At 38.3% G+C, this 288,358-nt stretch overlaps 1 protein-coding gene across 8 annotated transcripts; it reads right to left on the bottom strand.

Annotated features, from left to right (window-relative positions):
- Positions 1–52,938: 52,938 nt before the first annotated feature.
- On the bottom strand, positions 52,939–256,957 carry MEF2C (myocyte enhancer factor 2C). 8 transcript variants are annotated; one of them, XM_070743055.1, is made up of 11 exons: positions 256,924–256,957; positions 251,159–251,248; positions 168,263–168,456; positions 148,639–148,842; positions 109,835–109,978; positions 93,012–93,198; positions 91,092–91,139; positions 73,023–73,195; positions 68,473–68,602; positions 66,332–66,467; positions 52,939–58,003 (listed from the first exon to the last, which is right to left on the bottom strand). In XM_070743055.1, the coding sequence occupies exons 3-11, from the start codon at positions 168,314–168,316 to the stop codon at positions 57,682–57,684; spliced, it is 1,398 nt and encodes a 465-aa protein (XP_070599156.1). In that variant the 5' UTR covers positions 168,317–168,456; positions 251,159–251,248; positions 256,924–256,957; the 3' UTR covers positions 52,939–57,681. The 8 variants fall into 8 exon arrangements, with proteins under 8 accessions (XP_070599156.1, XP_070599157.1, XP_070599159.1 ...); XM_070743056.1 differs by lacking the exons at positions 251,159–251,248; positions 256,924–256,957 and adding an exon at positions 244,923–244,947; XM_070743058.1 differs by lacking the exons at positions 251,159–251,248; positions 256,924–256,957 and adding an exon at positions 242,660–243,202 and having other exon boundaries at positions 52,939–57,907.
- Between the last annotated feature and the right edge of the window lie 31,401 nt (positions 256,958–288,358).

Genomic DNA, 288,358 nt, shown 5'->3' with positions numbered 1-288,358 from the left:
TGCATTAAATGAGTAAGCTTGGCCTGCTGCACAGGGTCAAGTAGTTGAAATCCAAATGGATTTTGGGTGTGACTATATATACCTTAATTTCATTTCTAGTTAGTAAATAATCCACACCCCTTCAGAAGAAATATTGATTACTGTTAGGAGCTATTGTAAAAAGTATTTCAAAAAGATGTATTCCTTTGAATTCAGAATTGACGAAACATTCAAAAGTATCAATTTACTTCCATGCTGTAGGCTTGTGTAATCCTTATTAACTGGAAGCTTTTTAAAAAATATTTCAATGTTGAGAATGTTTTTTTAAATAAAAATTCCATTGCTTCTTGATTTGCATTTCCTTAATAGAACAAGGAAATCACAAAGTGTCAAGAGCCCTTAGCCTAACAACGTGTCACCTTCAAAATTCACTCTCTTTGTATGTCATAGCTTTCCCCCCAAGTTTTCAGATGGCTAATCAGTGGAGGGGGAAAAACCCCAACCAGAAGATAATTATTTAAGAAGTGGCAGTGTATCAGCTCTCCCTGCTCAGATTTGCTATATGTATATGCAGATCTATTACATAAATCTATGGGAGTGGCCGGCTCTTGCAGCCATTTTCAAAATGAACCCCCTCCTTTTTTCGACGGTTCTGCTCCCCCATCAATTCCCCGATAGTATTCTATCGATGCAACCGATTCCCGGATCAAATAATCCAGATTATTTGGCATTGACTCCTTTTCAGCAGCTTCACTTGGAGTTAAAATTTACCGAAAACCACCGAGGTTCAAAATTGACGTTTGAAGAGCTTTCAGCTTTGTTTATAGCCTACCACCTTATGCGTGTTTTCTGAAAAGTTTAATTGTAAGCACATTTGCCAGATGAATAGGCATTTAAGCTAAACAAGGCGAGGGAAGACGACTAGAGCAGCCGTGGCCCAACTGACCCGTGGATCGTAGCGCTCCATTGAACACTGGAGACGAAATCCTGGATTCCCCTTCTCTCCTCCAGTTCACGGGTTCACAGATCAAGGAAAACTGGATAACTGGACTTCAGCAATAACTGGACTTCAGCATCAGCAGGAACACAGAACTTTTTCAGGGCCAAATAGGCTTAAAGCCAGTATCCGAAGGGAAGACCGGTTGTAAGCCTTCACTCGACGACACGCGGTTATCCGTCCAGTAACCTCAACGGTCCCAGCGAACTCAGGCTCCGGGCTAGCCAACCTTTTTATTTTGCCAGGCAAAAACCACTCTCCCAACGAAGGGAGCGCTTCAAGGCTTGCGAAACGACGAAGGGTGCCTTTCTTCCCGGGATCGAAATGAGGGGATGGTCTTGTAAATTAGGCCAGAGAAGCGACAGATCCGAAGGCTGCTTTCTAAGGCGAAATCCCTGGCCTCTTTCCCAGGCCCAGGCTGTGTGAATGCGCCAGTTCACACGGTCCTGGGATGTGCCGAAAGTAGCTCACGTGTTTGTCCTTAGAAAGGGAACCGATCATGCCCGGCCCTCGAATTGATTTTGATGGCTTCTCCCTCCCCTTTTCCAAGCCTACGAGGAAGTTGCCGTCGGCTCATCGCGCTTTGGAACCTCTACTATTAGTAGTCATTCCATAAAAGAGTTTCCATTTAATAGCAAATAGATTGGGGGGAAAGCCCACATTCCCAGCTTTCGGGGAAAGGGAGAGAAAGAAGGAAGGGAAGAAAGAAGACTTTCCATGACTGGAAACTTTTGACCCTAGAATCGTGGCTTCACTAGCTGGAGAATCAGCATCTTGGCCCACGAGAGACAGGCACACGGACGGAGTCAGGCTAGGAAAAGGGGCAAGCGAAGGACTCTCCGCCCCCCCGCCCCCGTCATCGATCACCCCCTTTTGCCAATGCCCGGCTGAGCCAAGCGCTATTCAGCCTCCCCCATCCCCTTTCTTTCCATACCTGGGTGCCTGGAACAGGCGCCCGCCCGTCCCGGCGGAACCAGAGCGAGAGGGCGCAGCAGAGCGCCGCGCGTACTTACCTAGGCTGCGGTATTCGTCGGAGCTGCGTCGGCCGAGGCGTTTTTCCTCCAGCTGGTGCGGGCCGGCGTCTCCCAGCGCTTCTCCCCCCCTTGACACCCCGCCCCTCGCGCTTACTTGGGGACTGACTTTCGCGAATCCAGCGCCGCTCATTCAGCACGAGCCAAGAGCCCCGTGTGCGTGCGCCTCTGTGTGTGTATGTGTGTGTGTGTAACGGGCGAGGGAGCCGGAGCTGCGAGGGGAGGTGGCTTGGGGGGGCGCTGCCCCTCAGCCGGGGGCTGGTCGTATGACGCCCCCTCGGTAGCCCCCTCCCCACCGGCTTGAGGGTGGGAGAAGGAAGGAGCTCTGCGCCTAGTTTGGAGGCCCTCCCGAGAGCGCGCGCGCGAGTGAAAAAGGGGGTTTCGGAAAGTCTCTTGAAACATTGACGCCCCGCCTTCCCCCAGCCAATCAACCCCCCCCCCGAACTCCACACGGTCCAAATCCCACGGAGGACTCAGGCACGTGCGTTGCGTGGGAAGTGACCCTCAGCCCTGGTTTGGAAGCCGTCTGCTAAACGGAAGGGGACTTCTTTGGGTTCTTGCCCTTTGCCCGAGCCAACCCGCGAATGCGCGGGGCCAACGAGCCAAAGGCGAGCTTCCCCCGCAGCAGCCGTCGTTTCCCGCCCAGAGGTCGGCTTCCTTTTGTGGCGTCGGTGGTGGCGCCGCACCCGGCCTTCTGAAGGCCCGGCCTCAGTGGGTAACTAGAGAAGCCGCGCTCTAGCCAGGCCGGGCCTGTCGCAAGCCCCAGGAGTCGCCTCTTCTCATTCTTCTAGAGACAAAGCTGACCCTGTCCTCGGGGCGAAAGGCAACCCAAACCACACTGTAACCACGTTCCTCTCTCCCATCGTGAGTGGGAGTGGGGCCTTTGGAGCGGGGTTTTCACTAGCCTCAATTGCCACCTCGCTTTATGTCATGCCTCGGACTGCACATTCTTGCGCGAACCGGTACGGCTTTCCCACCCGGGGTTGCTTCAGGATCGTGGCATCTAGTACAACCGACCGTAGATCTCTGCATGTGTATTCATAATAACCTGCATAGTGAACAGAAAATCCCCAGTCCAAACTAGGATTGCTCTTAACGCTACAACCGGGCTTCGCTTCTCGTTCCCACAAGCGAATTTGCGAGATCCAGCCGGGTTCCTGAGACGCCTTTTCTGGAGCGAGCGATGTCTAAAAGTCGCCTGTCTCTTCCCTCCTGGGAGCCCCGGCGATCTCTCTGCAGTTTGAGGAGTTGGCAGAATACACCGAATCCTCTTTCGCGCCCCTCCAGAAAGAAGCCCCACGAGAAAGCGGCGAAAGGCGTGGCAGATGCCGAGGGAGGGGAAGCGTTTGGCCTTCAGAGCTTCGAGGGCCAGCTTTGCATTCCGCCTTCCTCCTTAGCCCGCACGTACTGAGCGACCCAACCTAATGGTGTGGGGTACAACGCTCCGTCCATCTGAAAGGGCCCCTCATTCAATTCAGTTGAGTGCTAGGTCTCGATTGAGGCCTGCCTGGCGAGCAAGAGCGCTTAGGATGCTGAAGTCAAGCCACGTTCGGCGAACTTGCTTTTCAGTAGGCAAAACGGCCTTTGACTGGAAGCAAATATATTACTGCAATCCTGCATCACATTGAGTTTTGGAACCGGACCAAAGGGTGCATAGGATGGCAACAACACCCTATTAACTTGATCGATTGGGAAAAAAGTAATAAACGCGATAGAGACTCAGGTGGAAGGGGGGAGGGACGGAAGGGGGGAGGGAGAGAGGGTAGATATTATTGATTTTTTTTCAGAGATTCGCACTAAGGCGTTTCTGGTAAAACGCAGCTCTTAAGAGAAGCTTTCTTCTCCACCAACACCAACAGGCACGCACGCACACACACATACACACACAGCCCTTTTGAAAATAAGCACAAAAGCTCGGCCTGTGTAGACATGTTAATTGTCTTTGTGATTTTCTGCATGAACTGCAAATGAACGGTTAGGTTTCTACAGAAGATTAATAGGCATCAAAATATCTGCGCGCGCACATACGCAGGGCAAGGTTTTGCACTAGGCAACTCAACCCCTCGAAGATGCCACAATGCCCTTTCCGTAGCGGGTCGCTGTTCTTATCTCCTACGCTCTGCCTTCGGTTTAGACAAGATAAAGTGCCTCTCCTTCCCAATGGAAACTTTGCCCCAGAACTATTGAGCACGTTGTGTTTGGCAAGAACGAGATGGTGGCTGGCATGGGATTATGTAAACTGCGACATTAGGTGTGGAAGGGGGGGTATAAACAAAAATGTGAACGCCTGCATGTATTTCACGCTCAGATACTAAGCGTATTTACGCATGGTGCCTAAGGATCAAAAGGTGCGATAGAGCTCAGGGGATTTCGCTGTTACTTTAGAGCGCGGGCACTTCAGCTTTGATATATCCCGGTCATCTGATGCCGAATTAGCGACCATCCCTTAAAGCAGTGATTTTCAACCTTTTTTGAGCCACGGCACATTTTTTACATTTACAAAACCATGGGGCATATTTTGGGGGGGGGGGGGGGGGGCTAAAAAAAGTTTGGACAAAAAATTCTCTCTCTTCCTCCCTTTCGCTCTATTTCTCTCTCCCTCTTTCTCTCCCTTCCTCTTTTTTGCTCTTTCTCTCTCCCTCCCTCTATGTCTTTCTCTCTCCCACCTTCCCTCCCTCTCTCTCTTTCTTTCTTGCTCTCTCTCTTGCTTTCTTTCTCTCTTGTTCTCTTTCTCTCTCTCTTTCTTTCTCTCTCTCTTTCTTTCTTTCTTGCTCTCTCTCTTGCTTGCTTTCTCTCTTGTTTTCTTTCTCTCTTGCTCTTTCTTTCTCTCTTTCTCTTTCTTTCTTTCTCTTGTTTTCTTTCTCTCTCTGAGCTTCGCGGCACACCTGACCATATCTCGCGGCACACTAGTGTGCCACGGCACACTGGTTGAAAAACACTGCCTTAAAGAAGGGAAGAGGACGCCTTCGCTGATTTCACGTCACCCAGGTACCATTGCAGCGGTACTTCAGGGATGCGACAACAGTAAAGTGATGGTTGGATGACGCCATGAAGAAATAGTCTTATTGGGTCCGCCCCCGAGGTGGCTCTCTTTTACTGGTAAAATACCTTTCCTTCACAGCACAGAAGCAAGCCTGACTTGGAATATGCCATTTGAGGAGCTTCCCAAGAACAAGGAAAGAGATCATCATATGAAATCTTGCAGCAGTGACCTCACTCATTTTCATTGTACATATAACTGGCATTTCTCCTGAAATGCAACTGTAATTCCCATGGATCTGGAGTGTTACTTGTTACATCTGGGATATCCATGTGTGCAGCAAACAGTTCATACCCCTCACCAACCCAAATTGGTTCTACTTGATTCCAATAGAAAGCAAAAGGAATACTTTGTTTTCCTATAAATGGTTGGAGTACCCAGCCCCCAAAATGAAAACATTTGACTTGTGTCTTTACTTGAGCATAAGTCCTATTGAACTTAAAAGGCCTTATTTCAATGTAGAAAATAAAAAGGTCATGGTGAATCCGTGAGAATAAAAAGCAAGACCAAATGAAAGTATAAACTGCAAGTGGTATTTGATCTTGATTTCTACAGGAAAGACATATATTACCATATGTTGCTGCTTTTAATCAATGTATTATGGAGAATAAGGTTTTGAAGATCTTTTTTCTTATGCTAAATACTGACCTATGATTTGGTACCAAAAAGTCTGTTCCAGAACTACAGTATATTATCTGGGAACAGATTCTATTTAATACAGTGGAGTAAACATAGAGAAGATCGTGCTATATGTGTAATGACTTAGAAAACCTTCCAAAGAAGTCGGCTGAGGTCATTCTCCACAGTTCCATTGAGCCTGAAGCAAAATCTCTGTATGTTTTCTTTGGAATCAGATCCAGTTGGGACTCACTCTCAAGTAAGAATTCAAGAGAGGGAGAATAACTTATTGTCCATAATGTCTTGCCTAAGGCTACCAGAAAATTAAATATTGAGATCTGATACCATCTTTGTTTTAGGACTTCAAAAGCTTAAATCAATCTCATAAACACCATTTAGATGCTAAATAATAGAAGGAACCTTAAGTGGACTGTAATTTTAGCAAGGAAAATGCTTTTAGGAGTATGGCCTGCAAACACACATTTGGAGTTTATTCAAGAACATAATGTGTACTACAGTCTCCTTAAATTTAACCCTTTGTGTCAACCCAATTAGCATGATAGACGGACAGAAACATTCAACTGCTTTCAGTGGCATTTACTAACTAGTGCAGCAAATTGGACTATGTAGTAGAAAGCAAGAAGCAATCCAACATTTGGGAAGAGAAAGTTTGTAGTCCCCAGTAATTTACATAGAAATTTATTCAGTTTTAAAGAGATCTAAAGGGTTAAGATTAGGGTTGTTTGTTCTACCTTACATTGGAATTAGTTTTGCTAGGGCAAGGGTCAAGAACTTGGAACCCATGGGTCTTGATATCCAATAAAGGGTTACAACAGGATTAATAAGGTGTAATTTCACTGGCAATTTGGGTATAAGAAAGTGGCTGATTTTCCTTTAATGTTATATTTGATGCATCTGGGGTCAGAATAGCAATAGCACTTAGAGTTATATACCCCTTCACAGTGCTTTCCAATCCTCTCTAAGCGGTTTACAGAGTCAGCATATCGCCCCCAACAATCTGGGTCTTCATTTTACCCATCTTGGAAGGATGGAAGGCTGAGTCAACCTAAGACTTAATTACTTTTCATGAGACTACAGTAATATCTTTCTTATTGCTCATACTACTGTTGTCAGATTTTCCTATAGTAAATGGTTGCTCTTTCTGGTGTCATAGCTTTTCTTGGTGTTCTTACAAATATATTGGACTCCTACTCTTTCCACCCCAACCAAGGGCTTGCAGATTGGAGATGACTGAAGTAGACCACCATGTTATGGGAAGCTATCTATTCCAGAAGCACCAGATTAGCACTAAAGAAATGGGTTTATACACAATACAGGTTTATACCCTTGGTCTGATCTGACAGGAATATCCAAGTACTTGTACCCTTGTGTAGAAAAAGTGTATAGTGCTAGGTCTTGAGGTGTGAGAATATATAGGCCAGCTGAAGATTTCTTCCCAGAATGTTTACATCCCAGCAATTTCATCAATTCTTGCCTCCAAATCCTCTGGTACACTATTCCAAATTTCTTATATGAGCCTTCACCAACCCAGAGCAATATTATTGAGACCAGAATTGAAATATTTGGATTTATAAAAAGGGAGAGAATGAGCCTGGGATGAAGGTTAGTGAAGCTATAAATCTTTGATGCAATTCCTATTCATTTTCATAGGAATTATGTATAACTGGCAGATGATCAGATGTTGGACCTACCATTTATGACATAAATTTGCTAAGCCTATATATAAAAAGTATAGTATTTCTGGTTTTATGCATAATTATTTATATACTTTGCATACAACTATAGACAGAGAGAGAGACTTTAAAATGTCCTTTGTAATGTAATGTGTTATATAAAATATGTTATTAAGTTCTTAAACTTAAATTCATAGTAAACTCAAATGTTATCCTGAGCCTATCAGAAACTTTTATAAAACAAATTGTGGTATTGTTTTATAATGTCATGTCATAACATAAAAAAATTATTAAAAACATAAGCAAAATCATTTTTCTTTCTATTGTGCATAAATTTCCAAATTGACCTGACTTCATACCATCACCACCAATTGCATAACATTTCTCTCAGCTGAAGTTGTCTTTGTTCCTGCTTTTTCAAAAATCTGGCCTCCCAACAATGCAATGAATATTTCTGAGGCTTTATTAGAAATTGTAGCTTGGTCTCCCAACAATGCAATTGTTGGGAGACCAAGCTACAATTTCTAATAAAGCCTCAGAAATATTCAGATAAAACTATTTCTAAAATGCACAAATCATGCTTTAGATTTAGAATGGAATTGACAAAACTGTTAAAGTGGAATGTCTCACTGAAAATATGTCATTGAGCCAGTGGAATTTATTCCCTTTAAAACTGCTTAAGTAAGTAGTCCATTAAGATTTTTTGACTTTTTCAACATACAGATACTTGGTCTACATTTCAACAATGAAAAAACTGATATAACAAATATGAATCAATTACATGTTGTAGCTCAGTATGTAATATAAACCAATATAAAAATGCAAATTTTGCATGTGGAAAAAGTAACTACACCCTTATATTTAACACCACCCAAAATAACTGAAATTAGAACCAGGTAAACAAGACCAGGTGCAAATGGTTTGAGCACCTTAAGAGAAGACATGCAAGTATCCTGTCTTAGTTGAGGCATTTAGTTTGTGGTATACCATGGCGTGCTCTCTAAGGCCTTCAAAAAGAAGATTGTAGCTCATGAATCTGGGAAGAGATTTATTGCCAAACAATTAAATATCAATCATTTCACTATCATAAGGATCATCTACAAGAGGAAAGGGCTGGAAACAACTGCCAGCTTGTTCTGGCTAGGCCATCAGACAGTAGAATGCAAGATGCTAAAAGAAATTTCCAAGGACAGCAAAATTTCATCCTGTGACCTACAAATAGCTCTCATGACTACTGGTGTCAAAGTGCATAAGTCTGACCATTAGAAAGCTGCATATGGGTGCCAGGAGGAAACCTTTGCTGTCCAGAAAGAACATTGAAGTAAGACTAAATTTGTTCATAAACAACTAGGCAAAGACAAGGACTTATAGAGCAATGTGCAAATAAGACAAAGATTGAGTTATTTGGGCAGGTGTTTGCAGAAAACTGAAGACGCCATTTCACCAAAAGAGCCTATTGCATTGGCATCCTTCAGTCTCGAAAGACTATGGTATCATGCTCTGGATTCTCCAATCTGCTGCTTGGATAACATACTAACCTAAAAGAGCCTAATGTCAATTATAAATCCTAGTGCTTGGAGTGCTATGGTTTGGGATTGCTTTGTTGCAGCAGAGCCAAGGCAGCTCAACATTGTAGAATCCACTATGGATTCTTTATTGCATTGGAGAATACTTGAGGATAATATGAGGCTATTTGTCAGAAGAATGAAGCTCAACTGAACGTGGACCTCACAACATGACAATGACACAATCTTTTCAATAAATCCATCATCAAATTGCTGAATGATAAAGAAATAGAGGATTCTGGAATGGCCATGTCCTATTACACAGGCCATGCATGGAAGGAAGCCCTCAAACATCACACAGCTGAAAAAATTCTGTATGGAGAAATGGTGGTGTTGGAGAGTCCTCTCAATCAATGTTGAAGACTATAGATGGTTATAAAAGTTGTCTATGAAGTTGTTTCTGTCAAAGCAGGCAATACTACTTTGTATTAGAACAAAAAGTATATTTCCTTTTTTAAAAAAAAATGAAATGGCATGTTATTTTTTGTGGAGTAAATGATTGCAAAGTCATTTTTTCATGATTATCTTCAGTTACATCACTTTTACCCTTTATATATTGTTTAAATAATAAAATATTTACATGTCAGCATATGTCAAAAAAGCAAAGTTTACATGGGACATATTTTCCATATGTAAAATTTGCATTTAAGTTTATTTAAATTACAATGAACTACAGCATGGTGAATATTTGTTATACAGTATACCCTTTATCAATATTGTCAAATTAAAGATCAAATTAATTGCATGCTGCAATATGTTGAAAAAGTCGATAATGTCAATGGGGTCTATGTGCTTTCCTATGACTGTAATAAAATCAATCCAATGCACTAATAAAATAGTGTAATTATTGTTAAAATATATATCACAGGACATCATCTGAAATACATATGCTTCAGATAACCTCGACTGGGTAAGGTTATTTGACAATGACTTCACATAGAGTATGTCTGGGTCAGCTGAGAAATACTGGCTTTGCTTAAACAGGCCACTTTTGATAGTTTAGGTCCCGGTGCAAAAGAGAAACCATTAAGCTGAAAATGGCCCAGCTTCCCTTTCTACATCTGTCCCAGATATACGGTGATTCTTTCATAAATCCAGTTGATCAAATTTAAGGGGAAAAAACCCACAATGTTTTAAAATATCAAATTAAAAAAGGATAGCGGACTAAAAAAACAATCCGATTTCGAAGTTACCTTGCTTGGGTCCCAGCGAAATTAATAGGACTTGCGCAAGAACCCCAACTGGCAACTGGGAGGGGGCCGTCTGGCGCGCACCCGCTTTATTTCAGGAGGGCTTAATCAATAATGGTACCCATTGTTTACCGTGACCCCGCATTTCCGAATTTTAAAGGGTCCTGTTCGGACCAGACGCCTCGACCTTATCTTAAAGACCGTTTCCACCGGGGGAAATGCTAATCGGGGCTACTGAAACTAGAGGATAAAATACTTAGTTCTGGAGAACCAACGAGGGTTGGTGGAAGAGGTTTTAGTACTGCAGACTCCACTTTGCAAGGTTTTTAAACGTTTCCATAGGGTGTAGTGATTAATCTGTTATTTCCTTATTTATTTCTAGCGAAAAGCCTATTTCCACCACGTTCCTAACAGTTTTCTTGAGGATACGCCCTTTTCCATCGTCTCCAGTTTGGGACCAGGAATAAACCAGCCCTGGTCATATGGAAGGAAGGGAGCATCTGCTACGGTGCGATTCTGTTCGGTTGTTGTTTTTTCCTCCTCACTTCGGAAATTGCGACATTACCTTCGCTTAGGATTGGGAAATCAAGGTTGATGCCATTAATTCGATAGACCCGAGATCCGAAGGAAAAAAGGAATTGGATTGAGCTCTGGTGCTTAGCCTTCCCCCCAAATGACAAGGACTTTCCTTCGTTCTCGTTCTGGGCAAAGTTTCCAGTGTGGGCACTGATTCTCCTCCTCGTCCCCCTCCCGCTCCGACTCCATTAGCCGAATCAACATTGTTTTTAAAAGTCCCTAATCAAATATTGCCGAGTCTCAAAGGGTTATTATCCATCCATCTGTATTTCATCAAGTTTTCCAAGTCAGTTTCATGTTAAATATATAACTATACAAAAAAGGGGGTGGGGTGGGTTAATGTTGTCGCGTGGTACCTAAAGCGGTTTGAGGTCTAATATACCCGCGATCTTCACCACCTACAAGGGGATGCCCCGTTGACAGAGAGACCTATCCAAAGAGCAATCTTTGAATCGCGTTCATTCAAGCTCCGTTGAAATCAGCATTACACTGGCTATGTCAATACGTTTAGAACCAAAGGTGACACCATTAAGGTTAGCTTGATCCGTTTTCGAGGACGGCATCCTTTGAGGTGTCTGCGTCCCCGATTAAACATTCCGATTCTCCTTTGTGTGTGTGTGGGGGGGGGGGGATCGGATCCCCTGACACCCAAGTTTCTAAGGAAGCGCCTTTTAAAAGCCTTCGGGTCGCTTTCTCCCGCTCGCTTTCGAGGTAAATGGTGAAAACGACCCATCCAAAAAACAGCAAATCTGTGTCCCTCCCCCAGCTAGAGATTAAAAGAAAACTGCTTCTGATTCCAATTCAGTCATTGTTGACAGGCTGGCGAGCTCGCCTACACCCACCGCCCCACCCCTCCATCCCAGCCCCCAAATTTAGAGAACCCAGGCTCTGAACTACAGACATTCTCCTTTTATTGGCACTCATTTCTTTCGGGGAGTCGCCTTCCTGCCATAGCGGAAAACGCAGAGGGCCCGAACGGCCTTAACGAGAGGGGCGGGGGGCTAAAGAGGCTGTCAGCTCAGAGTCCTTCAGGGCACCCAGCCGAAGGGCAAAAGCACGGCGGGAGGCAGGCTGGGTGTGGCTGGTCTGCCTCCCTTTCTTCCCAGCAAGGGCTCGCAAAAAGATGGGGGGGGGGGGGTTCACAAGAGGGGAGCACCATAACAGGCGCAGCGTGCCTTGTAGGCGAGGTGGCCCTAGCCTAGGCCTAGGGAGAGGCCTCTGGAAGCCCTATTGGTGGCAATCGAGGAGCCAAAACCCTTCTGGCCCTTATTTGGGACGCAACTTCCCTTGTCCTTCCTGAAAAGGGAAAAAAAACCTCAAATCAGATGCCCCTCAAGGCTTTCTAAAAAGTGTGGGTATGTGTGGTGTGTGAGGCCGCGACAGCAGCCGGGAACAGGCCCCGCGCCTCAACCGGGCTGCTCGCCTGAAGGCCTTCCAACCAACCTGGCTTCGGAAAAGCCGCCTCCTCAACTAACCGCGGGCGGAGCTAAGGCCCTGAGCCGCCCCCCAGCTGAGTCCTGCGGGTGAGAGCGTCGTCTCGCAAGGGGAGGCCGGGTCAGGGCGCAGGGGAACTCGGGACACAGGCTGACATCTGACCCCGGAGGGTTTTGACCCATCCGAGGCAAACCGCACCTGACGGCTGACAGCCGGATGCCTTTGCACTCGGAGGGAAATGCCGATGGATTGAGAGTGAGCGGAGATTGACCCCGGCGCCTCCTTCGAGCCGCTCCGGGGCTGAGGGAACCCGCCGCCCGCTTCGGCAAGGCGCAGAGCCCGGCGCGTTGATAGCTTCCCGTTCAAAACAGCCCGCGGCGCCGAGCCTCTCCCTCACACGCACCCCTCCCCCCCCCGTTTCCTGGCCTAGCTGAAGAAGCGCTCCGTCGAAGTTGTGCCCGCAAATGCTCCCTTCACAGCAGGCGAGGGAAACCCGCTCCGAATATCGGCTGGGCTGTTCTTCGGGCCGGCGAAAGCTTGGCCCAGAGGAAAGAGGCCCAGTCAGCGACTCTAGGCCAAGACTCGGAGCAGAAACGGAACCTATGGCCCGCCTGATTCCCCACTCCCCCCTTGTCCCAGGACTTCGGTTAACCACACCGGCCGTGGCTGACCTACATAAACGTATAATCCCACCACCGCCACGCACGGCCTTTCGCGGCCTTTACTGCGAGCTTCCAGGCCTAGAGCAAGTCGAAGTTGGGGAGAGAAGGCGGAAAGGCCTAGAATGTGCGAAGAGAAGCGGCCCCTTTTCTGGGAGGGAATCCTTCTTGTGGTTTGCCTCCCTCGCAACAGGCCGAGGGCAACTGGCGGGGAACACTCCGAAGAGGCCCTCAAAAGTTTGGGCCTTCAATTCGAAGCTCGCTGGCTGTTTTTCGCCCAGTCTTGTAAGGAGAAAACAGCCTCCGAAGGGCCCCTCAGGGGGAGAGAGGAGCCTTTTATTTTTCCTAATTAAGAGTGTGGAGATGAGTTCTCGGCCAATTTTAAGGCGCGTCAGTCAGACGCTCGTCCATTTGTGGCATATTTCTTGCACGAGAGAGAGAGCATTCCCCCCTCCCCACCGTCCCAGCCTTCCCGCCCTTTTTGCCCGACCCTTCTTCGCTACCATCCCCGGAGAACAGAGCTGGACGACGACGGTTCAATAAGCCCCCAAAGTTAAAGTCTTAGGAAAACTGTACCTTAGTCATTCAGACGCTCGGCTCCCGTTTTGTGAAGGATGAAGGATTTTTTTGGTTTTTGGATGGCATTTGGAAACTAGACGGGGATGAGTATTTGTCTTTGTTCTACCCAAACCTTGCGGTTTGCCCTGGGCTGAGAAAACGCCGATTGATAGACTACAGCGTTAATTAATACGGTGCTAATTTGAGTTTTTAAAAAAAAGCCTACAAAAAAAAAATACGGGAGGAGGTGGAACTCGGCACTGGGAGAGACGGTGGTGGGACAGTGACCTCTAGTGGCACAATCTGGGCATGCAGGCTGGACTTGGTTCCCAAGATCGGGAAAGCTTTCGAGGCTTTTTTTCCCCAAGCAGCGAAGAAAAACTTGCAAACTCCGAAGGCGGCTCGAGGGAAGTTAACGCGGGCTGCAAAGAGTCTCAAGCTTCACCTCTTTTGCGTGTCGCTTTTCAAGGGATCTAGGCGAGGATCGTGGACGGCGCCACAAAGCTCTGCCGTAAAGGGCGAACTCTTTGAGGACGCGCAGAGTCCGGCGACCTCAAAGGGAGCGGCCGTCCCAGGCTCCCCTTTGTGGATCGGATCCACCGGCCAGGGGTGGGCGATCGGAGCCGGTGGGTCACTTAACTGGTCCAGACGGACCAAGTTCGGCTCCTGCCATGAGGACCTTGACTTGGACCTGGAGGGGCGCTCCTTCACTTTTCTGCTCAGAGAGTTCCTTTTTCTATCCTGAGTAAGGATGAGCTTGTTGATCTGGTAAATCGCCTTTGAAATCGGGTGGATTCCTAAACGTTTAAAGTTTCGGGTGGCCATTCTAATGTTTATTTATTTGGATTGTCATATATAACACACACACACACACACACACACACACACACATATATATAATGTTTATAATATATATACACTGTTCAAAAAGAGGGAACACTTAAACAACACTATAACTCCAAGTAAATCAAACTTCTGTGAAATCAAACTGTCCACTTAGGAAGCAATACTGATTGACAATCAATTCCACATGCTGTTGTGCACATTCAACTTTGTACAGAACAAAGTATTCAATGAGAATATTTCATTCATTCAGATCAAGGATGTGTTATTTGAGTGTACCTTTTATTTTTTTGAGCAGTATACAGTATATACGGTATATTATAAACATATAAACTATTTCCTATCAGCAAAAATGTTACACATACACACACATACACGTGTGTATGTATGTGCATGTTTATACACACATATATACATACATACATACATACATACATACATACATACATATATTTAAATCCAGGTAAGAGTATGGCTAGCTGATGAGAGCAAAATAGCTTGAAATCGACTACAGTAGTCTCCCTTTTCATTATCAGCAAAAAAATGTTACACACACAAACACACACACACGGATTATAGTTTTTAATGATGCGAGAAGCTTGGGGCCCCGCAAAGTGGTATTTATGCCCAGTTGTAAATTAGAACAATACAACACGAAATTGTATCAAGCACGATCCCCCCCCCCAAAGTATTTCCCATCGAAGTTTACGGAAGTTTCCTTAGGATACCAACCGGGCGTTCCTTTCTCCCGAGATGAAATCTGCGGGCAATAGTGTTCATTAGGAACTCAAGAGAGGTTCGACTTGAAAAGAGCTGGATCCCGTCCTAAAAACAAAAAACCAGGGGTCCCCACCCCCTTATTGCAACGTCTTGCGACGTAGCCAGGTGAACTGTTTTCCTTTTGGATCAACCCCAGAGAAATTGCAGCACTTTCAGTCCGTCCACCGCTCCCACTGACAGCGCCGGTGTCTTTATCAGGGATGGTTTTAGGGGTTTCCAAACTTGGCAACTTTAGCTGACTGGAGAATTCTGGGAGTTGAAGCCCACAAGTTGCCAAGTTTGAAGACCTGATTCGGATTGTCATAATCCAGTTTGGCAGGTGGGAGGTTCTTGACTTGGAGGAAATCAAAATAAGTTTCGAGGAAAAAACCATGCGGCGGTACAGGTTACTGTACCATTTCTATCCACCACCACCCATTCCTCGTGTGTTACATGTTTATTCTTTACTGGTATCTCCATCCATATGCACACGAGTGCTTATGCCTGCGTATAGGAAAATACTACTGCCCAGCCACTTGCAACGATACGATTCTTTTACGAAATACTTTTTCACGCCTAAATTCCCCAACTTCCTCCAAGCCCTGTGCCGTCCTGCATTTCTCTCCTCTACTCAGGCGAAACTCCACGCCGGTTCTTTTTTGAGTCAAGAAGTGCCTAATTTAACCATATCAAAATAAAGATAAAGGGAATGGAAATATGACACTCAGAGAGAAGGGCCCTGATTAAAAGTAAGCAAGAAGAAAAGTTTCAATAGTTCAACACACATTTTTATGTTTAGCGAAGAAACCCCCAGTGCCTAAATTTCAAGATCTAATTTGCTGGATTTAGGATCGTTGCCATTTTCACTGGGTATCATCCACCCCAAAACATCTACATCCAAAAATCAAGCATCTGAAATCTGTGGCAGTTTTCCAAATGTAATTCAAGCCAACGCCCAAAGATTTGAACTGCTTTTCCAAGTATTTCCATTTTTAACGATTAGATCAATTATTTTCTCTTAAACCGAATCCAGATTTCTTTACAAATAGCCACAACTAACATATCATAAATACGGCTACATTAAGGTCGTTCTTACTACGGTAGTTCAGTTCAGAAGTATTCGGCAGAACCTCAGCAATTGTATACACAAATGTCATAATAACACACGGGAGCTTTGATATCGAAGCCTCTACATTAGACTGACGCTGGATTTTAAAATAAAATAAAATTGTGAGTGATATTGATATGCTTGTCCCTTAGCGATTTAAAGTAGCTGGCCACGGAATAATAAACTCGTTAAAAATTCGGCCAGGCTTAGTTTTGAGCGGCTGCGCTTGTCGTGTAATGGAGAAATAGGACGGTGCCTTTTCAGGCGCAATGCATCGCACCTAAGGTGTCTTCGCTATAAAATACCCAGAGAGCCCTGAAAGGAGAAAGAGGGACGTGGGGAGGCTTATAAGGAGGGGTGAGTGTGTGTAAAAACGGCGTGTGTGTGGACTGCAAGAAAGTTTCTAGAGGCAAGAGCTGAAGTCTTTCCCAAATCAACGAGCGGCCCTAAAGGAAAGGCGGCTGTGGACCCAAAACCCTGGGAGATGGGGGCGAAAGGCCAACGGAAACCACTCAGGGCACAAACGCTGAGATCGGTCGCCCTTCCTTCGCTGACCGAGCTTACGCCGGGGAACTGTGACTCCTTGGGTCGTTTGCAATGCCACCACTTTCGGGGAGAGCCGAAGACTCTTCTTCATTGATCAAGGGAAGCGAAAGGAAGCCTGGCTGCTTTGCCTGGTCGCAAGTCCCTTTTGCCCAAGCCATCAATGGGGTGGCATCAGACCACGCGAGACTTGTGGGGGCAGCGGGGGAAGCTCCCACCAGCCAGGCCAGGGGAAACTACTTTTTCTGTGGTCAAATCCTTCCAGAGTTTTCCACCTCCTGCGCCCCAGTAGGGAGAAAGGATGAATTCATCCATCCTCTCCTTCCAGAGAAGCCAAGAAGATGAAGGGATTTTTTGGGGGGAGGGGGTAATTCTGCCTCATCTTAACGCCTTCCAGAAGACTTCACATCACCCCAAACTATTAAGCTGGGAAGGAACAACCTGTAGATCAATCAAGGTCCTTGACAAGCATCAGGCTGAGGAGGGGAAGGGTGTTTAGGACCATAATTGAGTAAAGCAACTCTTTTGGAAGGTTCTGGGGTTGTGAAAGCTTTTCTAGACCCACAAAAGATTTCAAGAAAGTGTGTTCACTCCCTCTCCCTCTCCCCCATTTTCTCTTAGAGAATATCTAGCCATCTTTCTGATGATCAACTGGCTGAGTTTGTTGACCAGAGATACAAAGTCAAAAGAGAAGTATGTCTGGATTTACGTGGGTTGTCCAGAAACCACTGTGGTGTGTATAAGGATTTGTTTTTTCTCATTCTCCTGAAACTAAGAGCCAACAAACATAGTGGAATTTACTTCTCAGATATGGAGATTTAACTTCTGAGTAAAAACTCCAAGCGAGAGGGGACTGAGTTTTGGGACCAATGGAGAAGAGAGGTGCTGGCAGTCCCAACCTAGGCATATTTACTCAGGGGTAAGCTCACAGGGTTCACAAGAGTTCAGTCAGTTTTAAAATCCAGGATCAGTTAGACTTTGAGTAGGTCAATTCAAAGTGACAGCACATTGTGAAAATTTGCAAGATCCACAGAAACAAAGGCAGAGGGTGGGGTGGGGGTGGGGAATCAGAATTGCTTCTTAGCTACTGCTGTCCAAGTGTGTGTTTGTGTCTGTGTGTGTGTGTGTGTGTGTGAGAGAGAGAGAGACATGTTTTGCATTAGCAGATTATTTCTTCAAATAAACACAAGCAGGAATTAGTTTCATTTCAGCAAAGAGTACAGAGAGGAGAGTGCAGACTGAGCCACGCCCAGCCTTAAACGTTTAGTTTCGATTCTCTGCACAGACTCAGAAATGTTTAACTCTCATTGGCTCTCCCAGTTCATGAATATATTAACAAAGTCAACATAGCAGCTGTGATGATACAGTCAAGCCTTAACTTTTTAAATTCCCTTTGAATCCACCACTATGGCCACCATTTGGACTTCTTTTTTTAAAAAAACCCATCCCTTGTAGGCACATTTGTTACTCAGCAGAAATTATCTTTTCATTTAAGGTGGAATGGGAAAATGGATGACAGCCAGGCATTTCAATTTGCTGAGATCAAGGACTGTTGAGCTGCACCACCCATTCTCCCAAGGGCTGCTAAGCTAAGCTCAAAAGGATGGATGTTTTTCCTTTTCACATAAGTGAATGGTTTCTTAGAGCTGTCTCCAACCTTAGCTTAAAATACTCAGGTACGTGGAACATAGAGGTAAAAATAGACACCTGTGAAGGACCAGATTATCAGTCTTGTTAAAATAATTGTTAACACACAACACACTTTTTTTTCCTTGCAGGCACGAGTTGGAGTTGAGCCAATCAAACCCCTATTTTATATTAATGCCATTTCTGTCTTTCTCTTCAAGAAAACAAGACAAGGAGTTGCATTTCTGTTGTGACTTCCCAAAACAGAGTTGCAAAGTAATTCCAAAAATACAACCACCACCAAATGAAATAAAAATTCCAGCACTCTGAGCATAAAGTAGAAAAATCAAATCTTGTGTCAAGAGGAATGTTTTTTTTAAAAAAAAAACCAGATGGCAAAATCTATGTTGGTATAAGTTTTCATAGTTATCTTTATAACCATTGAAACTGAGAGCTGCTGCCCAGATAATGCAAATACTGTGCATTGCAATTGATGAGAGCTTTGTGATTATTATTTTTTACCATGGTTTATTTTATTGTTTTTCCCCCACCTTGCTCTCTCAGGTTGCTTTTTATTATTTTCCAAAGCTGGTGTCTATGACATATGTGGGACTTCACTTCCTAGAATAACATAAAATTCTGCATCCTGTACTGCAATTTAAATTAAAACATAAAACAGAAACACAAAAAGACATGCCCCCTACCCCCATGTCAGGCATCTTGAATTTCCCACTAAGGCAGGTTAGATGTGGCCAGTATAAATTAAGCAAATTTAGTATTTTGAAGTAAGTCCAGTCCCTACATTCATCCTCCATATCCAGACAATATTCTCATAAGTCATTGTCTAATTATCTCAGTATGGTTTCTGGTATTATCTTTATGTGATCATATATCAAGTTCATTTATTAACTTAGCATTCATAAAATGCATAGTTTTTAAAAACTAAAGCTGTGATTTCAGGCAATATACTTATTCTTTTATTTCAACAACAATTCCTTCAATAGAGTATAACTACTGTATATCTACTTCTTAGTGAAAGAGCCACTTGGCACAGTGGTTTAGGCATCATGCTAGGGTGGAAAGAAAGTTACTGGCTCAAGGTTACCCAGCTCACTTTGGATCTAAGTGGGACTAGAACTTAATTTCCTGGTTTCTAGCATGATGCCTAGTATCTGGAGACAGAAGGAGGAATTGGAAAAAAAATCAACATAATAGAAAGACCTATAAATAGAAATAACACAACTGTGGCAAAAGTTACGTTAATCATTGCAAGATGTAAGCTTTTTCCAAGTAAGGCTGCTTTTTTTCAATGAATTTGGTAATTTTGTCAGTATGGAGTGGTGCTCCAGATTTTTGGAATTGTACTCAAGGTGCCATAAGGTACCTATTGGTACTAGCTTTGCTTTCTTTTGCCACAGTTGTGTTATTTCTATTTATAGGTCTTCCTGTTTTGTAGATTTTTTCAAATTCCTCCTTTTGTCTGCGGGTACTTAGCAACAGCCACTATTCAGACTATTAAAGTTTGTTGCAAAAATCAAAACCAGAAACGCACACAGACAATTGATTCAGATGTATTCATAAATTTCTTTATAAGCATAGTAACAGATGAATGTACAATGCCATTAGCAGAGTCTTCTTCAAGCAGTTGCAAACAGCAGAGAACAGTTAGTTTCATTTCAGCAGAGTTCAGAGTGGAGAGCGCAGAGTGGAGAGAGCGAGCAGAGTGGACTGAGTCAAGCCTAGCCTCAAAATTCTCAGTTTCAATTCTCTGCACAGACTCAGAAGTGGTTATGTTCTGTTGTCTGATTCAGCTGCTATGCCAGTTCCTGCTTATCTTAACAAAGACATTTTCTGGCTTTCTTAGCAACAATTGTTAAGGCTTGAGTGTTATGTAGAAGTGCTTGTCTGTTTGAATTCTAAAGACCCAGAGATTTTAGCTTTTTCTTTTTCTATTATTGTTTGTGGTTTCACAGGTTTTTACTTGCAAGCAAATAGTATTTCTTGCAGATCTTCCAATGTGCCATTTTGCAACTTAGTCTTGCTTATAGTCAGTTTCTACAATCTTTTGCAACAGCTAATTAGGTAGTCCACTGTTCAGCTTCTTTGTAGAAATGGCACTTGCTGTTTGTTGCTGTATTCTCCATTCTGATTTGTATGCATGTTTTACTTTTTTTGGGGGGGGGGGTGTTACATCTTGATCTTGGTAGCCAGAATTAGTCCCTCTGTCTATTTCAGGGATGTCAAACTGATGGCCTGTGGGTGTGTCACGCTCAGGCCATGCCCAATTCCAGCTCAGCAAAGGGAAAAACATCACAATATGTCACGTGATAACAATGTGACATGGCAGGTTTGACACCCGTGGCCTATTTCTTCAATTTTCATGGTCTTAATTATTGCTAGAAAGGTGGAAAGAGATTATTTTCACTTAGGTGCTGTTGGATTACATTACCCTATTTTTTGGACTATAAGATACACCTTAGATTTGGGGGAGGAAAAAAGAGGGGAAAAACCTACCTACCAAGTGTTCATCTGGCTAGCATCCTCAGTCTGGTCAGCTTCAACACATCATTTTATCCCCTGGTTAGGGCTGAAAAAAAATTTTTTGGAGGAAATAGTAATGAAAACAAGCCTGCAAAGACTTAGAGATGAAAAAAAAACCCCCTAGGACGATGGTTAGCACAACATTAGGGCTGGGAGAAAAAGCTTTGAAAAAGCTACATTTGGAGTATAAGATACATCCAAATTTTCAGCCTCTTTTAAGGGGGCAAATGATGTGTCTTATACTCCCAAAAATACAATAGTTCCCACACCTGTTAGCAATTTAAAAGTTGTTAGTAAGGAGGTGATTGACTACAGTTGCCTATTTCTGTCCCTCTTGGTGGATGTTTCATTATCAGGTAGTTTTTGCCAGCCAGATGTTAACAAATCTTTTAATTCAACTCTAGTCTATTTTTAAGTGAGTGGAGTTTAGATATTTCAACCCAAAACCAAGCCAATTCTTTGTCTTTCTGGCGCTTTAGCAGCACCTTTTCTGCTATTATTACAAGTTCTTTCATTTCAATTTCTTTTTTAATTCATACTCGTGTCCTTTATCCAAGCTGTATTCTTATTATGTTTCTTTGGCTTGTCCCTTAGCTGTATTGGCTGGTTTACTGAAGTCCCTTTATTGATAGATTCATATAAAAGTTTCTGATTAGATTGAAACTAGACATTCTGCATATAGAGTGCAATTTGATCTACATATTTGTTGATCTTGTTGGCTATAGCTGTTATTTACTGCTCTATTATTTCCGGTGTCTCCATCTTTCGGCTGTGGCGAGGAGGGCGGTTGCCCAGGTTCGCCTGGTGCATCAGTTGCAGCCCTATTTGGACAGTGAGTCATTGTTCACAGTCGATCATGCCCTCATCACCTCGAGGTTCGATTACTGCAACGCTCTCTACATGGGGCTATCTTTGAAAAGTGTTCGGAAACTTCAGATCATGCAGAATGCGGCCGCGAGACCCATTGTGGGGCTTCCAAGATTCGCCCACGTTTCCACAACACTCCGTGGCTTGCATTGGCTGCCGATCAGTTTCCAGTCACAATTCAAAGTGTTGGTTATGACCTTTAAAGCCCTACATGGCATTGGACCAGAGTACCTCCAGAACAGCCTGCTACCGCACGAATTCCAGTGACCGATAAGGTCCCACAGAGTTGGCCTTCTCCAGGTCCCGTCGACTAAACAATGTCATTTGGCGGGCCCCAGGCAAAGAGCCTTCTCTGTGGCGGCCCTGGCCCTCTGGAATCAACTCCCCCCGGAGATTAGAATTGCCCCCACCCTCCCTGTCTTTCGTAAACTACTCAAGACTCACTTATACCGCCAGGCATGGGGGAGTTGAGACACCTTTCCCCCAGGCTCTTTTATACTTTGTTTTATGTTTGGTATGAATGTGTTGTTTGGTTTTTTAAAATAATGATAGGGTTTTATATGTTTTTTAATATTAGATTTTTTTCTACTATAATATTGTTTTTATTATTGTTGTGAGCCATCCTGAGTCTTTGGAGAGGGGTGGCATACAAATCTAATAAAAATTATTATTATTATTATTATTATTATTATTATTATTATTATTATTATTATTATTATTATTCTTGCTTCTAGGTGCTATTTATTCTTTGGTCTTCTTCAGCTCTTTCCCCCCCATCTCTTTTGGCTACTTGCATCTGATCTTAACTTGTTGATCTTATTTTTCATCCTGATTTTATATTTTGCTGGTAGCAGTGAACTAATGCTTATGTTTGACATTACAGCATTGGCATCTTTCAATACTTGTGCTAGCTGTTTCTTTGGCAGAAGCTTCAATGCAAGCAATCTTATTCTGTTGTTTTTGTGCTGTTATAGATGCTAAGTTATTCTTTTTTCCCATTTCTTTTTCATTAGGGGGTCCTTATTCTTTTCGAGGAAAAGACAGAGGAGATGATGCCTGACTCAGAAATTAAAAATTAAAATTAAAAACATACCATGTTGGCTTTCCCTATTGCTGGTTTGGTTCTATAGTCTAATTCGGACAAAGCTTCGTTTTCTTGGTCCAGCATAGACCTTTGCAATTCTTCCATGTCTGCTTTTGTGAATACTTTAATATTGAATTAATATACTTTAATACTTGAATGTATTAATATTATTAAGGTAATCTCTGAAGGACATAGGATATTACAAAGATACAATATTGTTGGCAAGATGTTGGTCTTCTAAGCTGTCAAGAATCATTGTAACAATGAGAAGGAAGGCGTATACATTTAATAAATAAAACACACTTCCTTTGATTAATTTAGAATTTGTGAAATATATGTTACTTTTAGCTATATAACAATGTATAAAACTTGTTATTTCTTGGAAAGCCCTTCCTGAACCCCACAATTTGAGCAATCACATTTCTTCATGTGTCCTCTGAATTTCAGCTATAACATTGTTGCTTGGAGTTATGTCTCTCTCTTTTTTAAAAACTGACAATTTATTAATAGCACATTTATTTTAGTTTGTCAACCTTCATCATACAGATTCATTTCTGTGACATAAATGCACCAATCCATTAGCAAGAGATCTACTTGGTCAGGGCAGAATATATGAACATCCTGGACTTCATATGATTTAGAGCTTTCGGCTTAGTGAGAATTAATTCTGCAGGATTGCAGGGCAGAATCTTTCCATCCAACTGTTCTTCTCAGAACCACAAGCTTCTGCGAAAAACCTGTACCCTTGAAATATAGAGCTCCTAATTTACCAAGATATGCAACCAGGGGTTTGCAACCTGCAGCTCTGGAGTTGCATGAAGCTCTTCGGTCCCTCTGCTCTGGCTCCTGGCCACCCTGTCGTGGCAGAGGGATGAAAGAGCCACTATCCTGTCATGGCATTAGCATGGCCAGAGCCTTAGTGCAGCGAAGCACCCCTCTACTTGCCTTTGTGCGGCAACAGCATTCCACCTTCGTTGTGATACATTTGCTGTTGCTGCCAGCAAAGAGGGCTGGAGAGAATGGCGGGGGCAGATCTTATAGAAACATAGAAACATAGAAGACTGATGGCAGAAAAAGACCTCATGATCCATGTAGTCTGCCCTTATACTATTTTTTGTATTTTATCTTAGGATGGATCTATGTTTATCCCAGGCATGTTTAAATTCAGTTACTGTGGATTTACCAACCACGTCTGCTGGAAGTTTGTTCCAAGGATCGACTACTCTTATAATAATATTTTCTCACGTTGCTTTTGATCTTTCCCCCAACTAACTTCAGATTGTGTCCCCTTGTTCTTGTGTTCACTTTCCTATTAAAAACACTTCCCTCCTGAACCTTATTTAACCCTTTGACATATTTAAATGTTTCGATCATGTCCCCCCTTTTCCTTCTGTCCTCCAGACTATACAGATTGAGTTCATTAAGTCTTTCCTGTAGCCCGTCTTTGGACCCGTTCAATTTTGTCAATATCTTTTTGTAGGTGAGGTCTCCAGAACTGAACACAGTATTCCAAATGTGGTCTCACCAGTGCTCTATATAGCGGAATCACAATCTCCCTCTTATGAGGTGGGGACCATCCCCCAAGCCTGGATTTTCTATTCACTTGTCAGCAAGGCCAAGATAAAGAAGGGGGCAGTGTGGGGAAGCACTCCAAGATAGGAGTGGCTTGCTGGCCATGTGACTAGGTGGGAGTAGCTTGAAAATCATGCGATGGGGGTGGTGGCTTAAAGGTCATGTGACTGAGTGGGAGTAGCTTACTGACCAAGATAAGTTTTCAAATAGGTGCTTGGACTCTTTTTCAGTTGATTAAGTCACTTTATTTAAATAGCCACAAAAAGGACAAATGATAGACAGCATTATTTGTTGAGGACTATACAGTAGTAACTCTAGATACGAGCTGCTCTATATACGAGCATTTCGAGATACGAGCTAGGAGGGGAGAGATATTTCTGTTCGACTCCCGAGCTCAAATTCGAGATACGAGCCGAGGCCAAGTCTTCTCTCCGGGCTGTGCCCCCTCTGAGCACTGGAGGGATGCACAGGGTCTCGGGAGGGTCTCGGGAGGAGCCCCATCCCGGACGGAGCGGCCTGAGGGGGCTGGTGTGGCGCTGCCTCCTCCCACGCCCCGCCCCCGGCGGCAATGCTGGCATTCCAGGCAGGCTGCCTGGCATGAGCGGCGGTTTCGTGCCTCTCGGGCTGGGCAGACAAGAGGTGCGGCGCTCCCACGGGGAAGGGAGAAGGAGGCGGTTGTCCGGGCGGTGAAGGTGGCTGGGCCGCTGACAGGGACAGGCAGTGAGCGCTCGGAGGGGGCACAGCCCAGAGCGAGACTTGGCCTCTGCCGCGGCTGCTGCCCACCTGCTTCTCTCTCCCTCCTTCCCCACGGTGCTTGGCGAACGGAGAGGCGGTCGCTTCGCCTGCCGCTCTGCTTCCCTCCCTCCCTCCGCAGACCCAGAGACAAAACAAACAGAAAGGAGGCACAGAGCGGGGGGAGCCGCCTGGCAGACCGCCTTTGTGTTTTTGGCTGGGGGGGGAGAGGATCGGGAGGCTCAAGCCTCCTTCGGTGGTGGCGGTCGGTTTTTGATTTTTGGGCTTGCACGCATTAATCGCTTTTCCATTGATTCCTATGGGAAACAATGTTTCGTCTTACGAGCTTTTCGACTTACGAGCCTCCTCCCAGCACCAATTAAATTCGTAAGTCGAGGTATTACTGTAGTAACATTTCAAGATTTTGTACTGAACCCACAAGATTTAGTACGATAACAAATTAGGAAAGAAGCTCAATTTTCTTTAATTGCTATAAAGGTTCAGATCTAGATAATGATTAAAATAAAGCATCTTTATGGGTAAAACATGCTATTTAATTATCTTCTATTTTAAAAGTAATTAAGGATCATACTAAGGTACTAGAGAAGGAAGGACAATAAAAAAACCTATTAAGTGTTCAATAAATAGTGCATAAACTTACTACACCCACTGCGTCCAGCTCTGTGGGGGCAGCAGCCCATTACTGAGCACTCCCCTCCCCCATCAAGTGAGCACAACAGGTCAGTGGGGAGAGGATGGCCTGGCAAAAGTGGCCCCCTAGGTGAATTGGGCAGCAGAGAGGCCTGGCCCAGCTCTCACAGTGGACGATGTTTACCACCTTTGAAATGCACTGCTTTCTGTTTCTTGTTCCTTCCCTGGGCAGTTATGGCTGGGGCCATTGAGGGGGAGGCAGAGGTATCAGGGCTGTTCTTTCCCTTTCAACAAGCCAGGCCTGGAGGAGCACAGAGAGTTGCAGGCGAATGCCAGAGGATCAGAAGATGCGCTCCGATATTACCCCAATACACATTTCCAATGCACTTTGTTTCTCTGTCCCAAAGTAGGATTGAGTGGGGAGAAGGGAGCAGGAGGGAAGGAGAAGCCCAGTTGATTTTCCTTTGGTATGGGGAAGACTCAATACACCCTCCACGATCTGCTTGCTGCTTTTGCAATGCCTTGCACAGCACAGTGAAAGCTAGCATGCTTCTCAAAGGGGGAGACTGGGTTCCCTCCCCCTCTTGGAGACCGTTCCCTGCCCCACTCACCCCTCACAATGCTCACTCTCTTGAGGCAAAGAGCAAACCCAGAAGTAGCCGCCCACTGTTTTCCACTGGGGCAGGGAGGGAGAGAGAGGGAGAGAATGAGATAGGGATTTAGCTGGATTCCTTTGGAGCCCTTGCCAAAGACCTATCTGCCACTCTCCCTCTCTCCCTCCCTGTGTGTGTGTTTCATGTCCTGACTCTCTGTGTCTCTTCTCACTCTCTCGGAAAGCCCTGCATGCTCTCATGCCCATTTTTCTTTATTCCTTTTGAAAATCCAAGCTGGCTGAGGAATGAGTGCAACCCGTGGTGGAGGCTTCCCTTATCTTCCCCCTCCCTCTCTCATGACCCCCTGGCCAGAACCCCTGGGACACTAGAGGAGGAGGAGGAGGAGGAGGATGGAATCCTCAATTCTGGATTGTGCTCATTCCTCAGCCAGCCCAGATTTCCAAAAGGAAGAAAAACGGGAAGTGAAAAGCCTCAAGGAGATCATGCAAGGCTTTCTGAGAGAGTGAGAAGAGATAAAGAAACAGGGAGAGGGAGAGAGAGAGAGACAGAGAGAGAAACAGAGAGCTTGGGAGACAGAGAAAAGAAAAGAGAGAGAAAGAGAGGCAGAGAGAGAATGAGAAACGAGAGACTAATAGGGAGATAGAAAGAAAAAAGACAGATGAGAGAATGAAATATAAGAGGGAGGGAGAAAGAGATAGAGAAAAAGAGAGATGATACAGAAGGAGATGAAAGAGGGAGATAGATGGAGAGACAAGAGGGAGTAAGGAAGGGAGGGAGAGAGACAGAGAGAGGGAGATACCTCTTTCCCATGGAAAACAACACACTGGGAGCCACAAAACCTGGGTAGCTGTGGCTGGTGTGTGTGTGTGTCAATTGACTGGGGTGGGAGTGAATTGCATCAAGTTGGCCATGCCCACCCAGGTTTTGTGTCTCCCGTTGTTTTGTTTTCTGTGGCTGTTTGAGTGTTTAAGGTTGCAGACCCCTGGCCTACCATAGATCTAGGCACAGATCCGTAATGCTCAGACCAAGTGTGGATCCAGAACCCATATTGCCAATTTTATGAACCAAAATGCATGCCACATTATGGGTGTTCCTTTTGAAACAATGGGGAGTGGCATGATTTGTGATGCTCTAGGGGTTAAAGGTGTTAAAGGGTTTTAGAATATAAATGAAGTTAGATTTTAATGTGTTTTTAGTATTGATGTTTTTAAAGTATTTTAATATTAGATTTCTTATATGTTTTGCATTTGTTTACTGTGAGCCGCCCTGAGTCTCAGGAGAAGGGCAGCATAGCAATCAATCAATCAATCAATCAATCAATCAATCAATCAATCAATCAATCAATCAATCAAATAAACAGACAGACAGACAGACAAACAAATTGCAGTTTTCGGCTGCGATGGCCTCCTGCAACCCTTTGCCAGTGAAAACAGAGCTTGGGAGGGTTTTATGCAGGACCCCTGGAACTCCATTTTTGCTGGCAGAAGCACCATGGGCCCATCCTTCTCTGTTTCTAGGGTGGCTCAGTGGGCCGGAGCTAAGCACCCAGTGGATCCGGTCTGCAGGCCTTGAGTTTAGCATAGACATATTGTGAACTGTAGGATTCAATTCAGCAGTGGGCTGCTCTTAGAACTGGTAGTGCTGGCAGTGGGAGACTCTACCCACCCACTTGAGATGCTTCTGCGCATGCACAAAAGCACCACACATGTGCACATGAACCAGTAATAAAGGGTTTTAGAGCCAACCACTAATTCAAATGCTTAAAACATACTGAATTGCAAATATTTAGTCTTTATTCTTGAAGAATAATTGTGCTCCATATGCCACTATTTCAGCTTTTGTCATGTTTGATCTTCATACTTTCACAAGGCTGATAGAAAAATGTTCTGACAATACTATCTTTTTTCATATACTATCCCAATTTGGGGGGGGGGGAATCACATGCTATATATTTTCCACCTTAAGGCTATGACATCAAAAGGAATACAAAAATCATAAGAACCCCCAATGGTAAGTACACTTTCACAGTGGAAGCAGTTGTGCAGCTAACTGATGAGTTCCCTGACTGGCTGTGCTCACAACCATCCACTCTTTAATTTGGATTCCTAACTGAACAGAGAGTTGAATGTACAGTGTTCCCTCGAGTTTCGCGGGTTCGAACTTCGCGGAACATCTATACCACGGTTTTTCAAAAATATTAATTAAAAAATACTTTGCGGTTTCCCCCCCTATACCATGGTTTTTCCCGCCCGATGACATCATATGTCATTGCCAAACTTTTGTCTGCCTTTAAAAAACATTTTTTAAAATAAACTTTAATAAATAAACATGGTGAGTAATAATCTAAATGGTTGCTAAGGGAATGGGAAATTTTAATTTAGGGGTTTAAAGTGTTAAGGGAAGGCTTGGGATACTGTTCATAGCCAAAAATAGTGTATTTACTTCTGCATCTCTACTTCGTGGAAATTCGACTTTCGCGGGCGGTCTCGGAACGCATCCCCCGTGAAAATCGAGGGAACACTGTAATGTCTAAATGGGTGCTCCCAACTTAATATTTCTATGAAAACTTATTTGCACATAGTCCAGTACATTCAGTATATAATGGACTGTTCATGTAATTCACATGACTCCTAAAAATATGTTGAGACTCTAGAAAGGCGCAGAGAACAGCAACAATGGGACTGGAGGATAAAACAAATAAAGAACAGTTGCTGGAACTGGGTATGTCTATGTTGTGTCCTGTTTGCATCCTGTGCAATTAGTAATGGACCCAGAGGACTCAGAGACAGTGGAGACACGGTACAGGCATCCTGTGTTCCTGGCACCAGAAACTGATAGTTAAAAGGAGGTGGTGTCAGAGGCTGAAGAGCGACCAGGACCTTCTGCACCTCCTGAGATGAGTGACCCAGGAGAACAGGAAGAGCCTCTTCTTTATGCTAGGATTCACAGGGCCTGAGTGGTTACTCACGAGGAGGTTTACTTGTGAGGAGCACTACTGGCTATTGGGCCATGCACTCAGGCTATTTAAGATGGAGTCATGTGTCATTTTGGTGCAGAGAACAACACAGTTCATCCTAGAAATCTGTGTTTCAGCTTGTGTTTTGGCGGGCCCAAGGGGAAGAGCCTTCTCTGTGGCGGCCCCAGCCCTCTAGAATAAACTCCCCCCAGAGATTAGAACAGCCCCCACCCTCCTTGTCTTTCACAAATTACTCAAGACCCACCTATATCGCCAGGCATGGGGGAAATGAGACACTTCCCCCAGGCTTTTATATTTTATGTTTGGTATGTATGTGTTGTATGGTTTTAATTGTTGGGGTTTTATATATCTTTTATTTTAGTATTAGATTTGTTCACTGTTATATTGTTTTTATTATTGTTGTGAGCCGCCCCGAGTCTTCGGAGAGAGGCGGTATACAAATCTAATAAATTGAATTGAATTGAATTTGTTGTGGTTCCGTCTGAGGCCCCTCAGGGAACGGCTGACCTTCTGTCGGTTTCCAGCTCAGAGGGAGAGGCTGAGGAACAGGAGGTGCAGACAGACAAGGAGGAGGAATCCCAGGCTGAAGAAGAGGGAGGGCAGCCAGAGTCCCACCAGGGGGAGCTCTCCCCAGCAAGCAGCCTGGATTCCTTAGAGGAAAATGCACAAGCCATAATTGATCTGCGACAAAGAAGAACTACTCAGAGACGGAATCAATTGGCTAAGTACTTTCAGCATTAAAGTGGCAACAGCTGGGTTTGGGTGTGGTGCTCTTGGGAAAGGCTAAAAGGCAGACCCACCCTTCCTGGCTTGTGGAGTTTTATCTTTGAGAGTCGTGGGACCTGGTTGTGAACTTTGGCGTCTTGGAATCCTGGTTTGTGCCTTTGACTATTGAAACCTTGGGGGGGGGGGGGGGGTGCCAGCAAGAAGCTTGCTGTATTGTCTGGACATCAGGACCCTGCTGTAACGTATTATAGCCTGTCTGTTGGGAAGAACAGGTTTTCCTCTGTGCTTATTTTTTCCAGCTATAAAATACTTTTGGCTTTTACCAGAGTGTCTGGCTGTTTTATCCAGTTGGTGTTGAGGTCTGGGGGAACCCAGACAGAACAGAATTGTGTTTAAAAGGACCACATTCTTGGCTTTCTTGGTGAGCCAAATTATATAAATTCACAATAAAAATCCTACTACAATCTGGTAATTATTTGCTATATTTATCTATTCCTTGGACTCTGGCCAGCTGGTAAGACTTTATAATCAGTTCAGTGAAGCCTTTGTGAGATTTCACCTTCTTTATGGAAAAACTCAAACTGCAAAGATTTTTTTAAATATTAAAAACCTTTATTAATTAATCCGGTGGTGTGCATCTGATTTTGGGGGTGCTTGGCGCTGGGACAAAACAATCTAATTTAATGAAAAGAAGAACTAGAAGTGACATGATGGCAAGGTTCCAATATCTCAGGAGTCGCCACAAAGAAGAGGAAATCAAACTTTTTTCCAAAGCATCAGAGGATAGAGCAAGAAGTATGGGTTGCAAATTAATCAAGGAGAGAAGCAAGTTAGAATTAAGGAGAAATCCCTTGACATTTAGAACAATTAATCAGTGGAACAACTTGCCTCCAGAAGTTATAAATGGTCCAACACTGGAAATTTTAAAGAAGAGATTGGATAACCATTTGTCTGAAGTGGTGTAGGGTTTCCTGCCTAAGCAGGGGGTTGGACTAGAAGACCTCCAAGGTGCCTTCCAACTCTTATTATTCTATACATTCTAAAAGACAACATGAGTTCTGAATCCTCTATCTCAAGAGAGTTTGAGAATACATGGCACTTCAGATGTTGCTGAACTGTAATTTGAACCTGTCCAAGCCAGCATGACCCAATGTGCAATGCTGACTGTTGAAATATATAAACATCTTTGATAGGCCAGTGGTTCATCACCCAAGGATATATGTGGCTGGAGAAAAAAGATTAGATAAAATATAATCTGACTCTTTCAGAGAACCTGCTATAGAAACATGCTAATAACGATGCCCTAGTTAATAAAACAAAGGGTTCCTTTAAAAATAGAAATATGCTGCTGCAGTCCACATAAGTTCTCCCAGAAGACATTAACACTAAATGTGTCAATATGTGGTTGCTGTTTTAATACAGTTAGTTACCACGATAAAATATCTCTCTTTTTTACCTTGAGAGCTGGGTTAGGAACAATTGTGTCACTTCCCTGAGAAGAAGCTCCTTCTTTACACCAACGCACACACTTTATGTTCCCAGTAGTATACAATATGGATTCAGTGGTCAGGCATCAAAATACATGTCCTGTTAACCATGACATCCATTTAACAACTCTTGATGGTTGGGGGAATGCAAGTCTCAGTTCCAGGGCTGTTATTATATAGACGCAAACTCAGGTGCCATATAAGTGGTACCTCTATTTACGAACTTAATTCGTTCCATGACCAGGTTCTTAAGCAGAAAAGTTTGTAAGAAGAAGCAATTTTTCCCATAGCAATCAATGTAAAAGCAAATAATTCATGCAATTGGGGAAACCACAGGCAGGATGGAGGCTCTGTTTCCTCCCAGGAGGTTCCTAGAGAGGCCCCACAGAGGCTTCTCCCCACCTTTTCCAGCTCCGTTTCTTCCCAGGAGATTCCTAGAGAAGCCCCACAGTGGCTTCTCCCTGCTTTTTCTGGTTACAGTTTCATGTTTGTAAGTTGAAAATGGTTCTTGAGAAGAGGCAAAAAAATCTTGAACACCCAGTTCTTCTCTAGAAAAGTTCGTAAGTAGAGGTACCACTGTATTTACCATGAGACAGTAATTCTGGAAAAGACACAATTTCTCTAAGAGAGGCAGGGACGTTGTACATTTAGAGGTAGATGGGACAAGCTATGGTGGGATTTTGATGTCCTAGGCATGGATAGCAGTGGGATTTCAAGGAGTTGAATTGGGCAGAAATGGCCTTTTGAGCTGTTGGGAGCAGAGCCATTGGGAAGAAAAATTTCTCAGCTATTTGTCAAAGAAAAAATTCCTGCTGAGTGATAGTAGCACAATGGCACCAGTGCTGTTGCTGATAAATCTCAGTGGGAAGAGCTCCCTAATATGTCTTCTTAGAGATTTAATTGAAGCATAGGAAGCCAGAGAATTTGTAGACTGTGGAAACTAAATTGTACAATGATATTATATTCATCTGTTGGTCTCCTTAAAAAGAAGGCTGCAATACAGTAATCCTCCCAAATTATCTTCTTAGGAAAGAAAAAAATACCAATGCAAACTTCTTTCATTACATTCAATGCAAACGGATGGATAAAAATGCTGGAAAATGTTTGTTCCTGGCACTAGAAAAGTGATCTCGGGGATGGGATTAGCCAGAGATGAGGCAGTCATTCCATGGGGAAAAGTCATGTGTTGAAGGGGAACAGATGTCAATAGAGACAGCTTGTCTGGCTGTTTGGATGCCAAATGTGTGGCATGAATCACTGGGGCGAGCTTGTCAACTAGTCTGTGAAGTTCAGTTGCATCTGGTTTGATTGTTTGTTAGGGAGAGGTGACATTTTGCTGTCGGCTGTGTTTACTGAAGAAAAAAGAAATACTGCCAAGAATAGCGTCTGAAGCCCAGCTTTGCCCCCTCTTCCTATAAAAACTGGTTGCTAAGAAAAGATTCCCGTAAAATTGAAAATCTCATTTTTCTTTAGAGACAAGCGGGGAATGCAAGCATGACAAAAGAAACTAACATGATTCTGTTATGTAAGAGAATCATGTTTCTCTTTAGAGGAAGTGCCCGTTGCTCGCTGACAGAATACAATGTAATCAGGTCAGAATGGCCTGAAAAGGTTTAATTTCACTGATGCCCACTGAAAAGTAACTTGAATGCAAATGGTTTAAATTCATTGGGCTATTTTTTATGCTGCTGTAAATTTACCTAATATGATGCCCTTGGGAGGTGTTGGACCATCACTTCTGTTAAACTTTAGGTGAATCGGTGTGAATCAGCCTATGTGAATAACATATGAGTTAATTCAAGATGAAGACTGAAGTTTTTAAGAGAGTGTGCTTTGCTTCAAAATTGTAATACAAGATTCAGTGTTAATTCAGGACAGTTTAAGATTGGAACTGAAAATCTTTGTATATTGTGGATTTTGTTAGTTTAATATTTCTCTTCCAAATCTGTACCCATTCCTCTCTCTATATATTATGTTATACCGTTGGCATCTCCCACCCAAAAGATTAGCCAAAATGCACAAAAAGTACAGCCCATTGTATTGGAAATGTAATAAGACTCAAGGCACCTTCTTTCATCTATGGTGGTTATGTCCAGAGACAAGAAAATATTGGAAAAAAATAAATAATTGGTTGTGTCAAATAACAAATACAAAAATGGAATATACACCAGAGTTTTTTCTACTGGGTATTATGAGAGGGACTTATCCTAAAAATTTAAAATATTTAAAGTTGCATATAATAACAGCGGCAAGGATTGTATTTGCACAGAACTGGAAAAACCCGCAAATACCTGAAGACAACGAGATCATTAAGAAAATATACGACTGCGCAGAGATGGACAGATTGACAATGGAGCTCAATAATCGAAAAGAATCGGACTACTATGAAATCTGGACAAAATGGTACCAATGGACAAAAAAAATAAACCCAACTAAACATTGAAACAAAACATCAAGAAATCTAAAAGCAATCAAAAGATAATGTTGATAGGAATGTATATATGATGTAGATTCATCTGTAAATACGATCATGTATTGTTTTTAAAAAAAATGGAAAAATTTAATAAATACATTAAAAAAAAAGATTGGAACTGAAATAAGATTCATCTAGGCTTACGATGGGAAAAACCTCAAAACACAAACAGCATAAGCTACTTAATTTTGGAGCACAAATATCAGGCCTGCCACCTCGAAAGAAATCTGATAAGCTAAAGGTTCAACAAAATGAGACATCTCATTGTCTGTGTTCTCATATCAGACTTTCACACCATATCATCCTGCCCACAACCAGCCAGACACATGGGCTACACAATTGCACGGTATTAGAATGTAAAAGATACGATAGTAGAAAACCCACAAAAATATCTCAAATGTTTTGGAGTCCTCCAGATGCAATTTCTTGCTTTGAGGCAGACCTCCATTTTGATATGTGAATCTGCTTTGAAAAGGTAATTAATTCTTAAAATAGAGTTACCAGTGCTGTATAAAGCAGTACACAGCTGTAATACTTTTTTTAAATGTAATTTTAAATAGAATGACTCTAGGTTTTCATTTGGAGTGTATATTGCAATCAATAATATCATTTGATTATTCATCATTTTGTCTATCATTAATATTCTTCCTTCTTCATCCATATGTGTGTATATATATATATATATATATATATATATATATATATATATATATATGTTTTTTCTTATGTCGGATGACCCTGGTATATTTTTAAGGAACGTCACAGCTCCTCTTTTTTTGCCTATAGGCCCAGCCTAGGGCCACTGCAAGGCAGTAATATATTTATAGCCGACAAACTATATTTTGTATGTGTTAAATGTTTATAGCTGGAATTTTAAAATTAAGGGAGACCAGGATAGATCTATTTCGGCCTTATTAGGCCTCATCAGCTGGCCACACTTATTAGGCCAGCTGATGAGGCCTAATAAGGCCGAAATAGATCTATCCTGGTCTCCCTTAATTTTAAAATTCCAGCTATAAACATTTAACACATACAAAATATAGTTTGTCGGCTATAAATATATTACTGCCTTGCAGTGGCCCTAGGCTGGGCCTATAGGCAAAAAAAGAGGAGCTGTGACGTTCCTTAAAAATATACCAGGGTCATCCGACATAAGAAAAAACATATACCCCTCCCTGGTACAAAGCTGGATGGATTCAGATCGGATGGGTCTAATTGCTAGCTCTCTGCTTTACAATGCAGAAGCTTCCCAGATCGAATCCCAGTAAAAGAATGGGTGTGGCCAGCTGATGAGGCCTAATAAGGCCGAAATAGATCTATCCTGGTCTCCCTTAATTTTAAAATTCCAGCTATAAACATTTAACATATATATATATATATATATATATATACATACAATTTTTTCTTTTGTATATACAGTATAAAGTGACTTCTCATTTACTTTGATCTATTAGTGCTGCAAAGAATTATCCCAAATTTTTATTCTCTAAATTATTTTTATGTTGTTTTTTAATATGAACCTCCTGTAAACAAATTATGTCCCTATTCAATTTTTTAAGTTTATTAAAATATCTATTTCTCTTATTTGGTGAGTTACATTAATTAATTTGGTGATTTACATTAATTGAAATAATTCTAATTTCTTCATCCATGTTTATTATGTGTTATTTTCCTATTTTATATTTTTTGCCGATCTTTTGTCGATCTTGTCCCTTTTGATCCCCTTTGTTCTTTGAACTCTGCAATTACTTTTTCCAACTCTTCATCTGATATACTATATGCGGTTTTTGTTTAATGTAGTTCTTGTCCTCCAGCTGCCTCATCCAATAGGTCTCTCTATTATTTGTCTTCTCTCTTCCATTGGCATTAAATTCTGTCTCTAGAATATTTCTGCTTTGTTAACTGCATCGAGTCTTTGTCTTTGCCTAACATTATACCTTCTGGAACCATCCATCAAAAATTCACTCCTCTTTCTTTTCTATGATTTCCATGATTCTCCATGATTTCCTTCATGTCTTTCATTTCAGCTGTCATTTATCTTTTCATTCACTCCATCAAATATATTTTTAAGATCTTCACTGAGTAGTGCGATCATGTTTTTAAGTTCTGATAATTCACTTTTCTCTCCATGGCTTGTAGTGATGATGGTATGGTACACAGTATACTTGGAGGAGGATGTTGCTTCTTTTCCGCCATTTTGTATGATATGTTTATAATCCATTCAAAATGGATATAGATATCCGATGCCAACAGCCTCAACAAAACAATTATAATCCAATCGATATGGGTATAGGGACCCAATAAAGAATAATTTAAAAACACAAAAAGGAGCAAAAGAGAAAAGGTAAAAAGAAGCAAATGAAAAATAGCAGCAACATAAAAAGAAGTTATAGTGAAAACAACAAGAAATTTTAAAAAATCAAAAAGCAGGGTTCCAGTGCAAATCCACTAAAAAAATGAGGGCAAGAAAAAAGAAGATATGGCAAGAAATAAAGAAGTAAAAATAAAAATAAGACTAAATAGTCTTTCCAGATATATTTTAAAAACAAAGAAAAAGGAAAAGGAAAAAGAGAAAGTTACTTCACCCCAATTCAAATAAGCCAAATAGCAAAGTATCTAAAAAAAATGACTGTCTAAAAACAGAAAGGAACAAGAAGTAGAATAATAATTGTCCAATCCTTAAAAGAAGCAAAACAAAAATTTTATCAGAGAAAAAACAGATGGTGTAAATAAAAGAAACCAGTCTAGGCAATGTTAGAGAAAACACAAGGTTTCTATTCTAGGAGCCAATAAGGCTCAGGGTTAAAACAGTTCCAGCTGCAACAATGTTTTTAACCTAAAATACTATCAGCACCAGATGGTGCTGTGTTATAACGCAAAGGAGAAGAGAAAGGAGAAAAAAGGAACTTTTAACTTCAGCACAATTTTCAACAAAAGAGCCCAAAAAATAAAAGAGAAAAAACAGAAAAAACAGAAAAGAGAACAATTAAGATCTAAACAAACTGACAGATCTAGTCCTCAGCTCAAACCGCCCTGAGTCTACGGAGAGAGGCGGCATACAAATCTAATAAATAATAATAAAAATAAAAAAACCAGGTGCAGCATTTAAAAAAAATCTTCTTATTTCATCAGCACATTTAAGTTTACCATGTATCCATAGAAAAAAGTCTCCGCCCTTCCTGCCACTAGCCAGGAGCAGCTTTTCCGCTGCTCACTTCCCTCTTCTTCAGTCTAAAATCAATACTTAAAATATTCAGCTTCTTCTGCTACTGTGCCCCATTCAAATATAACAGCAAGCAAATTACAATTCTCTCACCCAGATGACTCCAACTGTTCATTTTCAATCATGCCACTTTGCTACCAGGTTTAATGGCATCAAGTGTCTCCAAAGTGGCTGCCAGTCAGGAGACCTATTTCAGCTGGCTGCCGGGATCTGCGATTACCCCAGCGGTACACCCAAGCTGTCTCCTTTCTTCCTTGATCCTTCAAGTCGGCTTTGACCTGAAATCAGGTCCCTGGCTGCTGTGGTTCGGTGCTTCCCCCCAGAGGGAAATGTCCATCTCATCCTGGCTGCAGCTCCGCCCTCTCCACAGCTGTAATTCTTAACCAGTCTGGTCACAGATAATGGGAACTTCAGTTCTTCTGAGACTACAATATTGGAAAGAGGAGGTTGTGTTTCTGCAAAAAAGTGGACTGTAATGTAAACTTCGAATAGTACTTGTTGTGGGTACAATTTGTTTTTTTTATTGTATGTTGTGGTTGGCTCAAGGCCAACTCATCTGGCCACTGATTTTGCCTTAGAGGAGCCGGGTCCATCAGATCAAAGTCCTGTCTGGCTTAATGAGGAGTCAGACAGTGAAGGAGAAGGGGATGTGGAAAGGACTGAAGAGGCAGAGAGGCCAGCAGAGACTGTAAGATCTCCCGTCATAGTCCCATCTGAGTCAGATGAGGAAGGGATGATGAATGATCCCATCCTAAATGTCCAGGTCAGGAGAATTCTGGGACACCAGGAGCAGCTGCGCAGATGCAGGAAGAGATTATAGGTCATAGCTATCAGGAATCAAAGACGCTGCCGCAGAGTTAAAGAGGGAAGGGCATGCAACAGGCAGTGTGGGAATTTAATCGTTCAGATTTTTGAGAGAGACATTGATGCTTCCGGTTTTGTTTTTTCTTTGGACACCTTTGAAGATTCTGACACTCAAGCAGCGAATAATTGGCTGACGTAAGCCAGAAATACTTCTGTTGCTGGCTTGAGTGATTAACTCTGACCCTTGGACTGATAAACCAGCATTTCTCTTGCAGTCACTGAGGCTTGCAGCCATTTTTAAATAAAGAAATCTTTTGCTTTTTTTCAAGCTTGTGTGTGTGTGTGTGTGTGTGTGTGTTTGTATAATTGCCTCATGTGGGTGGCCTATCAGCCAGGCAGAACATTGTAGATACAAGAGCCATAAGTATGCTGATGTTATTCAGCTGTACGTCTCTATCCTGTGTCAACTCATTGAAGACGGAGTGGCTATGGGTTTTGCCTTTGCCTTCCAAGGACAATTCCATCTGTCCATTCATCACCCGGGGGGGGGATCTTTGCCCCCTCAGAGAGGGTCTGCAACTTGGGCAGTCCTCCTTGATCCACAGCTGAGCTTAGAAGACCATCTCTTGGATGTGGCAAGTGGGGCGTTCGCATGGGTACACTTGGTGCGCCAGTTGCAGCCCTATTTGTGCAGGGAGTCACTCCTACTGCAATCCTCTCTACATGGGGCTGCCTTTGAAGAGTGTTCGGAACTGCAAATTGTGCAAATGTAGCCGTGCGAGCTATTGTGGGGCTTCCAAGATCTGCCCACATTTCAACATCACTCCATGATGCATTGGTTGCCGATTGGTCACCTGGCACAATTCAAAGTGTTGGTTATGACCTATAAAGCCCTACATACAGTATCTTAGGACCCGATTACCTACGGAACCATCTTCTGCCTCATGCGTCCCAGTGGCTGGTTAGGTCCTACAGAGTCAGCCTTCTCCAGGTCCTGTCAGCCAGACAATGTCATCTGGTGGGACCTAGGGGAAGAGCCTTCAGAGATACGTACCACCCCCTCCCTCCTTGTCTTTTGCAAAGCTTTGAAGACCTATCTTTGCTGGTGGGCATGGGGCTATGAGCATTGTGGTTGGCTCCGGCTGATGCTGTGAGTGACTGGATTGGATGGATGTGGATGATTGTGTTGGGATAGATGGGGTTTTTAGAAATTTTTAAGCTTTGTAGTATTTTTAAATTAGATTTCTAGACATTGTATTGTATTGCATTTATTATGTTGTATGCTGAGTTGGTTGAGAAGGGCAGCATAGAAGTCAGATAGATAGATAGATAGATAGATAGATAGATAGATAGATAGATAGATAGATAGATAGATAGATAGATATAGATGATTTCTTCATTTATGCTCCTATCAACATGATGCGCTGTAGACCATCATGACATTTATCTTATTTTTTTTGAACTGACTATAGTGATACTGCCACTGCCGCTGCTGGAGACATTGAAGTCAATATTGTTTCTTGTTACATAGCTTTTCATTATTACTGCTTGCCTGCCCAGCTCATTGTCCCCTTTTCTAGCAGAAAGTTCATATGGCAGTAACTCTTGCCGCTTTTTCATTTCTTCTATGCTGAAAGGTAGCGTTGCCTTCTTATTCTACTCACCATTTAAGATTACATTGCAATATTTTGCTGGGTTAGCATTTCTGTTTTATGTCAGTAGTGGCTGGCTATTTGCTTCAATTCCTAAGATCCTAGAATAGTGATCCAACACACACACACACACACACACACACACACAGAGAGAGACAGAGAGAGAGAGAGAGAGAGAGAGAGAGAGAGAGAGAGAGAGAGAGAGAGAGAGAGTTCAAGGTTTTATCTATTAAAGATCTTTCTTTAGAAATCTTCCAAAAACTTACAAGAACTATGTAACAAATCCACCTGCACTTCTTAAGTACTACCAGATCTAGAGTGCAGAAATCTGAACTAAGCTTGTTAGTATTATGTACAAAACATTTGGGTTTGCAATATATAAACAAGCTAACAATGAATGCTTGTATGTATTGAATGACTGTAGCTTTAAGAGGTAGTGTTGCAAATTGCCATAAGGAGCCAGAAAGCATGATTCTCTCTGCTCTCCCTGTTCTTTCTGCTGATTCACTGAGACTGATACAGTAAGCTCTGTAATAGTTTGACGAATTTGTAATGTATGTCTGATATGTAAGACAAAGACAGGCTTGTAATATTATTATTGTATTGAGAGATATTGACTGATTTGAATGTATATGACCAGACTGTTTAACCTGACTGTGCTATTTCTAAAGTTAACATTATTTTATACACTTTAATGTATCTGTCTTGTATAAATGAATAATTACTCATATCTCCAGGATATCTGCTGGAATCCCACATTTTCCTCTGTGCATGACCTTGATAACTCAAGGGTCGTACTGCATACTCCTTAACAATGCCAGATGGCAATAAGATTTCCTTGCAGCCATCCAACACTTGTTCAGACTTTTGCAGTCCAAATCTGGAATTTACTAATCTCATATACTGTAGCAATTACAGTGGTACCTCTACCTAAGAACGACTCTACTTACTAACTTTTCTAGATAAGAACCAGGTGTTCAAGATATTTTGCCTCTTTTCAAGAACCATTTTCCACTTATAAACCCGAGCCTCCGAAATTGTAACCAGAAAAGGCAGGGAGAAGCCTCCGGGGTGCCTCTCTAGGAATATCCTGGGAGGAAACAGGGCCGGAAAAGGCGGGAAGAAACCTCTGTGGGGTCTCTCTAGGAATATCCTGGTTGGAAACAGGGCCAGAAAAGGTGGGGAGAAGCCTCTGTGGGGCCTCTCTAGTAATCTCCTGGGAGGAAACAGGGCGTCCACCCTCTCTGTGATTTCCCCAATCGCACACATTATTTGCTTTTACATTGATTCCTATGGGAAAAATTGCTTCTTCTTACAAACTTTTCTACTTAAGAACCTGGTCACGGAATAAATTAAGTTTGTAAGTAGAGGTACCACTGTACATGGAAAAGTAAGCACTGGCTTTGGAATCTGAAATAATGTTGAAAATTGCATTTGTAGTTCACTTATATCTCAGCCTGTGACCCTTCCCGTTGTTACTTAAATGACACGTCAAATATCCTGTGGCATATGGAACAAATCAAATTAATGCCCAAATTACAAAAGGCATAGAGTCACATCAACATATAAAAGCCACTAATACAACTATGTGAGTCATGACATTTGTGTGGGGGCATCCCACACATCATCATTTTCTCCCTATGTGCCTCTGCCAATGTGTACTTTAGATTTTGGTTAAACAGTGGAAAGCACACCTTGTGCCTATATTGATAACTGTCAAATTCCATGTTTTTTTTAAAAAAAAAATAGGGTGACCAGGAACTAGGTTGAAAAACTCCTGATCACCACTACTGTTGTGAGTGCTCCTCGTCCACCTCAATTCATGTCAGATTCTGAGGAAGGTGAGCCAGGCCCCTCTGGATACCTTGGGCCAGGGGGTTTGTCAGACGAAACATTGAGTGAAAGTGAGGGAGAAAGTGACTTGAGTGAGCCTGAGGAACCACTAGAGGGTGCTGATGTGACATTGGGGGAGTGGTTCCAGTCAGAGGATGGGGAAGACATCTGGTAAAGCTAGTAGATTGACCCTCACTATAGAAGATTGCTCAGAAGGCTAGAGGAGTTACCTAATAAAAGGTATTAGCTTACAGCCTTAGCCTCCTTGAGGTGTGATGTCACTTCCAGGCAGTAAAAAAGTGACGGATTGTGGGAATGCGACGTTGTTCAATAGAAGAGACATAAGGCTGGGAGGTGTGATTGAACAAGGCTTAAAAATCATGATTTCTGCTTCAATAAAAGACATTCTGTGTTGTATACTGTGCTGGGTGTTGTACATACTCCTGGTCCGTGGGAGGATGATGAAGAACTTGAGGACTCTGATACAGATAGTGTTTATGAATTAGTGGTGGGCCCGGGGTTACAGGTAGTAGAACAGGTGGGAGGCCAGCCACAGGATGTTGCTATGAGTCCAGAATCTAGCGATGAAGAATCAGACGTTCACTGGGTCGATCCTAAATTCAGAAGGGTCCAAAAACGTAAGGAACAAGTGTTTGGAAGAGAATGGGTTAAATACTGGAGTGATGTATTTGGTATGTCAGGGGGTTAGTGGGGAAGAAGGGTGGAGTTTCAATATTGTCGAACAAAAATGTTCCCATTCAGCTTCCAAGCAAGCAAACTCATTCTGTGTTATTTTCTAGTCATTTCTGCTGTTTTTGAATCATGCTGTGAGTACATAAATCTTGGTGAACGGAGGAGGCTGGGAGGAATGCAAAAGGAATGTAATTAGGAGAGATAACGGGAGAACAAGAAATGTGCTAGTATGAAGTCTATTTTGAATACGGAAGGAAGAGAATAAAGATGGAGTTTCTTTGTTTATGAAATACTGCATTTAGTAAAAGTTATTTGTAATAGCTACAATTCTACCAGAAACCAGAACACTGGGAAGCTTTCGATGAGCAAATGCATATGCTTAAGTAATGAATGGACTTTATCTAAGGAATGCAGATAAGACTTAGTTTTTGGCACTTTCCCTGGACATAGACTACAGTAGCTCTAAAGAGAAAGATAACTTTTTCTGTTCCATTTAAAAAACCCCTGCATTTCATTATGTGCGCTTGTGTTCAAATAAAGAGTTGGATTTTATCATAAAATAAGTGATTTCTGAGTTTGGGGATCGCTCCGAGGGCCATGCACAGAACAATTACGAGGCAGCAAAGAGTTTTCTGACTCTTGCATCTAGTGGCTATATACATTTTTGCAGCCTACATAACTCTTAAGGAAGATTGGACATGTTAATGGTATTCAGGATATATAGACTATTAGGATTGATGACCATGAGCTCTTGAAGCATAGACAACAAGCCATATAATATACTGGCTGGAAACAATGATATAAGTATCATTCAATCTAGGTTTGTGAACTTCCCAAATGCATTCAATGGCACCATCATATCAATGTTATACTGTCTGCTCCTGTGGCGTAAGTCAATCAGACTCATAGAAACATAGAAACATAGAAGACTGACGGCAGAAAAAGACCTCATGGTCCATCTAGTCTGCCCTTATACTATTTTCTGTATTTTATCTTATGATGGATATATGTTTATCCCAGGCATGTTTAAATTCAGTTACTGTGGATTTATCTACCACATCTGCTGGAGGTTTGTTCCAAGGATCTACAACTTTTTCAGTAAAATAATATTTTCTCATGTTGCTTTTGATATTTCCTCAACTAACTTCAGATTGTGCCCCCTTGTTTTTGTGTTCACTTTCCTATTAAAAACACTTCCCTCCTGGACCTTATTTAACCCTTTGACATATTTAAATGTTTCGATCATGTCCCCCCTTTTCTTTCTGTCCTCCAGACTATACAGATTGAGTTCATTCAGTCTTTCCTGATACGTTTTATGCTTAAGACCTTCCACCATCCTTGTAGCCCGTCTTTGGACCCGTTCAATTTCTTCTTATAATCTTATCTGGATAATCTTGAGACTTCAGGAGAATGAGAAAAGGATGATTTTTAATCATGATGTAATGGTTTACATTGACTATCATTATTTAATTCTAGCACTGTTAATGTACTGTTTTTTCAGCCACAATATTTTGGGCAATTTTTGTTTAAGGATTCTATATACAGATTGGAAACTTAGTAATGAATGGCAAATGACAACAATCTTTTTCTTTATCTATGCAATAGGTGTGATAATGAGCTGAGGTGGCACAGTGAGTAGAGTGCAGTACTGCAGGCCACTAAAGCTGACTGCTAGATCTGCAGGTCAGCAGTTCAAATCTCATCACCAGCTCAAGGTTGACTCAGCCTTCCATCCTTCCGAGGTGGGTAAAATGAGGACACGGATTGTGCGGGCAAAATGCTGGCTCTGTTAAAAAGTGCTACTGCTAACATGTTATAAGCCGCCCTGAGTCTAAGGAGAAGGACGGCATAAAAAATCGAATAAATAAATAAAATAAATAAATAATACTGAATCAGCCCATTGAAAGACTTCGTTGCTATAAATATATTTTATATATATAAAAAATATATTTTAACTGTTGTTTGGTTCCTTTGCATAGGTCTATACTCCCTTAAGAACTTCTTTAACTGAATTTCTGAAAATGTCAGGGCATTTCTTTGCATCTAACAGCAGAATCCATTTTTTGATTCTTATTGTTTCCATCAATTGCCCTTGGATTTTTATTTCCTGATTAGTAACCCAAGAAATGAGCAGCTACTATGAAATGACAACCACCACCAGCGCAACAGCAGCAGCAATAGCATAAGGAATGGCCATTAAAGCCCAGATGAGCAGCAATTCAGTATGGGAAACAATGTCATGTCAGAGGCAACCTAATGTGATGGTGGGATGCAAATCAAAGATGCATGGTAGGGCCATGCGTTCCAACTATAAAGAATTAGCAGCAGCATTCAAGCATTAAAGAATTGGACAACTTCATAGATGAACAGCAAGGCTGAAAAACTGAATATAAAAAAGCAGCTGTATAAGCAATTCATATGCTCAGAGCTATAGAGGCTGCTATAGATTTTCAAAACACCCCATAATGTACCAAGGATAAAAGCATCTTTTTTATGTCACACTGTGCATTCTGCAGCAGGCTCTTTCTCTAATAGAAAACTTGTATGGGGGTGTATTTGCCTTATTTATTTTTAAATGAAACGGGGCTTCTAATGGTACACTGTCCTGTGATTATTACCTGCAGTCTGGAAATTGTTTCTATATTTTAAACTATATTAAATCAATGTAGACTTCACAAGAAAGATAACAGCATCCTTAGCCTAAGATGAACTTTGAGATGAAGGAATGTGCAGGCATAGATGCTGATAGTCGGTGCATGGGAAACTTGAGGTCTCCTCCCCAAAGTAGAGTCTCCCTATCTGACAGCGGGAACAGGACCCTTATGGCGGTAACTGGGATGGTGGAAGGAAAAATTGGGAATTCCTTATGGTGGTGCAGTGGATAGAGTGCAGTACTGCAGGCCATTAAAGCTGACTGCTCGATCTGCAGCTCAGCGGTTCAAATCTCATCACCGGCTCAAGGTTGACTCAACCTTCCATCCTTCCGAGGTGGGTAAAATGAGGACCCAGATTGTGGGGGCAATATTCTGGCTCTGTTAAAAAGTGCTATGTTGTAAGTGCCCTGAGTCTAAGGAGAAGGATGGCATAAAAAAATCGAATGAATGAATGAATGAACGAATGAATGAATGAATAAATAAATATGTAATTATCCTGAGATATGGGAGACAATTTAGATGTTTACTAAACATGTCCTGGAAAATTAGTGCTACTGTTTACAGATTAAGATATCAATTCTGGCTCTGTTTAGGTATAATTTCTAACCCCCTCCCATCACTTCAGTTTTTAAGTAGTTGGATAGAGTGAGTAGAAACCATGTTGCCTGTGAGGAAAGTCAAGGTGGTAGCCAGAGTCTGCAATTTCAGCTCCACCCCATTTATATATGCATTATCATGTTTACTTTCTTGACTGCCCCGTGGATGCTTTTAGAATAGAACAGAAGAACCGTTGTACATACCTGAACGGTCTTCTCGATGCACTGGAAGGAGAGTCCAACATTGGTAAATTACCCATGTTGGACTCTCCTTCCAGATGCAGTGGAGAATCATAGGCTTGGAAGGGACCTTGTCGAATCTCCTATCCAAGGCAGGAGACTTTATACCATCTTGGACAAACGGTTGTTCAATCTTTTTTTGAAACCTTCTAGCAATGGAGCACCCGCAACTCCAGGAGGTAAGTTGTTCCATTGATTGTTATCACTGTCAAGAAATTTCTCCTTAGTTCCAAATTGGATGTCTCTTTTGACATGCTTCCACTCATAGCTCAGGTGTTTTGGAGAATAGACCTCTTCTTCTTTTTTCTCAAGTAGCAGAAGACAGATATTGCGTTACCCCTACGCCTTCTCTGCATTATGCTAGTGTTCATTACACTAATTTTCAATTAGTACATTCATTGTAAGATTCTGGTAAGATCCCATCTTCCTGAGTCATTCTGGTTATTACATTTATATTGATAGCACTTCTAGTTGTCTGTGTATTTGAAGAAAAAAAATGTGTTCATAAACTCCTTCATTTTGTTTTGTTTTAGATTTCTAAGTCATGGGCAAAGCATGGCAAAGTTAATTCCACCAGTGATAGCTTTTTCAGTCCTCCAATGCAATTTTGAACCTACCCTTCTATGCCATTGGGTAGCACACATTTAGCCAAGACTGACAAACTTTTTTTCAATTTGACTTTATTCATTTCCTTCCGAGTTTATTCCAGGAAGTCAATATAACTGAAAACAGAAGAATCAAATGGAAAAATTGGGGGAAAAAAATTCATTTATCCAACTTAATAATACTACAGAATGTGAAAATTCTCAGACCTCAGATCATTTTTGGCTTTATAGAAGTTTATCACCTTTAAGATGCATTTCTTTCCCTGATAGAATTTTATTTAGTGATTCATTCCTGTAGCAAACTTAATGCAGAAATTAGAGGGCCTTGAGGTCAATGAGAGAAACAGGAGGGGTGACATTGTACTTGAAAAAAACTAATATCATTCAGATAGAAATCAGAGATATTGGTGAGCACATTTAAGGAGCTTTCTTTCTTTCTTTCCTTCTTTCTTTTTCTTTGTCTCTCTCTCTTTCTTTCCTCTTCCTTTCTTCCCTTTTTCCTTCCTTCCTTCCCTCCCTTTCTTTCCTTTTTTCTTTTCCCTTTCTTTCCTCCTTTTCCTTTCTTTCTTTTTCCTTCCTTCTTCCCTCCCTCCCCCCTTCCCTTCCCCTTTGTGTGACAGTTGTGGCCTCCTGTGGAACAATAGGTTGCACCTTATTCTGTAAGAAAGCCATAAAACTCAAAATTCATATATAAAGTTGCATTGGCACTTTAAAAGACAATCATTTTTTTTATCTATTTCAATGAAAGCTGGTAGTGGTAGGGAAAGCCATCTGCTAGGGTTGCAGTTCTGACCATAGGATTTTGTCTAGCATTTTTCACCATAGTTTAGCATAAACACAGATTTTTGAGTTTGCATGATGCCCCAAATCATAAATTAATTTGAAAGCCTAGGTCTGTAAAAATAAAAAAATTATAGATTAAAATACAACAGCCTGGTTTGGGGTTCTGTGTGTCATAGAAATAGAGCCTGCGTGACTAACTTCTGATCAAGAAAGAGAACAATGTGTTGGTTGCCTTGTTAAGAGCCAAAGCACTTGGCTGCCTAAGGCAGATCAACAAATATAAAGCTGTCATATTTGAACTGCAAAAATCTGGCAGCAAAGGATTTACAAGAGTTTTCTGTAGCGCTTTGCTGTCACGCAGTGGTTATATGGATTTCTGCGTCTGAACTATGGGAAGAGTTGTAAAAAAGTAGCACTGTTCAAATCTACTGCTTTGCAACAACAACAACAAAGAGAATTTCTTGTGGTTTGGTTCAATATAATGAAAAATTAATACATTAAAAAAAGGAAGGAAGCTACTCTTCTCTGCCTAATGTCAAAGCTGCAATTTTTTACCCATTTAGCCCAAATGAGTTTTATTTTATTTATTATTATTTAGATTTGTATGCCGCCCCTCTCCGCGAACGCAAGTTCCAGCAAGTTTTGGCATATCTGAACCGAAGTAACTCTTATATTTTAGTAAAAGTGCTTAATATCACAGTATTTGAGATTATTAAATAAAAACCTGATGTTTGTCTGACACACAAGAAAAAAAGGGCAAAGTGTTGATTATGTAACTAGTTGCCTCTGCCATTTACTTTTTGAACCCTCTATTTCCCTCTGCAGATGATCAATGTTGCTTGCCCAAAGCTTAAAAGGTTCAGAATAGTGATAACAACATAGGATTCTATAAATCTGTGCAAGAACACACATTAATCCTGTTACACTAACGCCGTGCTTCTAAAATACCGTGTTTCCCCGAAAATAAGACACTGTCTTATATTAATTTTTGCTCCAAATGTTGTGCTACGTCTTATTTTTGGGGGGTGCCTTATATTTCTCAAATAAGACAAATTCACAGGGAGAAAAGCTGACACCCCCAAAGAAAGTGTACCATACAGTACACTTACGGTACGGTACCTGTCAGTATGGCACCCACACACACAAACGGCACTTATATGGTACAACAGTATACTCCCGCTATTGCAGCTTCCGGCCACCAAAGGAACTACAGTCTACGCACTGTAGTGGAGACTGTAATGGCGGTGAGACAGCAGCAGACTGTATCTGCTGTACTGGACGGTACATTATTACATTATTACTGTACCACTATGAACAGCTTTGAATGGTACCGTATGTTTTTCCACCATACCATATGTAAACTTGACTACGCCTTATTTTTTTGGGGTGCCTTATATTAGCAAATTCTGCAAAACCTCTGACATGCCTTACTTTAAGGGTACGTCTTATTTTCAGGGAAACAGGGTAGTGGGGCATGCCCCCCGGGGAGGGACAGAGAGAGATGCTGGGTGGTGGTGGTTCTATGTGACCCCAGGGAACATGCGTGGTCCTTCTCGATTGATTCCCTGGAACGGGGATTGTTTTCCCAGTTGCACATTGCTCTGAGCCCAGCGGGGTGAGACGACTGTATGGGTTCATGTTATTCTTGGCAGGCGCGCAGTGACCATGAATAGTGTGGCAAACCTGCTGCTGGACAAGGAAGAGCATCTTCTTGGTTGGGAGAAAGCTTCGAACGGCCCGCTAAAGCCTCCTTCCACACCCTTTGGTGTGAGTGCCCAGCAGAGGCAGCACTTATGGGCCAGGCCGGCGACCCCAAAACATTGGCTTGAATAACCTGTCCTGGCCCTGTGTCAAAAGAAGGCCCTAACCATGGTAGCCTATGTCTGCCTAACTGAAAATAAGTTCCACTGAGGTCCAGTGTGATTTATTCCCAGCCTTCCCAGCCAATAGTTTGCTTGCAGCTTACAATAAGAAAAATAATAAATGTTAACACTATTATTGGGGCCCAGATCAGAGAGTTGGATGTGGGGAGGTAACAGAAAATAATTGAGAAGCATTGCACTAATGTGACATAGGACTGTACTATTTATCTATGATTGTTATCTACAGTTGTTGCAGCTGTTTGCTCCATTAACATGTTGCAGTATATTGGGGATCCAGAGATTATGTTTGCCATTTGGTTATATTGCTTCATCAATGATACCCAATAGTAGATTACTTTCTACCAGCTCCACCCCCCTATTTTTTGTTTGATAAAGAGTATTTTCTATATAGGTGTAACAATAAATGCTGGGATCAATGGGTACTCCTAGAAACTTACATTTTCTAAATTATGATCTCACAATAAGGTATTTGGGAACATTGTGATGGCTCTGCCCACTAAGAATGTCTCAGGAACATGAAACAGCTAGGTGGTCAACTTGCCATGGCCAACTCACCACAACTCATGGCAGGGTTACTCTTTGCAGTGGACCATAGCACAATTCAACAAATACAAGTTAAATTAATGGCCAATAATAATAAAATAAAGTCCATCCAGAAATACAAGAAGTACAATAATTTTGATGAAACACAGTCACTTATAATAACAGTAACTGGATGAAATTATTAATACAGTGTTGAATTGTCCTATGGCCAGTTGTCCCACAGCAAATTGGCTGTGGCCAGTTGTCCTACACCCACAGCTAAGACATTTAGCTGAAAAAGGTCAGGCAGTAGAAACCAGTAGCTTTTACCATCTTGAATGAAACAGTTTAGAAAATGTGTATTTGATGCAATTGACCAATTCATGATTTTAGTAACTATAGTAATAAAACTGAGCAAAAAGAGGAATGAATATCGGAACATCAGATCTTGGCTATGTGGGGAAAACTTCACAACAGATATGGGAGGGAGGAGACATAAGGGGAAAGAGGAAGTGGAAGAAGCCAAGGAATGGTTCTATTATAGAAGGATCAGGTGGAAGTTTCAAGTGCAAAAATACTGTACAGTGGTACCTCTACTTAAGAACGCCTCTACCTAAGAACTTTTCTACATAGGAACAGGGTGTTCAAGATTTTTTTGCCTCTACTTAAGAACCATTTTCTACCTAAGAACCCGAACCTGGAAAAATTTCCCAGTTAATTTGAGAGTGGCACGAAGGCCCAGACAGTTTTCTGCCATTCCCCCTTTAATCCCAGCCATCTGGGCTGCCACAGGAGCCTTTTGGTGGCACTTAAGGAGGCTTTGGCAGTCCAGAGTGAACAAAGCATTTTCCTTTTTCTGGGCGTTTGGACAGGGAATAAACCTCTGCCAGCGCCCAGAGAAAAGAAACGCTCCCTTTGCTCTGGGCAGTCGAGGAGTCACCACAGCGAAGGAAAGGCGCTGGCTACAAAGTGAGCGAGCGAGAGGAGAGGGGAGCTCTTCAGCATGGGAAGGACGAGGCAGCAGGTAGCAGCAGCAGCCAGTGGGAGGCAGTGTATGGGAGGCAGCCTTGTGCCGGGTATATTGGAGGCGCGTGCTCCTCCTCGCCGCCTCAGAGTCCCTCTTTTTTTTTAAGCCTTCAAGTTTTGGATTTTTTTATTGCCCTCACATCACCTTCTTCCTTCAACAGCGACTCTCCTCCTCCTCTTCTTCCTCCTCCTCTTCTTCCTCCTCGTCCTCCTACCCAAATTCCAAGCTTTTATTTCTTTCCTAATGGGTTTGCACATATTATTTGCTTTTACATTGATTCCTATGGAAAAAATTGCTTCTACTTAAGAACGTTTCTACTTAAGAACCTGGTCACAGAACGAATTAAGTTCTTAAGTAGAGGTACCACGGTATTTCACTTCTGGTCTATCAGCAATAGCAATAGCACTTAGACTTATATACCACTTTACAATACTTTACCGCTCTCTCTAAGCGGTTTACAGAGTCAGTATATCGCCCCCAACAATCTGGGTCCTCGTTTTACCCACCTTGGAAGGATGGAAGGCTAAGTCAACCCTGAGCCTATTGAGATTTGAACTGGAGAACTACAGCCAGCAGTGAGCAGAAGCAGCTTGGACTGCACTCTAACCAATGCGCCACCAAGGCTCACTAACTTCTGGATTTGGTTGTCCCACTTAGCAAACAATAGATCTCCAGAAAAAATGGTTCCTTGCTACAGGTATTTGCTGCCAGCCAGTTTGTTGAGACACTACAGCATGTAGTAGAATGTGTTTTGAAAATGCATGTTTTAGCATGTTAATTACACTGTAGTCCCAGAAGTATCTGCATACTGCCAATAACTTCCTATGACTTTATAAAAGGGAAGCAAGAGAGGAAGCCTGTTGGTCACCTTGCTCAATCCCTTGCTTGATCCAGCCAAAATCAAGGATTTGAACTTCCTCAATAGATTTGAACTTCCTCAAATACTACTATGTAGAATTTACTTGCATAATGAAATCTCTCAATAGCAGCTTTCACTCCAATTATTTACTTTACTGAAAGTTCTAATTTTGTTCTTAGAAATATTAAATGGCTAAGACCTGAGAATTCCAAGGATTGCTTTTTCTCTGGTATACTGGATGCTGAAGAGATTTATAGTACACCTACTTTGCTGCCAAAGATCTTAGAGAAAAAAAAAATTCCCAAGACACTTACAGCTTTTTTTATATTTCAAACATCTGTTTACACTTTTTGATGTCATTTCAGAAGCAGTTTTAATAGATCTTGATTGCAAGAGCTGTTTACCTGTTGACTTATTTTAATATTTAGATATTGTAATGTTCTGAAATGTAATACATGGCAAACTATTGATATTGTCATTAATATTGCATATTCCAAATGAAAAATGTTGTTTCTACTACTTGTTTTGGAAAGTAAACAGATTATCTCTACTAAAGTATTCTATCCACTTGCAGATCAATTTTCCTGTAGCTTCACCACTGAATACATTAACTTAACTACCTTATTAAGAAGATACTAATGCTTGCATATTTTTAAAACAATAAAACTATATATTTTAATATTTCTGTATTACTATTACTATTAAGATAGAATATTACCAGAACAGATACTCTGCCCATTAAGATCCTGTCAGCTGTGAGTTAATATGACAATGGAAAAAATATATAGAAGAGTTGCTTTTAGAGTTACAATATGTATATTTTAAACTCTTGATCTGATGTCATGGATGTCTAACTGAGCCAAAGACTATTTAATTTTTTAAACAAAAAAAGCACCACAGACACTGTATCACTAAGAAAGCCAGTAATTTTACTGATTTGGCTCCAAAATACAAATTATACCTTATGTTCAGCAGGAAGAATTTTTGATGTTTTTGCCCATTAATTTATTTATTGTTCACTACAGACAGCTGATTAAATCTCTTGAGATACACAGGTGTGATTTTTAAATTTGTTATAATATCTTGTCATCCAGTGGTGACAAAGTCCAGCTTATGCCGCTGTGAGTCTCTAAGCTTAATATTTCTTGCAAAACGCTTTTATGTGCCCATCAGCAGGAGAATGTCACTGATTTAATTAAAGCAAATTCCCAGGATTAAAATAAAATAAACAAAAGGAAAATCATCTGAAGCAATCAAAGTCAAATACTTTTAGGTTAAGTGAGGTTTTTTTTTTTACCACTGAGCTGACATCTTTGAATGAAATTGAAGTATGGACCAGTTTAAGGTACAAGCAAAGGCAGCAAAACTAAACAATATGATTATGCCCATTGTAATGTAGAGAATGTAGAGATACAAAGGGTGCAATTCTACACTTGGACTATGCCGCATCTTTGGTTAGAATTTGTTCACAAAAGCCTGTTACTAGTTTGGGAATGAGGTCTTCTCAACTGACACCAATGTTCCACCAACCGTTTGAGGGACTCACGGTATCAAGAAATGGAGGCCACAGACATTAAGATGTAAATGCAGATGGCATAAAATGGGAGAAGAGGAATGTGCTGGGTTTAGGCAATAGCATTTATTGAGGTTTCAAGTGGCTTTTTGGGACATAAAGGCAAAATATTTGCCTTCTAGAGGCAGCAGGAAAGAAAGAAAACCAAACCAAACCAAACCAAACCACACCACACTGTTGCATCTATGAGGAAGATGGGTAAAAGCTAAGACAAAGTCAAACAATACAAAAAGGGGTTCTTGACATTCTTGAAAACAGCATTGCAGTTGTTTTATTCTTGCATTTTAGCTTTCTTTGGGGGGAAAAAACCCTCTGAGAAACAGCAGATATCACTATATTATTAAAAATGTTAAATTCCACTCCTGGGAAGAATAGAAATCATTTGGTTACCAAAGAAGAAGAAGAAGAAAAATAACACCCATTGATAAAGTATTAAAATGATTTTTAAAATCTCCTTTTCTGAGAAAGGCATCAATGCATACAATATATAAATGTGTGCTCTATTAGCTTTCCCCAAACTTGTGTTCTTCGTATATGGATTAACAAGCAAAGATATGGCCAATGCCTCTTTCCTTTTGGGGTAGGAATTTTATTGTGACACTATATTAAAAAGGCACTAGATTTGGAAAGGATGGTGTATATCATGTACTGTCATCAGAAAACAGGCTTTATCCCTTCATTAATAAACTATTTTCAAAATAAAGATCAGCTTAAAGGGAGAAGACATCCTCTTGGCTAGTGCATGTTGCCTTTAATTTTGTTTCTGCCCAGGTTGAAGAAAGTCTTAGTCCTTTTATGAGGCACTGCCCCAAAAACTGCTTAAATACAAAAGAATCACACCATAAGTCCCTCCATTGTAGTTTTACCAAAAATTGTTAAGGTATAGATAAAAAGAACAGTTAAGGATTGACTGCTAAAGCTTTTAGAAAGTAACATCACCATTAAACATTGTGCTTCTTTATTAATTAAATCCATTTACAATGTTGAGTTAACCCTAGCATTTGTGCCTTTATATTTTAGTTATATAGTGGAAAAAGGAAGAAATACTAATATCCATTCTTGCAAAATTCAATTCAATTGCCTGGCTGAGGAGCTTGTTTCCATTGGTTCATATGCACAGAACTCCTCAATTCTCTAGGCTCAAGAGTAATTTTATGTGAACATGCGCATGGCTGTCACTCTCACTCACCCACATTAACAAATGATTTAAAACCAAACTGGTAAGACAAATATTATTTCTTTCTTTTTCCTTTTTAAAAAAAATGGCCACATACATATTGCATATTTAATTCCTGTTGAAGATGAATGTCCTCAAGTGGTGGTAAATGTTAAAATGAAGAAAATAATTTGGAACCCTGATTGAAGTTAGGAAAACCAAACATTGGCCACATTCTCACTTCCTTTAATGCATGCGTATCTGTTTAAAGTCATTGGTGGAATCAATGCATTATCAAAGCAGTTTTTCTGTTATCTAGAACATGCATACAAATGATATGGCCTTAGCATACTCCCAAGACTTTCTGAACTAGTGAAGAAATGCTTAGGATTAAAAAAAAGCAACTGCTGAGCCAGCATGGAATAATAAACTATGACATTACAGCTGTGATATAGATAATGTGGTATCATTATTATTGATTTTGTAAGAATGAACAAAGCCTTACATCTCTATTTGGTTGGTATCCTTAATCAAACAGAGTTTTCATAACTTGTATTCTTGTGTAGACATCTATGTCTTCATTAACATTTGCCAAAGTCAATTGATTTGCCTATGCTTGTTCATGACTTTGGAAAGTTATTAATCAGCAACTGGAATTAAGTGATAAAAAGTGAATAGCTCTTGAGACTTTTCACCCTGCTTTATATTAATACTGAATCAAAATGAGCAGTTCAAAGAACTGCATCATAAGTTCAAAGAATTGCATCATTTCTAGCATGTTAAAGTCAACCGCTTTGACTCTAACATGCTAGAAATCACTCATATTTCTTCCATCCTACATTTCTACCTTGCCCGCCTGTCCTAAGAGGAAAATAACCTACATCACTTGTAGTGTTTACTCAGTTACTTGCTCAGTTTAGCAGGGTGGCCCACCAAAACCTGATCTGCATGACAGATCTTAAAGCTCCAAGAAATATAAAATAATTATAAGGAATAAAATTAACTGAGCCATATACATTCCTACAGCACTAGGAATCCAGATATAACTTTCACACATTATTTAGTATGGGGAAGATAATCGTTCCTTTCAAGAATCAATCCCAGTATGTGTGAAGGAAGGAAGTATTTAAAGCAAATGACATAGCTTTCATGCATTTTTATGCCTGCTAAATTATAAATAAAATGAGCTAATGTCAAAGATAAATTAGATACCCTGTTCAGACATAATTTTATTCTGGTATTATTCTTAATTAAAAGTATGGGTAGGAATTATGGGTAATGTTCGCTTTCCCCAATAACAGGAAAGTAGAACAGAATGGATGTTGTTATCCGGTGACCAAACCATTTAATTTAGAAAATTATAATAGTCAATGTTTATAGCAGGCTGAATGCTCAAAGAAAATACAACAGCCACTACATTTGAATGGAACTGTGGAATTCAGCTCTAGTTACTCAACATGATGCACATGCTTCACATTTTAACCATCATACCAACTAAATACAGATGTAAAAATAAGCCCAATACTTTTCAGTGATCTATACATTCAGCCATAAGTCACCAAGTGTTGCATAGAAAATTTACTGAGTAAACCAATATTCAGTCATCTGGAAACAAATCCCTTTGACCTTATTGGATTTATTTTGCAGTATACCTGTACATGACGGTATTATAAGTAATGTAATGCATGTATAAATTCATTATTGGACATAAGCAACTCAACATGCATAGCCATATGAAGTTAGAATGGTGGCCTTTTGCTGATATTCCTGTCCTCAATTACTCTGTATGAAAGAGTACAAAAAAGTAAAAATTAGAGTGTTGAAAGGGCTATCTAGTCCACCGGGGGCTATATAGGCCACTTTTCCTTGATCATATTTGAACCTGAATCTGCCTGTAGTTCTGAGATAACGTACTGAATATTGGGGCATCATATATGCAGTCAGAGTACCAAATTTGGGGCAATTGTTATGGGTTTTTAAATTATATTTATTTTAATGCAACCCAAGATTTTCATTTTGTTTGGGATTGTGCAAGCTTTCTCAGTTACCTCTTACAGCCAAACAATTGCTAGTTTTATCAAATGTATAAGAAACAAGACAAAGTTGAGCCACATTGTGATCTAAGGGGCAGAAAGCCTCAAGATACGTAAAACATAAATAAGGTAAAAAGAACATTTCAAATATATGATGAAACTACCCAAGATGCAAAATTGACTGCAGATATATTAGAATGATATGGGCTGCTTTAGGAAGGGAAAATCCTAATCCTTTGAGATTAGCCTCCAACAGCTGACTGATTCTGTAAAATGTATTCTGATTAGAAGAAAAACTAAAAGAAAAAAAAATAGTTACTTAAATGTGCAACTGCACAAATATAATTCCCCCACTATTAAGATAACAAAAACTTCTGCTATTACCATAATTATTATATATATTAGAAAGCTATACACAAGCATGTTAATTTCACAGATTTTTAAAAGATTCTTAATATTTTATATAATTAGAAATACACATTTCAAAAACAAAATTTCTGCAAAGAGAAAACAATTACCTTCGTTAGCAAAGCATGGAGTTCTTCATGGCTTAGGGTAGTGCTTTCTATACAAAAAAATCCCCCTTGTTTCCTTCAGGGCTGTTTAAAATATTGGCAAAGCTATGAAGGGGGAGAACACATTTTGGCTTATGTAAACTACAAAAAGCCACAATGCTTTGCAAACTCTGTCTTACTTTTTAATATGAAAATAAGGAAAATGTAATTTACATACTTTTTAATATTTTTATTTAATAAGTGATCCAGACCCAGAATTTTTTAAAAAAAATTAAATAGGTTAGCCCTCACACTAAAAAAAAAGAAAAAAGAACCCCAAAACATTTTTTCCCCACAAGTATGGTCCTCTTTTAAATGATTTTGATCCGTTTAACTGAGTGCCATACCTATACAATATGCTAACACATTTGTGAGCATCTTCAGATACACTAAGTCAGGAGTCTCCAACCTTGGCAACTTTAATACGTGTGGATTTCAACTCCCAGAGTTCCTCAGCCAGCGAAGCAAAGCCCACAAGTCTTAAAGTTGCTAAGTTTGGAGAACCCTACACTAAGTGAGCTAAAATTTTCCTTCTTTTCTTTTCTTTTCTTTTCTCCTTAATCACCCGATTTCTGGGTCTCCCAAAACATCTGTACAATTTCTATTTGTTGCATAACAGCCACTTTCTCTCTCAGTAAATATTTACCCAGGATTGGGCAAACGCCTCCTCTCCCCCCCCCCCGTTTTTGGCTATTTACATGTAAATAACGTTGAACCTGCAACATGACACTATCTATTGTAACATACATTTTGCAAGGGAGCACAACAGTAAAAAGAAGTTAACCTTAAAACCTATTTTGTACAAGTGATCTGTTGTACAACTCAAGTGCGAAGCATCTCTTCAGCATTGCTGTTTATCTTTTAATATGGTATCACTGAGGCAATTTAAAAGTACTTTTACAAAACAGAGTACCTGACTTTCCCCTCCCCCCCTCCCCACACACAGCACATATAATGCATATTGACCCCCCTCCCTCTTTCCCCTTAAGGTATAGCACACACACGCACTGCAAGGAAAAAAAAAACCTCTAATAGCTAGTAAAGTTATCATGTTGCCCATCCTTCAGAGAGCCGCATGCGCTTCACGGAGGGACTTTCCCTTTCGTCCGGCGAAGGTCTGGTGAGTCCAATGGGAGAGTGGAATTCATTTCGGTGATCTTCCCTGTCGCTTCCGTCGTAGGAGCTACTACAGCTGCTCAAGCTGTCGACAGGAGATCTTCCCGCCTCGTGGCGCGTGTGCTGTGGATATCTCGACGGCGTGGTGGTACGGTCTCTAGGAGGAGAAACAGGTTCGGACTTGATGTTGAGGCTTTGAGTAGAAGGCAGGGAGAGATTTGTATTCTGAGATAAATGAGTGCTAGTGCAAGCTCTGTAGGAGGAAAGGAAACCCAGTTACAGACGGAGGCGGCACAGCCCCCTGAAATGCACACTTATACAAAATATCAGCTAAGAGAAAGGGAAAAACCCATCCCTGCACAAAGCTAAGGATTGTTTGTGAAGGATTGTCTCTGCAGCTGTGGCACACTTCTGAAAGGATGACTCTCCTTAAATGGTGCTTGCATTGTGTTCTACGGATTGCCCAGAACTGCAACTAGGGTGAATTTATCTCAAATGTAAATAGTGTCAGACACACTTTGCTGTCTTTGAAGCCATGACTGATTTATTTAAGGTATGACTGTATGTGTGCATATACAGAAAAGTCATTTAAAAAGATGGTAGGCTGTATGGCAGACTAGAGTAGATTGCTTATAACTCAACTATAAGAACAATTGGGGTTGTTCTAGTCAGCATCTTCTGGTTTTTCATATGGCTTTCATAACATCATAACAATGTCGTCTGGCGGGCCCCAGGGGAAGAGCCTTCTCTGTGGCGGCCCCAGCCCTCTGGAATCAACTCCCCCCGGAGATTAGAACTGCTCCCACCCTCCTTGTCTTCCGTAAACTACTTAAGACCCATCTATACCGCCAGGCATGGGGGATTTGAGACACCTTTCCCCCAGGCTTATTATAATTTATGTTTGGTATGTATGTGTTGTTTGGTTTTTTAAATTGATAGGGTTTTTAGTTTTTTCTTAATATTAGATTTGTGCCTGTACAATATTGTTTTATCGCTTGTTGTGAGCCGCCCCGAGTCTTCGGAGAGGGGCGGCATACAAATCTAATAAATTATTATTATTATTATTATTATCATGGATTCATTTTTCTGGAATCTGGTGAGTGTACTTGGTACACGTATATGGTAACTCATATTGGGAAGAGATTTGAACAAAGTTTCAGGACATTCCCTATCAAAGTCTGTATCACCCGAAAGGTACATAGAAACTAATATTCATTTTTGATATAAGCAAAATGTTGATGCAAGATTGGATGCAGAAAATTCTGGTTTATTTTAAAGCCTTGTTACATTAGGAAAAAGTCACCAAAGAAAACTATGATTTTCAGTTAAAAACCACCAAGTTTTTGGTGGTTTGCTTACTGCCTCTTCTCTCTTCTTTTGACAATGAAGAAATCATTTTTTTTTAATTTTCATGTTTATTTTCAATATAATTATTTAAATCAGTGTTTTTCAATCTCAACAATATTAAGATGCAGAGATTTCATCTCCCAAAATTCTCTGGCCATCATGTGGGTATATCCTGAGCCAATAATGTTCAAAATGTGCTAATATCTATATTAATGGCAATGACATGGAATATCCTCAGCATGACATTTCAACTTCATTACAATCAAACATAAACATCTTACAAATTTATGACAATGTTTGAAATTTCTATCATAAACTACTAAGCTGTCTAAAATAGACTTGTTTTCTAGACCCAGAAGAATGGTGACATGAAAGGAAAATGTCATGTACATAATTTCCAAATTTTGTGAATATTTGTCGATTGTGCATGGAAGTTGAATATCACTCAGAGCTGACAGGGCAGATGGAATGTTCTGCTAACACAGTATCTCTCAACCTTTCTAATGCTGCGACCTCTTAATACAGTTCCTCATGTTGTGGTGATCCCCCCCAACCATACATCTAGCGCCAATTCTCCCAACAGAGCTTTAAGCTGATTGGCAGTAAGGTCAAAGGAACAACCCCACTGAAAATGCCTGATTGGTCAGATTGTAAAAATATGTTCCAAAGTGCCAGAATAGAAGGTTTAATCCCTAACATGGGCATGGGGTGAGGTATCATCAATATGCGGATGATACCCAGTTGTACATCTCCACCCCATGTCCAGTCAACGAAGCAGTGGAAGTGATATGCTGGTGCCTGGAGGCTGTTGGGGACTGGATGGGTGTCAACAAACTCAAACTCAACCCAGACAAGACGGAGTGGCTGTGGGTGTTGCCTTCCAAGGACAATTCCATCTGTCCGTCCATTACCCTGGGGGGGGGAAACTATTGACCCCCTCAGAGAGGGTGCGCAACTTGGGCGTCCTCCTCGATCCACAGCTGACAATGGAACATCATCTTTCGGCTGTGGCGAGGAGGGCGTTTGCCCAGGTTCGCCTGGTGCACCAGTTGTGGCCCTATTTGGACAGGGAGTCATTGCTCACAGTCACTCATGCCCTTATCACCTCGAGGTTCGATTACTGCAACGCTCTCTACATGGGGCTACCTTTGAAAAGTGTTCAGAAACTCCAGATTGTGCAGAACGCCACCGCGAGAGCCATCGTGGGGCTTCCCAGATTCGCCCACGTATCTACAACACTCCGTGGCCTGCATTGGCTGCTGATCAGTTTCCGGTCACAATTCAAAGTGTTGGTCATGACCTTTAAAGCCCTACATGGCATTGGACCAGAGTACCTCCGGAACCGCCTGCTACCGCACGAATCCCAGCGGCCGATAAGGTCCCACAGAGTTGGCCTTCTCCGGGTCCCGTCGACTAAACAATGTCGTCTGGCGGGCCCCAGGGGAAGAGCCTTCTCTGTGGCGGCCCTGGCCCTCTGGAATCAACTCCCCCCTGGAGATTAGAACTGCTCCCACCCTCCTTATCTTCCGTAAACTACTTAAGACCCACCTATACCGCCAGGCATGGGGGATTTGAGACACCTTTCCCCCAGGCTTATTATAATTTATGTTTGGTATGTATGTGCTGTTTGGTTTTTAATTATGATAGGGTTTTTAGGTTTTTTTAAATATTAGATTTATGCCAGTATAATACTGTTTTTATCGTTGTTGTGAGCCACCCCGAGTCTTCAGAAAGGGGCGGCATACAAATCTAATAAATTATTATTATTATTATTATTATTATTATTATTATTATTATTATTATTATTATTAACACCATGGGAAATTTATCTTTTCCCATGGTCTTAGGCAACCCCTGTGAAATGGTCATTCGACCCCTGAAGAGGTCCCGAACCTCAGGTTGAGAACCACTGCGCTAACGGATGAAAGGCTATGGCATAAAGGAGATATGTCACTTGAGCACTGGAGCAGCATGTTTTGAAAGACTGGAAAACCCACAGGCTTAGTCCCAACCCTCTAAAATCTTTGTGGCTGAACACAAAGTGAAGGACTGCAGCCAACTGTTCTCTAAACTCTGCAGAAATGCGAAACAATGCTAGATATCTATCCTTGGAATGATGTGGCAACGCTTTTATCATTAATTGTCACAATGTTTAATAATGAATGGCTATTGTTAGTCAACAAAGAGGAAGGGAAATGCTGCAATCCGTAATTGCTTTCATCTGCCCTGCATTCAGCTGATTTTGTCAAAATTGGTGCAGTTGTTTAATGGGCAAGCATGTTGTCCCTACAGTTGCAGTTGTGTGAAAAGCAAGCCAAAGGGTAAAATTGTCTTGATTTTACATTCTTGGCAATACCTGAAGTTAACACACTGTCTATTGTTGGGATCTGTTAATTATTGGAAATTAGTTCAATTTGCCATTGTAACGAATATCTTTATTTGCTATGGAAACTAAAGGCACTAACTATAAATGTTAAGTTCACATACAGAGTTTTCTTGAGTTCTAAAAAACTAAAAATGTACACTCCTAAGATACAGCTTACATACTAATTTGGACAAAGCAAAACTAAAAGAAGTACCATATTTTTCAGAGTATAAGACCCACCTTTTTTCTCCCTAAAAGAGGCTGTAAATTTGGGTGTGTCTTATACTTTGAATGTAGCTTATTTAAAGCTTTTCACCCCAGCCCTAACTAGGTGCTAACAATCTTCCTGGCTTCCTACTCCCTCCAAAGAAGGTATTTTCCAGCCCTAAAACTTTGCAGGCTTTGCAGGAATCACCCCTACTCCCTCTGAAAAAGGCTTTTTCACCCCTAACCAGGGGATAAAATAATGTGCTGAAGCTGACCAGACTAAGGATGCTAGCCAGATGAATACCTGGTAGATAGATCTCCCCCCCACTCTATTTTCCTTCCCCCAAATTAAGGTGCATCTTAAACTCTGGTATATTTTATATTCTGAAAAGTCTCTTTTCTTGTGGCCTAACAAACTTCTATTTAATTTCAAATTAAATCTGATTTTACAAGATTTACAGAAGGAATTGCCCAGTGAAATTTTCTTACTGTTTTCAGTTAGAGTTTCAATTTTTGACAAATATAAAATAAATATTCATAGAATAATGTACAGGTAAAATTAGTGCAGATATTTAATAACTGCACTAGAATAGATGAAAGTATGTGTTAAATCTGTGAAGGTTTGCTATTGTTTAGCATTTAATTATGAACCTTGTTTGCTTTGTGAAACAGTCTGTTTATGTTATGCTGTTCAATTGCAAAAAACAATTGTTCACTTTAAATGCTTAGGTGAAACATTTTCTATTTTGTAATGTATTTTTTAAACACTAAGATTAATGCACAAAGATTATTATTATGAAGATTATAGGAAATATTTAATAGACCTTTCATGGTAATACAATTTTCACTTTTTACATGCAAAATAATTGGCATAATCCACTTTTCACTGAAGTGAATGACACCATGTTTAATTTAAATAGGGCTGAGCTACTGCTTTCAAAGCATCCTAAAGAAGGGCATCTCACTAAATATTGTAGGTACACAATGGCCTTTTATTACAAATAGTTCTTGACTTATATTGTTCATTTAATAATATATTCAAAGTTATGATGGCCTTGAGAAAAAAAAAGTGAGTTACAATCTCTATGTCAGTGTTTCCCAACCTTGGCCACTTGAAGGTATCTGGACTTCAACTCCCAGAATTCCCCAGCCAGCATGTGCTGGCTGGGAAATTCTGGGAGTTGAAGTCCAAATAAATTCAAGTGGCCAAGGTTGGGAAACACTGCTCTATGTACACGCATGACTCACACAACTTCTTGGTCATGTGATCACAACTGGGGGGCTTGGTATCCCACCCACAATTATTACTGTACCAATTGAAATGTCCTGCAGTCACGTGATCGAAATTTGCAACTTTTTCCCTTTTTTTCTGGCAGAAAATGTCTATTGGAGAAGAAACATAGAAACATAGAAGTCTGACGGCAGAAAAAGACCTCATGGTCCATCTCGTCTGCCCTTATACTATTTTCTGTATTTTATCTTAGGATGGATATATGTTTATCCCAAGCATGTTTAAATTCAATTACTGTGGATTTATCTACCACGTCTGCTGGAAGTTTGTTCCAAGGATCTACTACTCTTTCAGTAAAATAATATTTTCTCATGTTGCTTTTGATCTTTCCCCCAACTAACTTCAGATTGTGTCCCCTTGTTCTTGTGTTCACTTTCCTATTAAAAACACTTCCCTTCTGAACCTTATTTAACCCTTTGACATATTTAAATGTTTCGATCATGTCCCCCCTTTTCCTTCTGTCTTCCAGACTATACAGGTTGAGTTCATTAAGTCTTTCCTGATACGTTTTATGCTTAAGACTTTCCAACATTCTTGTAGCCCGTCTTTGGACCCGTTCAATTTTGTCAATATCTTTTTGTAGGTGAGGTCTCCAGAACTGAACACAGTATTCCAAATGTGGTCTCACCAGCTCTCTATACAGCGGGATCACAATCTCCCTCTTCCTGCTTGTTATACCTCTAGCTATGCAGCCAAGCATCCTACTTGCTTTCCCTACCGCCTGACTGCACTGTTCACCCATTTTGACCTAATGGTTGATGTAAAAATGTTCTAAAATCAGGTCCAATTCTACTTGCAATTATATTAATGTATGGTAGAAATCCCAATCCTGGACATAAATTGAGGAATATCTGTAGTGCACTTATGTCTCCAATCACTGAAAAGATATCCAGCCTTGACTATGTGCAATTCAGATCATAGGAAAAATGAGCATCATGGTTTGCTAATTTCCCTGTTCCGCTGGATTTGTTTATATTTAATATTTTATAAAGAGTTTCTGGATTTTACAATACCACAGTATATATTAGTTTAGGCTTTTCCCTCCTGAATTTGCCACTAGAGGGCACGAATGCATACCCTTTCACTGGGGAAATGAACACTGGATTTGCTTTCTGGCAACCTTTTGAGGTGTAATTTATCACAGTAGAGAGGAAAAGTGCAATATCTCTGCCTCTTCTAAAATGCATGATGCTCAAGCAACTGCGGATTATATGTGGGTCAGGTTGGCAGGTCAGTTGGTAATACTAAGCAGACAGGTATTGCAAAGTGCAGTAAGGTCTTAAAGTCTGAATGGTTTAAGACTAGTTAAAAGCAGAGAAGAAAAAAAATTAAGAACCCTTGAATTCTAATATCACTGTGCCTACTAGTTTATGATGCAATTAGCGAAGATTTGGGAAAATTTATGTTAATAGTTTGGGGAAAACAGATGAGTTCTAAATGAATTGCTTATCTGCTTTCAAGATCTGAATTTTTGGCATGTAATTTCTAGACTCAGCTCAAATAAACGGTAGATTAGCATTTATGTGAGCGTTTTCTCGGAAACGATGGAAGTATGCCTCTGTCAAATAATCTACCGGATTTTATATATCCCAGTCCAGAGGTGGGTTTCAGCAGGTTCTGATCAGTTCTGGAGAATAGGTAGTGGAAATTTTGAGTAATTTGGAGAACCGGTAAATACCGCCTCTGATGGTCCTGCCTCCATCTATTCTGCCTCCCAAGTCACAGCTGATCAAGAAAAAATTGGGATTTTGCAGTATCTTTCCCCTGGAGTGGGGTGGGAAGGGAGATTTTACAGTCTCCTTCCCCTGCTATGCCCACCAAGCCACGACATGCCACTGAACCACACCCAACAAAACTGGCAGTAAAAAGTTTTTTAAACCCACCACTGGCCCAGTCATATGATATCACTAGGGATGCTAAATATTAAAATATCCACATGTAAAGTACAGATAGTCCTCAATTTATGACCACAACAGGGCTCTAAAATTTGTTGTTAATCAGTGGTCACGTGACTGCATCCAATTTTATGACATTTCCCCCCGCTGCCATTTAGTGAATCCCTATGGTTATTGAGATATCACATGACCTCTATTGACTTTGTTTATTAGAAACTGACTGGGAAGGTTGCAAATGGCAACTATGTGGCCACAGGATGATACAACAGTCCTAAATGCACAATTGTTGCCAAGCACTTGAATAGTGACCATGTGACTATGACAATACTGGTACAATTGTAAGAGCGAGGACGGGTTATAAGTCACCTTTTTTCAGTAGTGTTGTAACATCAGTTGTTAAAGGAATGGTGGTTATGTGAAGATTACTTGTTATTATTGAGGCAGTAATTGCTACAAAAGGGGTCCAAACGAAGTACTGAGTACATATGCATGCTTATACTTTTCAGAGGTCCAATACTGTTCTATATACAATTCTTTTTTTAATTGATCGCATGTAATATTCTAATTTTCTGAGATGGGGGATTTGGGGTTTTCATGCATTGTATCCCATAATCATCACAATTATGACAAATCATGACTTGAACTATCTTGCCTTGCATGTTATGAGTATCTCTCATATATTAAGTTTGCACAATATTCTAATTTTTAGAATTGCACCTGCCCGTAACGGCCAAACACCAGCCAAGGACTTCACATTTCCACCTGAGCTTCATATGTTAACTTCTACTGGTAACATGAAAGCCAGCTGGGTGACACTGGGCCAGTCATTTTCTTTCAGGTCGTGGGACAAAATAGGGAGGGAGGTGGATGTGTTCGCCACTTTGACTTATTTGTAAAAATAATAAAGGTAGGATACAAACAACTAAAATAAACACGGCCAAGTACAGCTAATGTTGAAACTCTACTACCAAGACAATTTAATCCCATAGACCACCTGTTGCCTGATTTCACTAAACTGTTCTCCTCCCCTATGTTAGCTAATGACAAAAAATGCTGCACTGCAATCTATCCATATGCATGATGCATCTATCACTGAGACACCGCAGGCCTGCCATTTATTATGTGTTACACCTGCCTCTCATATCACTTTCTTTGACAACCAGCAGAATGTTATCTACAAGAAAAAGGGACAGAACTAGATGTAGGCCACTGTCTTGGGTTTCTTGTAAGACAAAAAGAATTCAGTCAGTCTGCCAAGACTATAGCTTTGGTCCCTTTCAAAGTTCCTCATCTCCAGGGTGAGTAGTTTCTAGTAACTAGTTTCTAGTAACTCTAGTTTCTAGTAACTCTGAGTTTTCTTCTCCAAACACTTGTATAACCAAAACCAGGGTTATTTTTGGGTGGAGGAAAGAGGGGAAAGGAAAGAGATATCATGGGTCTTTTAAAAATAATATGATGCTTTGATTTCTGACTTACCCCAATTGACTGAGGGCAGATGGTGCCATGTTGTGTAGATGTTGCTGCTGCCAGCCAGTTACTGAACCCAAGTGGAGAGCACTGGCTGTGTTAAAGCCAGACAATGATGACAAATCTGCACTACTTAGCGAATACTCTGAATGCAAGAAGAAAAAACAACAACAAAACAACAATTTCAAAATTAAGAAAAAAGAGTTCTATAACAATGAACAAATTATCTCATATTCCATTAATAAGGCGTTGTAACATATATTGCGGTTGCGGTATTAAAGGCCTTCCTTTCTCTTCCCCACTCACTGTGAGCACAATAGGCAGATACTTGCAAGTGCAAAAATTCAGGTTACTATCTTAGGATATAAATGTCAGGAGTGAAATGGGTGGCCTGGTTTGGCCCAGTTTGGGCGTACTGATAGTGGTGGCTGCTGGTGGTTTGGAGAACCGGTAATGGTGGCAGCGTGATGCTTCGCCCACCCACCCAGATGTCGCCATTTTTTTCTTTTGCGAATGATATTTTTTTATTTTTAAACTCCATATCCATACTTATATCAATGCATGTACCTTGAAAACATATCCATAGCACATATAGTTATGTGATTCTAGCTGATCTCTTTTATTTTCGTATCAGCACCTCTATCATATTAATAGGTTATCAGCCTCTGTTCATGTTCCCCTTTCTCACTCCCCAACCACTCTCTCCATCTCTCCCTACTACCTTCCTTCCCTTCTCTCCTTTCTCTCTCCACCCTTTCTCTACCTTTCTTCAATTACCTCCTCTCTCTCCCTCTAAACCTTCCCTTGAGTGATTTAAGCATTAATATGTTTTACATTAAATAGACTGATAATATATTACCAAATAATTATATTCTTTTGGTGTCTCTTCACTTTTATAATATTTTTATAATATTTATAACCATTATCCTTTAATTGTTGGTATACACTTTAAAACTAATACTACCATTTCCTTACATTCTAGTTTTGTCATCTGGGTTAAGTCATTTCTTCATCACTCCTAGACTTTTAATTTTGTGCTCACTTTACTTCAATTTCTAGCTATATTCATTTTCTATCCAATTATAAAACTTCATCCAAACATTATGATATTCAGATTGTTCTCTGTCTTTAAGTTTCATTGTCATTCAGTTCATCTTGCCACTGTCCAAGGCTTGACTTATGTCAGCTCCAGCGCGCATGCACGTACTAGCCAGCTTATTTTCATCCTTAGAGAATGTTGCTTCACCCTCCGGAGACTGCAGGGAAGCTTCCCTTAAGCCCTGGAGTGCAAAAAAATGCACAACAGGCAAACCGGAAGTTTAGAAAAATGGACTTCTGGTTTGCCCATTGTGCTGTTTTTCATGCTCCGGGGCTTCAGGAAGTTTCCCTGAAGGCTCCGGAGTGCAAAAAACAGTACAGTGGGAAAACCGGAAGTCCACTTTCCTGAACTTCCGGTTTGCCCATTTGGCTGTGTTTTTTTTACTGTCCCAGGCTTCAGTGATGCCTATGCGCATGTGCAGGGATGGAGTGGATTGTGCGCAAGTGCAGGGGCAGTAGGATAGGTGCGCATGTGTGTGTGGGGAGGGAATGGGTGTGGGCATGTGTGCACGTGCTAAAACACACACACACACACACACACACACACACACCCTTTTCGCACGCAAGCCCAAAAAGCTTCACCATCACTGCAATAGATAGTTTTGAAGTGGTTTGCCTCCTTGTCAGCATTATTGTTTCCTATCATGTCTTCCTGATGTACAAATGGATTGCTATACAAGGGTACAAATAGGACACTGTCGAGTCTGCAGTTCAGGTAGGCATAGAAGCATTTCTGTTCTTTCAAAATTGTATGATGCAGGTAAGTTATACCTACAACGTGCCTGCAGTCATCAATTAATCATGAGAGTGGGAACGTCAGAGCGCTTTCTGATAAGGGAAATTAAGTAGCTCTTCAATTGTCAAGTGAGAATGAGTGATTGTTAAGCCACTTAAAAGCAAATCTTGTTATGATGCACAACAAAAATGAGACAGGATTCTATATATTGTTTCATTTCATATTACCACAAGCAACTACTTTGGCTATCTTGTATGTGAATATCTGGCTTTTTTCTCATTTAATCTATAAGGCTCAGAATTATGTGGAAACTTACCGGTACCATATGTTGTTGAAATGGCTGATGGGTATCCTCCCATCCCTTGCCCTGGTAAAGTAGGAGTTGCCACGGAAACCACCGGAGTAGCCAATGACTGAGCAGACTGAGAGTTATTTATCCTTTGATTCTTTTAAATGAGTAAAATAAACATATTAATGGAAGGATGAAAAACATTTGAAACAAATTATATTTAGAGACTGGATTTGTTCCTATGGTACAAAATTGCACACAGATTTTGCTACATTAATCATTTATCATGTCGCTTTTATGAACTCTGCCAATCCCATGATTTATCATTTTTTTTCAAGAGACCAGTTGTCACCATAGTAACTCATTAAATCAGAATCTCCTAGGTTACCAAACATATAAGATTTTCCTCCTTCCCCCCACATATACATTAGGAGCAGTCAGACTTGGAGGATAATAATATTTAACATGGAATCATTTAGGTTTGGAAAAAGAAATTGCCTGAAAATATAACTAAAAATATAATGCTACTCCTTTATCCCATTTCAATTCCAAGGATGCTTTTAAAAAGTGTCCAAGTAGGTTGAGTTATGCCAGAAGAGGATTGACTGTTGAAAGCAATCTCATGATATGCCCACTATACGTGCATGTTTACCTTTTCTGTGGTTTCTGTTACAATTTGGGACAAGAGTAGAGGGCTGCTTACAAACACAGACCTACTTAGGTGAACTGGCTGCCTATGCTTAAAATAGGCAAGCTAGATGATGAATATGCAATACAACATGTTCTATTTTATCCAGCAGATGGTGCTATGGTCACTTCATTCTTAAAAATGCTGAAACTTATATGAAAGATCACTATTATTATATACCTTTACCCTGTATTTTCTTACTGTGGGATTCTAACATGTACAAATCAAGATTGGAAATTTAAAGGCATAGGGCATTTGTTCGAAACATAAAAAAGTTTGGGCATTCAAAGGTGACATTACTGAAAGAACACCAAATCCAACCTTTTTAAAATTGTTGCTTTACAACAGTTAAATACAAGACTTTCAAACAACTTTCAAGCCTTAGAAGATAGAAGGGATGGACTTCTATTTGTTTTTGGAGAAAAGTTCCATTATATTTCAGCTGCAAACTCAGTAGGGAAAGACAAATGAATTGTTTCTGCAATAAACATCATCACCCCCACTTACCAAAAGCAGATCAACATCCTCAGACTGATAGCATGAGAGAGGAGGATGAATAATTAGCAAAAGCAAATATCTTATTTGTGTATTCTAATATAATCTCATTAAACCTTATTTAAATTTCTATATAGGAGGTAAAGTCCTGGTAAGCTTTTCCCTTTTCCCCTTAGAGATGAATATTAATCTAAGAGTATCACACCCATGTTTTCGTTTTCCTAATCATGACTCCATCTGCAACTCATACTCAATGACATCATTGTTGCAAAATATCTTGCCAATCAGATGACCACTTGGAATGTTTTACTAATTTAGATGTTCCTAGAAATAAAACATTCGATGGAGATGTTTTCTGAAGGTCAGCTTGCACAAGTAATTCCGCTTATCCTATTCCTTCAAGAAGAGATAGTTGGGCTTTACCCAAATGGAAACCACAAAGTGGAGGCATAAATGCATCAGGTTGGTAGATTTAACACAGAACTGTTTAAAATAGTTGCCAATTTGATTTAGATAAGGCAGTATCCTTGGCATTACCTAGCATTTCTTATCAGATTTGTTTTCAAATAGTCCTACTTTTAAGGATTACATGGAAAATTAACCTCCTATATGCTTCTATAGAACATAAAATACGGGTTTAATGCTCAAGGATACTGTAGGTGTTTAATGTGTGAGGACAGAGCACGATAAACATTACTAATGAAGAAAAGTCTTAATTAAAATGCTGATTATAATTGTTGTAAAAAGAAACTTTTGGGCATCAGAGTTGCAGAAGTAAAGATACACTTCTTCAGGTAATTCCTTTGTGTTTCAATTAAGAGATAAAGTACTGTTTTCATATAATTTCAAAGCACAGCTTCAAAATATGATAATAAAAAACCCTATGAAATCATAGAGAACAGCAACTTTTAAAAAATACTATTGGAAAAAACCCTGTCTATAATAGTGGCACTCACAAATCAAAATGGTATAAAAGTATCATCATTTGAATATAAATTCAAGATTCATGATAGTGCATTATTATTATTTTTTGTGAAAATAGAATTCTTGTAAAACAAATTCTGTCTTATCTACACCAAGCCTTATTGAATTCAAGGAGACAAATACTAATTAAGTTTACAAGAAATTAAAGCTTTGGTTTGTTTCCTGATTCAGAGTACTGTATTATAAATGGTTGCCTTTCTCCTAGGAACAAGCTGAAATTTTATATAAAACGGGCAGCTCTTGTGAACAGGAGGAGCAACCAGCAAAGTAACAACGTTATAAAATATTAAATCCTGTGTTAGAAAACACTTAAAATATTTTTATGAATTTAATTCATTTATTGCATATGATTTTAAGCTGCCTCTATCTAAGTGGCAGGTATCACTTATATCAGGTCCTCTCCCACACACATTTCCAATAAAAATACATAAAAACTTCTGCCCAAAATATCCCTCCCTCCAAACCTTAACCTAGTTCAGGATGTGTACCTAGTTCAGTCACAGTACAGAAACAGTGAAATACTGCAAAAACATATGCAGATATATAGATTTTCCTAGCAAGGGGTCAGATTGCACAGAAAAGCTAAGCACTTCCTCTTCTGAAGAACTCTAGAAATAGAAGGAAGTGTGAATCCTCTCTTGCTACTTATATGGAAGCTACAGTGAGACACTGGGTGGGGGTTGCTGCAATAATTTTGAGCATAATGTACTTTGCCTTGGTTGTTCTTCTGAACTTTGTCTGAACCAACTACAAAATCCATTAAGTACAACAAGGGGCAACTCTTTCTCATTTTTTGCCCTTAAATGTTGAAAGTGTGAATCTCACATCTTTGAACTGGCACTATGGAAAAAAACCTACACCCACATTATTTTGAGGTTGATTAAAAGGATAATGAAGACAAGTAACTGAATGGTGTATATATAATCAGTTATTTTGTGGAAGCCATTCCCTATCTGACAAGTGGGTTAAAATGAACAAACCCTATTAAAATCTTTTCTTTTAAAATCAAGTTAAGTATCCACCTTACGTTTGAAATTGAATTTTATAAAATATGGGACAAAGTTTATGATTGGTGGAATTTTAAAAATAGAATTAATAACTAAATATATAAGAATAAATAATGATTTGAAGAAATATAAGATAGAATGAAATAGTTTATACTATAACTAACTTAGAAGTGTTTATCTTCTCTTTTTTCTGTATTACTAATACTTTGCTTATTCCTTTTCTTTTTATATAAGTACATAATATTTTAAAATATAAAGAAATTTAATTAATAAGTTTAATATTAAAAATATAGAACTAAATTCAATAAGAATGTAATTTACACGTGTGGCATTTCTGCATAGATCTGGTAACAGTTAGGGGTTTTTATATTCTGTATTAGTTGGACTTCTATGACAAGCGGAGCAATGGCAGCTCCTTAAATGTTTAATGTTGTATATCTTTGTCTGTATTTTTTTGACAACATTAAAAATATTTTTTTAAAAATAAAATAAAATCAAGTTAAGTATCCACCTTACGTTTTTTTAAAAAAAATAAGTATAATATTAGATCTTTGTAGCAAAGTTTTGGTTGAAGGAAGGACTCTGATTATTTTTAATATTCATTCTGCTATGAATTTATCAGGAGAAAACTCATCCAAATCTCATCCCGGTGAATCTACCAGAGAATTTCTTTCCATTCCTACAGTGCATTATTAAGAATATTGCCAAATCATCCTGCAAAACTGTCTGAAAATAATTTTAATTTAATAATTTCCAGCCCTAGCAAGTTCTGCCAACTATATTTGGATTGCAAATCCCAGAATCCTCAGACATTGGCATATTGGTGGGAGATACCAGGAAGTGCAATGTCAATTTATGTCTGGAAAGTGATAATTGGCAAAAAACGGTTGGTAAAATTTTTAGAGAGCTCATTAAATTTACTAACAAACCAATTTGTTTTTTCATCAGTGCAGACCTACTATATCAAATTATTCATTTTTGAACTAAACCTGTCTGGAAATGCTTTCAGTTTAAGAATGAGAGAGCCTTGAATAATATTCTTGAGCAAATAATTTCCTGCCATTAGGTTACTCTAAAGCAGAGGTCTTCAAACCTGGCAACTTTAAGACTTGTGGACTTCAACTCCCAATATATAGATATATACCCACTAAAACCCTCATTTTGTATTGGACTAACTAAGTAACTAAGTAACTAAGTAAATAAGTAAGTAAGTAAGTAAGTAAGTAAGTAAGTAAGTAAGTAAGTAACTAACTAACTAACTAGCTAACTAACTAACTAAAATTGCTATGCTTGCTGGAGAATTCTGGGAGTTGAAGTCCTTGAGTCTAAAAGTTGCCAAGTTTGGAGAAACCTGATCTAAAGCCTATTGGAACCATTGTATCTTTGAGGGAAAAATGTATTACCACAGATGGCATTGTATTCTTGCTTCCCGGTGGAATCAGCACTCGGAGGTCTGGTTTACGATTGTTCAATCCCAAATTCATTGGTGGAGGAGACTTTGCTTGCATATTCTTGTTCAAGTTGCCAGGTGAGACCAGCAGACCTGGAGAGTTTCGAGGGTTGCCATACCCATTTCCTGTTCATGTTGCAAAGAAAGGCAAAAAATTAATAATAATAATGCAAGTTTAACAATGGATTCTTAGGCATGTAGATTAACCCTTAAATATTCTCAGGAAATCTTGCTCTTCTTTTCAGTAAAATCAATATGTGTATGCCAAAGACCCACACTGGCATTCCCCAAGTTGGCTAAGGTTTTTTGAGGGAGTTACAAACTCAACACATATGGAAGGTGCCTAGAAAAGAAGGTGATGTCTGATGAATCAACGGGGTGGAATCTTTTTTTAAAAAATAATAAAAGTAGAAAAATAGAAGATAATTGGTTGATATTTGCTTCAATAAATTCTCCTACGTGAATTGCAATATTTAAAAATAAACTTGCAAAGGTAATTACACCATTACATAAGTACAGTGTTCCCTCGATTTTTGCGGGGGATGCGTTCCGAGACCACCCGCGAAAGTCGAATTTCCACGAAGTAGAGATGCGGAAGTAAATATGCCATTTTTGGCTACGGACAGTATCACAAGCCATCCCTTAACACTTTAAACCCCTAAATTACCACTTCCCATTCCCTTAACAACCATTTACTCACCATTATTACTGGTACTCACCATTGAATAAGACACTTAGTGATCCTGATATTTATAAACATAATTTTTTATTAACAATACATTTTTTTTGTTATTCATTTGCAAAAATTATTAGTTTGGCAATGACATATGACATCATCGGGCGGGAAAAACTGTGGTATAGGAAAAAAACCCTCAAAGTATTTTTTAATTAATATTTTTTTGAAAACCGTGGTATAGGCTATTCGTGAAGTTCGAACCCGCGAAAATTGAGGGAACACTGTATATGCTAATTTTTATTTGCTTTTTTATCTTTGTTGTGCCAGTATTTTATCTCCTTGGGGTTTTTTTTTTTCAAATTTTGCTGGTCATTGTTTGAATAAACAGCATTTCATTAATTCATTTTGTTTCATTTCACTTCGTGTGGTATGCATAGTTAAGCATCCTAGAGAATGTTTCACAACTGAGTAGGAGGAGGAGACAACAACTCTTCCTAGGCAGTACAACTCTGGCTACAGAGATGTAAGAACTTGGAAAAGGAGCTGTGATTGTAGGAGTTTTTTTAATAAATACATTGTTCCCTCGAGTTTTTTAATAAATACATGTTCCCTTGATTTTCGCGGGTTCGAACTTCGCGAAACGGCTATACCATGGTTTTTCAAAAATATTAATTAAAAAATACTTTGCGGTTTCCCCCCCTATACCACGGTTTTTCCCGCCCGATGACATCATACGTCATCGCCAATCTTTCGTCTGCCTTTAATAAATATATTTTTTTAATAAACTTTAATAAATAAACATGGTGAGTAATAATCTAAATGGTTGCTAAGGGAATGAAAAATTGCAGTTTAGGGGTTTAAAGTGTTAAGGGAAGGCTTGTGATACTGTTCATAGCCAAAAATAGTGTATTTACTTCCGCATGTCTACTTTGCAGAAATTCGACTTTCGCGGGCGGTCTTGGAACGCATCCCCCGCGAAAATCGAGGGAACACTGTAAAGCCTTTTAAAATAAGCTTTTCTTTATTATGTCTTTATTTTAGTGTGTGTGTGTGTTTGTGAGTTAAGCCATCCCTATTTATATTCTTTAGAGTGAGGCACAGTTTGCCTCTCATATATTATGTCTCAAAAAGATCTATTGTTCTTGTATCTCTCTATACTCAATGGACAAATTGAATTATGTGTCTCTATGTGTAAATGAAGGATGTGCAGGAAAACCATGGCATCTCAGTTCCAATGACCATTCAGCTGTGAAGCTTACTCTTGGGAGTTTAACCTGCACCACAAGTCCGCTGTGCAGATGAGTAAGCACACTTAAAAAAAGAACGGGATGATAATATAAACAATAAGATCCTCAACATTGCTCTTTTAATATTTTAGGCCCCTAAAGAGAAATTCTGGTGACCTTGAGAAAAATCTTGAGCTACCTGAGGCGAGAGGTTGATTGGATTCTGTCTTTTAGTTGTACAGTATTGAATATTTAACTGGATATTACCAAATGCTTGTTACACAGAAGAAAGAAACCAACGTCAGATGATATTGCTGGGGAGGTGGGGGTGGGGAGGGAAATAGAACAAGAAAGAACAAAGCAAACCATGATAAAAGGGGCTGCTTTATGGACAAATGCAATAGAATTCTGCTTAGCTTGACTCACTTTATTCCCCCACTTTAGGCTTTTTTGTTTTGAAACAAAAGAAAGTGCAGCAAGGCTATAATTTCCAGAAAAGAAAGAAGAAGGAGAAAACAAACCGGAGGAGGACTCAGAAGCCTCTGAAATGCTTCATCCTCAATCCCTTCCTCCCCTTTTCGGAGCCTAATCCTGAATGCTGAGTTCAGCAGGAGTTGGTTCTGATTTTGAACACACCCCTTCATGTCATCTCTGCACTTGTAGCTTTACAGCCTGACATACAGGCATCTTCACATTGTGCTAATTTGGTGCTTTCAGAAGCAGTGCTGCTTCCCATTTGAAACTGCAATAATCACAATGATAATGCTGGCACAGCACTGCAATTAAGCAGCCTTTCTCAGCACCAGGAGGAGGAGGAGGAGGAGGAGGAGGAAGAAGAGGAGGAGGAGGAGAAGAAGGGGAGGAAGAGGAGGAGGTGGTGGAACAGGAAACAGGGGAGCAATTGAACTTATTCACCAGGGCAGTGGCTTTTCAATTCTCTTAGATGAGAGCGTTTCATTCTCTTTGCAGTGTCAGTAAGGGCACCATTTTTGTATACTAATATCACAATAATTTCCTGGAATAACAGCCTCAAGAGGCATGGTTTAAACATGCCATTCCAATAGTTTTACTGAAAATAAAATGTATATAAAAAGTGGCATCATAGCATGAAATAACCAATTTATGAGGAAATGCACTTTCCTACAGACTCAGTGGTATACATAAAATATGTAAATAAATATAATGCAAAACTCAATAGCATAGATTTTAATTTTCTAATAATCAGCTATTTAATTTTCCTACACTGCAATAGGAAGCAACTCAATTCATTAGAACAGGTCGTATTTCTGAAATACTGTAAAAATGATCAAGATCACACTATTGTTAATACTTTCAGAGGTGCACAGAACGTAATCCCTTGTTCAGTGACACTAAACTGTATCAATAATATCTAGGATTTTTTTAAAATAAAAGAGGCCCAGTGTTACCAGATATTCTACCCTTATGTAACATATATTTTACACAATACATAAAGTAACATGTCAATTAACATTTGCAATGGATTACCTGTTTTGCTTTAAGAAATGAAAAACTGTTTTATTATATCATATAATATACTTGTGATGAAAGCCGGATATAAAACTAATCAATATGTTCAAAAAAGTGACAATCAATTGTTCAGTACAGGATTATTTTTATATGTATATAAATATGCCTGCAAATATACAATTTATTTTGTATTAAAAATGCTTGCGTGTATAATCTAAGTCTCACTTCTATGCGTTTCTTTCTAAGAAACGGAAATAAAGGATATGATGAGGAGATACCCATTTTCCCTTAAAACCCACCAATATATTAAAGTAAAGTTCATATAATACAGCTTAACACCGGTTATGTCTTCCCATCATTTTTAGACTGTGCCACTTACAGAGATACCAGTCATGTAATTCTTTATGTATTTATCCACAATCGTAAAATATTTTGAAACGTGATGACTTTTCGTGCATTTATATTTTTAGAGCATCGAATTATTTTAGAGAGTGATTACAATCTTTTCTTTACCAGTGGATTTCTGCTGTTCTTGGCACATTATGCCAGCTGGCAATTTGGAGCCATATAATGACTGTTTCTCCTTCCAGCCACCAAATCATTACGCTTTTGGCAGAGGATGGATCCTGGAATGTAAGACTGCAGACTCAAAACCAATGATATATAAACCCATCATTTGAAAATCCATGATGAATACATGCATGCGGCCTGTAGCAGAGGGGAGTCTGCATTTAATCTGGATGCTTAAACCGCATCCTCTGTTAAAGGCTCTGGCCTCAACTAAGGCACCTTAAAAGTTAAATGCCCTGAAAGTCTCTGTTAAGTTCAGAGGCAAAGGAAAAACCCAGCAGCAACAAAATCAACTCAGCCCTTCTAATATAGAGATTAAACCTTTCTTTAGCCTGTCCTTTAAAATTACACTTTGCCTGGACGGTTATCAATTTAAATGCAACTGTGTGCACAATGCTATGTCCCACAAGCCACTAGAAAGAGGGAAAATTATATGCCATGTAGGGATGGATTTCCTGATTATAAATTAGGAGAAAATAAAGACCAGATGAAATGGAGAGCCAGTTTGCTTTATATTTTATTTGATTAAAAGCCATGTATTTGTTGAAGTGGAATATGTTCAACGTTATGGATATAACTTGCAGTGCATAATAACAATGCTGCTGCTAATGGAGAAGTAAAAGTCTGAGAGGGACATACACTTCTCAGCCAAGAGGCTCTAAAAACACCAGCGATCACTGGGAATTTCTTTTCCCAGACCATTACAAGAACTTACATTTTATTTTATGGATTTTATTGAGTAAATGATGTTTAAAAACAAGAAGTAAATCTATTTCTCCACTAAGTGTTGTATTGGAGCAAGTAGCCACTTTTCCATCCAATGTCCTAGGAGTCCTTTGTAGAAACCAATAATACTGATAAGGAGAAAATGAAATGGAATGAAGTCTAACATCTCCCCCCCTTCAATGAATGCTTCTGCCTATCTTATTTGGAGAACAGACGAGGGTTTTAAAATGAATTTTTGCTAAGTAAGGGAACAATACAAATACAGAAAAATCCAACTTGATCTATTTCCTGAGCAAGAGACATGAAGTTCTGAGGTTGGAAGCTTAAGTAATAATGTACAAAAGAGAAGGTATGGGCTATATATTTATATAAAATACACACAAATGTGCATAAGCGATGCCTATAGAAAGGAAATAAAAGAGAGAGAAAGGGTTATTTATTATTTTAATTTATTTAAACGCCTAAAAGCGAAACATTGAAAGAGGAAGAAAACTCTAGTCCCTACACTACGACTGAGTTTTTAAGACTGAGCTATTGGGGATGGCTACAGGGCGGAGCTAATTAATATTCTAATCTAACTCAGTCCCTAACCAATCAGGCTGAAGTATCACCCGTGTTGGACTCTCCGCAGCAGTGCATTGGAGAAGATCTCCATTTTTATGGAAGACCGTTCTTAAGGTTAAATCATTCAAAGAGTGTTTAAACGGATATAGTATATTTAAGCCTTAAAAAGAGAAGGCCATGGACAGATATGATAGTAGTCTTCCTCCTAGGCATGGATGCTACCCAAAGAAGGCCTGGATTTATTCTCTACAACAATTGAGGATAAGGCAAGAACCAATGGATAGAAGTTTGGCCCAGAAATCCCTACTTTAAATACGGACAAATTTCCTGATTATGACAGCTATTTAGTAGTCTATGCAGTCTATACATACTCCATAGGTGCTCCATCATGGGAGGTTTCCAATAAATGATTGGACAGCCATTTGTTGTGAGAATTCCCATATTGGCAGGGGCTTGGACAAGTTGACCTCCATTTAGCCATAAAAGGATGGCCTACCTTAAAATGTTGCTACGTAATACATCCATATTCAGGATTCTGGAGAATCTAACTTGTCCCCTTCCCCTATCCCAGCTCCTCTCTATCCATATTAAGTCATCATTCCAAAACAATGTGCTATTTGCAATTTTAAAAAAACCCTTTAGGTATTTTTTTTTTCCCTTCAAAACTGCTTTGCAATTCTTGGGATTCCCCCAAGCTCTAGAGAACTGGCTTTTCTGTTTGTATAGTGCTGTTTTGTTTTGTATTGTAATTTAACCTAAGATACTAGGCTTAACAGAATAATGAACAGAAAGAGAGAGCCACTGTATCAAACCAACCAAAAGCCTAAGAGGCAACTGCATGTATATCATTGTGAATTCGTGGGAGAACAAGTATTATCAAATGTTAAATGCATATTGTTTTTGCCACAATGTTCTTTTATATTAAACCCCCTCATCCCAAGTAAAATAGAACAATGTTTTGCATTACAAAATAAAACAGCAACTACAACCTAGCTAGGGCAATCCAGAAAACCATACAATTCCTTCATTTTTAATGCAACTTGCTGCTAACCTAACCGAAACTTTCTACTACGTATTACATCTTTAAGTCTATTGAAGTACATTAAGTTGGCTGAGTGCAAATTGCAGAGAAAGGCCCAAGTGGAAGCAATACTCTTCCAGAAAAAGAAAAAAAAATCTTTAAAAAGTCATTTCTGATCCCTGCATTATTGCACTAATGGCCTTTCATTGCTGCGTTTCTGGAAGAAGACTAAGTCAGGTATGGCATAAAAGATATATTGATGGAGTAAAAATAATTTTGTGGGACTTGCATTCAATCACAACCTTTGCATTATTGAGCAATTCTAAAGGATGTATTTGTAGGCTAAGTTTTGTATAGTTCTTTATGAGAAGAAGGTCAGTAATGGGTTAGATCCATTTTGCTAGGGAAAAATTATCTCAAATCTCTATTTTCTTATTTACACAGACTTTTGGTATTTTTTATTCAACATAGCTGTTAATGTCCTGATATAGTCTTCTATGAGCTTTGATGTTAGGACATCTTCAGTCATGTAACAGCAGCTAAACTGAACTTTGGTAAAAAAAATTATAGAGATGACTGAGCAATTTATCAGCTATAAGTAGGATTCTCACTACATCACACAAGGGCATTTGAATTGCATAGCTAAAGCATACGGTAATAATCCCCAATTAACCTCATCTGTAACATTTGAAGAATAGATATGGTAAATTTGCTCTTGGAAACAGATGCTAGCCAAGATTGGGCATCATGATTTGTCATGGTTTTAGAAATGCAGGCAATGCCTCTCTGATGTTACTTTTCTGGCTTGTGGAAATGATGAACACAACATTGTAAAAAAATGTGGCTGAAGATTTACCAAAATGTTTATGGAAATAGTTTGGCTTGTAACAAATTCTGGGCAGGCATATAATCAGTCAGCTGACCTAGGTTGAGTCCACCCATCTCTCTACTTGATCTGCCCCTACTATGATGTGGCATTCTATATTCAATTCATTTCACCACATTTTTGTGGTTTTCTTTCCAAAGAAATGAATGACACCGTTCTGGTTTTATAAGGATTAGCATTTAGTAAATGTTAGTCATTTTCTGAGGGCCAATCCTTGTGCGTAGGGTCACTTAAATATTTTATTTATTTATTTATTTATTTATTTTGTCCAATACAAAATGAAAGTTGAAGAGAATAAACATGTAGTAATATATATCAAGGAAAGGATAGAAGAAAAGATATGAGAATAAAATACGTTAATAGGGATAAAATAAAATATAAAAAAAATACATATAACAATGTATTTTAAATTAGTTTTTAAAAGTTTTTAACATTAGATTTGTTTTTATATTGTATTGCTGTTATGCTGTGAGCCACCCCGAGTCTTCGGAAAGGGGAGGCATACAAATCTAATAAATTATTATTAATTATTATTTATGAGGAATAGAGCAAAAGATATATGAATGGAAGAAAATATATATGAGATATAGGAGAGACAATTGGACAGGGGATAGAGGGCACACTAGTGCCCTTATGCACACCCCTTACTGACCTCTTAGGAACCTGGAGAGGTCAATCGTGGATAGTCTAAGGGAGAAATGTTGGGGGTTGACAACACGGAGTCCGGTAATGAGTTCCACGGTTCGACGACTCAATTGTTAAGTCATATAATTTGCAGTCAAGTTTGGAGGGGTTAAAATTGAGTTTGAATCTGTTACGTGCTCTTGTGTTATTTTGGTTGAAGCTGAAGTAGTGGTTGACAGGCAGAATGTTTCTAGTGACCTCTAAGGTATCATCAGGGGCAATTGTTTGTGGATGCTGGCGGGGGACGATGTTATGTATATTTGCTAAATTAGAGTCCCCATTTTCCTCAAGGCCAAAGAGGATGGCATTCTGACGTTTTTGATCGCGTCCCATGGCATTCTTAATGAGGGTGGGGATGTCGGTAGTTGAGTTTGAAGGTAGAGGTTGTGGAGGCCTTGGTGGAGTATAAACCGGTGGCGGCGGAGTGGTGTAGGGTATATACATATACCCTATACAGGATATGTAGGGACATTGCCCAAATAGCAATAGCAGTTGGACTTTTTATACTTTATACTTTACAGCCTCTCTACGTATCTTACAGAGTAGTATTTTGTCCCTAACAATCTGGATTCTCATTTTACTGACCTTGAAAGGATGGAAGGCTGAGTCAACTTTGAGCTGTTGAGAAGCAAACTGCAGAACTGCTGGCAGACAGACTAAGACAGACTAAGCTTACAATACTGCATTCTAACCACTGTGCCACCAATCCCCTGGAGTCAATCAACTCCCCCCCCCCGGAGATCAGGACTGCCCCCACCCTCCTTGCCTTTCGCAAGCTCCTTAAAACCCACCTCTGCCGTCAGGCATGGGGAAATTGATTCCCCCGGGCCGTTCCGTTTTATGCATGGTTTGTCTGGGATGTATGATTGTTTTTATATCAAGGGTTTTAAACTGTTTTTAATCATTGGATTTGTACTGTTTTATTGTTATGAGCCTCTCCGAGTCTCCGGAGAGGGGCGGCATACAAATCTAATAAATAATAATAATAATAATAATAATCCCTATGACTGATTTTCAAATACATCTAAAGGAACAAGGAACATATGTAATATTACTTTTAAGTATTACATATAATCATTCAATGCATCTAGGCTATGTGAATTATACTGGACCTACTTTTTATTTACTGGTATCCATGTCATTAACATATCTGTACAAAGAACAAGGAAATGCTGGTGTGAAAACATCAGCTTATTTGGTAATAGCATAGAACAGGACTTTGTAGAGACTGCTAATATTAGAAGCATTCAAAAGCAAATATATTCATATCTTAATTGCACAATCAGGATTCTGTCATTTTTAGGTTTTTTATTCCTAGAATAGATGTTTCATGCAGTCAATATTAGCTCTGTAATTCCTTTGCATAGATTATGAAATTTATATTTGATAGTTTCTTTAATGGTTTCTGAATTGGAGAAATGTATTGCTGTGGTGCAAGAAAACCTGTTATTTCCTATATCTTGAGTAAAAATTGATTTAGTTGTTCCACTCAGCATTTTTTATTTACACCATATTTATCATATTATCTTGCTCACCTTGGCTCATTTTCTCTTAACCAGTCAACTCAATAATTACATGTAATTAATTAAACAAGGTGCTTAAAAGTATTAGAGTCTGATGTCCAGTTTTGATTTTTGTTTAATGGCTATAGTTTTAAACATCTTGAGTATCAAGGTCAAGAGATTAAATTCTGGTATTCTTCTGTAAGGGATGCAGCTTTATTGCTTGGTTAAGTTTTTCTGTTAAGTATAAGCCAATTGTAACATAGTGCTGCTAGTTCTCAATTTACAATAATTCACTTAGTGACTGTTCAAAGCTACAACTGGAAAAAAGTGAGTTATGAACGTTTTTCACACTTATGACTACTGCACATCTCTATAACTTCTGTGCCAATGAGAAAGATTAATTAGTGTTACTGAAATGTGAGAAAGGGAATAAAAAGAGACATTACAATATTAGGTGGACATTTAATTTGCCAAAGGAGGGAAATATGCTCTATAAAATTATGAATTGTATTTCCACACTATCCTTTTCAACTGAATAACCAACTTATTTCCAAAGTGGTTGTGGTGTAAAGTTCAAATAATAAAACTTCTGTTTTACAACTGGTAACGTTGGAACTTTGCAGAAATTCTAGCATCGCCCACTTTCAGTTGTAGTAGATTTTTTGGGTCACTTAAGAGAAACCTATTTAATTCTTCTAGTCAGTTTCACTATCTGTCTAAAAAAGCAGCCCAGCTTGATTTCTGCTTATTTAAGCAGTGTGAAGACTCAACTCTTTCCTCACCTTGTTTTGCAGCCTCTGGGACCAACAGAGCCATTATTCTAACCTCCTCCCACACAGAAGACTCAGACTGCAATTTATAACCAGTTGCAGCTGCTAAGAAAATCATGCTACTTATTACAGTTCTCAATGGGATTTTTAAAAAAAAATAATGTTAAAAAAGGAAAGCTGCGCAGTCAACATCATTTTTGTAAAATGATAAAATAAAAATGCACTCATAATATATACAGAAATCTTGGGGAGAGATTTTAGCTGCTTAATTTTTTTGCCTTGTTAGGGAATGGAACATTGAAGGATTTTTTGTTTTGCAATTTTCTGCTGATCAGCTAAGGAAACACTGATAGGCTAATAGTGTCTCTCAAATACTTTCAATGTCTTGAGGTTAATAGGATATATAAGCAATATCAGATGAATGATGAGTTACTATTGAGCAGCTCCCTGGCGCATACACATGTGGAAGCACCAGAAACCAGAAGACCAGTTCATCAGCATGCAGGCGCATGCTGGGAAGCTGAGCTTCCAGTTTTCAGCATGCACATGCTTACTGGTCACTTGGTCTTCTGGTTTCTGGCACACATGCCTACCTGAAGACCAGCTGGCTACCACACATGTGCTTGCCAGAACCCAGGAGAGTAATGGGCAACAGCTGGCATGCCTGGAGAGATGGATCTGCATGCCACTTCCGCCAAACATGCCATAGGTTTGCCATCATAGGACTAGATAAAAATTTCCCATATGTTGTTGCATTATGAACCTTAACATTAGGCTATACTGATATTCCACACCGGATGAAAGATCCAGGCGCTTACTTTATAGAAATATATAAACTATTCATTTATTTTTAGTGTTGGCTTTAAATCAATTGTTTCTCTAACGCAAAGCCTTGTTTTTTTCCTTTTAAAACAGGAAGCCAGGGTAAAATTAATTATCTAAATAAACCCTGATCAGAGGTGGTCACAGAGGTGCTGAATTTCTATTTTGAATTGTAAATTTTAACAAGCACCAAAAGGAAGGCTGCTTACATGACACTTAGCAGCTATCTAGCTATTTTTTTTAAGGTAGCACATGTTTTAACTTTTAACTTAATTTTCAATTAATTGAATTGAATACTGTTGGACTCCTCACTCCAAAGAATTAAAACTCATGGCTTAAAATTCTGACGCTAACACTTTGTTCTATTCCAAATCCAGAAGTTTCAACTACTTCTTTCAATATGCGAGTGTTGAAATCCAGATGTTTGCTGATTTGCAATACTTCCTAATACTTTTTCTCAGAATAAAAGGACAAATTGTCACATGCAAAATGAACGCATACCACAGTCAACCTCAACAATAGTATGGGGAAAAAATGATTGCAGCAAATGAAAAGTTCCTATTTGAGTGTGGGTTTCCTATAAGAATGTACAGTACTTAATTGCTTGTTCTTTAAGAAAAGAAAAGTCAATCATTCTTCTTTTTTTTAATCTTTCCCCAAAAATCACCTTGGGAAGACTATGACTCATTTAAAAGAACAGATTCTCATTACTGGCTCTGTGATTTAGTCTTTCAATCCATCATTGTATAAAGATAAATATTGAGACATTGTAAATTAGAGAGGATAAGACTGGGAACATTTTTTTAAAGAAAAGAATGGCAAACAAAGTAGGAACCATGGAAAGAGGCACATTTTTCCAAAGCAGGAGTTAATCTTCCCTAAAGGTTTTATAAATCCTTGCAGGTAATAAAGTTATTCTATTGTTTATCATGTTCACATGTAGGCTCAAACTAAATAATCAATTTAAAGAAAATGTAACTTACACCAAACATTTCAACAGGACCTATTTATAATGGGTGTGGGTGTGGGTGTATGTGTGTGTATATATACACACAAGCATATATTTCAACATGGTTTTACTTATCAAGATGTATCACTTTCACATATTAATTCAACAAACATGCAAATATATGCAACATAGGGGAAATTTGATTAGATCTATAGAACTAGTTGGCTAGGTAACACCAAACTTTGCTTGGTGCAATGTGTTGGCTTTGGCACCATCCAATGATAGCAGGTATTTTCTAAGCATGATGCTGAGTGAGTGTTGCATCTCCTAAATAATATAATGTGTTTATATCATCCTTCATAATAAAAAATAGTGTGTCCAAACTTTGGACTATGCTTCTTTTATTTAATGGATTGCTTCCCTATTTGCAATAGCATATCTGTGTCAGTTGCTTCTGGTGTACCCAGTAAACTTTATGAATATATAATACCGTAACTTATTTTGTATTATGTATTATATGTGACTGGAGCTAAAGAAGTATTAATTGGCAGCAAAAAGATTAAGTCACCTACAGTGTTTTTTTTTTAAGTGGACATTTGTTTTGATTGGCCATTGCTAATATAAAGAGATGTACATTCCATTGATATTTATGAGTTTGGGCTGCCTGTATTATTTTAGGATTTGTTCAAAGACTTACTGATTGCTTCATACTCTGCTTGTTTGGGATAGGCTTATTTGGGCATGCTGCCTTCTTTTTTCTTTGCAAATTTTTCCTTTGGCTGCATTATTTTGAAAGCATGCCCAGAATTCCTTTGACCAAGAGATCCATAAATTATAAATAGCCATTACCTACATTTTTATTTAGTTTGAAAGGCTAGAAGAATATGTAAAATAAATTAACATGCAGGCCACATGTGACCAAAAGCAGCAGAACGAATGGTATAATATAAGCATGATAAAATCTTGCAGAAAGACTCAAAGTTCAAGTTGGCCAAATTTGACAATTATTGTCACAATGAACTGCACATTCCAAAAGATTTCAGGTCTTTCTGTCCATTGACAAATTCCAGATTCTGCTGCAATGGAAGGACATTTCCTTACCTGGTATGTAAGAGAAACAACTTTCATGTAGCAATGCTTGCTTTCATCAGAAGCTATTATCTTTCCCCCTTTTAAATTTGAGTTCTAAACTCTGTAGTCACCACTTCTGCAACACCAGAAAACGTGTATCTTCTTAACAGTAACATACTTTAAATCCTGCTTTTAAGCACAGCAACATGCCTTGCCCTTAGCCAAAACATGACTTGTCCAATGGTGCCTTAATGCTGATTGGCAGGAGCTTTCCAACAATAAAGACAAGTGACATTGTGAATGCTACTTGAAGTTACCAGGAAACTGAACTTGGGATTCTCTGCATACAAAGTATTCAGTTCTTCCATTGAACTTAGCTTTTCCTAATACTGAGAAACCGAGTAGTATGGGATGGGATATGATTGGCATGGAATATGATTTTCTTTTTGTTTTAGGAAAACCCAAAACATGACGAGTATAGTCAGGCTATTACATATAGTTTGCATGTTAATTTGGCAGCTTTAATTTTGAGATGTGTGGCGAAAGAATTTTAAAAGGATGATTTGAAGAATAAAAATAAAAAATAAAAATGAATGCATAAATAATGAATTCAGCTTTCATTTAATTTCATTCCCTGCAATTTAATTGCATTCCGTGTAGTTACCTTGAGGTAAGGTGGGTGGCCTATACATTAATTAATTAATTAATTAATTAATTAATTAATTAATTATGTGTAGTGGTTAAGGCATTAGCTAAAAACTGGGGGACTAAGTCTCCCAGATGGGGAATCTTGGCAGTCATCCCCCCTTCTCTCTCAGCCCTAGGAAGAAGCCAATAGCAAGCTACTTTTGAAATCTTGCCAAGAAAATTGTCCAGAATCAAGACTAATTTGAAGGTAAACACACAGATATAATTGGGAAAAGGTGGATTATGGCAGTTTTAAGGGAGACAATCTTGGAGTTAAATATTATACAAAAATTCTGGTAGCCAATTTTTTTTCCTTGTCAAAAGCTTTTTCAAAAAACCACAACAAAAAAAGATATAGAATGTCTCCTGAATAAAATATAGTAAAACATGGCTGGCACAGGGCAGACAAATTGTAGGGGGTCAATGTTTATGCTATCTGTTAATACAGGGATCACACCTATACATTCAACCAAATTGGAAATTGAAATCCTATTCATTTTCATTGGCAGGTAGCCTCACTGTTATCAACATATTTTCCAATATTATTCTTCCTAAACTGCTTTACAAATGCAATTCTGAGACAGAGAAAATACAACAGATCAAGTCTGCAAGCAGGTATAAAATAGCTATTTAGAAACTTACATTAAAGTTCACCGCATTTATTTAAAAAGGCCATAAGAGGGAAAAATGAATGAACTGTAAAAATAAATATTCAGCATTCTGAAAATATCCATATGGTATTTTAATATTTTCTATATCTTCCAATGCTAATATTTGCTGATCTTGATTACAATCTGAATTCAAAACATACTGCAAACTTATTTGCTTCTTTCTTTATTGCCGTGTTTAAAAATATATTTACTTTCAATGTTTGATCCTCAAAAAAACAGGCCTGCATCTACAGGTTAGATGCCTAATATATTTTTATGCGTGCAAGGATGAGGGATGTAACTGTAAGAGTGTTTGGCTCAAGGGCATATTGGCTTAAGGTCAAGAGTATCTTATTCTTTCCCTTCACATAAGCTTTTGGTTTAAAAGCAAGTTGCCAAACCCATGGCTATATTTATAACTTAGCAACTCCACACTAAATAGGAAGTTCTCTTTCATTCTGTTGGCAACTCTGACTGTCACGTGGCATAAGCAATCCAATTGGAAAGTACCTTTGAACAAATTTAGTCTAGCAAACCCAAGATAGCCTTGGTTTTAGTTAAAAATACCTCTTCTGGTATTTAATTGTGTGGGATAATAAAAAGTAGTCAGTATTCCCAAGTTCTATTTATGCCTTGGGTAGACACTCAAAGATGGATGATTTTAGAATTATTATTCAAAAAGATCCAAACTGGCCAATAAGACATGTATGTATATGACCTAAGAAGATTTTCTTCCTCTATTCCTCCTTCTTGCTATACAGTAATCTGTTTAAAGTAATGAAGAACTTCACAATTACAAATTAAAAATATGTTCGCTTTATAATTACTACAGCAAATCTCCAAAATCTCCAATTTCTGGTCCTTTGTTGCAAGCAGACTATTTTTAGATGCAACAGAAAAATCCAAGAGCATTAAAATTCTAATTTGACAAAGAATGTGTACCCTCGCAACTTCAACAGCAGTATCATCGTATTAGTCTCGAACATGGCAACAGGAAAAGACACATGGGCCTCTGTTCCTCATGAAAAAGTGGTAAACAAAGAACTGTTGATATTTAAGAGAAAGAAAGACGATTCTCCAAAATAGAAGCACTGTTAAATTATGGCACTGTGGCAGACATCTCAACCTTATAATGACCTCTCATCTTGTTCTGCCCTACAGCAAAACTCTTATTACTCCACATTTAAGACAGAAGGAATGCACATCTGCAGTGAGGTCTAAACTCAAATTTGTCACCAAAGGAACCAGAGTTCTGTATACAATTATATTTTTTATTTACCAATACCCATGTATAGCCATTTTTATTATACTTAGAAACATAGAAACATAGAAGTCTGACGGCAGAAAAAGACCTCATGGTCCATCTCGTCTGCCTTTATACTATTTTCTGTATTTTATCTTAGGATGGATATATGTTTATCCCAGGCATGTTTAAATTCAGTTACTGTGGATTTATCTACCACGTCTGCTGGAAGTTTGTTCCAAGGATCTACTACTCTTTCAGTAAAATAATATTTTCTAATGTTGCTTTTGATCTTTCCCCCAACTAACTTCAGATTGTGTCCCCTTGTTCTTGTGTTCACTTTCCTATTAAAAACACTTCCCTCCTGGACCTTATTTATCCCTTTAATATATTTAAATGTTTCGATCATGTCCCCCCTTTTCCTTCTGTCCTCCAGACTATACAGATTGGGTTCATTAAGTCTTTCCTGATACTTTTTATGCTTAAGACCTTCCACCATTCTTGTAGCCCGTCTTGTAGCCTGTACTTCCAAGCAATGTATTACAATATATATTTTGAAAAAGAAAGCAGCCACTTTTTCTAACCATTTAATCTTATCAAGTCACCAAGTTTCTTTCTGGCAAATTGAATGATATTTGTGGGAGCGTTGCATTTAAGAAGCACTCATTTCTCAGGCATTGAAATCTACATTGTTCTAAACTTTGCGTGGGCTGGCAAATGGAAATAGCTTTGCTTTAAGAAGCCAGAAGAGGGCACTCATTAGTAGTCAATCAATTTTCCATGCAAAATCTTATAATGGAAAAAGCAGTCAGGAATCTTGAACAGATATTCCCAAAATGAAACAGGATTGGAGAACTAGAATTCTAGAATCAAGATACCGGTAAGTAACATTTTCCAAGTTTTATAGTGGGAGGCACTAATTAGGAAAATTATAACTGCTGTAATCTTGTAATCGCCACAGAAATAAGTCCATTTGAAATCATCATGCTAAAGTCTATAAACTATAAAATATTTTACATCGTCAAGCCCAAAACAACAGTCATAGTACTAAGATTTTCCTTTAAAGAAGTCAAATACGAGAGCAATTATATCAGTAGACAGAGGAGATTTTCTGTCAATTGAATGATAGTGTGATTCATTTTAATAAACAAAAACATTTTAAAAACATATTCTAGTCAGTGATAGTGTGACAAATCACTGCTCAGCTAAAATCCTTTACCTTGGTAGGAAGAGAAGGTGAGAAACATTTGGGAAGGTGAGAAGCTGTTTGTATACAGTGTTCCCTCGATTTTCGCGAGTTCGAACTTCGCGAATAGCCTATACCACGGTTTTTCAAAAAATATTAATTAAAAAATACTTTGCGGTTTTTTCCCTATACCATAGTTTTTCCCACCCGATGAACATCATATATCATCGCCAAACTAATAATTTTTGCAAATAAATAACAAAAAAAAATAATGATTGTTAATAAATAATTATGTTTATAAATATCAGGATCACTAAGTGTCTTATTCAGTGGTGAGTACCAGTAATAATGGTGAGTAAATGGTTGTTAAGGGAATGGGAAATGGTAATCTAGGGGTTTAAAGTGTTAAGGGATGGGCTTGTGATACTGTCCATAGCCAAAAATGGTGTATTTACTTCCGCGTCTCTACTTCGCGGAAATTCGACTTTCGCGGGCGGTCTCGGAACGCATCCCCTGCGGAAATCGAGGGAACACTGTAATATGAAAAAATGGCACTAGAACAAAAATTGTCAGTAGTACATTGTTTAGATCTACTTTTCTTCGTTTAGGCAGATGACTTAGGTAATTTTTTTGGTTACGTGTGCAGGCTTTGTTCTCTAAGGCAGTGTTTCCCAACCTTGGCAACTTGAAGCTATTTGGACTTCAACTCCCAGAATTCCCCAGCCAGCGAATGCTGGCTGGGGAATTCTGGGAGTTGAAGTCAAAATAGATTCAAGTTGCCAAGGTTGGGAAACACTGCTCTAAGGTTATATTTTCCTGAAGAATTATTTATGCACATTAAATACTGTTTTTGTACACTTGACCAAGATAGAATAAAAGTATAAAGTAAAGCCATTATGCCCTTGTATAAAGTGAAAAGCAAACGATCCATTCGTTAAAAATTTCTGAAGCATTTTCTGGAATAACACCAAAAACCTCTATACATTGACATAAAGACTTGCATGTGACAATTTTCCAAGAAAAGTTTTGAATCAGCTCTTTTATTTATCTGTTATACTTCCTTATAAGAATCTGCATAACTACAGATTTTAAAAAATTCCTTTTAAATAAAAGACTTCTTAAGTGTAAGGAAATTGGGAAATCTTAACTTTGAGAAGGTGCTTGTGGATGGGATTTTCAAGGAATAACCTAATTCTGGTCTTAATAACATTATACAGAGTTATTTTAGGACTGGCCTCATGCTAACTCTCTGTTGTGGAGTCATTTTAATAAGGTACATAAAACGTCCTTCTGTTTACCTGCACTGGTGCCTGCACCGGTTGTGAGGTCCCCACCCATCAGGCCACCTAGGAGAGGACAAATAAAATAGTCAAACTGAGAGAGGAGCTGAAGAAACCACAAAGGTCAAGCAGCAATTACAGTTTATTCCTCCAAGTAATGTGAGCCCTAGAGGAGTTTGCACAACCAGAATTTTCATAAAGATCAGGCTGTTTGAGCCACCCTGACTCCCGTCTATGTACAAAACGATCTAATTCTTCCTTCAAAGCATGAGCATTATTTAGTGGCTTCAGTGGATAACAGCTCAGCACAATATCGAGTGAATTTATAGTGAATAAACTATTATTATAATACATTGTCAACTAATCAACTGTTGTAATAATTGTCAACTTCCGGGATGACATTGTATATCGTTAATATTTTACAGATTATTTTCTTCATCCCCCTTTCCAACCTTGTGACCCTCAAATGTATTGGAAAGATTTGTCCCTTCCACCCTGATAGGAAATTCTGAGAACTGCAGACACATAGGTAAGTGGTTGGAGGAAAAGTAGCTTAATTTCTACTTAAAAGGAATTTCTCACCCCAACCACTGTGTTAAGTTAACACAGCATTTGGCCAGTAAAGTTATTTAGATTCTCTTGAATCTCGATGCCACGTGGGCAAGGTTTGGCACCAACCTACCATCAGGACCATTTCATTTATTTTAACCAGCTTGTCCTATTCAATCTTTGTGTGTGTGAGTGTGTGTGTGTGGGGAGGAGCACCAGATTTTTGTACCAACACCAGACTCTGGGGTCACCTCCCACTGAAACATAGATGGAGTTCCTCCAGAGGACCTTTGGGACTGTTTTGGGGATTTTCTGATTAATAGGTTTCATGCTTTATATAATGATAATTGGACCACAAATGTTTTAATGATTTTTGCTTTCTGCAAAGCTGTCAAGAGTTCTGTAGGATTAAGGTGGGGCATAAATGCAACACATGAGTAAATACAGCTTTGAGATGTTTGTGGGTCTGAGTGTATAATGATAAAGCACAATATTTCAGAAGATGCATTTGGTGACTTGCCTCCAGATTCAAATGACCCATAGTACCTTTAATTTTGTTTCCAATTTCCTTCCCTAGCTTTTAATATTATTATATAAAAACAGGACTTTTGCATTGTAAAAACTTACAACCTCATTTTCTAAAGACAGTTTTAATTGAGAGCCAACAAAAGAGAAAATAGATTAAGATCAGAAATCAGAAGATGTGGTCTTTTGGGAATCTTTCTGCTATTTTCCTCTTGAACATATAGTGCATGCTTTTCAACTGGGCTTGAATAATAATGTCCAGCAGATTAAATCCACTAATTTTTAATGTTTCAAATATAGTCTTATGTTATCTACTTCTGGTTTCAGCCTTTTAAAACATATTTTATATAGCTGTAAATACAAAGGCTGGATTACCTTTGGAAAAACTAGCATTTTAGGATAGGTAGCTATTATTGTTTTAAAGGCAAGGAGAGAGAAGAGTTGGACTCTTAAAAGAATTCTGCCAAAATTATTCTGGGTATGGACTGTGGGGTCAATGCCTTCACAAGTGAAGAACTATGGCAGGATATATCTTAGCTACCAATGAAATCCACATACACACACATATTCAGAGAATAAACATGTGCCATGCAAAGAAATCCTACTTTACAAAAGTGATCAAAAGTCTACCAAGAACTTGGTGCTGCTATAAGATTATTGGACTAGCCCAATTTTTGAAAAGGTTGGAGAAGAATCTATGGTAGATTTGTTTTTTTTGTTTTTCAAAAAATGTATGACTTTCATATTGACAAGTAATCCATAAATTTTTGGAGAACCCTGACATATTCTTGCTTTGAAAGTAACAATCTGTAGATATAGAAATGTTATATTTGAAGCAAAGAGAAGGAACTGGGCAAAACATACCTGTGTTACCTGCACTTGGTGGTCTATGTGTCACCCCAGGAGACATGCTATTCCGTTGTAAGGAAGGGTGGGCCAGAGGCAAAAGGTTGGGGTTACCCAATGAGCTAACTGGGTTGCTGTATACCAAGCTGTTGTGATTGGACACTGGGATAGAAACGGGCATCTCAAAGTTAGGTGGTGGAACAGCCTATAGTAACAATAATAAAAAAGGGAAACAAAAGACAAGAGTAATATAGAGGTACAAGTTATTCATGCAATATATTATTCTATATTTAGATCAAATGTTTTATAAATTCTGGTTAGAAAAAGCAGAAAGGAGTTAGCAGTATAAATTGTCATCACTGGCAAAAATACATCCCTCAGAATGGAGGAATTTTTGGAATTTAAAATTGGTAATGAATATGACTATGACAATTTCCACATTACTCTTGTATTAAAGGGTACTTGGTTGGGTGTTTCGTGCCCCACTTGTTTTTCACAACCCTTGTTTCATTACGGTTTCTTTCACTCATTGAAATCAATATTATTTAGTAATGGCATTTTAATATGGTTTTTGCAGATGAAAAGAGATTACAGATATATGATTATGAATTCTAAATTATTCAATGAAAAGCAAAATGGCTGAACATTGGTTTCTTCACAAAAATTTATACTCTCAGTCGGTTTTTATGAATATATCAGTACCAAGACCTTAAAAAAACTTTCAGCCATATCCTTCTGTGCTATTTACTGAGTATAACGTAACTAAATGGAAATGAACGTCAACAAGGAAAGAAAAAAATGGATGGAAAGCTTGATACTCCCAGGCTTTGTGATTCCATTTTTCATCCTTTACATTATCCCATACAAGATTAGGAGCAGAGCAAGGACTTTTTAAATAAAACATATTTACACAGCTTGTATTATCAGCCTGTAAAAAAAAATTTTTTTCTGAAAACTCTCCAGAGTTTGTGAAGTCTAAGATAATAAACAAACAAAAATAGAAACTCTTAGTAACAATCAACAATGCTAATCACTTACTGATAATTCTTTAATCAGAGGATAATTTCTACTCATGAATTGTTTCCACATATTTCTAGCTTATAGAAACTAGCCTAACAATTTATTTTAATCAGCTGCTATCAGATCAATAAACCAATAGAGATGATTGGTAGTTGATCCTAGGTTAATAGTATCTTTTCAATTGAAAGGATTCAGATTTAAAGCCATTAAACAAAATCCTACCATGTTCCATCTCTATTTTAAAGACAACATGATAACAATATTTGATCTAGAACAAAGTCTAAGGAATAAGGTACAATATTTTGTTGTGAGTGGAGGAGTGAAGGATTCTTCTTGTGAAATATTTCTTTACTCTCTCAATAGTATTAATGTATGATATTAATGCAGGTTCCAGACAGCTGTATTCCAGAATTGTTCTAACCCATATTTTGTAAGCTCTGGTTAGCAGTATAATATTGCCAGAGAAGGAACTGCATAAGATTAGATGGCTCTAGGACTTAGGTCATTGGATATGAGTATTCCAAGGTCTTTGACAGAGTGAGGGTAATCTACAAGTGTTTGTTTCTCCAAGTTTGTAACTCTGAGTCTTATTCACCAGAAATTATTTTCATTTAAGTTTTATGGATTGATTTTATTGTGACTTGCCTATTTTGTATTATGTACTGTATATTGATCATTATTGGTATTGTCTTTTATTATTGTTTCTGAGTTATACTTTTATAGTATAACTCAGAATACCTAATTTTGGAACAGTGATAAGTCCTTATTCAGTGCTGGATCTTTTTTTGAAAATTACAAAAAGCAGGCTAAATAACAAAAACATCTACGAATTTTTACTCTAATTGGTGCTTAGCTGAACTCTTGTGCATTTGCAAAAAAAAAGCTGTTTCAATATTTTCGAATTTGAGGTTTTTGTATTAAAACTAATTATTGGATTTTATGAGTTTTAAAGTTTTGTAACCCCTCTATGAAAACAAAAACACAGACTTGTAAAGACTATTCCATAGAGATGAAAGTGAAAACAGTGCATACAAAAAGTCATAAACCTGTTAAAAACCATCTCTAATTCTGAAGGAAAGTTTGAGAAAGTTCAAGGGTTCTTCACATTCTTTGCTGCAGCTCTTTTTAGAATGTCTGCAGATAATCTAAATATATTGAGAATCATTGTTATGTGGCAAAGGAAGTTGTTTAAAAAATATCTCGACTTTTCTTTAGCCCAAATTGGAAAACAAATTTTAAAAACACTTCTGCACTCTTGATGTATGTCTGCTTGAGGATGTTTTTTAACACATATACTACAGCAAACGAAGAAGCATGAATTATGATGAAGGCTTAGTTTCTTAGGAAACATGTGCACCATATAATTTGAAATATCATACAATTATGTATCCAAGTATAGAAACACAATGGGTGAATTTCACTCTTTCAAGCTCAGAGCCCAAATGTTGGGGTTATGCAACAGGAACTTTTGGTATCTTGTGAGCTAGAAATAGAATCTATTATGTAGGCAGTTTCAAGAACTCCCCTTCCAGCACAACTTTCTGGCACTCGTTTTGTCCTCCTGAAGCAGCACAAAATCTTAAAAAAACTTTCAGCCATATCCTGTATGTAGAAAACTTCAACATATGGAGGGTGCAAATCCAAGCAATCAAATGGTGGAGAAATGTCCCCCTAGAGGCTCAGGAAAAAAGGAGCTACGTGTGGGTAATAGCACACAGTGCATCTTTCTGAAGTCCAACTATAACTGTATTTTGGTCTGGGTTCCAGGCTATCATAGAACCATAAGGTTGGAAGAGATTTTTAGAGGTTAATTTTATAGCTAGTGGAAGATCTATTAAAACATCTCTGACAGATTACCATTAAATTTCTTCCTTTTAAGTAAAGTTTATTAAATTTTGCACATTAAAAACATCTTACATACATTTATCTCAATCCTGGAGTATTGGACTTTCATTTTCGTTATTTTCATATATATTTTCATACACATTTTCCAATCCTTTTACATTACATGTAATATGCACAAGTTTTTTAGATTTTCTGATTTCATTCTCAAATTAAATCATTTAGTCTTGGCCTCACCTAGCTACAACTGCAATAAGGATTGAGTGATTCTGAACAGAATCGGATAATGCCATTAGAGAGATTCCTTTCTTATAAGAATTAGGATAAGTAGGATTGGACTGTACCTCTCGGTAGATTTGTCTATACATACTATAATGCCTTGTTATTGCTGTTGTTTTTGAGTAGACTCAATAAGCTTAAAACAAATTGTATTCTGAAAAAAATATATAATTTATGTCATACAAAATATTGACAGCTGTTTCCACATGAATTTCTACCAAAGTGTCCACAACAATTCAATTTCAAATTTTTTTCAAGCAAATTTTGAAACGAATTGTTTTGACAAAAAGCCTAAAAGTTTCAAGAGACATCTATAAACTATCATTCTCTCTCTCCTTTAGGATAAGCATAGAATATAATAGTTTCATAACTGTTTAACCTACTGTGTATACAGGGAAATTATGAAACTACTCCTCAGAAATGCTAATAAATTTATTAATTAATTAATAATAAATGAGTTGTACAGGAGATATTGTGAATCATTCCCTACATTTTAAAACATTTAATGCATTTGTGCATTTAATGCTATGTGTCTTTGCATGCTAAATGATTAAAATAGGGAGAATATAAATATTACTTCTGGATCTGGCAAGATATCTCTACAGATTGGTTGAAAATAGCATATAGAAGATAATCAATTTCCCAGAAAACTGTTATTGTAGAGGAACACTAAATTTGCCCGTGAATAACTGCAATTTGTTGTGGCAAATCTGAACTCTACTTTTCACATTAAATAAACATATAGACAAGCTGACATTAAAAAGCAAACAGTTTCCTGAAAGCAAAAACCAGATAGCTCTCTAGAAACCTCTTGTTTTAATAATGTTAAACTCTACAAAAACATATATGGTCCTTTAGCCAATGTAGTACTTGCCGTAACTCTCAAACGGCCAGAGAAAGATAGCATATTAAATTTGCAGCAATCACGGAACCACATAAGAGATCAATTGTGAATTTGTAGAGTAATTATGTTTTTAAAAAATTATTCAAATACTGATAATTTTGGGAAATACACTTCCAAAATATATTCAAATAATTTATTCTAAAATTATATACACTAGTGAACTTTGACTTAATGTGATGTTGAAAATGCTTTTCAACAAAGTGACTTCTATACTTGCTTATAGTTTGTAGTACATATAGAATAGAATTGCTATAAGATGCTTCCATTAAGACACATTTAAGTATGAAAGTGTACTCACAGAACAAGTGAAAAAGAATAAGAGTCTGCTAATAAATAAGAAAACAAGAGAAAATGTGGAAGGAAAATATGTATTTCATAGATGCACAACATTCTTGACACATTTTAAATCCAAGAATTAAGGATTAAAGTAAACAAACTTGAAAACTGAGCTTGGAATTTTCTATATCTTTTTTTTATTTTAACCTTTATCTTTGAAGCTTTTCATTTTCTTTTTCCTAGGCTGTTTGCATTTATTCCACTTGATAAGTCAATAATATTTCTCCCATGTCCCGATACTCCAACTTTCTTAGTGTCGGCACAAACTCTCAAATAATGCTTTTTATATGTTTCAGGAAATATTGGCCAAGTATTAAAAGGGAAGCTGTCTCTGTGGAAACCTGGCCCCCCAAGCAGCCAAAATGGACTTAGTGGATAGTGCCCAGCAATTAGTGGGGAAAGGGCATGTCCACAAAAGATTAAAGTGGCCAGTATGAGAAGATCATATTCCATCCTTAGCCACGTTATCAAGAAATTTAACAGTTAAACATACTAAATTGTGTCAAGCCAAAAATTGAGTTAAGAGATGAGGGAAAATGCTACTTTAAAACTGGAATAATTAAAGCAAAATTTAGGTGGTTTCAATTATGCTCTGAAGACAGAGGCAAGTTGGGAGGGTTAGAGTTTTAAAATGGTTTCTGAGAATTTTATTCTCTCGTTAGTAAAGTTTTTGTATTGTAATTCTGCATGATTTTTCTAAGGAGCCTGAAATCTAAAGTTATTCCATTTTTAAAGGGACATATCCCTAGTTCTCTAAAGCAAAAAGGTAAACCATTCCCCTATCTCTAGTATAGGCAAAGTTGGCTCTTTTATGACTTGTGGACTTCAACTCCCAGAACTCCTAAGCCAATCATGCTGTTGTGGTTAGCTCTGGCCCTGCTCCTGCCCCAAGGACTGTGGATGTGGGAGAGACATCCACATGCTGCAGGCCTGTTTTGCCCCTGGTGGAATCTGCTCAAGAAGACATCAGTGACAGGGAGGAGGAGAGCGTGGCAGACAGCTCAGAAGGAGATCAATTATCTAGCTCCTCCTTGGATTCAGAACAAGAGTTAATGATACAGCCACGCATGTGGAGAGCGATGCATAAGCAACAACAACTGAGGGATTATTATCAAAGAAAATGAGGCCACCTGTGGTTGGGTGGGGCTGTGGTAATTAGTGAGGCTGCTATAAATAGCAGCCTGTGGGTTTGGCCATTGTGGAGGATTATCTGACCATTGTGTTTCGTGACTGCTTTATTGACTTTGACTTTTTGTGTGCTGATCCCCCCCCCCTTTGAAACTAAACCAGAGCAAAGTGTGTTTCACTTTGTGAAAGAAGGATTGTGAATTGCCTCACAGCTGCAAGCTAAGTATCACAGAACTGATAAGGGACTTGTACAAATTACCAGTTTGTTTGGAGACAGTGCTTTTTGCTATACCAAAAGAGGGCTTGGTTTAAGTGAATTTTCATTATAAAGAACATTGTTTTGAATTTTCAAACGTGTGTGTGTCTGAAATTTGTACCTGTGAATTTTTGGGAGGATTCTACCAGAGAGCCCGACAAAACACATGCTAGCTCAGGAATTCTGGCAGTTGAGGTCCACATGTCATAGAAGAGCCAACTTTGCCTACGCCTCTTTCTGACTCTAGGGGGCGGTGCTGATTTCCCTTTCTTAGCCGAGTTAGCCAGTGTTATCCAAAGACATTTCTGTGATTATGTGGCCAGCATGACTATATACTGAGATACACAAAATGCTGTCACCTTCCCACCAAATGCTACCTATCAGTCTACTCACATTTGAATGCTTTCAAACAGCAAACATACTGTAACTGTAAATGGCTTTTGGGAATCTACCAAAGCTGAGCTAAGACTTTGCTTTGTCATTTCTCCAACTGTCTTCAGAAATGTAACTAAGTGACAAACCATTGCTAGGCAGACTGCCCCATAAATGGGCCTTTGTGAGACATTACAATGGGGTAGCAATTACCAATGGTTGTATTATTGTATGGCTCCTGAGCTGAAGGATGATTTACTGATTTACGTATATGTCTAATATTTTGATAAGGCATTTTAAAAAAATAGTCTCCTTGAGAAGATACAACTCATTTTCCAAGAGTAAATTTTCCAAGAGTTTTTCTTAGTGAAACAGCTGACAGGCTTGGAAAAACTAGGTCCACATGTGAAAATTCAATTAATTGATTCATTGCTAAAAGCCAATGTAGAAGCATCTTCTGTAATGGTCTAATGGTCTGGACTCTCTTTTTACTCCTCCACCTATTTCTGGCAGTACTTCTCTCCTACAACTGCTCTCCTACAGCTGCTCTCCTAGCCATTCATCTTACATGTGTCTATTTATATATAAATAAATAGATATTTTTCAGAAAAGCACTGGGTGGCAACCTCCCATTATTTTTCTTCATTAAAGAAGACCTGGGCAGTTCTATGTGGGGTCCAGAAGAAATTATATTAGCACTAAAAATAGTGTAAATGGGGGTTTAATTGCAGGCTTTCAAGTTATGAGACTAGGACCCCAGCAGGAATCAAGAGAGATGGTTCTCAGCTCATTGGTTCCCAAGTGTGCTTTGTTGCTTACTCATGAATTCATGAAACACCAACTTCTTTGGGGGGATTATTAAACACAGAATGTAAGTTTTACAAATTCTATAATTTGTAGAAGTCAGCAATGTCCTATTTGAGTTTCGATAGACAAAATGGCCTATGAAAGCTTTGAATGTACTTCAATGTTCATCCAAAAGTTCCTTTTGAATTGCAATCCGAAATGTAGCATAAGAGGAAATTTTTATTTATTTATTTATTTATTTATTTATTTATTTATTTATTTATTTATTTATTTATTTATTTATTTATTTATTTATTTATTTATTTATTTATTTATTTATTATTTGGATTTGTATGCCGCCCCTCTCCGAAGACTCGGGGCAGCTCACAACAAGTGAAACAAATCATAATACAGTAATCCAATTAATTAAAATATTTAAAGATTTAAAAAACCCCATATACTAACAGACACACACACAAGCATACCATGTATAAATTAAACGTGCCCAGGGGGAGATGTGCATTGTGTGTCATCATGTTATCAGAATTAATGTAAATAGAAATAAAATTTCAATGAAATGTAAGTTTTCCTTTGGCCTATATTTTGGTATGGCTTGTACCACATCATACAAACTTTAAATACAGCCTTTAGCTTCAAAAGTTATACATGTCTGCTATGAATAATACAATAAAACTAGAAACTGTTTTTGGTTAGAAGACCCTGAAAACCCTTTTTACCCAGTGAAGTGTTTAGTCTAGGTCTAGCACAGATTCTTTACATTAGTTCAGCAGTCTCACAATTGTTTCAGTTCTGCATTTTAACACGCAGATAGGACAATATCAAATGTAGTTTCCTTCATTGGCCTTAATTCTTACATTTTTTCCCCAATACATTTTAAAACTATTTTCCTCTCATGCTTTTATGTCAATGGAATATGTGCATTTATAAACACAAAAAGCTCCTACACTGAGCTTTGCATTGACATCTGAATGCAGCATTTCTAACTCTTCTTACTACAGCCTCTCCATGATCTTTAACAGTGGGAAAGCAGATATGCACATGATCATACACAAACTGTCTTTGCACTTTGCTTGTAGCACTTGAACAAAATTTCAGCTACTATTCTAAGGAGAGGAAGGTATTGTAGTTATTTGTAGTGGCAATTTACTATGGCCTTCAGAACACGGGAGAGAAGTTTCCAAGAGTAATGCTATTACTACCAACATAATCTATTAGCCAGTGTTGTTCAGTACTCTCTCTAGCCACAGAGTAAAAATGGACAGAGAATTTTTATATAATCTACTGTGTCTGTCTGTCTGTCTGTCTGTCTGTCTGTCTGTCTATCTATCTATCTATCTATCTATCTACCCTTCCTACCTATCTACCTATCATTGCATCAAAAATATTGTTTTATTTTTAAAACAATGCTTTCCAAGGTTGTAGTATATATTTTTAATTTAGCTGCAAAATGTCATAATAATCTGAAAAAACATATAGATATCCATTTCCAGCAGTGATGATGGTGATGATTTAATTCAAAAATATTTAATGGATTATCTTGGAAGACAGGTTTAAAAAAAGTAGCAATTTCAGTCTTCATGGAATTATAAAAACACACGCATCTATCTATCTACCATTTTCTCTCTCTCTCAATCATCTATCTGTCTGTCTAATTAGACTTTATTTCTGGTCTGAAGCATTGCTAAAGTTGAGACTGCCAGGAATATATTTGGTATGTATAAAAGATGTTTTGCAAGCCCTGTTTTCTATCATTTCACTATTATCAACAATTAACAGCCAATTCAAGAATGGTGAAAGCAAATGCCTCATTGAAAGTTATTTGAACCATTGACAGAATATGTTTCTGCATGATGCAATGTTGGACATTAATATAGATGGGTTTAAGACTGACACTGGAAAGCATCACAATAGCCAAATTTCTATAGTAATAATTACCCTTTTACCAAATGCTAGGCATAAGAAGTTCACAGCTGTGAACAGGCTTCCTGGCTGGTTACTACAGGAAACAGGTTGCTAGGCTAGTCTTATCTCTTATAGTTCTCCCAACATTATTACAAGAGGAGTTCCATCTGTTTTTCTTTCCATCTTTCCTTACATCTGGTTCCTTAATATTGCAATTCCATTTGAGTAGAGGTCTGAGTTTCCTATCACAAGCCTAAGTGAAGGGATTTGAAAAGAAGCAAGTCTAAAAGGGTAAGATTTTGACTGAAGAAGAAAGAAGGCTAGGAGATTTCACAAGGCCATTTAATCAGTAAATCCTAATCGAGCAACAGTGTCAGGTTGAAGCTTAGCCAAAATAAAATCACGCTGGAAACTTCAAAGCTTTCTTTTCAACATATGGAGTTAGGCAAGTGAGAAGACCATGAATGGGAAAGGAAATATGAGTGTGCATGCATTCAATTAAAAATTGCATACACATGTTAAGCATTTCAGAAAACAGTACTCTTAACATTAGTCCCATTTGAAGGTTTTCTAGCCTCTTGAATAAAATATTAAATTCTCCAAAAGTTTGCCTTTGACTACAAAGAGCAGGTCAGGTCTGTCAAGTATTCTTTAACACACCTGAAAAATATTCTATGCCACCTTATGAATGCTTTTTAAACAAAAAAATGGCAATAATTCTTAATAGCAAATGTCTCCCATCTGGAAAACAGATCCTGCACAAATATGCAGCTTTACCTACAGTATGTCAGGTATATTTTGTTGCTAGAGTTTTGAGATCTAAAGGTCTTTTTTTCCAAAAGGCAACTGATCTTTCTTGTTTTTAATCCTCTGAAAACGTTTTACTTCCTATCAAAGAAGCTTCTTCAGTTCTCAATTAAAGAGCTGAAAAAACTTCTTGGATAAGAGGCAAAAAATTTTTAAAGGGAAAATAACCTCAGAAAGTCCAGTTACCTTTTGGAAATAAAGCACCTTTGGGACAACCATGACCCAGATGATTAAGAATCTCCATAGACATACTGTCTGGAGAGCATTTTTAAATTTTAAAGTTTCTTGAGAGACTCCCACTAGAATTAAAATGCCACAACCAGAACTGATACCTGCTATGGATTATCAAATTTATTAAGAACAAAGATTTTTAAAAATCCACACATTTTTACATGGATGTTAAGTAGCTATAGAAAAAGAAAAGCAACAGGGGATAAGCGGTCAAAGTGGTAATGTCTGTATCAGGCCTGTACACCAGTGATTTTCAAACTTTTTTGAGTTGTGGCACATTTTTTACCTTTACAAAATCCTGGGGGACAAAACCAACCAAAATGACACTCTAACACAGTACATATTATACATATAGTTAATAATATAGTTTCTAAATGTATTTATACTCCACTTAGTGTGAAACCTGGGCCTGTTTCGATGAACATCTAGTGGCGGCAACATTTACCTCCAGTCCTGACCAGGGTTAGAAATCGGGACCAGGGGGAGGAGTAGCAGCTTCAACTATTCATTGCAGCCACACAATGACAAGTGTGTGGCAGCCCGAGCGGGGACCTTCCTGGGTGTGGATGAGAGGCGGCCTGCTATTGGTTCATCGCTAGTAGTCGGGATGAATCCTAGAAGGTGATTGGTCAGTGAGCGTTCCCTGTGCCTCCACTCTAGCTGGAGGGATTGTGAGGGGAATGTTTATGTTCGGATGGAGGTGGCTGGCGGCAGGCCGGATAAATGGCCTCTGCGTGCGTATCCAGCACACGGGCCGTAGTTTGGGGACCCATGTTTAATTTAATTTCCCCACGGCACACTGGTTGAAAAACACTGCTGTACACCATATGGCTTTAGGACCTCATGTAGCCAGTCAAACAACCTTGCTCAGCCTATCCAGATTTTTTTCAAAAACTAATACATTTACAGCACCACTGCCCCCAACCTGAAAGACATATTGCCAGGTATTTCCAATTTTTGCTGCCAGCTCCTGTTCTTCTGATGTTCCTTTACCTGTGGAACAGCTAATTAGCATTCAAAATATTTACTAGTACTAATCTAAAATAGTACTAATACAACATATGCCCAAAGTCTAAAAATCATTTCATTTTCAAAGAGTGTAGATCAGACATGATTTAATTTCCAGGCCCAAGTGCCTGGGAACCATTTCAGGATTTAATGCCTTATGCCTCCTGTTCTTCAGGAGAATATTTCTTCATAGATCCTGCAACAGAAAAGGGGCGTTGGTCTTACCTGATACGCCTATTCTTGTAGGGTGGAGTTAACTTCCAAGAATAGGAAGCCAATGAGGATTGAGTCTTTCAAAATGTGTTTCTTCGTCCTCCTGCCTTAATTTCCCCCCTTTGACAAAAAATGATGGGAAGACTTGATGTGCAACTCCCAGGTCAAACAATATAGACGAAAATAATTTGATGTCTAGACTAAATCCAGTCTAGACTAAATTTGGGCAGGATTAGAGATTACTTCCACCCTATAAGAAGAGGCATATCAAGTAAGACCAAGGCTCCTTCTCCTTAGTGCGTGGAGCTAATCTCCAAGATTGATACATACCAGAGCAGTCTGTCCGTTGGGAAGATTAAACCTGGCTGGCATCCCCAGTCTGTGCCACCATGTGTTGCAGGACTCTGCAACCAAACACCACCTCAACTGATGCAAAAATGTCAGTTTTGCAGTGGTGGATAATGGGAGTTGGTGAGGCCCAAGTGGCTGCCCGGAAGACCTCCTTGATGGATGCTTGAGTGGACCATGCAACTATCGTTGCAGCGCTACATGTTGAGTCACCCTGGTAAGCCATGGCAAAGACTTCAGGTCATAAGCTTTCACAACTACACTACACAGCCAGTGGAAAGACCCTTGTTAAGGCCATGTTGCAGAAATTCGAGGATGTTGGTGATAGATCAACAGGGGAATATCCCACCTGTGAGCACCAGGAGCAAAATATTTTCTAAGTGGCAGAATCACTTTATTTCTGTGGATGCTAAATGACACTGTTCTGGACATTGTGGCACCTTAGAGTGTCCCGCTCAAGCACCAGGTAGTCAGTTGGTATCACCATGGGTCCGGGTTTACCACTGACCCCTGGCATAGTGATGACTTTGTCGGTGGGATTCTACATGGTTGGCAGACTTACAGATCTTTGAACTCTGCAAACCAGGTTCTCCTGGACCAGTGAGGAGCAAAGAGTAGAACCTCGGCTCTCCCCTCCAAGATCTTTCGGATGACTTTGGGGTGGAGAGGCAGAGGGAGGAACTCATACAGCAGGCTGGAAGGCCAGTCGCATCAGAGAGCATCTACTCCACTCCCTGGGTCCGGAATCAGGTGAAATATCCGGGCAGCTTAGCATTCTCCACGGTGATGAAGAGGTCCATGATGGGGAGACTGAAGTGAGTCACCAGGGCTTGGAAAAGAGAAGGACAGAGGCTCCACTCTGCCTGGTCTATAGTAGTGTGGCTGAGCCAATCCGCAGTCACATTGGCGACCCTGGAGATGTGCCCCATTGAGAATGACAGGAAGTAGCGTTCTTCCCAGAGACCTAGGGTTCTGGCGTCATCCATGAGATAATGGGACATGGTACCCTCTGACAGTTGATGTGGGTTTTTGTAGCCACATTGTCAGTAAAAGACCATAATGTGCCAACCGACCATCATGTGTTTCAGCTGTTTGAGCACCAGATAGACTGCATGTAGCTCTACTACATGACAATCAATACCCTAAATTACACCCATAAGGGAGCTATGAAGATTTCAGAGCACAGATTTCACATGGTTGTATCACGTAGAAACCAAAGTTTCCCATGCTGCTATATTCTGAAACACTGCAGCTTCCAAATACTGTTCAAGAGCAACCCCATGTACAACACATTATAGTACCGGTAGTCCCTGCACTGAAAAAGGTGATACGAGTTTGATTTTCACCCGAATAACTATTGAAGCATCCCTATGGTCACGTGATCACAATTTGGGTGCTTGACAACTGCCATGTATTTTTGACAGTTGCACTGTCTTGGGTTCATAGATCACCATCTGTAACTTTTCTTGCCAGCTTCTGACAATCAAAAGGGGGAGCCAGATTCATTTAATGACCACAACATATGATTTATTTAAAAACTGCAGTGATTCACTTAACAACTGGAGCAAAAAGGCAGTTCAAACAGGAGAAAACTCACTTAATAACTGTCTTGCTTAGCAATGGAAAGTTTGGGTTCAATGATGGTCACAAGTCGACAACTCTCTGTAATTTATTTGGGAAGTGATAAAGGCATGACAAGGAAAACAGTGTAAATATCTACTTAGTCACAGTTGCTATCTGCTCTTAACAGAATCATGATACTAGATCTTCCAACTGCACACCAGCTTGGTATATGGCGTGCTAACATTTTTGGAGATTACGATGGAAATCTTTGAATTCAGGAGTGCCACAAAATCTAAGACCACATAGTTACACATTAGGATTAAATTATAAAAAAATTAATACAGTTCTATCTACATAAAGTGGAAGATTATAGTAAATTGTTTTTAGAAAATAGCTCTTGATATTTTTTTCTATCCTAGAAAATGATGTTATGGAGTAATCTAGATCTCAAAACTAATTAAAATGTATACATTTTGTTAAATAAAATTGTTTTTAAAAAAGGTTGTGATGAAGTGGAAAGTCAATTCTTTATGTATTTCTTTAATTTTTCCTTACTACATTCTTTTCTAAATTTCTTTTCCAGTTTCTATTTTGTCTTTTCTACACCTATTTTTTATTCTTTTCTAGTTTATATTAGTTTTTTCTGTTGTGATTGTACATGTTAATAAAAATTACTCTAAAACATGTATGTAAAAATTGTATTGAAGCCGAGATTTACACTTTATATTGATAATATGAAACTGATGGCTTTTAAAATCATTGGGGTTTTTTTTTACTTTAAAGGATTAATACTATATCCCTAAAACATCTCAGAGACAGTATTTACAATTATGTTTATTGACATCCCAATTAGGGCATGCAGCGTTTTAAGTCTTGGAAATAACTGGGTGCTTATTAAATTCAATGACACAAAAAACTCTCTACAATTACTTTTTATATAAATTCTGTTAGCACGGATCATTTTGATATGTAATTTGTAATAATTGAATGGAATAAAGAATAAGAGATTAGTTTAGTAGACAATGAAAAGAGGTGTTAACATCAATCCCAGAAATTTAAATACATCTTAGGTTACAATTTATTTAATAACAATATCAACAACAATACTTTAGACTTACTGAACTCCATTGTATTTATAAAGAAAAAGCTGGATAAACTGTCATGTTGTTAAAGAAAGATGCAGTCACTTAATGCTTCGTGCAAACATATGTTTGTACAGTATTTTTTAACTGTTCTGTTTTGGGAAGAAATCATTACATGTAGTAACAAGAAGACTATTTAGTGTTGTCACAGGTTCATTTTTTTCTAGAGAGTTGCATGAAAACTGATATTTGGACATTTTTTTAAAAAAATCTGTATGAAATTCTACAGTTTTGGAAAGGTAAGATCTTTGCTTCTTTATGGACTTCTGGATTGATGTTACCAAGAGAGGAAAGAATTGGTTATTGATCTAAATTTATTTTGGATAATTATAATAAAATATGAAATACATCTAACATTAACTGAAATCCTTATGTAGCCATTTTATACTTTTATGCATTCACAAATGTGTCCTGTATAATTTGGGGTTTGTTTGCTTTTTACTGTTTTTGGTTTCATTTTTCTCTTTCTTTATGTTTTCTGTACAGATGTAATGAGCTGTGAGAATAACCTTGAGAGGGAGGAGGAATTTAGACAATGTCTGATATGACAAATCTGAAGCCAAAGTGGATGAAGAAAGCATCTCAGAATTGACCTGCTCTAGTTCTTTGGACAATAAAGTCAGGGGAGGGGAGAAGCTTTTAGACTTGCAAGACTCTGTTACTATGACCTTACAATAAAGATCATATTAGTATTCTTGGTTTTTGTTTCTGGTCTGGACTCTCTTTTTAGACTTGACTATTGTTTATTCTTCTTTGGATTTTACATTCAATTGATAGATGCTGTTAAAAAGCCCTAATTCTTATAATTTAATCTACAAATATAACAATAAATTTATACAGCTAGATAAATGACAGCCATGATAAATGATATTCAAAGATGATATTCACTACTTGGTTCCCATTACTAGCTTTTATGGTAACAAGACAGAGACTCAAGTTTATAGGACTTCATAGGACTTATTTATTTATTTATTCGATTTTTATGCCGCCCTTCTCTTTAGACTCAGGGCGGCTTACAACATGTTAGCAATAGCACTTTTTAACAGAGCTAGGCTATTGCCCCCACAATCCGGGTCCTCATTTTACCCACCTCGGAAGGATGGAAGGCTGAGTCAACCTTGACTCAAGTTTATAGGATTTCATAGGACTTATTTATTTATTTATTTATTTATTCGATTTTTATGCCGCCCTTCTCCTTAGACTCAGGGCGGCTTACAACATGTTAGCAATAGCACTTTTTAACAGAGCTAGGCTATTGCCCCCACAATCCAGGTCCTCATTTTACCCACATCGGAAGGATGGAAGGCTGAGTCAACCTTGAGCCAGTGATGAGATTTGAACCGCTGACCTTCATATCTATAGTCAGCTTCAGTGGCCTGCAGTACAGCACTCTACCTGTTGCGCCACCCCGGCTCATTATTACAAGGGAACTAATCCTGATTTTATTCTTAAAACCACCATCACTTTATCAATATGAGATGTTAAGGAACTTTACAATATTACATTTTAATATTGTAATTAAATAACAAGCTGCCAGTTTCTAAAGGATTCACATGTAGGGGAATACAAAATTGAATGTATAAGTATTTATGAGCAATATGTTTGATATATGTTTAAGTGCCAAAGAACTGTTCTTTTAGTCTAGAATGGATGAAAACAAATGTCCACTTGAATACATGTAATAATATTAACCATATTATGGCAGTACTTGTCTTATCCACACTAATTCCCCCCTTTATGTCTATGCAAACAAAATAGCTACATGCAGAGTTATTTCTCTTAAGTATCTGGCAAGGCATATGACTGTTAGAAATTTGGCTGTGGTTAAAACAAAATGTAGCGCTCGTTAAAGCATTAAGAGAAATGCTGATGGGATCAAAGCAAATTGTCTGATAAAGCTGTAAAAGTTATCCTCAACACACAAATGATTGAATGCTACCATTAGATTCTCATGCAGACTCTTTTCCTGCAACTAGCAAGTAGCTACATAACCCTTCAGTGTGGTAACTGAGTTAAGAACACAGTGAATTCCAGTAGTAGCAAGACTTGCTATCTTGAAAATATTACATTAAGAGATTTTTCATTTTATACTGGTGCTTCTTCTTCCTTCAGACCCACCAAAAACTGTGAGAATGTCAGCTTCTGCACAGCATGTTTTACCGATGTTCTCTAAATACATTTTGGGGTAGCTCGGTGTGGTAAACCAGAATTCTGTAAATTTACTAAACATAACGTCCACTTTCAAAAACTTCCTTCTTTAGGTTTTGTCAAACACATGTCATGAAGGAACTTTCCGCACTTCAAGAGTGAAAAAAAAAGATAATTGGGTCCTATTTCCTTTCTGTATGTTGGCTGTAATGGGTGCTGTCAAAATATGTAGCTCATTGAATGTGTTTCTTTTGGAAGAAACCAGAACTGAAAGGGTTAGGGTGTGTTACTGCAGTGGTTATCAGCAGACAGCCATCTAACCTTTGGTACTTACAGGAAGTTTATGGCTCTTGATCATATTATCAAACTCTTCATTAATTTTTTTATATTTTTCTTCAGTGCGTGGGGTGAGGGCATAAGAGGAGTCTGGATCAGGGCTTTCACAGCCTTTGTTTTCTTTCTTGTTCAATGCCTGCCAGGTTCAGAGAAATATCAGAAAGTAAAAAAAAAATGAAATGGAATTCAGAGTACTTACACATAATCTTTGCCTGCTGATCATTAGATCAATATCTTCATTAATTTTCCTGTACTTGTCCTCAGACTCAGGGCTGTGACCTACTGAATCATCTGCATCGGGATCTGGACTGTCACACCCATTAAGTCCTTTCTTTCTCAACGTCTGAAATACATAATTTAAAAAGTTGAAGCCTTGACAGAGGCTGCAAGAGCGATTCAGGGCCTTTACCGCAGTTCTGACTGGTTGAAAGCTGTCACATTATACATTACGGAGAGACAGTAAATTGAGATGTTTGGGTCAATAAGCAGCAAATTTTGTTACCAAAGACAGCTCTTCTGAAACAGAATTAGTGAATGAAGAAAGCATAACTTCTAATAAAATATCTGCATTACCATCACAGCTTTTCTCTCGAATGGAAACATCACACACAGGGCAATGAATTCAATAAAAAAGGAACTAGTAGTTCATAGTGAATAGAATGGCAATACAGTATCAAGCCTACAATTGTTCTTATATTAATCTACAGCGCAATCTTTTCTGATACTGCTCTGTAATGGGACTAAAATGAAGCAGTTAAAGTGATAATGGCCATGTAGTTGTCAAGATACTTTGACTCTTACTGTAATATCATAACCTGAAACATTTTAAACTTGTTTCTATAAAGTAAATCCTAATATAATCACTTATCTACAGTAGCATGATCTTCAACATTAATGAAATGCTTTGATCAAAAAAATTTCCTTTTAACTTACTTAGACATAACTTTGGAGCAAAGAATCAAGTTAAATTTACAATTTTATCTTCCATCATATTACTAGAGGTTTTATCAGGATTTTGAAACAAGTCTTGCTGTACATCAAGTTCTGAATTTTGGGGTTGGCATATTGATAATTAACTAAATTAAACATTTTTAGTTTAATTTAAACTATAAGTTTAGTTTAGTTTAAACATTGACATTTTTAGTATCTTGTATATTTTTTGGGGTGGGGGTGGGGGTAAGAAACTCAACTTTTAAAAAATCCTATAGAGAAAATACCAGTCAAAAACATGGGATTCAGAATTCGAAGGTGCCAACTGTTTGCACAAAAAAGTTAGAGATTTGAAATATAAAGAGGAACAAATCTTTTTTTTTTTTTGGCAATGCATCTCAAATGTCTTTCTCTGTCATTGAAGGGCAGCCAGGTCTTATGCTCCTTGCTCCCATTAGGAAGATTTATGTCTTAAGTAACACAAGGAATTTTTGCAGTATATTCCCAATCCAACCCTACTGTGAGTATAACATTTGCCACTCTTATTTGGCAGTGCAGAAAAGTTCAGTAAAAAAGGCTTGGTAGCATTTCTGAATGTCAGCTCTTACTCATTCTCATTTTAAAAATTAGGGAATTTTTGTTGTAATGATTAAAACAAAATATAGCCACATGACATAGCAACATAGAAACATAGAAGACTGACGGCAGAAAAAGACCTCATGGTCCATCTAGTCTGCCCTTATATTATTTTCTGTATTTTATCTTAGGATGGATCCCAGGCATGTTTAAATTCAGTTACTGTGGATTTACCAACCACGTCTGCTGGAAGTTTGTTCCAAGGATCTACTACTCTTTCAGTAAAATAATATTTTCAGATTGTTCTTATGTTCACTTTCCTATTAAAACACTTCCCTCCTGAACCTTATTTAACCCTTTAATAACATATTTAAATGTTTCGATCATGTCCCCCCTTTCCTTCTGTCCTCCAGACTATACAGATTGAGTTCATTAAGTCTTTCCTGATACGTTTTATGCTTAAGATCTTCCACCATTCTTGTAGCCCGTCTTTGGACCCGTTCAATTTTGTCAATATCTTTTTGTAGGTGAGGTCTCCAGAACTGAACACAGTATTCCAAATGTGGCCTTACCAGCACTCTATATAGCAGGATCACAATCTCCCTCTTCCTGCTTGTTATACCTCTAGCTATGCAGCCAAGCATCCTACTTGCTTTTCCTACCGCCTGATCACACTTCTCACCCATTTTGAGACTGTCAGAAATCACTACCCCTAAATCCTTCTCTTCTGAAGTCTTTACTAACACAGAACTGCCAATACAATACTCAGATTGAGGATTCCTTTTCCCCAAGTGCATTATTTTACATTTGGAAACATTAAACTGCAGTTTCCATTGCTTTCACCATTTATCTAGCTAAATCATTTACCATATTACAGACGCCTCCAGGAATATCAACCATATTGCACATTTTAGATGACTTTTTTTTTTTTTTACAATCCACAGCTGAAAAGTCAGTGATAGGTTGAGAGGATTGAATTATTTTAAGTATGCTGAGATTTACTTAGTGGAAACAAGATGCTGAAAAGATGGAAAGGGAACAGTGGATGCTAAGGGCAATCCGCAAAGGATATGTAAGAGAAAACCCTCCAAATAAAACCTATGAAATGGCAATGGTCAAAGAAAAATATGTCTCTATGATAGAAACAAATATTACGGGCATCACAATAACATTTATATGAGTTTGAGCACCAAATGCAGGACAAAAGCCATTTATTGACTTATCAGAAAGTTTATTGAACTTTTAAAAGTAGATCTTGAGATAATGACAGAGCCAGAAAAAAGATACAAAGAAGTTTGGTCACCGATGATACAAAAGGCACTTGTCCTCTTTAGAATGCACCTTGCTGGGAGTTTGCAGGGGTTCGGGGAAACCTCTAGCTAATATTTTGTACAGTTCAGAGAACTCCTAAATCCCACTCCTGGCTGGTCCTACCCACCCCACTCTACACCTCCCAGGAGCCCCCACACAGTCCGTTTTGGATGCAGGTAAGTGCAGGGAGTGCAGAGAAGGTGAAAATTGGGCTTACCGGAAGTTTAGGAAATCCGGAAACAGGCCTATTTCCAGCCTCCAGAGGGCCTCCGGTGCCTGGGGAAGACGATTTCACCCTCCCAGAGGAAAGCCTCTGGAGCCTAGGTAGAGTAAAAATGCCCTCCCTCCACCATAGTTCAGGAGACTGAATAGTCCAGGGGTAGGCAAAGATGGCTCTTCTATGACATGTGTACTTCAACTCCCATGATTGGCTCTGGAATTCTGGGAGTTGATGTCCACAAGTCATAGAAGACCAACTTTGCCTACCCCTGGACTAGGACATGCTCACCATGGTTATGCCCACCCAGCAACCAGGCACAGAACCCCTTGCTAAAATATCTGAACCCCACCCCTGTGTAAAAAAGTTTCTTATTTTACCAAGTAAAACATCAAACTAAGTATGGACCAAAGGAACCATGATGGTTTGTAGGGTGGAAGGTCCCAGACTGGGAAAATATGTATTTCAGACAATCCAGTCTATATACAACTTAATTAAATAAAATCCAAATTGCAAGAATGGTAGATTTATTTATGTATTTGTTTCTTTAATTTCTATGCCCTCTAACTCCCTAGGGACTCTAGACGGTTCACGGAAAAAATATAAAACATCAATAATAGTACAAAAATCCCTAAAAACAGTTTAAAAACAATTTACAATACAAACAGTTGCAATGGCTGGATCTCGCTGGTTACCAGCATAAGATCTGAATGGAGGTCTGTCGGAAAAGCCAGGTAGTTGGATCTCAGGAGGTAATTGGTTCCAGGGAGCGGGGGCAGCCACAGAGAAGGCTCTCCCCTGACTGATGGAACCCAGAGAAGACCAACTCTGTGGGCCCTTACCGGTCACTGGAAACTATGTGGTAGAAGGCGGTCTGGCCCTAGTTTTATATATATATGTAACTCTTCTACAAATTTACTCAGACTTCAGTGTCTGGAAACCCTAGTAGGGGTTAGGTTTAGACATCTAGGCATTCACCAAGTGCCCAGGAAGAAAGGAGAGGAAGGGGTGAATGAGTACACTTCAACTGATCTGAAAAACATGTAAGTTGGATTCTTGTTCCATGAGAGCTCAGCACTTCACAATCTGACATAAGGCTACATCACTAGGCATCAGCAATCTTACGTATTCTAGACATTCACACCTGTCAGCAACTCTGCACCTGTTGTCTACTCTGGCAAAGACCAAGTAATAGCAGCCAATCAGAGCAGCTCCTGCTGCAACATGGCCATACATGGCTTTTCTCAATCGTGTTTCTATGTACTAAGGCTGCTAATCTCTGTGGATTTCAACAGTCTGCTTTTTGTCCTTGTAATGGTGTCACAGTTTTCAGTTCTTCACTGAGTTAAGTGTTTAAGAATGACACATGCTGTTTCTTATACAAGTTTCCTTCCCACAATAGCCCACATATGCAAATGGATTTTAAACTTGTTTATACACAAGTCCAGATTGCATCTTCAGTGCCATTTCAAAAAAAAAAGTTTTCGTTCTCATTTGAAGAAAAAAATTCTTTTGCTTCATAACAGGCTCCTTAATTCAATTTTCTGTAGATGGGCACTCTGGGCAAAGTCCTACAGTGGTATGATCATTGTAAAAATTAAAATAAAGAAGTATTTATATTCAGCCAATATTTTAAGATTGGCTTAAATATTTTCCAAATATGAATTTTTAAAAAAATATTATCCAAATATTTTCTTTAGGATGAGTAAGGCTTTTCATTCAGATATCAGTTAATACACCCCTTATTACTCAGTGAAGTTAAATTCAAACCTGTACAGTTTTTGCCACTATGTGTGTGTGTGTAAAATGTATTTTTGCTGATAATGAAAAGAAAGGGAGACTACTATAGATCTATTTCGGGCTTATTTGCCTTCATCAGGTAGCCACACCCTTTTTACTGAGATTTGAATCCGGGGCCTCTGCCTTATAAGTCAGAGGTCTTAGCCATTAGGCTACAGGCTCAACTCCTGTATCAGCTTGTACCAGGGATTTTTTTTTTGTCGAGTCACCCTGGTATATTGAAGGAACATCACAGCTCCTTTCTTGCCTCTCGGCCCCACGAGGGGCCATATTCCAAGGCAGATAAGTATTTTATAGCCGACAACTAAAATCATCATAGTTGTCGGCTATAAACAAAATTCTTATCTGCCTTGGAATATGGCTCCTGGTGGGGCCGAGAGGCAAAAAAGGAGCTGTGATGTTCCTTCAATATACCAGGGTGACTCGACAAAAAAAAATCATTTATTTATTTATTCATTCATTTATTGGATTTGTATGCCACTCCTCTCCAAGGACTCGGGGCAGCTCACAACATATCAAAGAAAATATAAGAATACATCTGGATCCAATTAATGTAATTAAAAAACATAAAACTTGTAACATGATTAAAAACATTCATTACCATTCACTCCATGAAACACACTAAAACGCTCGTTGGTCAGGGGGAAGATCTAATGACCCCAGGCCTGGCGGCATAAGTCTTTGAACTTTTTCGGAAGGCAAGGAGGATGGGGGCAGTGCGAATCTCCGGGAGGAGCTGATTTCCAGAGGGCCAGGGCCTCCACAGAGAAGGCTCTTCTCCTAGGTTCCACCAACCAACATTGTCTGGTTGATGGGACCCTGAAGAGGCCAAGTCTGTGGGACCTGACTGGACTCTGGGATTCGTGCGGCAGAAGGCGGTCTCGGAGGTTATCTGGTCTGATGCCATGTAGGGCTTTGTAGGTCATGACCAACGCTTTGAATTGTGTCCGGAAACTAATTGGCAGCCAATGCAGTCCGCAGAGCCTGTTGGCACCCATCCAGACCCTGACAGCCTCCAGACACCAGCACTGCTTCATTGAGTGGACACAGGGTAGATATATATATATATATTTATATGTAGGCCATTGAATGAATGTATCATTGCACAAGTGCCTGTGTGCTAAAAACATTTTTGTCTTTATCCACTCTGTTGGATCCAACCTTTTGTATTTTCTTTATAAGAACAACGTCAATTAAAAGTTTAATATCTTCTGTTGTGATTCCGTCTGAGGCCCCTCAGGGAACGGCTGATCCTCTGCCGGCTTCCTGCTCAGAGGGGGAGGATGAGGAACAGGAGGTTCAGGCAGACAGGGAGGAGGAAACTCAGGCTGAGGGAGAGGGAGGACAGCCAGAGTCCCCCGAGAGGGAGCTCTCCCCAGCAAGCAGCCTGGATTCCTTAGATGAAAATGCACAAGCAATAATCGATCTCCGGCAGAGAAGAGCAACACAACGAAGGGGACAATTAGCCAGGTACTTTCAGCACTAAAGAGGCAACAGCTGGGTTTGGGTGTGGTGCTCTCTGGAAAGGCTGAAAAGGCAGACCCACCCTTCCTGGCTTGTGGAGTATTATCTTTGGGAGTCCTGGGACCTGGCTGTGATCTTTGGCGTCTTGGAATTCTGGTTTCTGACTTTGAATACTGAAACCTTGGGGGGAAAAGGTGTGGGTATTATTCTCTACAGTGGTGGGTGTGCCAGCAAGAAGTCTGCTGTATTGTCTGGCCATCAGGACTCTGCTGTGAAGTCTCATAGCCTGCCTGTTGAGAAGAACAGGTTTTTCTCTGTGTTTATTTTTCAAACTATAAAGTGCTTTTGCTTTTACCAGCGTGTCTGGCTGCTTTTTCCAGTTGGTGTTGAAGTCTGGGGGCACCCAGACAGAACATCTTCTAACTTTTATTATTTAATCAGATAATTCCCTAATATCAATAAAACAATTTCACTAATGCAGTTATCTAATACCTTCTCTACCATCTAATTCATGCTCATCTGAAGGTTTTTTGTTAAAAAACAACCCAAAATAAAACATTTCAGATATTATTAGCATATACTTATTCAATGTTAGTAAGACTCCGATAAAAGCACAAACAATCTAACATGAATTTGTATCTGGTGATATGAAAGCTGTATCTTCAATGACTAACACATGATTTCTCACAGATACATGCTCAAGACCTCAGTCAGAAACAGATGCCTTCACTTCCCAATTCTGAAGTTATACAAGCCACTAAGTGACTATATCTTTGAGGGAGGAGGAAAGCTCATATGCTGCAGGATAAAATATCAGAAGAGGAAACTGGAAGACATCTGAGCAGCTGACAAAGCTGAATTTAAGTTTTAGGAGACATACACACCGCATGACGGCCTGATATGAATCTCCTGCATCAACTTTCTAATTTTTTTCAACTATGACACCACCATTTTATGTTAACGTTGTTTCCTTCAAAGCTCAACTAAATGCCTGCACTCCATTTAGCAGCCTGGGGAAATCCTCATTGGAATAAGACTGATGTTCTGTCTGTCAGTGTTGCTATTACAAATAAGCAGCGGTGGGCTACTGTCCAGATGGACGGGAATACAGTGGGGTAGCAAAAATGGAACTCCACCCCAGAGCACCCAATTTGCACTGAAAGATGTTGAAAGAAAATGCAGGGAGTCCTGCATAAGCAACGCCCACAGTGTGGTAGTAAAAATTTTGGTAGCCCCTCACTGCAAATAAGGTACTCTTATTCCCAAAGCCCAGGATTAATCCTAGCCAAAGCAGAATTAATAATTTTCATTTACCATATAATTTGGCTCATTTTTTAAAAAAGAAGCATAAATACAATGCAATCTAAGCAATAAATGAAAAACACTTGAAACAGAACTTGACACCCCCCCTTTTTTAAATTTTAAAAATATGCTTGCCATACCATGAAAGGGAACTCTACACATTGGGGCTAGCTGCTGTGCTACACACAGAGAAAATTAGATTGCCCAGTGAAGTCCAGACTAAATTTGAGGAGACCACTATTGATTAAAGTGTCCTTTCCATTCATATATAAAGTCCTTGGAAAGGACAGACTTTGTTGAATTCTTCCTTTGTCCCATATTCAATCTCCCAGATCTTGATTGCTCCAGACATTGTCTTAAGTGAAAATGGCTACCATAAAGGCAGATCCAATACTCTTAGCTCAGTCTTATGTTTTAAACGAGGAGATAGTAGGTGAATTAACAACAACAAAAAAAGTGTATCTATCTATTCTTACATATTTTGGCCCTCAGACTTAGTACAGAATCAATCTGGCTCCAAGTTGAATATGCCGGAATGATACACCTGCTGGCAAACATATGTAGACCCCCCCCCCCATATCCCTGCTGTTATGTTTAGGTCTGTGAGACCCAAAATCAAATTTTGAGCCCCTGTAAAAAAATTTCCCTGCATATCTGAAGCTTGAAATTTCATGACTTTGCATCATTTCAGGGGTTCTCTTTATGATAATTTTTTTTGAGGGGTGGGGGGCTTCTTTCTTGCTGAAAAAAAGTCCCTAAAGTTCTGTTTCCAGGTCAGCCTGACCTGGACCGAATATTCTTCATTTGAGGTGCTTATTTTTGGTCAATTTGAAAACTTTTTTTCACTTGGAAGGTAGTCTGAACATTTCTGCACACAATGAAATGAAAATTGAACTTAAAAAACTGATGCTTATTGGTTTATTTTGATCAAAAAGCCCCCATCCCCCTTTTTGTGATCTTTTTTTCAATTTATAGTTTAGCCTGAAAAATGCGTTCATTTTTACTAAAGTTGGTGTGGGAATGGTAGTTTAAACATTTCTGAACATAGGAAAAATATAAATGAACTGAAAAAAATTATGCTTATTGGGTTTTATAATTAGAAATAAGGCCTCCTCCCACCCCCCTCTGGCTGCTTGCAACCGTTTTCACTTTAAATTTTTTTCAGGCTCCAAATTCGAAATATTTTTAACATCTTAGGCATTGATTTACTAAATTTAACATTGCTGATCATCATAAAAATATTTTTGGGGGGTGGGGGCAAATTTTTTTTTTGGGGAAAAACGTAAACCTTTACTGTTCCGGGTCATATAGGACCCGGACCAAAAAGATTTTTTTAAGTACTTAAATTTGGTCTTTTTGAAAACGTTTTTTGCTGGTAAACTAGTTTGAACATTTCTGTACACAATGATATGAAAATTGAACTGAGAAAATTGATGCTTATTGGTTTATTTTGATCAAAAAGCCCCCACCCCCGTTTTTGAGCATTTCGTGTCAGTTTATATTTTTTTAGGCTACAAATCTCCAAGGGATTTTCCCCCAAAAGGTTTGATATACAAAATTGAACATTCCTGATCATAAGAAAAATATAAATGAACTGAAAAATTGATGCTTATTGGTTTATTTTCGAATATAAGATCATAGCCTACTTGAGTATAAGCCTATTTGAGTATAAGCATAGGGGCTGCCTTTTATGAGCAAAATAAACCAATAAGCATCAATTTTTTTCAGTTCAATTTTCATTTCATTGTGTGTAGAAATGTTCAAACTAGTTTCCAAGTGAAAAAAGCTTTCAAAAAGACAAAAACGAACAATTTTAGGTCCAGGTCAAATAGACCCAGGAACAGAACTTTAGGATGTGTTTTTGAGCATAACAGCATGGATATATTTTATGTGGTTAGAAAAGAAACAACAGAAGTACTTAAACCTTTGAAAAATGTAATATGTGTAACGTATACCTTAAGGTTTTCAACTAAATTAATTAGTATTAATTTTCTCTACTACTTTTATGTCCTACAGATGTAAAAATGTTAATTAAAGCATTCTAAAATTAAAAAAAGAAACTGAGAAATTATACTATAAGGCTGCATCTAACAAATCATACCATGTTTTGGAGATTTTTTTGTTCTTTTAAAGTAGCTATCCCTAGGGTGGAAACATCAAAATTATCCTTTACCAGTAACTATTTTTAGGGCAGGAAATGATGTGTGATGTAGCCAGCAGAAACTGAATGGTAGAATATAATTACTAGAGGCCAAGTTTTTCCCCTGGACTTTAGAATCAGCACAGGCGTATAATAAACCGAGGAACTGTAAGCAACCAATCTTTTGGTTTTGCATTTCATCTAAAAGGCTACACTTACAGAGGTGGCACGAAAGCAGAGGCTTTGCGATGATGACTCAACTGAAAACACACCATCAACATGCTAGCAATCCCATATTTGGCAACACGTACTAAAGACACTTAATAAGCCCTACCGCAACAACTGTGTAACTAGATAATAGGATTTTTTCTCTTTAAGCATTTTCAGATTATATTTCAGTGTTATTTTCAAGCGATGCTGTGGTTGCCCCTTCTCAGTACCTGGAGGCAGTAGGGGTGTGGATGGGGAACAACAGGGTTCAACTGAATCCTGGCAAAATGGAATAGATGTTGTTTATCAACTTTAGTTCCGGATGGGGTTGCACTAACCCAAACAAAACATAAGTTGGAATTTCTCCTGCATTCACAACCCCTGCCCAAAGAGCAAGTGGTAGAAGTGGCTAGGAGGACCTTTGCACAACTTCATATTATGTGCCAGTTGCACCCTGTCCTGGAGTGCGACTTCTGCACATGGTCACTCATCTGCTGTCTGTCTTCTATCAGTTGGTTAGATTATGGAAAGAGGCTCTACATGGGAATACTCTGCAGATGGAACAGAAGGCAGCAGCATGCACAGTTATGAGGTCCCTAGGGTGACCCATATAATGCCACTATTGTGTGAGATGCATTGGTTACCAGAGATGCTTTAGAGGGGAGATGGGTGGCATAAAAATTTAATACATGCATATATACTGAACATACATATGTACATATACAATATGTAATATACAACATACATAGAGTACCAGTAGTGGGTTGTAAATAATTTTGCCGCAGGTTCATGCATTTGTGTGCATGCGCAGAAGCACCCCAGGCAGATGGTGTGGAGCCTGCCACCATTACAGGTTCTAAGAACCGGTCCAAACTGGGAGCAACCCACCGCTGATACATACATTAAAAAACTCAAACAAAAGCTAACTAAGAGCTGAAAATCATCAAGTGGGCTCTCTTTAACTAAACCATTATGTAATAGCCATCCTCCAGTGGCCTTGGAGCAGAGGCAGATAAAGTCCCCCTTCGTCCCCAACCCCAGCTCTCCAAGTCGCCTGCTTCTGGTTTAAACTTTCTACTAAATTATAAATGGCATAGATTAAGAAACATAACACGTTGGGGATGTGTACTCTTTGAAAATGATTCAGAAGTTTGCACAAGTAATTTCTTTCCTGCCATTGGTTGAAGTAAGCAAGCCAGAAAAAATATGAAAGTGCTTTAAGAACTCAACTCAGTGTGACTATTAAATCACACTGTGGAAGTTTGAAGAAAGACAAGTGATAGAGAAGTGTTGTGCCTGCAAAAGGTTGAAAGATTTGTTCTGGGGTGCGCAAGAGTTGTTGATATATGCAAGTATGAAATCTACACTATGAAGTCCCCTCACAATTTTAGTGGTTTATTATGTCATAAGCAATGTATATAGTCTGAGAGTAAATCTATCTAAACATTCCAAATAAGTGATGGTAATTCGGCTACAATGAAATCTATTCAGAATGCATATTGACTTCACTAAAAGTCCAAGGAAGAAAAAGAACTCAGAATCCAAATGGTTCTGGAACCCTAAGATTTCTGAATTATTTTCAAAATCACCAAAGCAAAAAGAGGAGCTAATATATGCTATGTCTTAACACATTCTTTTTACTATATTGCCGTAGTACAGACTCAACTCAAACCCAGAGCCACATATTGTGAGATGAGTAATAGATAGACAAGAGAAATAAACTCCATGATGACTTCAACTTCAACCGCAACAACACACATGCACACAATAGATTACAACCATTCAAAACTCGACTGCAGTAAATACAATTTGAGCAACAGTGACCAATGCCTGGAATGTACTCTCTGACTCTGTGGTTTCTTCACCACACACCTTATGCACGCCTACCTGACTCTGTGGTTTCTAACCTTAGACTGTCTACAGTCCACCTCACCCCATTCCTAAGAGGACTGTAAGGGGCGAGCATAAGCGCTCCATCGTGCCTACCGTCCCTGTCTTACTGTCCTATTGTTCAGATTTACCTATACCTATACTTTGCCTTTGTTTATGCTTATACCATACCTGTCATCTTGTACATGTTTTGACAAATAAAATAAAATAAATAAAAATAAATAAACAAATAAATATTGCTGTTCATTTTACTAGGGCATATATTAACTTTTAAAAAGTGGTTCTTAGTAAAAAAAAAAAAAGTGAATACCACAGTTCTATTGTTACACACACACCAACACACACACAGCTTTTACCAAAGTCCTACCACTTTTCAAAGTTTATGGTAGTTTTATTTATCAGAATAGCATATTCAGACCACTTTCCTTGTGCCCGCGTTTTGGGTTTTACATGACATCCACCCCTCCTCTATTTACCCAGAGTATATCCTGTGTGGTATTTTCAGTTACAGGGACCACTTGCCTCCTGGTGGTTAATGTAATTGTAGTGGTTAGAAGAAAGCCTTTTTTACTCTAATTGTGGCAAAGTTGTGCAATTCTTTGCTTTAAAAGATCAACGCCATTCATCCTGTGGTAGCAATTAGATTTTCTGTAGCTGTTTTTCCGTGTGTACATACTGTATATGTCCAGATACAGCTGCATTTTTGTCTCTAAGCTGATCTTGATTTGTGAAGTTGGATTCTTTTTAAAGTTAGAAGAGAAACTATCTAAAGAGTTAAAATCAAGCAAGAGAAGATTGAATAATAACAATGGGGAAAAAAATAAGCCGTCATTGCTATAGGCACAAAGGAAAAGGGAGCAGTTTTCTGGCCAAAGTTGCATAGGATTGGGTGTATCTCAATTCATATGGTGCTGCTCATACAGATCAAGGCTTCAGGGCACAATGCTATCAGATTTAACACATTCCATTACAAGGAATATAAATTTTCAGCAATAATGTCTTATAACAATGTCCTGTCATATTTTAAGAATAATGAAGACTCTAATTTTAATTCCAATAGGATATCTACCAACATTCTAATCTGGATTAATGTAAGTTTTCTGAATAGGCCTTTGCATATTCGGGTTTCTTCCCGTGTAAGTTTCAGAGAATGTTACATGGGAAGAAACCTGAATATGCCAAGACCTATATACCTGTACCCATGAAAATTTACGAAAAGAAATATATATATGAGCAAATTTAGCAGCATTATATAAAATCAAGTCTTAGAAACATCGAAACATAGAAGTCTGACGGCAGAAAAAGACCTCCTGGTCCATCTAGTCTGCCCTTATACTATTTTCTGTATTTTATCTTAGGATGAATATATGTTTATCCCAGGCATGTTTAAATTCAGTTACTGTGGATTTATCTACCACGTCTGCTGGAAGTTTGTTCCAAGGATCTACTACTCTTTCAGTAAAATAATATTTTCTCATGTTGCTTTTGATCTTTCCCCCAACTAACTTCAGATTGTGTCCCCTTGTTCTTGTGTTCACTTTCCTATTAAAAACACTTCCCTCCTGGACCTTATTTAACCCTTTAATATATTTAAATGTTTTGATCATGTCCCCCCTTTTCCTTCTGTCCTCCAGACTATACAGATTGAGTTCATTAAGTCTTTCCTGATACATTTTATGCTTAAGACCTTCCACCATTCTTGTAGCCCGTCTTTGGACCCGTTCAATTTTGTCAATATCTTTTTGTAGGTGAGGTCTCCAGAACTGAACACAGTATTCCAAATGTGGTCTCACCAGCATTCTATATAGTGGGATCATAATCTCCCTCTTCCTGCTTGTTATACCTCTAGCTATGCAGCCAGTCTTCAATGGGGATTTTAATACTCTGACAAACTAGAGGACTAATGAAAGCTAAGTAATTTTAGTAGTTTTAAATAAGTTTTAAATATTCCGGAAATCGCGGTGGCTGTTGCATATATATATAAATATATACATACATACATATATACATACATACATACATACATACATACATACATACATACATACACACACATGATATCTTGGTTATGAAAAGGATAAGAGTTTGGATCCTGAATTGTTACCTGTGTTTTTTAAAATAGAAGTGGCAATTTCCACCAATTGCTACTTTATTTTCACTCTCATTTCCACATTTTATAAGGCTTTACAAAGCCATTGAAAGAGGTGCTTTGCAAAAATCGCAGGCTATTTATTTATCAATCAAAGTTACTGTATAAAGCTGCACATTTCACCAAAAGCTCTAGGTAGCACACAACACAAATAAAACCACATATAAAAATATAAACATCACTTTAAAAAGTAAAAACAGAAATATGAACTCTAGGCAAAGAGACGGTAAGAATAGTCACTCGAGCAACAGAGTCCTGTAAGCGTTTCAGAGACAAGTACTTTATTAATGATCTAGTACAGGCCATGCCCACGCCAGCTCCACGAATGGGAAAAACGTTGTGTGAAACGTCACATGACAGCAATGTGATGCGGCAAGTTTAACACCCGTGTTCTAGCAGAATGTGAAGCATATCTCTAAAAGCCCTTAAATCAGGGGTATATTTAAGACTTGTGGAATTCAACTCCTAGAGTTCCATGGTGGGCTGGCTGGAAGCTGCCGTCCGCAAGTCTTAAAGTTGTCAAAATTGAACACTGTTGTCTTCAAACAATCCTAATGTTTTATTTCAAAATTGTCCTCAACTGATGAGAGATTTTTAGAAGCAGAGGCAAGAAGGAAAAAGGATAATTCCATCCCATGCGTGAACACAGCAATTCTGTTCACAGAAAAAAACCACAACCCTAGCCAATGTCTTCAGCAAATTATATATCTTATAGCACTGCTGATTATCGAATCCTATAGGAATGGGGTTTCCATACCCCCTGCTGTCTCTTCCAGCTTTGATAAGCAACTGGTGAAAGACATTAACAGGATTTGGGCCAATTGCAGCAGTGTAGTTATTCAACTGGGATAGCTATGAAACAATCAAGAATCAGGTTAATTGTCTTATACTGCATTTGCAATTATTGAAAAGAGCAGCAAGAGAAAAATGAATTGAATTAACGGAGAATAAAGTAAAATGAAGTTATTCCAAGTTGCTTAAAGGAAATGGAAAATAATGCATATAAAATAAGTATGAAGTATATAGTATAAGTATATATAGACAATGTTTTAGTTTTATAAAATATTCAACTTCTTTTTATCGCTTTGTATCTATTTATATTGTATTTTTATTGTTGTTGTAAACCGCCCTGAGTCCTTCAGGATTGGGCGGCACAGAAGACAAGCAAGTAAGTAAGTAAGTAAGTAAGTAAGTAAGTAAGTAAGTAAGTAAGTAAGTAAGTACCGTAAGTCAGTGTTTCCCAACCTTTTTGGAGCCGCGGCACATTTTTCATATTTTCAAAATCCTGGGGAACATGGGGGGGGGGCGCTAAAAAAAGTTTGGACAAAAAAAAATCTCTTCCTCCCTTTCGCTCTATTTCTCTCTCCCTCCCTCTTTCTCTCTCTTCCTTCCTTTCTCTCTCCATCCCTCTTTCTTTCTCTCTTCCTTCCTTCCTCTCTTTCTGTCTCCTCCTTCCTCTCTTTCTGTCTCCTCCTTCCTCTCTCATCTCTTTCCTTCCTCTCCCTCCCTTTCTCTCTTTCCTTTCTCTCCCTTTCTGTCTATCCTTTCTATCTCTCACCCCTTCTCCCTCTTTCATTCCCTTTCTCTCCCTCCCTTTCTCTCTCATTCCTTTCTCTCCCTCTTTCCTTCCTATCTCTCTTTCTTTTTCTCCCTCCTTCATATCTTCTTTCTCTCCCCCTTCCTCCCTCTTTCCCTTTTCCCCCTCCCTTTCTCTTCCTTTTTCTCTATCCTTTCTACTTCTTACTCTTTCTTTCTCTCCCTCCTTCATTCAATTTTCTCTCCCTCCCTTCCTCCCTCTTTCCTTTCTCTCCCTCCCTTTCTCTTCCTTTTTCTCTATCCTTTCTACTTCTTACTCTTTCTTTCTCTCCCTCCTTCATTCAATTTTCTCTCCCACCTTCCTCCCTCTTTCCTTTCTCCCCCTCTTTCTCTTCCTTTATCTCTATCCTTTCTACTTCTTACTCTTTCTTTCTCTCCCTCCTTCATTCAATTTTCTCTCCCTCCCTTACTCTCTCTTTCCTTTCTCTCCCTCCCTTGTTCTCTCCTGGGGCTGCCTGTGCCTGCCCTGCACCACCCAACACGGACGGACAGCCCCCGGTCGTCGGTTCGTCGCCCCCCACCCCCCCACGGAGGGAGATCGGGCTGGCGGGGACGGCGAATCCACCTCCCCAACCGCGCGGAGGGAAATCCGGTAGGCGGGCGGGTGGCCGCGGCTCCCTGCGCGCCCCTGGAAAAGCCTACAGGGCCACCTACAGGGAACGGTGCCCGGGGCCGCTTTAGCCACCCCCCCGCCATCTCCCCGCGACTGCCTGCGCCGCTGCAGCCGCACCCCCCCCCACTCCCACCGCCAGTGCCCTCCCGCCGGGCCCCAAAGGACACTTGCCGATGACGACAGGGAAGCTTCAGCTGGGCGGGCGCTGCCGTGCCGGTGCCTCCGACCTCCCGGTTCCTGCTCGATGCCGCGGCCCAGCTGAAGCTTCCCTGTCGCCTGGGCGGGGCGCTGCGGTGCCTCTGAACTCTCCGCTCCTGCCCGATGCCGCGGTTTCTGGCGCTCTCCTGCGCGCCCCTGGAAAAGCCTACAGGGAACGGTGCCCGGGGCCGCTTTAGCCGCCCCCCCCCGCCATCTCCCCACGACTGCCTGCGCGAAGAATGGAGCTCTCCTTCCTGCCTTCCTTCTTTGGGGCCCAGCAGGAGAGCGCCAGAAACCACGGCATCGGGCAGGAGCGGAGAGTTCAGAGGCACCGCAGCGCCCCGCCCAGGCGGCACACCTGGCGATGTCTCGCGGCACACCAGTGTGCCGCGGCACACCGGTTGGGAAACGCTGCCGTAAGTAAGTAAGTAAATAAGTAAGTAAGTAAGTAAGTAAGTAAGTAAGTAAGTACCGTAAGTAAGTAAGTAAGTAAGTACCGTAAGTAAGTAAGTAAGTACCGTAAGTAAGTAAGTAAGTAAGTAAGTAAGTAGGTACGTACGTACATACATACATACACAAACCTGTATACGTATGATGCAACATGTTTAAATTAATATGGGGTAATTAATCTCACAAACCCTGCGAGTCCTCGGAGAGGGGCGGCATACAAATCTAATAAATAAATAAAAATAAATAAATAAATGTAATGTCATAAAACTAGAACATTTTAATAGTCCTATTTATATTGGATTTGATGTACTAGATTGAGTTCATAAAGGTATTCATCATTCAGCATACCATATTTAATAGGTAGCCTCTCTCAATGATGTCATAAAATACATTCCTTGATGTCACCAGTTTCCTGGCACTATCTTTAGTTTTATAGAGGCTCTTCTCCTCAAATCTCAGAGAAATAGTAACCATAGATAGATCAACTCAGAGTTGTCTTTACAAATGTGCCAATGTCATTAAACAAAGGTCAGCTGAGGCAATCTTTCTGTTGCTTTGTTGCTCTAAGACAATGAGTCTCTAAAACATACATAATTTATTTCCTCACTTCCCATTGTTCTTTTATTGGCTCAGACAGTAGCAGTAATGCTTGGAATCTAATATAGTCATATAATTGTGTGAAAAATCTGTGCATCCAGTTTATCTTGCAGAATCAGTGCTGCTTAGCCAATTAATGTGAGGGACATATCCATCCTTTTTTTAAAGGATACATAGGAAGATTCAGACTGCAGACTCATTCTGCTTCTTAAGTTATATTGTGTTTAAAATATGTATACAACTTATATCAGCTATTTCAGGAATTTACCTATGAACAAAGAAAGTAAACAAAGTGCACAGGGAACTCACTATAACTCACCTAAATGTGACTTTCCATCATAATTGAATATACTCGCAAACCCCCATAGCGCATAATTTGGACAAATAGATATATCAGTTTAGGAATTTATTAAGCACAACTGCCTCCAGTGTACATTTCTGGGCAGAAGATTCTTGATCATGGTTGAAATCCAAATGATAGAAGTCTTTATCTAGTCTTTTCCACTTTTCTCAGTCTACTACCCCAACCAGGAAAAACTGTCATCTCCAGTCAGCAGTTGACCCATGATAACAGTCTTACTCCACCACCCAGCCAGCTTTCTGTTCTGACTGCCCATCTCAAAAATATTTATCACAGCATAGGAAACGTTATAGAAAATGACAAGCAAAGCTCAAAATATTAAAAAAAGAACTATAATAGCTGAAAAATAGAAACCTTTTCGGTACAGCTTTGTCATTTTAGATAGTATGAGAAAAGGGTTTTTTTCTAATATCCTATAGTATTAGAATTCAACTGCCAGAATTCGATTGTTCCCTAGAAGATTCCCAAAATGTAGCAATCTTCTAGATCTAGACCAAGGGTGTCAAATTCAATTTCATTGAGGGACACATCCTCTGGGACAATGATTGTTCCTTGCATATTTTTAATTTTATTATTAGAGTTGGAAGGGACCTAGCAGGTCATCTAGTCCAACCCCCTGCTGGTGCAGTAGACCCTACTAGTCCAATAGCAATCTAGTCTTTTCTTGAAAGTCTCTAATGTTGGAGTATTCACCACCTCTGTAGGCAAGCTGTTCCACTGGTTGATCGCTCTCACCATCAGAAAGTTCCTCCTTATTTCCAGGTTGAATCTCTCCTTGGACAGCTTCCAACCTTTGCTTCTTGTCTGGTTCTCTGGTGCTTTGGAAAACAATGTGATCCCCTCCTCCCTGTGGCAGCCTCTCAAGTATTTGAAGACTGCTATCATGTCTCTCATGGACCTCCTCTTTGTTAGACTATCCATGTCCAGTTCCTGCAACCTTTCCCCATATGTTTTTGTTTCTAGTCCCTTTATCATTCTGGTTGCTCTCTTCTGCACTTTTTCTAGAGTATCAATGTCTCTTTTGTAGTGTGGTGACCAAAAGTGAAAGCAGTACTCTGGGTGTGGCCCAAGTAGGGTATTATAGAGTGATATAAGCACCTTCCTTTATTTAACAACATTTTTTGTTACATTAACATTTTCAATTCAGCAAAAATGTCTGGAGAGATTTTAAATGCATTGGCTGCTGATAGGTTTTCGTATATAAAGTGTTGGTTATGACCTATAAAGCCCTACACGGCATAGGACCAGATTATCTCCAAGACCGCCTTCTGCCACATGAATCCCAGCATCCGGTGAGGTTCCACAGAGTTGGGTTTCTCAGGATCCCGTCAGCCAGATAATGCTGGCTGGCGGAGCCTAGGGGAAGAGCCTTCTCTGTGGGGGCCCCAGCCCTCTAGAACCAGCTCCCCCCAAGATTCGCACTGCCCCCACCCTCCTTGCCTTCCAAAAAAGCTTGAAAACTCATCTTTGCCACCAGGCCTAGATCACTAGATCTCTCTCCCTGACCAATGAGTGTGTTTATAGTGATCTATTGAGTGAATGATAAATTGAGTGCTTTAAGTTTTTAGGATCTTTTAAAAGTTTTTAAATATTAATTAATTGGACAAAATTGTTTTACTATGTATTCTATGTTTGTTGGGAGCTGCGGAGAAGGGCAGCATACAAATCCAATAAACAAACAAACAAATATGCATATAACACTAGGAATGGCCCCAGTACTCTAAAAGAGTACTATTTTAGACTTAGTTGTGAAATTCTGCTTTAAAAAACCCTAAACTATATTACTGTAGGTTTTCCTGTTCATATTACCATTCCATATTCCTACTTAAAGTGCTATTGAATTTTTTTTCAGCTTTGAGCAAGCTCTGGGCAGGCACATTCTCAGATAGTTTTATTTTGGATGATTGGTTCAGGAAGTTGCAACTTCAGTCAACAACTGTCAAATCTTCTTATCTGCAGGGGGTCTGGCAGTTCAAGACTCTTGCTAATGAAGAAAATTAGGTGAAACTGTTTAGACTTAACAACATTTGGAGGTATAAATGGAGACATCTGGAAATAAGAACTCAGGGAAATTCTTTTTTAATCTGTCATAAATCTCAGAAATCACTTTTATAAATACAGCTGAGGAAGAGATTCATTTAACTTCACGCTTGTACACTGTCCTGTGTTCAAGAGTACTTCAGTTTTATAACAAAAACTAATGCACTGTATTCTTGAACACAGTATAGTGTACAAATGTGAAATTAGATGAATCTCTTCCTCAGCAGTATATAAAAGAGTGATTTCTGAGATTCTATCTATCATTGCAGTTAGACTATGAAATATATTCCTTTTTTCTTAGAGAGATAATCAACTTTATTAAGTTTGTTAAGCTTAAATGTTTAAGGACTCTTAAGTTATTGTAACATATGATAAAAAGTTTTCAAAATTCAATATCTTCTATTAGTTTGAGTTTTTAAGACAGTAACAGCAAATATCATTTTAATCTTACTACAGCAAATTCTCAAATGATCCCTTCCCACCATTTTTCTTGTACTTGAGGCTGAAAAAAATAGTTGATGCTAGAAAAACACAAACACTTTCTAAGTTGCACTATTATTTTTGATCTTAGAATGAACCATAATCTTCACCTTTACAGCTCTAAATTCTCTTACTTTTCCTATTCCATTTTACAAATTTATAGTATGCAATGTTCATACATTTTCCTCATTCACTTATCCTCTACCTTTTTCTGTATTTTATTAGTCAGCTAGCTAGTTCACCAGTAAAAAACCTCAGTCCAGTGGCCATTCGGGATTCAATAGCTTTCCATGCCTAATTGCCCAATCTGGTAAACTCCTTCCCGAAACCATGCCCTCTCTTTTCATTTATTCCACACAGCAGAAGATAGGAAGGAAGCATTATTTTCCCTTCTCCTGAAAGAAGGAAGGCCAAATGTAGGGCAATAAGGATCACAGGGTTAATTCCATCCTTGGTCTGATTCATTTCCTTCTTTATTCTTGTCACACCCTTTGTTCTCATACTTGGTTAGCTGCCTTCCTCAGCCTTCTGGACACTCTATGCTTTATTCTTCTGACAATCTTGGCTCCTTTCCCAAGAAGCTCTTCTTAATCACCTCCCTTTGTGATAATACTGCTTAGCTTCTACTGTGTGGCAGTTTTGTTCAATAAACTAATTCTTTTTTCTCAATCTAAATTTAAAATTTGTAGTGACTGAACATAACTAATATATGAATGGCAAAAAACCTGATTGTATGTACTTCATACATACAGATGAGAAATAGATAGAGGAATTTTAAGGTCTGCAAATGCCATTAGAAAACTGGTAGAAAGTATGGGGTCTGTGGCACAGGATCGGTATTTATTAAAACAAGAAAAAATGATGTGCATAAAATACGTTTCTGCCTGCTTTGTTGTACAGGAAGTGCTAGATAGGTTATGAGAAATGTTAAAGCAAGTTGAGTGCAAAGTAAGTTGTATTTAAAATCCATGCAGTAAAACAAGAACGACATAAAATAAAGAATTAAAAGGTGCTGAATGAATGTGAATTAAAAACAAAGCTGAGTGACCAATATGTTGAACTGATTTTCTTATATAATAAGAATCAAATTTCAATACAAATAGATGAAGGAAAAACAAATGGGATGAGAATGTGGTAATTACTGTAGATTGAAATGATGAGATCCTGAAAAAGAGAGAGATTAGAAGTTTAAAGAACAAACTATAATCCATAAGCAAAAAAGAAGTGAGAATGATTTACAAGGTAGAAATTTATGAAGAACAACAGAAAGTTGATCCACGGAGAGGGGCGGCATACAAATCCAATAAAATAAATAAATAAATAAATAAATAAATGAATGAATGAATAAATAAATAAATAAATAAAAGAAAACAAATGTTGATATGGATTTACTTAAGCTATGCTTTCTTTTAGCTATGCATGCTTTTATGGATTACTATTTTTTACACTTTTTCTACATAACACTGCAAAGTTTGAAGGGGCAATCCAAAATGGTAAAAAATTTTTAATGTTGAATATGAAAAAAAAGATTTGCTAATCTTATAAAACTCCAGAAAATTGCCATTTCAAAAATTTATTAAATATTTAAACTATTAAACAGTTAAAACATAAATAATTATAATAAAGAACAGTTTATTACAAACCCAATTCATTATTGGTGATATGATTATTAAGTAGCTAGGTTAACCAACCAAACCTGACATAGTATCTAATATATTTGGTAATTTTCACTAACTTTAGGAAAACCATATCATTTACATTTACAGACATGAGATACAGTGAAAACCAATCAATAATGTCTATTAAGTACATGAAAATGCGTGTAGATGACTGTAGACAAACAAGTAACATTTGTTTACTATAACAAAGGGGAAAGTTAGCAAATTTTGAAATGTAACTTGGGTTTTGTTAGAAATATGTAAATAAGGGGAAGAGTTTAATGAAAGTTAAGTGCCATTTATCTACACTATATTCAGCAATGTGAAAGAGGGTGAATACAGCAGGCTATTAATAATAAAAAATGAAAAATGAATTTGCTCATAAAACATTTGTCTGCTTGATACAGCAATAAGTAGATTACTACTAGGCTTGAAGGAGTTGCACAGGGTCAGGCATTCTATTTCTCCATGCTGTATGTAAGGATACAATATGGGAATTCAGTCTTGGCAATTACTAATACACCACACAGACACCATCAGACCCTGTTTACTGCATAAAGAGGTCATTTGTGGTCTGCCTCTGTTACAAAAAGCATTTGCTGGAGAGTGGGGCATGTGAAAACGTGCAGTAAGACAAAATTCCTTATAAGACGGAAGAAGCCTAGAAGAGTTAATGTTGATAGATACAAGGCTTCTAATTCTTCTGGCATGATTTAAGTCTTCTCTCATCAATTATTGTCCTTTGTGTTCAGAGCCTTATCACCAGTAGCATTACAGGAACTTAGTATAACAATAAGCAGGACAACATAACCTTCTGAACTTTGCAGAGATTTCTGTACAACCAGCTGTGTAAGATTGTTTTTAATTTTTTCTTAAAAGTCCTCAAAATTCCTCTGTCTAAATAAAAGTAGTAATAAGATACATAGAGCTCCTTCATAAGCAGGAATATAAATTTGCTTCTAAATCCATTTTTAACATCATCATTTATTGATTCATGTTTCTCATATACTCTTTAAGGTCTCCTTAAAGAGCTTAGTTCTGATAACTATATGGCCATGGACACGAAGTTTTCTTGGCAGCAATATGGAAGTGGTTTGCTATTGATCTGGCATTAACAAATCCAAAATAAATCAAAACTGTATTTGCAAAACAATAGCTTTCACGAAAGAGAATATTATCTGAAGTCCTGAGCCTTTTAAAAAAGATGCAATCACTAAGAAAGTTAAGATGCTCTGCTATCAACCTTAGTGCTCCATTAAAATTCAAAAAATGCACTTAAGTTCAGATTTCTCACCTACACAGAATTGAATAATAAATGCAGAAAAAAAATTCAAAGGCATTGTAAGAGTTAACTGGGATATTATAATATACCAGCCACCAAGTTTAAAAATTTAAGAAACATCTTTTCTCAGTTTGGGTGACTCCTGAAAACAACCCCTAAACACAACTGCAGTAGTGAGGCATTATATTAAATTTATGAAGAATTAAGTCGCATCCTTACTGGTCACTGTTAGAATATGCATTAAAAATAAATAAATAGCTTGAAACCCTGAGGAAAGTGAAATACCCCATGGCTGGAGAAAGCTGGGGAAAAGACTTTAGGAAAAGCAAACTATTTTTGACAGCCAGTTAGCTGCTGTGAAACAAAACCTTGTCTTTCATAAAATGTTTACAACTAGGAGGAAAAAAATATATCCTCGGGCTAAAATATTTATTGGCACCTAGGAGTCTGAAGAGAGCAAGTGAGGCCTCTTTTTTTTTCCTTTTTTTGCAGGACACTTTATCATCAGCTACATTCTCAAAGGGATCTCTGAATGAATAGAGCCGGATTACTCAGCCTTCAAGTCCACGCCCATTCCTCTCCATTTTCCTTGGCAAGACTGAGAGCCAAGCTATTTTTAGTGCGGTGGCTTTCTATTTTTAGGCAACTAGCAGTTAGAGACATTTGTTAGGGGGGGGAAATAAAAAAACCCTGAAATAAAAAGGAACACAAAAAGGGAAGGGGGGGAGATTTAAGCTTCCTTTCTCATAATGTAAAGCAAGCTTTTCAACCTATAACTCCAGGCAGTTCAGCTGCTTCCAATCTTGGAAAAATAAAAGAAAATCCAAAAGTTCAAGAATTTAAAAATAAACCAGGCCTCTGGCAAATAGACCAAAAATACAACAAGCTGTTACTATGTAAAACAGTGACTAAAAACAACAACAAATGACTGGATTAAGAAAGGATGAGGGGTGAGGAAACAAAGCCAAAACAAAACATTTAGAACTATTAGGTTATTAGAACATTAGGCAGACGTGCACGGTTTTTCCCCTGAGCTTTTAGGCCAATTCTTTTATATCTTAAAAAAAACCCTGACACAATATTGATTCAGATCCTTTTTTTCCCTATTAAAAGAATTGTTTTTGAATCAGTTTTAAAGAATTTGCTCTCCCTTTCCCTGTTTATCATTATTGGTCTCCTATGGTTCTTACCACGAAAACATTATGCTGTGGTTAACAGGAATTGAAAGGCTAAGGAAATTAAAGGGCCTTGCCAGTTTCAGAGCATTTTGAATTTGATTAGAGACTGAATATAAACAGGGAGCCATGGCCACTAAAGATACTTTTGGCAATTTTATGCTGCATCAATAGAAACCCAATTTCAAAACAATGTTTCCATAGAATCACCAATTAATTCATTCCTCTGAGGTGAAAGAGAAGGTATGTGAACAATAAGTGAGAAGGTACACATTATGTTCAAGGATAGAGGAATGGAACAAATAGAATAGAATAGAATGCTTCTAGTCCAACTGCTTGCTACCATTACAGACAAATGGTTATCCAAACTCTTTTTGAAAGCCTGCAATGATGGAGCATCCACATCTTCTGATGCATTCACAACTTCGCCATTGGTTGATTGGTTGAATTGTGAGATTCCACTTCAAACACTATGTTTAATTCTGAGTTCTGAAAAGTGGAGCTCATCTCTGTGGCAATGGCAAGGCTGGTATATAGCCCAATGTGGTGGAACCTCTTCAGATAAATAGATGTGAAGAGATCACCCATGTATGCTCTGGGCGGTGATTCTTTAAAAGGAGACCACAGGACAGCAGCTTTTCACTGCTTTGAATGCTGGTATATGGTGTTTATTAGCTATCTTGCTTCCAATCACAGCACAACCCTTTAAAAGATATTAAATTCATATTCACTTTTTCATCCCTTTCAGAAATTTGCTCATTAACTACGTCTAGCTATTAGAGACCTTTGAATGACAAGTCTGAAAATGCTGGATAAATCGGCTTTTTAATCCCAAATTAAAGAAAACTTTAGTTATAATCTTAAGAATGTAAATAACATGAAATAAACACCTAAAAGTTAAATACACTTTTGATCTAGGAAAGTTTTAAATGAACTATATAAATAAATACAGATAAAATTGGAATATTGAAACTTTCAGAATAAGGTTTTGTAATTACTTACAGAATATAAAAGCTTCTTATGGGAAATAGATCCTGTTTTGGTTTTTACAAGACACAATATAGATAAGTAATTTCATCACATCAAAAACTGGACATTGCACAGTCTAATAATTTTAGGATGAGGAAAGATATACCCCACTCATGTTTGGTTACAACAATAAAAATATTGAAAGAGACTTTTAAAGAATGGAATCAGAAAACAAAAATGTCTACTTCTATTGCTATTGAGCGGGTTGTAATAGCACTTTTCAAGAGTTTGAATAGGGGTTGCAGAGATCCATTTTCTATCATCCCAGGATATATAATTTTGAATATTAGAAAAAAACTTTCTAACAGCAAAAAGCAATTTGAGAGTTACCAACTCAGATTTGCCAGCTCAGCAGAGCCTTGCACTTGATAGCTTCTATAACCAACCCCAATTCTGTGTTTCTGTGAATAAATGTAACTTTCTTGCAAACTCATGGCTATAATACAGAAATCAAATACTTCACAACTTTTCTACCAGAGCATAATAACTTTCAACTAGACTTATTTAAACGTTTCATTAATTCAATTGGGAGAAAACTGAAGGAATAACTTCAGAAGGGGGATTTGAGAAACAACCAAGTTCTGCTATGAACTCCCTACGTACAGATTATATTTCTGCTAGCCACTGAAGCAAAATGGCAGCATTGACTTTTCAACAAAAGAGCATCTCAGCATTTTAAGCAGCACATCTGCGCCACCTTACTAGTGACACATAACAATAATTTTACAAATAAATTCCATGAAAATTAGGAATTATATCCTTATTTGTATGTTAGCCTTACTGTATTAAAACCAAGTGGAACAAATGCCTAATTCTAAACATGTTTCCTTGGAAGAAAACCCCATTGGTTGCAATGGAACTAGCATTTCTTTGTGAGGAAATGCTAGTTGCCAAACCCAATACTGGAAATACTGAGTGTGAGAGGAAAATCAACACTAAGAGGGAAAAGTTCCTAAGTCCATCCTTCATGGCCTAAGTTTGCCTTGAAAATCTCTCCCCCAAAAGTCATTTTCTCTTTATATTAGTTCACTTCCAGACTTATAGCCTCTTTCATGAGAAACATAGAAACATAGAAACATAGAAGTCTGACGGCAGAAAAAGACCTCATGGTCCATCTAGTCTGCCCTTATACTATTTTCTGTATTTTATCTTACAATGGATATATGTTTATCCCAGGCATGTTTAAATTCAGTTACTGTGGATTTATCTACCACGTCTGCTGGAAGTTTGTTCCAAGGATCTACTACTCTTTCAGTAAAATAATATTTTCTCATGTTGCTTTTGATCTTTCCCCCAACTAACTTCAGATTGTGTCCCCTTGTTCTTGTGTTCATTTTCCTATTAAAAACACTTCCCTCCTGAACCTTATTTAACCCTTTAATATATTTAAATGTTTCGATCATGTCCCCCCTTTTCCTTCTGTCCTATGAGGAGTTTACAAAGACAGCATCTATAGAAAAAGTTGCTACAAGGAGATGTTTTAAATATCCCCCCCACTTCCTGAATTATTATTGCCTTTATATACTCATCTCCCCAAAGAATTTCAGCATGAGATTTACCATTATGAAATTGGTAGGATATTCATTAAGGATACACATTAGGAATACATAAAGCATCAAGTTAAAATGCTTTATGTGTAGGAATTAAAAATCACCAATGCAAAAATAGATAAAGGAGACAGCTGGCTTTTTTTTTTAAAACAAAACTGTTGTTCTACTGACCAAGATAATGCAAGTCATATTTACATGAGATATCAATTTTGAGCTACTGGAATTCTTGTTTTGGGAGAAACGGGAGAAAATCCTTTGAATATGAATTTAAATTCTTCTTTCTCTCTGAAACTGCTTGGATTATTTTTTAAAAAGATGTTTTCAAACTTTGGATTGCTTTTTCATTTCCTGCATTTGCATTATAAGATCACTGAACCTTGTAGCTCTAGACTCCCATGGTCATTTTCTCTAATTCTTGAATCTGTTACTACTTACTACTCTTGTGATAATTGTAATTTCCTGCTGGCAATGACTGTCTTGAGAATCAAATTCATAGCTGTTTGCAAAGATTTATAATCTGCTGAGCTGGTAAAGCAAACACATATTATATATATACGTACCGTATATGTATATACTGTATATATATACAGTGATCCCCCGATTATCGCGAGGGTTCCGTTCCAGGACCCCTCGCGATGATCGGTTTTTCGCGAAGTAGCGGTGTGGAAGTAAAAACACCATCTGCGCATGCGCAGATGGTGTTTTTACTTCCGCCGCAGCAGCGAGGAGCCGAAGATTGGGGTTTCCCCGCCGCCCATGCAAACTCCTCGCTGCTGCCGCGCCCGCCGCTTGTCCGCCCGCCGCTTGTCCGCCGCCTGCCTGCCCCCGCGCCCGCCCTTCGCCCGCCCACGCCGTTCGCTCGCGTCGCTTCCCAGCTGAGTCCTGAAGCGAACTTCCGCGTTTGGCTTCAGGACTCAGCTGGGAAGCGGCGCTGGGGTTTCCCCGCCGCCCACGCAAACTCCTCGCTGATGCCCGCCGCTCGCCCTCCCGCCAGCAAGAGGGGGAAGACCCAGCTGATCTGCCCGGCGCCATCTACGCATGCGTGGCCATAGAAAAAAGGGCGTGCATGCACAGATGGTGTTTTTACTTCCAGGTTGAAAAATCGCGATATAGCGTTTCGCAATGATCGAGATCGCGAAACTCGGGGGACCACTGTATAGCAAAATATGTGAAACATATATGTATATATAAATGTTTCTGATCCTTTTTAAAGAAACAGTAAACTGCCATATCTCTTCAGCTCACCTATTAATCTTAGAAGAACGTTAAAATTGCTTGGTCCAGAAGATATACTTGATTGCCAGAATGGAACCAATGACTTGCATTTTTAAAATTATAATTTATGGTTTTCTGTTTGCTATTCCAAATTAATAAGTCCCACTTGCTATACATTCCATACAACTTTTGTCATGCCTTAAAGAAGTAGGCAGGATGGGGCTGTGACTGTTGTAAAGGACATCTAATTTCAGAGGCGTTCTGTCTCTGAATGCCAGTAGCTGGGAAAATGTTGGGACAGAGAGATATTTCTTAATGCCAAGTAAACGCATTAGCATTTTTCGTCCCAGATATCATTCAGTTTTAAGAAACAGGTATGATCTTAGAAAGGCTTAAAGGTGAAGAGGATTTCAGAGATATTCTCACTGATGGAAGAGGCTAAGATAGACATGTGAATGGTCTGCCTTTCATCCCATTGATTTTCCAATACACTAGAGTTATTTTGGTTTCATGCCCTTCAACCATATGCCAAGAAAATACTCATCATTTTCAACGGTAATATACTGTTATGCCTAAGAAGGGATCCTACTTTTGACAAATTTTGGGGGGATGTATCCTTTCCAAAGATAATCTCTTACAAGATCATTATGCCAGTTTTAATATCTTGACTGCAGAATTCCCATTTGAGTTATTATGGGAATTGGGTTTATCAGTTAGCTGGCCTTTAATATTTGTTTCATTCATCGAAAATTGAAAATAACTCTTCCTGAAAATTAATTTTTTTTTCTAAAGAAAAGAAAAGAAAAGAAAAGAAAATGACTCTTCCTGACAATCTCTCTCTTCTAAATTGACGGTCATATTGATGGAGACATTCAAGCTCTGAATTGACCATATCTCTATTATTTAGATGTGAATAAGAAAGGATGGAAACAGGAAACAGGATATATTGCCCTGGGTTTTTATCATGTCTAAGGCTACTCAAGGTAAGTGAATAAAGGTTCATAGCTTGAAATAGTGAAAGGTGCTTATTTATATAGATAAGAGTCTTAATTGATATAAAAAGCTTTCAGAATCTAATTAACCTCCCAGTTGATCATTAGTGCTGTGACCTTTAAAAATAATTGACAGATTTGCCCCCTCCCCTTTCAATGCATTCAGAATTTCTCACCAGGTAACTAATCTTAGGTATGAAATAGAATCTACTACAAGAGAGATTTGGTGCAATAAGGTTCTACAAGAAAATCAGCCAAATGAGACTCTGACATTTCTTTCAACTTAAGGTATCACTTATGCTTCAGTGATGTGCATGAACATATGCTATCTGAACAATCCAAATAATATTTGTGCCTAATTGCCTTCAGGTTTTCAGCATATTCAAGTTGCCATGATTACTTAGTTTTAAGACTGTGATCCCATATAGATTTTCTCAACAACTTAACATTAGAACAATGTTAGAGATTTATAGTAACACCTGGATAAAGGGGAAAAAATCCCTACTGCCAGGACTAATACCTTTGTGTCATATACACAAAAGAACTAAAAAAATTACACACTGCATCATAATATATGTCTCCCCCCAAAAATTATACAATGTATGTGAAGAGTTTTTAATAATATAATGAGCAAGACAGAGAGGAATAGTGAGGCATATGCCAATACTGACTTCTCCATCTGCTGTTGCTGCTTCTCCTACGATCTGCAGCAAATAGTCTGATGTGATATTGACTCTGCAGGACCATGATCACTCAGCAGGCAGCAAATTTTGCAGAAATTGGTAAGAATTACTGTCAAGTAAATATGTTTAGAAATGGGATATTTCATCATTTATGAAAACATAAGCATGAGATAGAAAGAATATGGAGTGACTCTCACGGTACTTATACATTTTAATTTATATTACGGTAGTTGCTTTCAAATTCCTGCCTTCAGAGAACCTGCTGCCACAAGAAATTATTTAGACATAATTCCTCTGTGTTTGTCAAGGAATAAAGTGTAACTATTCTGTAGAAGGTATCAAAATATATATTTAGTTTATGAGAAGCCATCCAGAACTACGACATGTCAATAACGGAACTTCTCCATAGTCTTAGGCTGTGTGCAGTACTTCAGATTCGTTCTATGAAAGATGTATGAACATAGCATCTGTATGCAAATGTCTGTGGTATGACAAACGGAAAAGAAATGGGAGATTTAAGATGTTCTGCACATATGCAATGCTTATGCTGGTTTCAAAATATTGCACAACCTATTTAGTATAGCAACAAACCTTTCTTAAGTATATGAATGAAAAAATGGTAGTGCTAGATCAACTATTTTCCTTTCACTGAAATTTGTTGATTATTATTCATGTTCTTATTGAAGAAGCATGATTAATTTTGTTAATACCTTGTACATTCCTTGGCTGGAGTTTGAAAACAAATGCTGTATCATTAAATATCCTCCGATTTTAATTTTATATTTTTGTTATAGCCTGATATATATAAAGAAACAAGTAGCAAAGCATATACTATAGTGGCATAGATTATTACACCAACTATATTGGTTTGAGAGATATTTAACATTTACATGGTGAGTTAGTGAAGGCCATTTAATAATCTTAAGACTATATTTGTTTGACTGGAACATTTTCCTAATGCTCCATATTCAGAGCCACTCAATTATATCAATTCTCAATTCACCAGTGCTGTTACAAAAGAACAATGCCTAAAGTACCATTTTCATTTTTTTTCTTTACGTTCTGCAATGCAGTTCCATTAAGATCATTTAGATACCTGGCACTAATTTCAGGGGAAGTCAGCCTGCAATCATGGAGAACTGTATAATTTTATTGTGTTCTTATATTAGAGTTACAAAGAATCTGAATTTAACCTGATTTAGCCTCTTCTAGTGATAGATCTAAGACCGAACAAAGATACAAACCTATTTTTAACTCTTGATTTGAGCCAAAATCTGGCCATTGCATTAACATGCCATCTCTTATCTCCTTTTTGAAACTCTAAACAAAAATTGTTGTACAGAAGATCCTAATGTGCGAAGTTAGGGTTTAAGGAATGTAGATTTAAACATTTAACTGAGCAATTTGGAGAACACAAGAAAAGAAAAGGAATATTCTCCAGAGGATCAAACCTATTAGCAAAAAAACAGTATGATAAAATCAAGCAGAGTCAGATCTTTGAAGAATGAAATTAAGGGAAAGCTACTAAGATTCAAAATTTAGAAAGAAGGGAAAATCTGAGTAAAGTAGGTTAACCTAACTATAAAACAGCAATCACGGTAAAAAGTAATAGGCCAGTGAGAACAAAGAAGAACAAAACATCTAAGAGAAGCAAAGAAGTAAAAAAAATTGATATACCAGATTTATTTTTTATTTTTATTTATTAGATTTGTATGCTGCTCCTCTCCAGAGACTGCGAATAATTGTCTGGAAGACAGGGAGAAGCATAAATCCAAAGAGACTTAGTGGAAAAGCCAAATTAGACAGACTGTCTATATGACTTTAAAAAAAATTGTGATATTCTATGTAATAATGAAGGGGGTATTGAGGAGGTGGGCAAAAATTAAATTAAAATAAAATTAAACAAAAACATCAACTATATGTTCAGATGTTTCAACAGAGCAACATTTTAATGTGTATTAAACCATAGAAAATAAGACCAAATGAGAGCAGAATAAAACCTTATAACATTATTTTGGGTTAAAATTCTCTGGTATCGTCTTTGGAGAGGGGTGGCATACAAATCTAATAAATTATTATTATTATTATTATTATTATTATTATTATTATTATTATTATATGCTAAGTGTTCAGTGAATCCCGCAACAAATTCTATTCATATGAATTTCAAAAAGTGGCCAATTATTTTACATTTTGTTTAACAATATTTGGATAAAATATGCAGATTCCAAATTTGCATTTTGATTCATGAAAAGGTTATGATTCTATGTTAGCAATTTTGATAAGAACTGTTGTTCTTAAATTGATTAAAGGGACAAAAGGTTCAGTTGCAATAATAGTTTTTATTTTATCATGCCCTGACCTAAATCTGCATGCAGGACTGAAATAATTCAACAACATAAGCAAGGTATCCTGAGGTAAGAAAACATAATGTTAAAACAAAAGCAAAGGAACAGCAAGATTGTGATATCTCTCCCCCCCCAAACCCCCACAATTTTATTTTCTATTAAAAAACAACAAACAGGTGAATGCAAACATCTGAATCTAATTACTATACTAAGAGTTTACCTACGAAGCTTGATTGGTCTACTGTCAAATTTACTGTCTAAATGGTTGTTCTGATGCTAAATTGCACATTAGAAACAAAATGGGCTAATAAAAATAAAATTTTGTAAATCCTGGCAAAAAGTTAAGTTATTTATACCTATGAAGATTCTCAATCATTTAGATCATTGTTGTCCTAAAGCTTTTTAGATGAGAAGTGAAATCAAAGAAAAAAATCCAAGAAAGTCCAGTTGCGTTTTGGAAATGCATTTTTCAGAAAAGTTCCTTAGTTATTTTACTGAGTCTTTTCTTTTGTCCATGGATTAAAAATTGTATTTTGAAAAGAAAAGAAAAAGATTATTATGTAGCATTCTACTCTGTCTCTGATTTATTGGTCGGAAAATGGCTTGGGGTCATTATTTTTAAGGGAAGGATATTTTTTTTTAATGACAGGTGTAAGTTGTTTGAAGTTCCTTTATAGATGGATGGCCAAATAAATATGCTAAGTAAATAAATAAATGTGAATTCTGAATTTTCTTGCATCTTTCTTATTCCTTGCCTTTTGTGGAATATTAATAAAGAGTTCAGGACAATTCAAAATCTGGGTCTTCCTTCTGTGCCATTATAATACTGGCAATAATAATATCAAAATTGTTTTCATAAAATCTACAGATCGTAATAGATAATGTTTGACTTCTTTTTTTTAAAAAACCCTTTGTATTTATATTGTATTTTTTATTATTGTTGTAAGCTGCCCTGAGTCCTTTAGGATTGGGCAGCATAGAAGTCGAATAAATAAATAAATAATATTTGTTAGGAACAATTGCTCTTGGAAGCAAACAATTAAAAATATTTTTACTGTTGTTTCTGACTAATTCCTACATGTAGGTCTCATAAATTTGGTTTGTTGTGGATTTACACAAAGGCATCCCACAAGGCCATTCTATGAAACACTAAATTAGCAAATTAAAACTTTATAAAGAGATGACATTCATATGATCAGCATGTATACGTTTGATCACTTGAATCCTATAAAAATTAAACTTATGGATATACAATAAAATATCTCTAAGAATACAGAAGGTCAGTTAAATAATCAGAAGATGAAAGTGATTATTTTGAAAAAGAACTAAAAATAAAAAATCCACCTTGCACAAAAAAAAATCACATTCTTGATGTGAAGAATGGTCTTTTTATTTGATTATGCAAGTTGCCTTAAAAGGCTCATTCTTAAGCATAAGAATATGGTCCCCCTTGATGAAGTCAATTATCTTGACCCTCAACAGTCTGGTTTCAGGTCCGGCTACAGCACTGAAACTGCTTTGGTTGCACTGACAGATGATCTCTGGCAGGCCTAGAGTAGGGATCATTCCTCTATCCTGATGCTTCTTGACCTCTCAGCGACTTTCGATACCATCAATCATGGTATCCTTCTGCACTGACTGGAGAGGTTCAGAGAGGGAGGCACCGTTTTATAGTGGTTCTTCTCCTACCTCTCTAGTCAGTTACAGTCAGTGTTGGTAGGGAGTCAGAGGGTAACTTCTAGGCCCCAGCATTGTGAGGTGCCTCAGGGGTCAGTTCTCTCCACCCTGCTGTTTAATATCTGCTGGGTGAGTTCATCCGAGGATACGGGGTGAGTTACCAATAGTACACTTATGTAACTGAGCTGTACATTTCCATCCTGTATCAATTCAGTAAAGCAGTGGAGTGATGTGCCAGTGCCTGGAGGATATTAAGGTCTGGATGGATGACAACAGGCTCAAGCTCAACCCCAACAAGATGAAGTGGCTGTGGGTTTTGCCCCCCAAGGACAATTCCATCTGCCCTTTCATCACCCTGGGTGGGAAACTTTTGACCCCTTCAGAGAAGGTCTGCAACTTGGGAGTCCCCCTTGATATACAGCTGAGTCCAGAACAACATCTCTCAGAGGGGGATGGTGAGGGGGATGTTTGCACAGGTCCAGCTGGTGCACCAGTTGCGGCCCTATCTGGACAGGGAGTCTCTTCTCACAGTCGTTCACACCCTCATCCCCTCTTGGCTTAATTACTGCAATGCTCTCTACATGGGGCTACCTTTAAAGTATGTTCGGAGACTGCAGCTAGTCCAAAATTCAGCTGCCTAAGCAGTCATGGATCTACCGAGGTATACCCATGTATCACCATCATTCCATGAGCTGTATTGGCTACTGACTGATCTCTGAACACAATTTAAAGTGTTGGTTATTACCTATAAAGCCCTACATGTCTTAGGACCACACTACTTACAGGACCGACTCCTGCCTCATGTATCCCAGCGGCCGGTCAGATCTCACAGAGTTGGCCTTCTCCAGGTCCTGTCAGCCAAGCAATGTCACCTGGCAGGGCCTAGGTGAAGGACCTTCTCTGTGGTGGCTCCATCCCTTTGAAACCAACTTCCCCAGAGATTCACACTGTCCCTGCCCTCCGGGCCTTTCTAAAGGTTTTAAAAACACACCTTCACTGACAGGCCTGGGGCCGTTGAGCACTGAAATTCTGTTCTAGTCGAATAGTATGACTGTGATGAGATGAAGACGAATGGTTTTAAACGTTTTGGGTTTTTAAGATTAGTAATGTTTGGATTTTCAAATGTAGCTTTTAGGGTTGGGTTTTATAACTGTCTATTTTGTATTTTTTTATGCTATAAACCACCCTGAGTCCGCTGGAGAAGGGCAACGTAGAAATCCAAATAATAAAATAAATAAATAAATAAAATAAATAAATACTTGATGGAACAATTCTAAAGTGCAATTGCAGTATCCTGACAAGCTTGAACTTGCAATGTCAACTGGAAGCAATGAAGGAATCTGCACTATAATTTCTGTTGGTCCTTTTTCCTTAGAATAATCTCATCCACAATGGGAGAGAACAGGCTTAAACCCACAAAGCACCTTATCTCCAGGTTGTAGATATGATAGAGAGATACCTCATTCTTCCCTTTTGACTATTATTCCAACATTATTTGGAGAATGTCAACTTTAAAGCTGGGTGAGAAGCAAAAGAGGAAATTTACAATCCTGACTACTATAAAAAAAATCTGGGTTTCATCTTTGGTCTTGGAAGGTTGAATCTCTAATGGTATATCTCTTAATATATCTCTACGGAATTACTACCCAGGTTTGCTTAGGATTGGCAGTGCAGAGTTTTGCCTTTAAATACATCTTTTACTGATGTATTTAAATATTGAAAAGATGACAATTCTTTGTTCTGTAGCAAGACATGTACTAGATACTTTCTGTGTACAAAGCTGCCTGCCTCTTCAGCTTTTGTTTTCTTGCTTCATTGTACTGGCAACAGTGATGCTAATTATCAAGTAAAACAATATAATTATACTGAAGATTTTTTTTTTTTTTGGCTAATGTAAAGATTCTTTTTTTCCCTAAACACACCCCACTCACTGCAGAACTATTTCCTCTGACCCTGAAACACTGCTGAATCCGGAATGACCTCTGCACTCTATACTTCGTTCTGAATATAGAAAATCACATCCTTTCAAGTTAGTAAGCTATTTTAGCAACTACCGAGCCATATGGTAAAGAACAATACAGCAAGCCTTTTGTATCTCTTTTGTGTGATTACTGTTTAATTGTTTAACTATTCTAAAATGATTGTCAATGTCTTTCTACTGTTTTTTTTTGGTTATAAAGAGTAAAAATCTTGCTGACATAAATTAATAAACAGCCATAGCTACAGACACACAGAATTGTGTATTATACATTTGTCACCAGCCACAGATGACATACATATTTTCTCAGGAAGTACTTCTGTTTGTCCATGGCCATTTACCAATATCTTTACTTCTCACATCTAACCATTTATTTCCCTTAGAAACCAAAACATCCATCAGCTTCAGATATAAAAGCAAATTAGTACTGTACTGCAAAGGACCGCCAGGCATGGGGGAGTTGAGATAGCTCTTCCCCCTAGGCCATTACAAGTTATGCATGGTATGTTTGTGTGTATGTTTGGTTTTATAATAGGGGTTTGTAGTTGTTTTTATTATTGGATTGTACATGTTGTGTTTGTTATTGTTGTTAGCCGCCCCGAGTCTACGGAGAGGAGCGGCATATAAATCCAATAAATTATTATTATTATTATAAGAGAAAAGTAGTTGGAGTTATCACAACTACATTATTCAATAATTGTAGGAAACATCCCATGGTTGCAAACAGAGCTTGCCTACAGGTTAACAGTCACACAGCCTGCTGCTAATGACAAGTATCTGATGCTATAAGGAATCAAGAAGAGAAAATGAAAAACGAAAGAATCCCGGTATCAATGGTTTTTGGAATAGACAATATTAGTACTGTACTACAAGAAATATAGGAAAACTAATCTAGATTAAAAATGTAGGGAGAAAAATGTAGGAGCAAAATTTTAATCTTAAAGTGTTTTTTGGGGTGGGGTGGGATGGTGGTTGTTGTTTATTAAAGTAAGGCATTTCATAAGTGTTCCATGAAATACCCTATTACAATGAATAGTGTAACATACTAATCCTTCTATAATTATGCTCCATGCATGGTGGCATGTTTTGTTCTTGAAACTGCACTTCTATTTTGAAATACTTCAGCATAACTAACTTCACCATTTCTAATCAGATTACCTCCGGAACCAGATTACCTCTCAACCAGATTACCTCCGGAACTGCCTGCTACCGCACGAATCCCAGCGACCGATAAGGTCCCACAGAGTTGGCCTTCTCTGGGTACCGTTGACTAAACAATGTTGTTTGGCGGGCCCCAGGGGAAGAGCCTTCTCTGTGGCGGCCCCGGCCCTCTGGAATCAACTCCCACAGAGATTAGAATTGCCCTCACCCTCCCTATCTTTCGTAAACTACTCAAGACTCATTTATACCGCCAGGCATGGGGGAGTTGAGATATTCCTTCCCTCTAGGCCATTACAAGTTATGCATGGTATGTTTGTCTGTAGGTTTGGTTTTTATAAATAAGGGTTTTTAGCTGTTTTATTATTGGATTGTCACATGCTGTTTTTATCATTGTTGTTAGCCGCCCCGAGTCTACGGAGAGGGGCGGCATACAAATCCAATAAATTATTATTATTAATTATTATTATTAATCAACCAAGTATTTCACAGGATAGTAACATTTATTTCTATTGCCATAAACACTTCTTCTGAGACACATTTACTCAACTGGTCATAAAGCAGGACCAAAGCATAGAGATGACAAATTCCTGAAGTCAAATAATTCATAACAGAGAATGATAAGCAACTTGAGCATGATAGGTTCCTGTTAGGTCAGAGTGGTATATCTCATTAAGAAAGATTATACTGTTTTTATTAATATCTATTATCAAGGAATTTCACAAACAGAATCTTCTCTTATTTTTGTTAGTCAAGAACTGATGAAAAGAAAGTGTATTTTAATTGTCTGCTGTAAATGTTAAGAATAGTTCATAGTAATCTACAGGAAGGCCTATAATGGTGTTTTATTTACATTTTTTTCTTCCAGAATTTAACTGAAAGTATACATTTACTCAACTGTAGTAATCATCAAAAATTTTAGCAGTTACTTTTATTGCTTAAAATATTGTTTCTAAATGTAGTAGGGGACTAGAATATTTATATTTGCATTGGGATTTTTGGAAGTTTGGAAGGACTTATTTTTTGCAGAATTATGTTGTGCACTTCTGTTTTTGCATTGAAGTGCAGAATAAGAAATACAAGTAGCCACCAGACATGCACTTAAACTCTGGCTCCACTGAAATCAGCAACAAATTCCTTAAGATTTTTACAATAAAGTATAAATATTTTTAAAAAACCTTAAGGGTTCCTGAGACAGAGCAACTCTATTTACATCTTTATTTAAGATAGTCATACTGTTCCAAAGTAAACTGATGACAGCAAGCAAAAAATTAGAACACATTTGAAAATCAATGCTATTATTCTCTTAAAAACAACAAAACAATATACCGATCAATATATATTAAGGAACATGTATGACGTAAATTTACCAAAAGCTTCTATTATTTGCATGATTAGACTCATAAATTATATTTCACTTGCTAGAGCATTAGAAAATATACTGCTCACAAAAATAAAGGGAACACTCAAACGACACATCCTAGATGAAATATTCTCATTAAACACTTTGTTCTGTACAAAGTTGAATGTGCACAACAGCATGTGAAATTGATTGTCAATCAGTATTGCTTCCTAAGTGGACAGTTTGATTTCACAGAAGTTTGATTTACTTGGAATTATATGGTGGTGTTTAAGTGTTCCCTTTATTTTTTTGAGCAGTGTATATTGGAGAGTATATTTTTAAATATGAATCTATGGTTTTAAAACTTTGTAAGATTCTATTTGATAAGACGAAATTATCTGAATTTTAAGAGAGGTTTATTCTTTTACAAATATAAAACTGAAGCCAAATGAACTAGCAAAAAGAATGCGCTAAAGTAGCCGAGTATTATGATTTGAACTAGGCTCAAGTAATTGTCACATAGAAAACCAGTTTCAAATTAGTATAGTACATTATAGGGAAAGAAATCCTCTTTATTCAGTATAATACTTACCTCGACAATATCTGAATTCGTTCGACTCTCATGCGGTTCATTGTATTCTGTATACTTCAGCAACACCTTGTCCATATCAGTGCTAGCATACTGGAAAAGTTTATTGGTGCTGTTGAAAATTATGAGAGCAATTTCACAGTCGCATAGAACACTCAACTCATAAGCCTTCTTCATTAACCCAAATTTCCTCTTCGTAAAAGTCACCTAAAACAAACAATAAAGGGAGAAATCAGGTTTGATCCTTCCTCAATTGCTTTAATTAACAAGTTGAGAAGTGGAGTGCATAATATCAATGCAGAGTGCAAATATACCGTATATAATAAACAACTAATTGAAGGAAGGCTTGAATGACATTCATTAATCTGGGGCCCATCTTTACAGATTTAAACCAGAACATTATATATAATAATGTGATTCAAAATGTGTAATACATAATGTTTTCTTTACATCTACTATTTCATACATTGTCAGTTTCCTATACTTTTTATTTTCATTTACTATAATCTAGTTTATTGCTTGCAAATCTGCTTTATAATTCATTGTTCTCTTTGGAAGACTTCATGTACTGTATATGTTCTAACCAATTGCATATTAGGAGACCTATAACAAAACTGTTCCCTCCTTGTGTCAAGTAACAGACTGTTTAAAAAGGACTGATTTCTAAATAAAAAAAATATTAATTAATGTTTTCTTCATCAGGCACTGATTATAAGACACAAATCTAACAGTTTTCTGATGTAATCAAATCAAACCTATGGCTCTGAGGCTACTTAATTAGTTCTAGTTTCTATCAGTTCTTTAATGCTATCAATAAGAATATCTGCATGGGTTTCTATAAAGCATAAAACACTCCAATATGTATTATTCATAAAGGTGTTTTAATCTTCTTATAAGCCTAATGCATGCTAATGCAACTGCAAACTGCTATAAAATATCATTTAACCATACTATGAAAAACGTGACATTAAATCCATTTCATTTTACCAGAGCGCCCATCTCAAAAATGTATCTAGTTCCCTGCTCTTTGCAAATTGTTATTCTACAATATAAACAAACTACATTTGCATGTGATATATTATTTCTATTGATTTTACTATATAGATACAGAAGTCTAAAATAATTTTCAAATTATTACATTGTATTCATATGAGTATATACACACAACTTTCTCTATTCTTTATTAAACCAGAACAGTAGTACTGTATTTAATAAAATTTGCAATCATAATATTCAATTTAACTATTACATTTACTAAACTGCATCGCATTCATATTGATCTACAAGCCAATAGATATATAATGATCTGAGTACATATCTGAGTAATGTTATGGAGGTAAATCAGCATAACTCTGTGGAATTCAAACTAGTTCAGTAGAATTCCTTGAAAAAGAGTTTAGGTTCCAAACAATAATGTACTACAGTACTTAATTAGTTCTGTACTGAAATTTCCTGAGCCAAGTTAAGATCCTATCTGGATGCCTGGAAGCAGCTGGATCTGGATAGCTTTATCTATACCCAGTCAAACATTAATATCCTATTAGGATGTTAATAGATTACCATCCTATTCCATGAAGAGCATTGATTGAGATTGCTATACAAGTGCACAGAGCTTTGAATAGGCAAGTACTGAATTTGCTCAAAAAATTGAGAAGAAAATTATGGTGCCTTGTCCAGTAGGATTACCACTTCCATATTTGCTGATCTTGATTTGACAATACAAAAAAAAAATTGAGCTCATGAAACCAAATTGAACTTTGTGAAAGAAATTGCTAAAATATAGCCATGTAATACCAACAGGCATTTGTTTATAGCCATTTTGAAACTATAGCAATATTATTTCAAGCTGGACTTTGCTTTGTAAAACACAAAAATATATACTGCTCAAAAAAATACAGGGAACAATTAAACAACACAATATAACTCCAAGTTAATCAAACTTCTGTGAAACTGAACTGTCCACTTAGGAAACAACACTGATTGACAATCAATTTCACATGCTGTTGTGCACATTCAACTTTGTACAGAACAAAGTATTCAATGAGAATATTTCATTCATTCAGATCTAGGATGTGTTATTTGAGTGTTCCCTTTATTTTTTTGAGCAGTATATTTTACAATGAATATGAGTTTGTGTGTTATTTGTTTTTGTTTTTAAAAAAGGGGAAACGGTCTAGAGCAGTGATGGCGAACCTATGGCTTGGGTGACACAGGTGGCATGCAGAGCCATATCTACTGGCCCACGAGCTGTTGCCCTTGCTCAGCTCTAATGTGCATGTGTGTGCCAGCCAGCTGATTTTTGGCTCACACAGAGGCTCTGGGAAGGCATTTTTGATTTCCAGAGAGCCTCCGGGGGGAATGGGGGAGGTCGTTTTTATACTCCCCCAGCTCCAGGGAAGCCTTTGGAGCCTACTGGGCCCACCAGAAGTTGGGAAACAGGCCATTTCCAGCCTCCAGAGAGCCTCTGGGGGAGGGGGAGGCAGGGAAAGCTGTTTTCACCCACCCCAGGCATTGAATTATGGCTGTAGGCACTCACACATGCACGATAGCGCATGCCCACGCTCTTTCGGCACCCGAGGAAAAAAAGGTTCACCCAACTAGAAAAAGGATTGGGCTGGATATATAAATCCCATACACTGTTACTGCATTTGAAACTATTTTCAATGATACTTGCAAACCACAGTACTTGAAGAAGACCGTCTGTATATAGAATAGTTTCTGTTGAAGAAAAACCTCAGAATTGAGCATATTAAACATTCTCACCATCAAAAGTACATTTTGGAACAGAAATATCTGTAAGACCACTGTGTTTACAGCTAGGTGTTTCTGAATACTGAAGTTGACCACATGAATGTGCTACACAGTACATATTAATTTTCATGAGATTTGTTGCAGATTTTTGCAAATGATTTCTTTTCATTAGGCTGTAATTTAAAACAATGATAGAATAACTTAAGCATTTATTTCTTAAAAAATAGATTAAAATGTAATCCTAATTGCTTGGAATATGATTCATTAGCATTTTCCCCAGGTGCATTATATGACAATATTACTATTGTTCACCAAGATATAAAACTGGTTTTATGCATCACTGTTTCTAAAGTGAAATAATTTTTACTATTCATTTAAAATATGCCACTCACAGTTAAAAATTTCAGACTTCTTTGCACTTAGCACAGTATCATCATAAATCATTAATCTCTTATACTTTTACAATAAGATGTCATAGGAATGAATCTATTCTTTCCCTGTTAGTGAAAGTTCAAGACTTAAGAAATGATTAAGAACATCATGAAAGGTATTTAATTTTTTTCTTTTTCATTATTTATGTGCTAAAATAAAGTATATTAGGTTTCTAATGTATGTGACTTATAAAAACAAAAAACAATATTACATACTTTTAAATAAATACATTGGTCTCTCTAGTCTGCTAAATTAATCATTTAACTAATTAATTAAAATCAGTCTCTTGTCTTGGTTCAAGTCACCTTGAATATGAAGATATGTGATTTTGTTCTCATTAATAAAGTTTTAAATAATTGAATTTATCTGCAGGCATGAAAACCTGAAATATCTTCCTAGCTCTAGCAATACCATTTTTTACCATGTTTGTATGAAATATTTAGTTCCACAAATAAGTCTTAACAATAAAGATGTTCATCTAATTCCACATAAGCATCTTGGTGCTTAGAGGAAATGCTGAAATGATAACCTTTCTCATGGCTCTTGATATCAGATATCAGAATTCTCAGCATCAGGATTTGTTCCATGAATAGTAAACAACAACTGCTATGGTCTTTTGGCTGTAATAAACTCGAACGCATGAGAGCTGTACTCAAAAGACTTCAGCGGCACTAAACTGCTTAACCCTGTTAAAGAATAATGTTTCTGGAATGAAAATGGGTTTTTACACATTTGTTCCTGCAAAGAATATATATACATATATATTTGGTGAACAAAAAATTTTTTTTGCTAAACCTTTTTTAGCCCCTCCACCCTCCCTCCAATGGCATCCCTCTTTCCCAATCTTAAAATCTGGTCACTTTAATGTAAAAGCAAATAATGTGTGCGATTGGGGAAACCACAGGGAGGGTGGAGGCCCTGTTTTCTCCCAGGAGATTCCTAGAGAGGCCCCATAGAAGCTTCTCCACATCTTTTCCAGCCCTGTTTCCTCCTAGGAGATTCCTAGAGAGGCCCCACGGAGGCTTCTCCCTGCCTTTTCTGGTTACAGTTTCGCAGGCTCGGGTTTGTAAGTGGAAAATGGTTCTTGAGAAGAGGCAACAATTTTTTGAACACCCGGTTCTTATCTAGAACATACACAGCCAAACAGCAAATATTTCATAGTCCATTATTTTCAGTGATTCCAAAATTTGGAACGGTGTTGCTTATGTGTAACCATCTTGTTCCACTATGACTAGTGCTGAGCATTTTTACACAAATTTATATACTGGTAGTTATCATAGTTATCAGACCGAATGAATGTGTATGTGTGTGTGTATGTATGTATCTGATATTCTATGGTGGCAATGGCATGTCACTGCAATAGGAATAAGATAATGAATAAACCAGCCAAGACCAACAAAGGTGTTAGGCTTAGACCAACTGAGTTGCTGCACCAAGTTTCTATTTATCCAAGGCAGAAATATTATGTTCTATGTCAATGAGAAGCAGAAAACTAAAACTTCACACCCCACCAATATTGAATGAACACAATCAAAACAAATTCTTGTGATGATCAATAATGACATTTATCATATTTATTTCCCACCATCTTTTAGTGGTTTTCCAATGTTAATGAAAATAAGTGCCACAACTAAACATTTAATTATATATGTATAAAAGAACCTGAATTATTAAAAAATAAATACAGTACACTTTTATATATTATAATTGTTTATAATAATTTATGGTCTCGTTTTCATTCCTATCCAGTTACAACTTTCCTGCCTTCTCTGTGCCTGTTCTCATCTAATGCTTCCCTGAAAATTTCCAAAATTCTGCATGTTTAATATAGGTGCCTAGCAAACAGCTTTTTATGCTGACTACTACTGCTTTCATTTTGCTTCTTTTCTTTTTTTAACAGTGACCTATCAAAATGGACCTTATATAAAATCATGAGATAAATAAGCATTGGCTAACTTTTTAGTTAATTCCTCGCAGAATTCTAATTCATGCAACCTTATTGCATGAATTACTATAAAATTAATGGCATGGAATTCTTTCAAAGCGAACTCCTCAGAACTATCTTAGGTTTACTTAAAGGTGCTCTCTATGCGGGGACTGATACATTAACTGATACTTAAGTCAAGCTGGAATAATCACAAAACACCAATCCTTACTTTATTTGTGACTTATAAACCAGTGCCTTCTGGAGCTAGTGACTCTTTCCACTTATTCTTGTACTAGTTGCTTTACATTCTTATTCCATCACATGTGTATCTTTCATTTCTTTCCAAAATTCTTTTTAAATTAAAAAAATCCACATAATAATCTCTTATTCAAAAACAAATAATTTCTTATTCAAAAATTCAAAAGTTCCATATAATAATATTTAATGAATTTAGACAAGGCAACATTGCTATGGAAATTAGCAAGATTTTCATTGGCTGCTGCTAAACAGAGAGAATATTTTATCAAAACCTTTTAATGTTTTCTAATATTTTATTTGTTGTAATAATACTGTTTTAATATTACTTGTAATTCACTGTAAATCTGAAATTCAGATTAACGTTCTCCAAATTTGCTTTCCTATGCTTTAATATTTATACATCCATTTTGAGAGATAATGCTTAATTTGTTTTTGAGATGTCTACATACAACTATTTTTTTAAATATAAAGTACAATTTATTTATTTGTTTGTTTATTTATTTGTTTAATTAATTAATTAATTAATTAATTAATTAATTAATTTATTTATTGTTAGAGTTGAAAGGGACCATGACGGCCATCGAGTTCAACCCCCTGCCCAAGCAGGAACCCTATAGTACACCGGTCAAGTGGCAGTTCAATCTTCTCTTAAAAATGTCCAGAGTGTTTAAATATATATTTTTATTGTTTTAACAAGAATGAGGAGATGGGATCTCATTGGGTTTATTCATGCCTTCATGCAAGATTGATGTGTACTAAAACCCACACTCTAATAGGATTTCCATTATTAAAACATAATAGTGTCCATAATCCTTGAAAATAATGTGTATCTTCTCACTTATTGTTCACATACCTTCTCTTTCACCTCAGACGAATGAATTAATTGGTGGGCGGAAAGGACAAGAATCAGATGCCACAACTTGTTTGTTCAAATCTAGCCAACTCAGTACACAATTCACTGTTCAGCTTGTCTACCATCCGTAAAAAGGTACTGTAACTTTTCCTTTGGAACTATTAAGATGGTAGGCGAGCCAATTTAATCTCTATGTATGATATGTGCAACTTCCATGTTTCCAGCTTAGCCTGAGTATAAATCACTATATGCTAATGTAGGTTCAAGTGTAATGATTTTCACAAGGAACAAGTTTTTCTAAAATATAAATGCAGCGATACAAAATGACACTTCTTGTGTAACCATTGAAAATGGACAAACTAAAATGTTTATCTGTAACTAAGAACACTTTCCTGTTTTCTGATTTGATTCTCTGACATATAACAGACCTTTGTAGAACATGACAAAATTGACTCCTTCCACCTAGAAGCCATCCCATCAATTTGTGGTAGAAAAAAAAAGGAATGGCATTTAGCCATTGTTTATGTTTAACTAAAATTATAGTCAAAATTCTGTGCCACTCCTAGCTGTAAATGGCTCAGTGTAGGAGCAAAAATTACGGGTGGAAGGTAAAAGCCACAAATCCACTTACTACGTCATCCACTTTTGTGGTGATAAATTATGATACAGAGCTATGTTGCTTTTATGGCTGTTGTCCCTCCTCTTCAGGATATTTCTGTCTCTCTTTTAAAAATTTAGTAAGTTGGAGAAATAATTATGACCCTCCTATAATAACAGTGTTGCTATCCACCAAAGATACAAAGAAAGAACAGACTTGCTGTGACCCTTTTATTTCATCATACAAACTGGAACTATTATTTAATTTTCTTTATCCCGGTATTTTCTGGAAATCCTGACCAATATTATTCTCAATAATTATTTAATGTTAACACATCTAGAAAGTCCCATATTGCTATAGTGTTCCATTATTCCATGGCACATAGAAATGGAAATACAAAAAATACAAATACACCATGTAGAAATAATAGACGTGTTTCACACTATTTATAGCTGACATTTTAAAAATTGTAATATTTTTGAAAATCTGAAATAAAACTGAATTTGTTGCTCCCACTGAAGTTAATCAGATCTTTAGTCATAACCATCTGGATCCAACATTATGTCTATCAAAAATAAAATATACTCCCAAATCTCTTTATAGCTTTTATATTCTTTCAACTTTCCAGCCCAGAATTGTTAGGACTTCTGCATAACTTTTCTAGAAAAGTATCCAAAGCAGGGAACCCCAAGCCCTGGTCTGTGGACTGGCACTAGATCACGGCATGCCAGAAACTAAGCCATGCAGACAAGCAAAGTCCCATTCACTGGATGAAGACAGCATAGGAAACCATGCCCCCTGAGGTTCACAGAAAAACCTCTCTCCATGGAACGGTGAGAAAAAGGGGACCACTGATTTAAAGTACGTAGGTACAATTACTGCACGAATCCCAGCAACCAGTTAGGTCCCACAGAGTGGGTGTTCTCCGGGTCCCGTCAACTAAACAATGTCGCTTGGCGGGACCCAGGGGAAGAGCCTTCTCTGTGGCGGCCCCGGCCTCTGGAACCAACTCCCCACAGAGATTAGAATTGCCCCCACCCTCCTTGCCTTTTGTAAGCTGCTTTAAACCCACCTCTGCCGCCAGGCATGGGGGAACTGAGATACTCTTTCCCCCTAGGCCTTTACAATTCTATGCATGGTATGTCTGTATGTATGTTTGGTTTTTATAATAATGGGTTTTTAACTGTTTTTAGTATTGGATTATTATTATATGCTGTTTTATTATTGCTGTTAGCCGCCCCGAGTCTCTGGAGAGGGGCGGCATACAAATTCAATAAATAAATAAATAAATTAGCTTCCATACAAAACTGTCAAAAGGTTTCTTGTAGTAAAAGTCTCCAAGCTAAAACTCTTTTTCTCTCTTCTCTTTACTATTTCTGTGTTTCAAATCATGTCTGAACCAAGATTCTCTTGCATCCAACGTTATGATTACCCTCAGTAGCAGTGATAAGCTGAAGCATCCTTGGAAGGTTTTCCCCTGACAAATCTTCTTTTGTATCATGACCAGATAGGAACCACTGAATGAAAGGATCTTTAAAAAGAGCAGCCAAGGACACTTCATCAACCTCCTGCTCTGTTCCTTATAATCCTTCAGTGTAATTTACAGGGACAAGACAGGACTGGGAGAAACTGAAAAGGGAACCATTGTCCTTGACAAAGCATGCTGATCCACAACCGGCTAAAAAGGAGCTGCAATACAGATGCTTTCAAATTGTGACTCTAATGTGAACTACCCCCATCCATTCCTAAGCAAGCCAAAAAAAATATTAATGATTTGAAGAATTAAGATTTTTGAGTATCACTAACTTCAGTGGGATTTTACTTAAATCTAAATATGCTATTGAACTGGGTTGAGGATTGGGAAGCAGAATAAAAGAGAGCACAGCTTCCTGGACTACCATGAAACAATCCTCATTTTTTTCTACAACAATAGAAGTCTAGTTGTTGTTATTATTATTATTATTATTATTATTATTATTATTATTATTATTATTATTATTAATATTATTATTATTTTAAAATTGGATTTGTATGCCGCCCCTCTCCGCAGACTCGGGGCGGCTAACAACAGTGGTAAAACAATATGAACAATCCAATTAATAAAAATAACTAAAAAACCCTTATTATAAAAAACCAAACATACGCACAAACATACCATGCATAACTTGTAATAGCCTAGGGGGAAAGGATAACTTAACTCCCCCATGCCTGGCGACAAAGGTGGGTCTTAAGTAATTTTCGAAAGACAAGGAGGGTGGGGGCTGTTCTAATCTCTGGGGGGAGTTGGTTCCAGAGGGCCGGGGCCGCCACAGAGAAGGCTCTTCCCCTGGGGCTCGCCAAATGACATTGTTTGGTCGACGGGACCCGGAGAAGGCCAACTCTGTGGGGCCTTATCGGCCGCTGGGATTCGTGCGGTAGAAGGCGGTTCCGGATGTATTCTGGCCCAATGCCATGTAGGGCTTTAAAGGTCGTTACCAACACTTTGAATTGTGACCGGAAACCGATCGGCAGCCAGTGCAGGCCGCGGAGTGTTGCAGAAACGTGGGCGAATCTAGGAAGCCCCATGATGGCTCTCGCAGCCTCATTCTGCACGATCTGTAGTTTCCAAACACTTTTCAAAGATAGCCCCATGTAGAGAGCGTTGCAGTAATTGAACCTCGAGGTGATGAGGGCATGAGTGACTGTGAGCAGTGACTCCCTGTCCAAATAGGGCCACAACTGGTGCACCAGGCGAAACTGGGCAAACGCCCCCCTCGCCACAGCCGAAAGATGATGTTCCAATGTCAGCTGTGGATCGAGGAGGATGCCCAAGTTGCGGACCCTTTCTGAGGGGGTCAATAGTTAATGAAGAAGAGTGATAAATTAACTGCAGTTTTATTGTAATACATTTAACACTACAGATCTTACACTTCAAATACAGGACTGGATATTTTGTAAGCAAATCTGCTTTTAAGAATAACAAACAAAATGAAAATTCTGTATAAAATGGCATTGTAAGTGACTTTATGACTTATCAACATTTAGCATCCCCTTTCTTGAATATATCTGAAAACAATTTTATTTCTTTGCAAGTTGGATAGATGGGCTTCCTCAGAATGGCTTTACTGCATGACAGGAATATTCTGTTTCACTCTCTGCATTCTATTCTCTTATCCCTAAAGTAAACATTATGGATATTTTCGAAAATCATACGAGAAAACATTCTTTCTCCAACAAACTATATCTTGCTGAATGTTATACGATAGTGCAGAAGAATTTGTCTGATGCATTATAATAAACAATAAGATTACACTTTAGCCACAAAATGCTATGACACTTTGGCAAATATAAATACATGTTTGGGTTGAAAACATGTTTACTAGTTAAAACAAAGCTAAAATGTTCATGAGGTAAAGGTCAGAGAATATTTCATTCCCTACCGAGCAAGTGGTCAGGAAGCACATTTGTCTCCATTTCCTGTCAAAACAGGAAGACTGCAACTTCTTCCTCCACACAATGACTTTAGTTTTGCTTCCTAACTCCAGCTCTTATTCCCCAAGGGCCTTCCAAAATGAATCCTTAAAAGACAGACATAATTGTTTCTTTGGCTTGCTTGTTCTAGTCTTTGACAACTCATTGACATGGTTTGCTGTTTACATTCTCGTTTGTACTGAGAATGAAGAGCAATGTAATAGAAACATAGAAACATAGAAGACTGACGGCAGAAAAAGACCTCATGGTCCATCTAGTCTGCCCTTATACTATTTCCTGTATTTTATCTTACAATGGATATATGTTTATCCCAGGCATGTTTAAATTCAGTTACTGTGGATTTACCAACCACGTCTGCTGGTTTGTTCCAAGAATCTATTACTCTTTCAGTAAAATAATATTTTCTCATGTTGCTTTTGATCTTTCCCCCAACTAAATCTATAATGTAATCTATATGTTCATTCTAAAATTATGCTTCAATACAGTTTATCAGTCTAGGATTCCCTATCCATGGAGCTCCTGGATACTGGTATCAATTAATCAATTAATCACCCCTTTTTCAACAAACAAAATTTCTTTAACACTAGGAGAGCTTTTGGAATTTGGTTTCACTAGGCATAAAAAAAGATGTGCAAATTTCTAATAATGGAAAGTCTGGGGTTTTTTTTCCTTAATAAGCACATCTTAAATTTTCCATATATTTATCTTGAGCTGTCATTGTTGTTCAAATATAGTTATGAACAAAGAAATACTAGAAGCATAGTTATAAGATAATATATTTTCAAACATTTCCATCTCAACTGTGCAATGGAATACTACTATTAAGATTTTTCCCCCTAGAAATTCTGTTTGTGGGGGAAAAATATAATTGTCGCCTTACTTATTTAAGCACAGTCAACTATTGGATAACATAGTTTTCAAGTATGAAGAGGAAAAGTATGTTTTTATAAAATGTGGAAATTTGTATTATTTTGCTCTTATGAATTTTCATATGTAAGAATACAAAAAGCATAATTTGTGACAGTAAACTGACAGTGAAAAAATGAGATTGTTGTATCTGTATACAAAGCCTTCTGGCTTTTGCATGTGTGTGAATGAGCAAATGTGCTGGTGTAAACTGCTTGATAATTTCATCTCGACAAAATGGTACCAATGGACAAAAAAAGAAAAGAAACTCAAACTAAACATTGAAATAAAACATCAAGAAATCTAAAAACAATCAAAAGATAACGTTGATAGAAATGTATATATGATGCGGATTCACCTGTAAATATGGTTATGAATTGTTTTTAAAACGGAAAAATAATTAATAAATACATTTTTAAAAAAAGATAGTTTCATGTTGTTTAACTATTATTTTCAGAATCCTTCACTTATTGGCATGCTGGGTGAATCCCTAGAAGTTGTAGCCCAACCACATCTGGAAAGACATATGCTGCGTCCTGTTTTACAGTCGACTATATAACTTGCAAGATACTACACTTATGAGATGTTATAATTTTAATGTCTAATGATGTAAGTGTACATATTTATTATTAAAACCAAAAGCATATGTACCAAATTTTGTTGGTAGCTCAATTTTCTTTCAAATTATGAAACCAATCAACCACTGGTAAAAGAAAATAATTCTTTACTTTTAAATTGCACATACATACATACATATATGCATGCATTCATACATTTGAATGCATCCCCATTTTTGATTTCTAGATTCCTGTATTTAAAATAATAAAATGTGCTGCCTAATTAATTTTGAACCATCTTTTTAATGTTGTTAATAATATTTTGTTTATTGAATAAGAAAACTAATCAATCAAACATACACAGCAGCGAATGTATGCACCATTGCAGTGTAATATATAGCATTCAGTCCTATAATAAAATGCAATAATTATACATTTTCTAAGTATAATAAATAAAATCCAGAGGATTCTTTCGGTTTTTGTCATTATGAATAACTTGTTTTCTTTTTAATTTTATTTCAGAGCCTTGTGTTTCACTATACTGAGGCAGAACTAGAGTTAACAGAAAAATTGATGATTCTATTTTGAAATAATGCATATAAGATTGGAAACAGATATTGGTTAACTGGGGGTAGGGTGGGGGAAAATTTTAGGAATTGTAAAATGAATTGGAGTACCATTTCCCAAATGGAGAGAGATTAAAATTTAGATAAGCAACTGAGCATCATATTCATTCTGGTCCTTCAGATATTTTTTTTGCCATGATTTAAAAAGAAATTACAGTCTTTATGGTCAGAGATTATTACAATAAATGAATAAAACTGATTACTGACTTCAAAGCTCTGACAAAAACAAAACAAAAGAGGAGGAATAAGAAACTACAACAAGGCTTGATCAGGAGAGAAGGACCCTATGAATCCATATTCACAAACTTAAAGGGATAAAAATCAGGTTCTTTTTAAAGTTCTAACATCTTGTTGTCTACAATGGGAGGGATTTTTTTTAAAGCAAAAACTGACAAGCAGCGTAACAGATATGGTTCTTCCTCCATTTCCTGGATGAGCCTGACAGATGTTGAATTTGTTAGCCACTGACATTAAACCTAAAATGACTGTGCAGCAAATTAATCAAACTTATGAACTCAATTCTGTACAGTTGAAAAGGGAGAGAATCCCAACAAAGACACATGGAGAGAACCTTTTTGTTTTTAATCTTTAACTGTGGCCAATGGGATATGATTAATTAAGTCAGCCACAGGCCTGATATTGTTTTATCGTTTAGGGAAGAGTGCGTTGGGAACCTGCCGATTAACATTGTTTCTGTCCGTATTTCTCTTGTAGAATGCTGAGTGAGGAAATAAGGAAGAAATTTCTGTCCTGGCTCTAAAGATACCTCCAGAAGCAGACATCCTATATGATACCTCAGCAATTGCTGCCAGTAACCTAGGACATCCAAACCTCAGTAAAATTCATAGAGCAAGCCTGTCATGATTCATTCAGGTTTTATTACTTCACTGGAGCTAAAATGAAACTGCAGTAACTTGTCTATGTCTATCTCAGAGTTATATGTTCTGCGCCATCAAAGCACCGTAATCATTTGGATCAATGCATGAGTCCAACCTTGAATTTTTTAAATGTATTAAAATAAGATATTTTCATATGTTTAGATTCTAAGAAGAATCAGCTGGCAAAAAGGTTATCTCTTACCCTTCTTTACCTACCACTTCTTATAGTTGCTAATCTCTTTCAATATTCTTCCTGTTCCAATTATATGCCTGATTTTTAAATGTGGTTTCTGGGGGTGAATGTTTTATTGTATTATGAGGGCAAACATTTTTTTACATACCGCTCTCTCTATATGGGTCAAAATATAGATAATATTTTTGTTGAGATGTGTTCCACACACATCTGAAGGGTTTTTTAAAAAAAATATAAATTCTCTGCCTTTCTACGGTCAGGTTTTGGGAGATCTTGGAATCCGTTCATAAATCTTTGCATTAATCAACAATTCCATGTTCCAAGCAGTCCCAAAACATTACAAGTATGGATAAGGATTATAAGGATTACAAGTACTGTAATCCTTATGTTTATGAGGCTACTACACAAAGGCGTCCCAAAACTACTACACAAAGGTGTCCCTTCTTTTTTTAATTTAGAGAAACATTTACAAATCTGTTTTAATCATATTCTTATATGATCAGAATGCCTGCTAACCATATCCAGACCACAAAGTGATAAAAATTAAAACATTTCCCCTAATGCTATTTTTCACTGTTTCATTGCATCATCATCACCACCACTACTACCACCTCCATTTTTATTTATAATAATAAATTTTAATATATCGTGGTTCAAAACAAATAAATCAGATAGTTCTGAAATTCTAAAGAGCTTATGCTTATGAGGCTAATACACATAGGTGTTCCAAAGCAGCGGCAAATCTAGGTCAGGCAAGATTATTATAGTTCCTTTAAATCCTTCAAACATAGCATTATTTTAACTGGGATGCCACTAATTTGGTAATTTTAAAAGAAAATTCTGGCTTTATTTGAAAAATTAAAACAAAAGATCCAGTGGTTCTTTCAAAATTTCTTATCCACAAAGAGTGGTCTTAAGCAGCAGGATGGAATTTTCAAAAAAGACTCAAGATTTCAGCAAGAGTGATACTGACCCTCTTTCCTCATTTCATAATGCAGCAATATCGAGAAGAAAAAAAGTAAATATAAATTTATATTAAGACTAAGGTATGATCACATAATGCCCAGTTATAGTTCCAAATGCTAAGATTTGTTTATCTATTGACAGCATTCATATGTTGTCATACAGTTCATTATATCTGTATTAGTACACACCAGAGAAGGGTATGTGTGTGTGTTTTGTTCGTTTTAGTCTCCAAAAGAATTAGTAATCTTTTCAGGAAGCTAGAAAATTTCTGCATGTCTTACAACATTGGGGATGCAAGAATAAAATAATTTTAATTAAAAAAATCAGAAAGAGATCTTGTGAAATTTGGCTCTTTGGATGGAATTTTGGCCATTTTAAATGTGCATTTTTTACAAACGCAAGCACAGCCCCCCACCCAAACATATACAGATAATGTATGCCATCTAGTGGTATCAGGGTCATTATAGCACCCATGGGTGCTACAGTGCCAATCTCTGGTGCAGGAATATAGACAGCCAGAGATATTCAGGTGGCAGGAAAAAAAATTAGGCTTTCTTTTTTGAGCAACCCAAAGAAAGAAGGAAGGAAGAATAAAGGTACAATAATTGCAGTGAATTCAGTGGTCGAGTATCAAAGCATCATTATTATTTTTTTTACATAAAATCCTTTATCTGCCCTGCTTACTTTTCAAACATTATTGGTGTGCACTGAAAGCAGTTATGGCAAAAAAGAGAGAGACATTTTTCTAACTAATAATTCACAACAGATACTACTCTTTTGTGCTTGCCCAACTATATTGTTGTAGTGTGTATGTCTATACACACACACACACACACACAAACACACGATTCTTTTATTTATTTCATTACTTGCTATAACATACTATTAGCGTAGATTTTGTACATGGACCTATTTTGTTAGTTGAAATAATCAAAGCTCATATATTTCTTTCTAACAGAATATTGTAAATAAATAATGTAAACAGATTGCTATTCTCTCTATCCTTATATCCTAAGATTTTTATTAATATTGCTTCTTCATTGCTTATTTGACCCCTATGACAATCATTAAGTGTTGTACCACATGATTCTTGACAAATGTATATTTTATTTTATGTACGCTGAGAGCATATGCACCAAGACAAATTCCTTGTGTGTCCAATCACACTTGGCCAATAAAAATTCTATTCTATTCTATTCATCAGCACATTAATTTTCTAAAACAGAGCAGAATAGAAAAAGCTCACTATAAGTGAAAAAGCTGGCAAAAGAAAAATCAAGATGAAAAAGAAAACATTCAAAAAAAATTACCCAGTTAATTCCTATGAACTGTATTGGGCAGTGCTTCCCAATTTTGTTCACTCTACCAGTTTAATCCTATTCCTCATTGTTGAGTCACATGCTCAAGAACTATTATTAAGAATTTCCCTTAACTTACGTTTATTTTTGAATAGCATTATCTTTTAACCCTGCTCCTATGCTCGGGTCTATATGACCCGAAATGAAATTTGAGACCCTGTAGATTACTTGTCATGCGGATCTGAAACTTGTGATTAAGTGACTTTTCCTCATTTGAGGGGTTCTTACTATGTGGGGTTTTTTCCCCATTTTGTTTACTTTTTGCTACATGCTGATTGTTACATTTCGTTACACTCAAAACAGTACAAGTGTATAGTAAATGTGAACACAACAGCAGGGTTAAAAGAATGAAATACTACTGGCATTTGTATGGCTCTCTTAGATTGCATTTGAACCTAACAACAGGATTATGAAACCCATTGATTTTTGTCACTTTAACATTAATTTCTTACTTTTCAACTTTCAGTGATAATGGTGGAAGAGTGGGTTTCTTGATTGTTGAACGTAAACCTTACTATATTTCATAATGTATTTAGTTGTACTAATAATCAATGAGTGCTATTATTTAATTCCTTTTTATAATGGCAAATTTTGCATTACAATATTAAACGATAACAAATTTTGCAAAAAGGCATTTGGACACTACTCACAGAAAAAAACCATTTTGCAGGAAAGTGTTTAAGGATAGCATGAAGGTGGGGGTTAATTCATTTTGATTTTTATACTCCTTCTCTGGAATTATTCTCTATACCAGCTCTATAACTGCTTTTGCACTGGCTGCTATAAGCAATAGCTCTCAAACTTTATAAGCTATTTTTAGCATGACTAAAAAAATTTCAGTGAGCACATGATTCTTGAAACACGCTGTAAATCTTGAGAATCTCAGATTCTATTTAAAAACTAGTCAAACCAAATTTAACATGCATAACGTAAGAAAAAAGTATTAAAATATTGAATGGAGGATGTTAAATTATGGATGATCAAAATTGTAGATGCTTAAAAATACTTTGAAAGATGTTCATGTGTTGAGGAAATACTGCCTTGTGATGTTACTAAGTTGTGCTTTGATGGACTAAAGCAAAAACACCAAAAAGGGAAGGAACAAATTCTAAATTTTTGTCTATCAATGTTAATCTAGTATTATGGATACATTCAATCAAATTATGTTTCAGAAAATAAAATTAAGCCATCTATGTTGACTAACCCTAATTTTAAAACAATCATGTCCTATGTATATTTTCTTATGCAAATTAAAGAGTTACTGAAAACAAAATGATAATTTGATCCCTTTCATACTCATTATTTTTAACTTAGCATAAGCAAGTCTCCAATACAAGCATGTGAAAATGCTTAACACTCATCTTAAGCAAATAACTATGCAACTAAGAAAGTTATGTACACTATTTGAAGAAAGTTCTCACAAAATCTCAATGGGGAAAAAGTAGCCATGACTAACCTAAATTCCCAATTTCATCTGGAATTGGGTGCTACATTATTGTAAAATTGTTTTCCTTAATATTTAAGTATATATGAAGTTTTATATACACTCTTGCATCTTACAACAATGACAGGTTGGATCCAGATTTGCCTCTGTTAAAAGATGACTCCTTGGCTCCAGCAGAAATTCTCCATTGGAGAAACAAAGATTTCTATTGAATCTGTTGAAGGCTTTACTCCGGTTTACACACTATTCTGTAGTTCCCTTTAGAAAATATAGTCAGATGCATAGAATCTCTAAACCTATAATTTAGTCATATAATTTAACTTCTTCCATCTTTTGATTTAATCAGTTCACCATTACAATAATTATGAAACAACATTTAATTTTGTTTTCTAAGAAATAGCAAAACTAATTGGACATAAAAGGTTTGTCTGCTCATGAAACTTACAATAGAGTATTAATAGTAATACTGTTAATACTCCATTAAGCATTTTCAAAAACAAATTCAACAACAAATTCATCTCTATCAATTGTGCCTAAAGTATTGTGCAAGCATTTTAACAAAGAATAAAACAAAAGAGATCATTTCCAATGAAATGATATACAAATAATTAATATAATAAATATTATATTAAGGAGGCTTTAACCCTCCAGAACATTTTGTATAATTGAGACAATGTTAAGCTCTTATAAATTTAACTGATTTAAAATGCAGTGGCTTAAATCTGCCTTGAAATCGGCAAGACTTAATTTTGGCTGAATCCTGTTTCTGGTCATTAATATTTATTAAATGTGACATTCTGATTTTCAAATAATATTTTATTCAAATATTTGTATGTTAAATATACAGAAGTTTTTCGATAAAAGCAGAAAACACCTATTCTTAAAAATATATCATCTGAAAATATTGCCAAGTCTGCTTAAAAGAAAAGATCTGATGTATGAGTAAACTTTATTACCTTAAAAAATAAGTAGACATTTAAATTTCCTCCACTTTTAAACTGATTCTGACATAATTTTAAAGAAAATAGTTAAAAGAATTATGATAAAATTTACCAATGTCTATACCCTTAATGCTACTAGCCTCTATTTTATTTTTAAACTTAAATTCCAAACAATAAACAATTAAACAGATATGAGACTTTGCTACAGACAAAATTAATGCTTTTTAATTTTCCCCAGAACAATAAGTAATCTAGAGAGAAGACTTTGAATGAATCTATCAAGCATTATCACTGTTGCCTTTATTTGAAACTTGATTTTCTGCCATGAAGAGGTCAAGTTATGCTTGTAATTGCAGTGTTTTCAAATTTTACACAAGACTCACTTGAAAATTAGAACTATCAATTATTCCTACATTGCATCATATTTACAAGAAGCATGCAACTGATCAGTAAGACGAATACAGGCAAAAAGCTGCTTGCTAGTTACGGATACCCTGGTTGCATTGGAATGTAAAGACAGCCCAGGGATCTCCAAGGAGTAAAATGAGATTAAGTTTTCTTACTGATCTAGCTAGGAAAAAGCAGTAATAATAATACTTAGAAATCTGTGGGTTGAATAGAAATAAACCATTACCTACAAGCCTCTGGATTAATCAAAATGAGTTAAATGGAACCTATTCCCATTTTCAAAACCTAATCTAAACCCAAGATGTAACATGCATCCATAATATATTTGAAGATGCAGGGACTCACATCTGTTGTTTTTCTGGTTGGCAGCTTTTAGACTTTTTTCTTTGCATACTTGCATATGAAACAAACATTAGAAACAAAATTTTAATGTTTGTTTCTATGTTTCTATACATTTTTTCATAGATAACAAGCCTTAATTTTAAACAATAATTTAATTTTCCGAGAAGTAATTTCTGTATAGGATTATTGTATTGATGTAAGATTTATTGCTGACATTTAAGAATTATCCAGATAAAACTAGACATCTTGAGAACTTTCAGATTTCATAAAAGGATTTTTAAAATAATAACAACAATTTGAGCAAGTCCTCAAAGTGCCACCATGTTACAAAATAAACATTAAACAATATAACTATCCAATATGAGCCAAGTCATTTTCAAAACTCAGTTTATTAAAAATGGTAAGAGTTATATGAATTGTCTTGATCATTGGATTAATTCAAATTAAGATATTAAGCAGTTATATGGATGATAAAATGATGTGTGTTTTATTTTAATTAAAATATTGCATTAAGTATCAATCATTTCATTAGATAAGGAATTCTAGGAAGAATTTGCTTTTACAAATATGTGTGTATGTTAATAGTTCAATAGAAGTTGAAAACTACACATGAAACACACGTTATGATCCATTATTATGTCCCATTGATGTAATGCATATGTGACAATCATAGCCTTTATAAGATCTGATGATGCTGGATTTTTAAATTTCAACTTACCTGCCTGTTACGTTCATCCATTATCCTCGTGATCTGAATCTTTTTTCTCCCCATAGTCCCCGTTTTTCTTCTTTCGTTCGTTCCTACACTTCTGTATTTTCTTCTTCTCTTTCCTTCCTCTTTCCTGTTTCCTCAAACCAAGACTCCTTCTTCAGCACTTACACAATTCAATTCACAGACCCCTGCATCCGTTCCTGCCAAGTACACAAAAGAAGTGAATAGTTAAGTTACTCAGACAAAATCTCAATAGAACTTGATTAGTTGTGGTATTTTATCAAGTGGCCTGAATGCATTTAGCATGTAGAACTGCTAAATAAGCAACTACATTAGAAATGAAGTCAAGAATGGTTCGGCATTATCATTATTAATTACTGACAGATGGATTGTCAGGGTTTTTCTTAAATACCTTTGGCACTCTAGTTCTACAGACAATTATTTAGAACATTCATGCATACAAGACAAGATTCAAAATGTAAGTGTTGGAGAATCCTTTTAAGGCATCACTATAACAATTAAAGTAAATGCTCTCGTACGTTTCATCAAGGCACATTTTTCTGTTCTGTAATACATCGTCAGAAATATGAAAAATTACCTGAATCAGAGAGTTAATGAAGCCTTCCATACCTATGCAAGCTAAGTAATCAAGCTAATTCACTTTTGAATGAAAACAGAAGAGGTAATAATGCTTCTTATTATGCAAATAGGCTGGACCATTATTTTATTAATGTTTTATTTGATATATGGGAAATGTCAGCTGATTCTTAAATCTTTTAAAATTATCTTGCATTTAAAAAGATTTCAAAAGAAAAAACATTCATCCTTCTATCATAGTTTAATACGTATATATTCCCTAAATACATTTGTATATATCTCCATCTACAGGAAACACAATAAATAGAACAGTTGTTGATATATTCCATGTACCAAATCCTATACACTGCAAACGAACAAACAAAAACCACATTGTAAAAGATCATAATTGTACCAAAAATCCACAAACACATGGCAGCACTTCTTATATTCCTCCACAAAAATGCTAGAAACTACAATATTAATCCATAAAACATAAACTAAAAATAAAAGATATATTTGTGAATTAAAAACCAATGGAATTTCATTATAGATAAAAATATAACGCCAATTACATAAAACCTAAGGACAGAAATCTTTAGTTGCTGTTTGCAATCCTAAAAGTTGGCTGCAAAATATTAAAATATTTTAACATTAGTTGGAGAAACCAGCTTTTCCATATTCATATATATCATAGTAAAATCCTACTTCTATAAGTCAGATTTTTAGTTGAGTGAGCATGTAATATTTCAGGCTTAATACTTTATACACAATTCGGATATAATAAAATTATTTATTAATTAAAATCATATAAATATGCAGACTAGTTTTTTCCCTGGTTAATTGGACGCCGTTTTTTCTTACAGCCAACCTGAACAATTATGTAAAAATAAAAAGCAATTATTTATTAATGTACTGTTTTTCATGCAATAAAACTGATTCTCATTTTGATGTCCCGCTTTATCCTCTTTTTCCTACTGGAAAGATTTTGGCTTTTTAACAGAAATTGAAGGGAACATATATTTACTTTCACACAAATTGCACATTCTACACACTCTGAAGATGCAATTTTAAATATACTTTCAGAGAATACATCCCTTAGAATTCACTGGACTTACTCATGGTTAGAAATGTATAAAGTTATATATAATGCAAATCGGCATTATATTTTATGTTTTCATAATATAATTTCTGGTACTATTACTTTATAGCATTAAAAACTTCAGAATTGATGTTTTCTTAACTATCCAAAGCAGGCTATGTATCGGTGAAACAGTTCCATTTGTACAGTTCTAAAATTTTAACTGATGCAACTTGATCTGTTCATAATCATCCAGAAATAGAATAGAATTCGAACAAGCCCTCTAAAACTCTACTGCATATCATACACATTTGAACATGTCATAGTCCCTTAAAGTTAGTGGCAGTTATAGTAACATGTTTATTTGTTTCTGACTGAACTTTTTCTTGGGAGCACCCCCTTAGCCTTTCTCCCATCCCCACCTCCCATCCATACCAAATAGTGATTCTTACCTCTGATTTTTTTTTTTAAAAGCCAGGTAATTTTCATGTACGAGATGAACCCAAAGAAGTTTAACAGGCTTTGTCCAGCACATAGACAACCCATAGACTAATCCACAGCAAAAGCATATGGGACAATTTCCTTTCCTCTCATTCACTCACGTGGAGCCAGAGGCACTATTGGCTTACAGCCCTACGTCTGCCTAAGCTCTTATTCTTTTGAGGGTGGAAGGTCAGAGTGGGCAGATTAAAGAAGTGGTGACAGTTAGCCAGGATGAGAGTTGCTTTACACATCCAAAGTCTGAAGCCTGCATGAGAAAAACCTTGGGCGGGTGGTGGTGGCGGAGGGAGGAATAGGGGGAGAACGGGAAATCACTGAATGCTGACACTCTTGCCTGCAAGAACTTGTGAGCAGAGCCTGGGTAAAACAGCAGCATGGTTAGCCCCTCCCACACAACTATCAGTTCCACATTTCATATCGAGCTTTCAGAAAGAAAAAAAAGAAAAATAGAAACAGTCCGGTGTCAGGAACGTTAAGTATTCAGCAACTGTATAAAATATTCTAAAAATAGTTTCACAAATACCTCCATGGAACCAGCAAACATAAACCTACTAGGGAGGCTGACAGAACACCGAATTTGTATGGCTGTAATTTAAAAGATGAATTTGAACCACTGGGCATGTTTGCAGCAACAATCTGTTGACAAATTGGTGGCAGTGGTGTGGTGGGGAGAAAGAGAATAACCCTTGCAATTTAGAAAGGAAACATTGATCCCATTTATTACGTTGCTGCTTCTCAGATACAGGAATGTGGAGGATCAAGACGCTTAACAGTATGTTCACTGTTTCTATCTGTAAACACTCACTAATTCACACATGCATATGTGCACATACCCAGGCACTTAGAAACATACACAGGATTCAGAGATATAACAGTTCTATAAATTATAAACAACAAAGATTAGGAACACAGTAGTTTTTTTGCTCAAAAGTGGCTTTGTAGGATTTTAGGGTGTTTTTTTTATAGCTTAATTATACCCCCGCTTGAAAGAAAGCAGAAAAATACCTCTATGAATATGCTCACATGCATGCATGAACTAAAAATAGAAATTACCATTTTTATGATTTTACCAATCTTTTTTGTTTACCAATCTTTTAGGAAAGATTCAAATCGATGCAGCTATGGTAAAGAAACTTAATAAATATATTGTGAGATAAATTTAAAAGCATAGTCAATGTATGAGCCATCTACGCTCTAATATTGACCAATAGCTAATCTTATGTTGACTACCTGCTTCTGAAACTTCAACAAAATCAACTTTGAGTAGTTAACTACTTAAAGTCGCCTATGAAAACCTACCACGCATTTCTCAAAAAAAAAAAAAAGAAGTTACAATAGCACAAGCTCTATGCTGCTATAAAGAAAGTGCACCTCCCAAAACTAACTATGAATTAAATTATTCCAGAAACCCTATCCAAATAGGTCTACATTAAAGAAATCTAAAACAATGACAGCATTATATATAAACAAATGCATTAAAAATGTTGATGTTACAGTCTTCAAAATTACTGCCTTCAGCATTTTCCCCCTTTCGGAAATCCAAACACTTACAAAAAAAATCAGATAGTTTGCTAAAATGAGGAACTTCATTTTGGCGGGCTTCTGTTCGCTTTACAATTTGGCAGAAGCAGAGACAGCCGAGGGAAGAAGAATCTGAGTTCCAGTGGACAGATCCACACACTGCAGCTTCTTCTCTGCCTGCTCTCTTACACATTCTGTCCATCTCCCACTCAATATCACAGCAGAGTCTTGACAGAATGGCAGGAAACACGCACCGAGTGGTCAAGGAAGGAGATGATGTCAGCAACCACGAACAATAAAAGGTGTAAAGGTGCTTCCTTCCTTAAACTGTTCCAGAAGTGCAAAATGGGAACCAAAACTCTTCACTTCCTTCTCTGAACAGACATTTTTGAATCTGTTCTGCTGCAATACTTTAGACGGGGACCTTTGAACAAATCACCCAAGGGGCAAGAAGGAAAATCAAAATGGAGGAGAAAATGTTTAATTTATAAATAAGGAAACAACTAGGAAATAAAAGTCAATATGTTTGGTGGTGGTGTAAGCTTTTTTTAAAAAAAAAAATCTATCTGTATATTAAATTAGATATAGTCACTGCTGTTCCCCACCCCATGCCCTGTATTGATTTAACTGCATATATCAACAGCTGCCTCTAACTTTGCATGGATAGAGATTTAATAAAAATGTTTTGTTTTAAAAGATAGAGTCTTTTTTTCTACTGTTTTCTTTTAGACATGCAAAAAACCCCACCACCACAACAAAACCCTACATGTGCACTGCCGCCGGAGGATAACATTTCATGCATATTAAAAGAGGAATTGCAATATGATGTAACAAACATGGGCAGCTTTAGCTAACATTCTTTGGGAGAAGTTTGAGGGAGTACTGAGATTTTGCTTTATGTGGCTATGAATTACAACAGGAATCATCCATTTCAACATGCAAAACTCTGGCTGTAAAACAGAGTGCGATAAGGATGTTAACCAAGGTTAATATAATGATTAACATGGCACTCATTTACATTGTAGCACACATCTACATTTCCCGTAAGAAGGAATTGGATAGCCCAAACCCAATTCAATAGGACATAATCTTTACTAAGTCTATAAATCATGCCTTGTAAGATAAATCAGGCTGAGAGGCACAGAGTTGCCAAAGCCGCAAGTTCCCCTGCTGATTATTAGTCTTAAATAGAAATGGCCCTAGTTCCATTCTCTTAAACATGGCATAAAGAGTAAGTGTTTTATAGACAAGTCTGATGTGCTCTTGTTGGAGAAAACACTGAGCCGATGAATGTACAGGCCAATGCATACAGCCATTATCAAATTAATTTTCTGTGGCATACTTCACATATAGTTTAAACCTAAATACAGCTCTTCATACACTTGGGTTATAATATTCAGACTGAACGATGGAAGAATATGTAGCTGAAAAGTCAGAAATTTACACTGTGTCATAATCTTAAGATATTATTTTTAATAAAATGATGTATTGAGTACTGTATGTCACTATAGAAACTGTCTTGAATGCATAAGGAAAATTATACTGGAAATGTAAACAAGAAGAAACGTCTATCACGCTTAGTGGACATATTAAAAAAAGCAGAAAGTTTTCAATTCAAATGATACAAAAGATTTTAAAGTTTAATACGCACTTAAAGCTAGAGGCTTTTCTCTGGACAATGATTTATACACAATTAGGAAAGAGTCAGGGAGCTTTGTTTTTATATATGGTAACTACAGCGAGATTATTATATGTACAGAGCTAGAAAGAACCAACATTGCCTACAACGGAGGAATGAATGATACAGACGATGGAGCAAAGTGGCCAATTAACATCTTTGATTAGAGAAAATGTATGGTTCACTGAAAACCCTTTCTAGACTTCTTGTGTGAACAGAAAAAGATGAATTTATGGCTTATGATTTCAATAGTTCAAAAAATATTTTAGAAAAAATGAAACTCATGATATAATCAGAGTAAGAGGTAAATTTATATTACGATACAAAGAAAATCAGAAACTAGTTATTTAAACTTTCTGTTTTTCTTTGTTTTTTCTTTATACTTTCTGTTTTCTGCATTTATGACTTTGTCCTCCTTTTTTCCTATCTTTTCTTCTTTCCTTATTCTTTATATTACTTTCTTAATTTTTAGCTATCTTTATAAAGAATTTTTAAAATGTTTTTATTAAAAAAAATAAAACCACTTCATTATACAGTTATACACTAGATGTCATTACCGCTGCACTACAACACAGAGACAGCATGCTCACTATAAGGAAAGATCTAATTTGAGCAGAGAGACATTACTAAAAAAAAAAAAAAGAGAGAGAGAGACTCTGGATCTTTATAAGATTCCAACATCTGTCCCAAACATTTCAGTTCAAAACCTGAATACAACCTACATTTACATATTTCCATGATACGGCTAGACACCCACATTAAAATATGGGGAAAGGATTTCATTTCAGAATTAATTTTAAGACAACATATATGCTTAAAACAGAAAGTTTGCCATGAATGTTCTACAAGAGTGTATAGCTTAGCCTAGAAACTGCATAATTTGATCAGCAATGAAAAAAAGTCTAGGAACATTAAATCAATCTTTCTTAAATGGATGCCCCTTAGAAGTATTGGATAACAGTTCTTTTAATTTGGTTCTCAATATCCAAAACATTGGGTGACTAAATAAATGACCATTACACGTGCTTCTAAAATTTGTGCTATATTCAGATTTACTTTTATTATTAGGGTTTTTGCCATTTCTGTACTAAAGATAACACTTTTCCATTCAATTATAATTACAAAGTCAAATCTTTACAGATGAAACATCAGCCATTTTTATTAAATCACATCAGTTACCTATACAATTAGCACAGGGACACCCTACCCCATCCAAAGGCTGTGTACTCTCACCACTTCTCTTCTCTCTATATATATATACCAATGACTGCAACTCAAACAATCCCTCTGTTAAATACAGTTAAACAACAGTGTTGGTCTCATTTGAGACAACAACGAAACAACATACAGACGGGAGGTTGAACAACTAGCATCATGGTGCGACCAAAACAATCTGGAACTGAACACACTCAAATCAGTAGAAATTGTGGTAGACTTTAGGAGAAACCCTCCCATTCATTATACCACCTCTTAAAATACTAGACAATACAGTATCAACAGTAGAGACCTTCAAATTTCTACCTTCTATCATATCTCAAGATCTAAACTATATCAAAAACGTCATCAAAAAAGCATAACAAAGAATGTTCTTTCTCCACCAACTTCTCAAACTGGCCAAGGAGCCACTGATACAGTTCTATAGAGGAATTATTGAGTTTGTCATCTGTACCTCTATAAATGTTCGGTTCAGTTTTGCAACTCAACAACACAGACACAGATTTCAGAGGATAATCAGAATAGCAGAAAAAAACCCACGATTACTGCCAACCTGCCTTCCATTGAGGACCTGCATATTGCACTAGTCAAAAAGAGGACCATGAAAATATTTACTGACCCCTCAGATCCTGGACCTAAATTGTTTCAACTACTACCCTCAAAACAATGCTATAGAACATTGCACACCAAGAGAACTAGACACAAGAACAGTTTTCCCCCCGAACACCATCACTTTGCTAAACAAATAATTCCCGTACCACTGTCAAACTATTTACTAAATCTGCATTACTATTACTATTAGTCTTCTCATCGTTCTTAGAATCCATCTCCTTGCACAAAGGACTGTATGACTGTAATTTGTTGCTTGTATCCTTACAATTTATATTGATTGTTTTCTGATTGTTTATTTGTACCCTGTGACAATCATTAAGTGTTGTATGTCATGATTCTTGACAAATGTATCTTTTCTATTATGTACACTGAGAGCATATGCACCAAAGACAAATACAGCTCACCTGTATGGAACCCACATTGCATATCTGACATCAACACAATTGAGAGTCCAGGAATATTTCACAAGAAGAGTCCTTCACTCCTCTTTTCACAACAAAATACCTTACTCCGCCAGACTTGAAATTCTTGGTTTAGACAACTTACAACTCCGGTGTCTCAGTTCCGACTTAATTATACTGTAGTTCATAAAACCATGTACAAAAATGTCCTACCTGTTAATGACTACTTCACCTTCAACCGCAACAACACACGAGCACGAAATTGATTTAAATTAAATGTCACCCGCTCCAAACTTGACTGCAAAAAATATGACTTCAGCAACAGAGTAATCAACTCCTGGAATGCACTACCTGATTCTGTGGTTTCTACTCCTAATCCCAAAACCTTTAGCCTTAGACTATCTACAATTGACCTCTCCCCATTTCTAAGAGGTCTGTAAGGGGTGTGCATAAGCGTATTACTGTGCCTACCGTCCCTGTCCTATTGTCTTTTTTGTTACTTTTTATCATTACTTATCTAAAGTTTTATTTGCACAAATTGCCACTCTATAATTGTTTGACAAAATAAATAAAATAAATAAAAAATAAAAAAATAAATTCCTTGTGTGTCCAATCACACTTGGCCAATAATGAATTCTGTTCTAGTTCTAATTCTTTATTCTATTCTATTCTATTCTATTCTATTCTATTCTAGCCTTTTTGTTAATAGTACCACAGTTTGTCTCTTTTATTCTGCTTTGCCCTATTCTATGCCACTGAGTATTATTATGTGATATATTGTCACTATTTACTTTTAATGTCTCTCCCAAAATGTACTGTTAGGAGGGAGTTTAGCTCTGTGTTTCTTTTCTTTTTTCTTCTGTCAGCTTTTAATGATTTTAATGACGCATCATTCAAAAATCATACTAAATGTTACAATCTCATAGGTGTTTAGTAGATAAAAACAAAATACAGTGATACCTCGTCTTACGAACCCCTCTTCATATGAACTTTTCATGATACGAACACAGTGTTTAAAATTTTTTTGCCTCTTCTTCCAAACTATTTTCACCTTCCAAACCCGAGCAGCTGCTGCTGGGATGTCCCGAAGCGCTGGAATTTCCCTGGGAATCCATGCCTCTGAACTTCCCTTACCAGCCAAAGCGCCCCGTTCTTGCATTGCTGGGATTTCCCTGAGGCTTCTCTCCCTGGGATTCCCTTCATTTTTGCCAGCGCTGCTTTGAATCCCAGTGACAAACTCCCCCCTTTCAAACTGCATGGGGAAAATGAGCAGAGTGTGATGGACAAAAACGGGAGGGAAAGACTCATGGAGCTCAAGAGAGGAGAAAGGTGTGGGGGAGATGAGCAGAGTGGGGTGGACAAAAATGGGAGGGAAAGACTCATGGAGCTCAAAAGGGGAGAAAGGTGTGGGGGAGACGAGCAGAGTGGGGGGGGCAAAAACGGGAAGGAAAGACTCATGGAGCTCGAGTTTGGAGAAAGTTGTGGGGGAGATGAGGAGAGTGGGGGGCCAAAAACGGGAGGGAAAGACTCATGTAGCTCAAGAGAGGAGAAAGGTGTGGGGGAGATGAGCAGAGTGGGGAGGGACAAAAACGGGAGGAAAAGACTCATGGAGCTCAAGAGAGGAGAAAGTTGCGGGGGAGATGAGGAGAGTGGGGGGACAAAAATGGGAGGGAAAGACTCATGTAGCTCAAGAGAGGAGAAAGGTGTGGGGGAAATGAGCAGAGTGGGGGGACAAAAACGGGAGGGAAAGACTCATGGAGCTCAAGAGAGGAGAAAGGTGTGGGGGAGATGAGGAGAGTGGGGGGACAAAAACGGGAGGGAAAGACTCATGGCGCAGAAGAGAGGAGAAAGTTGTGAGGAAGATGAGCAGAGTGGGGGGACAAAAACGGGAGGGAAAGACTCATGGAGCTCAAGGGAGGAGAAAGGTGTAGGGTAGATGAGCAGAGTGGGGGAGACAAAAATGGGACTCTTTTCGCCTTGTTTCTTTGGGACTGCCACCTCTTGCCACTTCTCCCTGTCCCTCCCCCCACTCTGTTCACCTCAGCTTTGTCCCGGAACCAATTAAGTTCGTAAGACAAGGTATTAATATATAGCATTTTCTAGGAATAGGATGTCACATAATCATGGTAAAGTGACAAATCTGGTAAAATAGGCAAATTCTATTGCAATCAGAGCCGAAACCTTTCTATTTCATAACAGGCATATTTCACAATTTGGTGCCCTGCCTGACAAGAAAGCAATGTTTTAGTAACATGCTCAAATGCACTAATTTATTTACTTTCTAAATTGTTAACCAATCATTCCTACCTAACAGACAATAAGTGGTCAAAATAGGAAGTGCACATCTAATCCTACTCCTGTCAACAGTGGTGTCCCTCAAGGCAGCATTTTAGGACCAACACTCTTCATACTTCACATAAATACATTTGAAAGACATTTCATACATTTGAAGTTGATATCCATGATTCCCCTGACAGTTCCATGTTAAATCTAGAAGTAAAACCTATCATTGATGCTGCAAATTGAAAACAATCAAGAGTTGACCCAATTTTTCTTTCAAAAATTTAAATGTCATAGGTTTTGGTCATAGGTTCCTTTGCTATGTAATCCTTTACAGCTAACCTGAAGGTTGATTTTCCTTGAAAATCTTTGCAATTGCTTTCACAAATAAAATCCAGACCTACAAATTATTTTAAAAGCAGCAAAAGCCAAAGGAGGAAGCAAATGGTCCATGGGACATACCGCCATACTGACTTCCACAAATTAGCACATAGCTCTGGAAGAAACAACAAAACTGATAGAACAACCTTGGATGAAATGTTACAGGAAAGCAAGTTCAGTAGCCCATCAGAACCAAGCACACTAACAACAATCCTAATCATGAAAGGTAGGGCAAGCTGTCATGCACATATGGCCAGTAAACTCCATTCTGTTGCTTTCACGATATCTAGTTTGGTTATCTATAATAATAGAATAATAGAATAACAGAGTTGGAAGGGACCTTGGAGGTCTTCTAGTCCAACCCCCTGCTTAGGCAGGAAAATCTACACTACTTCAGACAAGTTTTTATCCCACATCTTCTTAAAAACGTCCAGTTTTGGACCATTTACAACTTTTGGAGGCAAGTTGTTCCATAGATCAATTGTTCTATAACTGTTAAGAAATTTATATTTAGTTCTACGTTGCTTCTCTCCTTGAGTGCCGTATTTTTCAGAGTATAAGATACACCTTTTTCCTCCCTAAAAGTGACTGAAAATTTGGGTGCGTCTTATACTCCAAATGTAGCTTTTTGCAAAGCTTTTTTATCCATCCCTAACTAGGTGCTAACAATCTTCCCAACTTCCTTCTCCATCCGAAGGATTTTTCCATCCCTAGGTCTTTGCAGGCTTGTTTTCACTCCTCCTCTCCTCCCTCTGAAAAAGGCTTTTTTAGCCCTAACCAGGGGATAAAATAATGTGCTAAAGCTGAACAGACTAAGGACCCTAACCAGATGAATACCTGGTAGGTAGATTATTTTCCCTTATTTTCCTCTCCCAAAACTAAAGTACATCTTATACTCTGGTGCGCCTTATACTCTGAAAAATATGGTAGTTTCCACCCATTGCTTCTTGTCCTACTCAGGTGCTTTGGAGAATAGTTTCACTCCTTCTTGCTTATGGTGGCCCCTGAGATATTGGGACATTGCTATCATGTCTTCCCTACTCCTTCTTTTCATTAAACTAAACATACCCAGTTCATGCAACCATTCTTCATGTTTTAGCCTCCAGTCCCCTAATCATCTTTGTTGCTCTTCTCTGCACTCTTTATAGAGTCTCCACAATTTTTTTCGTGGCGACCAAAACTGAAAGCAATATTCCAAGTGTGCCTTTAGCAAGGCATTATAAAGTGGTACTAACACTTCACGTGATCTTGATTCTATCCCTTTGTTTATGTAGCCTAGAACTGTGTTGGCTTTTTTTGGCAGCTGCTGCACATTGCTGGCTCATATTTAAATGGGATTGAACTAGGACTCCACGTTACCACTATTGAGCAAGGTACCACATATACTTGTGAATTTTGTTCTTCTTGCCTACTTTTTCACCATTAAATTTAATTTTGTTAGATAGTTACCAATGTTCAAGTCTATTAATATCTTTCTGTATCTTACACCTATTTTCTGGAGTGTTGGCTACTCCTGCCAGCTTGGTGTCACCTGCAAATTTGATGAGTTCCCCATATATCTGCTCATCCAAATCATTGATGATGATCTAGTTGGTAATGAAATGCTTACAAGAAATAAGCAAACACCCAGATCCCACAATCCCACAATCTTTGCAACACTGAACTCAATACAACAACAACAACACCCACACATGGCTTGGGCATAACGTGAATTATATTTAATTTTAATTTAATGGAAATACAAATTTAAATGAAATATAATTTATTTTTGTTGTACAACAATGTTCAACCATTTTTTACTTTTTTACAGTCCATATCCTATTATCGGGAGCAGACATGGCACAATAACTAGTATGTTTTTCGCATCAACAATAGTATCTTTAATATTATACACTTTGCTTTTCATCACAAACTATGCCCCTATTTGATATTTTTCACCTGTGGTGTCCTTGAAATACTTTAGGTTCCCTGGAGATGCTCTTGGTTGAAAACCATTGGAAATATGGCTCTCAACACATCTTAAAATTACAAACCCCCTTTTTATTTTTACAGAACTTTACAGAACCAATGCTTATCTAGGAAATGTTACCCATACTACTGGCATTCAGCAACCGAATTTTAGTTCCATTTGAAAATTTGACAGATATTTGAAAATAACACCAACAGACAAGTTATTAAAAAGGTACCTTGCTGCTGCCTTTATATCTAGTTGGTCAGGATCATAGTCAGATTAAATATCTATTCAAGAAATTTTGATAATGAACTACACAGCAAGAGGTAGCCCTATGAGTTGGTGTGCAAAGAAATGGTAGGTATATAGATACTACAGAAGCTATCAATGGCATGAACAGAAAAGATCTCTTTAGGAAAATGAATTTCATTATTACCCAAAACTATAAATATATAGTTAATTTACATGTAAATATTGTTATCACTTAAATTTTTAAGTTGGTACTTAGTTTTCATAACCAAACATTTGCTTGGTTAAAAACCCTTGTCCCAATGGAAGATATCCTTCCTTTTTCACTTCAGAGATTACTGTCAATATTTTTCATTTTATTATTGTCAGAGGGAGAACACTAGGGTGAAAAATAACAAAATCAATTGGAAGATACATTAGCTAATCTTTCAGCGGCCTTCAATTACATTACATTTTCCCAGAAATTTTTTTCTAGCCTATTAGTATACACACCATCCCTGACAAAAATCGTTCTTAAAAGCAGTAAAGTGTGATAAAAAGGATGAAAACTATTCTTGGGCAGGCAACTTGAACCTTTGACACAAAAGCAGCTATGATTACACATTAAAACACCAATAGATTAGCTTTGAAGTTTAAGCACAGGTACAATATTTTAAGGAGAATCTTTAAGTTACGATGGATTGTTGGATTGACCTTTTTCCTACTTCTCTTGGCCCCAATCTTATTTAACAGGAAAATAAAGTGTACTGGAGATGTTGATTCTCAGAAATGTTTAGCATAGACATTTTTGCTTAAAACAAGCAAAAAATAATTATTGGTAGGTAGAATAATCAAGAACAACATTCCAAATGCTATATGTTCATATATTATGGATTATCTATGTTTGATTCTTGCATATAAACCAAACAAGAACCAGAAATCTCTCCAGTCTGCTAAGAATGATGTGGTGGAATTCAAAAAAATTTACTACCTGTCCTGGAGGCATAGCATGGTGGGCGTGGTGTGGCTTGATGGGCGTGGCAGGGGAAGAACTATATAATCTCCATTCCCATCTCACTCCAGGAGAAGGATACTGCAAAATCTCCTTTCTTTTCCCCTTCCAGGGGAAGGTTATTGCAAAATCCCCATTTCCTCCTGATCAACTGGGGCTCGGGAGGCAGATGGGGACTGGGCCAGTCAGATGTTGCATTTATCTGTTCTCTGAACTACTCAAAATTTCTGCTACTGGTTTTCCAGAACTGGTCAGAATCTCCTGAAATTTACTTCTGGGATACACCCAGAAAAACATGCTATGTACTATCGTAAACAGGAACATTTAATTTATTTATTGGAATCACAGACCATCTAATTCCCAAATGACTTTCAATAGCTTTACATCTCAAAAGAAAAAAAAATAGAGATGAACATTTGGGAAAAAAATAACCCAATACATTAGGGGGCGGGGGAAGAGAACAGCCTAACAGGCCCAACAAAGTTCCTAATCCTTTTTTTTTGTTTTGTTATGCATGTCTATCTACTCGGAAGTAAATATTCTGAGGAAAGGATCTATACAATTGCCACATAATATTAACTTTGTGTATAGTTCTTTTTTATTACAGAGGTTCACATGAAAACTGCTGTTGATAGGTAGCATAGAAATACATCAATGAAATAAGTATAATGCAAATACTTATATACAGCATTTGATACTGGTATCTCAGGGACCGCCTTCTGCTGCACAAATCCCAGTGACCAGTTAGGTCCCACAGAGTGGGTCTTCTCCGGGTCCTGTCAACTAAACAATGCCGCTTGGTGGGACCCAGGGGAAGAGCCTTCTCTGTGGCGGCCCCGGCCCTCTGGAACCAACTCCCCCCAGAAATTAGAATTGCCCCCACCCTCCTTGCCTTTCGTAAGCTACTTAAAACCCACCTCTGCCGCCAGGCATGGGGGAATTGAGATACGCTTTCCCCCTAGGCCTTTACAATTTTATGCATGGTATGTCTGTATGTATGTTTGGTTTTTATATTAATGGGTTTTTAATCGTTTTTAGTATTGGATTATTATTGTATGCTGTCTTATTATTGCTGTTAGCCACCTCGAGTCTCCGGAGAGGGGCGGCATACAAATCCAATATAAACAAACAAACAAACAAACAAACAAACAAATAATGCAACAGTCATAACAGATATCATTTTTAGAGTTCCTTCTTTTGTCTTACAGAAGGCTAATCAATCTAATTAAAGCTTTGTTCATTTGGAACCTTAAATGGCAATTTGCTTAACTCCATCCCACTGTAGTACTTACATAAAGAGAATTAAAACTGATATTCTGACAGCAATTATTAAATGATCCCAACTGGCCCCAATTAAGATGCACAACTCAATGGTCTTCAAATCCAATAAAATGATGAATCTTCTCATTTGTATATCTTTCTTTACTTCAATCTATTTATTTATACCAATTAAGTTTATCCGGTAAGTGCAGTTGAACACTATCTTGAAAATTTATGATAAGAGATATCACCTGCAAAACAGTCTTATTCACATATCAGCTAAGTTTTCTTGAAATCTGTTTCATTAAGTTACATCAGATGAAAGATGCTAAATGCTGGGTGAGAAAAGACAAGTCAAAAGTTACTCATGATTTCTAAGATCCCTTCACTCAACGACTATGTATATAAAAACATCATAGAATGGACAAATCCTTAACTACATTAGAACTTTTATTTTTAATGTCCATTTCTTCATTTTAATTGTTCCTAAACACTTAATTTGAAAAGCATAAAGTCTAGAAGTGTAGGGCATCAGATGTTAGTACAAATAGTGCTTACTTAATGGCTGCGATTGGATTGACAACCCCATTGGCAACATGGTCCTAAAGTAAAAATAATGTGACTTATACTTGACTTATAACACCCATTTTAGCTGTGGTCATTAAGAGAATATTTGCAGTCATTAAGCCTAAAGTCACTGGACGAGGACTTGTTACTTCCTGCCAGCTTCCCCGTTCACTTTACTTATGGGAAACCAGATATAAAGGTTATATATAGTGATCATGTGACTGTAAAACATTGTAACTATTATAAGTGCCTGAATCACAATCATATGACTATGAGAATGCTGCGGTGGCTATAAGGCTGAGAACTGGCTGTAAATTTCTTTTTTCAGTGCTGTTTATAACTTCAAACATTGCTGTAAGCAATGACTTACATATTTCTTTTGATCACTTGATCAACTTGGTAATTCTGCAATACAGTGATACCTTGTCTTACAAACTTAATTGGTTCTGGGACGAGGTTCTTAAGGTGAAAAGTTTGTAAGACGAAACAATGTTTCCCATAGGAATCAATGGAAATGCGATTAATGCGTACAAGCCCAAAATTCATCCCTTTTGCCAGCCGAAGCGCGTTTTTGGGCTGCTGGGATTCCCCTGAGGCTCCCCTCCATGCGAAACCCCACCTCCGGACCTCTGTGTTTTTGCAATGCTGCGATTTCACTGAAGCTCCCCTCTCTGGGAAACCCCACCTCTGGACTTCCATTGCCAGCGAAGTGCCCGTTTTTGCGCTGCTGGGATTCCCCTGTAGCATCACAAAAACACAGAAGTCCAGAGGTGGGGTTTCCCATGGAGGGGTGCCTCAGGGAAATCCCAGCAGCGCAAAAATGGGTGCTTTGCTGGCAACAGAAGTTCGGAGGCATCCCAGCGGCGGCGGTGGGTTTGTAAGGTGAAAATAGTTTGTAAGAAGAGGCAAAAAAATCTTAAACCCCGGGTTTGTATCTCGAAAAGTTTGTATGATGAGGCGTTTGTAAGACGAGGTATCACTGTATTTTCCTTTTGTTGAGCAGTACTGAAAGAAAAATGGTGCAGTTTGATTGTGGAACCAATTATCTTTGGAAGAAATAGATTCCACTTTGCTGAATGAATGCAAGCAGAAGCTGGCACTCCACTGAGCATTTTTTAATTTGGATTTATTCTCTCAGCTGAGGATTGGATTTAATGGCCCAAATTACCCCTTTCGTTCTGTGATTCTGTAAAATGAGAACTATGTGAGAAACAAATCCCCAGAGGAGTGGAGAAAACATGAAAAAATATATCCTTAAATTCTATTTTTAAAATGTTTTCACACATATCCAGTATGAAGCTTTGAAGCAACATTTCTATGACTTGCTTGTAACACAGGTGTCCTTGGGATTTAGGACTCAAAATTTATGATATGTATAAGGATATAAATAAATGAATAAATGATGAACAACTGAATTTATCCACAGATTTAAAGTATTTTATGTGTAGATTTGACTTTTAAAAATCTAAATTGTAACATCAGTCTAGGAATTTACCCTAAGCTTTTCCTTTGAAGTATAAACTGCATTGATTTAACCCCAATCGTTTTTTAAATACCAAGATACATTAATTACTGAGGTAAATTTATTTCAATGTAAGTGATATTTTCTTTCTGTTCATCCTACATTGTAAAAATGTACATTATATTTTTAAAAGATATTGTTACAATAGATATGCCTTGATCAAGGCGATAAGCAAGCTTGAATGTGGTTCTTAGATTACACCCAAATAATAAGCATAATGTAATTTTGGCCTATCTTTTACTGGATTACTGTATGTAACTCTACAGTTACATGGCACGTATAGGCGTATCAATGTATTTTATTCAGTGCATACATGGGAACTCAACAATCACATTGAATACTTTCTCTTAAATGATCAATGAAGAATTTTCCGCATCTATTTTTCTATTAGTCTCAGTCATATTGAAAAGAGAAGAAAAAGAAACCTTCTACTCATGTGTTGTATTTCTAATGGGGTCACTATTGGCTTCTGACGTCTCCCATTTTATACACTTGTGATTGAAATTTTATTCATTTTCATCATAAATATACAGTTTCATCAAATGTTTCCAATTACTTTTAAAAATTTGCTTAGAAAAAGAAAATCCCCTTGGAACACTTAAAATGCCGGCTTAGCTGTAAGTGCATTTTATTAGAACAGTGGAGTTTTATGTATTTTATTTTTCTTCTTGTGGGGTATATTAATATACTTTTACTTTTTTCATCATTTTATTCCACAAACAGATTTCTAATACATCTGGAACTTTGATTATTGGATAGTTTGAAATATAACAAATAAATATTATCATTAATTAAAATAATAATAATAATTTATTAGATTTGTATGCAAATTGTTTTATTGTATGCTGTGAGCTGCACCGAATCTACGGAGAGGGGCGGCATATAAATCTAGTAAACAAACAAACAAACAAACAAACAAACAAACAAACCCCTTTCCAAAGACAATTAGACAAATTTAATCTGCCTGGACCCAAAGTTCCACTGACCTCTAGAATAGGAGTATCCAACCTTGGGAACTTTAAGAACTTAAACTCACAGAGTTCTAGTTTCGGCATTCTGAGAATTGAAGCCCATAAGTCTTGAAGTTCCTAAGGTTGAATAACCCAGCTCTAGAGTAATCAGTGCACTGCTTTCAGCTTGACAAGACATAACCTGTTCTGGATTGGTCTAAATATATTATTTCTGTACAATTTCTGATTAATTCCAATGATCAAAAAGTATAATAATTTTAGAACATGTTTTGCTTATGGAGGACAATAGTTAAACCAGACTTCCTCAGGCAGAAATGTTAATTCTACATATACATCTATGTGGAAAAAATTGCTATGGATATTGGACCAACAGAAATGCTACTATTAGTCAGCATTAAAAAGACATGCAGATGTTTTTTAGTGGTTTGAGATAGAAACCGTATATTTTCGCTTCCAACATGTTTACAACAAATGTCTTCGAAGTCATAATTTTCTACACACACAAATAAATTGATTAATACATGTGTGTGGGAAAGGGGGGGAGTGTCCAGAACTAGTAGCATATTAGCCAATCTAGACATATAAATATTATTCCTTTAAGAAAAAAAATCTTATTTAACCTATCAAAGGTATTGAAGATTAGAAAACAAAATAGATATTCTAGGTTATAGAGATGAAATTGCAGACTATCATTTAAGTAACACACATGCCATTTTATGTCTATGCACATTCTTCCACCTTTTTAATTAAATGGTACATGTAAATTTATAAACTGTAATATAGTTGAGAAGAATATTCCACATTTATAAATCATATTTTATTCATTGTTCTTCAAAATTCTTTTTTTAAAAAGCTGACTTTTTTCCAACATCCTTCTTCTCCCCAAAAACTCAGATTTTTTTTTCTTACAGGCTGCTAAGAGTACAATCTATTTTTAGCTACCTATTTTTGATGTTATAGCAAAACTTGAACACTAGGATAAAAATAAAAAATACTAGTGTGTCTACTTAAGAAAAGAATTCATGTGAGAATTCTATGTATGTCGTCATGAGATAGTTAGATATAATTTAAATAAACATCAATAAATTAATATGCAAAAGATTCCCCTTAAAGAAGAGGGTTTTTTTTATTAAAGTAGTGTAATTGCTATACATCTCCAGCCTCTATTTATAACACATGTTGATAGATGGTATTCATTTCATGAAGTGAATCCCATACATTTGTTTTCCTTTCCTTTTTCATCAATTACAGTACATATCTGTTCAAGCACAGCACTATTCCTGAAAATCCTCATACCAGTTGTACTTATAATAATTTCTATGACAGTAAACCTTCTCAATAGCTAAGTAGTAAAAAGTAAGATCAGAAAGTAAACAAGGATGCCCATGTGATGAAGGCTACATTCCTATGCACACTTATAAATAGGAGTAATATGATTAGGCATACTTTGGAGGAAACATGTGCAGCACTGCAAAGTTATTGCTTGATTCAAGTTAACTAGACATTAAGGAACTGTTTTGAGAATATAACTCTTTGCTTTATTTTTACTACAACTAGAATCTTGCTTTTACGTTTGACTGGGAACCACCCAGAGTTGGTTATAAGATGGTTGGCTTGTATATAAAACACATATAAAAGTTTCAAATAAAAAAAAATCTTAATAGTTGTATGCAAGGATGGAAAGTCCTGTAATATTTATTTATTCAAAAGATTTATATTGGATTGTTCTGCATAAGTGCGATATATATCTTTAGGCTACAATTAATCTCTGAGACCCTGGTGGCGATACAATGATGTCATTGTTGGGTATGGCCAAAATTTTCAGCTTGATGGAGTGGGAGATTAAAATGGAATCAGATGTATTTATTCTTTCAAAAGTTTAATGTATTCATTTCTATCCTCTATTTAAAAAACAGCAAAAACATCATAGTCTTAAAAAGAACCATTTTCTTATTAAACATAACTGTGGTAATCCAGGAAATAGGAGAATTAGTGCCAATCCAAGTAGATATTATTTATCTGACATCACATTAAATCCCAACTTTCTTTTCTAAGCATCAATACAAAGTCTCCCTTCATTTAAATTCCAAAACAATAGTCTTGGAAATAGAATGGGTCAGTCACAATCTCAGTTATATTTTAAGATGAAAAGTTTGAACCACAAGGCCCAGACTAATTTCCAATCATTGCTGCACTAGGTCTCTATTGGGATCCAGCCATAGCTTAGTTGGCTTTTTATGAAAATGATCCATAGCAAGTGGGTAAAAAAAAAAATCAACTCATATAAAAAAAAGAAAAATGCTTCAATTGTATGATTGTAGCCCCATGTTGACTATTTTGACTGAAATCTTACGGATACATTTTGTGGTCTAAACAACTACTCCAAAGTTAACTGCAACTTCAATTTCATCATTAAACAAACCCTACCAGGCCGAGGTGAAAGAGGTGAATTCCTCCTGGTTCAGACTGGTTCGCCTGGACTTTTAGGACCCTCTGGTGATGTCATGATGACATCATCAAACCAGATCGGTCAGTGCCAATCTATGGGAGCTGTTATCTTAGAGTTTTTTTGATATTTTAATTTTTTTCTTTCTGTGCATGTGCAATAGCAGAGTTCCCAGCACCATTTCGTTTTGGCTTTAAAAAAAAACAATTCGGGGATTTTTGAACATAGCATGCAAGCGGGGCGGCCACGCAGCGTTGGAGGAAGCAATCTAGCAACAAAGTAAAATGGAACCCACAGCTGCTACCAGGCCAAAATAACACATTTGGTTTGGTATATCATTCCTTGCTTTTTACCCAACTTGCAATTCATGTATGTTTTATGATAGTTTACAAACAATAATGGTTATGTTGACACTTTTAATTCATTTATTTCAAAGAGACTGAAAAAACTGATTACAACCTCAGCAAAAATTTAAAATGCTAAAGATTCAACCTGATATTTTTCCAAATATTGCAGCCTGTCTCCAAGCAGTATGTAAACCTAGTGTGAAGTAGCTTCAGTTCTGGAATGAACTGAGAAATGTAAAGCAAAGCTGACCTTGTTGCCAAGAAACCTAGATTCTTCCCCTTGAGATTTTTTGCAAAGATACAGAAAAAAATCATTTAATTGTGTTATTTGATTTTACATTGAATTCCATAACAAATTATACTAAATAATTATTTAGCCACCTTCCTATTACATAGTGTGCTTAATGGATCCTTTAAGGAGATGTGTCTACAAATTTGTTATTTCACCTTTCTAATAAAATATATACTTTAGAATGACCAGTCAGAAAAGGCCAAAGCATATATACTGCTCAAAAAAATAAAGGGAACACTCAAATAACACATCCTAGATCTGAATGAATGAAATATTGTCATTGAATACTTCGTTCTTTGTTACTTTGAATGTGCACAACAGCATGTGAAATTGATTGTCAATCAGTGTTGTTTCCTAAGTGGACAGTTATATTGTGTTGTTTAAGTGTTCCCTTTATTTTTGTTGAGCAGTGCAGTATAAAAAACCTGGGATGAGATAGCACTTCACTATTCAAGAGCAGTACAAAACCTGAGTGTCTTCCTGAACTCACAGATCCTGCTTGTTGGGAAGGTGACAGCTGTGACCAAGAAAGGCCTTGTGCAGCTTCATTTGGGCTTTGTAGATCAGGAAGCCCTTATTTTAATTAAGCTGTGTTGTTTATCAGGACCCCAGAAGTGTCCTGATAAACCCCTGTTGTGAGATACCACAACAGATAAGCAGTGTTTATCTGTTGTGGTATCTGCCTTCTGGAATGGGATTACCCCAGAGATCTGGATGTCTTCTACCCTTATGTCACTCTGGAAGACCTTAAAGATCTTTCAGACTTTCAGGAGGACCTTGTTAGGTTCATTAGATATTTGTTATTGACTAGTTTTGCCTTCTCATTATTTATTTTTAAATGCATTTTCCTGTTGCTTTTTAATGCAAGATAAGAAAAAATTGAAGTTGAATGATGTCTTAGATAAATAAGTAAAATTAAGGGGCAAATCTAAATAACCATATAAGCAGGTCTACCCAGTTGGACTGTATCTTACCATATCATAGCACTCACTGGTGTCACATAGAAAACTGCTTAAGATAACAATATCCTCAAAAGCAATTGCTCATTTATGATTATCTTTTTTGTTCCAAAAATCAGTTGGATATAGGAGAGCTAGAAAAAAATGATAGAACTAAATTGCTAAAATATTCTAATCACTGCCCCAAACAACCCTTATCCTCAGCAATAATCTCATCTAAATACCGCAATTTCAGCAACACTATGAGTTTTCCATATGTGTTTTCTTCTACATATATTATTTTTTTCATAGAAATTGTTGGCTTCAAAATTAAGATCTAACTATATATTCTTATTTAAAAATGGATCTAGACTAATTTTTTAAAATTAAATTGATATTTCTGTTATACATAGGAGTAAAAAGAACATAAGCTCAAAATTACCAAAATTGATCTGTTCATTCCCATAGCGAAGTATCATAAACAGGCATTTTCATTTATATATGACATTACTGACAAACTCAATATTTTTTCTACAAAGCTTCCCACCAACAAGCCATATCAACTGTGGGAGAAGACTTGAGGAAATCTCTGTATTATATTTATTTATCATATTAAGGCTTGTAAGAAGAAAAAGTGTGTGAGAGAAAAAATTCACTACAGAAGTCCATTCGCATGGAATTAGATTTAGCTATTTACTGAAGCTTAGGCATATGGGGCAGATGACAGTTAGGTTTAATTTCTTATTGTTTAAGTGATTTCCTAAAAGCAAAAAATTCACATGGTCAGAGCATAACAGGTGAGATTATGGTAAGGAGAGAAAATGAAAATAAAATAGGCGTTGATTGCTTACCTGAACGCCTCTTCTCGTACGGTGAGCGGGTACAGCAGTCACATGGTTGCTCATGTCCAATCCGGTGGAACTGAGCCTAGTGTTAAAAAAGCTTGCCGGATCCGCCCCTTCCCCAGAATTCGCGAATCCATAGACTAGGCTCAGCTGTGAAGCTCTGTAGTGTTCAACTCTTATTGTTAGAGGAAAAAGGATTATAGAAAAGGTAAAGAAGACACATACAAGGGCGGGAAGTGACTGCTGTACCCGCTCACCGTACGAGAAGAGGCGTTCAGGTAAGCAATCAACGCCTATTCTCCGTACTGAAGGAGCGGGTCCAGCAGTCACATGGGACATACCCAATAGATGGTCCCTAGGGCGGGATTTGATTGCTATCGTGTGAGATAACGGATTGGAGTACCCTTCTGCCGAAGGCAGCGTCCGCTGAAGCGTAAGCATCAATCTTGTAGTGCCTGATGAAGGAATTTGGCGAGGCCCAAGTGGCTGCTTTGCAGACCTCCTCCAACGGGGCTTGAGTCGCCCAAGCGGCCGAGGTGGCTGCGCTCCTGGTGGAATGCGCTGTGATGTTCCTTGGAACTGAGAGGGAGGCCGATTCATAGGCCTTAGATATAGTCCCTCTGATCCAACGGCCTATCACTGTTGAAGACACTTTGGCACCCATGACTCTGGGATGATAGGCTATAAACAGTGCTTCTGACCTCCGAAAGGGTCCTGTGCGTTGGATATAGATTCTCAGCGCTCTAATAAGATCTAGAGTATGCCATCTAATTGCCAAGGGATGGTCTCGTTGGAGGCAGAAGGAAGGCAGGACAATATCCTGAGTCCTGTGGAACATGGAACTGACCTTGGGTAAGAAGGTAGGGTCCAGTCGCAAGACTACCTTGTCCTGATGAAATTGGCAAAGGTCCTGCCTGATTGAGAGGGCAGCCAGCTCCGAAATGCGTCGTGCAGAGGTAATAGCCACCAGGAATGCTACCTTAAAGGAGAGGTACCTGAGGGACGCCGATTTTAGGGGTTCGTATGGTGCCTGCGTGAGGGAATGGAGAACCCGTGGCAAATCCCAAGATGGGTACCTGTGGACCTTGGAAGGTCTGAGGTTGGCTATACCCTTGAGGAATTCCTGAACTTCTGGAAAGGATCGGAGAGGCTGTCTGCGGGGGCCCCCTAGGACAGATGAAATGGCTGCCAGATGACGCCGGAGGGTGCTGGTGGAAAGTCCTTTATGGAAGCCTTGCATAAGGAAGGAAATGATTCTGTGTATGGGGATGCACAGAGGAGAGAGACCTTCCTTTAGACACCACTGGTGAAACTTGGACCACGTGTGGTCGTAGATTCGATTGGTCGAACTCCTTCTGGCCTTTAAAATGACCTCCGCTGTATCGGGGTCATGACCACGCAGTTCTAAGTCTCTCCTGATAACAGCCAGGCGGTGAGGTGGAACCACTCCGGGTCTGGATGGAACGAGGCCCCCTGCCGCAGCATATCCCCCGAAACGGGGAGTCGCCAGGGGTCCTGGACGGACAACTGTTGGAGATCCGCGAACCAGGGCCGGCGGGGCCAATGAGGGGCGATTAAGATTACTCGGGCCCTCTCGGTGAGGACCTTGTGAATCACGTCCGGGAGAATTGGAATTGGAGGAAATGCGTAGAGTAAGCCTGGAGGCCATGGACTCCGGAGGGCATTGATTGCTTCCGCTCCCGGGGATGGAAATCTGGAAAAGAAGCGAGGGAGTTGGGCGTTCGCATTGGTCGCGAAAAGATCCAGAATTGGTAGGCCGAATCTGAGGCAGATTTGATGGAACAGGTCCTGATGGAGGTTCCACTCTCCTGGATCTATCGTTGCTCGAGATAGCCAATCCGCCTGGACGTTGAGGCTCCCCGAGATGTGGTCGGCTAGGAGCGACCGAAGATGTTTTACCGCCCAAAGGCCTAACTTGAGGGCCTCCCTCATGAGTGCCTTGGATCTCGTGCCCCCCTGTCTGCAGATATGGCTTTTTGTGGCAATGTTGTCGGTGAGAATGAGAACGTGCCGGTTGGGAATGCGAGGAGAGAAATGTTTCAGAGCCAGGGAAACGGCTCTTAATTCTAGCCAATTGATTGGCCTGGAAGCCTCCTCCGGGGACCACGTGCCCTGGGCTATCATCCCCTGGGCGTGGGCGCCCCATCCCGATAGACTGGCATCTGTGGTGATGACAAATTGATCCGGGCACCTGAACGGGGATCCTTTGTCCATGGCCGGAGACTTCCACCACTTGAAGGATCTGCGAACACTTGGTGGGATGACAATGCGACGATTTGAGTTGCTGTGCCCCGATCTCTGAAAGGGTAATAGGAGCCACTGAAGTTCCCTAGCATGAAGGCGAGCCCAGGGAATGATGCCTATGCATGACACCATCTTCCCCAAAAGGGAAGACAGAGTTACTGTGGATACTGAAGGTTTGGATAAAATGTTGGAAATTAACTCCCCTATACTGAATTTTCTCTCGGGAGAGAGAAAAACCTGGGAGGATTCTGAATTAATAATGGAACCCAGGTGTAAGATGGATGTGGAAGGTTGGAGATGACTTTTATCAAAGTTGATGGAAAATCCATGGTCCTGAAGGACTGACATGGTGACAGACAGGTCTGTTTTCACTTTCTCTAGGGAGTTCCCATGAACCAAAATATCATCAAGATAACATAAAATGTGGATGGGAGACGCCCGGATATAGGCCGCCAGGGACCCCAAGAGCTTTGTAAAGACCCGAGGGGCCGAGGAAAGGCCAAATGGCATTGCCCTATACTGGAAATGCCTGCCTTGAAAGGAAAAACGTAAAAATTTTCTGTGGCATTTGGCTATAGGAATGTGGAGGTAGGCCTCAGTGAGGTCTAGGGAGGCCATGAAATCTCCCGTGTGGATGGCGGCCAAAATAGAAGATAAGGAGTGCATCTTAAACTTCCTATATTTGATGAATAGGTTCAGCCTCTTTAAATCCAAAATAGCTCTCCAACCTCCGGAGGACTTTGGCACCATAAATAGGATGGAGTAAAATCCTAGGCCCTTCTGCCCGGAAGGAACCGGTTGAATGGCTCTGATGGACAATAAATGAGAAATGGCCTCCTCCATACGGTTACAATCTGAGGAGGACCTGGGAGAAGGGCAGGAAATAAAACGTTTCGGGGGAGGAGAAACAAATTCTAACAGAAGGCCTGATTGAACAGTGTCAATGACCCAGGGGTCCTTGGAGGTGAGACGCCAATTAGAGGCGAAATGGGCTAGGCGACCCCCTATGGGAATTGAGGAAAAATTACCATCTAGGTTTTTTTGAAGCCCTGTTAGAGGACGCTCCCCTTTGGAAGCGGAAACCTCTGCCCCTGGAGTTCCTACCTTGGGAACGAAAGCGGGGGGAATACTGACCTGGAGATCTCTGATAGGAAGCCGCTTGATCTGGCTGGCGCCCTGGGCGACGAAAGGACTGCGTTTTGGTAGCCTTTTTGGTGGTTGGGCCCAAGACTTTCTTCTTGTCCGTGGTTTCCGTGAGGAGTGGATCCAGAAGATCACCGAAAAGAAGGTCGCGCTTTAAGGGGCCCTGGGATAACTGCCACTTCTGGCGTACTCCCGCTTGCCAAGGGCGAATCCATAGGAGTCTTCTTGCCGTTGTAGAAGCTGCAATAGACTTGGCAGAAAATCTAGTAGATTGCAAGGTGGCATCAGCCACGTACTGGGCAGCTGCAAAGACTTTGTTGAAGTCTTGTTGACCTCTCAAATCATCGGGAGGAATATGCTGTTGTAGTTGGCGAAGCCACAGAAGCATGGCTCTGGAGAAAAAGGAAGCTGCTGCAGAACTTTTAATGGCCCAGGAATCTGCGGTGAATCCTCTTTTGAGCATTTGTTCAATCCGCTTGTCCTCTGGGCGGAGGACTTCCTCCGCTTCGCCTGGCACAGCCGCTGCCGAGTGAAGGATCTTGACAGGTTCATCCGGTTTAGGAAAGGATAGGAGCTCTTCATAGGAAGAGGAAAGTTTGTACAATTTTCTGTCCTTGGTGGAGGGATTAAGGCCAGAGGCTGGGAAATCCCACTGTTTAAGTAAAGCATCTTTAAACAATTTAGGCATAGGAATTACCTCGTTATCCTCCTGTTCCTCTGTGAAGTAAGGCAAATTCTCCTCCGGGGGATCAGTGGAAGTGGAGGCTTGTTTCTCCTGGGCCGCTAATCCCGTAGAAATTCTAGCTTTGAGGAGGAGAGATTTGAACAATTGAGAAGGAAAAATAGTAATTGGAGAAGGAACCTTTATTTGGGATTCCTAATCATCTGAAAGGCCTTGGAAAGGATCCTCATCATCCTCCACATCCTCATATTCGTCCTGAGAGGAATCTGAATCCTCCTGAATAGGAGCTCTAACCGCTGGGGAGGAACCCAAAGGGCGGGAGGGACGAGGAGGAGGAGGAGGTAAGGAAAGCTCATTGATGGTAGAGAGTTTGGCATCAATGGCTTTGGACAACACAGAAAAAATAGATTGGAACTCAGGAGGTAAAGTAGAAATATCAGCAGACATGGCAGAAGAATCCCTAAAGGCCTGGGAGGATCCTGGCTGGGGGGAATCTTCAATAATATCTGGTTCCTCTGGACCTATGCCCCATAGGTTAGGTTGGGGTCTGTCTAGGTTAGGCTCATCCAGAGATAACACAGGGACCCCAGAAGGAGGCAGACTAGAAGCCTCTGGGGGGTCTTGACTACTGAGTACTTGGGCCTGTACTTTCAAACGTTTTGCTGATTTATCATGGATTCTCTGTAGGGCTAGGTCCCTTCTCTTCTCGGCCCTGGTGACCTTGGTCGAGGGGCGGGCCCCTGGAGAAGAGGAGGAAGAGGCCTGGGGGATACTAGTAATTTCATCGCCTGTAGGCCTGGCCTCTCTGGGACCTTTAGTTGTGCCTCTCTTGGGAAAGGTAGCCATAGTCTGACAATTAACAGAAGACAAGGCTGAGCCAATAACTGAATAATTAAGGAGAAGATTTACAAGTATTTCCCAAGAGGAATGGATCCTGCTTCGAGGCCTCGAAGCTGCTGAGACTTGAGGGCAATCTGGGCAAACCCAGAGTTCGTGTCCCCAGATCCAGCGGGGCCCAGCCTCCCTAAACTTTCCAATTAAGTAAACCAAGGCACTCTGGTTGGAGGCTTAGCCGGTGGAGAATTAAGCCTGGGCGTCCCAAGGCCCGCTCCGGGATCCACGCGGTGGACTGAGGCCTACGCGGCTGGCAGAAGGCCAACACGAGAGGCCTAAATTTAAAAAGGGCGCGAAGGCCTTCGCGCCAACAAAAATCGCTCCGAAATAGAATTTTTTAAAAGGGAAGGCGATCGACTAAGTCCAGGAGACTGAAAGGCGTCTCACTCCGCAGGAGGAATATTAAAGCCCTTTAATCATATACAATAATGAATCAATAAATCAATACTTGCACCGAGTCCTCCAGGCCAAGGGATTAAAGGAATCCACAAGCGGCAGCGGGAATCGTACCCGGCAAAACCGCCGGGGGAAAACGAAACCGCAACTTCTCCAAACGAAAAAAGCCGAGCCTCAAACGGCTGGCGCTATTCGTGCAAGTAAATAATAATAATAAAACAATTCTTACTACTTTTGAGGTGAAAAGATCGAAGGGAAGGTGTTAGAATGTTGAACGAGCTATCACAATACAACCGCAGGATATGCGAACTGAGCGAATTCTGGGGAAGGGGCGGATCCGGCAAGCTTTTTTAACACTAGGCTCAGTTCCACCGGATTGGACATGAGCAACCATGTGACTGCTGGACCCGCTCCTTCAGTACGGAGAAAAGATATTTAAGGATCTTCCAGCAATTTTTGCCTTGCAGTTGATTTCACATGCACTTTCATAAATACCAATTATACACACGATCCAAGTTCTCCTCTCTCTTGCACACACATGTACATTCATCACATACTTCATCAACCTGTGATAAATGTGCAAATAAAGTAAGGAAATACAAACACATGTCTTAATTGTCAAAATAAAGTGCTCTCTAGTAATGTTTCAAACCCTACACATGCAAGGCATGATGGCTGAGTGGTTAAAAAACTGGGATTGTCGGTTGAAAGGGCAAAAGTCCACGTTTAAGACCTGAGTGTCATACATGTTCACCTAGCTCCTGCCCACCTACCAGTTCAACAGCACCCAAATGTGAGTAGATAAATAGGGAAAGAAACAGTGCTCCAACAAAGCCGCCAAGCTTTACCCTTAGACTATCCACTGTTGACCTTTCCTGATTCTTAAGAGGTCAGCAAGGGGCATGCATAAGTGCACCAGAGTGCCTTCCGTCCCCTGTCCTAATGTTTCTCTTTTGCTAGTGTCATGTATATAAATATCGTTGTATCTTTGTATACCACCAATACATACTTGACCAAGCAAATAAATAAGTTGTTGGACAGCGCTGGCTCATGGTCTTGGAATGGAGATGAGTGTTGCCTCCTATAATTTGGAACTAATTGAAGTAAAATCCACAGGTACTCCTATCTATGCAAAGTTTATAGCTGCATTTAGACATACAGTATTTATATAGGGACAAAAAATATGTTTGACAAGAACTTCAGATTTCTCCAGGCAGTGTCTATCTAGTCAGCGTCAATTACAAGACTAGGTATCTTGCTTCATGATGTGACACTCAGCTAATGAAGAAAAGGGGGATTTCTGATATGTTCCAATTGGCCAGGATATGGTAGGTATTTTTTGGGTGGTGGTGGTGGTGGTGAAACAAAACTATAGAGTTTATTTCAATTCTAATATGAACGTTTTTTTAAAATCTTCATTTTCAGAATATCTTTTTTTTTTGCTTTACTAACAATAAGTCTGTTGTGGTTGGCTCTGGCCCAGCTCCTGCCCCAAGGAATGTGGAGGTGGGGGAAACATCCACATGCCACAGGCCTGTTTTGCTCCCGATAGAATCTCTCGACGAAGGCTCCTCTGACGAAGCAAGTGTGAGTAGCATGGAAGAGGGGAGTTTGGCAGACAGCCCAGGAGGAGATCAATCATCCTTATCATCCCTGGATTCTGAACAAGAACGTATGACTGACCCACGCATGCGTAGAGTGATGCATAGGAGAGAACAACTGAAGGATTATTACAGGAGATAAGTGAGGCCACCTGTGGTTGGGTGAGGCTGCTGTGATTAGTGCTACAGATAAAAAGAGCAGCGTGCTGATTTAGCCTCGTGGAAGTTTATCTGATTCATAGTTTCATCAAGATCGTGGTTTTGCTGTTTCCCTGTTCAAGATTGTGTGTGGACTTTCTGGACTTTGGAATTGGACTCAATTTCCCAGTTACTGGGTGAGAAATTGGATTGCATTTAACCTGTGCCTTGTGTGTACCAGAAAATCCCTTTGACATTTAAAAAGGGAGTTTTTTCTGCTTTTCTGTTGATAAAGACTTTTGGTTTTCCTTCTATCATGTGGTGTGTGTCTTTTTGGACCAATTACCATGTAATTACGGGCGTTTGGGACACGCCGGCAGAACAAGTCTATGTACATATTTCAGTCACACAGTCCTATTGATCCAAATACAGAATGAAGAAATGCTTTAAAGTGGTGTACTCTGGTATTCAGATGATTCCTAGTTTGAATGGTTTCATGGAAGTATTTACCAAATTTCAGAAAATCACTACTGTGGTTCTACTTTCAGAACTGCAATTGGAAGTTACAATTGGATTTATATGGTTGTTGATTATAGTAAAATATAGTGATTCTGCCATATTTCTACCGATTCCAGTCTGAAACCAGTGGATACGTTCCAATAAATGTACATAAGAAGATGGGATTAGTTCATTCAAATAACCGTGTGACTGATTTTGTTCACAATCAACACAAAGATTGCAAATGGTAAATGCTTTGTTTGTTCCATGAGTAACTTTTTCTTTTAGAAGTGTTGAGAAAATGACATTTTATTATATGGTCTGAAGTAATCTTAAGAAGTTACTCATACACATACTGACAGCGGCCAGGATCATATATGCCCAATTTTGAGAAAAAGAAACAGTCCCCACGAATACAACAATAACTAAGATTTTAGAATGCATGGGAATGAACAAGCTTACTATGCAAAAAAAAGATTAAGCGGAACCAGACTTTTATAAGATTTGGGCGAAGTGATACGACTGGTTGTATCGTAAAAATAAAATGAAATAATTTGTTATGCACACGGCTAAAGGACAAGATATGTAATCAACTCAAATATGCATAAAAGCTAAAATTAAAGAATGTACTAATCTTCTTAAAACATGAAAATAAGAATAATAGTTATATAAGAATATAATGATATGCTTGACTGCTAAACAAAGAATAATAAGATATTTGGTTTGTCAAGTTATGTAGTTTGTTAGGTTAGTTATGTTTTCTGTGTACGTTTATAGTTGTATTTATGTATATCTGTATGTTGTTGTTTTCTTTTTTCTGTATGCTTTATGTGAATTGTTAAAATTACTTAATAAAAACTATTTAAAAAAAAATGAATTTACTCCTGATCATTGTTACATAGCAAGGCATCAATCTCAACTGCAAGAAATACGACTTTAGTAACCGAGTAGTTGATGCATGGAACTTACTACCAGACTCTATAGCATCATCTCCTAACCCCCAAAACGTTAACCTTAGACTATCTACTGTTGACCTCTCCTGATTCCTAAGAGGTCAGTAAGAGGCATGCATAAGTGCACAGCGTGCCTTCCATCCCCTGTCCTATTGTTTCTTGTATTTTTTTTACTAGTATGGTGTATATGAATATTATTATATCTTTACATACCTCCAATATATACTTGACAAAACAAACAAACAAATAAATAAATCTATCAAATAGAAACTTAAAAGGAAGCAAAACCCAACTCTATATATCTACTTTCAGCATTATTAACAAGATAAAGTGATAGTATTTTGCCAATGTTTCAAGACAGTGTAAGGAACCACTAAACCAGGGGTACACAATCCCATGTCTATGGATTGGCATTGAGCTGTGGCATGCTAGCAATCAGGTCACACAACAAGCAAATCTCCATTGGCTGTATGCAGACAGCATGCAAAACCATGCCCCCTCCGGTCCACAGAAAAACCTTTTCCATGGAATCGGTCCTTGGTGCCCAAAAGGTGAGACCATTACACTAAAGCAGTGGTTCTCAAACTTTCTAATGCCGCAACCACTTAATACAATTCCTTTTATTGTGGTGACCCCCAACCATAGGTCTAGCCCCAATTCTCCCAACAGAGCTTTAAGCTGATTGGGAGGAAGGTCAGAGGAACACCCACACTGTAAATGCCTGATTAGTAAAAATATGTTCCAAGGCGCCAGAATAGAAGCTTTAGTTCCTAAAACCATGGAAAATTTGTCTTTCCCATGGTCTTATGCGACCCCTGTAAAACGGTCGTTCGACCCCCAAAGGGGTCCTGACCCCCAGGTTGAGAACCACTGCACTAAAGTGTTTATCTGGATACTAAAATAAATAATTCTTTAAAGCACTACTAAGAACATTACTAGGAGTTTATGAGATTGAACTACCAGTCTTTAGTTTGAATTTATCCTTTACTATGATTTGATGTCCACAGACAAGTGAACAATGCTTCTGCAACTCAATATGATTTTCCAGACGAAGTGATATCTTGTATTTTAAAATATTCCAGAGACGACTGTGTCAGCGTAACAGTGGCCAAACTAGCAGAGGATTGGCAACCTTCCTAACAGTTTATGACAGTTCCAACTTCTAGTATGATGCATGAACTCTGGGTAACCAATTTAATACAAAAGTATTTAATTGGGGAGCTGTAAATGTTGACTGAAAAGAGAAGTGTTGTTTAAAAAGTGAAAATAAATGAAAAAAGTTGTTCTTTTTTTGCAGAGGCAAATTGAGCCTAGCAAGTTATTTTGGAAAACCAATTATGCAAAAAAGAATTTAGTTTCTTATTGCTTCTTTCATCATAAAACACATGGCATCAATTAGTCTTCTCTTTTCCTTTTATTCTTATAAGATAGAATAGATTGAAAGATAAGGTAAAAACTAGCCAATGGTCACACTATTAGTACTGTTTTTAAAGAGAGTTCAAGGCTTGAGGTGACATCTAATGCTCACACAAGCTGGGTTTATGAATGCAGGCAATTTCATTATCATAGCCACTTCTATACACAGTTACTTGTTTTAATTTGCTTCCATTCTCTCTATATTAGACAGATTTAGACTCTATTTTGCTAATATTGTTTTCATTTACATTGTTTTTATATTATATACTATCCAGTGTTAAAATGCAATCAGGCAGCCTTATCATTTTACAATTTGGATATTTGCAAAACTTCTAGTGAGGCTTTAATTGTAAAATAATCCAAACTTATTTAATGAATTTTTACATGAGATAAACATTCTGTTAGAATCACTATTTTTCATTTAAAATATCATGATTTTTGTTGTTTCTATTTCTTTTTTTCTTTCCAGAAAAAAATAGCAAAATAGAATAGCCTTTTACTGGTAATGCCAAAAGCTTCTGCCTGGAAGAACCAGGATACTTTTATCTGAGATACTAGCATACATTTCCAGGCATAATAGCCAATATTGTTCTAACAGAATAAAATGTTGACTTAAAAGATGACAATTACCATGCTTACCTTCAAAATGACCAGCAGAAATTTACTGCAAATCACATGTAAGTGAATAGCAAAATATTAGTCTAAGCTCTGTAGCCATGGGTTTTTAAAAAACTCTTCTAGATTGTATTTGAGAGAGGTGGGAGATCTTTATCTGTTGTATCTCTTACAAATAGAAACAGTTTCTAACTTTGAATGTTTTTCTTAATGTTCCTATTCTTATTTTTAACTGAAATACTTACTATGTTAAAATGATTTACATCTCTTTCACATTGTTTTTAAGTCATTGTTTTGTCAGTTTTTGTTTTAAAAATTATCTTAAGGTATTTTGTACCATGACATATCTACATAACCTGTTATACCATAATAGATAACTAAGACATTTACATAAAGCAGACACTAAAATAGGCAAAGGAAGTAAAAAAACATTCTGTAATCCGTTTTACACTGTTTCTAACCACTTCAAGGGCAAATCCACTTCCAAGGCTGAGATTCAAACAACTGTTGCCAATTGCTGACATCTTGATTATTTAATGTTGCTGCCAGTGATAACATTTCTGTTTTATTGACCTGATCCTAAAAAATTCACCTTTCAAAACATTGTGAGATATTAAGCAACAAGAATCAAAAACAACATCTTGCATTCTTAGTGCCCTAGAACTGCCGCGATGTTTAGGCCAGATGACTAAACACTTAAACATTACTAACATGCTCTTTAAGGGAGATGGTGGTTCAGATATATGAGAAATAAATAAATAAAAATAAAGATATTTAGCATGGTTCGATATAATACATTTTTCTCTACCAGAAATTTGATTAATTACCAACATATTCTTTATGAAGAACATAGCCAAAGAAAGCTTTGTAACATAAAAAGAAGTATAACTTGCATTTATGCCAGGTATTATAAAGCAAATATTGAAATAATACTGTATTTTTGGCACCAGCATTGATAGCTCATTTCATGCCAATTTCTACCGGGACAAAGGCCTATGCTCTCATATTTATTATTTTTAAATATACTTAGGAGAGCAAAGAATATTGTTAACATATTCCTTTACTTATATTAAATTGTCCAGAAAAATGTTTGCAACAACAAATTCATTGGTTTACTACCAACTTTTCATTATTACAATAGACCACACAGGTGGCTATATGTAAAAACAATTGCATTATTTTTAAGGCTCCCAACACCCACAATAATGTGGTATAAAAGAACCACCCTGGTGGTTAAAATGTTTGATTGGCAACGGGGCATTTTTCCTTAGACTAGCTAGCGGGTGTGGTTGTGCTGCTTTTCATGCTGTCTTGAGTTCCTGAACAAAATGCATATAGAAATCTAAAAAATAATACAATTCCATTACCTTGAGATACAATGGGTGGCCTATACATTTTATAGTACATGTTCACCTAAAGTCATAAAACATATACACTGTGTTTCCCTGAAAATAAAACCCAACCGAAAATAAGTCCTGGCGTGATTTTTCAGGATGCTCGTAATATAAGCCCAACCCACCAAATAAGTCCCAGTTAAGATTGTCAGCCAGTCAGGTGATTTAGTACCATATTTCCCCAAAATAAGACCTAATGTATCTTTTGGGGCAAAAAGATAATAATATAAGACCTATCTTAGTTTCAAGGAAACATATGGGGGGTGTATTCTTTAATATTTCATTTCATTTAATATATGAAATATTCAAGAAGGATAATAAATTCCTGATAATAAATTCCTATGGAGAATATTGTTACATATGAAAGCAATAATTTATTCAGACAATAATCCAGAGCATGATACCATGGTCTTTCGAAACTGAAGGATGCCAATGCAATGCATTCAGACAAATTCTTGGAAAAAATACTATGGATGATAGGATCTCTTCATTATTAGTCATCTTAAAAATGAACATATAGGAACAAGCTCACATAAGTACTGATTAAACTAAATTCAATGTGCATCTTTCAATCTTAAAACCTTAAGATAGTTTGAGGCAAGATTCCTTGAAAAACCATTTCTTCCTATACTTTATCATCCAAGGTGGGTTTTTTAATTAGATTTTATACTGTCTTTATTGCTTTTATAAGGAGCTCAAGATGGCAAATATATACTGTATAATACTCAATGATGGACTGCCAAAAATTTTAGTGCCACACTGTGGGTATGGCTTATACTGTGGGTGTGGCTTGATGGTCATGTGACCGGGTAGGAGTGGCTTGGCAATCATGTGACCAGGGGGTTGCTTAAAGGTCGTGTGACTGGGTGGGAGTGGTTTACCGACCAAGATAAGTTTTCAAATAGGTGCTTGGACTCTTTTTCAGTTGATTAAGTCACATTATTTGAATAGCCACAAAAAGGACAAATGATAAACAGCATTATTTGTTGAGGAGCACAGTAATACTTTAAGGTTTTGTACTGAAGCCACAAGGTTCAGTATGGTAACAGATTAGGCAAGTGGCTTAATTTTATTTAATTGTTATAAAAGTTCAGTTCTAGATAATGATTAAAATGATCAAAGTGTCTATGGGTAAAAACATACAGTACTATTCAATTATTTCCTATTTTAAAAGTAATTAAGGATCATACTAAGAAGGAAGGGCAATAAAAAAAACTATTAAGTATTCAATAAATAGTGCATAAGCTTACTAACCCCACTGCCTACCCTCCCCCAGTAGAAGCAGCAGCCCATTACTGATAATACACCCTCCTCCTTCTATTTTCTACACAACAGCAAATCTGTAAGGTGGATTGGCTTGAAAAACAGTGACTGGTCCAAATTTATGCAGCCAGTTTTTCATGCCTAAAATGGGACAAGAATTGGCTCTAGGCCACCACGTCAACTACTACAACAAAATAGTTCTAAATTCCAAATATCCTCATAAACTAGAGAAATTTCAACTTGTGCAATGCAGAAAAATAATCTTGCAGTTTTTTCCACCAGTTTCCCATTCAGTCTGATGAGACTTTACTAAAGAATTTCCTCCCAAAGGATAAAAAAACATTCAGAAAACTCTCACATTGTTCTTAAGGACATTCACTTAAGAATGCAATGCTTTTTCTCCTGGTGGTCTGCAGCTCCCCTATAGTCTATCATTCAATTAAATGCCAAGAGACAATATCATAAAGGAACTCTTATTGGGCTTTTTCCACTGTTACTGTACTGTTACTGTAAGAAGAGACCAGCCTTTGGCAAATTGCTGGAAAACCTCCCGTCCAATTTTTCTTCCCCCAAATCTGGCAAAGGATTCTAAAAACTGTGCCCATTTCTAATTCCAGTAGATAACTACTTAATAGACCTTGTAGCAAGAGCAGTCACTTGTGAAATTATCTCTCCTTGGAGAGGTTTACCTGATGTCTACTTTGTAGTTGTTCCTGGTGGCAGAAGTTCACCTTTTGAAATTTTCTCTGGAACCCGACTGTAGACTCAGCAGATATGGCTTTTAAACATTAAAGTATTGTCTTATACTGATACTATTATTTCTTTTCAGTTCTCTCTCTCTCTCTTTTGTGTGTGTGTGTGTATGTGCACACACAAATGAAAAGCAAAACACATTTTTTTTAACTTTGGCCATTAACTATAGAGTTGATAAATGATAAACACTAGAATCTCAATATTCAAAGCATAATATCTCAGAGCATTGTGTTCTGAATATGTCTCATTCAGTTCCATGAAATCACTATACCATATTTCAGAGGTGGATTCCCCCCAGTTCAGATCGGTTGGCCTGAACTGGTAGCAACCCGCTGGTAATGTCATAATGACATCATGGGACCAGTTCAGTTGGTGCCGATCTACGGGCGCTGCCATCTTTTTTTATTTTTTAATATATTTTTTTAGAATCTTTTGGGGGGAATCTTTTTTTGATTTTTGCCACTGCCCTTGTGTGCCTGCACAAAATGAATGCACCCATGATGCACGTCCACGTGGTACGGTAGGAAGTGAACTGGCAGCGAGCTAAGTTAGAGCCCACCCTTGCCATATTTAAAAAAAAAAAGTTTTATAAACAGTTTTGCATGGCTAAGATACTGAAGCCTTCACTACAGATCTACGGAGTCTACGGAGAGGGGCGGCATACAAATCTAATTAATAATAATAATAATAATAATAATAATTATTATTATTATACAGATACCAATAAAATGTATACAGATAACAGGAGACAACAGATTCCAACAAAGCCCTTACCAACAAATCTAGCATATATTTTGAACATCTTCTTAAGAGTACCCTTTGAAAAAAATACATTACTAAGGGCTAAAATTCATTTTCAGGAACAGTTGCTGATGATGACCACACAGGCTGAGATAATGGTGATAAAGCCTCTTAATTGGATTAAAGCATTAAAGCTTGATTCTGACTCTTGCACTCATGCACATGTACTTTAGTGTGACTCTCGCTCAGACGTCTAGGCAATAACATATGGGACTGTGCTGCTCAGCACTTGGAGAAAAATGATGTACATAGGGTGTATATTATTGTTGCTTCCTTTTCACATGTGGCATCAAAGCAAATAGCAGAAATAGGATAAGATGCCTTTATATTAAGCCAGCATCATTGAAATAGGATTACAGTCGGGTTTAAAAATTCCCTGAACTGCAGCACTCATTATAAGGCCCTGGGCTTCTCTTTCTGAACATAATCTACTTTATAGAACACTGGAAAATTTGGGACACTGTGTGTTCTGCACTGCCTAATTTTTTAAAAAACTATTATATGTAAAAGTAATAACATTAAGTTGAAATTAAAAACACATTATTGTTGTGGGCATTTCCATTTATTTGGAATGCTTATAAAGTATTGAATAATTCAGAAAGTGAAATAATACAAAAAAGGAAGAATGGGCTCTTCATTGATTATAGAGAGACCTTCAATTATGTCATCTATGTCAAGCTGTGGGATGTGTTTATAAAATTGTGAAATCACAGAACATCTTATTATCCTCTGAACATCAGTTATATACAAGTCAGGAATTCACAACTTATGAAACAGACTGGCTCCAGGTTAGCAAAAGAAAGGCTGCATATTATTCCCTTGCTTACTCAATTTACATGCTTCATGTATATTAATATAAACCGAATTAAAAGAAGATGAACATGGTTTTAATCTGGAGGCAGAAATCAGTAACTTGTGCTATGCTGATAGGAACTGGTTTCTGGCAAAGTGCTTTATGATGCTTTCCTTCAAATTTTTATAAAGGCCCAATGGATGCAAGAAATATACGCAAACAAACATGATAATGATGATGTATTTTAGCTCATTTGGTGAATAATCTACCACTGCTTTCCATCTTTCTGGGTAAAATTGTGGAGAATGCAGTCATCTACATCTGGCTGGATAAGACTGATTCATTTAAGCTGACACTGCTGAATAAAATGTTGAGAGAAAACAAGGTGGCAGGGTGGAAATTTGTGTCCTAAGGGATCATGTTCCAAAATAGTTTGAGGTTTCAGTGTTTTGCAGACATTTGGATTCAATGCAATTGTGGACTACCAAATCCATTTGCAGTTAGTCATTAAATCCATATACACAGCTAAGAAGGATAATATTCATATGCACCAAATCAGAAGAGAAGAGTGTATATCTTTATTGATATAATGCAGAGGTGATATAGTATCCCAGCAAAGAAAAGTATTTCAGGAGTCCATAAAAGAGAAAGCCATTAAATTAAAAATGCACCATGTTTTGTCTGGATGCTTAGTAAGAGGACTTGGAATGATTTATCAAGAAATGTATACCTATCTGATATAACCACTGCCTGATTTAATGTCAATCTTAAAAACATTACAGTACATGGGAATCTATAACTTGACCTTCAGCATTAAGAAATAGAATTAAAAAGTATGTTCTTTGCCCAGTCAGTGTATCTTGACCCAAAACATTTTAAAAGCCAAACATACCAGTAACATAAATTGAAAATACATTCACATTCAGAGACATAAAATATATATTTACATCATCTTCTCTGGATTCTTCAGTTTTTTTCCATGACTAATTTTAAATTTATGTCATTCACAACAAGCATTCCTGGACTTATACAACAGAGGCTTATTCACGTTATTCTAATTTTACATTATAGCAATTATTGCATGACAAGTGATTGCCATTTTTCCCCCACAATGTGACTTCCATTAAGGCATGGAGGAGGAGGGATGAATCTCTAGCAATTCGGATTATTTTCAGCATCATACGTCTATAGTTTTTCAGTGACATCTCATGTCAAAAGCTCTCACAACCGATGGGTATCTTGATTGTTTAGGCATGTAGTCACTGTACATACACAACCAGGTTCTACGTTTCTTTTCTAATTTTGCTGAAGTTCTTGGGTTTATGACAACAGGTATTACACAATACTCTGACTTTGTTTAAATCAGAAAATCTTTGAAAAAAGCAGTATGTTCGGTAAGAAAATTAACATTGCTTTTAAAAAAAGAAAAAGAAAAAATATACACTAATGTACACTACAAATATAGTGTAGTGTACATGAGACAGAACTACTGTAAGACATCTGAAGTAATGAAAGATCCACATTAGCCTTGTACCATTCTGGTATGTGTATAGTTGTACCAGGTAGTCCTTGATTTACAACCATTTGTTTAGTGATCATTCTAAGTTACAGCTGCATTGAAAATAGTGACTTACAACTGGCCCTCGCACTTACAACTGTTGCAGCATCCCCATAATCACGTGATCAGACTTTGGGTATTTGGCAACTATCATGTATTTTTGATCACGTGAACCCAGGATCATGTGATCAGCATTTGCAATCTTCCCAGCCAGTTTCTGACAAGCAAAGGCAATGGGAGAAGCTGACTTGATTTAACAATCTCATAATTCCCTTAATTGCAGTGGTCTGTTTAAGGACTGTGGAAGAAATCAGATACAACTCACTTAACACCTGCCTTGCTTAGCAATAGTCCCAATTGTGATTGCAATTCAAAGACTACGTGTATGTAGCAGTTTGTGAAGCAGTGGTGGGTTGTTGCCAGTTCAGACAGATTCTCACGTACTGGTGGTGGATATTTCCACCCACTCACTGAAATGGAAGCAATGGCCGGCTGTCTACACCCCCAAACTGTTTTTCCAGTCACCAAGGCTGTCAAACAATACTTTGCGCATGCGCAGAGACTTCTACGCACGCGCAGATACTTCTGCACATGTGCAGGGAATCATTTGTGCGATGTGACTGGGCACACATGCTTTCTTCACTCATGTGCACAAGACACACGCTTCCATCACGATGGGAACCAGTAGGGAAGGTAAGTGGGACCCACCCCTGTTATGAAGTCATTTGCTGTAATGTAATTTTTTTAAAAAAGCAATTAGTGAAAGATAAATAAATAAATAAATAAATAAATAAATAAATTTATTAGATTTGTATGCCGCCCCTCTCCGAAGACTCGAGGCGGCTCACAACAACGATAAAAACAATATTATACAGGCACAAATCTAATATTTAAAAAAACCTAAAAACCCTATCATAATTAAAAACCAAACAGCACATACATACCAAACATAAATTATAATAAGCCTGGGGGAAAGGTGTCTCAGATCCCCCATGCCTGGCGGTATAGGTGGGTCTTAAGTAGTTTATGGAAGACAAGGAGGGTGGGAGCAGTTCTAATCTCTGGGGGGAGTTGATTCCAGAGGGCTGGGGCCGCCACAGAGAAGGCTCTTCCCCTGGGGCCCGCCAGATGACATTGTTTAGTCGACGGGACCCGGAGAAGGCCAACTCTGTGGGACCTTATCAGCCGCTGGGATTTGTGCGGTAGCAGGCGGTTCCGGAGATATTCTGGTCCAATGCCATGTAGGGCTTTAAAGGTCATGACCAACACTTTGAATTGTGACCGGAAACTGATCGGCAGCCAATGCAGGCCATGGAGTGTTGTAGATATGTGGGCGAATCTGGGAAGCCCCAGAATGGCTCTCGCAGCTGCGTTCTGCACAATCTGGAGTTTCCGAACACTTTTCAAAGGTAGCCCCATGTAGAGAGCGTTGCAGTAATCGAACCTCGAGGTGATAAGGGCATGAGTGACTGTGAGCAATGACCCCCTGTCCAAATAGGGCAATCTTTTAATTGCACAAATGCTTGATCAATTGCTTATCTTGAATACAGTGAAAAGAATCATAAAGAGAACAGGGTGTGCCTGAATAAAGTTACCTGCCAAAATAATGTCATACTGAGCATAATATAACCCAGCTATGTGCTGTTGAAGGCCACTGTCCTGCATTAAAATCAAAGTGCTGCTTCTAAGCATTGTAAAACTAATGATTTTAGGCCAAACAGCACTTGTTCAAGCCTGTGAGCATTTTCAACAGCCTGAAAATGACCGGGCAGCCCTTTGAAAGGGAATTAAAATAATCTTTTCCTAATTCTAAAAAAAGCCATGGATAGCACTGTAAGGTCATCATAGGACAAATGAGGACATCATTCGCAAAAGCCTTCCTCTACACCCCACCAAGATATATTGGGGTAACACAAGGGGCCCCAAACTTGGCAATTTTAAGACTTTGTAGACTTCAACTCCCAGAATTCTGTTGTTGAAGTTGTGGAGTTGAAGTCCACAAGACTTAAAGTTGCCAAGTTTGAAGACCTCTGGGGTAACATAACCACTAACTTTTAGAGCACAAACCCCCGATATCTCTGGAATGCACAAAGCTCAGAAATTGTACCCTGAAGCACTTTTAAAACACTTTCAGTTCTCAGGCTCATTCTGGCTAACATGGCTATCAAAGGTATTTTTGTTTCTCTTAACATTCATTTATCAACTGATGAAGTCCTTGTCTCCCCAAAGGCAATCTGTATCTTTGAATCATGTCTTTATCGACTGTAGATGGAAAGGAGTAATACAAATAGAAAGCATACATTTCCAAGCTAATGTAGACTGAGCAAAATTTCAGAGGTTTCTTTAAATAAATATACATTTAAAGAAAGAAATTATAAGGAGAAAACCCAAGGAGAAAACCTGGCAGGGCAAGCTATAGTTTATAAATGCCACATTTGCTTGCACTGATGATGTTAACTAGCTGGGTAATCAAACATCTGCAAGCAAGCAATCAGAGAGGATGAGGATTCCACAGAAAGAAATTGTAGAAAAGAGCATAGTAAATAGGTCTATATCTTAGTTAGCAGTCGACCACAAACTACCCACAAGAAGAGTCGCATATACTGTATTAGGGAAATCAGTAGATGTGCCGTAAATATTCTTTAGAGCTCTTCCTCAGACTTGGCTATTTTAAAATATATGAACTTCAACTCCCAGAATTCCCTAGCCAGCCTGAATTTAAGATGCGCTGACTTCAATTCCCAGGATTCCCTAGCCCCCAGATAGGCAAAGTTGGCTCTTCTATGACTTGTGGACTTCAACTCCCAGAATTCCTGAGCCAATCATGCTAGCTCAGGAATTCTGGGAGTTAAAGTCCAGATGTCATAGAAGAGCCAACTTTGCATGCCCCTGCCCTTAGCCAGTTGCGTAATTCTACCACTTGAAGTCCACACATTTTAAAATTGCCAAGTTTGGGAAAGAGTGATTTGGAGAATAGAGATAAATATAATCCTTTATTAATGTCAATATATCAAAGATACAACTAACAAAACATGGCAACCCTAATCTGAATGCCTGATTTAGAATTTTTTATCTTAGCCAACTTGATGCCATGCGAATTTTGGCACAGCTGCCAAACTTCAAATAGAACTGTTATTGATTTACTTTTTGTCTTAATAAAATGTTATTGGTAACAATTCTGGCATGAAGTTGGTTAGGGAGTCAAACTCACGGCGTCATGTTGCTGTCATATGACGTTTCATGATGTTTTATCTCTTTGCGGAGCTATGGTGGGCGTGTTAAATAAGGTCCAGGAGGGAAGTGTTTTTAATAGGAAAGTGAACACAAGAAGAAGGGGACACAATCTGAAGTTAGTTGGGGAAAGATCAAAAGCAACGTGAGAAAATATTATTTTACTGAAAGAGTAGTAGATCCTTGGAACAAACTTCCAGCAGACGTGGTTGATAAATCCACAGTAACGGAATTTAAACATGCCTGGGGTAAACATATATCCATCCTAAGATAAAATACAGAAATTAGTATAAGGGCAGACTAGATGGATCATGAGGTCTTTTTCTGCCGTCAGTCTTCTATGTTTCTATGTAAGAACAATGATTCTTTGGAACCTGTTTTTACAATGTCTTACAGTTACTAAATTTAGGGAAGCAATACTGAATTATGTACACATATTGTGCAACAAAGGCTAAAAAAAAATTAGGCAATAATATTTTTTGAACAACGTATTCTTGAAATTTGACAAGTAGACTATGTAAATATATTCTCTGTATTATATCCAAAAGACTGATGATATGCAGCATTAGAAAGATAAATACTATTTCAATCAATGGATCAAGGATCAGCAGATAAACACCGGTAGTTCATAAGAAACCATTTCTTGCAACATATGCATTGGTCAAAATGAATGATGAAGTTAAAAATTCCCAAATGTAATATTGCCATTTTGGGTGGGGCCAGATTGGTTCCTTTCCACCAAAAACCTGCTTTTACCTAGTTTTTGGTGCAGCCTATTTTACAGGAAACCATAAGAGTCAGGAAAGGATTCTAAAGGAGTAGCAGTCATGATTGACCAAAAGGATTGGCAATGGCAATCGCGATGGTTTTGTTTTGTGTTTTTAAGCAAAGAGTAAGCAAGAAACTGGCCAATGCTGAAAGAAGTTGAACAGAAATCTATGTTTTCTGGCAAGCAAAGTTTTCAAGAAAAGCAGCAGTAACTTCAAGCAAGTGGACAAAAGACATAATAGACTGCTGGCTTATTGAGAGTGAAGGACAGGATGAAGAGACCTGTTTTCCCCCAAGGTAGAGGAGATGGAGCGACATTCTCCTATTCGTAAGCCATTTGCCCCTTTTCCTTTTCTATACATTTATTAAAAACCGTATTTATTTTTATTTATTTATTATTTGGATTTGTATGCCGCCCCTCTCCGAAGGGGCGTACATAAGTGCACTGGTGTGCCTTTCGTCCCCTGTCCAATTGTCTTTCCTTTCTCTCACTTATCATATATATTTTCTTTCTTTCATATATCATCACCTCTAAGTTCACTTTACCCTTATAGAAACATAGAAACATAGAAGACTGACGGCAGAAAAAGACCCCATGGTCCATCTAGTCTGCCCTTTTACTATTTCCTGTATTTTATCTTACAATGGATATATGTTTATCCCAGGCATGTTTAAATTCGGTTACTGTGGATTTACCAACCACGTCTTATATATATTACTACATGTCTATTTTTCTTCCTATGTATTTGTGTATTGGATAGATAGATAGATAGATAGATAGATAGATAGATAGATAGATAGATAGATAGATAGATAGATAGATAAATAAATAATATAAGAAAGCTTATCAGGATATCAGATTGGAGGACCTTGTCATCCCTGAATTTGAATCCTACTCTCATAGTTCTCATAGGGTGATATTCCAATGGTATCAACTGGGAAGTAAATCAATGGTGCTGAATCCAGGAAAATGACATGACAATTGCAGCTCTAGATTTACCATGTATACCACTCTAGGCTGGATCTTTCTGTACAGACATGTGTTGTAGGATTTTCCTAAAAGTTTAATATTCTTTAGTTTTCCCTCCAGTTGCATTAGCTTCAGCATTAGCTTCAAAGAAAGCGCTGAACTACATTTAGAGAGATGCTGTAAGGTGATGAGTTTTCTTTGTATATCCATTAACTGAACTGTCCCCGTAGTTTATACATTCTTACATGAGTATGCTTGACAAAGGGACCTTGAAAAGAAAAAAGAGAACATTTCAGTAGTTGAAGTCTATAAAATGCTAAAAGAAATTATGAGAGTATCCACAAGAGAGAAAATAACATTCTTTTCTGGGAACTGAAATATAACAATGTATGTAATTCAAATGAATCAAGGGCAATACTTAAGAAGTGATTTAAAAAAACAACAACAAATTAAGTAGGTTTGTATAATGTGGAAGTTACACAGCATGGTTTTGCAATCTGGGATCTAGTAACTTGATCCACTCCTAATATTTTCAAATTAAAAATTAATATTCCTGATGAGAGTAAGACCTGTTACATAAAGTTAGAATTCTACTAGAAGAGTAAAGAACTATCAATATACTTTCAAAGGATATTTTATAAATTTCAAAGAAGTACAGCCTAACTGATTTTTTTTTCTGAGTTAGGACCACTCTTGGCTTTTGAATGACATAATTGGCCATTTAATCTAAAAACAATAATAGGTCCATAAGAAAGACATAGCTATGGTCAATTACATTTATTGTTATGACTATTTCCTATCCTTTAACTACTTTTCTATCACATTAAAAATTAGAAGTCAATATGCAAATTTCAGAAAAATGAAATACCCAAGGATTATGGGGAATGCCTACAAATTCTTGGGCTGAGTAAACTACTGTTCTCTGTAGACAGTTTTGTGTTTTAAATATTAACCGAGAAATTCTATATCGATATTCTGCCAGATAAAGAGCAAGTAGGGCTCAAGATATGCACAAAAGATAGAAGAAGAAGCTACCCAGCCACCAGAGTCTACTTTTTTACTTAGCAGAAATAGGTTTATCTGTCATTTACAATATGAGGCAAACATGAAAATGGTGAATATCAATGATATACAAATCAAGATGAAAACATACAGAAGGTGGCTATTACATAAAAGATGGTACAGCATTGGTTTTACACATCTCCAGGACAACACCATGTACATTTAAGGGAAGATGCAGGATTGTGATAAAGTATTATTGTAAATTTATTACAAAAAACATTTGCCCAGATGGTTTAAAGGGTACAGGTGAGCTACTGTATTGCTAACACCTTTATGCCTAGAAACTTACTAATTTTGTCACTTTAGAAATAAAAATCCAATAACTATTACGATTCCACTCAAACAATAAATTACTCCACAACAAAGCTTAGGATCAATCTCTTTCACAGCTTTTTTAATACAGTGATGTGTCCTGGTTAGTAAATAGAACATACAGATCCTCAAGAATTAAACCGTGAACAAAGCTTATGAGTTTGAGTCCTAAAGGTTTGCACAAATATCAGGTCAATAAATACAAAGCGAAACCATATGGCATCAGATAGCTCATTTTTAAATAAACATACATCCACCATTTGAAAACATGTAAATAATTCCTTTTGGGGAATACCATGGACAGAATATGTGCAGGTGTAGGCAAAAAAAAGAAGAAGTGAAGATATGTGATTTTCCTGAATCGGTTAAAACAGTCTTAAGATATGTGTGCACTGGATTAATCTTAAAATTCTAACCTATCATTACAAGTATGCCAAGTATTTCAGTAGGCTACAGTCCATGAATAATACATATTTTGGGACAGTTTCACAAAAACAAGCTGTTTGTACCCAACTAAGGCCATGACCAAACCAGCAGAGAGAAAAATCAACACTACACTGTTAAAGAGGGTGGTCTCTCTCAATCAGATGCAGAGACTCTGGAAAGGCATTGCAAACTATTTTGAGTGCAAAATACCCACATTTGTTATTTCTTGGCTGTACTGAGAGAATTATATTTTTCCTTTAATGTCATTTCTTTAAATTTTCATGGTATAACCACAGGGAAGAAAGTGCTTTTAAAAGCATAAAAAACAATATTCAGCTAGATTAAAACTCTGGGAGAAAAATAGTGATATTTAAAACTTGAGTTTGTGTGTGTATGTACGCACGTATATATAACAGTTTGTTTTCATAAAATATACAACTACATTTAGGAAGAGGTTAGACTCAATCATATTATTAACATTGTACCAGGAGCAGTTGCATGGCAAAAGACAATAACTTTCAGATTGGTTTAGTGATTATTAGATATACTGTGCCTATTTAAAGCTCATCTTCTCTAGTTCCATAAGGAATTGTATTGAAAGGAAATATTCTACTCAAGAATATGACAGAACAGTTATTTTTAAAAGTTATGAGGCAGGAAGGAATTGAAAGCTTTTAAAACAAAACAAATTTAACTTATGGCTATGGTTTAAAATAATCCAATATTCAATATGATACATTAACGAATGTCCCCAAATTATTTAAATACATTCTGAAATTAGGTAACTATTGATAAACTAGGCAGCTGTATCCATACTTGCTCCCAGTGTCTGAGAATATCGATTACAAAATTCATTGTTGATATTGAGAATTTTATAGTAATTTCTCTGTATTCAATGAGAGATAGACAATTTTTTTTGTTCTGTCAATGGCACATAACCTTTCATTCTAATGAGCATACTTAGTCTGTAATGATAAAAAATGAAAAATCATTAGTTTTTAACAGCAATATGTAGAAAGCAATATGCTTTTTGGTACAATTTGGTGGCCGCTGAAGTGAGAAGAAGACTAAAAAAAAATACTCCAGCATCTATCCATCTTCTACATTAGCAGAAGTGTGTACGTGTTGACTTGTTGTCCCTTTATTTAATTTATTGTTTAAGTGAGTTTTACTCAGAAAAGAGGGAAAGCTGCTCTGCCAAGAAAGGAAATTTGAATCATGGGAAAAGAGAAAATGAAACTCAAAACAGCTTGGCCTTGATTGTATTAAATATAAACTGAAATAGGGACTTTGATACAAAAGAATACCCTTACCACATTTTAAAAAAACTTTTCCAAGACTGCTTCCAACCTTGCTTACATCAAAGGGTTGACATTTATACAGATGCATATTTACTATACATTCTATTCTATTAGTAAGGGTCTGCAAAACTTTTAAAAGATGCTTTTCAAGTTACAAAAGCATCCTTTCAAAGATGTATTATGCAGTGATGGGCACCTACAGGTACGGTCAGGTATGCAGAACCAGTAGAAAAATTTTGAATCCCCCCCCCCCCATTCTGGCCTCTGGGTATCTTTTTCCTATTGCATGTTGAATGTATATAATTTTAGAAGAGCTATGCACATGTGTGTGTGTGTACGTACACATAGTAGATAATGTATGTGTGCGCAGGAAGCAAAAACACACCAAAATCTCACAAGGGGATGCACACGCATGGAAGATTTCCTCCGGCGCAGAAGCAAAAAATCACTGAAATCTCAGACACTCCAGCATCCTCTTGTGAGATTTTGCTTCTGTGCATGCGTGGGAAGCAAAAAACCCAAAAATTCAAGGAAAAAAATGGCAGCACCCAAAGGACCTGCATCGGAGCCGTCACACACAAATCACACAATCTGGCGGCTACTACTTGTGCGGAGTCTCTTATTGCACCGGTAGCAACCGACAACTGTTTGTAACCACTATTGCTAGTGGGAAGCCTTTTGCGTCCCTGGCTTCTTTAAGCAGAAAAAGAAGGCAAAACCCTCCCTTTCCCTTGACCCCCAACAAATGGTGCCCAAGGAAATCCTGCCTGCCTCAACCAACATAAAGGCAGCACTTGGACATCCGTTTCGATAACCACCAAGACACTTGGCATCCATGAATCTGTCTAATCCTGCCTTGGAGCTATCAAGACTGAGGAGCTGTCACGACCTCCTCTGGAAGTAAATTCCATAAACCAAGACCCTCTGGGTGAAGAAATCTTTCCCTTTATTTATCCTCGCTTTCTTACCTATGAGCTTTAGGGAGTGCCCCCTTGTCCTAATATTGTGTGAGAGCCGTCTTTTATTCTTTGACAAACCTTCTTCATAGGATTAGGGGCCAAAATGCCCTTAAACTAGAAATTACTGCAGACTTTCCAGACTTTGTGGCCTTTTGCAAAGCCTTCACACTGTTCTTATGACATCCAGCCTAGAGTCACCTTAGTTAAGTAGAGAAAGCTAAGAGTTGCTCCTCTTAAACCACTGTCCAGATATGGTTGAAGCAAACCAAATTGTTTTGCCAATGAATCACTATAGCAAAGCAAAACAGGTTGAAGGAACATTGTGTCGTGTCACGTCACACAGAAGTCAGTAGCCCTGTGAAATAAAACTTTGTGGGAAAGTATGAAAAGTTATGCATGTCAAAAGAGAAACAGCAGGAAAAAAAGCAAATACATGTATTAGGAAGCACAAATTCACTGAATTTTTAGCTTCCCAGCTCAGGAGCTTCCAGAAGGAAGAGTGGGAATTATAACCATAATAGGTTTACTGACTACCATGCAATGGAAATTTGGAAAAGTTTAAATACCAATCTTGAGCATGGTTACTTGAATAAAAGTCCTTTTGAATTCAACTGAACTAAGTATGCTTAGGAGAAAGCTCTAAATACTAGTCATCTTATGTGGCACACTAAGAGTGAAAAATTATTTGATTGAACTTAATTATTTCAGATGGTTTATAAATTACTGACGTTATTTTCACACATACTCTCCCCCCCTCCTTCCCCTCTCTCTCACACACAGATATAAAAACATAGTATTTACCATAGAAAATGGATTAACTCATTTTCTCCATCTGTACATACATATCAATCATATTATATAGAACATATTGTATGAATAGAATATTTAATGATAATCTACCCACCTTCCTTCTTAAGCCTTTTTAAGCTTTATGCAGGAATTACTAGGTTGCTAAATAATATAAAGATGATTTTTTTTTAATGATACCTTTATCTACCGATGAGAACTTGCTCAAAAATTATTTTTAAGTGAGTAGGCCAAAACTCCACTATGCAGCTAATTACACCTGGGAAAGAAGTCATTGAAACCTACTGGATTTATTAACTAGTCAACCTGGATGATAAGGCAAGCAAGGTTTATATAATCTACTGTTCTTCAAAAAATTTAAATTTAAAATAATAATTTGCAAGCATATGAATATTGATTTAGAACACAAATAAGCAACATATATTTAAAAGAAATATGGCTTATAAATGTCCAATATTACCAAGGGGAGCAAACATTTTTTTAAAAAACACATCAGTAGCTGCAACCTTTATCTGCATATTTCTTCTTCCTCAATTAAGGAAGGAATTATTTTGTTCTGAACAACTGAAAGAAGACATCATCTTTATTATGGCAGGTGCCGATGTTAGACTGGCTCTTTTGTCTGATTTTCAAGGATCAGTGCTCAAAACATAAAGGGAGTACCCAGATCTAATCATAAGTCTTTGCTTTTTTGAACAGCCTCTTGTATCTCAGCACAGGGTTTTCTTTATTTTTATATTTATCTATTATTTCCCACCATTAGCACTGTAGACTAAATAGAGACTTTTAAATATCTTCTGTATACAGCTGTTTATTTTCAGTTGAATTTATACTTTGTGTACTATAAACTTTGTGTACTATAACAGCCTTGAACATTATTGTTCTTGTCTTTCCAATGTAAAAGATAAAATTTTGAACAGTTATTTTTTCAAAATGTCCTGTTTTCCTTTGACTACTTAAATACTACAGAGAAACACAGTGTTGGAATGGGAATTTAGGTCACTGAGTCCCATTCTACAAATTGAAGCATTGCTGAGAGATAACTATATAGTCTCAGCATAAATATATTTTTAAAATACCAACATTCTTCTGAATAACTGGACTATCAAAATGCTTATTGTTCTAACTTTCCAATGGAAACTGACTTCAAATCTGTTATTCTGTATGCTGCGGTGTTGTGGTTAGCTCTGGCCCAGCTCCTGCCCCAAGGACTGTGAATGTGGGGGAGACATCCACATGCTGCAGGCCTGTTTTGCCCCCCCCCCCCGTGGAATCTGCTGATGAAGGCTCCTCTGACCAAGAAGACATGAGTGACAGGGGGGAGGAGAGTGTGGCAGACAGCTCAGAAGGAGATCAATTATCTAGCTCCTCCTGGGATTCAGGAGTTAATGATACAGCCACGCATGCGGAGAGCGATGCATAGGCAACAACAACTGAGAGATTATTATCAAAGAAAATGAGGCCACCTGTGGTTGGGTGGGGCTGTGGTAATTAGTGAGGCTGCTATAAATAGCAGCCTGTGGGTTTGGCCATTGTGGAGGATTATCTGATCGTTGTGTTTCGTGACTACTTTTCTGACTTGGACTTTTTGTGTGCTGATTTTTCCCTGCTTTGAAACTAAGCCAGAGCAAAGTGTGTTTCACTTTGTGAAAGAAGAACTTTGAATTGCCTCACAGCTGCAAGCTAAGTATCACAGAACTGATAAGGGACTTGTATAAATTACCAGTTTGTTTGCGACGAGTGCTCTTTGCTATACCAAAAGAGGGCTTAGTTTAAGTGAATTTTCATTATAAAGAATATTTTTTTGAATTTTCAAACGTGTGTGTGTGTCTGAAAGTTGTACCTGTGAATTTTTGGGAGGAGTCTACCAGAGAGCCCGACAGAACAATGCGGTGATAGAAAATGTACCAGAATCACTTTCTTTCAGATACTTGAGAATTACTCTCATATTCCACAAAGTGTTTTTTCAAAAGTAAACGGGCTTTGTTTTTCCTTGGGACAACCATGACCTAGATGACTGAGAATCTCCATAGACATTACTCTTCAGATTTTTCTCATGCCTAAAGGTACCAACTTCTTTCAATTTTATCTTAATCTTAGTTTCTAGCTTCTGAGGATCTTCATTTCTAATCAGAGGAGGGCTTCACATACATTTAACAACTGATTCCCCAGAAATGTGAACACGCACCTTCCTCAGTTTTGTGCAGCTTCAAACACACCACACATCTTCTCAGACAGCCACGGTGAGTGGAGCAGGTGAGACGCAACAATCAGTTGGGCTTCGGGGATGGGGAACAAAGCCAGAGAGTGAGATAAAGCCAGTGGGTGGGCCCAGACGGTGGTCAGAACTACTGATTCGTCCAAACCACTCTCAACTGACAGCAGCCCACTTTCGCTTCTAATCTATAGTGAAGAGGTCCCAATTTAATCCAAATTTTAAAATCAGCAGTGAAGATTGTTGCCCATAATCATATACTGTACCTTTAAAAAAAAAAATCTAATGTATTTCCTGAATTACTATCATTTACGCAAAGCAAAAGCACACATACGCAACAACAATAAAGCCCTTCATGGCACTGGACCAGAATATCTCCGGGACCGCCTTCTGCCGCACGAATCCCAGCGACCAGTTAGGTCCCACAGAGTTGGCCTTCTTTGGATCCCGTCAACTAAACAATGTCATTTGGCGGGGCCCAGGGGAAGAGCCTTCTTTGTGGTGGCCCCGACCCTTTGGAACCAACTCCCCCCAGATATCAGAGTTGCCCCCACCCTCCTAGCCTTTCGTAAGCTCCTTAAGACCCACCTCTGTCGTCAGGGATGGGGGAATTGATATTTTCCCTCCCCCTAGGCTTATAAAATGTACGCATGGTATGCTAGTATGTATGATTGGTTTCTAAATTGGGGTTTTAAATTAACTTAAATATTAGATTTGTTTATATTGTATTATTGTTGCTGTGAGCCGCCCCGAGTCTGCGGAGAGGGGTGGCATACAAATCTGATTAATAAATAAATAATAAATAACCTGGTCATAAAGTCTCACTTTATCTAGTCAATTCAATCAAATTTCAATCATAGGATTAATGCATTAAATATATATTTTTTATTATGGATCTTTCTGTGATGTGTTGTTGCCACTTGTTTCCCCTACATTACTTTTAATTTCTATGATATTATACAAAGTCTCTCAGAGTGAGTGTGTGTGTATGAATATACAGTATTCAGACTGGTAGGCATACATTGCTTCAAAATATTTACAATTGCTTCAAATTCCTCTTTCTAAATATATCAGTTTAACAATTAGCAAATTTAGGAAATAAAATTATTTTTACAGGATGCTAGTGTCACCAATATTGCAGTCAATGAAGATTCAACTATCTACATTGACTAGTATTTTACAGTAATACTCACACATACCTTTTAAATGTCTTCAATATTTTTGAAAAAGCACATAGTAATTTTTGTCCTGATAACTGAATAATCCAGTCATTAAATTAATGACAGCCAGCCATAAAGTAGAACAGTATTTTTGAAAAAACCCTCTCTAAAAATAGAGATAAAATTCTTTAGCTATATTTAATTTATGTAAACGTATATAGCAACTACTTTAAATTCAGTCAAGTCACTAAGCTCATTAAAACAGTCTTTGATTTTGGGAATTAATGGAGCTTTCCTCTGTTGAAGAATTAATTTTTTAGTTATTGAAAACACTCAAAGAAATCAACTCCTATGAAAAAGGAGCAATTCATAAGTCAGAAGTTTCATCATTAAGCATAAGAATAACCGGATTCTGGTTGACATTAAATTGTAACACAAAATCTGTTGTTCCGTATGTATGCATTGTACTTATGTAGCATACAATCGAAGAGAGAATAGAGTTCTGATTATACACTTCAAAATATCGTAACATAAAAAAACATTTGAATCAGGAACCTTTGAAATGATTAGATTAGTGGGGAGTATAGAGTACAGTGGAAAATAGAAAGGGGGGGGATGTCAAGGAAAGTTTGCTGAAAAATTGACAAATTTCCACCTTACCTATTGAAATACTGAAATATTGAAGGGAGGGGATCCTCCAAAATAGTAAAAAGAAAATAAAGTCAGCAAATTTTATTTCTATATAGGCGTGTTTGCATCTATATGTGTAGTATCTCCCCCCCCCCATGCTCTGGTGTGTTTGTGGGTTGTTGTTTTTGTGTATGTATGTGTGTGTTTGAGAGGGGGGGCAGAGATATAGGGACAAAGAAAATGAATTGTGAATCGTGAAAACAATTCAAGTTAAGAACCAATACAAAGGCGTCATAAGAACTCCATCTAGCTATAGAGCTTACCAAGTGAATTTTGAACTCATGTCTCCCAACACATTCCTACCTTACAAGAATGATTTCCTGAGGAAATTAGACCCTAATGTACACTACCTGCAAAAGGATTTAATCATTAAATCTTCTAGTTATGTTGCAAAAAGAGATCATCAAACCAAAGAAACTCTGAAGAAGGAAAAAAAATAAAAATAAAATAAAGAGCTTATAAGAAAAAAACAGAACTATTAAAATCAATGACTAGAAAAACCTAACCTGGTTAGCTACAGCTTCTCAGAAAAGTTGTCTCCTGCTGTTTGGGAGAATGTCAAAGATAAAAGCATCACCTTAATATGAGTCAAGAATCAAGCAATTACAGTCCATATTAAATGTGCCAAAGAGACATCTGATGGTAATTACAATCCAATGCTAGGAATTACAATCCAACCCAACCCAAGACCATTGGGTTGGGTAAGGTGAATCATGCTTCATGCTGCATTTTTCCCCAACCTTTAAGAATTACCCATGGTGGCCCCAGAGGCAGCACATTTCTGTTATCTAGTTTGGCAGTGCTAAAGGCATGCATTACAAAAGCAAGATGTGTTTTCTCTAGATAAGCTAAAAAAAATGAGGCATTTACTTATTAAATCTCTACTGTCTTTTAAAAAGGGTCCTGAAAGCCTTGCCCCTCTCGCCTAAATTCTGTTAAAAAATATTTTGTGGATGCTCAGTAAGGCTCAATTTAACTGTTTGTGTTATGCAGTCTACTTGTCAATGAAATTATATATGGATCGAAGTATTAATTCTACATTGTCACTGAATGAGAAATAGACTATAGCAGTGGCAAACCTTTTTTCCCTCGGGTGCAGAAAGCGCGTGGGTACACACTATTGTGCCTGTGTGAGTGCCCATACTCATAATTCAATACCTGGGGAGGGTGAAAATTGCCTTTCCTGCCTCCGCCGCCCAGAGGCCCTCTGTAGGCCAAAAACAGCCTGTTTCCCAACTTCTGGTGGACCCGGTAGACCCGTTTTTCACCCTCCCCAGGTTCCAGAGACTTCCCTGGAGCTTGGGGAGGGCAAAGGGCAAAGGCACCCACCCTCATTCTCCCAGAGGCCCTTCGGAAGCAGAAAATGCCCTCCCAGAGCCCCTGCACAAGCTGAAAATCAGCTGGCTGGTGCACACGTGTGCTGGAACTGAGCTAGGGCAACGACTCGCATGCTGGCAGATAAGGCTCCGCAAGCCACCTGTGGCACCCATGCCATAGGTTCGCCATCACTAGACTAGGATTTTAGCCCTGGCTATATGGCAATAAAACAGCAGCTCAAAAATATGCTATGAAACTACAAGCCCCCTAATTGATTTTAAACACATTTGGCTAAGCCCATTAATGAGACTGCCTCCATTTCAATCTCTTGCAGAAGCAGAAGTATCATAGACCACAGTACTTTCTTCAGTATTCTGGAACTATTTTGCTTTATCAGGGCCATCTGACAAAGGTACAACAGTAATCTTAATGCATATAACTGAAATGCAAATGGCATTAAGAAATCAGGAGAGAATGGTAGAGCTATGAAGAAAAATATACTTCTTTTCATATCATATTGCTTTCCGTAATACGACCACAATGGCTAAATAATAGCACAAAAGATAGAATAGATCTAATAATCTTTGTTGCACTTCTCTGCACTCTTTCTAGAGTCTCAACATTCTTTTTACATCCCGTATGTTTCCACTAATAGAAGGTCTATTCAATGATGTTTCTATAGTATTATACGATATATGTATATGTTTTCTGCTACCATTTTGCAATAGTCTTTTTATCAGCGGTACAGGAACCATGAAGCTGTTAAAGTGCCAGATAATTCCAGGGAATTCATCCATTTTCAACCATTATTCTATGTACTTTTTACAAGTTGACAGGTTTTTCATAAGCATTTAAAAAAAAAATGGAATACTGTATTTATGACGGTAAATTTGTAATGCACCACATTTTTCTTTTTCAACAATTATTTATTGAACACAATGAAACTTATCCACAAGAAAGAATGATATTCTTCTACACTCCCTATTTTTCCACGTAATCTCTGTCTCGTTCTTTGGCCTTCCTCCAGTGAGACACAAGGGCTTGTATGCCCTGTCGGTACCACTCCTTATTCTGGTCACAAAGCCATTTCTGCTCTGCCGAACCGTCTTCTAGTGGCCTCACCCTCTGTGCTCAGCGACTAACCATACTTATGTCAACTGTAGATTCTCCATAAACTGTACACAAACATTTGTGATTGTTCCCAACAGTTTCTTTCTCCACAGTGAGAAATTCAATGATGACACACTGCTTGTAACGTACATCACTTACAGACGCCATTTCAAAACACTGCTGCAGCTACATTATCTGTCTGAAGAAATGCAAAATTTACACACACACTCCTGACAATTCAAATAATGTATATTTAAAGTTTTGCATTCATACCATTATTATCGGCAAAGAAAAAAAATGTGGTGCATTACTTTTTGGGCGACTCTCATAAAGGCTGTATAATTCAATTTTATATTTTAATGACTTTAGACAACATTGAATTTTACCACACTCTACTTGAAGATCTCTTGGAGGTACAGAATTGTATAAAATGGATTAAATAAGATGATCACGGATTTCACCAATAATATTGTAAAGCTAAGGTGAAGAATGACAAACGACGTATAACAATTCAGCAGAGGTTTTTGCTTATACATAATAGACAGAATCTTGCCAGACAAAACTGTTAGTATCCTCTGTCTAATACACATTCCCTCAGAGAGTTTAGGGAGCGGCTATCCTTACTTTCTACCCTTTTCTGCAATTCTTAGCTGGGCTGTCTCTTGTGTCTCTCTCCACCTTCTCTGGAACGTGTTCTCTTCTTTCTGAAAAACTGCTGCTTCACAGTAGTCCATCATAATCTCCCATAAATATTTAGTGCCAAATGAGGAGCTGGCTAGGGGTGCTATTATTTTCAAAAAAGCATTCTGTTCAACTTATTTTTTACAGCATATATTCTGTAAATATATATATATACATCTTTCCTTCAGAACCTTTTCCCTTCCACAAAATTTATTTAACCTCTTAATCTGGCAATAGGACGTGCTTTAAAAATATCAGTCTTTTAATCCTTGTATGTGTGGTAGAAAATTCAGAGTTGATTCAGTGATTAAGAAAGTGATTTAAAAAATATCACTGTACACAAAACTTTAATCTGACCACTAATCTAATCATTTCAAAGGTTCCTGATTCAAATGTGGTTTTTTTATGTTATGATATTTCTGAGTGTATAATCAGAAGTCTATTCTCTCTTTGATTTTATGCTACATAATTTCAAGAAAAGATTTTTTTTATGCCGAACAGCTGAACGTTCTAACATCTTCTTCAAAAACTTCACCCTATTTAGTGACAAGAGAGCAGATTGTGTGCATCTGCTGAAAATGAAACAGGTGATAACAAAGAAATACACATGGACAGTTTGGCACAGCTATCATAAAAGAATTAAAAATAGAGCAGGTGAAAATTTTAATTAAATTCAGTAGCACATTATATAAACAATACATTAGTCGACAATACATTCACACAAAGGTCTCTCATATATAATTTTCCTATTTTTTTTAAGGAAAAAATATATATTTACTAGAAAATTAGTATTTAGCCCTTCTGCCATATTTCACTGAGAGATCAACAACAGTACAAATGAAGGTCGTGGGGTATCACTAAAGAACAGATTGGTCTACATTTCTAGTTTTGTACATAACGAAGTACATTTTAGAGATTGAATCTGAAATTTTGCAGTCCTACTAAATAAAAGTAATTCAACAGTATTATGTTTAAAAAAGCTAGCAAATACTGTATTTTTCCCCTTGGGTTACAAATAAAACCAAAGTCAAAGTTTTGCAGTGTGGTAGCTTGCCTGCAACAGCTGCAGTGAAAGGAGAACATTACAACTGGTGATTAAGATCCATTTCTCACTAATCATAACCTTGCAACAAGGTTACTGAATGGGAGTAGAGGAAGGACAGATGGGAATAATTCACTCAGCACATGGGTTTTTGTAAGGAAGGAAGACTAGAATTCGCTTTTAAAAATTTATTTCATTTGAAAGGATGAGATTTTTTTTTCAGATGGTAACTTTGTGAATTCAGGATTAGAACTGAAATGTCTCAGGCTGAATAATAATAATTTATTCTCTGTCATTCCTTTTGCTTATTGGCTGAAATTATTTACAGACAAAGGAAAATCGAAATGATTATCAAAGACATCACAGAAGACTTCACTACGTAAACAAAAAAACCAATGAGGTGCCCACAATCAGAGTTTCAATGCTAGCTATTCCTCTTTTTCTATATAAGGCATTCCATTCAGTAGCAAAAATGAAAGTATTATCACAACTGTAATTACTTTTATTTGTTTTGGTTTTTTCAAGATATTGCTGGTTAGGCCAAATGATTCATTACCAGGTTTTAGTCTTTCAATACAACTAAGTAAAGGAAATTATTCAATTTTCAGGAATCAGATTCTATGTGATATATAAAAACAGATTATCTATCTACAGATACATATATACACATACATACATACAGTGTTCCCTCGCTTTTCGCGGGGGGTTGCGTTCCGAGACCGCCCGCGAAAGTCGAATTTCCGCGAAGTAGAGATGCGGAAGTAAATACAGTATTTTTGGCTATGAACAGTATCACAAGCCTTCCCTTAACACTTTAAATCCCTAAACTGCAATTTCTCATTCCCTTAGCAACCATTTAGATTATTACTCACCATGTTTATTTATTAAAGTTTCTTTAAAAAAATATTTATTAAAGGTGGACGAAAGTTTGGCGATGACGTATGATGTCATCGGGCAGGAAAAACCGTGGTATAGGGAAAAAAACAGCAAAGTATTTTTTTAATTAATATTTTTGAAAAACCGTGGTATAGCCGTTTCGCGAAGTTCGAACCCGTGAAAATCGAGGGACCACTGTACATACATACATACATACATACATACATACATACATACATACATAACTACTATAATACAATGCCGGCCAAAAGTGTCCATGGTTTCTGATTTAAACCACAACAGCAAAATTACAATTAGGCTCCTAATATTATAAACAGGAAAAAAAGAAACTATGAGTATTTCCTAAAATGCAGAATGTGGCTCCAGTGACATATAAAAAGAAATCCATTTTCTTACCCACAATTGTCTTTCTTTACATAAGTAGGTAAAATTAACCAAGAAGCATTGGCTTGTTTTGATACATAAACAAAGTTGGTTTTTTTACTGAGAATAAACTTGTGTAGAGAAAGGAATAAAATGAATAAGTTAACTAGCACAGTACTGGTAAATTAGAACGAAGCAAAAAAATGGTTATAAAGGCAAACAAACTATAAACAGAACAAATTAACTTCACTATTAATTTCTATTTGATTGTTCCAATGGGGGGGGGGGAGGTAAAGCAGAAAAAGTTCCTTCTTTAATACAATCATTTCTGAATCCTACTATTGAATCCTAAAGTCTTATATGCTGCTTTAGGGATATGATGAAGTATCCATCTGAAAAAAATTATAGTAGTGTATATTGGCCAAATCTTTCTCTGGAAACCACCTGGATTTCTTCCCAAGTACAAAAGAGCACTCTTCTTTGTCTGTTGCTGTGATCTGTATTTTCCACATCCACTTTAATTCTTAACATCTTCATTTGTACATTGCTTAAAAAGAGAGATGCCTATCCCACAAAGTTGCATCCTGCATTTAATATTCCAAATGCCGGCATCTCGTTACATTCTATTACATAGCAACTCCAAGAGATAAAAGTTATAGGAATTTTGGGTTATGCGGCCAGAAAGAAGCCCTGCTTTATCTCAGCGACACTGCATATTCTTATGATCCTGCTTCAGAACAGGAGAGTGACAGAAAGATAAGAAAAGCAACAGCAACAGGATAGGGATTTGCTAACTTAAGTCTACTTGAAATACCTGCCACAGCAACCACCCGAGATGCACTTTCAGCCCCCTTTTTGTACTGGCAAAAAGTAGCAATTATTCTCTACACCAGTGATTTTCAACCTTTTTTGAGCTGCGGCACATTTTTTACATTTACAAAATCCTGGGGCACACCGCCAACCAAAATGACACAAAATGACACTAACACAGTGCATATTATACATATAATTAATAATATAGTTTCTAAATGTATTTATACTCACTTAGTGTGAAACCTGGACCTGTTTTGATGAACACAAAAGGGATATCGTAGCAGGAATGGTAGTTTGCGGACCCATGTTTAATTTCCCCACGGCACACCTGACCATGTCTCACGGCACACTGGTTGAAAAACATTGCTCTACACTACAATACTGAATTTAAGCCGCCTTTAGCACAGCAAATGAGAATTTAAATACAACTTCAGCAAATATGCAAACTTTACCATTCAAAAATTAGCTACTGTAAACTTACTGCTTATTTAAGTGTGAACTCCACTAAAATCCCTGTGACATACTTCTATGAATATATATGTATATGTGCATGTGTATGTGCATATGTATATGCATAGCTACACTAAGAATGGGACAAAGCCACTTGTCAAGAAAAGAAACAACTAGAACAGTGAAGATCTATATAAAAACTCATTTTAAAAGTCCACAAGTTGTGAGGTCATACCGAGGATACATTTGGTCACAGACATATGTGTAAATACTGCAGCACTTATATAAAAAGTTATTTCTAATTAAACTGAACATAGAAAAAATTGTGTTTTTATTTTATTTTTTTTCAAACATAAAAGGTAATCAACCTTTCCTAGTTTGCAAGGGATTCTAAGTGAAAAAGGTTTTAGATAAGCATCTGACAAGAATGAAAAGTATGCTCAATATTCTAATGAAGTTTGATTTTCAATTCTGAAAATCATATACAAATTCACCAATTCAATCAACACATAAGTATTAATTGTTCCAGAAATGGAACACGAAGATCTAGTTATCTAGTCACAATTGTATTAAAGCCTAGCACCCAGTAAATGTGTGGGGAGTGGGAGTTTAAGGCTTCATTTTTTCAAGCCATTTCCCAGCAACTGTGAATAAATAAATGCTGGAACATTACTTGTTTATTTATTTGTTTTATTTCATTTTTTATTTATTTATTTTGTCCAACGCACAATAATACACAATTAAGGTTATAGAGGATATAGTAGAGAAGATATAGTAGAGACTATAGGACAGGGGATGGAAGGCCCTCTAGTGCGCTTATGTACATCCCTTACTGACCTCTTAGGAATCTGGAGAGTCTTTTAGGGTCTTAGAGAATATTTTAGGGTTCAATTCCTCAGTAGACAGTGACTGCAGTGTGGCTAACAATTCTAACTACTAAATGTGGTATATAGAAATTGCACCTTTAATCAAAGGGTTGGTCAGCCACAGCAAAATGTAGCTGAGCAATATATATATATATAGTTGTTAAGATTGCAACAATTTCTCATTCAGGTTTGGTTCATTATTAGAAATTTAACTGCTATGTGTCTGTTGCTTGTCTAGCTGACTGGTCCCTCCCCCAAAGATTTCTACCAGAATTATTATACGGTTTCATTTCTTAGCCTCAGATGGCAGTAACTACTATTAATTTACTTTCTCTGCAGCTGCAATTTGTTCCATGCTTACAGAAAGAATAATCAACCTGAAACCCTGAGGCTCTATTTGGCCCCTCAAGTTCTCCATTTGGGGCTTGACAGTCACCACTAGCAATGGCTTCTTAAAATATACAGTACAGTTTCACAGGTATTGGGTTGTGGTTTTTTTGAAGAAGGAAATAAACGAGTTTTTATTTTCCGAAGTGGAATACTGTAATGTTTCAGTGAAACAAGAACAACAAATAGGAGCAATGTTCATTCTTTTAACCTCACATCAATAACACAATAAGTAATGTCCACTCTGCTGTCCTGGAAAAATAATAAGTCTTAGTTTGTCATTTAACCTTTAGTATAATTTCTTCCCCCCCCCCCTACATTTTCTTATTCCACAAATATACTTCTTCAATCTTATCATTGCAATCTAAGGTCAGCATCCTTTGCTATTAGCTGCAGGATTCCACGTTGATATCATAGTGATAAGAATAATGGCAACAGTTATGATAACAATTATAGTTAGTGCGATCCTACCTACCTATTCTCTTAGAAATCTTATTGTGCCCAAGTGAAGCAACTCCAAGTGTAAGATGATAGCATTTTTGAATTTGGACAAAGCTGATATTGAAAGATATATTTAGTAATGTGCACAGCTGCCTAGTCCTGAAGCTGGCTCAGTAATTTTGCACTGTTGCTGTTGACTGTAGCAGGAATCCAAAAAGATTAAAAAGACCTCCAAAGGATGCAACCTTCTAAATTACTATACAGATCCCTTTTATATGTATTACAATACAATGGATATAGTGAATTTGTGAAGACAAGCTAAATAAGCTGATATCAACTTTTTGAACATTCATAGTGCAGGCAATACTAAAATCTAAATATTATCACTTCAGATGCTAATGAATGTACAGGAAGTGTACAGTATATGTGAATATAGTTGAGTGTGTCAAGAGACCAGTGTGGAAAAGTAGAAGGAACTATACCCATTGTAGCGTGCCCATAGTTAAAAATAAGGAGGCTTTTTGTAAACAAAGAAACAAACCCATGAATAAACAATGCAGTTAAATATTATTTATTTATTCATTCATTCATTCATTCATTCATTCATTCATTCATTTATTTATTAGATTTGTATGCCGTTCCTCTCCGTAGACTCAGGGTGGCTCACAATATATACAGAAGATAAAGCTATAATAGAACTGTTATGCAATTTTCTTTAAAAATATATGTTTAAAAGATGATATGTGCTTAAGTTGTACTGAAGGTATATGATGCCATATGCATGTTTCTATTGTGAAGGTTTTCTTACAAAAAACAATGCATTTGATCAGCGGTGGGTGGCTACCGGTACAGTATGGTTCTATGAACTGGAACAGCGGCTATGGGAAGCTTTGCCCACCGACTTCTGCACATGTGCAGAAGTATCACGTGCACCAGTGTGCACGTGAACTATGGGATTTAGAACTCAGCACCACATTTGATCTCAGAAGATATTAATTTGGTCATAAACTAAATTATTCTATGATTCAATGCCCTGTGCTGAAGTCTCTATCTCATAACTTGCAACTCCTCAGCCTGTGAGGGGAAAAACACGTGTTTGTTTTTCCTTAACTATAGCACCATTTTAAAAAAATGTTTAAATCCCAGCAATAATTAACCTTACGGTTAAGGTTTAAGAATAAAGCCACATTCATAGGCCATAGTTTAATTCAAAACAATTTTTTTTCTCTAGGCCACAAATAAACTTAAACATAGTTTGTCTTGAGTCAGAAATAACAATAAACTGGAACTGGCTAAAATCACATGGAAAACTTCAATTTTTCTGCTTTAAAGCTGGACTAAAGGAGGGGAGATGGTAGTGATTGAAAACACACTACATGTCAGTCCTGGAACCTGCAAAAGGAGTCGCTGATTGCCTTAGTCAGCATTATACTGGCATCTGTTATTCCATGTGCAAACTGTACCACATGGGATAAACATTTAAAAAGGTTCAATGCTTTTACAAAAATCAACCACTTTCATTTAGAGAGCCTGGTTGATGTAATGCCTGGTTGAGAATCCAATCAGTTGCACCTTAGTCATGAAAACTGCCTGAGTGACAACCCAATCCTGCTTTCAGCCCCACCTTGTTGTTATGAAGGTTAGAGCAGTATATATGTTGGCTGGACCTGTAAAAAATAACGGTGTGATCGCTCTCTCAAGCAAATTAACAATATTTGTTTTTAAATGATTATAAAGACACAGACAACTGAAGGAAGACTGTAAACTAAAGGCCAAATGAAACATATAAACATATGAGAAAACTGGGATGCAAATATAATAATGCAGTAAATGATTATTATATATATTATTTGTCAGTGTTAAGGGCATTTATTAAAGTGAGCCATTTTAAAGTAAGCCAAGAAAGCAGTTCTTGAAGTAAGCCATTTTAAAGTGACAGAAATTAAGTCCAAAATTGAAAGTCTAAACGCTACAAACCATGGAGCATGTAGATTGCCATTCAATATAATGAAAAGTACAGATTAAAGTTGTTTAATCTGGTATCCATTACAAATTAAAAGATTGCAACACTGTTCTTGGGGTTTTTTTTACTGAAAATTCCTATCTTAAGAAAAGTACACAAATAAGAAGCTAATCCTTGTTTACATATTACAAATCATCATGTGTAAGGCTTAATCAAATTTAAGGAAAAGGTTTAGGTATATATTCACTGAAGCTTTCCTAGTTGCACATTTCATTGCAAGTTAAATTGTCCAGTTTCCACCTAATGATTTGTGTCTCTCTGTAAAGGGGTGGATTAAATGGTCCTCAATTACTATACTTTTACATTTAACAACAGTATTCATAGTCTCGTATCACTAGGTTATAAAATGCCTTTTAAAGAAAAGATTTGCTTTTTTGTATATTAATGAAATATTCTTTCAAATTCATTATTTACTAAGTAGAGTATCAAGTTACCATACTTCATTAATTTTCATATTATTATGATATATATTCAAACATAATTAATTTTAGGTAAAGTTTACTAGTTTCATGTTTTGTCAGTAGCAAGAATACTTATTCTAGAATTTAAACATGAATGTTGACAGAAACTGATTAACCATACTGGTCCCCTGCCCTTTTTAAAAAGAAATATGAATGTATAATTTGTATAAAAGGGCAACATTATGGTGACAAAGTGTTTGCCATGGGACATCTGAAAGCTGGTTTGACAATAGCAGAGAATATAAATAGAACAAGTAGCAAACAGTAAATACAATATAGAGATATAAAGTATCTCTATAACACAGATATGCATATATGAGATATATGCATATATGTGTTATAGATATATGAGAGTATGTAGAATATATAATAAATCAAAGAGAAGAACAATTAAGTTAAGATTACTTCAGTTTAAAAGTTTTTCAAACAAGACTTTTACAATAGCCATAATTAAATTCTAAACATTTTCATCTGAGCATTTAACAAGAGACATCTAGATCCTTCCCTTCATTACCCTTGTCATCTATCTTTGTTTTACTTTATTTCTATATTTTATTGAATTTAATCTCTCGTAGGATCATTGTGAACTGTCCATAGTTTTTGAAATTTGGGCAGTGTATAAATTTAATAAATTATTGTATTGCAATCCTACCAAGTTATTTTATAGTTATTAATTTTATTATAGCATTTTTATAACTGCAAGTTAGTTTGTTCTAAATTTTCTGATTGAGTTAAGAAAGCCGATCTTTCTGATTTTCTACCTCTACTCCCTACCAGTAGAATACAATTAACAGTATATTAATCCACGATAAGTATACATACCACCTAAAATATAAGAGTTTCACAGAGATAAAACAAAAACAAGTAGAACTACCTAAAAGTCAGATTCAATGAACAGTTTAGAAGATCATCCCTGCGCAAGGCCTTTTTCCTCAGAAAATATAACCATGTATCACAACTGTATATCAAACTTCACTGTATACACTGTAGAACAAAACCATGCTTTTAATCGTTGACGTAATTTGCTTTGCAGTTATTACTAACATTCCACTGTCTCAGACTATCTAAATGAAGAAAGCATTCATATATTGTTTATCTCTTAAAAGGTGCCATTACAGGTTGTCTTATCTGTGAAAACGATTTCTTTACATTTTATGGGTAAGCAATTAGTCCTCTCAGTTCTTTGTCATAAGTATGTAACCCCTATGCACATCCCTGCACCTTTTAACAGGTATTGATTATTTAAAAGCGAACACTGCAGTTTAATCCGGGCAATAGTTGCATGCTACAAGTGACATTTATCCTGTTTTGTTTATGAATTCAACTACAAATAACACTTGGATGAGACTGCATCTTTGATATAAACGTATTAAAAGCCAGATTAAAAATATAACTTGGCTACTATATAAATTTAATATTGCAAATGTAAAGGTTCAAAAGAGACAGATCAAATTCATTAAATTCTCTTTAGTTAACTAAAATGCATTGCAACTATTTCGCCCACATTTTTTTCTTCTGGTCAACTTTTAAACCTGCTGAAACTTTTTTATTTTTGGATTCTTTCACAGTTAGATTTGAACCCATTACCAATTGCCTTCCTGTTCTTAGATAAAGATGTAAACCAGATCTTTAAAATAATATTTTATTAAAAACACCAAAGGAAACTATCTACCTTGGAAAAATAAAAATTTACAGTCTAAGAACAAAGAAGGTTGATGCATGTTTTTCTTTTCTGCTTCATTTTGCCCATTTCAAATTACCAAACATCTGAATATACTCATCATAACCTGTTGGGTTCAGCTTTAATGTTGGTGCGTGAGTGTACAAGTATATATGTATATAGGGGGGAAAAACCATTGAAGGACATTTTAAACAGAGAATCTATAAATAGAAGGTTTAAGCTTCCCTTTCTGATTTTTCTTTCTGCTCTTAATTTCTCCTTCTTAAGGCATTTTGACTCATTTTTAAGAATTAAAAACAGGGAGTGTTGAAAAAGCATTGGGAAAAAAGGGTTTCAAACCCATAGGTTCACTGTCCATTCTTTTAGAATATCTACATAACAAAGAATTTTTAAGATCATATACCCAAGCACCACTGTATTCTTCATTTACCCAATATAATTCTGCCATTGCTTATAGATCAAATTCAGTGAAGAATACCAGAAGACTGGCATGTCCAAAATGCCGTGTAACTCCTAAGAAAATACTATACAGTACTGCCTTGCTGCAATAGGCATTTAAGAAACTGTTCAGCAATTTTTCCCCCAGTTTAGACTCTAGCTGTATCCTTGGAGCTGCAGGCAATACTTGGTATGTAGCTGTTCTCTTTGAAGCTTAGAATAAGTATCTTCACTTACCAGGCAAGACATTGGCCATCCAGAACAGGAAGCATTATATGCTTCCTGTTTGAGATAGTATAGCAGGACAACAAAAACTTCCTGTCTCTACTGTGTTTCAATGTGAGCTTGTATCCAATTTCTAAGTCCATCCTTCCACTCATTGGATTTCATAGACCATTTTGTGGAACCCTCAGGTAGCTGCCAATGTCTCGGCCTTGGCCACATGGCTGGATTCACATGGTCCATGTAAAGAAATATTTTGCAGAATTTATAAATCCTAAGCCATGATTTATAAAGTACAACTGCGTTACATAACATATTAAACCTAAACCTATATTATGGCTTAGTGTGATCTGAAAATATATAACTTTATGTACTATGTAGACTAGAATAACACTGAATCTCTACTGTCTTCCTCGATGATTATAGAAGGATAAGAGTAACTATAATAGAGAAAATAGCCAAAATGACCCAAAAACACCATAGCATCTATTTTATTCTCGGCTTGAAAGTGACATGAAAGAACATGTACAATACTGTAAAATTGTGTGGCACATTGATAAATGTTATTATTCATTAAATGGGTCAGACAAATATGAAAATCTGGTCCAATTTATAGGTATAGAAAAATAGCGATATGTGTACACAATTATAACTTTTATTTCTAATAATAAGCATTTCATTATGCCTACAAATTTACTAAGCATGCATTATATACTAGGCTGACCTTGGCAAACCAATGAAATGCAATGTTAAATAGTTAAAAATATATATGTGTCTTCTGATTTTTTTTAGTGTTCTATGTGTTTTAATTTCAGCAATAGAACTGATATAAAAGCACTGCATATTTCACCTGTAATGCACAATCGTCTGCCTTGTAGAAAAAATAAAAGGCTTTAAATGATTTCTATGCACACATGTTTAATGCAAACAACTACATACATGTCTTTCTTTAATGAAAAGTTGATAGCTTTAAGAGTTGCCTTCCATTTTCCAGGAAAAAGAAAAGTATGTCAGGTCATAGGAACATGTTCAACACATTTATTCTTTGCTTTCAGGACTGGAGGAGGAAGGATTGTAATATAGTCTGAAATATTTCCTTCATGAATATACTTAACTACTAAGGAACTGCATGGACACAGTCCATCAATGTCAGCTATATTCTGCCAGTACGATAAATGACTCTGGAAGATTTTCTCTGAAGTCTACTCATCTGTACTCTTCTTGTAACCCTCACTAGAAAAACCATAACATTTCTGGTAGCAAGCAGACAACATATCTTGCTTATACTTTCATTATTATACATGCCATCTTTGCTTCATGTGCCTATCTAGTTTTTAATTTAATTTAATCTAATTTTAAATATATATTCTATACATTCTACATATTTTTAGAAATGTTTATCCAATTGCAGTTTAATTGAATACATTATCAGAGTTGTATACAGTAACGCTCTTTAAATCCCATGGGCTTTAATGAAAATGCAAACATCAGTTTATTCAAAATTGTACCCAAACTTTCTGTGGCATTCGAACAATAGGTGGCAAGTTTTCTCAGCAAAAGCTTAATTTATTAGATTCCTGTGCTAAAGTTTAATTTAATAGTGATGGTTATAAGCAACTTACATTTCCATTCCAAATGGAATTTTAAAAATGGCATATTTTAGAATTGTATCTTACTCAATGTAAACTTAGCAGATAATTATATGGCAGAGTTTTAGATTAAAGACCACTTGATACTTTTGTTCCAAAAATAAAAATTCAGTACAGGTCATTAAGAACTGTAAACAAAGCATTCTGTGTTGTGGTTTTAGAGTATATGAGCAGAAATGTCTAATATTTATCAAACGTTTAGTGGAACAGTTTTACTAGTTCTAGATAGCTGAAAAAATAGTTTTATTATCATCTAGATTTGCAATTCAGGCCATAAACCACTTTTATACAGTGGTTAAGGCATCAGATTAGAAGCTGGAAGACCATGAGTTCTAGTTCAGCCTTAAGTACAAAGCCAGTAACCTTGAGCCAGAAACTTTCTCTTAGCCCTAGGAAGGAGGCAATGGCAAAACCACTTTTGAAAATCTTGCCAAGAAAACTTCAGGGACTTGTTCAGACACTGTCAAGAATTAAACACAATTGAACAGAAGGGGGGAAAAACATGCTAGTTCTCAGGATACTGAAAAGATACGGTGCATTTATTATATCATTAATATTATAAAGATTGTAAATGCACATTTAAGGTATTGAGTGAGATCTATGAGGTTTTCCAAAGGACAACTAACATTGATAAGTTATTATTTCATTGTTGCATAAATAATTTAGGAAGTTATACTTTTGCTGAGCAAACCATTGGAGGATACAAAAATTGAAAAATAAAACATAGTTACTCAATGCCTTATTTGTGTTGAAAATAATGGCTAACAAAGGTTTATGAATTGAAGAGATAATCTCTTCTATATAATTAAAATATTGCATATCAATTCTATTTTTTAAACTATATATTTTAAAAGCATTGAAAACTTAAGTCAATTTCAAGAATGTTATCACAAATTTTCATGTTTTATTCTTGATTATTTATAGCAAACATCTTTAATTATATTTAATCTTTAGCACCAACCATACATTATTTGAATAGAATAGAATAGAATAGAATAGAATAGAATTTTTATTGGCCAAGTGTGATTGGACACACAAGGAATTTGTCTTGGTGCATATGCTCTCAGCGTCCATAAAATAAGATATACATTTGTTAAGAATCATGTGGTACCTATATAATAACATTTGATAAAGTCTATATGTAGTATATAAATGGTAATACATTTTTACTTTCACAAGACTTTTCTTTTACATTGCTATGCAATGCTTTGGGTTTACATTGCTGAAATGCTTTCAGCATATGAAAAAGATTGTTATAGGCTTGTGCATTTTTATCACACTCAAACTAAGAAAGTAATTTTTTCAGCAGTATTTCTCAAACTTATACATCCAATCTTGTTATATCATAATGCTTTGATTTATGTTGACTGCCATCTAATCTAACCTATCATTTCAAAATGAATTCTATTAGATTTGGAGTTTACTTTCAAATAAACATACATAGGAATTTAGCACTAATGTTCTTGTCCGTAGACTGACTGGCATCTTTATATGTATTTAGATTATACCCTGCTGAGTTCAATGGGACTTATTTCCAAGCAATGTGTTTAGGACCACAGTACATAAATACAAATCACCTTATAGACCACAAACTAAACTATAAATCTTGTAAATATAAAATTGGAATTTTTTTTTAGTGGGGGGGGTGAATGAACACAAAATATCACAAATATGAAACATTTGTAAGTAAACTAGTATAATTAAATTTGAATATTTTTTGCAATTTAAAATTTAAAATAGAAAACGTTACAAGTACAGTATTAGTTTTAGAAATCTGTATCACGAGCAATCATAAACAATATGTATGTTTGACTCACTGATGTTACAATATGCAAAACCACCGTGCTTTTAAAAAATAGTGTTTTGTTTTTTAAAAATGACAAATATTGGACAATGAATCAGCAAAAAGCAACTTGAAAAAATACCAATTGACTTTCCAAATACAGTATACAAACACAACTGGATGCTCTCTATCCGAAACAGTTTGTGGAAAGTTGCTAGGAATGAAACAGATTAAAGGTGCTGCTACATTTTCTGATAAATTAACAATTTAATTGAATAATTGTAATTATGAAATAATGTATTCAGCAGCAATATCAACGATTTCAGTAGAAATTTTCCAAAAATGTTGGGATGTGCTATGCTTCTGTCTTGCATTCTATTGCATATATGTAAAAAGAAAAAGAACACTCTTACAATATTGGGGCATGTGCAGTTCACCAGGTACTGTGGTATCATAAAATAGAACTTTCCAAGGGTTTATAATCATTGCACAGTGTTTTAAAACATTGCAACTATATATGCTACGTTCTGAATGACTACATCTTTCCCAAAAACACACATTCTGACTGAAAACCTGAGCTTCCTATATTTCCAATACTTTCCTAACAATGAGTAAGCGAAGTATGATACTCCTTATCTAATAAATAACCAATTGAAAATGAAGTGTGCCTTGCCAGGCAGCAGCAATCAGCTTTTATCTCTGTCCAATCAAGTTGACATCTGAACTGCCTAATCCTCCTTTTGTAAGGCACATAAGACTCTGTTGTCACTGTTGGTTTTGTGAATTGTCTATATAATCTGTTTCCTAAAGATGACAGATCCTAACATACAGCCCTGCTTTGCTGCACTGCAGTCAATGCAACAGTTGAGATTAAGGTACAGATGATGATATTAGGATTTAATCACACCTGTCCACAACTACCATACTGCCTGACACCTCTCAAAAGATTAACTTAAACCAGTTCGGAACCATAAACCAATCATTGTAGCCTTAAAATAAAGAAATATGCTTGCAAATATACCCACTTTACTTGCAACTTCTTCACTCTGTTAATCTACTAATCTAATCTATAGTTCATAGTCCTTCTTTATATATTTTATAAATATATAGTAACAGCGGTTGAACACAGAATTTATTATAGTTTTTAACACAATTGGACAGGGATGTGTATCTTTGCTAAATTTGATCTTTATGTCTCCATTTTTCCAAATACATACCCTTTATGAGATGGAAGTAAGTAAAGAATACTTGGGGGAAATGTCATTTGCAGTAGAAATGATGAGTGAACTATTTTTATTTTCATTAATAGGACTTGTTTACGATCCATATATAAAAATATAGGAATTTAAACTATCCCAATTTAAACAAAATGACAAAGTGGCATAACTAAAAAGTTGGTCTATGTCCAACAGGTTTAAATCTTAACATGTTTAATGTAATGTATTTAATATGATGCTCTGAAAACAATAAAAAATGAAAAAATGAATAAAAATCCTATAAATAATCGGGAAAGAAAGTAAAAATGCCATTGTCTGGTTTGTAAAATATTTAAAAATGACTCATCCATAGTTTCTTACTTTAAAGTCAATATTGCTTACAAAATATTTAAAATCTAGCCTTATGTTAAGAAATATATTTCTCAGTGTTCTGTAGATCTTAGTTCTATAGTTCTATGTGATTTACACTGTGGCTTTATTTTTCATCAGTATCATAAAGAGAGCATATAAGAGTTAAGCAAGTTTGTAGTTCGAACATGCTAACTTTTTAAAGTTTATTTCTATTTACTTGCCCAATAGTTAGGTATTTTATAATGTGAAACAAATAGTTTTATTCCATTCTTAAGTATGTACCCTTAATTAAAGTATATAGATAGTTGTTTGTATATTTGTATAATATTAATGAAGTTTGTTATTATCTTGGTATTAGATGACAAAAAAAGTATATTTTAATTATTAATACTACTAGTAGTTTATTATTTAAAATTGTATTCTAAATAAATATCTTTCAATAAAGTGTTTTATGTTTACATTATTGCATAAGTAAATTATTCTATAAAGGACAATTCAGACATGTAACTTTAAATGATGTAATCTAATAATGGGTCATATAGGTTTTGTGCCATTTTAGTGCGTCCTAATAGGGTATTACTCAGCTCTGAATCTGGAATATTCCACGATTACATTTCTAATTTATATGCAGTTATATATCACCTGTTACACAGATGTGACTTTAATAATTTAGCATACTTTAAAAGAAAATCTAAGGAAATGTAATCAGCTGGCAGTCTACACTGTTCAAAGCACTGTTCGTAAGAACCCCAAAGATACTTGTTTCTGATAATGAGCTTCATTTCATAAACCTTCACTCATTTATATGATTGTCGTGGAAGGAGTTCTTTGAAACTTAACTCATGAAATGGCTTGCATGTTTCAAAACTAATATTTGAACATACAGAAAAGCAATTTATTCTGTATAAGAAGTAAAACAAAGTAAAACATATCTGGAATAATACTGATAGGACATGTCAAATCCTCACCAGTTTAGTCAGTGTTCCTAATAGCGCTAAATAATATTTGTCACATGAAAATGAATGCAGTAGCTATTTAGGAATAATAGAACTTGCCTTAACACTTCCTAAATGCATGGATTTTATTGCCCATAACTTCTGGCATTATAAAAAATACAGTACTTTTATTATTGTGATACTGAGCTACAGCTCATCAAAGCTTTGTAATGAAAATCCATTAATCTTAAATGATGCTCCCAGACTATCTGATACAATGTGAGTATATGTTAAAATCTTAAATTGAAAAAAAAACCCAAACGAGACTGGTTATACATGAACACTACTCTTTAAAAAAGAATTAATTCACAGGTACTCTGCCTCTGCTATGCTTTATAGCTTAGTGTTATATTTCCTGTAGGTATCTATGTTATGCAATCACTACTGAATGCAATTTAAAGTATTATAGACTTCAAACATACAGCTAAGACAATTGGCTCTTAGAACATATTTATATACTGTATCAAAACTATCAAAGAACCAATACCATTTAAAGACAATTGCTTTTATAATTCACTAAAAGACATTTCTTCTCAAGCCAAGAATCTTTAGTCCACCTCTGAAATACAGTACTGGCAGATTGCCCTTGTGCTGCTTACTTATCCAACAGTAGCAGATATAAAGTACATGCCATAAGTATCTTATTTAAAGTCCAATCTGTGCTACTTAAAAGATGAGACTGCACAACATTTGCAAGTAATATCAATATTAAAGCACCACATTCTATTACTCTAAAATATTTTAATAAACAGAATTATTAAAAGCAATTTCTCCAAATTGCCAAGTCTGTTAGGAAGCCTATAAGAAACTATAACTAATGTATATTTTCATAATGAAAGCATATTCTCTATAGATTTCACTTGTTCTTTCATACTCATCTTCAGCCTGAAGTTTTAATTAATAGAAAAAAAACCCTCTAGGCTGCCAAAGTGCAATGCAACCTTGGTCAACTTATAGCTAAAGTTAGAAAGAGTGCAAAAGTGGAACATTGCTTGCTTTTCCATTCAAATGTTCCAATTTCCTCCATTTCATAAAAAAAAGCTTAAGGCAAACATGTTGGGAGAGATGCTGTGATAGAAACCAAAGCACGATAAGAAAGTGATGTGCCGCACACACCCCGAAGTTTAAAAGGGCATTTGCTCTTATGCCAGGTTATTTCTTCACTGCACTGTTTGATAATTCATGGGGTAAGTACTCCAAGGTCATAAGCATTTGGCGAAATGTTAAAAGACAAACAACCCTAGCTCACTTCACAATACCAAAATACACGGATGACGTGAACTAACTTCATGAAAGTTTAAACACTCAAGCAGATGGAGGGGAAGAGAGGGAAGGAATTCTCAGCAACTTACCTAGGTGACTTAAAGAGTGCCCCATTTCTTGAAAGCCATCTACTGCTGGGTGACTCTAACCATCCCCAGGGACACCTGACTTTACTGCCATACACATCACAATGCCTGTCATTAGACAACCCAGCAGTGTCAACACAGCCTGACTTTCTAAAATGGAATTTGCACGTGTACTTACATGGCAGACGTTTGGATGATCAGGCGAGTCCTTGAGAGATCTTTTATTTTTTCCTCCCTCTTCTTGAGAAACAAGACAGAGAGAGAGAAAGAGAAGTGATTGAACAGAGCAGGGGGGGAGGTGGTGGTGGAGAAGGAGGAAGAGGAGGAAGAGGAACGGGGGGAAAAAGCTTCCAATTCTTCCAGCCTTGTAAGATGTTTTCCCCACCTGGTCCAACGCACGCAGCCTCGTTAACCACACATGCACCCCCGGGCGCGCGCGCGCACCACCGCGCGCGCACACAAAACACACACAACCTTGGGAAAAAAAGAAAAAAGAAAAAAAAGGAAATCAATCCAATGAACCGCCAGAAGCTCTGTGGTGGCGCTGGCGGCGGCGGCGGCGGCAGTGTGTGTGTGTGTCCCTAAGCGTGCAAAGCGGGCGCAAGTGCCCGTGCTGCTGGTCGGATTAAAAGTAAGCGGACTCGTCCTGAGAGCGTCCAGGAAGGAAGTGACAGGAGGCGGAATGGGGAAAGCACAGCTCACGGGCTTTGTAACATCGCGGATCGCAGGAAGGAGGGGAGGGGGGGGAGAGAAGAGAGGCAGGGGAGGATTCAAAAACTCCACGCCCGGCGGAGGTCTTCGCTCTTCCTTCTGCCTTTCCTCCTCCTCCTCCTCTTCTTTTTTTTCCTCCCTCTTTTTTCCCCCTTCTCTCTCCCACAATCCCAAACGAAAGACCCTCTCTTGCCGAGCTGGGGGGGGGGGGGGAATCAGTTTCACTCTTGGAAAAAAAGGGGGCGGGATCACATCCCCAACGCGTTTTAATAAAACAAACAAGAGCGCAGAGAGCGACCAGCACCGAGCGGAGCAGAGGCGGTAGCAAAGATCTCTCTCTCTCTCTCTCTCTCTCTCTCTCCCTCTCTCTCCCCGTTCTTTTCCTCCCTCTTTCCGCCTTCCGTGCCCCCTTCTCTAAGTCTCAACGAGATTGATAAATTACTCCACTACCCTACTTTAATTATGTATATGGTATGCAGAATAAATCACCCAACATCAGGCACCTCAATCAAGCACTTTTTAAATGATAATTGCATCGGGGCTGAATCAATCTTGCCATGCCTGACATTTTTGCTAATTTTAGTGGGGGGGGGGGGTTTCCAGGCCGGGGGTCGGGTGGGGTGGGGTGGGGGGAGAAGAGCAGTAAAGGGAGGGCTCGGTTAGCGGTTTTAAGGAAGAGTTGGCGAAACGGCAGATGCCTCGGAGCCAAGCCTGAAGGACGAGCCCGTGTTGTTATTTACACGCACTCGGAGCGGGGGAGTCGCGTCGCTCGCCCGCTCTTCCCTCCCCCCTTTCTCTCCGTGGGAGCGTTTTAAACATTGGGCTGAGGGAAAGAGGGCAAGGTTGCTGCCGGAACCGGGCTGAGGAGGTCTTCTTGACCAGAAACCCGGAGCAAGGGAGAGGGGGGAGACGGGGTTGCTTAAGGGAAGGGAGCCCGCGTTTCTCCAGCGGCGATCTTTTCAGAAAGGCTCTCTGGAGATCGGGGCGCGAAGGGCTTTTCGCTTCAAAGACTCGGTCGTTTTGAGCCAACTCGTTTTGGCGCGAACCCCCTCACGTTGTTTTCTTGTTTTCCGCTTCGCCTCAACGTCCGATCTGGACGCAACTCCTCCGGCAGAAAACGGACCGCGGGTCATTGGGAGGGGGAGGAGAGGGAAACGGGTGAGCCTGCGCCGTTCTCGGCGGGGGGAAACTCGGCGAAGGAGCCCGCCGACTTCCACCAAGGGAAGCTGGCTCAGGCCAACTTTCGAGGCACTTTGGAAACGTGGTAACCCCCCCCCCTCCTCCTCCCACCGGAATCTGGCAGGGATGAGATACAGGACAAGCAGCGGGTGCGGCTCACCCTCCTTTTTTTCTCTCCACTCTTTTTTTTTTTATCACGGCCGCTGACATTTCTCCTCCCTTTTTGCCTCTGCACCTTTCTGAAGACCCTGGGGTCTGAAAATTAGCTCCTTTTAGTTCGAGACTTCCGCCTCCAAGCGCCAGGCTGCCCGCCCTTAACTCCGAGACTAAACTTTTTGAAGGCGAGGATGGAGAGGAGAAGAAAGGCAGATTAGAAACGCAGCCGCTCGGCGAGGACACAGGATAAGCTAAAAATGACCGAACCTCTCTTTTTTCCTGGCTGATTCCTGACTTTTAAGGCACTCTTTGGCGCGGTGTGCTTTTTGCTAGCAAGAGTGCACCTATCCTCCGTGCAAACGCTTCGCTTCCAGAAAGCTGCCGTGCCAACTCACCGCTTCAGCATCGCGCGGGAGTAGTCAAGAAAGCGAGAGTGGCCTTGGCTTCGTCACCGCAGGCTGCAATCCTACGCACGCCTTTCCTTGGAAGTACTCTAAAGCTCCCTTTCAGCCTGACACGAAGTGACCTTCCAGAAAAGGGACGGTCCTAGGGCCCCAACCATACAACTTGACAACTTGACTGTTTTGGGGTTGTTTTTGTGAACATTTGCGGCCTGCCATTTATGCACCCATGGGAAAAGGTGGGGGATCAATACATCAAAGATGATTGTTGCCCTTAATACAATAATTTTAAAGATGATGCCATCCGGATGTTCTTCTATTATTATCACCCACAGCAACTTTATGCTGAAACTTTGCCTTCTTCAGAACTTTGGGCAAAATGTGACTCACCAACATGGGAGGCCAGGGAAAATAGGGCACTTAGTGAACAAAACCCCCATTACTTTGCACAGGAACATTTTCTTCTTCTCACTCTTGTTTGTGGCTTAACTTTTTTCCTAAGGAAGAATTTGAATGTATTTTCACTGTGTTATGAGGCATTTCAGTTAGTCCTACAATCTTTCAATTGCTGAAATTAAGATATTGACCTAATATGGATTCCAGAATGGCCAACCTTGGTGTTTAGTACAATACTACTTTCTCTTTTGTTCCTCTTTCTTCAGATATCAATGCATCCTTTTGCACAATTGTTTTGTAATTTTGGGGAGAAATAAAATGCTTGTAATTAAATATTTCAGGGCCAAGGTAAAGTAATTCTTTTTTTCTAAAGGCACAATCTCTGAAAGCAAAGGAGACTGGAAACAGGTTAAATGAGGGGATTCTCATATAAGTGCAAAAATGATTCTGTGCCATTAAAACACTGGAAATGTCTCAACTCAGCTGCAGAAAGCTATGACATTTCATTTGTGTTGAAGCCAAGTAAAGCATATTCATTTTCCTGATACATTTCATGAACTAATTAAATTTTCTACCAGTTGTAGTAATCTCCAAGTGGTCGTAGTGAAATTGCAAAGCGCATGACATGGTGGTTCCTCCAGAATTAAGATGGGGTTATTTTGCCCATTTATACATTTTTTAAAAAAAATCAATATTACATCATCATTTCTTTTGGATGATGGGCTTATGGAGAATTAAAGTTTTTATGATGTTGGAATGATTCACTATCTTACAAGGTAAACTTCTCTGATAGTACTTAGTTTTTAGTACTAAGTTTTTCACCAGCACTACATAATAAATACAATACAGTACATGCAACTACCATTGAAGTATATTCTGTACTACATTATTTAAGTAAGATTTCTAAAGCTTTGTATAAGCTCCAGCATATAGATGGCATTATAGATAATAATAATTATATTAAGCATTTAGAGAAACCAGTGGATGAGTGGAAATCTATGAAGATCAATCCCTTAATTTATTATTATGATTTCAAGTACATTTTCCTGCAATATTTTTTTAAATTTACGTCCTATACTGTCTTGTGTTACGAAACATGGGTGTCCACAGGATAGGATCATAAAGTCAAGCTAGCAGTTGCAATTGTGCAACCATTGTTGTCATTCTGACTTTTTGACATTCGTGCTATCAAGGAGCTTTTTAAAAATCATTATGCAGACCTTTGGTGGGCGTCTTGTGTTCAGATCCAGATTTACAATAAGATGGAATGGGGAATAGACGATGTCTCCATTATTCTGTCTTATTAAAAAGAGTGTGATTGTTAAAGTGGTTAGAAAACAGGAGAGCTAGTCCTGCCTTAAGTCACTGGTGACTATGGGTCAGTCTCTTTTAGGCCAAGGATAGAAGTAATCCAAAAATATTGTCATAAAAGCTACTTGGACTCCATGTAAGTCACCATGTATCAAGATTGAATTGAACGTACCAAAGAAAAAAGTGATTCTGTACTAAGTATGCTTCACTATAAATATGTTTGTAGCTTAAACATTGTTCATTTTTTTACCTTTATATATTTACAGTATTTGTACTTTTATTATTTCCTTGGTTCCCTATATTTATTATTTTGAAAAATTAAAATGGATACAGACAGATCTATTCTCTTTTAGAATTGAAATAATAGAGATGAAAAAAGTAGAATAATTTATACTATTTAAGTGAAAAAAGTTTTGTGTCCTTTTGACAGTATACTTTAGAAAACAATATCAGATTAGAACCATTAAGAAGACATTTTCATATTTTATTCATTATGAGGTTGACTTGCCAGAGACCCTAAAAATATTTTCATAATTGATTGGCATTTTCAAAAGTTTTTACTGAAAAGTTTATTTACATATTAGGAGCAGAGAAGCAGTGATTCAAATGGAGAAATCTAAGAATATCTGAAACTATAGAATTGCATAGCATCCTCACTACAGTTCTGGTTTAAGAATAATTGCTATGCACTCTTATTTACACAAGTGCTGCAATCTACATCAATCAAAAAGATATCACACAATGAATCCCAGTAAGATGTGGTACTTTGCTTTTTCCAAAAGTATTGTGTTTTACATGAACTATATTTGATCTGAAATGACTGTTTACACATGTAAGTAGTAATATATGCATCACACATGGGATATTATAAAAATTGATCGATGCATACATGCTTATAAGCATGCCTTAAACACATTTCCTCAGTCATGAAAAATTTAATAGAGCATGCCTAGATATTTGCAATCAGAATGAAGCACCGCTGTTTTTAGTGGGGCTTATTTTTGTACCAGTTTTCATTTTAAAGTATGCTCTTAAATCTCTTGTACTTTGATTCATAGATCTTAAAATCTCCTAAATGTTGTTGACTCATATCATTTTTTCCCATCAATCAGACAATAGACCTTAAAACAGATGGCTATAGCTTTATTAGAGAATGCATATTTTATTTATTTATAAAGAGAAATATCTATAGATAGATTGATTGATTGATTGATTGATTGATTGATTGATTGAATTTATATTGCTGCCTATTCACCCATGGCAACTCAAGCTGGTTTACGGAGTTCAAATTCAATATTCCTTTTGAAGTAAATTGTTTGGAAGTTACAAAAAAGGAAGGAAATATCTTTTTCCTTTTCTAGAGCACAATCTATCCATTTGCAGTGAGGATGCCTTCAGAGAGATGATCTGTTAATACAGCAAAATAGAGACCTGATCAGTGACTTTACTATAAATGACATTAATATACTTCTCAATAAATAAGCCACATTTGTCTTATTTTGCAGCTTTATTAGCCTTTTTTGACATAGGTCAGGTCAGAAAACGGACTCCACAAGGACTACTGAAATTCTACTTTATTGTTGCAGGCTGTAATAACAGAATTTTGAAAGCCTGATTAGAGTATATACCTCTCTGTTCTAATACCAAAGAAAATCAAGGCAGGAAAATCTTGAGTTTCCTTCTTATTCTTTCCTCCCTATCAGGAATGAGCTGCTGTTTATATATGTAATGACTGTTGTGTTCCTTCTTCAAGACAGCTTCCATAATCCTATGCATGAAGCACAATTTTAGTACTATTTAATACTAGATCATTTAGTATATGAATTGTAGACCTAAATATACATGATCTCTGCAAGGTAAGCTAAAATAAATAGAATTTAGGAGCTGGCTTTCATATGCTACATTATTTTAACGCTTAATTTTTGTTTATGTAATCAGGATTGATTGTTGAAGATTTTAGTTCCATGTTAGTAAATAAAAGAAAGTTGGAGATTTTAAATACTGCTTGAACTTCATTTTATCCTATGGGAATTATAGTTCAGCAATCTAACCACCATTAGGTACTTTATATTACACAATACAGCAGTTTTATACAGTTCTAAAATGTCCCAAAAACTTCTTAAAGCTTTCTTATTAGGATTATTTTAAATTGAGGTGTTAAAAAATAGTACTGTACAGCAATACTAAATTCTAGCCAATGTCTTTCTTTCTGCAAAAAAAATCAGTAAAATGTAAAACTAAAAACAAACTTCTCTGGATAGAGAAAAGGTTAGCGTGGTTTTGATTTTATAGCCTGGAATAAGAAAATGACAGCATCAAAATAAATGCAAATTCTATGGATTCAGATATCATATGCGTTGTCTCTATATTTTCTACATAGATACACATATACATATACTTCATATCAAGCTATAATCCTGTATTTCATGTACATGCCCATGAAATTTCTTGGTAAATGTTTCAAAGACTTTACTACAGCCTTCATCCAGGATGGATGTTTTGGGTTTTTTTAAAAAAAAAATCCTGTACTGATAGTAGTTTACAGCAGTGGTGGGTTGTTCCCGGAGTGGCCCAGTTCTGCGAACCAGTAGCAGCGTCGGGTGGCTCGCCCACCCACCGGGATACTTTTGCACAGAAGTGTTGTGTTGTGGACAACAGATTTTAGAACCCACTACTGGTTTACAGCCTTTGAATTTCCTAACATTTCCCATTCAAATACTAATAAATCTTCAATTTGCTTAGCTTCTGATTAGTGGTGCGAAGGGGGCAGATGGGTGGGTTCATGTTTTTGGTGAACCGGTTGTTAAAGTATGTGAAGGCCACCTTTGCTTCTGATCCAGATCTGCATCTTAGTATTCATTATTAGAATAATTCTTTTAATAGTAATGATTTTATATTAAGACTATACTCGGCAGTTAATGGTAATATTTTTTCAGTCAAAGAAAAGATCCTCAAGGCAATGAGCAAGACGTGCTACTGTTTTGTTTTGTTTTGTTGAAAGAAAAAAACCCTTTGCAATCCCTTGTAGACAAACTATACCAGCCAAACATTACAGTTTCTTTAATTCTCAAAACTCAATAGAGAACATTTTAGTGAACAAATAAAAATAGCTCTTACAACACCTGTGGAATCTTCCTGTGTCATTTAGAATTCGATATAATTTACATTGAAATGTTACCTCTAGACCATATTTTTAAAACATGTGTTACAAACAGCCAATAATTGGCAGCAAATCCCCTCTGGATTCTTTCCAGAAAGGTAAGATTAAAGGTTCCTGTTAGGCACAGGCCTGCTGGCAACAGGAAACAGAAATTTTGCACTGTTTCCCAGCCTTCCACCTGAAACTTACATCTGACTTAAAAAAAAAAAAAGCACAACAGGAGGTGTAATTATTGGAATAATCAACCCTTCTATAACCTTACTGAAGGGCTGAGGTGTAGCCAAGTGTCTGTTTCCCTTACGAATATGATTATTTCATGGTGAGCTCAGTTAACATCCTCTTTCAGTAATTACCCAAGTTCTTTCTCATTTTAGAATGATAGTCAAATGTTTAATTCTTTAACAGTAATGAGCCTGCCAATTTACACTGTAAAAATGACATTTAAATTACAGGGAGCCAAGGTTATGTTGAAAATAGTCCCACAGTTTATGCATCGTAACCCTGGGTACTGTGGTTTCCATTTTCTATCTAGGGTCCAGTCCACCTTATTACTCTCTTTACTCTACTTCAGTGTTGTTCAACCTTCACAACTTTAAGACATGTGGACCTCAACTCCAGTGTTGGATGAATAATTCTGGAAATTGAAGTTCACAGATCTTAAAAGTTGTCAAGGTTAGTAAACACTGTTTTTATTTCATCAAATCCATCCCATCTTTAAAAAGTGGTTGGCTGAAATACTTCTCATATCCGCTTGCTTTTAAGCATGATCTAAAGCTTTTGATACAGCTTTTATAGTGAGCTTTATAACTCTTTCTTTCTCTCTCGCTCACTTGCACACATAGAATTAATTGGAGTAGGTGTCAGAGTAACCTATTCTAAAAAAAATAAAATCAAGGCTAGAGATTAATCTCCCCTCAAGATCAACAATACTTTATTTGTTCTCCCACTTATTCAGAACATTATTTCAATCCATATTACTTTTATAATTTCACATAACATGTAAATTCCCAGAATCTCATTATAATAGGATATAGATTCCAGAAGGGTAATTTAAATATTTCAGAGTCCACAGGGGAGAAAGAAAATGTATGTAATTTCTTGGAAATGAATTAATTGTAAAATATATTTTCAAAGCTAGGTGCTGAAAAGTGACACCTGAATATAAATTGCATGCTACAGTTAAAATGGTATAATGTACAATACATTATGATTATAGAAAGTCTTTGTTATTAGTCTACCTTTTAGTACATACTACTGCCGGGTTTATCCTACGCTTTAACTTTTTAAAATGTACAGAACGAAACTAATAAACAGAGCTTGAAATATTGAATGATGTAAATGAAAAAAAGAATATAACACTTACCACGTCCACTCTCTTTATTTTCAAAGTCATTTGCTTTACTTAATCTGTTCCATAGTAGTTACTTCACAGTTTACAACTCTTAGTCGGCACCTTGAATGTTTAAAAGCACAACAGTAAGAGATTATTAAAATACAGGTCTTTATTTGTTAAGCAATTTGTATGAAAACCTTTGAAAATAACTCCTTTTATGCTTTAGGCAAATAGCTGCTATCACTTAGAAACTACATATTAGGAACAAGTTTAAAAATCAACCATTTTTAATAAATTCCATTAGAATTCTTTGAAAAGCTGAATTATAATAATAGTGAGCCAACTCTTACACCAGGTCTAGAATAGAATACCAGGCTGAAATAAATGCAAATATAAGATATGCTCAATACTTGGTATAATTTTTAAGAGTTTTAGCTTTTTCAATAAATGTATATGCATATTATCTGACTTATTCATCATGCTGAATAAATTAAATTCAAATTATTATGGCATTATTTAAGATTTTATATTTAATGGAAAAATGTTGAAAAGATGGCTTTATGTCAGCATTGTATCTTTAGTTAAAACTACCATTATCATTACCTGTCCAAATTTTTATTTGTGTACTTTATTTGTATATGTGCATTATACAATATTCTATGCATTATCGGGATAAAATAAATCCTGTGTGGTTAGTCTTAACAACAGATACTAATATATTAATTTAAAATTAATCTTGATCCACTGTGAGATCTTTTGATGATTTCTATAGAAAATAGTGAGTTAATAGTGAGTTGTTGTGAGCCGCCCCGAGTCCTCAGAAAGGAGCGGCATACAAATATAAATTATTATTATTATTATTATTATTATTATTATTATCATTATTATTATTATTATTATTATTAACAAATGAAAAGTGATGCTTCCTACCACTCTCCTCATTTATATGTTTTAATTGTTTATTTGTCATCAAGTTGGTATTGATTTTTAGCATCCACATAGATGAGGGGTGTCAAACTTGCAGCATCACATTGTCACACGATGTAATGCAACTTTTCCCTTCTTCCCTAAAATGGAGGTATGCGTGGCCAGCTCGTGATGCATCCAGCGCATGGCCCCAAAGTTTGACACCCCTGACATAGATAAATGCTCTCCATAACAATCTGTCACTATCTGGTCCTTCAGGTTTTCAAGTTGTGCATCCATTGCCACGGTAACTTTGTTTTTGGTCTTCCTCTTATCTTTAGCTCCCATTTTCCCCAAAACCAGAGCCTCCTCTTTGCATAATGTGTCTGAAGAATAACTTGAGCCTGGTTAGTTAGTTAGTTAGTTAGTTAGTTAGTTAGTTAGTTAGTTAGTTAGTTAGTTAGGTAGGTAGGTAGGTAGTTAGTTATTATTAATTAATTTATTTATTTCCTTCCTTCCTTCCTTCCTTCCTTCCTTCCTTCCTTCCTTCCTTCCTTCCTTCCGACTTCAATGAGAACTCTGGATTTGTTCAAAAGTGTCAATATTTTTTTTATCCAAGTTCTTCAAAGTCCAATGCTGTACTTGTATATAGGATGTTGCTTTTTAATATCTTGCTAAATTTTAAGCCTTTATATTTTGTAATAGGCTCTACTATTGTCCCCTGTGGGATATGGCCCCCTCCTTGGGAACCAGGGAGAATCACTCTTTAACTGTTTAAATATCAGCAAAATAGAGTGGGGGAGGAGAGAATTTGAAAAGATTGAAAAGATTTTTACAATAAGGTATAGTTCATGCAGTACAACTACAGTATATGTTGTGATTCAGCCTGAGGCTGCTCAGGGACCAGCTGTGTCTCTGCTGGCTCCATGCCCGGAGGAGGATGACAGCGCAGAGGAGGGGGCTGAACAGTCGGACGGGGAGAGGAGAGTCAGGAATGGGATGAAGGAGAACAGCATGAGAGCTCAGCCAGTAGCTTGGAGTCATTAGGTGATGACACACAAGCTGTCATTGACATGAGACAGAGACGTTCATAGCAACGAAAGGAGCAGTTAAAGAAATATTTTCACCAGTGAATTAGAAACATCTGGGTTTGGGTGTGGTCCTCATCAGCAGGGTTTAAAAGGCAGGCAAGGCCTTGAAGCCATGTGGAGTGTTATCAATTGGAGTTGCAGTGACCTGTTTTGATTCTCAGCGTCTCTGATCTTGGCTTGTGGCCTCGCAGTCTGGAAGACTCGTGGGAGGCATCTGTTTGCTATCTACAGCTTCGTCTTGGCAGCAAGAATCTGGTATTGCTTCATGGACTATTCCCTTCGTGTATATATTTGAAGTTCCAGCGTTTTTCCTGTTTGTAAGGACATTTTATGTTACCTGTGTTTTCCTTGAATTATATAAATTGCCTTTGCCTTTTACCAGTGTGTCTGGATTCTCTTTTTGGGTTGGTATTGGCTTCTGGAGTGACCCAGATATGACCCAGACAGAACAGTATATAAGGCTAAGCAACTGATATTATTTAATGACTATTCCTCTCATACTAACTGGCTTTCATGAGACATCTAAACAATCAATGAAGCAGTGGAGGCTGTTAGGGTCTGGATGGGTGTCAACAGACTCAAACTCAACCCTGATAAGACGGAGTGGCTGTGGGTTTTGCCTCCCAAGGACATTTCCATCTGTCCGTCCATTACCCTGGGGGAGGGGGGAATTACTGACCTCCTCAGAGAGGGTCCGCAACTTGGACGTCCTCCTCGATCCACAGCTTACATTAGAGAACAATCAGCTGTGGCGAGGGGGGCGTTTGCCAAGGTTCGCCTGATGTACCAGTTGTGGCCCTACCTGGACCGGGAGTCACTGCTCAGAGTCACTCATGCTCTCACCACCTCGAGGTTCGAGTACTGTAATGCTCTCTACATGGGGCTACCTTTGAAGAGTGTTCGGAAACTTCAGATGTGCAGAATGCAGCTCGAGAGCTATCATGGCCTTCCCTAGGTATGCCCATGTTACACCAACACTCCTCAGTCTCCATTGGTTGCCGATCAGTTTCCGGTAACAATTCAAAGTGTTAGTTATGACCTATAAAGCCCTTCATGGCATCGGACCAGAATATCTCCAAGACCGCCTTCTGCCGCACGAATCCCAGCGACCGGTTAGGTCCCACAGAGTCGGCCTTCTTCGGGTCCTGTCCACTAAACAATGTCGTCTGGCGGGACCCAGGGGAAGAGCCTTCTCTGTCGCAGCCCCAACTCTCTGGAACCAACTCCCCCCAGATATCAGAGTTGCTCCCACCCTCCTTGCCTTTCACAAGCTCCTTAAAACCCACCTGTCGTCAGGCATGGGGAAATTGATTTCTCTGGACCGTTTTTGTTTTATGTATGGTTTGTATGAGATGTATGATTGCTTTTTATATTAAGAGTTTTAATATGCTTTTACTATTGGATTTGTACTGTTTTATTGTTGTGAGCCCCTCTGAGTCTTCGGAGAGGGGCGGCATACAAATCTAATAAATAAATAATAAGTAAATAAATATGTAAATAAACTGTCTAATACAAACAGCATAGTGAGTCCCTATTATTCTCTTTGTAAAGGAACTGGGGGAAATAGAAAGAACATGAACACCTCAACACATGCAATATACATATTTTATTCATGCAGTACTAAGTTTCTAACAAAAACATTGGTTTTTAAGTTCTACTATGTTTTATGTTTTACTCACAGGTAAAAATGACTACCTTGCACTCTGACTTTTTTTTGCTATTTCAAATATCTTCCTCCTCCATCTGTGAGACCATTTTAAAGGCTTGCAAATTAACAAATTCCTCCTACATTTGATACAGCTCTACAGGCACAACATATGCACAGGCATTTTCATAGAATGATTGGTCTCTCAAGTGTTTGGCTAGGCAGAGTTCTCTGAGTTTATTTTGACAGACCATAATGGTTTGGTTTTCTCTTTAATAGGCATTGTGCCTGATACATATCAACTAAGGTTTGTTTAATTAAGGCAAAAAATAAAGGTATGTTTCAAAGGAAAGAAGCAGAATTCTGAAATGTAGAGGAATTCAGAATTGGATGGAAAATACTGTCATTTAGGGACAGTTTTTAAGGTTGTAGTAATCCTCAGACATTTCCTTACATTTTTTCCCCACTGGATATTATGGAATTTACTCCGAGTAAATATAAATAGGTTTAGATTGTCCGAGTAAATATAAATAGGTTTAGATTGTCTAAGTAGATTGTCTAAGTAGTAAAGGTAAGAAAACAAGTGTTGTGTATTTGCACTCATGAACATCAGATATGTAAAACACAGCAAGTTCTCAGTCTGTCAAAAGGGTTATGTAGATAAAAGGTGCTTTTTCAGAAACGGGAGAATGTCAAGAGTGTTGCATTTGTGGATACTGAGGAAAAGGAACACACTTTGACTCTGGAGAAGCATATTATGTTCTATATCAGTGCACCTGCTTGGGTCAGTTTATAAATAGATTAGCTTCCCCAACTTAATACTAGGCAGAAGGGCTTAGTAGGGCTGCAATTCCCAGAATTCCTCACCTACCGTGACTGTTTGGGATTCTGGAAGCTGCGGCCCCAATTGGCAGGCCATCAGGTAGGGGGAGATTTGAGTTAATGGAATTACACGGTGCACCGCAACCTTCCACATAGTATTAGGAGGAGCATATTGCCTCTAATAAAAGTCAGCCTGCCGGCCACCTAAGCCCGCCACAACTGACACTTTTTGAGGCTCGATTTTTCGCAGCACTGCCAGGAAGCGCCAGGGGCTGCGAAGCAGGGAACATCCGCCTTGCCAAGCCTGCGCGGCTCTGCCACTGAGCTACGCCCCCATCCCTGAGAACTCCCAGGCAAATGTTAATAATAGCAGAGCAGACAGAAATTGGAGAGGCGAAATATTTTCCCAGTATGGAAAGATTTTGAGGAGTGGGGGAAGCGGGGGGAGGAGAGAAAAACTTCCGTTCCTAACATTCTAATGGCACTAAGGTTAAAAAACCCAGGAACTTTGCCAGCCAAAGAAGCAAGGGAAACGGCGATGACAAGCCCGCGCGTTTCACTTTACCCGTTTTGCAGTAATCAGATGCGGTATCCCTCAATGGTTCAGCTTACCCCCTTTCACCCTTCACTCGTTCCCATTTTAAAACCAGAAAATCGACAGGTATCGGAAAACTGATTGGGGGGAGGGGGTGTTTTGCTTCAAAGCAATCATAAAAGAAGCCGGGAAAGTTCTGTACCTTCTGGAATTTGGACACCCACCAGTTTAAACTCAAAAAAATGAATCTGGCTGGACTCCCTTAAACACCGGTGTGTTGCGTTCCCTCATAAACTTCCGTGGGTGACAGCCCACTTCCAGGACTAACTGGCTCCACCCGCCCACAAGCAAAGCAAGTCAAAGGGAAGTAGGACAAGGCTGTGACCTACGCAGGACAACCACCAACACCACGACACCCACCCACCCACCCACCCCGGTTTTTGAAGCAATCGCGCTCCCGCCATTCCCCCGCCTCGAGGAGCCCAAAAGCGTCACTTCGTCCTTTTTCGCGCCACTCGCAGGAAGGCCCTCAAAGAAAATGCCGCCGCCGCCGCGGTGCTTCAAAGGGCGGCTTTGCTTGAGTCGGCCAGATCGGCCCGCTTCGAGTTTTCTTCGCTGTGTGACCCGAGCCACGCGCTCGGCAGGCGGCCGGTCGAGGGGCGGCGAGAAGCCCGGGAAGGCGAGGGGCTCCGGCTTTGGTCAAGGCCGAATTGCTCCTCCCCTTTGAATCTTAACCGCCCTCAAGTTTCTCGGTTGAAGGGGTTAATTTGGGGAAGGGGGGGGGGGAGAATCGTACCGGAGATTCACGCCGCCTCGAAAGAAGTCGCGCATTTTTGGAATCGCTTGGCTCCAGAGGAAAAGCTTCGCTCAAATCTCAGCCAGCCACACGGGCGTTTAGTCTCTCTCTCCCTCCCTCCCTCTCCCTTTCTTCCTCTCTCTCTTCCTCTCCCTCCCTTTCTCTCTTCTCCCCCTCTCTCCCTACTTTTCTTCCCCACTCTCCCTCCCTCCCTTCCGTTCTCTCTTTTTCTCTCTTCCCCCCTCTCTCTTTCTCTCCCTACCTCCCTTTCTTCCTCTCTCCCTTTCTCTCTCTTCCTCTCCCTCTCCTCCTTTCTCTCTTCCCCTCTCTCTCTCTCCCTCCCTTTCTTCCTTTCTCTCTTTCTCTCTCTCTCAGACTCAGAGGTCGGGTCTTTGGCCTTTCGGCTCCCAGGGCAACGGAAGCTCTTAGGCAGGACGAAATAAGCAGGATTTTTGGTTTTTTTTGGGTGGGGGGGATTTGTGGTATAAAAGCAGCACACGAATTTTCAGATTATCTGCTTGGCCGTTGGCGTTGAGTGGATTCATTCAGTCAGGCAGGGGCTTTTGGCAGCTCTTGGTGCCCTTTCCTAATCGTCCATATGTTTCAGGAATGCCTTTAAACACAAGGGCCATTTTTTTAAAGCAACAACAACAAAATTATTTCCATTCTTCACACTGAAGATACAATTCCAGTATTTGTAGCAAAGGGATATCCTCCCATCTTCTTTAAAAAAATGCCATTGTGCCTACCATCCCTGTCCTATTATCATTACTTTTCATCATTACTTTTCTAATGTTTTATTTATACAAATTACCATACTATAATTGTTTGACAAATATAATAAATAAGTAAATAAATAGATAGATAAATAAAAAATATTTCTTCTTCAGGAGTCTATTCCCAAATTGTATGTTCCCTAAACTAGAGGTCACCAACCTTTCGGACCTCAGACTAAGTTCATTATTTTAAATCTCACGGACCACTAATGATTTTTTTAAAAAAAAGATAAATAGTATTTAGTGCAATATAAAAATTGCAAATAATTTTTCTGCAGGGATCACCAGGGATCCATGGACCACTGATTGGTGGCTGCTGACCTAAGTCCCCTTTTTTTGCTCTTACTGGTCAAACTAAAAAGTTGGGGATTTTTTTATATAAAGCAAAGGGGTCTTGGGTCTCTCAGAGATCACTTGACCTATCATCAGGTTGCCATGTAGTGGAAGGTCTATGTGTGCAAGTAGGAGAACAGGTGTTTTCAATTCAGATCAAATCTTTATTGTCACTGCACAACATATGTACAATAAGATTGGTTGAGCTCCCTCAGTGCATAACCAGCACCCCCAACACAATACAACTATCTCAGGGCAATGGCAAGGACTAATCCAATGAAGAATTCTAAATTTGGTGGCCCTAAGTTCTTTCCAGTAGTTAAAAAAGAAAGCAAAATACTTCAAAACTGTGCATATAATCTCCAATGGGCAGCAGGGAAATTAAAGAGACAAACCACTACACTATCCATCTCTTGACAGGTACACAACATAGCGCTTAGACTTATTTACAGATTCATCGTGCTTTACAGCCTTCTCTAAGCAGTTTACAGAGTCAGCATATTCTCCCCAACAATCTGGGTCTTCATTTTACCAACCTTGGAAGGTGGAAGTCTGACTCAACTTTGAGCCAATCAGAATTGAACGCCTGGCAGTCAGCAGAATTAGCCTGCAATACTGCATTCTAACTACAGTGCCACCACAGCTCTGTATAATACATATATTATTTTAAGTGAAATATAGGTCACATTTCTGAAACACAATGGAGAATGATCTGTCATATGTTCTGCCCAAATGCCATCTCTTTTCATATTTAAAAATCATGGTGTAATCATGGCAATGGATTGTCCTTACATTAAGATAGATGATAGATAATAGATAGATAGATAGATAGATAGATAGATAGATAGATAGATAGATAGATAGATAGATATACTGTAGATAGATAGATAGGTAGGTAGGTAGGTAGGTAGGTAGATACTGTAGATAGGTAGGTAGATAGATAGAGAGACAGACAGACAGACAGACAGACAGGGGCTTAGCACTTCACACAGATTTAACTGTCATGATCTGTTAACTATATTTGTTTCAGATTTTTCTGCCAACTTGACAAACTGCTTTATTCTAAAAACCATAATTTAAACCATGATGTGTAGATCTAGTGAAAAATACCTATGCAACTATCAATGCTAGCCTCTGATCTGAAACAACTTTTCTTTAACCGTGCACCTAAAGGAGAAAAAAATGCAGCTGATACTTTCTCAGACACTTGTATCTTCATAATGTAGAGCAGGGAGAAAGACAATGGACCCAGAATGAAAATTAGACAGAGGCTTTACTGAACAATAACCTTGCAACATTTTGGCATTAAAAGGGTAATAGCTTTAATATTGCAGTGCCTCATAATATGCTGGATAATCAGTGCCCAGCCTTTCTGATATCTAAAACTGTAAAATATAAGTCATCAGACGATGCAGTAACATCCTTTGCCTTCTGGTGCAGCTATTACCAATTATTGGAATAATTATGTAGCCCAAACTCCTTATTTTGGAATGGGGGGGGGGGCTGCCATGTATTCCCATTTCCCTAAATCCTCTAATGAGGAACCCTGTCTTAGAACAAAGCACTACTGTAATAGCTTATATAAATGCTAAACTTGCAAGAATGATTGCTAGAAAATATTTAATATTAAATATGAGCCATTGCAGACAAATAAAAGATCTAGCAAAGACTTCTTCCTGCCATGTTTTTGTTCTTAGTGAAAGGGGAAAAACACACCATGGGTTCTAAGAAAATGGCAATGGGAGGCAACAGTTAGATTGAAAGGATTTTCTAAAGAGCTGCACTTTCTTTGAAAAACGAGGAGGTAATCTTGATCTCTGAGAAGAGATCATTCCATAGTATTGGTGTTGCCATTGAACAACAATACATTTTGGCAGTGGCTCTGCCCAACTCTGCTAGAAGATACTGAAGCAGTTTGGAGAAGATACTCTGGCATTATACCCAGAACTGAATAAATAACCAGTACAAGATCCACAATATCAATCTTATACTGGATGCTAGTAAATACAAGAGCCTATGTATTTTGGACTAGTTTATAATCTGCGTAACCTTCAAAGGTGGTCACATTTAAACTTCATTGCAGTAATTTATCTGAGTTGTAAGGAGAACACGAGGTGTATAAATCAGTGCACCAGGCAAACCTGGACTGGGCATAGGCCCTCTAGCCCTTGCTTCCATTTGATATTCAAGCAGGACCTGTGAATTCAGAAGGCTCCAAAATCATGAACTTGGTTCTTAAAATATAGTGCTTGCATGTCCACAGATAAATCTGATATTGGTGGAAAACACCGATGCACAAATAGCAATTATCTTGCTTAAATCCAGCTTTAGTTTCCTCCCATCCAGGCCCTTAAAATTTCCAAGCCCCCAAATGGATCACCAACTGTATCTCCCCTATTGCTCAAGTGTCTGTTTATGATTGAATATGATGTATATATTGATGATACCACCCTATCAGGGGTGGGTTCTAACTTACTCCGCTGCTGGTTCGCTTCCTACTGTGTCCCTTGGGCACACCTCATGGGCATTTTCTGCATAAGCACATGCATATTAGCAAAATATCAGAAAAAAGCCAAAAACAATATGGCGATGCATGTGCAGTGGGTTGCTACAGGTTCAGACGAACTGATATAACCAGAAGGAATCCACCTCTGTACACTATACTGTCAGTTGATCCCCAGTGATTGCATATAGATATTAAAGTGCAAGGTTGAAAGGACCAACTCCTGTAGTTTACTTTCATCTGTTCTATGAGGCACCCTTTCCCCCAAGATCCAGCAGGCTTTCAGCCTTTTAATCTTCCAAAAGGCCCATCCAGTGGTGAAATCCAATTTTTTTTTACTACCAGTTCTGTGGGTGTAGCTTGGTGAGCAGTGGTGTGGCTTGGTGGGCATGACAGGGAAAGGATTTTGCAAAATCTCCATTCCTACCCTACTCCAGGAGAAAGATACTGCAAAATTATCCCCATTCCCTCCCCACTCATAGAGGAAGGATATTGCAAAATCCCCATTCACTCCCAACTCATAGAGGAAGCATATTGCAAAATCTCCATTCCCACCTCACTCTGGGGACAGTCAGAGGTGGTATTTGCTGACTCTCCAAACTACTCAAAATTTCTGCTACCTGTTTTCCAGAACCTGCATTTCACCCTGAGTCTATCTCTTATCCCAAAGTTGAGTCTAGAACCTGAAGACGGTTTTGTTGCTTGCATTAGACAAGGATGGTGGAGGTGACAAATTTTATTATGGTTTCTATTTTTTTTTTTATGTTGTCGCAACCACTCCAAGTTGTGTTCATAAGATGGGATGGTCATATAAATGAAATAATAATAAATCTGGGAAATAAGGCAGCGGGCATAGAAAAAGTCTACAGGTCCTCTTCAACTTACAACAGTTCATTTAGCGACTCTTCAAAGTTACAACTGCAGTGAAAAAAGTGACTGATGACTTCTTGCAGCATTCCCATGGTAGGGCAGTTGCAATGTTATATGATCACCTTTTCCAACCTTCTGCCAACCAAAATCAACGGGGAAGCCAGATTCACTTAACAATCATGTCATTCTTAAAAAGGTTGTAAAATGGGGCAAAAAAGCACTTAACGACTGTCTTGCTTAGCAACAGAAATTTTGGGCTTAACTGAGTTCGTAAATCGAGGACTACCTGTATTTTAGCTCTGAGTCCCATATCGAGTATTCTACACTGTTTTCCCCATTCTTGGCCGCTTTTCAGTATTAAGCTGAGGGCACGAGATGGCTCTCTTCTTGTCATATGATTAAGTACACAGCTGCCACATTCAGATGAATGGAATTTGAAAGGACTCTGGCATAGAGACAGCATGTTTAAGACCAGCCTACCTTTTTCATGAGGTGCTGTTTTATGGCAGAGTGCTGCTATGGCTGGTACACAGCCCTGTTCAAGGGCTTGTTAAACCCACCGATTAATCCAACCAAGCAGCCAGCTGTCTTTTACAGCAGTATAAATTGCAAAACAAAATGCTGGTACTGTTCCCTGCTTTTGCAAGCAATGAAACTTTCAGTATCGAAATAAGTCACTCACTGGAGACCTTCAGTAGCAGTGCAGGGCCTGCAAGAAGCAGAACCGATTGTAAATAGACACTGGAAGAAAATTCCAGCAATGCAACAGGTTAAGCTACATGCTCAAGCAGTTGTGATACATTAGAATGTAAATGCCCAAAATTCCTACCAGTTATATAGGAGAAGGACTTTCAGTATTTTATGGGCAAAAGAATTGTAGAGGCAGCAGGGAAGTGTATGCTAGCTCATATATAGAAGGGTGGGAGGGAGTTGGGGACTTTTCTGTCAGGCAGGGTAAAACAAGCCAGCATTTGCTGACTTGCCAGGAATAGAATCATACTTCAGCTGTGCTATTGTGAGTCCAAATGCTAAGCCAGTAAGGAACCCAGACATAATGCCTTCCTTTAACCTTGCATTTCCCACAACAGCATTCTAAGGTCTGAATTTAAATATGTGACTTGGTAAATTAGAAATCATTTTAAAAAAAATACAAACAAACAGAAAAGCACTCCATCATGCCATTCACAGCATTAAGGCAACATATAAGAACTGTATTTTAATATACAATTCCATTAGCTTAGACTAACTGGGTTTGGCTAGTTGTGCAGTATTTATTATTATTATTATTATTATTATTATTATTATTATTATTATCATCATCATCATCATCATCATTTCAACAATACAACACAGCAAACGAGATCACTATGCTTGCTTTCATATTTCATCACCAGTCGGGCGCTTCCCAAGCACCTAGGACTGCGTGATGTAGCGGCGAATTATGTGTGCCGATCCCAGTAAAGCAACCTTTTGCAATTGACAGATGGAGATTTTGTCAATTCTGATAGTTTTCAGATGTCCGCTGTGATCCTTTAGCCCCGCGCCCAGCATGCCAAGGACCACTGGGACCACTTTCACTGGCTTATGCCAGAGTCGTTGCAGCTCGATTTTCAGATCTTCGTATTTCACAATTTTTTAAAATTATTATTAGTAGTAGTATTAGTATTACTTTCCATGTAGTCATCAAGACTGGAGTTCAACTTTGATTTTACTTGTTAGTGGATCAGTGAACAGCACAATCCTGTATCATTCAGGAAGTAATTTAATGAGGTTTACTTCTCAGTAAGAATTGCTCTGTAATGTCTTGCTTGCTTGCATGCAAACAAACCACAACCTGCATTCTTCACAAGTTGTACAACCGTCAGTTGTTTTCCAGAACTATGGTGAGTCAAGCAAATCAACAACCAATAATTATATTAGAAATATAATGGATAAAAATAGCAATTTCACTGTAGCTTCTGTGCAACTCAGAATTAGTCAGAAATAATTTCCATTGTACTGAATGGTGCTTATTCCTAGACTGGAGCATTCAAGATTGGAACCCTTGTATCCCAAATAAATATTGCCTTTTCATAAATAGAAATAACCACAGCTCATGTACATATGGTTCCTTGTGTAAATAATTGGTCTAATCATTAAATAAACTCAGAAAATGCTGTGAATGCAGTTCACAGGCACAGGATTGAAATAAATAGGAAATGTTGACTCCAGTGAGATGTGGGTTCTCTCTCCCTGCCTGACATGCCCCATCACTCTGATGCTACTTTTATTTTGCTTTCTGAATTCCCCACTATCTGCAGATTCTCCCTTTACTTCTTTTGGATAAACAAGAGTAGGAGGGCATCAGTCTAAGTCCCGTGTATTTTTCTCCTAAGCTCTATTCATCAGGGAAAATAGCTCCAGAAGAATGGTTAAGATAATGTTAGTGATAAGCTACATAATAGTTTTGTTTGTAGCTCTTTTAAGCTTCATTATTTTGTCTGGACAAACGTTTGTATATTTTCAGATGATTTGGGACATTTTCAGAATGCTGCAGAATCATCAAAAATGTCCATGACTGAAATTCAAAAAGGATACACAATCCATTACCATGCTTTGAATAAAATGAAACTATGCCCCATGGTTATGATTAAAATTAAGTGACTGAATGAGAATGAAGACAGTTAAACCTGTACATTTTGTAGAGCTATCATTGACATAATAAAAATTATGTATGATAATTTTTAATAATAAAAGATATTCTCATAATATGGAAACTCCCCTCCCCCCTCAATGACTGTCTATTTGAAATAACAAATGATACAGGAAAACTGTCATTTTCTTTATTTTAAAAACTTATACGGAATTGATTCTGGACTCTACAGGGAATTTATATGCTTCTTTAAAGTGATGTTAAGAAAAGGAAAGCAAGAAGAAAAATATTGGTTCAAGTATAAACCATTTTAATAATTCTTTATGGAGTGATTAATTTCCAGGAGAGTCTCTAGAAATAATCTTCTAAAATATGAACAATTGTGGATATTTCTTTTGCATAGAATATTACTTTTATTGTTCTAAATTAAATGAGCAAGAGCAGCAAAGTTACAGATGTATTGCATATTTATTTATAATTTTTCTCTGAAGTCTGATTCTTTTTGTATGTCACTGAGATTTTTTAAAACAATTTGTTGCAGAAAACAGATAGAACTAAGCAAGAGAGAGAAATTGTGCATAGTCTTCTCTTAGCAATTTCAGAAAGCATAACTTCATTTAATTAAGTAAAGCTATTCTGCTTTTTGCACAGAGTAGGAAAAAGGAAGGAAAGAAAGAACTCATTGTTTTGAAATCATATGACATCTTCTTGCCTTACTATGTTTAGAACAAAAAATTGCATATGTGTATACCCAGTGCATTTCGAATGCAGTTAAGGGCCATATGTACATGGTCTCTAGAATACTTAACCCTGGACAATTGTTACCATTTAGGGTTAAAGAAAAACATGTAGTGGAAAACTGAACTAAATTACCACTCATTATGTGTTTTAAAACTATAGAAATGGATGATAAAAATTCTACAGCGATATCTGGGAAGCCCAAAGAACTATTTTTAGAGAGAGAGAGAAAGTTATCTAACATGTAATTTTTCAATATTTAAAGAGGAGTGCTTCAAGAAATACCCCAATGAAGATTCCATTGAGATGAATAGGCAAGCACAAGACTTCCCATTCTGTAATGTATTGTATCTACTCAGTGTAGAATAATGAGCAGTGTTTTACAAAGAAATAAATATACTTGCTGCCAGAGTTTTGAAGTACAGACTATACCGCCTTATGGAATGGGACCTGAATATGTCCTCTGAGAAAGTTGGTCATTGTTAAGGTTTGACATGAATTCAGATAAAATTTAAGTTCCATTTACCGCTAAGCATGTTCTTGAGGAAGGAATTAGAATGGGCCATGGTATAGTACTAATATTATTTTATTAATAAAGATGAATTTTAAGTATTGACTAATATTTTAAAATGTAGACTGGGTTTACCTGGAATATGTTTTTAAAATTAGTCTGCCAATATTTTGTTATCATTTTCCTAGAGTTTTATATAATTTTGTAACAATATGTAAAGTAAACAATTAGGATTAAGATTAAAAAGAAAAAGAAAATCTGTCTCTATGATTTTGATGATCATGGTTATTTATTATATAAAAGGTATTTGGTTTTTCAGGAGTAACAAAATATTTTTTGGGTAAGAAAATTTCTATCAAGATTAAGTAAAGATCACATACATCATATTAGCACCTTTTGGGATCTTATATTCCATTAAAAATAAAACCTTTTTGAAAAATTACTTAAAGTTTAATATATTAGTGACCATATTGTTTGATGATATCTGGATTTATGTCTCCTAATCCACCTTTTTCTTTCTTCACAACTTTATAGAATTGTTTTTCAGAATAGAGGATTTTCCCCCCCAGACATTATATTTATCCCAATTTAGTAACGAACATGGTACATTAAGGAGTTTTACAGAGCATTGCAGTCTTCTGCAATATGTTCGTTGGCTTTTATGCTGAAAGAAATATGTAAGCAATTGCAATAAACACATACAGCTTTAGTTCCTTTGAATATCCAGCTTTATAAATTATACTATCCTTTTCTTCAACATAATTTGTACCATTATTTAAAATTAGTAACTGTTAGTAATACTTCACAAATTTTAAAATATTATTACAAATGTCCTTGGCATTCTTCTGGAGCAGCTGCATGGTTTTAACAGATATCAAGACAAATCAGCTGTTCTCTATGTTTCACTTAAATAAGAAAAAGAAGTCAGAACGATGGCAGGAAAGATAACAAATTTCTTGCGTGAAATAGGAACCATGAAAATCCGTTGGATTGGCTTCCAAAAGTATTAAATCTGAGAAGTTAATAGTTGAGTCCTTGTCTTTTGAAAGCAATATCTTGCACAGGAAAACATGGAAATATATTCTGTACAAAATGTCTTTAAAATAGTTGAACAATATTTGCTTAAAGAGTTGTCTGATACATGAACAAAAATTCTGAATTTCTTAAGCGAATAACTTAATGTGCCAAATTAATGTCATAATTTATCTATCTGTTGTTCTGTGCTCTTTAAACTTGTGTGCCAGACAGTATGTCAGTATGGAATCTGGTTGTGAAAAGCAATTTCATTTTGTATATAATATTAGTCTTGGACTAAAAAAAATCAAAACTTGATTACTTGTTTACAGAAATGCTTTCCATTTGTTTGACAGTTTGTAAGAACTGCTCTGAAGCATAGTTAAAAGCACAAGCTTGTGAAAATAGAAATTCATCATAAAAAATTCTGCTCCTCCCCAAATATGTCTTAGCATTTGATCTTTTTTCCCACATCTTTGCTGTAATTAAAATAAGATTGCTTTTTAAAATATCCTTTGCAAACTGTTTGGTAGTGTTAAGACATAAACAGTTGTGCACATTGAATTTTCTTTGCAACTAATATGAAAGCACACTTGTATTCCCACTTTTATCCCCTTCTGCCTCTACTAAATTTATACCTGACTGCCTTTTACATTCTCTTTAAGGTAAGTTAACTCCAGTGGCTGTATTCAAAAGATAATTTCTATAGCATTTTACAGGTTGGACAAATTTAATGTCGGTATAAAACATGGGTGATGAAATGTAATTTATCTCTTTCACTCTTCACTTCAAAATTAAAAGCCATGTATTGTTCAGAAGTGAGGGATACATTTTTCTTTCCTTTTTCTCCCAACTGAATTATTCTTCATGAGTGTGTATAAATGTTCCTCAGCCATTTTGTCTTCTCTGGCCCATCTGATCTTTAAAGTTGATTTTACTCATCAAAAAAGTAACAGGCACTGAATTTCCTTGGGCAAGCTTGCCTTGTCAGAGTAATTATTGAAAAACAGCAATCCACTGAGACATAACAGCAATCCACTGGAACATAACATTTGTAGAAACGCATGCATTTTTGGTTACAGGCATAGTTTTACAACGGAATTGTCAGGCTGACAGCAAATAGGCATTAATATTATCAATCTATCTAGTAAAAAGAAATTATGAAAACTCACCAGTGCCCTTCTTCTCCAGGAAGATGTCTCCGTCAGCACCTGCTGAGGGCTTTGTTGATTAAACTGACAGGTAAAAAATTCCTGTAGAATAAAGCCAGACCAGCTGGCTTTGAAGAGAAACCCCCCAGGTTGGGTCCTGTTTGCCTCACTCACCCTCTGCACCGAAGGCAGGAGCTTTTTCCCCTTCGCTGTTGACCTGTAACATGCGTGATTTCCATGAACAAGTGTCTGGCAGGCCTGGGCCCACCTGCTCCTGTCACTCTGGAGTAAATTTAGCTGTAAAAGGTATCGCTGTCAACCAGACCTTTGTGAGTTCTGGCAAAAGAACACAGAATTACTCTGTCCACAAAGCATGCTGTACATTCAGTTGGGAAATATCAAATCAATAGCACTACCGAAAAATCACCCCTTTAGCAGACGTAAAATATACACAAAATTCTTCTTTACGTTAGTGTAAATATCTTATTTCCAAGCCTTAAAACAAGTTTGTATTTTTAACTGCAGCTAGAATGGGCCTGAGAACCCCAGATTGATATGTAGACTACCAAACGGCTGGTTTGATTGTGTTTGTTGCCCTGTGGGACATGGGGTGGGTTGGGTTTAGGGGTTTAATACTGTGGATTTTTTAATGTTGTAAGCTGCCTGGAGTCACCATGTGTGAACTGGGTAGCCACATGAATTTGTTTAATAAAATAACTACACTTTTAAAAATAGAAAATGTGTTGATATCTTTTTAAAAACTACTTAAGTACAAAGGTGGACTTTCATTTATTCTCTTGTTAGTTTAATTCAAAGAAACATTAAAAACTTAAAACTTCTCAATGAAAATTTAGTCATTAGCTAATTTAGTTAATCCAAGATGGCGCCAACAAAGGTTGCCTCGATGAAATTCTCTCTGAAAGTATATGTACCAAAGAAAACGTTTCTTGTGTGTCCAATCACATCTGGCTAATAAAAAATTCTATTCTATTCTATTCTATTCTAGTCATAGTGTTTTCTGAATTACCAAATACGTCTAATGAAAGATTGCATGCCAAAACTAGGCATTTATGCCATGAAGTATTTTTTAAAAATCTGAATACCAGACCATTATCATATTTGGTAATATCCAAGGTAGAATTTATTCCTTCAAAACTCACTTTGAATTGTATGAATCTTCTGAATTCTTTCTCTCCTGTTTGACATTGTTATTTGTTTTTATTACCCTTCTCCTCTTTGATACCCTCACCCCACAAACCTATGAGAACTTAACACACCAGAAAGGAAACAGTTACCTCTTTTCCCCCCTGAATATCTTGTCACAATCTATGAAAGGTCATGTCAGGGGTAAAGTGCCAGCCAACTGAGTTGCTTCTTGAATAAGCAAGTGCTGTTCAGCCTGGGTTTGGCAGGAAATTGCACAAAGTGGTTCATGTCACAGCCCAATTGTATTGAGTTAAAGAGGTATGGGAGAGAAAGAATGAAGGGTGTTAACAAAAAAAGTGTCTAGGTCACAGGCTTTTTGTCAAATAAACAAGCTTCCTATTAACTTACTACATATAAACAGCTACTCACCAAACTCTATTTCTCTGCAGGGTACCACTTTGAGATGAAAACAGGGACCTGATTGGCATCATTTGGTATCCATAGAAACATGGTAAGTACCTCTCCCTGAGTGAATGTCTCTTATTCAAGATTTAAAGGCTGAGTACTGGGTAAGTGAGTGTTTTCATTTAATAATTATATGGGAGAAACTTTTTAGAAGCTTGCTAAGGGGAAACAGGTTCCTAGTTGTTGCGTGAGCTGTAACAAAGCCCTTATGTTTGCATCATATTTTTTTTAAATAATGTGTTTTGGGTTCAAACCTTCCATTATTCCTCCCCCCATAAATACAAACACTCTTCCTAAAATCCTAATGAATAGAAATTCAAAACTTTTTGGAGCTCCATTAGTACTGGAAAGTACTAATCATTGCTATTTTTAAAAAAAATAAATGTATTTATTATTTTTTTCTGTTTTTAAAACAATACATAGTCATATTTACAGATGAATCTACATCATATATACATTCCTATCAACGTTATCTTTTGTTTGTTTTTAGATTTCTTGATGTTTTATTTCAATGTTTAATTTGAGTTTCCTTTTTTTGTCCATTGGTAACATTTTGTCCAGATTTCATAGTAGCCCGAATCTTTTTGATTATTAAGCTCAATTGTCAATCTGTCCATCTCTGCGCAGTCGTATACTTTCTTGATGATCTCGTTCTCTTCAGATATTTGCGGGTTTTTCCAGTTCTGTACAAATACAATCCTTGCCGCTGTTGTTGTATGCAAGCTTAAATATTTTACATTTTTAGAATAATACCATCTCATAATGCCAAGTAGAAAAAACTCTGGTGTATATTCCATTTTTGTGTTTGTTATTTGACACAACCAATTATTTATTTTTTTCCAATATTTTCTTGTCTCTGGACATAGCCACCATATATGCTCTTTGTTTTATTAATACTTCGAGCAGGGTTTTATTCTTGTACATTATATTCTGTCTCTTTTCCATTAACTAAATAAAATAGACCATTAGGAAGGCTAAGGGGGAAAAGTATTATTTGTTTGTAGTATTGTATGCAATAATATGAAATACTATATTGAATAGAAAGAAAAGACAGGATTGCCTACACTATGGTTGAAATTAAAAATTAAAAATCAGAACTCTTTTTTCTTTTTTCACTTGTACCTCTCACCTTCTTTCCCCCTTTCTTTATCCTTTCCTTAATTTCTTATTTCTATTTTTCTTTGTATTTTACGTATTAAACAAATAAATGTATAAAGGGAAAAAAATAAACATCTGAAAAATTGATAAACTGCAAGTATGCACATATATAGTCTCCAGTTATTAGGAAATTACTTAGACATTAGGTAATTTCATCTGCTCAAAATAGAGCAGACTATGAAATCAAAGTCAAAGAGACCAATTATTGATACTATAACTTCTGTAACAAAGTTTTGCACATCTGAATGTGCCTCTGCGCCCTCCATCTTTCTTTGTGTGAACTAGGAGGGCCTGTCTGAAATGTTTGTTTATTACATAAACAAGCCTGTCCATAGCCTCGGCAACAACTCTTAATCCTGTCCCTCAAGGCATTCCACCACAACTTACAAATAATGAAAACTAAGCACTTACCAGTGTTTTTACTAGTGATCTTGTTTTTTCTAAATATTTATTAGTGACTTTTTAAACAAATATCAGTTGACCAACTTATGAATCACTGGGTCAATAGGCTATATGGCTATGGGAGAGCAATGTCTTTGTGAGTCAGAAGTTCATCGTTATCAGTACTGTCCAATAGTTTTAAGGATGCTTTTTTAAGGCGAACCCTTGCAAATGTGGAGTATTTAGTACATACATATAAGTGTTGCGGGATTGTTTTGTTTTTGTTTTTTTCAAAATAGAGACGCTTTCACAGATACTGGAGGAACCCATTTGGCCTCTAAGTGAGCTTTAGGTTCAGGGTGACATGGAATCAACGTGGCTACCCACAAAGGCTTCTTGGCTCCAGATATCATTCTGAACATTATCAGCAGGAGTTGTGCAGTGCTCTCTTGTGTTGAATGCTTTGCGTTTGTAAGGAGTAAAGAAGACTGGGAAATCTGCCTAAAACTCATTATTTAGTAAGAGAATAAAGAGACAAAACTGTTTTATGTCTTTGAATCAATTACAAGTTTTAAAAATTAAGAATAAAATTCTTTTGTGACATTATTTTATATTAATATGGTCTTGATTATAGTCAGGAAATGAAAAACTAGATGATACATTTTAACTATTAGCAGAAAAATATCCTAGTTATTGCAATAACAACATCCCAGTGACATATTTAAACTATCACAAGGGAGGAAAAAAGTAATATTTAACAGTATGAGGTCTTGCAATTCCATATGCAAGATGTTGAACCATTTCTTATGAGTTTCAGGTGAACAGACAATTATCAATCTGTCATCTTTGAATATGAAACATAGATTGAAAATTACATTCATTTTAAAATGAATCCCACTGACAATATCTTAAATACTCATGAATTACAGCCTTGGTTAGGTAAACAGTATTTTCTCAACTTGTACTAGAGTCTTACGTTCACATTTCATTTTATATAACCATTACAAGGACATATTTCTCTATAGAAAGATCCAGTGGAGGTAACTGAAATCCAACTGGTTTAGAGTTCTGGTTTCCCTATTTTTATCACTCTGCATATTATTTTCATTTACTTTCTTTATTGTTTTTATTTGCTAACTTTTCTCAGCAACCCATCCCTGCTGAGTGCAGATGGCATGAATGATCTCACAGATTCTCTGCTCAATAAGCCAGAATGGTATTACAGACATTCTATATTAAACTTCTCTTACTTCAGTTAAAATGCTGCTTTACCACATGCCTGCTTCATATTCTGCTGCATTCTCTAGGTCTCTTCCTCTTTCTGTTTTACAATTCTCAGAAGTTTTATTTAAGAATTCTAACTAAAGGATCTTGTCAACATTTACTTGATATACTACTGGATCTTTAAGGGTTTCAAATAATCAGAGGGCCTATGTGAGAGTTTTGTAGTGCTCTAATGTGTAGAATCATATATTAACAAGGGAGGGCATTTTAGGATATACAGTGGAACCCCGACTTACGAAATTAATTGGTTCCGGAAGGAGGCTCGCACGTCGAAAAGCTCGTATGTCGAAACATTGTTTCCCATAGAAAACAATGTAAAAGCGATTAATGCGTGCAAGCCCGAGGGCTGAGGGGAAAAGACGTCGGCTGAAGCGGGGAAGTTCGCCAGGAGTCAGCAAAGAAGCCGCGCGTGTGTTTTAAAAGATCGGAGGCGGCATGGGGAGGCTTTCAATCAGCCCCTGAGCCCCCAACCCGGACTCGGGGGTTGATTGAAAGCCTCCCCATGCCGGCTCCGATCTTTTAAAACACACGCGCGGCTTCTTCGCTGACTCCTAAAGCGGGGAAGTTCGCCAGGAGTCAGCGAAGAAGCCGCGCGTGTGTTTTAAAACATCGGAGCCGGCATGGGGAGGCTTTCAATCAGCCCCCGAGCCCCCAACCCGGACTCGGGGGTTGATTGAAAGCCTCCCCATGCCGGCTCCGATGTTTTAAAACACACGCACGGCTTTTCCGCTGACTCCTAAAGCGGGGAAGTTCGCCAGGAGTCAGCAAAGAAGCCGCGCGTGTGTTTTAAAACATCGGAGCCGGCATGGGGAGGCTTTCAATCAGCCCCCGAGCCCCCAACCCGGACTCGGGGGTTGATTGAAAGCCTCCCCATGCCGGCTCCGATGTTTTAAAACACACGCGCGGCTGCTTCGCTGACTCCTAAAGCGGGGAAGTTCGCCAGGAGTCAGCGAAGAAGCCGCGCGTGTGTTTTAAAACATCGGAGCCGGCATGGGGAGGCTTTCAATCAGCCCCCGAGCCCCCAACCCGGACTCGGGGGTTGATTGAAAGCCTCCCCATGCCAGCTCCGATGTTTTAAAACACACGCGCGGCTTTTCCGCTGACTCCTAAAGCGGGGAAGGTCGCCAGGAGTCAGCAAAGAAGCCGCGCGTGTGTTTTAAAACATCGGAGCCGGCATGGGGAGGCTTTCAATCAGCCCCCGAGCCCCCAACCCGGACTCGGGGGTTGATTGAAAGCCTCCCCATGCTGGCTCCGATGTTTTAAAACACACGCGCGGCTTCTTCGCTGACTCCTAAAGCGGGGAAGTTCGCCAGGAGTCAGCAAAGAAGCCGCGCCTGTGTTTTAAAACATCGGAGCCGGCATGGGGAGGCTTTCAATCAGCCCCCGAGCCCCCAACCCGGACTCGGGGGTTGATTGAAAGCCTCCCCATGCCGGCTCCGATCTTTTAAAACACATGCGCGGCTTCTTCGCTGACTCCTAAAGCGGGGAAGTTCGCCAGGAGTCAGCAAAGAAGCCGCGCGTGTGTTTTAAAACATCGGAGCCGGAATGGGGAGGCTTTCAATCAGCCCCTGAGCCCCCAACCCGGACTCGGGGGTTGATTGAAAGCCTCCCCATGCCAGCTCCGATCTTTTAAAACACACGCGCGGCTTCTTCGCTGACTCCTAAAGCGGGGAAGTTCGCCAGGAGTCAGCAAAGAAGCCGCGTGTGTGTTTTAAAACATCGGAGCCGGCATGGGGAGGCTTTCAATCAGCCCCCGAGCCCCCAACCCGGACTCGGGGGTTGATTGAAAGCCTCCCCATGCCGGCTCTGATGTTTTAAAACACACGCGCGGCTTTTCCGCTGACTCCTAAAGCGGGGAAGTTCGCCAGGAGTCAGCAAAGAAGCCGCACGTGTGTTTTAAAACATCGGAGCCGGCATGGGGAGGCTTTCAATCAGCCCCCGAGCCCCCAACCCGGACTTGGGGGTTGATTGAAAGCCTCCCCATGCCGGCTCCGATGTTTTAAAACACACGCGCGGCTTCTTCGCTGACTCCTAAAGCGGGGAAGTTCGCCAGGAGTCAGCAAAGAAGCCGCGCGTGTGTTTTAAAACATGGGAGCCGGCATGGGGAGGCTTTCAATCAGCCCCCGAGCCCCCAACCCGGACTCGGGGGTTGATTGAAAGCCTCCCCATGCCGGCTCCGATGTTTTAAAACACACGCGCGGCTGCTTCGCTGACTCCTAAAGCGGGGAAGTTCGCCAGGAGTCAGCGAAGAAGCCGCGCGTGTGTTTTAAAACATCGGAGCCGGCATGGGGAGGCTTTCAATCAGCCCCCGAGCCCCCAACCCGGACTCGGGGGTTGATTGAAAGCCTCCCCATGCCAGCTCCGATGTTTTAAAACACACGCGCGGCTTTTCCGCTGACTCCTAAAGCGGGGAAGGTCGCCAGGAGTCAGCGAAGAAGCCGCGCGTGTGTTTTAAAACATCGGAGCCGGCATGGGGAGGCTTTCAATCAGCCCCCGAGCCCCCAACCCGGACTCGGGGGTTGATTGAAAGCCTCCCCATGCCAGCTCCGATGTTTTAAAACACACGCGCGGCTTTTCCGCTGACTCCTAAAGCGGGGAAGGTCGCCAGGAGTCAGCAAAGAAGCCGCGCGTGTGTTTTAAAACATCGGAGCCGGCATGGGGAGGCTTTCAATCAGCCCCCGAGCCCCCAACCCGGACTCGGGGGTTGATTGAAAGCCTCCCCATGCCGGCTCCGATGTTTTAAAACACACGCGCGGCTTCTTCGCTGACTCCTAAAGCGGGGAAGTTCGCCAGGAGTCAGCAAAGAAGCCGCGCCTGTGTTTTAAAACATCGGAGCCGGCATGGGGAGGCTTTCAATCAGCCCCCGAGCCCCCAACCCGGACTCGGGGGTTGATTGAAAGCCTCCCCATGCCAGCTCCGATCTTTTAAAACACACGCGCGGCTTCTTCGCTGACTCCTAAAGCGGGGAAGTTCGCCAGGAGTCAGCAAAGAAGCCGCGTGTGTGTTTTAAAACATCGGAGCCGGCATGGGGAGGCTTTCAATCAGCCCCCGAGCCCCCAACCCGGACTCGGGGGTTGATTGAAAGCCTCCCCATGCCGGCTCTGATGTTTTAAAACACACGCGCGGCTTTTCCGCTGACTCCTAAAGCGGGGAAGTTCGCCAGGAGTCAGCAAAGAAGCCGCACGTGTGTTTTAAAACATCGGAGCCGGCATGGGGAGGCTTTCAATCAGCCCCCGAGCCCCCAACCCGGACTTGGGGGTTGATTGAAAGCCTCCCCATGCCGGCTCCGATGTTTTAAAACACACGCGCGGCTTCTTCGCTGACTCCTAAAGCGGGGAAGTTCGCCAGGAGTCAGCAAAGAAGCCGCGCGTGTGTTTTAAAACATCGGAGCCGGCATGGGGAGGCTTTCAATCAGCCCCCGAGCCCCCAACCCGGACTCGGGGGTTGATTGAAAGCCTCCCCATGCCGGCTCCGATGTTTTAAAACACACGCGCGGCTGCTTCGCTGACTCCTAAAGCGGGGAAGTTCGCCAGGAGTCAGCGAAGAAGCCGCGCGTGTGTTTTAAAACATCGGAGCCGGCATGGGGAGGCTTTCAATCAGCCCCCGAGCCCCCAACCCGGACTCGGGGGTTGATTGAAAGCCTCCCCATGCCAGCTCCGATGTTTTAAAACACACGCGCGGCTTTTCCGCTGACTCCTAAAGCGGGGAAGGTCGCCAGGAGTCAGCGAAGAAGCCGCGCGTGTGTTTTAAAACATCGGAGCCGGCATGGGGAGGCTTTCAATCAGCCCCCGAGCCCCCAACCCGGACTCGGGGGTTGATTGAAAGCCTCCCCATGCCAGCTCCGATGTTTTAAAACACACGCGCGGCTTTTCCGCTGACTCCTAAAGCGGGGAAGGTCGCCAGGAGTCAGCAAAGAAGCCGCGCGTGTGTTTTAAAACATCGGAGCCGGCATGGGGAGGCTTTCAATCAGCCCCCGAGCCCCCAACCCGGACTCGGGGGTTGATTGAAAGCCTCCCCATGCCGGCTCCGATGTTTTAAAACACACGCGCGGCTTCTTCGCTGACTCCTAAAGCGGGGAAGTTCGCCAGGAGTCAGCAAAGAAGCCGCGCCTGTGTTTTAAAACATCGGAGCCGGCATGGGGAGGCTTTCAATCAGCCCCCGAGCCCCCAACCCGGACTCGGGGGTTGATTGAAAGCCTCCCCATGCCAGCTCCGATCTTTTAAAACACACGCGCGGCTTCTTCGCTGACTCCTAAAGCGGGGAAGTTCGCCAGGAGTCAGCAAAGAAGCCACGTGTGTGTTTTAAAACATCGGAGCCGGCATGGGGAGGCTTTCAATCAGCCCCCGAGCCCCCAACCCGGACTCGGGGGTTGATTGAAAGCCTCCCCATGCCGGCTCTGATGTTTTAAAACACACGCGCGGCTTTTCCGCTGACTCCTAAAGCGGGGAAGTTCGCCAGGAGTCAGCAAAGAAGCCGCACGTGTGTTTTAAAACATCGGAGCCGGCATGGGGAGGCTTTCAATCAGCCCCCGAGCCCCCAACCCGGACTTGGGGGTTGATTGAAAGCCTCCCCATGCCGGCTCCGATGTTTTAAAACACACGCGCGGCTTCTTCGCTGACTCCTAAAGCGGGGAAGTTCGCCAGGAGTCAGCAAAGAAGCCGCGCGTGTGTTTTAAAACATCGGAGCCGGCATGGGGAGGCTTTCAATCAGCCCCCGAGCCCCCAACCCGGACTCGGGGGTTGATTGAAAGCCTCCCCATGCCGGCTCCGATGTTTTAAAACACACGCGCGGCTGCTTCGCTGACTCCTAAAGCGGGGAAGTTCGCCAGGAGTCAGCGAAGAAGCCGCGCGTGTGTTTTAAAACATCGGAGCCGGCATGGGGAGGCTTTCAATCAGCCCCCGAGCCCCCAACCCGGACTCGGGGGTTGATTGAAAGCCTCCCCATGCCAGCTCCGATGTTTTAAAACACACGCGCGGCTTTTCCGCTGACTCCTAAAGCGGGGAAGGTCGCCAGGAGTCAGCAAAGAAGCCGCGCGTGTGTTTTAAAACATCGGAGCCGGCATGGGGAGGCTTTCAATCAGCCCCCGAGCCCCCAACCCGGACTCGGGGGTTGATTGAAAGCCTCCCCATGCCGGCTCCGATGTTTTAAAACACACGCGCGGCTTCTTCGCTGACTCCTAAAGCGGGGAAGTTCGCCAGGAGTCAGCAAAGAAGCCGCGCCTGTGTTTTAAAACATCGGAGCCGGCATGGGGAGGCTTTCAATCAGCCCCCGAGCCCCCAACCCGGACTCGGGGGTTGATTGAAAGCCTCCCCATGCCGGCTCCGATCTTTTAAAACACATGCGCGGCTTCTTCGCTGACTCCTAAAGCGGGGAAGTTCGCCAGGAGTCAGCAAAGAAGCCGCGCGTGTGTTTTAAAACATCGGAGCCGGAATGGGGAGGCTTTCAATCAGCCCCTGAGCCCCCAACCCGGACTCGGGGGTTGATTGAAAGCCTCCCCATGCCAGCTCCGATCTTTTAAAACACACGCGCGGCTTCTTCGCTGACTCCTAAAGCGGGGAAGTTCGCCAGGAGTCAGCAAAGAAGCCGCGTGTGTGTTTTAAAACATCGGAGCCGGCATGGGGAGGCTTTCAATCAGCCCCCGAGCCCCCAACCCGGACTCGGGGGTTGATTGAAAGCCTCCCCATGCCGGCTCTGATGTTTTAAAACACACGCGCGGCTTTTCCGCTGACTCCTAAAGCGGGGAAGTTCGCCAGGAGTCAGCAAAGAAGCCGCACGTGTGTTTTAAAACATCGGAGCCGGCATGGGGAGGCTTTCAATCAGCCCCCGAGCCCCCAACCCGGACTTGGGGGTTGATTGAAAGCCTCCCCATGCCGGCTCCGATGTTTTAAAACACACGCGCGGCTTCTTCGCTGACTCCTAAAGCGGGGAAGTTCGCCAGGAGTCAGCAAAGAAGCCGTGCATGTGTTTTAAAACATCGGAGCCGGCATGGGGAGGCTTTCAATCAGCCCCCGAGCCCCCAACCCGGACTCGGGGGTTGATTGAAAGCCTCCCCATGCCGGCTCCGATGTTTTAAAACACACACGCGGCTTTTCCGCTGACTCCTAAAGCGGGGAAGTTCACCAGGAGTCAGCAAAGAAGCCGCGCGTGTGTTTTAAAACATCGGAGCCGGCATGGGGAGGCTTTCAATCAGCCCCCGAGCCCCCAACCCGGACTCGGGGGTTGATTGAAAGCCTCCCCATGCCAGCTCCGATGTTTTAAAACACACGCGCGGCTTCGTCGCTGACTCCTAAAGCGGGGAAGGTCGCCAGGAGTCAGCAAAGAAGCCGCGCGTGTGTTTTAAAACATCGGAGCCGGCATGGGGAGGCTTTCAATCAGCCCCCGAGCCCCCAACCCGGACTCGGGGGTTGATTGAAAGCCTCCCCATGCCGGCTCCGATGTTTTAAAACACACGCGCGGCTTCTTCGCTGACTCCTAAAGCGGGGAAGTTCGCCAGGAGTCAGCAAAGAAGCCGCGCCTGTGTTTTAAAACATCGGAGCCGGCATGGGGAGGCTTTCAATCAGCCCCCGAGCCCCCAACCCGGACTCGGGGGTTGATTGAAAGCCTCCCCATGCCGGCTCCGATCTTTTAAAACACATGCGCGGCTTCTTCGCTGACTCCTAAAGCGGGGAAGTTCGCCAGGAGTCAGCAAAGAAGCCGCGCGTGTGTTTTAAAACATCGGAGCCGGCATGGGGAGGCTTTCAATCAGCCCCTGAGCCCCCAACCCGGACTCGGGGGTTGATTGAAAGCCTCCCCATGCCAGCTCCGATCTTTTAAAACACACGCGTGGCTTCTTCGCTGACTCCTAAAGCGGGGAAGTTCGCCAGGAGTCAGCAAAGAAGCCGCGTGTGTGTTTTAAAACATCGGAGCCGGCATGGGGAGGCTTTCAATCAGCCCCCGAGCCCCCAACCCGGACTCGGGGGTTGATTGAAAGCCTCCCCATGCCGGCTCCGATGTTTTAAAACACACGCGCGGCTTCTTCGCTGACTCCTAAAGCGGGGAAGTTCGCCAGGAGTCAGCAAAGAAGCCGCGCATGTGTTTTAAAACATCGGAGCCGGCATGGGGAGGCTTTCAATCAGCCCCCGAGCCCCCAACCCGGACTCGGGGGTTGATTGAAAGCCTCCCCATGCCGGCTCCGATGTTTTAAAACACACACGCGGCTTTTCCGCTGACTCCTAAAGCGGGGAAGTTCGCCAGGAGTCAGCAAAGAAGCCGCGCGTGTGTTTTAAAACATCGGAGCCGGCATGGGGAGGCTTGCAATCAGCCCCCGAGCCCCCAACCCGGACTCGGGGGTTGATTGAAAGCCTCCCCATGCCGGCTCCGATGTTTTAAAACACACGCGCGGCTGCTTCGCTGACTCCTAAAGCGGGGAAGTTCGCCAGGAGTCAGCAAAGAAGCCGCGCGTGTGTTTTAAAACATCGGAGCCGGCATGGGGAGGCTTTCAATCAGCCCCCGAGCCCCCAACCCGGACTCGGGGGTTGATTGAAAGCCTCCCCATGCCAGCTCCGATGTTTTAAAACACACACGCGGCTTTTCCGCTGACTCCTAAAGCGGGGAAGGTCGCCAGGAGTCAGCAAAGAAGCCGCGCGTGTGTTTTAAAACATCGGAGCCGGCATGGGGAGGCTTTCAATCAGCCCCCGAGCCCCCAACCCGGACTCGGGGGTTGATTGAAAGCCTCCCCATGCCGGCTCCGATGTTTTAAAACACACGCGCGGCTTCTTCGCTGACTCCTAAAGCGGGGAAGTTCGCCAGGAGTCAGCAAAGAAGCCGCGCCTGTGTTTTAAAACATCGGAGCCGGCATGGGGAGGCTTTCAATCAGCCCCCGAGCCCCCAACCCGGACTCGGGGGTTGATTGAAAGCCTCCCCATGCCGGCTCCGATCTTTTAAAACACATGCGCGGCTTCTTCGCTGACTCCTAAAGCGGGGAAGTTCGCCAGGAGTCAGCAAAGAAGCCGCGCGTGTGTTTTAAAACATCGGAGCCGGCATGGGGAGGCTTTCAATCAGCCCCTGAGCCCCCAACCCGGACTCGGGGGTTGATTGAAAGCCTCCCCATGCCAGCTCCGATCTTTTAAAACACACGCGCGGCTTCTTCGCTGACTCCTAAAGCGGGGAAGTTCGCCAGGAGTCAGCAAAGAAGCCGCGTGTGTGTTTTAAAACATCGGAGCCGGCATGGGGAGGCTTTCAATCAGCCCCCGAGCCCCCAACCCGGACTCGGGGGCTGATTGAAAGCCTCCCCATGCCGGCTCCGATGTTTTAAAACACACGCGCAGCTTCTTTGCTGACTCCTGGCGAACTTCCCCGCTTTAGGAGTCAGCGGAAAAGCCGCGCGTGTGTTCTAAAAGATCGGAGCCAGCCTGGGGAAGCTTTCCATGCTGGCTCCGATCTTTCAAAACCGGCGCGTGGCTTCTTTGCTGCTCCTAAAGCGGGGACGGCCCCCCCCCACCCCCAAGCAGAAGCCAAGGACCCCCCACCCCCAAGCAGAAGCCAAGCGAATGCTTACCAAGTGGGATACTACGAGCAGAGAGGAGCCGGGCGCTTCCTTGCCTTCCTTCCTTCGCCGAAAGAGTCAGGGAGGCGTGGCTCGTATCCCGGATGTGAGCTCGGGAGGCGAACGGAAATGACGCTCCCTCCCAAGCTCTTATCTCGAGTTGCTCGCAAGTAGAGCTGCTCGTATGTTGAGGTTCCACTGTACAGTGTTCCCTCGATTTTCGCGGGTTCGAACTTCGCGAAAAGTCTATACCACGGTTTTTCAAAAATATCAATTAAAAAATACTTTGCGGTTTTTTCCCTTATACCACGGTTTTTCCCGTCTGATGATGTCATATGTCATTGCCAAACTTTCGTCCGTCTTTAATAAATATTTTTTTAAAATAAACTTTAATAAATAAACATGGTGAGTAATAATCTAAATGGTTGCTAAGGGAATGGGAAATTGCAATGTAGGGGTTTAAAGTGTTAAGGGAAGGCTTGTGACACTGTTCATAGCCAAAAATAGTGTATTTACTTCCACATCTCTACTTCGCGGAAATTCAACTTTCGCAGGCGGTCTCGGAACGCATCCCCTGTGAAAATTGAGGGAACACTGCACATGCTAAGAACGTAAAATGCTTGCTTTGTTTAAAACAGGGTTGGTAAAAAATATATGCCAATACCAGTACACAACTAATCTGTTTACTCAACAGAAAAGTACGAGCTATTATCTACTTCAGCTTATCCCATTATATGTGCCTATCTGACTACCTATTTCAAGAAATGAGAAAACAATGTAAATATAAAAATTTTAAAAAGACGTGGCTTCAGAGTCCTACAAACTGTTTTCCTGCTTAGATTATAAAATTTGCTCATTTTTTAAATTACCCAATATTTTTGTCTAATAGTATGATAGTTGATAGAGGAATGTGAAGATGTAGGGTTTCCTAGAGGTTACTGCAGATGACCTTTGCCCAAAGGTTTTTGCTTCTGTGTTGGCTTGGTCGGGATTGAGTCTCCCTTTTGAAGCAGAGCGCAAAGGGTCACTTGGATGTGTGTAGTTGTGTTTTCCATTATGCTACGCAGGGAGTTGGGAATCACATGGTGGTTAAGTGAGTCCTTGACTTTGCGGGTTGGAAAGTGCCCCCCCAATAGCCATCTCAGGCAGCCCCCCTGCCCTGCCTTCACCTTCAGTTCAGCTGACTTTCCTCTCTTTACTCCTAGCTGGGCCAGATTTTCCTGCCCCCCCCCCATTGTGGCGAAGATTCCCCGACAGAGAGAGAGAGGGGGGCAGAGAGATCAGAGGTAAAGAGAGAGGGAGGAATTGAGGTACAATGTGTGCAGGCAGGGCCCTGCTTTGTACCAGGTTAAGCCCCAGCAGCAACCCGCGATGCAGTGAGTCCGTGATAGGCAAACTGCGAAGTGGCGAGGCATCACTGTATTCTCTATTTAATAGGACTGTGGCTCTGATTCAGGGAAAGTTGAAAATTACTCAGTATAAGAGACTTGACCATAACAATTTGCCTTTCACACCTCAATGTCAGTTAAATTGCTATCTAGTCAGCAGCTTTGATATAGTCACAGAGAGAAAAATGCAAAGGGGCAGACTATATTGTTGTCAGTGGTGATGCTCCTTGCAATATCTCTGAATGGCAGTTGCTATCTTACCTTGAGACCAGACCGCAACACAGCTGATTGACTTGATAGCCAAGCGAAAAAACAGCACAGCTGTGCACAGAGGATCGGATCAGAGATCAGATAAGTCAGTTGATGATCCGCCTCACAGCTCTGGAGTTTAGCTTGTGACCCCCATACATTGGTTTCTCAAATGTGAAGATCCATGTCATCCAGGAAAACTGAGACCGCTAGATGGTTAATCTTTTGGGAAATGGACCATGCTTGGGGGTGCTCTTTGGGGCTTGGAGCCCTGACTTTGCTTACATCTAGTCTTGTAAGAGGACTTGGAGGATTGTTTGTCATTGTGGCCCTTGAATTTTACAGAAGAAACAGGGTCACTTGGCCTAACTCGCCAGCAAACCCCAACAGGAGGTAGACTGAAAGCCAGTGTCCTCGTCGGACTGAGCTTTGGTAGTTTTCCCCTGGCCTTTTCTATTTTTATTAGCCATAGTTGAATAATAGGACTGTGGCTCTGATTGAGTTAAAGGTAAATATTACTCCATAGGAGGGGCTAGACCTTAGTAGATTGGCGTTTGCCCCTCCGTGTCATTAAAAAAGGCTTTTAACCTGTCACTTCTAATAGAGGAACACAGATAAGGTAAACAGGCTGGCTTTGTTGTTGCCTGGAGACCCAGTGATGAAACGCCTCCATAATACCTGCAAATGGCTTTGAATGGGAGGGTCCATCTTCCTCTGTGTGTTGAGGACCGCTGCACAGCTGACTTAGTTCAAAAAGCAGCAATGCGCAGAAAAAAGGAGTCTTTTTTGATGTCTGGAGCCAAACAAAGCAATGTGGCTATGCACAGATGAGGGTCGGAATGGAATGAGATTAGTCTATTAATGCAGTGTTTCCCAACCTTGGCAATTTGAAGATATCTGGACTTCAACTCCCAGAATTCCCCAGCCAGCATTCGCTGCCTGGGGAATTCTGGGAATTGAAGTCCAGATATCTTCAAGTTGCCAAGGTTGGGAAACACTGTATTAATGGTCCACCTTACAGCTGATTGCAAGCATGGGGGAGGTGATGCACAGCTAGACTGAGGCTTGTGGATTGTTCTAGCCATTCTGACAGTTATTTGTAACATTTGATGATCGGCAAATTCCTTGGCACCAAGATTTCAGTATATCAGTTGAAAAAATGAATGCGAGGTCATAAACCGGAGAGGTCTATTCTCAGTTTAGAAATTATGAAAAAAAAATATGCGGAGATGTAAACAGCAAATGACTTGCTCATCTGAGAACTTAGTTGGTGTTGTGATTCAGTCTGAGGCTCCTCAGGGAACGGCTAGAACTCTGCCGGTTCCATGCTCAGAGGGGGAGGACGAGGAACAGAAGGAGGAGGAGGACCAGGCAGACGGGGAAGAGGAATGTCAGAACAAAGAGGAGGGAGAACAGCTTAAGACCCCCGGGGGGAGCTCTCCCCAGCGAGTAGCCTGGAGTCATTAGATGAGAACGCACAAGCCAGCACAGATATGAGGCAGAGAAGGGCAGCACAACGAAGGGGACAATTAGCCAGGTATTTCCATCCCTAATAGGCAACAGCTGGGTTTGGGTGTGGTTCTCCTCAGAAAGGTTGAAAAGGCAGGCCCGCCCTTCCTGTATTGTGGAGAGTTATCTTTTGGGAGTCCTGTGACCTTGCTTCGATCCTTGGCGTCTCTGATTCTGGCTTGTGGCCTCAAAGGCTGAAAACTTGGGAGAGGCGTGGGTTTTATTATCTACAGTGGTGTGTGTGCCAGCAAGAAGCCTGTTGTATTGTCTGGCCGTCGTGACTTTTCTGTGAAGCTTCATAGCATTCCAGTTTGTAAGAACAGTTTTTGTTATCTGTGTTTGTTTTCAAATATATAAAATGACTTTGCTTTTTACCAGCGTGTCTGGATACTCTTTTTAGTTGGTGTTGACGTCTGGGGGAACCCAGACAGAACAGTTATCAGTTAAAAAAGAGCAAACACGCGAACACAAAATTGCTTGCCTGTGTGAAATTTCTCAGATAAAACCAGCTCTTTCTAATACCTGGAAATTGGAAATCAGACCTCCTCGGCTCTCAGGACACAGGTTTCAGATGGTGTAATTGAACTCTCTTATCAAAACCCACAGATATAGTTTTGTTATAATAATTTGAGAAATAATTGAAAAATAAGTAAATTTGGGGTCCTCCCACTCCCTGACAGCCAAATTGATATTTTATGTGGCTGGAGAGGAGATGCAGCAGTAGGGCTAATGCCTTGAACTGCCTTTAGCCCAAGCCTTGGCTTGTAGGGCTTGACCAGGAAAAAATACAGATAAAGAACCCAAAGAAGAAACTTACAGTTAAGCTATTAGTAGATTTTTTTTTTTTTTACTATAAAGAAAATAAATGGAGAGAAGTAAGGCACACATTCTTGGCTCAGGACTGAGTCAAAAGAGGGGGAACTGAGGCACGGGAATGCTATTTATCTATGGAGTCTACGGAGAAGGGCGGCATACAAATCTAATAAATAAATAAATTTAGACCCTTTTCAGACTCAGTCCTGATTGGTTAAGGGCTGTGTCTTTCCCAATCTTGGAAACTAGCTCCACCTACTATGGAGAATAGAATGGAGCAGCAATGGGTTGCTCCCAGTTCAGCCTGATTCAGCAAACCAGTAGTGCCAGGGGTGGGAAGTTCTCTCCACTTGCCCAGGATGCTTCTGCCATGTGCAGAAGTGTTGCGTGCATGCACATACACACATGCACATGTGCAGAAACATCATACACGAGCGCACATGCAAAGTGGTAATGACGGGATTTACAACTCACTACTGGAATGGAGCATTTTGAAGAGGGATGTTCTGAAGAAAACTCCAGGCTGTACTGTGATGTGATTCTGTTTCTTATGATAATATATTTATTATACTTCCTAAGAAAATTTTATCTAGTACAATTGCTGTTACTGCTTTTACATAGATATTCAATAAAGTAACATTCAAAGGAGAAAAAAGAGACAGAATACAATAAAGATAAATAGATAAGTAGCTAACAGAAAGCTATCACAAAAACCAATGAACAATAATCTTAAATATTTACCTTCATTTATTCAATGTATGTTTCTTCTCCCTTCCCCCTATATTTATAACAATATCAAGTATGGTGAATTTTAACAAAGAATAATGATGTAAGAAATGTAGATATACAATAGTAAGTTAGTTCGGAGTTGGCAAAAATGTTAAATTGTTAGGTAATACCTTGTACTCTTTGTAGGCTAGATGGGATTTATTTCCTAATTCTGAAACAAATTTATTTTCTTAAGATAATTTTTTGGGTTTTGCAAAGAAAGTGAATGGCTGAAGTATGTGAACATGCAGGTCTGCAAGTTTAGCTTAGACATCCCTGGCCAATTTTCAACTGTCACTTTTCAAGAAAACAGCAAGATTGTTTGAAATCAGTCAAGATAAGCCATTTATATATCTTTGTTCAAACTGAATCCTTAAACTGATGCTTCCAGTTTTGCTCTATTGTGCTACATAAATCATGGTTTCTTATTTTAAAAGGAAAATTAAGTGGATTATTTTTTGTCCCAGATATTCCTACATTTACTAAATATAACACTGCTACAATGGGGAAGAGAAACCTAGTATTCAGCGAAGATTATTGTAAATGGTCATTAAATGTAGACTGAAAGCCAGAAGAGTTTGAGTTGAAGAAAAAAATCAGGAAGGAACAGAATACAGTGCCTTGAGAAAGCAAATAGCTCCCGGTAATTGTGGAAGATACATGCGTTAAAAAGATATAGCACATTACAAGGATTTAGTTCACATTCTCTTGTATTATATTATATTAAAGACTTATTCTGAAATTCATACTAAAAGGGAATATAAGGAAACAAACCGACTCCCCCAATCACAGATAGATGTAGTCAATGTCTGAGCATGACAGTAGTCCCTCGCTATACCGCGCTTCACCTACTGCGGCTTCACTTCATCGTGGGTTTTCAAGAAATATTAATGAGAAAAATCATTCATGGATCTTCGCTGGTTCGCGGGTTTCTGAGGAAGTCGATCGGCAGATTTAAACAGCCCGCCGAACTCGATAGGCAGGTTTTTCAAAAAAAATATATCTAAAATTGTAAATACTGTATTTAAATACTGTATCTAAAATAAATACTGTGTGGGAAGGGTTTATAAACACTTAAAACAATGAAAACTTACCAAACAATTACAATATAAATACTTAAATAAGTACTATCAGTCGATAAATTCCCCATCACGGATTTCACCTATCACGGCCGGGTCTGGAACGTAACACCAGCGATAGGTGAGGGACTACTGTATATCAATAAACAAAATAAGAAAGGATATAATTATTAACACTTTGAAATGGCTGATTTGTTCCCTTTTCAGCTACATAGCCCAGGAAATTGCTATTCACGGTCATTTTGAGACATATTTTTGAGAAAGATCTTTTAGGCTTTGCCTACAAAACCTCTTAACTACACCATTACCATTTAATTCAGGGGAACATAACAACTGCCGTTGAACCTAAACAATGTCTAGTTGCCAAAGTGAAATGAAATGGGCATTTATTTGTTTTATAGGGTATGTCACAGAAGTGAGTACCTCCCTCACATTTTATAAATATTTAAGTATATCTTTTCATTTGACTACACTAAAGAAATGATACTTGTCTACAACGTAAAGTATACAGTTGGTATAACTATAAATGTGTTGTCCCCTCAAAATAACACAAGACGCAACCATTAATGTCTAAACTGCTGGCAACAAAAGTTAGTACACTCCTAAATGATAATGTTCAAATGGGGCCCAAGTAGCCGTTTGCCCTATCTAGTATCATGTGACTTATTAATGGTACAAGGTCTCAGGTGTGAAGGGACAGCAGGTATGTTAAAATTGGTTCTATCTATCTATCTATCTATCTATCTATCTATCTATCTATCTATCTATCTATCTATCTATCTATCTATCTATCTGTTCTGTCAGGCTCTCTGGTAGACTCCTCCAAAAATTCACAGGTACAAATTTCAGACACACACACGTTTGAAAATTCAAAACAATGTTCTTTATAATGAAAATTCACTTAAACTAAGCCCTCTTTTGGTATAGCAAAGAGCACTCGTCTCCAACCAAACTGGTAATTGGTACAAGTCCCTTATCAGTTCTGTGATACTTAGCTTGCAGCTGTGAGGCAATTCACAGTCCTTCCTCTTTCACAAAGTGAAACACACTTTGCTCTGGTTTAGTTTCAAAGCGGGGAAATATCAGCACACAAAAAGTCAAAGCCAGTAAAGAAGTCACAAAACACAATGATCAGATAATCCTCTACAATGGCCAAACCCACAGGCTGCTATTTATAGCAGCCTCACTAATTACCATAGCCCCACCCAACCACAGGTGGCCTCATTTTCTTTGATAATAATCTCTCAGTTGTTGTTGCCTATGCATCGCTCTCCGCATGCGTGGCTGTATCATTAACTCTTGTTCTGAATCCAAGGAGGAGCTAGATAATTGATCTCCTTCTGAGCTGTCTGCCACACTCTCCTCCTCCCTGTCACTCATGTCTTCTTGGTCAGAGGAGCTTTCATCAACAGATTTATATGCCACCCCTCTCTGAGGACTCGGGGAGGCTTACAGCATATAAGAAAACAATAGAAAACAATTATTTAAAATTAAGCTAACTAATTATTTAAAACTAAATCCAATTATTTAAAACTAAGCTAACTAATCTAAGACCAATCTAAAATCCCAATTTATTAAAAAAAACAGTCACTCTCATTCTAATAACAGCAAACGATCCATTTATCAGCGCGGGCTGATGTTTAATGTCCCCAGGCACTTATCACTTTCACTGTCTCATACTGATCACTGGAAGTTCAAGATGGCACCTTATGACAATTAAGAAGAATTGTTGCTCTACATAAAGATGACCTAAGCTATAAATCCCTGAAACTGAGATGCAGCACGGTGGCCAAGACCATACAGTAGTTTGGTTTGCTGCAGACAAGCAAACTAAGGACATGGATTTCTGGTCCTATGAGACCACAATAAACCTATTTGGTTCAGATGGTGTCAAGCGCGAGTGGTGGAAGCCAGGTGAAGACTACAAAGACAAGTGTGTCTTGGCTACAGTAAGCATGGTGATGGGAATATCATCGTCTGGGGCTGCATGAGTGCTGCCAGCACTGGGGAGAAATAATTCATTGAGGGAACCATGAATGCCAACATGTACTGTGACATACTGAAGCAGAGCATGACCCCCCTTACTTCAGAGACTGGGCCACAGGACAGTATTCCAATATGATAATGACCCCAAACACACCTC

Source organism: Erythrolamprus reginae, chromosome 2 (assembly GCF_031021105.1).
Source record: "Erythrolamprus reginae isolate rEryReg1 chromosome 2, rEryReg1.hap1, whole genome shotgun sequence".
In the NCBI taxonomy this organism is placed as follows: Eukaryota; Metazoa; Chordata; class Lepidosauria; order Squamata; family Dipsadidae; genus Erythrolamprus; species Erythrolamprus reginae.
Note: the sequence above shows the minus strand (reverse complement) of the source record. Positions and strands in the feature narration are given on the sequence as shown.

Bases quoted from the DNA above. Each gene is read 5' to 3' on its own strand.
- MEF2C (XM_070743055.1), bottom strand. From the start codon at position 168,316: ATGGGGAGAAAAAAGATTCAGATCACGAGGATAATGGATGAACGTAAC. The intron at 93,199-109,834 runs GTAAGTACTCTG...TTGTTACTATAG, and splicing joins TCAGCAGGCAAAGATTATGT to GCTGTTCCACCACCTAACTT. The intron at 91,140-93,011 runs GTATGTTTTGCC...GTCCTCTCCTAG, and splicing joins ACCAAGTGCAGGTAACACAG to GTGGCCTGATGGGTGGGGAC.